This window comes from Neodiprion virginianus, chromosome 1 (assembly GCF_021901495.1).
Source record: "Neodiprion virginianus isolate iyNeoVirg1 chromosome 1, iyNeoVirg1.1, whole genome shotgun sequence".
Taxonomy (NCBI): domain Eukaryota; kingdom Metazoa; phylum Arthropoda; class Insecta; order Hymenoptera; family Diprionidae; genus Neodiprion; species Neodiprion virginianus.
Genome location: NC_060877.1, coordinates 6,522,121 through 6,810,478, shown reverse-complemented (window position 1 = coordinate 6,810,478; position 288,358 = coordinate 6,522,121). Strand labels below are relative to the sequence as shown.

The window sequence follows — 288,358 nt, the reverse complement described above, 5'->3', positions numbered from 1 at the left end:
TTACAGAAATGGTTTCATCAACGTTTCGACCGTTTCTCTTATCACGCTTTACAGAGAAGTCAATCTCTCACACTCGATAATATCGGATGTATATTTTATTCATACAGATTATACCGCGTCTGGAAATTATTCGGTGAAACTTACACACCCGTTTTCACTGTACAACGCACAAGTTTACTTTTTGCCTTACGTCGAACGAGGTGGATGAAAGAAAATCGAATCATTTAACGTAGGTGGCGAGAGAGAAATCGATGTCACGAAATTCTAGCCAAACTTATACGATCCGCAGCTAGACACTCCAGCCGAGATCGGTTCATGTCACACTGGATACGTCGAACGATATTTCGCACCCTACTGAATCCCCCCCTCCTTGCCTCCCGACGAGAATTCAAATCGCTTAGCGTAAACTCGATTCGTAACGCCAATCTTAACGCTCAGCTTCTTGCAGGGCCAGAAAGAAACAAGAATTAGGAAACAAGAATCAGCCAAAATCTAAGAGCAAGGTGGACAGCTAATTTTATACCAATCGCGCGATTGATTCTGAAATTTATTTCGATGAGAAGTAAAAATTTCCACGGTATCAAATTTCGCATATTTAGCCGAATTGCAAAAATCGCTTGTTTTTATTCTTTCAATATCAAGTGAATATTTCATTCTCATAAAACTAACCGTCAATAACCGATTCCATAATTCGATTGATGGGTACGACTGAGAATGTTAATTTTCGCATATTTGCTCGAGCATCTGTGTCGTAAAATTTATTGTCATTCTCGGCCGTAGCTACTTGAATTGCGGGTTCCCGTAGCGGCTGTCTTCCATTGATTGATGTATCGGCCACCGTACGTATTCGGTAATTTTAAGTCGGTTTTTTCTCACGTACAACAGTTGAATAGAACAGAAATTATTACACGGACTGAAAACTCCCGAAGGGGCAGAAAACCCTTCTAAACATTACGAAATTATAGCCGCGGGTTGTTTCCCTCAGGGGGTCAGAGTGTTTGTTTCGAGAAAATGAAACAAATAATTACACGGTTCGCCAGAGCAGACAAACTCTCGTGCATCAGAGTGGGAGAGAAAAAGAGAGATGGATTGTGAAAAATGATTCAACCTGCAAAATGGAAGTAGAGCAGGGAGGTATTTATTCTTCTTCTTTTTCTTCTTCTTCTTCTTCTTCCTCTCTTATTCAGGATGAGAAAATTTAATAAAATCTGACGTCAGCTACGCGTCATTGTAATAATCGCACCTTGACCCATCGCAACACGAGCGTATCAAGGGATGAAAAGGGATTACAGGACGTCAATTTTCCTATCCCCGCGTAATTGACCTTGGAAATAGCAAACAACGCAGAGTCCTGTAGCCAAGAGTGAGGTTGATGAAACAACGTTCAACACAGAATATACTAACAACTACGTAAAAGAGAAAAAAAAGAAAAAAAACAACTACAAGAAAAATGCGTGCGTGCGTTATTAATACCTAGGTCAGTGACGTTGGAAACTTGTCTATCCCCTGTAACACAATAAATACAACGAATGTAAATAAATACAACGTGTGTTTTCTTTTTCCACCTCGTATACTCTATATATATGTATATATGTTATATTCACAATACGATTAACCGCCAAAAACAAGAAGACTAAGAAAAAAAAAAAAAAAATACCTCACAAGTTCAATACTTCCGTTTTCGAAAAATTACGAAGATTTTCAACCTCCACTATCTTCGATCGATGAATTTTGGCGCAAATGAATTCCTTCCCGTTTTCTGACTCCCCCCCCTCCCCATTCTCTCTCTTTCTCTCTCTCTCTCTCTTACACACTTTCTCTCTATCATTCACCTCGACTCTCGTTCTGTAACAATATTTTTCGAAATAATTGACAGCGCGATATCCGAGAGGAATAAACACGCTGCGACGCCGGCACGTGAACAGCGACGGTGGTCGAGACGATACTGCGAGCTTGTCGGCGTCCCGGCGCCCCCCTCCGCCCCTCTCAGACCCCTCTCGCACCCCCGCCCACCGTCATTGACCCACCCCCGCACGCAACCGCTACGCACCGCGTACTTCTGTCTCTTCGTCTGTCCGTAGTTACGTTTACCGGGGGTACCGGGCTCGGCGTTGGAAGGGGAAAGGGGGAGGGGGGAGATCCCTCAGGAGTCACCGGATTCTCTCTCTCCCCGGACGGTTTTCACGTGTTGCTTCGCTGAAATTTTGCCGTACGAACGTACACGGGTATATATCATTTCTCGAAATCCGTTCAGAGGGAAAATATTCAACTGTAGGTATGGAAAAACAACCCATATTCGAATCAGATCTTCTATAACTGTTGCAGAGATGATAATTTCATTTATTATTATTAATTATTGTAATTTTTACAAGCTTACGTGTGTATTAATTTTAATCCCTGATTCACTTCAGATTATATACTTTTTATAATTATGCAAAATTTTAATGACTGAACTGTTAACATTTGTGACATCTTAGCAGAAACAAGTTTGTATAAAAAATTATACTGTACGCGGTTAATGTACTTGTTAGAAATGTATTATGCATATTTTGTTGAATTTGTTAATTCTGGAGAACGTTTTTTATGCGAAAGAATAATATATACATATGTACTGTTACTGTTGAAGCGGATTTCTGATATTTTAATGATCTGTTCGATGGTTTCATTATTATTGACGTTAGATGAAGATTGATAATACTTGCATACTTGACGCGCGTAAGGATTTTCGCATGAAAGCATTACAAAATTGTTGGATTACTAAAAGTATCACGTCCATTTTACGTAGTAATACGTAAGAACGTCTGACTCTAAATTCTCGATTCAATGTTGCCACCATCTTTCTTCTGTATTGTTTTTGCTTCATTCTGGTGGTTTATATGCGAATATTTTCAAGTAGGTAGCAAAAATGTACGAGCTTACGTGTATTGTCGAGTTTACATATGCATGACATGTAAAATGGCGAAGTAGAAGCGGTAAAAACAGAGAAAAGAATAGCTATATATTTTATCGAATAACCGATTATTTTCCGTCGATACAGTCTGATACGCGTCGGACTCGAGCTGGTAAAATGAAACTTTATGTGACAGACATCGATCATGGATTGAAAGAAAAAGTCCGCGTGTCGCGTTGGTAACGGGTTGATAAACTTCGTCGTTGACGTAGAAAAAAGAAAGCGAAAGAAAGAAAAAAACTTCAAGCGAGGTTTACTCGCCTGAAAGGCTTCTCTCCTTGACTGTGGATGTAATATTAATTAATCGCTAATTTTAGCGTGTCAATAAATATATATATATATATAAATTACGAACAGAGATTACAGGCGGATTCGACGGGATGAAAAGGGAGAGAGAAAAGCTCGCGCATTATACAAGCATACACATGTACAGAGCGTCACGGATCTGGTGATTTGAATAAAAATTGCGTCTCGAAAAGGCTGAGAATCCTTCCCCCTGCGGGTAATCCAATTGTTCGGAATTCTATGTACCGGCCAATTTCAAAAATCAAATTACCTGCTGCACAGGCCGAGACTCTGAAAAGGCAGTAAGAATCGCCCATTTTCTCTCCCTTGGAGAATCAGAGAGAGCATACTTAAAGCGATAAAACGTGTATGAAATTTCACTTCGCTCTTATTCACGATGCCTACACAGAATACATACATTATTATATAATAAGTTCGTTAAAATCGTACCAGCGTAATTTTTTATCCTCCGTTTTCTGAGTCCATCGTTTGACTATATTAACCAATAAAAACAGAGATGGAAAGAATGTCTTTGAATGATGTCTGAAACGACACGCGGATAAAAAAAAAAAAACGCGAACAACAGCCAAGTTCGATTATGCTAAATTATACCCGTTTCTGTCTGCACGACTAGGGGGGTGGAAAAGCCAATTCCGACTTGCTGTTTAACGTCCAAGTCGACTGGATCGATTTTTGGCTTCGGCTATTCACCCCTGGACAACTTGTCGTGCAGGTGCAAGCCGCCGCAGCGAAGATATAGAAACCAAGCCATCGTCGTGGCGACCAGTTTGTTTGTTTTTTTCGTCCTTTTTTGTTCCTACGGAGCGGCATTTGTGACTTGAAATAATGTGACCCGTCCCCGATCGATTGTAAAAGCACTGTTCAATTCGTGCATATTTTTGAATAAATTTCATTCCTCCGAAGGTTGTTCGATCGAAGGGAAATTTCATTCCAGAGAATGATCAACCTTAGAACAATAAATTTTTTCATTGCACGCCGGTATAAATTGGTATACGTCACGCACGGGTCGTGGAATAAGTGATAAATTAGATGGAGGATTTCCACTCTTTTCGAAATGGTTACTTCCCAGAAATTTATGGATAAAATAATGTGCGTATGCATAACGCAAAGATTTTCCAACTCGGTTGAAATTTAGCCGATGATTCCTGACATAATTGATCACAAATTTGTGATGACAGAATCGAGCCTGCAAGAATTGGATGACGACAGTATTAAGCAGCGAGTGACCGTGTTTCGAGAACAGTTGTAGCCTAGCTTTAACTTATTGTTAGCTGCTCCTCTCGCATCATCGCATATTCACCCGCGGAGCTTTGTACACGCGGCTCCCTCGTTTCTGACTATTTTCACGCTCTGCGGCACACCACAATCGGCTTAATTGCAAAGTACAAACTTTGCGGCCTTTGATAGCTGGGGCTTAGTTGTAAAAAAGATTAAAAATGTAAAAGCAAAGTCCGTTTTTACCGGCGCAAAGCTTTCTCTCGAGCTGCTTACTAGCGCGTTTCGGAGCGCATTTCGGACGAAACTTTCTACTTGTCGGAAGTCGCGAGCGGAGCGAGATATTGATTGTTGAGGGTCGAGGGAAGCTCGTATTTAAAACGTTTCTCATTTTGCTCGAAACACTCTGCACGCCTGGAGAGAAGAGAGGAATATGGATACAGCTATAGCTGTCGAGACGCAAACAGATACGGACTGAAACAAGGGAGCGGAAAATGTCCTCGGAGAGAAAATGAAGGAGCGATAACAGCGTCTCAACTTGAGTGCCAACTTCGCTGCGCACCGTTACTTCGCTCTTACTAACTTAATAATTTTGAACATCGCGCGTGTACCAAGAGTTAAGAAGACGAGAGGCCGCTCTTAGCGCCTTGAACTGCCGTTTTTTTTTTTGTTTCGCAAGAAAGGTACACGTCGTGAGACACATTATACTTACGGTACTTTCTCACGGTGTTAATGTCAAAAAGTTGATTTTCAACAGCTTCGAAATTTGCAAGTTCTTCGGAAATCGCTCATCTCACATCGTTTTTTTTCTCTGTTTCTCTCTCTCTCTCTCTCTCTCCAATTGACACTTTAATTATTGTTGTAATAATTAACTTTTTGAAAGGTACGTACATAAAAGAGAAAAATAAAGTTAAAAAAAAAATTCATCCTGATATATTATATACGGATAATATTCTGAACACAGAATTAATTCCTTGTGAAAAGTGCTGTTGGTAAAAATCGTAGCATGAATTGTATATGACCTGGCCGGATTTTGAAAGTGATAATAAATCAAGATACGTGTGAAAATGTAATACACCTACCCTAATTGAGCGCCGGTGATAGTCAAAGAAGCGATTGCGTCTCTCATCTAATTGTAAGAAGCACATTCACCCATGAAATTAGCACCGCAGTCATCGAGAGTTATTCGATATACTTGCTGGGGCACGGTTTTAGACTGTACGTGACAGACATGCGTTGCAGACTTCCGGTTCGGTTTACGGGTGCGTAGAAAGGTCTGGAAGCCTCGTTTTCATCGTGGAGAGTAGACTTCTCTCCTGTCCGCAGTACATACATTCTAATTAAAAGTTGCGGCATCCCTCGGGGAGTTCCGTTGTCATTTTGTGCGTATTATATCAGCTGGGTGCAGACCGAGAAATTGTTTCTTCGTTAGAGGCTATAAATTGCTACCTAGGTTTTGTCAGAGGAGCAAAATTTTGCAATTTCATTAGGTTCGTAATAACCCCAGGAGCTCCGGTGAAGTTTACTTAGGTAACTTTTGTTCTTAAGATTCGCATGTCACGGGTCAGTGAAAGTAAATATCACAACACCGAGTATCCGGTATTGGGAGGTGAAATTTTGTTTCAGTGTAAAAAAAAAAATGAAAAAAGAAACAAACACCAACAAAACAAAAGCATAAAGAGTAATCCTCGTACAGAGAAGTTGATTTTCCACGGCTCGCCGAGCTATAATCGACAATTTTCTGCAGTGTGTTTCACGTATCGGCGGTGCAAAAAATTCCTCGACAACCCCTCTTCTCGTTACTACCCTCGAATCGTGTAAATGTTATTTTTGCGTTAAGGCTGACGTGTTTGTTAGGCTTGATAAAAAAAAAGAAAACACCGAAAAACTCATCCTCGTACTAATTATAGAAATTTTCAGAGAAAAAACTCCGTTCTCAAGCAGTCAACGATATCAAAATGTCCGTTATCGTTCTGCCGCGTTGAGGGTCATCCATCACGATGTCCGTATAGCCTGACCACATGGCCCATGGTCAAGCCTCACTATTCACGGTTCATTATCAGCTTGACAAATTGAAATCGGCAGTGTTCGTTCCGACCACAGCAGACAGCGAATTAGTTCATCCCGTAATGGTCGCTCTGCATTGTGACGGAAATTGTTACACTGTGTTATATTAACGCGACGACTCGGAACTGGTGCGTTGAAATTTTGCGAACCCTTTGACGCGTGTTCGCAGTAGAAAAAAGAGTGTTACGGTCGCTTGCAAAGGGAGGTGCACTGATGATTAAATAGCGAAAAGGGGTGAAAACTAATTATCCAGTTCGCCAGTCTTGTATGTATAAAAAAATTTGGAAAACTCGAACATCCTTGAAGGTACAAAATTGATTTGATGATGAAATTTTCGCTCGGCTACTCAGCTAAATTTGGGTTTTGGCTGGGGAAAAAAAAAATACAGGTATTCGAGGGTGTGCGCGCAGGGCTGTCAGAGACAATTTACCGTGAACTTAGGGACTCAGTGCCTACGTAGGAGGAATTTGAAAACGCTTTCAGATTCCCCATTTATTTTCCGGCCATTTATATATTTTATGTATGTATATATACGTACATAAGCCTCTCCTTCCGACTGGGTGAGTTTTTATCGCAGTCAATTCTCCCCCTTTTATCCGTTTCTTCTTCCTTCTCCTCCGGCATTTCTAATTTACATTCGATTAGCCAAACTTTCCATGGAATCAAAGCAGACGATGGATAATGGGCAGTAAATCCACGCCCGCTGTCAAATGGAAATTCAATGGAAATAAACAATCTTCAAAGTAGTTGTTGAACTCTGCTCATACGCTATCCTATTTATTTGTAGCTATTCATTCAGTTTTTACAAAAGTAACAATTTTTTTACTGCTCTTCCAAGGGTTCGGATATACGAAATTGATTGGCTGAGCTTTTTGTATTTAATTAACTCCAAGCTCTGACTCAAAGGAAAAGCTCTCTTAGAGGGATAACCTTTCTCTTTAATTACTCATGCCTCGACTATCTCCGGAATAGTACCTTACAGTTTACGGGGTCAAAGGGCTCAGACATCTAATAAGTCCGACACATGTTGCTTTTATTGCGAGAAAATAACGGCGAGGCAAAAGTGGATGATATTGATCAAAGTAAATAGAGATAACAAGGTTGCGCAATGTTCTTGCCATTGTGTTTGGAAAAAGTTCGTTTCTCGTCTATGAAATATCGGAGAGCATCATTTCTGCTAGGATGATAAATAATTACATTCGTTAACGTGAAGAATGGGGGTGAGGCGGGGGATTGGATTTTTGGATTTCGCATCCCGACTGAATTGCATTTTAATTTGAAAGAATGAGAAAGGTATTTGAAACCGATAAACATTCACAGCTGCGATGTAGTCCGAAATTGAACGAAGGTTTAGAGTTTCGAGCACCGCTGACTCGTTGTCAGTCAGGCATGTCAGTGTTGCAAGTTTTTATGACATTAGGAGGGAGCGATGCGAGAAATCGCGGCAAACATGCGTCACTGACCTCATATAAACAAGGATCAATATTTCAACGCATGGAAATTCTCCAGCTCGCGAATGGTCTGATCGTTGTTCAAAAAGGAGACATCTTGTACACGGGGATTCGCCCTTGTACCGAGATCTGGGCATTTATATTGAAGGAATTGCGATGTAGCTCAATGTCTTGTCATCGATTTCAGCCAAGGGTGAAGGAAAAATGTTTACATCAGGGCGACGGAGGGAGAGGGAAAACAGGAGGGAGATATTGGAACCGGGAAAATTATCCCTCGCGCAAGAGCAACGCATGCGTTTGCCGTTCCAATATGGCGGACAGCAGCCTCCGGATGGAATGACTCTGTCCAACTTTTTCATTCGGGAAGATGATAACGCGCCGAAGGAAATCTGAGCTTAACGGATCCGCGATCACCACTAAGCCCTGTCAGCTGTACTGTCCTTTACAAAGAACTGGCGTCGAATTATGAACCGTGAAAATTGCGTCATCGTGTTCATCTCCATCTTCGCCATGCTTTTGGCCGTCTCGAACGGTGAGTGAGTCCATCATTGTCCACATGAACAACAAATTGCGAGCGTAAACGCTTTGTGAACGTATAGATTCATGTTTACTTATAGTAGAAAATTTGATGAGATGCGTCGTTTGGAGACTTGATGAAATTTTTCAACAGCCGGGAGCATAAATATGCCTATTCATTTATCGATTAGTTGGAATTTTCATATACGATGACTTGAAATTGTTTCTTAAAATTTTAGGCGCTGAGCAACCAGAAAAGTTCGAACATTCTTTCATTCGTTTATTCGTCTTGCAGGCCAACTTATGTCGAAGGAATTGCATCGGACTCACGCAGCTTCCGAGAGACCGAACGACCTCTGGTGCTACCAATGCGACACAATGGACGACGGTGAGAAGTGCTTCGATCTCGTCGGCAACCACAGTTCCCTGATGCAGAAATGCAAGGATGATAAGCGCATTTGCACGGTGAGTGTGACGGTGGTGATTTTGAAAAAGAACTTACCGAACGGCTGATTGATCGCTATTTTTCGAACATTGACCTTCAGTTAATCGCCGATTAGTCGGAGAGAGAAGCGGATCAGGATCAGCTTCCGTAAATTACGCTTCAAAGTTGTATTAAAAAGTTATCCACAGTTCAAGTGGGCTTCAAGCTAGATTGGCTCAAATTTCAGAGGGATCGCCCTTTCGAGAACTTTTATCACCGTTGACACGAGCTTTCTCCGGTCGAAAAATTTTAAACAGTCATTTAACGATAAAAATAAGCGTAATGAAACTTCCAAGCGATTTATGAAAAGTACCGTGTTGTGAAAATTGTTGTGTTGCCCGCAGGTGAAAAGGGTTTCTTACACAACGAGCACCGAGAATTCAACTTCGGTACCAATGATGTGGTCGTTGGAGAGGAACTGTACAAACAAATGCGAGGCCGGCTGCATTGTGATCGGAGAGCGAACAAAATTGTACGCTTGTACAGCTTGCTGCGAGAAATCACTGTGCAACACCGGAAAAGGAAGAGCATCGGATCTGTCGACAAACAGGATAGGACTTTTACCTGGCTTGATAATCCAAGGATTATTGACCGCCATTATGTATCCGTCGTGACAGTTACAATAAACTGAATTTCCACCTTGATGGTTGTCTCAGAATGGTTTAACCAGTTTCTAAACTGCATTCAGGTGTTGCCAGGGGAACCTTTTATCAAACCATCATGGAAGGAATGCGACCTAGAGAAAGTGTTTAAGGTTCTTTTAAGCATGCTGGAAAAATTTCACAATTGCTACCTTCTCGTCGCATTTTCTCATCGATTGGAATAGAGAATTCATTTTCAGTAGGTCGTTTGGGAGTTTCTTGAGGAAGCAAGCTATCAACTTACGTTTAAAGCTTGCACAACACAGCAAACATGAAACTGACCTGCCACCTGTGTGACCAGCAGTGATGCTTCAAACAATGATCTTGTCACTGTCGAGTGTGCTTAATCATTGACCCCAACGATGGGTTATAAAATGGAATACTCGACGAGGTGGTAAGAATGCGATGTAACTGGTAAGCTTATGCTGGAAATGCCTCCAGTAGTGTTTAGGTTGTCACGCGGTGCGTTTGCTGTTTCCGAACAGTGTTCAGATGATCAGGAATGATTTTGAAAATTTTTACCTACCTCTGTCTCTTCGTTGCAATTTTTACCGCTGGCTTTGGCAACCGCAGAGAACGTTTCAAAAAAATTACCACCTGCGCGACTACCATAATTGAGAAAATCTGCCCCAATTGCATCAGTGTCGGTCTCACAACGCCGGCAAGGCGATCCTGGCAGGCGGATGCCCTGGTTACCCACTTTTCTGATCAGTCGCAGACCGAGTCGTACGTGATGACCAAGCACACCATGGACCGTCCCAAATACGAGAACCCTGCATTCGATAGAGTCGGTATGTACCTGGCGAACACAGAGGTAGACGTCAAAATAACGTTCAAGCATTTCCGGGTCTCCAAATCGGAAATGCAATACATTGTTTTGGTGCATTTGAACCTGAGTAGTTTTGATCTTGCGGGTTACATCGGGGCTAAGATTCCCGGGGACTGGCAGATCAACAAAGCGTTGGGAATTATTTTTGTAGGCTTGTTTAAAGGTGAGTTGCAAGTGTTTGGAACACCTGTTAACGTGCCTCGAATTTGGAGTGCCAGAAATTTCGAGAAACTAAATATCTGCGATCACGGAGTACCGAGCACCGATTCTCAAATCACCGGATCTGGCAAGACTGTCGTGAAAGTGGTCATTATAACGAACCATCGTCTATCGCTCATTGAGAAAAAAGCTAATGTGGGCGGCATCGTGGGAGATTTGATGGAAGCGTGGGGAAAAAAGTTGAATCTCACACCGAAGTACTTTTGGAACTTTAAGGCAGATCGTTTTCTCAATTTCCTTGATCGGGACGGGCTTCGTATGGTTTTCGATTTGCGAGCCGCATCAAAAATGGCAACTCCCAGGTCATTTCCTTCTTTGACAATGGAACAAGGCATTTGGGTAATCGCGAACAATTGTAAAGATAAAAATGTTTTGTTTCGACCGTTGAGAACAAACTTGTTGTTGTACACAGTGTTGTTGATAACCTACGTAGCTATCATGTTGTTCCTTTTTCGACATATTCCTGTGGTCAGACTTGTACTGCACATGTTTGGTATTTTTTTTGGAGTTGGTGTCAGTTGGTGGCCGAAAAAAATATTTCATCGTTTTCTGCTGGTGTTTTGGTGCTTCGGTTCTTACATACTCGTTCAGGGTTACCTCGCTGCGTTGACAACTGACTTTTCGGCGCCGGCTTCCTGCAAGACCTTCCGTACCGTGACGGATCTGATGGAGTCTGGAATGGATACCTACTGCTCTAAGATTTCAAAGAATTTCTACTGTAGCCTCAACAGCACAGCTGGCAACTACTCGTGCGATAAGTGTACGTTGCGTGAGAAAAACTGGCTTTCGCACATCAATCCCAAGAAATTACTTGCTGACAAATCCCGGCGACCATTTGCGTTCACCACGAACAAGAGAACGTTCAAGAGTCGGTTTAACTTCAAACCGTTCACCAAATTGGAAGAACGAATCGGAACGTGGCCCGGTATGATTTACACAAATGCAAACGAGGATATTTTTAACAAAATGGTAAATGTGTCCCGGAGGGTGTTTCAATCCGGTAATTACATGCACGCGCTTGTCAAGTATCCGCATCGTGAAATTAGTTTTGGTAAATCTAAGCGGAACGCATTCGATGTATCAGACTTCAAAGATGTCGCTATCATTCTTTACGTTGGATGGGCATGCAGTATTGTCACATTTGTTATTGAAATTCTGGTCAAACGGTACGGTAAAAATTAAATCTCTTCACACTGCATTCGGGTTCATAGTGAACGTAACAAATTAGAATATTGAACAGTCTAGAAACAGAGTAAGTCAAGATTATTACACAAACCTCTTATTCACTTTTTTAGATTATGCGATGTCTGGTATCTGGTGTTTCTACGGGAGCCACTGCAAATTTTGGTAAATTATACTTGCGTCTCTCAACTTCCTCTCGTTTCCGTGTGTCATTGTTCCTGTGTTACTCAATACCTAAAACATCGATGGAAATAAAATTAAATTACTTTTCTTCAAGCGTTCTACAGGATATGATTATTCCTGAACAATGATTCACTACAATACTGAACGATGTTTGCGAAACTCTGGAGGCATTGTCGTTAGTCTGTCACTTTATTCCGTTGCTATTGTTTTTAACAGCAAAAGTAAATTGCAAAGTAAGAATATCTGCAGTGAAGTATATCGGCAAAATAGATGTCCAAAAAAATTCCTAATAACTTTCCGTTCATACTTTGAGTTTTCGTGTCACTCGATACTTGGAAGTCGAAGGGAAAGAAGAATGATCCTATCTATTGCTGGTAATGGAGGCTGTTACTTTGTTCCTCAGTTAACGCTGGACTTATTTTTAATAGTGGTCGTAAAAAATTGCAACCTCAAATTAGAGGACGTAAAGTGCAAAGAGTTACCATCGCGGTTACCCCAGGAAACTATTGGCTCATAAACCCGCAGTGGGGGTTGAAATCGATGTACGTCGATGGTTAGTGGGTCGGAAATCGGCGTATTTAAACTCTTGACAGTCGAAAAGATCAAAGATACACCCAAGGATTTTCACCGGTCTCCAATGTTTCCACAAAATATCCCATACGACTGACCTCCCAGACGTATTATTATTATTATCTTATGCATTAGATGGCTATCCCATCTTTTTGTAATTGAGGTTCTGATCATAAGATATCGCAACAATTTAACTTCGGTCTGATACCGGTTTGAAATTGTAGCGGATCTAATGAATTATAGCTTTGTCACGTGTTTTAGAAACAGCTTGAGTTCAGATTGTGATATAAACGTCTTGATGTTTTCGTAGTTGACAAAATAAAGTTCGCTTTGAGCAAATTACTTTCACTGTACAGATTTCGTTAATAATCATGAACCTGTCCCTTCGATGTCTTCGAATCCACTTCCAACATTTTGGTACAAAGTGTTGTAGGTATTCCGTTGCAGAAAATATCGAGCCACTTGAATCAAGCGGTTAAAAATTTCCAGTACATTATGTCTTGACGCAAACTATGCTAATGGAATATTCTCTGATCGGCGTATCAATCTTTCTTCTCACTGCTTCTCGTCACCGTGAACACTGTTTGCTCTGTCGTAGACTTGTCCTCTCATAAAGCGTCCATTATTAGAAACTCCCGCCTGCTCGAGAGTATGTGTGTTTGATGTAGTACATGCCCGGCTCCGTCCGTCCGTAAGTAAACGCTACCATCAAAGTATTTTAAGTATACTTGTAGACCTCCATGTGGTAGCCAGTTGCAGCGTGAACGCGAACGGAGGAAGTGTAGCTTTGTGTAATTAACAGTGAATTGAAAATACGGCTTAACCTCAACGGCACATAACGTGTCGGTTGGATCATACCAAAAAAGTTTGATCGTTCGCAAATCGTTCTAGCAAAGTCGTTCGAATAATCGGTAAGACTGTAATTACTTCCAACTTCGCAAATGGGGCACGTAAATTACATCCACATTATTTTCATCTTCTGGTCGTTTGACAGTTTAAAATCGCAAAATCTCGACGATTTTTTAACATCCATCGACCACATCCAGTCGTATAAAATCGTTTATCCAATAATTGAATCGCCGGAGGGACCGCGGGTAAAAAGGTCGAGTGTAGAGGCGAAGTCGTTGAGAATTTCCCTCGACGATTGGACTCTGGAGACGTCGTTAAACGAGCTCCTGATCATCTCACCCAGTTTTGTGGCACGGCGAATCCTTCCCCGCGGGAAGTTTCAAGGGCGACGAGACGCCGTCGACGAGGATCCGTTATCCTGCCAGGTCCGTCGTGGGTTTGTTATCGACCAGTCGGAGTCCCTGGTTGCGATAACCGTCTGCAATGGTCCCTGGATTTACGGCATCGTCAACGTGACTGGCGGGACGTTTTTCCTCCAACCGCTGTCAGACGGACGTCATCTTATTTACGAGTCAAGGAAGACTTTGAATATGGATTCGGCGAAGTCGCATCCCTTCAATTCCACCGAAGGTATCGAGCCACTAAACAATGGCCTCGAGCATCTGCCTCGCGACGACTATCTTCGACCGAAAAATTTCAATACATCCAGTGCAAATGACATTTTCCTCGCCGCCTCGAGGCTCTCAGAGGCGGTGTGGTCCGGACCCGATTCAAGGTACAGGAGGGACGAAAAATTTTACATAAATTCAAGCATGGAGCTCCCTCAGCCGAGAAACTCCTCATCCTCTTACCCCTCCGGCGTCAAGGAACGAGTCAAACGAAATTTGATGGTCTGCAATACCCAGGAGTTCCATAATCTGACCGGGGATATTATCGACCTTGAACCGAGGCTGCGGGCCGCTCAAGAACGGGATGATGAAAACTTTCAACTCCCTGTCGAGAAGGACTCGGAACATGTCGAATACTTCTACGACCGGGCCTGGGAGCGGAATAAATTGCCTAGTGAGTATCTTCGTAACACCGCCAAGTTATCATTGTGTTCAATTTCCGAATATTTTCTATTCACAAGTATCCGTTTTTATCTCTCTTAGAAAGAAAACCGATAACTAGGGAACCGCGTTCGCGATGGCTAGAGATTGGCATTGCTGCGGATTATTCGGTGGTCGAATTCCATGGCTCAAGGGTTCAACAATACATTTTGGCTCTCTTCAATATCGTACGTATTCGTCCCACGCCATTGAGTAAATGAAATATCTGTAGATTGATATTTCTTATAGAGACTTTAATGTACATGAAAACAATCAACTTTATAACGAACCAATGTTTTTGCGGTGATGTGCGACATGGCGCATTATATTCTATGTGATAATCTGAATAGAGTCGCTAAGTAATGAGCAAAGTTAAGCTAATTATAATATTTGGTCTTACTTTACTGGGTCGCCACGAGCTCGCTTGATAATTAAACCGCCTTTTAAATTGTTCAACATGGGCGTAAAAACCGCGGTCAAAAAATATTTCGCAGTCACTACCCTGAGCACTTATAATTTAACTCGTGTGTGACGAAGTAAATGTTTCGAACGTAGAAGCTTATGTTTAGACATCGAATAGTCGGTGATAAAACGACATCCTCCTTAATGGAAGCTCGTACGCTAATTTTCCTTCCAGTATCTCACTCTTTGTGTGTTCAGGTGAGCGCGATTTATAGAGATCCATCGTTGGAATCAAACATGAAGCTGGTGATAGTCCGCATGGTTTTGTACGCTGATAAGAAAGACGGTATGGTGAGTATATTTTGTAGTCGTTGGATGTTTTTCCTTAATCGAGTTACTATTCCATCTCGTCAGTTGGTATCCCGTTCGGTTCGTATTACAGGTTCGTCGAGGAAACGCTCGAAGCTCCTTGGAGAACGTGAATCGTTGGAATAGGAAATTTTTATTATCCTCAAAGAAGAGTCACGACGTCGCGGTTTGGCTGACACGTCTCGATCTTGGCGGTCCATCCGGCTACGCGCCTGTTTCCGGTGTGTGTGATCCTGCGAGATCTTGCGCGTTGAATCGTGACGAAGGTTTGACCAGCGCGTTCATAATTGCTCACGAGCTAGCGCACGTGTAAGTACTTTACTTCGGAACAATGATACTAGTAACAATCAGCCTGGTAACGACTGCCTCCTCAAAGTCATATTTTGTATATAAACAGCACCCACCTACGCAATTACGACAGTCATTACAGGCCCATATTACGACGACTCTTGTCCCAAGTTGAACTGTTTGATTCGACGAGAGTTATAAATCAATCATGACGTTTAACACCCACGCATTTACATTATAACCGCATGTCGATTCATTTCTCACAGGCTGGGCTTAACTCACGACGGAGACGAGGCTGTAGGAAATTCTTGCGGAGATGAGGCCTGGAACGGAAGCGTCATGGCGCCCATGGTTGCGGCTACCTTCCACAGATTTCACTGGTCAACTTGTTCGAAGAAGGAATTCCATCACAGAGTCAAGTGAGAAACCTTTTAAAGTTGATATGAAACACAAGGTGGTCATGTTTGAAAAACATTGTAGGCAATGGGAGTGCCTGCTGAACCAGCCCGACGACCACAACGCTACTCTCCTCAGAGCCACCATTCAGACGACGTTTACAATGGACGAGCAATGCAGAATGGAGTTTGGAGACGGGTAAAAAAAAAAAAAAAAACTCCCGCAACAAAAACCAGCGATCAATCACTATCAAACACTTCACCTTTTCCTTAATTTTTTTTCCAGCTACAGTCTTTGCAGGTCCCTCGACCTGCCCGAGCCGTGTTCTCATCTCTGGTGCGGTTACGGTAACACTTCTCAAATTTGCAAGACGAAAAAGGGTCCCCCTCTCGAAGGAACCGAGTGCGGTGAAGACAAGGTGAGGGTTGGGTCGACACTAGAGAAAAGTGAAATCGTTCAACGCTAACTTTCCCAAGCTCTCATCCTTCTTCCTTTAGTGGTGCATCAACGGCTACTGCGAACTCGTTGATCGACGACGTTTTGGCCTCGGTCCAGTTATCCACAACGTCAGAGACGGCGGCTGGAGCGGCTGGGGTCCCTGGGGGAAGTGTTCGAGGTCCTGCGGTGTCGGCGTTCAGTTTCGTTCGAGGAAATGTAGCGATCCAACGTGGGTCCAGTTGAAGGGGATGTTTAGCCCTTGTGTTTCTTTTTAAATTAAGAGAGAGAAAAAAAGATTCTGTAGCTTGCACAGCTTGATTGAACTACCCGACTGACCGGTTTGTGAACGCCCTTTGAACCGTGCATTCTGTTTTCCGTCACAGTCAAATCCAGTTTTTGGTAAAAGCGAGTTTTTCACCCTGCAAGCATAATTCTGTCAGTCTCAGACTCAGAGCTGTTTTAAATTTTTTAATTCGCAGTCCTGCCTACGGCGGTGCGGACTGCGAGGGGGACAGCGAGGAGTTCAAAATCTGTGAAATTATCCAGTGTTCAGAGCGGATTGACCTCAGAGCCCAACAGTGTGCTCGACTTGGTATACTTATGGGATTTCCGGTGCGCTCGCTGATGTACAATTCAACCTGGCTACCCTACGAACCCGAAGAGGATCACCTCAAGTGCCAATTAGTATGTCGAAGTCGGCAGACCGGGGAGATCTATTTCAGCGGTGAAAATCTTGTCGACGGAACACCTTGCACCTACGGAAGCTCAGATATTTGCGTCCAGGTAAACGTAATCAAAGTACGCGTAAAGTAACTTTTAGAAACGAAATGAGAATACGCGAACGAAGAAAAAACCGCGGGGAATTGTGATAAGCCAATTACAGCAGGAAAGTTCGTAGAAACAATTAAAGAATTTTAACAAGATGTTGATACTTCCTGTGCCCGAACGAATGTCAGAATCGTAATTGCCCAAGTCTTTGGCTAAAGACGTAGACTACTAAATAGTGAAGTTGATTCGTTAAATAGGCCCGAGGTGATTGATTTTGGTTCATAAGAATTGACATTTAGTCTACTCTCACACGGTACAAAAGAAATTAAATCGGAGAAATCCTCCTGGGATACCTTCCTTGTCACTGGCTGAATGATTTTAAAAAACGTGTCGTTATCATTTGTCCAGGGAAATTGCAGCAAAATGGGATGCGACAACGTGATGAACTCGACCGCACTGATCGATAATTGTGGCGAATGCGGGGGCCGGAACGAGAACTGCATCAACGTGACCAACGGCTATCAGCGCAAGCTGCGAAGAGGTTTAAAGCCCATATCCGATAATCCGTTAATAACTGCCACGAGCATACATGCACTTCGGCACGATTACACCCCACACCCCAATAATCTCCCCAGGGATGACTCGGCTTGCGGTAATTCCTCGGTCAGCATACAACGTCAGGGTCGAGCTGACTCTCCCTCGTCTTGCTGTCGGGCAGCTCATCGACGTCGTGATAACGATACGCGACAGACGTCGACGGCGCAACGACATCGGGACCTTTGACACCTCGGGACGGGCCGACGTCCTCGTGGTAGAGGGCGCAGCCTTCCACCCCCAAAAGCTCGGTGACACTTACACGATATGGTCACGAGGCCCAGTTTTCACCGAGATCGTTATATCCGTAGGTCTTGTCAGACAAATCTCGTCTTGTCATATCCGAATTTCGCGCTTTCTTTCGCCCCCGAAACTCACCTCAATGGTACGCTTTCAGCTCGGCGTTCCCGACGATCTCCTTCGCCTTGGCCTCTCGCTTTTCATCTCTTCTCAGTACTTCGTCAATCGCCACGAGCAGAACGCCACCGTCGGATACTCTTGGCTTCCTGGAGGATGGGGTCCGTGTTCGGCGAGCTGCGGGGGCGGCACTCGCCATAAGACTATCGCCTGCAGGGATGATGTAACGGGGAAAATTGTCCCCAGGAGGAAGTGTTCCTTGACCGTCAAACCCTCGCTCGAAAGCGAAAGGTGCAACCTTCTCAGGTGATTTGCTTTTCATCAATCGGTATAACTGGAGTGAACATCGTTCATTAATCAACGTTTCAACATTTTCCTGAGACAAGGATGACTGTTCAGTTACCCAGTGTTTTCGTTTCTTCTAACGTTCATGCATCGGTGCGTCCAAGTTAACTTTTTCTTGTACAATCGCTGACTTAGAATTCGAATTAAGTTCTAAAAAGTACCAAGAACGAGATCGAATTAAGAAAGAAAACACATGTTTTTCAGATTGTTTGAACAGTCCACAACTTACGAACGAACTCTGTTATGCAAAGTCGGGAGAGAAATTAAAATATGGATTGAATCTTGGTACATTTCATTCCCGACTTGTAGTTTATAACAAAGAAACATTGAAGAAAGGGTGTCGATGGTTCCTGACTCGGTATTTCCAAAAGCACAAAAGTAACTTGAGTAAATGGTGCCTAGTCTGACTTCTTTTGATACAAAAGCCGCTCCGCTTCATTCAACGATATCAACGTTGAAAATGTTTTCAACATTTCAGCTGCGAGTTCAAATGGATTTCCGGTGAATGGGAAGAGTGTACAGCGACGTGCGGTTTGACCGGCATCCAACACAGGCAACTGTACTGCGTCCATGTGTCCGTGGACGTGACTAAAGTCTCGAACGACACGGCGGCAATTATTTACAGGGATATGTTACCTCCGGATCGATGTGGACCACCACCCCAGGCGGAGAGGGAATGCAACAGAGTTCCGTGTCAGGGTCGCTGGCTTTTCAGCGCCGATTGGTCTCCTGTAAGTCGTCAAAGCATAAGCAGGAAATTAGATCCAACGGTGTTATGACCTACCATAGAACGGAACATTTTGCGCTCTTTTATTCAGAAATTCATCATTAAATAGCGCTCTAATGGTAACTTCAGACCAAAATTTGTCTCACAGCGATATTAATTTATTTACTTAACTGCGGGTAATCGATGCCGTTCAATTTTTTTTTCTTATTCTTCTTGTATTCTTCGATCTTGTTTTCACGTTCTTTTCACTTTCCAGTGTTCTCAGAGCTGTGGCCGTGGCATACAGACCCGTTTAGCTCGATGCGGACCAGATGAGCCGACGGATTCTTTGTTCGATTGCGGAATCGTAGCACCGTACGAATTTCGACCGTGTAAAACGCTCGACAAGCGGAATCCGATTTGTTTGGAGTCTTGCAAAAGTGACAGTAGCGAGCACTGCTCACTTTCGGTTCTTCGTCGCTATTGCGAGGTCCCGGACTTCAAACGGAGATGCTGCCTAAGCTGTCAGCAGACGTGATTGAAGGTTACGGCACTGCGGGCAACAATTATACGATTCAACAATACGATGTTAAACTTTGTACATTTTACAAATACATCTTTGATCGGATTTGAGATTGCTTAAATTTGTTGCTTCCAGTGTGAGCGATGAGTTTTTTCTTTTTTTTTTCTATTCTTCTTATAACTTAGCTATTAGCTTGATTATCAAACGAATACCAGCTATTTGTTTCACTGTAAAATTAATACCTGATATCAACTGTATAGACTAGGATTTTATTTTTATGTCAAGTGTACAGCGCATATTATTTTCAGATGTCATTATAGCGGTAATTAATAACAATACAATTGATAATATTATTGAATAAAACAATATTATATAAATTATTATTAAACATGCCAGGAGCCGAGTAGCGGAGACGGTGAATTTGTAAACAATACAAGGTGAAGTATTATTGCATATGTAAGCGTGTTCAAATTCAAATTTGATTACTTTTTGAAACAGAGGTGTTTTGTTTCCTGCTATCTCATGATTAACACACAATGCGATCACGTTAATAAATTGATTTTTCCTACTCCTCTGGTTAAAAAATTTAAACTGACGTGACGACGCGACTGGATGTGATTTATATTTTCGTTTAACTTCGATATGTTTCGAATTTATTTATATATTCCGCCTTTAAGCCAGTACGATATTTAATCTACCGACTATAAGCAATTTCGTCTCGAAAATTTGTACAAGATTTACCGTATAAATGTAAGTTGGTACTTTATTATAGCCGTCCGATGCAGAGATCGTGATGAAATATGCACTTAGATGCAAATATTTCTCAACAACGTTGTAAGCATGTATCTCCTTTTTATTTATATTACGTTTTTCGTTATCTTCATAGTATTGTCTTATTTTGAACTGGGTCGTTTTTTTTTTTCTTTCTTTTAAATTTTTTTTTTTCACCTACAACTTCTACATATATATATTCATACATCATATATAAATGTTTATACGTGTAAGAATGAGAATAATTTTCAACTGCGTTCGTGTTTCTATCATACCTATATTACACTGTCCGTATATTTTTTATGACTATATTATTATTGTAATAATTCGTAATTTAAGGTCATGTGATTTTCTTTTTTTTTTTTTTTACAATATAACATTGTGTGGGTGTGTTTTTTTAAACGACGTTAAGCGTGGGAAACTTGTTATTGTTCGTTCTACATATTTTGAAAGGTCACATTTTTCATTCATCTTATCGCTATTGTACGGATATATTACTACTAATATAAATCCGCGCCTAAAAATCTATATCATTATTGGTTTTTTTTCTTCTTATTTCTTTTCTTCTGTCCTACGTCATGCAGTTGTTAAGCATATACTATATACTATATATATATAATATATATATATATATAGTATACATATTATACTCATTAGATATAAATAATTTTTACAAAAATATGTATTTTCGAAAGGTAAATTTTCAATCATATCGTGATATACAACATTTACCCTAAACTATCTATATTCAAATAACGAAGACAGGCTTTAATTTCAACGTACAGATTAGAAAAATTTCAACTCAAGTTATTCTGCTATATATATATTCGTTATTTATTCGCATATATTATTCATTTTCTCAAGCATTTCCGGAAACAGTTTCATTGAATGATCCGGATACCGTCAGCATAAAAACCGTGACAAAATGTCGTCGAATCGAACGAATTTATTGACAACGTTTTGTTAATCTTATTTCCTTATTTTTTAGTCTTGAGTTTTTTTTTTTTTTATATGCTATCATGAATCTACGCGTGTCGGTAAACCTACGAATTTTTAATTCATCTGCAAAATTTTATTTCACCTGAACGATTGTTGTGATTAAATTTTTAATAATCAGGTAGGTGTAAAGGAATTACGTTTACGCTTATATTACGTATAAATTATCTTCTCTCTTCGATAAAACAACTTTACAATAAGTATATTCATCGGTGCATATTTCATTTCAAAATAGGCTAATTTATTTCGATGGAAAATCTGTATATACGTGTATATTTGTAATATAATATACTCTCAGCGGTTTGATTAACGACTGCTACGAACGTGTATAGTTTAATCTATCTTATCAGCGACTCTTCGAAAGCTCATAGGCATGATGTCCTATAACATACGTGTATGTTACGCGTGAACTGGTTCAACGGAGTCGTACGTGATTATCATTACATCGTTATTAAATTTTTTTTAATAGTTACGCCGTCGTTATAGATTCCTGGCTATCGCTTTAATAAGTGTAATATATATATGTATATATATATAACACTTGGGAATAACAAAATTTATCGTGATGGGGTTACGCATTTATGTTCTTCAAAATATTGAACGACGCTTCGTCGACATAACTGTTTAATTCATTATTCCGACAGTAGACATAGCTTATATATAACGTATAAATATTTGATTTTTTCTTTTTTCTCAACAGATTTCTTTTTGTTCAACGGAAATAATTCTTTTAACATAGTGATTCAACACCTCGATCTCTGTTATAATTATGTATTTCGTATATTAATAAATTACTATCGTTATCATATACACTACTTACACGTTAAATTATAGCTTACACTTGGATATTTGCTTAAGAATACGTTATTTTTGGTAGATGCAAATTCTATTTGTGACGTTATACCCATTATTAGAATTCTGTAAACGTGTATAATAATCACGATGGTTTTCTATCGTTTTGTGATATTACACGATTATCGAGTATTCGTGTGTATTCGCTAGTATGTATAATATGTATATATTACACTTATATAATATGCAATGATTGTTATATACATTATAGTGTTACTATAATATATATATATATATGTCGCATCACGATATTGTGTCTTTGTTATATTTTGATCACCGGTTGTATGACGTTGTTGGAACTTGTTTTGGTTGAATTTGTTTTGTTCTTGTTTAACTTGGTTACTTCTTTAGAATAATTTTCAAACGATTTGAATAAAGTTGTGTTGTTCCGTGCCTCTACGGTTTACAATTAAATAAATTGTGTTATAATCTTTATTCAACTCTGTATATCTGACATCAGAAGTGGGATAAAGAACGTTTAAGCGTGAAGAAGTAAAAAAAAAACTTAGTAAATTTTCGAGAAAAAGATGGAACGAAACGAGGAAGATTTCAGTGTGGCAGAAGATGTAGAAGAAAGTGTGTGGAGAAGTGCAAAGAGTGACACAGGCAGAGTAGAAACTTCTCGAAAACGAAAAAGAAATCACCGATCCCCGACGACATCGGAATCTGAACATTCCGATGATTTGCGAAGAAGGAAGCACGGAAGCCGTAGGCACAGAAAACGTCAGGCAAGATTGGAGGAGGAAAATCTGCGACTGCTTGCACTGCTTTCCAGACGAGTACGTGTTCCGATGGATCTCATCAAATTTGATCCGAAAACGACTGACGCGACTGGTTGGGTGAAAATGGTTGACGAGTGGATTCGCCGTTATAATCCTGATGATTATGAAATTGTCCAGCATTTGGCGAAAGCATTTAAAGACGAAGCGGCACAGTGGTTCACTGGTATGGATCCCTCAGGAAAAAGCTGGGTAGAAATACGTTCTGAGTTTTTAAGTGCGTATGCGAAAAATAAAAACGTTGCGTCGGAGCTGCACACGATTTGGATGGAAGACGCAGAGTTTACACTCGAAAATTTTATGAAGAAAGGGAGAAAATTAAAAGCGTGGCTCAACGAGAGAAAAACGGTGGACGAGACTGCAGCTCAACTTACGGGATTATCCTATTCGGCGCAAAATAGATTTGTTCGCAACATCTTTGTGCGAGAATCTCCTAAAAGCCTACAAGAAGCGATGGCGTACCTTGATGGACGAACGACCGACTTCCATCAACCGCGTGCATCCTCCAGAGCCCCTGGTCCACATACTAAGACTTTGGCGCCGCGAGATGGTAAGTCGCACCGTTTTGACATCGAGTGCTACAATTGTGGAAGAAAAGGACATCGGAAGGCCGAATGTCGATCAGCTCTGCAGACACAGCGTGGCAGTTACTCACGGGTCATCAAGGAACTGGACGGTAGAGGTTTGGGGTCAAAGAAGCCGATAACCTGCTACAACTGTAAGGAAGAGGGACACATTGCCCCGAGTTGCCCTAAGAAGAACGAGAAGGTAGTGAGGCTTTGTCATTCTACCTCCACTGAGAATACTCTGAAGCTTGCTGACGGTAAGGTGTTGACGTTCATCTTTGACTCTGGTTCGGACTGTTCTCTTGTAACAGAGAGTTTGGCGGAGAGGTTGCCTGGTAAAAGACAAGTCGTTTGTACGCGTTTGAGGGGCTTAGGAAATGGGTATGTGGATTGCCGTGAGATGATCTCAGTGTGTGCACAGTTGAATAGCATCAATGTTGAAATTGATTTATTTGTAGTACCGGACGAAAGTTTGTCCACAAAAATAATTCTGGGTAAAGAATTGTTAGCAAATGGTATCTCAGTCACATTAGATGGAACCATAGTTAAATTTGCAAAATTACACAAGTTTGTTGGTGCGTGTGTTGCAACTACTAATTTTGATACTGTAGATTGCGATGTGGAAGAGATGAGAGAATCACTTTTGAAATTGTTAAGACTGCACGCGGAACATATGAGTGTTGATACTCCTAGGATTCGTGTAACATCTGGCAGCTTTGAGATTAGACTGAAAGATGAAAATAAAATTGTACAGCGAAGACCTTATAAGCTAGGAATTTTAGAGCGTGAGAGTGTTAGACATATGGTAAATAAAATGCTTGAGGCAGGAATCGTTCGAGAAAGCAGGAGTCCGTTTTCTAGTCCAATTATCTTAGTTAAGAAAAAGGATGGATCAGATAGATTGTGTGTGGATTTTCGGGAGTTAAACGCCAATACAGTAGCAGATCGTTATCCGCTACCGTTGATTCAAGATCAATTAGATCGACTGTGCGGTGCGTACTATTTCTCGTCATTAGATATGACGGCAGGCTTTCATCAGATACCTGTAAAAGAAAATTCAATAGAAAAGCTTGCTTTTATTACACCGGACGGACAGTTTGAATATTTAACAATGCCATTCGGGCTAATGAATGCACCTGCCGTATATCAGAGAGCAATCAATAACGCTTTGGGTGAATTGAGATATTCTTTTGCGATTGTTTATTTGGATGATGTTCTTATACCCGGTAGAACTGCACAGGAAGCTTTGGATAGGTTGGCAGTCGTGATGGCAAAACTTGCGGAGAAAGGATTTTCATTCAATTTAAAAAAATGTAAATTTTTGAAAACAAAAATTGATTATCTGGGGTACACTGTGTCACATGGAGAGTTGAGGCCCAACCTTCGAAAAATCGAAGCCCTGGTGCAATCACCTATTCCTAAGACACGGACCCAGGTAAGGCAATTGTTAGGGTTAGCATCCTATTTTCGTAGATTTATACCGAGATTTTCACAAGTGGCTGCTCCTTTATACAAACTTACTGCAGGTAGTTCCAAAACGATTACATGGACAGACGAACACACTGACGCCAGGGCCAAGCTTGTCAGTTATTTAACATCAGAACCGTTACTGAGAATTTTCGACCCTAATCTTCCAATCGAACTACATACCGATGCTAGTGCTCTCGGGTATGGTGCCGTATTGTTACAATGTGTTGAAAAAGAAAAACATCCCGTCGCTTATTATAGCAAACGTACCATAGACGCTGAAACTCGTTACCATTCTTACGAACTTGAGACTCTTGCAGTTGTTAACGCAATAAAACATTTTAGACAATATTTAGTAGGACGTAAATTTTTAGTTGTGACTGACTGTAATTCGCTTAAAGCCGCAAGCCTTAAAAAAGATCTTACTCCACGAGTTTATCGCTGGTGGGCATATTTGCAGTCATTTGAATTCGAAATAGAATATCGCGCGGGTGAACGAATGAAGCATGCGGACTTTTTGTCAAGAAATCCAGTTACAAAAAAATGTGTACTCAAAATAGTTAAGAAAGATTTGAATAAAATAATTGAATTAGCTGATGACTGGTTGATGGTAGCTCAGCAGAAAGATGACGAAATAAAAACTTTGTACCGTGAGGTAATAGAAGGATCAGAGAGAGCAAAAACATATTCAATTAGAGACAAAATTTTGATGCGGACGATAAACAGAAAATCGAAACAGGACAGCTGTGTCGCAGAAAGTGAAGAAGGTAAGAACAAAGTTCCGAAGTGACTTGTTTGTTTTAAACAGAAAAAAAAAAAATGTTGTAGTGCACAAAGTCATGAGTGCAAACATGTTTTGCTGAGATGAACCATGAACCCTTGTGGGTTAATACAATCGGTTGTTGAAAACAAATGTAGCGATAATTTGCAGAAACATGATTCTGGTAGAGCCGGATTTGGAAGTAGAAATCCGAAGAGAGCAGGGGACTCTGTTAATTGGTTTAGCCGGATTTACTTGAAGAAATCCGAAGAGAGCATGAGACTCTGTTGGCTATCGCTGTTTCATTTCGAGAGTGCGACTTTGGCTTTCAAGGCTCGCTGGACTTGATCACCCAGAATCCTTGAACCCAAAGCCTTGATGTAACTTGAGAATGATTCGGCAAGTCACAATAGTTAGAACATGTACGGATGCGTAAGGCATGCCTGCAGAGCTATTGTGAATGAAAACAATAGTTAGAACATGTACGGATGCGTAAGGCATGCCTGCAGAGCTATTGTGGATGAAAACAATAGTTAGAACATGTACGGATGCGTAAGGCATGCCTGCAGAGCTATTGTGGATGAAGACAATAGTTAGAACATGTACGGATGCGTGACGCATGCCTGCAGAGCTATTGTGGATGAAGACAATAGTTAGAACGTGTACGGATGCATAAGGCATGCCTGCAGAGCTATTGGTGCCTTGGATAAGGAATTTGAGAGAAGTCATGAAACAAATAAAGCAAAGCACATGGTTGCACACATGATGTAGAGATAACAAGGGATTTGACTGAGCAAGGATGCCAGGCTTGTATGATCAGGAAAGCCGAACGAGATTTAATGAAGGTTTCTTCGATGTTTTTTTTTGTTTCAGAAATAAATTAGAAGAATGAAAAACTGGCACTCGAGACGCGTGCTAGTCAGTATGGCCGTGTCGCATCACGATATTGTGTCTTTGTTATATTTTGATCACCGGTTGTATGACGTTGTTGGAACTTGTTTTGGTTGAATTTGTTTTGTTCTTGTTTAACTTGGTTACTTCTTTAGAATAATTTTCAAACGATTTGAATAAAGTTGTGTTGTTCCGTGCCTCTACGGTTTACAATTAAATAAATTGTGTTATAATCTTTATTCAACTCTGTATATCTGACATATAGATATATTTATACGCGAATACGTGAACGATTTTGGGGAAGACTAATCATCGTCAAGATTTAATATAATGTATATGTATATAGATTTCTTATATTAATTCCATTATATCTATACATGTGTATGTGTATATTTGTATTTTTCTCTTATGATATTTTTTCTCTCAAGCGCACGCGATTTTTATTTCATAGAAGAAAAGAATTGAAGAAGAATAAATACCGAAATATAGATTGCAACAGGCGTTTGATTTTCATAAATTATACATTATAACTGGCACGGATCTAATCTTGCCACGAATTTTTCTTCTTTTTCATCTGCAGTAAACGTCGCAATTGTGTTTTATTCATTGATCAAATCTGATTTACAGACGTACGACTCTTTACTTTTCATTTCGCGATAACGTTGACTTCGGTTTTCACAACCGCTCTACGTAGTTTCCGGGAAAGGTACCGAAGCATCCAGTTCTTTGACTCGATCCAACAAACCAACCGTCGTCACATTTCTCCATAACGTAAACCGTGTCTCCCTCCTTTAACTCTAATTCGTCGTCGTTTTGCGGCCTGTAATTGTACAGAGCCCGATATCTGTAAGAAGGGAAAAGGGTGCCGGTTGAAAATTAGCCAAGTTTCTTTTGTTTTTCTTCGCATTTTTTACTACCAATTTTCCAACGACTTTTAACCCTCACTCACCGAAGGGGTTCCGAATGGGTGTCAATATGAAGAGTTTCGTTGACCGGCGCCACGTGCAACTTCGATCCCCCCACGCGTGGCTGAAAACAAGGATATTTTCCGGTTGAAAGACGGGCCGAAAAGCTCATTTACATCCCTCATCTACCGTTGGTTGAATAACTCGATAAATAATCATAGAAACGGATAAAAATCGTACAAATCGGTAAAGCCATGACTATTATACCTTTTTCCTGCTGGTAGCAAATTGACAAGAATTAATGGTTCTTGCTAAGATTATAATTTTTATCGGATTATTATAATGTTTTGTTTGAAGAAACCATAAATTCCGATAAAAAAAAAAATCTTTCGAACAGAAATCCGATCGAAGTTGATAGAAAATACTATCAATCGGTTTGAATTATTTTTTTTGTTATTTTTGTTCAATCAGGGAATGGTATATTCATTTTTTTTTTAATTCTAATATCTCAGATTTAAATCAGAGACACTTTACCAACGAGTTGTAATGGGACTGTGACGCGTTCGTGTTCGTTGGCATAGACGGGGTGTAATGGTGAGGACCCATGCTGAGTTTTCCTCCAGCCGAACCATTTGATAATAGACTGTGCGCAGCCGGTGCGGCGACTGGTTTATTCTGAGCTGGCGTTTCTGCGGAGTGAAAGATTGCGCGGTTATTGCCATATAAAATTAGCGGCGTGAATTCGACGTTTTTTTTTGGAAAACGGTTATCGATCAGCCTGCGGAACTGTTCATCAGTGAGTAAAATTGAAATCTTATTTTTCGATCTACTGCAATCGGTAGCGATCACTGACTTATATAAATTACCTGATCTTATTCCTGGCTCGACGAGAACTTCCACATAGGAAATTGGGAATATTCCTTTTCTATTCCCTATGCGACCCTCGTACCAATTCTCGTCCACTCTTCGCGTCAAAACCACCAAATCGCCTAAAAAACGTTTTTTCCGACGTTGTCAAATATCGTGGTATTATTGTAAAATATCGTACGATTTAACAACGGTGTTACCTTTTAGTAACGACAATTCGTGCGTTGTTTGTGCAACAAAGTTGAATTTAGCTCTGGCCTGTCCTTCGTACGGTTTCTTCGGTGTTGTGGTCGTCCTTATTCCATCGTATGGAAGAATCTGCAACGAGTCGTTAAATTTTGCCATCTTTCATTTTGATTACAAGTAAAGAGGAAGATCTGAGAATATGTTTTACTCTATTCTTTTGTCTATTTCATTTTTTACAACTATCAAAAAATTCTAGTAATATAGGTAACTTTGAATTTTTTGGTTATTACCTGGTTTGTTTAGTTTACAAATTTTATTCAGTAGAATAAGTTCATCGTTGCACCGACATTGAATTATCGCGAAAAAATCGTACGAGTGATCATAATCATAAAAGATAGTGACCGATGCTAGATCTTTTGGTTACAAGTTTTATGCAATCTCATCCTCATTTTTCGGTTACGGTAAAAATTGATAATAAATTAAGACCGTACAGCAGCAATAATTGGAGGAGAGAATCAGAGGCGACTGAAAGTGTCGTTAAAAAAATAGTAATTATGCAGCGAAGAGAAAAGAGTTTTTCTCTTAATTTCTGGCCGCAGACACTTTGGAAATGTCTCGCGACGAAGCTACTTTTAATTCCTCACCTCGACGTAGTTGAACGGAAATAGTCCGATCATGGCGTTGTGCTCACCCTCGTACCAATTCTTGTCGACCTGACGACGAACGAAAATAATGTCACCACGACGGAAAGTCAACTCCCGCGACGATTGCCCGACGAAATTATAAAGCGCCTTTGCAACGAGACGCGGCTCTGGCGTTTGTTCTTGCGAACGGCTTCTGTGGCTGAGATCGTCGACGAAATCATCGTATCGGTTCAACGGGATCGGTGACTTTTGGGAGGGCCTGTAAAAGGATTAATGAAGTAAATATGTAATAAACACCTTTCGTCAAAATGAAGTCAAATATTATTTTTCTACTATTTCCTTAATTCTGCGTATCAAAATTCAAATTTACTTGTCTGCGTCATTTATGGGAAATCTTCGAACACGCGTTTGTGATTAAAATTGTTGGGGGATTTGGGATGCGGTTGATATTCCGAATTTTTCAGTGACAAAACTTAAAGTCGAGAAGTTAAACTTTGACGAAACATCAAATCCGTAAGGGAAAAATGCCGAAGGGGCGTAACTCCGACAAGTTAAACTTCGGAAAGTGCGAAAATGAGAAAATTTGAAAATCTGAGACACCGAAATTCCGAATGATCGAAGACTTTCAGCTCTGCGAATTTCCGGCTTGGTGAAATTTCACCACTTTGATCTTTCTTTGTTTTGGATGGTCGATATTTTTACGCTCGGAATCCTGGTCATTCCGATATTCAGTGTTTTGATTTTTTACGCCCACCCGTTGAGTAAACTACGCTGTGCGAGTATATTTTAATTTTTGGAATTTTCCACTATCGAAACTTTATTTTTCGGAATTTTGATCCGTCGGGCTTCCGACCATTCGAAAATTTGTCGTTTCTTCAAAGTCTGATTTCTTTGCTTCAAGTTTCGCCACCAAATAATGCGGAATTAGGCGCTATCGGAACCCTTCAAATTCGAGTCTCCAGCCCTGCCCCCAGATTTGAATCGAACGCAACAATGACGATTTACTATTTCCTGCACATATCAGTCAACAATTTATTCTGGCCACTGAATGATGTCAGTTTTAGGTTGGATAGCTCAAGTAATTCCAGCGCTATTGTCTATTTCCAGCTTTTGTGCCATCGTCACTGTTGAATTAATGTATGGTGCTCAGGTTGCGTGACACGAGAATCGCATCTACCTAGTTCGGACTTTTGTCGGGTCACAGAAGTGCACGTGTACCGTTGCACATCGGCATTATTAATTAAAAAAAAAAAAAAAACTGGCGAGAAAAAAAACGACAAAACCAACGTGATATCAAGTTTAGAAAAAAAAATGCTAAAACGTTCACACGATACATCAGACAGAACAATTTATTCAAACTTTTAATTTTCTCCAAATGAAATGAGAAGCAACGACAGGAGAAAAAAAAATTAACAAATTTACTAGAAAAACTGTAATTGGTAGATAATTGTGTAAAATAATGACCTGATATTTCACATCTCACCCTGCGCTAAATCGCATCGATCGTTGACATTATGAAACGACTGACATTTGAGGAGGATTAGTTGCTTTGACCTACTCAAGCCACGAGTGTTTTAGGTACCTAGAGAAGGAACTTCTGGTTTTCACATCTTTTCGGCAACTATAGAGGTATAGAAATGAACTTTCGAAGAAGATGTTGATTTTCTCCTGACTTTCAACACCGTTGGCACATTACGAATTATTGACATTCAATTCCCAAACATCTTACGTGAAATTATCGGTGTGACGACGCGAGTCGATGTCATGCAATTCCTGGAGATATTTCCGTCGACGTTCCTCCTGATAAACCCGGCGCATGTTTTCGGCGCTTCTTCGCGCCAATTCCGCCTCGCTAAGAACTTCTTTGGCCTCAGTGCGAACCGGGGAACGATAATGGATGGTCACCTCACCCTCCACATATCGCCTCGGCGACTCTGTCGAAAGAATCAAAATCAAACGTCAATTAATTAGTCGAATTGCCACGAAATCATTGCCTCGCGGTGTAAGTGACGAGAAAATTAGTAAAATGTTTTTTTTTTTTTTTTTAATGAAATAGATGTAAAAGAAAACACAAACAAAGCCTCTGATTAACAAAGTTCGTAAGCCCAGTTTATTGACGTATCGGTGTGACATATATTAGGGTCTTCGCTCTGCCGGTTAGATAATATGCCAATATACAATTAGGTATGTTTGTGTGTAATCATTATTGTTATTATTATTTCCTTTATCGTTGCCTTCGATTAATTACAGCATTAGCTAGTTAGACATAAGCACGCGAGCGATAGTCCGGGACAGATTGCGTGTTGTTAAAATTCATTCAGTCGAATAGGCAGCGTACCGAATATCATGTATAGGTATAATATACACGTGTATACATGGTTGAGTGGCATACTTTAACGTGAAAACAGGAAATTTGTACTCGAGTTCATTCGCATCCGGGGTGATTAGCGGTGGGAAACCTTGACGAGACGTTGGTCGATTGTTCGTTATTAAAACAAAAAGAAAATAAATGAATAAAAAAAAAAAAACAATAACACATTTACTTTGTGCGATGTTGTTGGACTGGAAACGGTTTAATCTTTCCGCGCACAGTTTTTAGATGAGTTTTTTTTTTCGTGAGATTCGATTCCGTTACGACCAGTCGGATTGTTATCTATAAAATTATTACACAAAGCCACGTGGGTGATCTGATAATTCTTATCGAATTTTAAGACACGACTTATTCAACGGGGATAAAGTTCACAAAGGCAATGATTCAAAAGTTTGCTGATAACGTATGATATGATTGATTGAATGAAAAGCAATTTGTAATTTTATTTCTACACGTACGTATAACTATTCCAGACACGTCGGAGTGAAAATGCGATCTCCGAAATCTTAGATCGACGAATTATTTACAATATTTATCTGCGACATAGCTTTCACTCGATTTTTTTCGCTGCATGTTCGGGAAAAAGATAATGAGAAACGAACCAACTTATAGGAGAACGAATGTATAATTAATACACAGCAATAAGCGGGGGGTAAGATAATTGACTGCGCTCGTAATTAAACCCGAAATACACGCAAGATCGTTGCGCAACGTTCTGTCTCTATCTAGATCTAAACGCAATCTGATATTTGAAAGTGAAATTGAAAGCAAAAAAAAAAAAAATGATAAAAAACAAACAGGCATCTAACGTGAGTAATTTCCGCTTGTCGAAAGCGAAACAACGTTGTAAGAAAGATAAGTTTTATAAGCAATTTAGAAATTTTTCTTTTTACAAAACGAGTCGGTGAACATATACATATAGCCTATGCAAAATATGCCGGGATGAATATTTTCAGACATACAACAATTAGTTCGCATCTATAATTAACGCGTATTTGCGTCTGTTATCAATTTTGAGTTCAATCAGTTCACGAAGATTCCAAACTTTTGACTAACACAGATTCAACATGTAAACTCGGATGAAATTTATTGAGAAAAACAGAAAAGCAACTGAAATGAAAAATTGAATGAATTCGGCTAGTAGATGTTTATTCGAATAATTTTTATCGACTATTAGCAGAATGGAAACTCGATGCCGAATTTTTCCACCGCGAAGAACTGTCAGAAAATACAATCGAATCAATGCGTTATTCGCCACAACGACAAAACGCATAACTGTGATCGATTAATGAGATTCGTCCTACATTCCGTGCAGCTCGCACTTATTCGATTCATTCGACGTGAATTCTTATACGGCTTCGCGTTCGCTGCAATTTTACATCGCGATCTTTTTCTTTGATTTAGTATCTAGGTGGGAAATATTCCGTATTCGAATCACTTCGCACCTTACGAACGTGTACCTCGTTTTTCGTAATTCCAACAATATTCAAACAGGTTTTTTAACGATACCTGTTTCACTCAATTTTTATAGTTACTGTAACAAATGAAATTTTTCTCAGTGTAATTTTATTTTATATAAATATCTTGCAAATTCTTACTTTTCTTTTTATAGGCCTTCTGGTATTCACTTCACCGAGCTGGTTGAGTATTGAAAATAAACATATTATGTGAGTCATTCGCGGATTGTTGCGCAACGAATCGTGATTATATGTATAGCTTTGGTATAAAATTACGCATCTCCCACCGGTCGAAATCGTCTTATTTTGCCGTTCATAACAAAATACTGGTTCTGTGTTTACTCTTTTCATCTTAAATTTTTTCCCTCTGCTGTTAAATTCACACCGTATTAAATATATTAAGAATTTTTTCGTCCCGGTAATTTAATTACTGCTTTTATGGGTCAGCGTTGTTTAGTTAAAAAAAAAAAAAATTTTCTTGCACTTAATAACACAGAAAACTAATGTATAACAATTTTTCTTGCTGGTATATTAATAGAAACACAGATAGATTTTCATGAACCTTAATTGACGTTCCAGATCTCCTTCTGTAGTCCGGTCATAATTGGGGTCAATTAAATAGCTTACCCAGCTTATTACGCGAAGCTGAATTTCACAACGAACCTTCAGTGACATATATATAATAATTACGATCAACACATATCAGTAAAAAATATCGTCAATATTCGCTTTAGGAAAAATCGATGAATATTGTGAGAAAATAAGGGAGAGGAAAAAAGAAAACACTGATAGACAAAAATTGTAAATATCTCGTAGATCGAACGCCTGATATTTTTCGTCACGTTTCAATTAAGATTTCAATCTTTTTATAGTATTAAGCCTCTATAGAGCTGCAGGTAGCGTTGGAAAAAATAATTAGATTGCGTGCGGTTATCGCATTAGGAACGATTGTACGCGTGAGTCGAATCAGCACGAGACACAGGTCTATAATATATGTTTGAAAATTAATTACGACGTACCGAAAATGTAAGAGCAAAAAAAGAAACGGCTCACAGGTGGCAGGTATAATTATAATCCAGTCGGAGACGAACGTGGTTTTCCTCGCCACAGCGGAATAAAGTGGAAAAACTTGTGTCGAATGGTGATACACGCGTAGCTGAGCGAAGATTCGACTGATACGAGAAATAGAGACCCGTAGGGACAGAAGGGGGAGGAAGAGGAGGAGGAGGAAGAGGAGGAGGAGGAGGAGGAGGGACGTGACATGTCGGCGGGTGAATCCTGATTCGAATTAAAGCCAGGCGCATGCGTGGAACTCGTCGTAACTGAAAGCGAGGGAAACGAACCGAACGAGGCCGTTGTTCCAGTTTCACGGATCACGGGTGACGTATTTGTGCGCGAGTACGCGGATCATTTACACCGCGGTGTCGCGTCTTCATCGTCGATCGTCGAACCGCCATTCCGCAATTTACACGTTCCGCGATTCCGAAATCACAGAGGGTGTTTCAGATTCCCTTGATTTTGGCGTTTCACGAAATCGAAACCCCTGAAGAGCTGAAATCGCTTTCTTAGCTACGGTCACTAGGATTAAAATAATCGATGCATCGATTAATCGAGTCAAAAAAAATAATCGAACACGACTTGATTCAATCGGTAAAAGTTAATCGATTATTTTGTATTTTTTTTTAAAACGGTGAATGTGAAACCAAAATTTCGTAAATTTCAGTATGTAGTCTTAGTAGCGAAAAAAGTATTTGGTAATTTATTGTTTCATTAAAAATTTTTTTCAGTTTCAGGTAAAAATATTCATTTATTTTTTGCTTGTTAAACGATATAGACAGTTTGTAAGTGAGACAATGATAGTAATTGATATTCTAATCACATAAATTGATATTGCATCGCGTCGTTCGCGGGAGTAAAAAACAGAAACTGATTGCGATTTATGGTCGTTCTTAGCTTACTCAAAAGAGGAGCGCGACATCTAATTCTTTCACAAAAACTTTATCCCATATACCTAGTAATGATAAGTGGCCCGAGTAAAAGTTGGGGAATTCGACCCAAGCTGCAGTCGCAGTATTCGATTTTAGGCCGTGAAACGCGTTTCTTGTTTTCCGCCTCTGCTGACACAGTTTGACATCTCCGACAGAACGATGGTTCGAATTAACATAAAAAAAAAAGTAACCGGTTTTCTCGCAACTTTGCGAATAGAAAATTTTCCTTCACCCGTTGCTCCGAGATTGATATCTTCGCGTTTTTAGTACATATGTATTACCACGTGTAATTAGGCGAGGCTTAAACGTTGCACGCGTTGCGGAGCCGGATGGAACGGATTTGGCAACGCGTGAAAATCGTGCGCGGTACAACCTCGTGTATAATGCTCGAGATAAGAATATACGTACATACAGAGAGAGAGAGAGAGAGAGAGAGAAAAACGGATATCCCGGTGGAAAAATTACCGCAATCTTTTTTAATTTTTTTTTTTTTTTTTCTGTCACCGTAACGTCGTGTAACAGTGAAATTGGCAGGGACGACGCTTGTTAACGTCACCATGACTCTCCGGATGAGAGATGCGGATGATATAGATGCCGTATTTCTTTCGACGAAATTTTTACAAATTTAACCAAACGTCAAATTCAGATTTCACTTTTCGATGTGAACAAAAATTGAAATTCGTCAAGAATATGCTGTTTCAAAGTATCGGATGTTTTTTTTTTTACCGTACTTTTATTTATATTAATGGTTTTGAATACATGTATAATGTATGTATATGCACGTGAAATAATAACGTGAATGCGTATCGAGCGATGTCGAAATTCTTTATTTTGTTCTTAAACGTCGCTGTGCTTTGGGTTCGAGTCACCAAATTTTCGTAACAATAACGGATAACGATTTTTCATTATCTTATCTCTGGCTAATCAGCCTTTCGACATTTAACGATCAAAAGTATTTGAACCACCTGCCACCGAGTATCGATAAAAACAGTCTTAATTCCAGTGCATGGAATTAAACTGAAGCCAAGAAAGAATTCCAATGATTCAAGATGAATCATAATCACTCTATCTTATCAAAATGACCGTGTTCAAAGTGTTTTTCCGAGCGCTCGAATCAAGCTATGGAAACTTTCCACCAACTTTAGCAATTTCACCGAGTTCGTATAATCTCGAAACCACCATATATTCGGTATTTCCGCAAATGAATTCTTTGCAACAACAAAGCCGAGACTCCCCCGGGAAAATTTCGAAACTTGTTTGATTATCTCACATTTTCTTTCGTCTCTCGATATGCTGAAAACGTTCTTTAAATCCCTCGAAGGAACAATGCTGCAATTACTTATCCAAACTCGTACTTACAACCCACAAAAACAAGCGTACGGACACACGAAACCCAGCGTATCGCGTTACCCATAAATCAGTCTCTGTACACCATTGAAATAGAAGAACAACAAGAACAACAAGAGTAATAACTCAACTCGAACATCTCCTACACGATGTAACAAAATCCGCCTATTAATAATAATACTGACTGTACGGTATCGGGGCGTAAACAGATGGAAAGACGTTTCCGGTTACGGGTCTGAGACTCCCGGTCGACTTCCGGTGTTCCAGGTTCATCCTCCTCGTCATCATCCGGTCGGTTTCCCGGTTCCCGAGGTCCTTGGCGGCGTCCTTTCCGTCACACCAGACAACAACGGAGCTCCTGAACCTGTTCGGTACCCCGGAAGAAGCTGTCGGACTAATTTCCTCGTCCTTCAGGATTTTCTCGGCACGAACGGGAACCGAAGGAGCGGAAGAACCGGCGTTCCGAGAATGGCCGATCAGGCTGGTAGCCGTTTCGAGGGTCGCTTGACCGGCCGAAGGTCGGGGCTTCCGAACCTCCGCACCCTCGACGACCGTCACCGTGCACTTGATCGGCTGCTGGTCGTTCCGCAACGGCGTCTCATCGAGGGAATAGTCCCTTAAAACGCGTCGGTCCCATCGCAGGTCTTCCCGTCTAAGGGCCTCGGAGACCTTGGAAAGGTCGAGAGGCGGCGGGATTCCCCGCCTCCGATCCCCGAGTCGGAGATTTTCAAGGTCGACTCGAGTCGCCCGAATCTCCTCCGGTTCCCGACCGCGTTTCAAGGCCGCAGGACGAATCCTCTTATCGCTTAAATCGAGATCCATAGTCGAGCCGTTGATCGCAAGCCGCGAGATGGTCACCGACTGTCGATTACTTCCGGTATGCGCGAGGTTAGGAAGGGACTTGTAGACTGTGTTGGACCGGCTAAAGATCGACGGTTGTTTCCGCTGCTCGATGCAGGCTTCGAATCTGTCCAGCATTTTCAGCCCCTCGGATTCCGGTTTGTATATCGATCGATCGGCGTCGAATCTCCGACGGTGAAACGCCGACTGATCCGCGTCTTTTGACTCCCGAATCTCGAGTCGCTCTGGAGTATCCGGGAAATCACCGGAAATCAACGATTCATCCGCGGAAATGGAGGCGGGTGGTTCGGAGGTAGGCAGCGGAGGCGGCGGGCTATGATTTCCGTCGAAATCCAGACTTCCGTTACCAGAGGGCGTCGCGGTGCTGGATTCGAAGGCCTCGGATCGTCTCGTTCCGCGTCTAGGAAGACTGAAGTGTAGTTTTTCCCTCCGATCTCTAGCCGATCCCCCGAATTCCCGAAGACTCGAGGTCTGGTCGACGAGCGTCGCGTACTTTAAATTCCCGGTGTTCTTCCGCGCGGCCGCAGTCAGCTCAACGTTTCCACTTCCGGTCTCCGAGTGGTTGCTCTGGCTGGTGAGAGTTTCTACGCTGCCGTATCCGCTCCCAGCTTCCGGTTTTTCCTGCTTGAATTCAGGCAGCGGTACATCGGCGAAAAACTGCCGACGTAGATCCCGATTCCTGCGAAATATCTCGTGGAGTTTTTCCCGGCTTCCTCGATACGCTTCCACCTCTTCGCAATCGCCTTTCCGCGTTCCGTTTCCCTCGCCTCGAGATCCGTAGCTCTCGTAGTTGTTATTGTCATTGTTGTTGTTGTTGTTATTGTTGTTGGAGTACAACAAGTAGCTCTTCTCCGAGGTTGAATTTCCCGCGCTGTCAGGCCTCCAGCTCCAACTATCGACGCTCTCGTCGTGGGAGTCCGAGCCGATGGGGAGGAAGTATTTCTCCGCATGGGTCCCGTAGTCCTCGGTATTCACATCGACGTATATCATCGATGTCTGCTGGGGTTCCGGCATCGATCGCCGGTGCAGCATCCGCTTCCGGGGATCCGAGTCCTGCCGTTGCGTCCGCATCCTCGATCGCTCAAGGTCGTTTATGTCCGAAGCGAGACTCGTCCACTGCTGACTTCGTTCCAGGTCCGTCACCCTGGTAAGCCCGGGTGGGGAAATAACGCCTCCGATTCGCTCCATCGGGTTTCCGGATCGCGACGCGTACGCGCTTCTTCTTCTTTTCACCGACGTTCCGACAATGTGTGTATTTGCGTCTGTTTGTATACATAAACCTATGCAACGTGTAACAGCCGCAGGTTTTTATCCGCGTTCGTGTCGAGCTTCGCTTCCGCACTCCGGTCAGCCCCTCCGGATAATTCGTACACTTCTGATGGTTCTCGTGCTTCCGACACGCACCATAAGTCTTCTCCTTAAGCTCTGCAGATTCCCCTCCCCCGTATAAATCCCGTATCAAGTATGTTTCACCTGTATCGTGGATATTGTTCGGAAACACGGTCACTAGCTGCAATGTATATCACCAAATTTATAATCGCATTTATCATTTTTTCACTAGCGAGACGGTAAAAGCGACGGTTAGAAGGCGGGAATCGCTCTCCGCGAGGAGAGACGCCGCCTCGCCTTCTTCGGTGACCCGACGCGCACTGCAGGGAACAGAGAGAATATGGAACACAATAAGGTCTACCGACTGGGGAACTTCTCCGCCGAGACGTCACGCTCCCTGACCTCGCACAGATTTCTTATCGTATCCCCATTCCAACGATCTCAATCGATGTGATTTCGTTTTTAATCCATGGAATTCGATTCGGCGCTACCTGTTCGGTCACACGAGTAAAGCAATGTCTATCTTTTTTGAGAGAAATGAAAAAAATTTCCACGTCGTGGGTAAAAAAAAAGAACAAACAAGTGCAGTTTTCATTCCTTTCAGCGATTCAAGTAGGCAATAATTACTTTTCATTCTGTGCGGTAAGCCAAGTCGCTTGAAGTTGCGAACATATATGTAAATACATATTGTTTTTATCGTTTTTCATAGTTAAATTCACGATTGGTAAAATTCGTTTCTTTTCTCTCCGACGCGACGTCTAGACACCGACTGTCATTAGATCGTATTTGGAGTGAAACCGAAACGTGGTAAATACATCGAATGACGCAAGATCTACCCGTGTGTGTGGATAGCGGAATGAATTTGAATTGATATTTTCAACGGAGGAATTTGTTACAATTTGACTCGCGGCATCGTCGAGTCACGGGCGTTGACAATATCGATTCATAATCTGTTTTAATATCGTCGAACGAGCCGTATGAGTCATTGGGAAGATAACCGTGCAGCTACGTGTGGCATAGACGTTCGTTAAAAGAGTGTAAAAGTAGCGCACCTGCTACAGGGCTCGACACACATGCCTGCGAGTCCGATTGTAACGACTCTCTTGACTTTGCGTAGTTGAATTATCGCTGCGCGGTAGTCGCGAACTTAAAGACAATTAAGCCGTCTGATATTTTAACCGTGTATAATAAAATAATAAACAATTTTTACAGAAGTTTCGCGGAATTACGTAATCGCGGTCTCGGACATCGTTCGTATCACTGTATCCGTGACATATGACGTATTATCCTTCCGTGTGGATACGTGTGTGTGGATAAATTGATGCAGCTGTTACCGTCCAAGGTCAAACCGCGAATTGACCTTTGAAACCGAGTCCCACAATCAAGCGATCGCTCACCATTATATGTATACGGTAATTTTTTGGTCACGGTTCTGTGATCGGAAATCTTCGGTGGTCGCAGACATAAGCGTATGTGGGTTACGGTCTAATCGCGAGTTGAATATTATACGTAGAGCGATATCAATAAGCACGCTGGCGAACGAAGGCTAAGAATTTACTGGAATCGATTTTTGATGAAACGGAACATCCAAACAATTCATTTCCAATTAAGTTAGAATCGTAAATTCAAAATTCCTGTTTAACTTTTACTTTTTTCCAAACACGTCTATCACTGAGAAAATAGTTTATTTACCGTTAACAAACGTGTATTTGAATTTGTTATTAAAATCAAATTTCCGTTCGGCCAAATAATGATCTATAGAATTTTGTCAATAATTAACAAAACGTATTTGGCTTGACTAAAATTTCATAATAATAACGAAACATTCATTTATACGCTATATTCAAGTATACATGTTTTAACGGTAAACAAACTATTTCCTCAATGCAGCGTTTTTCGATCGAGACTCGTCCGCGTCGCTCTTCACGCAAGCTCCGAAGTACCGCAGATATCGCGTGTTTTCAATATTTAGAATCCACGATTGAACGTCAACAGCTTTTGCGTAATATTTATTTAAAGCACACGCGACGCGAAACGTTATTCTCCCCCGCGCGAAAGCTTCTGCAATTCTCTGCACAATGTGTTAGCAAAATCCCCGGAAAAATTTATTCTGAAATTGTTAAAATAATGTGGTAAATTTCGGGGTCTGACGTCTTGCGGATCAGTTACGATAGCAGAGAGGAAACGCGTTTTCGTAAAAACTTTGCACATCCGTTACCGCCGAGCTTTCACTGCACTTTTCAATCCGCGAAAAAATCCGCACACACGAATCGTTACCGGTGTTCCAACACCCGATATAGACGAGTAGACGAAGCGTATAACGCGTTGATCGCGCACCAAGAGCATCGTCGAAACTGTCCGGACTCTCCGCCAATAAGTCAAGCCTGACTACGAGTTATCAGAGAGCACAGAGATTAGATAAAGGTTCGCGGCGTGAAAGACGTTGCACGATAATGGTTCTCCATTGTTCGCCAGGTTGCACTGCGGTGAAGACTTCGTCTTCGATTAGCGCAACCGCGAAAGCGCGGACATTCGGCATTTACCAATATTTGGAACAAGGTTGAGTCGGCGCTCACTCGTCTATTCGCCCTCTCTCCGATTCGCTGGTTTTTGGCGATCGCGAATCGCGGTGCGTTTCCCCCGCTTCTATCATTACGCTATCAAGGCTGCATCGTAGGTACGACGAGTGTTACGGCACGAGTAGATAGCTGGTTGAAAAGGATTGCCGAACGCTGCGTTGCGTGGAACTGAACTGACACTTAGTGAGCGCTTCGTTGTTATACACGGTAAATCGGCCGATTGCCGATTGCGCTGTAACGTCGGACCGAGCCAACCGTCATTCCCACAATCGCGCAACTCATCGGATTCGACGGAAAAACTTATCAGGAAGAGAAGACGAGGCTAGATTTCTAAGTGAGAGTCGCTTATCTTATTCAGGGGTCAAAAGTTGAGCGAACAGAATCCCCAAACAACAAAGTGTTTCATTTTGTTAATCAATTTTCTCGGAAATTAAAACCCTTCATTTTAACGATGATTGGAATTGCTTTCGAACTCGTACAACGAATTCCCTCATTAGCCTTTTTTTTTTCATCCACATTTTATTTAGGAAATCGATGATGCGTTATTATTCATGGCGCCTGTATTAATCACCCGAATTTTAATATGCAATTATCTAACCGCTGAGAAACGATGATGATTTCTGCACTCGGTTTAACCTCGACAAATTCAACTTACAAGTATTGTTTTTTCAGACGACATCACTGGACGAACGAAAATTGCATGGAGAAATATTGATTCAAGGTTATAACGAATAGTAAACGTGTATACGCTTCAATTATACATTAACACATTGTGAATTGATGAAATTGATGATGTGGAGTACGAATAAATAATCGAGATTGAAAAATGAGAACCGACGAAAAGACATCGGAAGCAAGCTTTGCACTAGCTGATTATTCACTAATACTAACGAACACGCGAATTGGATATATAAATGCAAACTTAATTTTTTACAAACAGAAGCACATATCAATATATTTAAAAATCTTAACCGTGCAGGCATTGACAGCGTATCGTAACGTAGCCAGTCTACCATTTTGATATTCGAAAGTCATGCATCTGGCACTGCAATTTAGTGAGACAATTTAGTGTACATTATCATGACAAAGTAGATACAGCTGATGCGGCGTAAGCCATAATACATAAATCTATGCACTGTCAAGTAACACAAAATAAAATACATGCAATTTTTGATGATGAAAATTTGTGTACTTGTATGCGTCCTTTTCTCTGAACAGACACGATTTTCGATTCCGTTTCTTGTCTTCATTTTTATACATTACATACAATATACATTTTCACGTTGAAGAGTAAAATTTGGGTAGTGAAAATTTTCCTCAGATATGATTGAGGCAGTTGAGGATTTGAGCTAGGCCTTAAATTATTGTTTTTTTTTTTTTTTTCGTTTCCCTCGGAATATATACAGATACTATGTAATTATTATCAGCTAATAGCATTACCTTGGCGATCGCCTTTGTAGTGTGGAGCTTTTGGTGGCGGTGGGGGTGCAGTGGCGTACTCTATATTTCAGCGAAACAAAAATGAAAAGAAAGAAAGATAACAACAATGATAATTAGCCGAGCCGATCTATGGGTACTAACTAGAATATTAGAATGATCAAAGACAACATCCGTACAACGATAATGCAGTAAGATTATCTAATTCTGATTCAAACATACGTACGTGTGTATATAAATTACAAATATTAATCATACACATTGAAAAGCTTCGCTCTTTTCCTCTACCTAATCCGCGTGCCTTTGTTAATAAATCTATCGATATTGGTGCTGTGATATATTCGCAAGTCTCTGAACGGGCCAAGGAGGATCACTAGAACGAATTCAATAGCAGCCTCGCGTTATAGGATCGATCTCGGTGCTGCGTGCAAACGGTACATCAAACTTGGGACGGTTTTATGCCTGAAAGTAGAAACCGTAGGTACACAAAAGACTGGTAAAACTAACGAAAATATCGCCGTGCAATTCGAGGATAGCGATCATCCTGGCCAGGGTAACTACAAGCCTCAGAGCGATGAAAATCTACAAGCTAGGTTCGGACAAAGATCGGACCAAATAGAGACCTTCGAAGGTGACGGTAGGCCGAGCAGTGTAGGTTGGAATCGGCGGCCACCAGGGAGTCGATTCCCTGTGGATGACTTTCGGCGGTGGCGGCTGGTACCTATACCTCGGCCTGTGTTTGCTGGGGTCAAAATGTTGGTTAGCGAAGGGATCCGTGGCGGTAAGCCTCGAGGACTGCTTCAATATCGAGGGTGGTCTGCGGGGTCGAACGGGCGACGAGGAGGTGGCGCGAGGTCTTCCGAAAGAGTTCCTCCCCGAATCCCCGCTGACCCGAGCAGGCCTCGTCGATGCTTTTTCTAACTCCGGCGAGGACAGCGAGCGCGCGTTGTCGCGACGGCTAGGAAACCTGTGCGCTACCCACTGACCGGCCAAATACGGTGCAATATCACGTAGCTCGTGAACGTTTGGTGCCGAAGTGAACATCTCACCTAGTATGGACACGTCGTCCACACCCTCCCTCTCGAATTTCTTTCGGATCCTCCCGACCGCCCGCCTAGCTTGGAGCTCGTCGGCCTCCGTCACCCTCGAGCGGCCCGTCGCGGAGGAAGCTCGCTGCCCCTTGAGCTCGGCGAGCTTACTGATCACGTGGATCCGCGGCATCCCCAAATCCTCCATGCGCAGAGGGACTCTCGGTATCGGTGGCGACGCTCCCCTCCTCCTGGCCCTCCCGGGTACCGGTTCGTACTTCCGTCGAAGCCAGTTGACGTCAGCGATTTCCTGCCCCTTGACCACCACCCTGTCGATCTCCCTCTTCAGCAAGTTCCTCGTCAGCTCCGGATCGCTCTGGAATCGCTTCGGAGCCGGTACTATCTTCACCCTTTCGCCGGTCAGTTCCTCGAGGCTTTCGTACTTTGCGCGAAGTCTCTTCACGGCCCCGCTTCGCACCAGCTTCAGGTAAGCTCGCCAGTACCTTTCCGGGTCCGGAGACTCGCTTCGCTTCCACAAGCTCTCGGTACTCGAGGTGTTTGACGTCGGTCGGTACGGACTGGCGCTCCTCGGTCGTTCCCGATCGTCGTCCGGAAATCGAGGGCGGCTAGACCGAGTTTTAACGTCTTCCGGAAGCACGGTGGGGCTTCTTCTAGGCGAAGTAGAACGCGGTCGTGACCCGTAGCTCGATGAGGTCCCGAACCTGGCGGATTCCGACTCGCCGAAGAGCTCTTTCAAGTCGGCGAAACTCTGCGAGAAGGTCGACCGTGCGTTCGAAGACCTTTGAAGGCCATCGGGAGCAGAAGACTTGACATCCGTAATTCCGGTATCTATCTTTTCGAAGAACTCAACTTTCCTGGAAACATCTTCCGCGCTTCCCTGTCCGATCACGGTCCTCACCGATGCCTCCGAGCTTTCGGTCGTGCTGTCAACCTCGCTGGTCGAACCGGGCCGTGGAGGCTTCCCCGTTTCGTCCGAAACGACCATCGCGATTTCCGGCTGCTTTTTCGACCACTGTTCAAGGACGTTTTCGACCCTGCGTTTGCTCTTTGGAGTTTCGTCGGTCGGCGTCAAGACCAGCAGGAAGTCGCTCTTGTCCTTTGACTTGGTTGTTCCCTCCTCGGACATCTCCAAAGAGTAGCAGGTCCGCGGTGAAGCGCTAGAAAAGCTCGGACTTGCGCTCGGTAAACTTGGCTTCGGCTGAGCCGAGGCGACGGCAATCGCGCCGCGAGTTTCGCGTGGAGAAATCGCCGTTTGCAGGGCCTTCTTCTGGGTGACTTTGTCCAGAACCTCCTTGCTCAGCGTCAAGGATAGCCGCTTCTTCTCGAGTTCGGACATCGGCGGGACGCCCGAAGACCTTTCGGACTGTGACCTTTCCACGCTTCTGCCCCGACTAATCGACCCGCTCCGCTTCAATGGCGACGTCTGCAGACGCTCTTCTTCGAGCTTGCTGTCCGCCTTTTCCGCCATTTTGCATATGTCGGGCGTCACCATGGAATGGCATCGTACGTGAAGCGTTTTGTTATCGTCCTGGAAATCCTCGCCGAACTCTTCCCGAGGCGGTACGACTATCTCGTAGTCCGTCTTCGACGTCGGCTTCGCTTTCTCGCTCTCCGGCTTTCCATTCTCGTTGCTGTATATTTCGTTCAGCTGGTTCTTCAACGCGTTCACCTGTTCCACGGACAAACTGCTCCAGAGCTTCCGACTGATGCCAAGGCTCTTCGAAGACTCAGGTCTTGCCGTACGATTCAGACTTTCGGACATCGTCGCTCGCTTGTCAAGCGTGTGAGCCACGCTGACTACCGAGTTGCCACGCCAAAGTGGCTTGTAGACGTCCTTGCGAGCCGCCATATCTCGCCGACGTGCGGATTCCAGATCGCTCTCCTGGCTTTCGAGCCTTTGAAATTGTTCGCGGATATTCTCTACCGATTTTTCCTTGCACCTAAGACCGGAGTCTCCCTTCCACCTGAATTGCTCCACCTCCTTGGGTCGAAACAGGAAGTCCTTCTCTTTCTGTACGTTCTGCAATTTTCCATAAAGTACTTCAAGTTCCCGCTCGGCTCGCTCTTTGGATCGCACCTCCTTCCATCTATCGTAATCTATGATTTCCTCGTTTCGCAAGCGAGGTCTGAGATCACCGGTCGAAGTGGTTCGTTCCAATTCTCCCATTCGTTCCAAGCTCGCATAAAAATCGTGGAGGTCCTTGTACCTCTTCGATTTCCTCTTACAGTGCAACATCTCAAGAACGTACTGCTGGTACTCATCTCTGTCTATCTGCGAAAGATTAAGTGAGCTTGTACTTTTGCACAGAGACAAATTCGACCCCAATATCAGTTTTCTTCTCTGATCGACCTCCTCGGCACTTCTCGCTCTCGCCTTCCGCACTATCGTCATCCCTGGTGTGTCTTGTTGTCGTAGACTCTGTATCCTTCGACAAGCCGGAGATCTGATTGGCGACGGAGAAGCCGGTCTGGGTGGCACAACTCCATTCGTACAAATCTTTTCCTCATTCTCCGGAAGCACCTTCAACGGTGGTTCGCTGAGGCTTCTCTCTTTGTGACAGTCTCGGGTGATGTCAGGACTCCGTCCGCGGAACGATGAGACCGAGCCGAACTCCATGGCGTAATCGTCTATGCTCTGCAGGCTGTCAAATTTACTTATCTTTTGGTACACCGAACGACCCGGCCAGCTCACCCCGTAAGGGCTCGAACATCGGGAGGAAACGCTCTCGCGTTCCCAGTTCTTGAACTTTGAATTCGAAACCGGCTTCTTGCTTGTCAGGTAGATGTTCAAGGACCGAATCGACGGCTCCGACTTGAATGTGCCGCAGTTCTCGGCCTGGAATATCCTCGCTCTTTCCATCACCGAAGACGTCCTCATGACGCTGCTTTGAGACGGTGTCGGGGAGCCGGTGTTTCTCAGGAAGAGGTTCTGGAAGAACGTATCCGACTTCATGATCTCCTGATGCCGCTTTATTTGTTCTACCGTTAGTCTTTGGACGTTGGTTTGATCCCGATGATCCAGCTTCTTCAACTCCTTAGCGACCTCGTTTCCGGCGGCCTTGCCAAGCGCTTTTTTAGACCTCTTCTTCTCTCCGTCGTTCCGTTTACCGTTAGAAGACTTTTTGCTCTTCGAAGATTCGGAGTTTCTCTCTCTCCGCGATTTTCTCTTCTCCTCTCTCTTCTCCTTGCTGTCGGGATTCACGCAGATGGTTTCCGGTTTTCTAATCGGTGACTTTACGATCGTTTGCGGTCTTTCACGGGGCCGCTTCCTCTTATTATTTCCCTCGGCGGTTCCTGCGACCTCGGTATCAACGGTCGAAATCGACTTGACCGATTCCTTGCTCTCAAAAGACTTGGAGACCTTCGCCCTCGGACTCTCCACAGGCTCGGTAAAAGTCGTCTTACGACTGACAATCGGCGAATTTTTACTCGACGTCGAAGCCTCCGCAGTCCGACGCAGGAGTTCCCGACCCTTGGATGATATAGCAACGGTCACCTTGAGGGACTTGTCTTCCTGCGAACTCTGCTTCCCACCCCGAGCCGAGGAGTACAAGGTGGTCGAGCTCTTGACCACGGTTCCAGACGGCAGTAGTTTCGTTTGAACGTCCTTTTCGCGCTGCCTCTGAACGACTCTCCTCACTTCCTGCGGCGAAGCCAAGTCCGGTGACCTGCTCAATCTCTTGCACACTTCGTCCTGTTCCTTCCTCGTTCGCCTGGGTCTAGTCTGCTCCTTCCTCGTCGAAGCTTCCACGAGTTTCGACCGACTGCCGTGACTGCAGCTCCTTTCTGGGGAGTAAAGTCTGTCCACAGTTGACTCCCTCGAGCTGCAAGTTGACATCGGGCTCTTAGAAGGCACGCGTTTTATCGGCGGCTTATCCTCGAGCGGACGTTTGACTCCCAGGACCTTCTGCTCCTGGCCTCTGGATTGCCTGGACACTGGACTAGGCGACGTTAACGTTCTGGGTCTGTACCTGTCGGGCCCCGAACTGCTCCGAGTGATATTCCGTCCTGGAAAATCAGCTGTCACAGTTGAAGAGACCCTGGTCCTGGCCGCGACTGGGCTCGAAGAGAGTGTTCGGTGGATCCTGACTCTTTGCGCCTCCTCCTTGTCCCTCCGATGCTTTTCGAGATTGCCGGAGAGCCTGTCCCGCAGGAAACGAATGTTGGACACACTGTCAGCGCTGAAGCATTGCTCGTGTCTTGGGTTTGTCGAGTGAGGGTTCTCCCCCACTTGCATCTTCGAGTACAGCCTGAGGGTCGTGTTGTTCCGGGATGACCTTCTTCGGGGTGGCGAAGGTGGCCGGCCGAAAGGAGACGTCACTCTGGAGGAAGGTCTTCCCGTCGCCGGTGACGGGACTCTAGACGACGTGGACTGCGAACGTCCGTCGAATACTGATCGGGACGACCTGGCTGGCAAAGTGGCCAGCGACGGAGCGGACCTTTTGTACTGGGAAAATATCATCGAGGGCGGAGGTGGTGGCGGAGGTTTTGGAATCGTGGACCGTGATCGAGGCAAAGAGTCTTTCGGTGCTGCGGTGGCGGAGGGGATCTTCTTGTGAACGCGAATTCGCGTCAAGGTCGGAGATATCGGGAAGTACTCGATCACCGAGCCGTCTTCGTCTGTGGACAGATTTTTTTCACACCCCCCCCGATATTAGACGCTTTTAGAAATTCTTGTCACCCGATTTTGAACCCTTTCACCAAGGATATTGTAGAGATATATTATTAAGCTGGTGGTCGCGTGTTTCAATTTCAGCGTGTAGTTTTTTTTTTTTTTTTTTATACTTGTGTGGATTATGGTGGTAGTACTTGTCGCTTCCTCGACATCCGGTGCTCTTAAATTAGGTATACGTAGGTACATGAGATATAAATATAGAAACTTGTGCGAAGGCGGAGAAAACCTCTCGACTGCATTCCAATATCGATAGATTTCAAGGCAGCTGCTAGTGCGTAGAGCTTGAGAAAAAATATAATTGTAAAAAAAGTATTTTCTTACGTGCAAAGATTGTAATTTCTATATACTATATGTATATCGCTACTCTGTACTGTAGCTGCATAAGTTCATACGCTTACTAGTTTATTCATGCGCTATTCAATTTCTAAATATATTCGGATGCGAAAGCATGCTTGAGATAAACGAGAATAAAGGATTGCATATCAATGGGTTAGTTGTCGGTACCGCAAGCTCGATAATCTTGCGACTAATAAATTAATACGTATGCATAAATAAGTGCTAATTTAACGTGTGATAGATTTTTGCGCTTGGAATCCGTTTTTGAGTAACTATGAGTAAAAAAAGGATTCCAACGTAAAAAAAAAATCAAACTTTTCCCCAATGTTACAACAGACTGATTATGGGTGGTGAAAAGTGAGGTGTAAATTTATCGAAGGGTTAGAAAATCGAAGAAAATAGGCTGATTCGCGTGAGTGATTTATTCGCGAGCGAACAGCGAACGCATGAATACGAATATAAATGAAATAAGATAACGTGGTACGATAACGAAGGCTAGGTGAAAAAATGTTGAAAAAATATACGTGGAAGAAGGAGAATTTTGAAATTATCCCAAAAGCTTGACTCACCCTTTGGACGTTCTGGCGCTGGTTTGCGGAGGCCGTGAAGAGGGACGTCGCCTCCACGTTGGACAGTTTTATAGGCGAGCCTTTGCTCCAGGGGACTTAAAGGACTGGCGTCTTCGCGTCGACGGAAGACCAGAGTGGAGTCACTCTCGTAGCCGGACTCCTTCAGGGCACTGTGCGAATAATTAATGGCTGTAATTGGCTATTATTGTTACCAATTGGTAATTCGAATGTGTATTAGATTACTTTTTAATTACGGTTTTCAGTTATTTACGGAAAAATAGATATTGCAAAAATAGATACTCACTGTGACATGTACGGTTTAGCTGTGTGGGTGCTGTGCTGCTCGAACGGCTGTAATCGAAATGATGAATTATTGTCCACCCGTAATTTGAAAAAAACAGAATTTAAGTGAATTATTACGACAATCATAGACATGCGACGTGCATTGTTGTTATTTATATAGTATGGACTTCCGAAAAGACACACACACGTTTACGTATATATATATATATTTTAGGCGTTATGAATACACAGATGGATCGGGTGAAGAGACAATTTCGGTTACTGTAATTAATTGTAATCGAATATACAATTGTCTTCTCCGCCCTGTATTATTATTGCACGTAATATGATGAGGTATACAGATGCACAAGGATGCACGTATAGATGATTGATTATAATTCCATTTATTATACTTGACAGAAGAATAGGAGAAAGAGAGACAGAGAGAAACGAAAATACCCATGCTTAACATCGAACTATAATATATGAATGTGACACGTACGAATGGTGAACAATTAACCCATCGGGGTCGCACTTATTTGTCGTCCCATAATAAGTACATGGTTTCTGGGGATCAGAATGACCCAGTGCAACCGTGAAGGGTTAAATGCACGTGAAACAGATGAATGGTAAATGTATATTCGAGTATTGATGATGATGGATTTACCACAAAGCTACCGAACGTGAAAATGAGTAAAGGAAAAAAGTACGATGATGCCGGTCGAATCCAACGCACAGACGGGGAATCGTGAAAGCACCGCGTTCATCCATCACCCAAAAATACATCAACGGTATTATATTTCAGTGCGAAAACTGTTCGCTGGTTTCGTCCGGTCGCGAGAATACGGTGATTCCGTGCTTGGGGTCGTAATGCATGGAATGATCTTGATGGAAAAAACGTGAGTAGATGATCTGAGAGTAACGGATATAATAACAGAGAGATCGTGCCTAGGGAGACCGGTCTAACCCTCATTGTAAGTGCTGAAGAGGTGGTCTTAGCAGAAGAAGAAGAAGATGAAGAAGTTTGTGTCGGTGCCGCAGGTGGTCGAATGTTATGATTGGTGCCGAAGGTGGATCGACAGGGTGACGAGAGGCATTGCTGCAGGCGATGATTGTCAAGGCTTGTCATTTGCCGGTATTGTGAAGCGAACGTGACGCGATCGGACTTCTCGGCGTTACGAGCTAGTCGAGTCGGTCTTTTGGCGCGGACGGTCGGCACTGCGACATGATTGTCTCTGCTGCGTCGATCCGGGATGACGAAGCTCCTGGACTTTCCGTCCGGCAGGCTGTTCGTCCTTCCAAGGATGATCGAGTCCCCGCGACTCGCCGTTTCCACGTCGCTGAACGCCGAGGGTGAAATCTTTCCTACCTCGCGGTGATCGTCGTTCCTCGATGGATGAAACTTAGCGCGATTCAGATCGAGTACCGACCTGGACCTGGACTCTGGCCTGATCGTGTCCCGTTCGCGCCTCGGTTTGGCGGATGGCTCGACTCGCCGCGGCTTCGTCGCGTCCGTTTCGCAATAAATCACCGGCTGACTGTCGGCCCGGGCGAATCTCCCTAGCGAAAGCTTTTCGGGGCTCCTTCGGCGCGGTTTAGACGCGATTCCGGGACGTTTCGGACCTGAAGTACTTGCTGATGATAAGACTCTTACGCTTTGTTCGCTGCCGTCGTCCGGACGAAGCTTCGCCTCCATGTAGGACAGGCTTAACGGCTGACGCGAGGAGGACTCGGACAGCCGGCGATGATGAAGGCTCGATTTTTCCGACCAACAACGGTCCCGGGGCGCAGAGACGTTTTCGTCCAACCACTTCAGAGGCCGGCGTGCGAGGTATCGAGGATGACAAACGAGACGGCGGACGTCGAAAACGGGCGTCGCGACGCCCCCGCAACGAAACACGAGACCCACACACAAACGTCAAACATCGATCGAAATATACACATTTACAATTTTACAGCGAAGATTGTCATCTCACTGCTGCTTTTTATTTGCACTTGACGGAAGTCAGTGAAGTGGAAAAAATGAAAAGTGAAAGTGCGTCGCGGTGCGGTGTGGCGGGGGTGGGGGGGGGGGGGGGGCAAATTACAAATTGCTTTACTTTTTTGCCACCTTCTGCACGAAACGGGAACACAGTGATCTAAGTATGCATTGATTCATTCGGTGATTTTACTTGGGGACGATTTACGTTATACGATCATCACATGACAGGCTGACAATGAAAGATTATTTTATATTATGCTGCATGAGAGGTGTGAGTTTGTATAACAGAGCCAATTAGTGAAATGCGTTTAAGACAATGTATAATAATTCGTTAGTCGATTCAGTATTATTCCCACCATCACCAAAATTATAAAACATCTAGACATATACTTATTGCTCAGTTTTGTTTTTCAACCGAACTGCGCAGCAGAATGCCGACGATGATCAGAGAAATGAAACAAAATTTAAATAGCGAGGCAAGGTAAGTATAATAAATTCACCCAAAACTTATAGACGTAAGGTGTGACGAGTTGTTAAACCCAGGAAAATTAACCTCGATCATTCACCCTAGTGTTCTACTTGTAGGAAGAATAGCAGCGAATTTTATTTTCAATCTTTCGAATCAAGTGAACAACTGTTCTTCAATTTCAAACCTGTGGTTTTCCACCAAAGTATTCAGAGGGTGAACGACGACGTCTCGGAGGATAAGATTGAAAAGAAGTCTGAACAAAGGAGGGATCTTTTTTTTTTTGCCATTTTTTCTTGAGGATAGGCTTAATCTACGCTAATATAAAAATCTCGTACCCCGTCAAATATGTCCATGACCTCGTCCCACCACTAGAAAAATAGAATAAAAAAATAGCGTTATATGCCAGGCGTTTTAGGCGCGCTAATATGCGTGTACCTACCGCTCTGGAGGGTACATCAAGATATTGCGCTTTTTCACGGTATACAATAACATCGATATAATCACTATTTGTTGCGATTGTAATACGTGTAATACAAAAGGGCACACGATCTACTCGCGGTATACAAATATATGCATAAAATAAAAGTTATACATTCAGTCAGTTTCCGGCCGAACGCGTGCAAATGGAACAATTGATCGAACACGTTTGAATTCACCTTTATTCGAAGTTTGATTTTTTTCTTGTTTTTCATTTCGTTTAATCTGCAATCGTATCTATACAAAAACCGGCAAATTTCCGGTTACACTTAACGAACTACATGTTATCGCACTTTGTGCGATTAACCCATTTCCCATACGTTCGGGTGAAACGTGACGCGATTGAAATACGAAAATTATTCGAGGTATATTAATGGTAGAACGGGAATAACTACAAGCTGCACTACCGAAGCTGCTTAATGGAAATCGAAGGAGAGATAAAAACTAAAACGAAAAGAAACGAAAGTTAAATAAATACCTATGAAATAAAAAAAAAATTAACTTATTTTTTTAATCGTGTATATAGTATAGAGTGTGGATACGAATATAGCGACACTTTATGGCGATAGTAATTATACATGATAAATGAACGGTTAGGGAGTTGACTCGTGTATAAATATGCATAGTACAAACTGCGTAATATCTTGGACGAGGCAAATAATCTGCATTTTACTGCATAGATAATGAGATAATACAAAAATTGGCAAAGAAATTAAATTAACGATCAGTGATTTTGATATCATGTACTGGCAACATAAGTATAATAAATACTTGACCAATGTTTATATGTATATATATACATATATATATATACACATATTATATTGATATTTGAAACTCTTTAGGCGACGTATTAATTACCTTACGTCTTGTCCAAGTTACGTACGTTGGCTGGAATTAGCAAAGCCAGTTCAATACAAACTATATCACGTTCGGTCACATGATGATATATGTTTGGGCATACCATATATAGAATTGAATCGTTAACGGGAAGCTGATTCACAAACAATTGGGTAATTATTTTTGTACAATGTTGTTGTTGCTGTTATTTTTTTTCCTTCTTTTTTTTTTTTCTCAACATCGTTTTGCAATTAGTGTAACATACAAACGTACATGTAGACGTAATGCCATATCGATATTATCCTACGGACAATCAAGATGCTGATTATTCGATTGTTATATCATATCGAGGCGGCTCTTGTTTCGTGTTAAGTATCGTTAATCTGGATACATATTATACGCGTACAAAAGTTACAGCTTGCAAATGCACGAACAGTGAAAAATCGGACAAAATATAACTATCCGAGTGATAGATATTAAGGCTCCCTTGTTTTTTCGCGGGTGATTCAAACAACCCTTCGACTGATGCGAACGAAGAAAACTTCATACTCGTGTATCAGGAATGTGAGAGAATAGAATTAATCCTGGTGACGCTAGTTTTCAGTTAAAAAATCGTTAGCCCAAGGATCGTTAACTCGCCTCGCTTTGATCCAGCTATGTTTTTTTTTTTTTGTTTTTTATATTTCTTACTCGTGTCGCAGGCGTGTGAAAATCAAGGGATGAGAATCAGAATGAAAGATAACGAAAAGCTGCCGAACTTACCTCCTTAGTTTCTTTGTCGGCTATCGAGGATCGGCCGGGTTCGTAATCCTCTATGCGCCCTGGCTGATTGCGATAAACTTCACCGGCGTGCTTGACTGTGGCTGGTCCGTTTCTGGAACGGATGTCAGGATTTTTATTTATTCTTTATCGTCAAAATATTCGTCGAAACAAACTTTCGACACTTCGAGACCGATTGATTCTCACTTTCTGGGTATCGTTGATGTGGAAAAATCATTTTCCTTGTTCCTCTGTCTACGACGATTGTCCAACGTTGCACTTCGCTCGGTGTTACTTGCTCGCGGTTCCGGTTCGCTCAGATATCCACTCGCGCTTCCGTAACCATATCGGGTTCCTGAAATTTCATATGGATTTTTATTATAATTATTAGCCGTCACTTCTTCAGGCGTAGTTGTGATAGAAAATTTGATTTTTTAATTAGTCACAAACGATTTCGTTTTATTTATTTTTTTTCCAAATCAAGATTAGAAGTAATCGAGGGGTTAAACACTGTTGTAATCTGGCGTACACTGTTTATTGTAATCTCAAGTATTCTTTGTAATCTTATGCATTTTCTGTTATCCTTTAGCAATCTCTTTGTAATCCCTTGTATTCTGCGGTAATCTTCCATAATCCCTGTAACCTTTTGAAATCCATGCAATTTTCATACATTTTTACGATCCTTGCATTTTCTGTAATTGTTTGTAATCTTACTGTAATCCCTGAAATGTTTTGTAATGCTTTGTAATGTTTTGTAATGATTGTAATCTTTGGTAATTCTACTGTAATTTTTGCAATCTTTCTGTAATCCCTGTAATCAGTTTGTGATCTTTGTAATTGCAAACAGTGTACACCATTTTTGCACCGTGATTAACCTCTCGGAAGTTATGTATTCGTGAGAAAATTAGTTAATTGAGTTGATGTGTTCTCGTGAAGGTAAAATCTTAACGCTTACGTCAATTGTTCATTCATTTATTTATTTCTTTTTTTTTTTTTTTTGTTCAACATATTTCCGAAAAGCAACGCTTCGAAAGTTACCAGAGTCGAAAAATTGCTTGTAAATTCCAAGGAACCTTTCTTCGTGGTCTTGTTTCACGGTCAGTAAGGTTTTCGTTCACTTTTCGAGAGCACGGGAGCGGAAGTTGAATATCGATTCGTATTAAGGTTCAGGGTTTAATATGGAGGAAAGCAATAAGTTACGCAATAAAACCTAGAAATAAAAATCGATTAGTAATTGGTATTGTAGAGGAGGTTAGGAAATAAGTAATTACATGGACGGTGCACAGTAACCGGTTTCACACAGTAATTCGTTCAGATCTTTATTGTTAATTTAACGGTTGAGCGAAGGGTTAATATATCGAACGATGAAGAGTGAACTTCCTCAAATTACAATTACGTGTAATGTTACGTATTTACAATATGAATATATTTGTACATCGAATGCTGGAAGAAATGTTTGTTAGATATTTATTATCATACGTAGAAACTGTGTAAAGGAAAACCGTGAAAATAGAAATTATTTTTTCCTCAACCAATCAAAGGACCTATTAGTCTTTTGTTAAAAAATTAAACAACAATCATCGTGCATGTCACAATAACTATCTTTAACAGCGTCTCGATCACTGCGAGTAAATAATCACCTCTTCGTGGTTTGTAGCGAATGGTAATATAGTCTTCTGAAATAAAAATTTTTGGCCCATGTTAATCGAAATCAGATTTTATTTCTCATTGTGTGTATTATTTTCAATATTTTATCACGGCTGGTAAGCCACTAAATTAACCAACAAATATTTACAGATATAAATATAAGTATTAGGTAACTTTCGGGAAAACCGCTCCTGATTTGTAATCATTAAAAATTTGGGGGATTTGTGAATCGCTAATCAATGAATAAGCGGTTAGAATTAAGCTTCTGCATTTCGCTGCAGAAGTAATAACAGATCAATTATAATCAACGAACTAACCGTCATTCTCGGCGCGGTGAAGAGAATCGTACATTTTCTTATACCACTTAGCCTGATTGTTTTCCTTAACTTCCTGAAATGGAAATGTAATCTTTATATCCATACATAAATACACATATATTTTTCAATTAATACCACGGAAACTGTAATACGATAATTCAAGATCTTATTGTTGATTCATTCGCAAACATTGAACATTTACTAGATGCAGAAATTTACAGCTGAGCAGTGATTTCATCTTTTTCCGGAAAGTAACGAAATTTCAGAACGGCTTGAGCCGAGGCCAAAATCGTATTCCTCATTTTTCCATGGCATTACTGACTTACTGATCTCAAAACCAGCGGAATTCCCTCTTTGGTGATTGGTCCGATACCCTCGAATTTCCTGGGGCCAAGGTCCGCCATTTTTTTCGGCCGATCGTTCTCCGACTCCGGTTCACTCTCGTACTCTTTCTTAACTGTGTAAACTGGGCGAAGAATTGAAAACAGGCTTAGCAATCTCAGTCAATCCCATCGATCGATATCGTAAGTATAATATGTGTTGAGATATATTTATAAGGGTGAGTAACACTTACGATTAGACGCGTGAATCGATCCTCCGAGGTTTGTCGTAAAAGTACCTCGCGTTGAAAAAAACTTGTCAAAAAAACAATATATGTATGGATTCCGATTTTACTCCACCTCCGACTCGACATATCAACGGTGATAAAACGATCGTAAAAAACGCGTAAAAATTTGGTCAAGGAATTGGCTTGAATGGCCGGAAAGTGAGTAACGCAACGTGGATGCAGTCGATGAATTAAACTTGACTGTCGTTTCACAATTCGACAAGCTCGTTCAGAGAAAAACGAAAAAGCTTCGCTTCGCCGGATAGCTTCGCAAATAACGACAAATATATTGAATCGTTATAGCTAATTAAGGGAATGAAAAATGTTTACAACCAGTTTATAATCCACTCACTTATTTCCCCCGGACTGATGACCGGCTTGTCGTCGTTTTTACTGGGTGGAGGGTGGTTGCCCTCTTCCAAATAAGCGGCCCCCTTGGGCAGTTGTCCCTCTGTAAAGAGAGCCTGAATTTGAGGAAACTGATCGTTGCAAGTATTATCGATCGATCGTGTTAGAAAGGATCGAGGAAAATCGGCAGTTCCTTTTTGCGGCCCGCGCCATTTTCATCCATCCCTGTAACATAGGTTATACTTCGTACCTCTGGCTTTCTGCAGCAAGGTGATTGTCGGATTTTGTGCCCGCGGTAAACGTGGAAGACTGGCTAAGGTGTTCAACCCCTGACTCGGCGCCGAATGTGAATTCACGATACGCGTCGTTATCGTCTGCGACAGCACCTGGCTCGCCTCTTGTTTCTTGTACTCTTCACCCTCCCACGGGGGTGGCGCCTCCTCCGTCGAAGACTGCAATAAAGATGTAAAAAGTCCTTTCTTTACTAGAAAAAAACACCGATACGGAGAATAAACGTGAATATTAGACGGTGGGAATTTAGGGGTTGAAAAGTTCCGAAAGCGCCCAATACCGAATTATTCGCTCACCATCGTTTTTCATTTTTTCTCGTTTTCTAACTTTCGACGCAGAAGAAGACGAGTCTCGTCAAACCTTAAAGCAGGGCTGCATCATCCGAGAAGAATTAGAAAAATTTTTAAAAACTCACCTGAGACTGAGGTTTGTTTTTTCGCCCTAAAACGGGGCTCTCGAAGGGTACAGGGCGAAATTCCTTTCGTTCAGCAACGGGGCTGGTCGTTGCACTGCTGGGAGTCCATACGGGAGGTATGCAAGCATCCTTGCCCGAGGTGGCGTCGGTTTCTTTGGTACGATCCGGGCTCGATTCCTTGTGAGGTTCGCTGCCGGGCGACCAAACTCCTGTCAGCAAAAGGAGGCAAGATTTTTTAGGATTCAGCTGGGGTATAATTCGCCCTTGGCGAGGGTTCAAAGCATTGCTCAATAAGAGCTTGGCGAAGCTTTCTCTCTGTTTTTTTACCTTACGGTAGCTAGCCGTTGATTTATCACTGAAATTCGTTCATGGTTCTTATTGTTATTCCCCTAGGGGCAGGGAGAGAGAGAGAGAATTCTGTTTTGAAAAAATGACAGCACGAGCTGCGGGATATAAATGGTGGACAGCGGGAAAAGCACGATAATAAAAAAGAAAAGAAAGAAAATCACACTCGGTGATGAATTACGTGTATGTATAATAAACCCGCGGTATAACCGAGTGTCGGGATTTCCTGGCACAGAACTACTCAATGACTCACACCACACTCGTATTTCTCTCGCCTGCCAAATCAGGGTTACACATATATATAGGTATGTACAACCGGCCAGAGTAATACAATTATGTAATTCCACCTCACATTTACTAACCAAGCTGTAGGTATATACATTTGAATTTTTCTGTTACGTGACTGAACCAGAAGACTGAAGCTGTATTGGCGCAGAGTAGACGCAAACGGATGCAGTTAATGATACAAGTTCAAATTACACTGCTGGAAGACTGGCAAATTTGGTTGGACCAATCGACGAGCACCAAAGTTTGCAGACACAAAAGACGAACGGTACAATAGATTTGGAAGAGGCACAGAGTGACGCTAGTTAATTTTTATTTCGACTCGAACGTCTTTCAAACCATGACAAAATTCAAGTTTTCAGAGTTAAATACGTGTAGATGAAATAACGGAAGACATATTTTCACACGTGCACCGGGAACGTCGCGGTATGTTTCAATGTTTACAAAGATGGTGCCTGCATGCATGTCTGACGAAACAAACACTGCTCGGTATTTAAGATATTCGAGAGACTGTATATTAGATACAGAAATAATTGAAAGAAATTTGGAAAAGATTGTAACAGGAGTCAGAAAAATTACAAATCCCGAGATCTCAGATTTTATTCAAGAATTACGTTGAAAGTGGAAGACCGTAAGTATTAGTTACGAATCAGTCACAGCCGTGTCTTAGTTAAGGCAAACATTTATATCGAATTCTATACTCGATTACATTTACTTTATTACCCTTTTTTTATATACATGCAAGCTTATACTCGGACTGATGCATTCTAGAAACATCGTCTTTTACACACTGCAGGGTACAGGGTGTGGGTTAATTCGTGTCAAGAAAGATTTCAACAATCACAGCTGCTGTCTCTCAGCGTGAAGAGAACTGGAGAAAATATTTCCTTTAACTTTCTCCATCCAGACTACGATAAGTTTGAAATTGTTTTACAACCAATAATCGGTAATTTGTTGACAACAAAGTTGCTCTTCTGATTTGTCTCAATAATCACAAGCAGAACATTTTCGCGAATCAGTGACTTTTGTACCATAACAATGAATTATATATCAGGTTTGAAAATTATTCTGCCAGAGTAAAAATTGGCGGCAAACGTAAAATTCATTGTAAGTCTCAGTGTGGAGTTGTGTAAAAATATTTTTTCAAGTCGCATGTTAATACAAAAAAAAAAGTATTCATCGAGGACGTCACAAAGTTCACGTGACTATACAACGCGTTGCAATATAAAAAATCGTATTATACGCATATGCCGTATAATGTGTACATAAAATAACAACATCGACACACTTCAAAAAAAAAAGAAAAAAAAAAAAAAACACAAAGTACGCAGGATTTACCTGGTTTAGTTGCAGTCGCTTTAAACGAAGGTGCGAACATGTTGTTTTCTGTAACGACGAAATAAGCACTTTAAAAAATGCAGTTTTCTTTACACGTAATCGACTAACAAACAAAAAAAAATAAAATAAAAAAAAATAAAATAAAATAAAAAACCTACTACTATAACACAACGTAGGCTGCAATTTATATTTAACTCTCAGAATCGGCGTCGTTTCGACGTATGTTTTTCTCTTTCTCTTTAGGCACACGTATGTATAATCGTATCGCAATATACAAGCGCGAATATGATTACTGTACCTATTTAAAGATTTCCAAGGCAACGAAACGAGATGTTGTAAAAACAAGTCGGTGGAAAAGCGCGTTTATTTATTCAATCCAAACAATAGATGCAGAAGATCGCGCTCTTCGAATAAATTTTTTCTCAAAACATTTCTAATCTCAAATTATAGAGTCTGGCGAAATCGGTAGACCCACAAATCATAAATCGGGCGTTTCGCTATCAGATTATTTGTTGAAATCAATTGTTAATTGTTGAACCCCGTAGATTTGAGGAAAACCAAAATTGAGGGCGTGCAAAAAAACCACCGAAATTTCTCCCTTATTGCGGATATTTTAAGAAGCTGATATTTCAGAGAAAATCCGTGTCAGTTTTTCCTTTCGAAATCGCTCCCGCGGACTTGAATAAACCGAAAGACTACGCGAGTCGAGGTCTTTCAAGACGTTGAAAAGAAAAATGAAAGAGGAAGTGGAAAAGGTTAGTAAAGACCGGAGGCAAAGCGCCGCTGCTGTTTGTAACACGCCGCTGTTTTCTGGTGTTCATTAATATAGAACCGTAGCTGATGAGGGCCGCAGCTCAGACGCGAGCTTTGCTAGGCTCGTTTTCTTACGTTAGTCATCAGATTTGGCCAGAGTTCCAGATCTCCGAGCCTAGAATACGAAAGCGAACAGGTGCCGCAGATGGAGACTCCGCGGGGAAATACGATCCGCATTTACAATTTAACCGGAAGCCGCCCGTTCCGTTGTGTATTTGCAAAATTAATTTCATACTCTTGCATATAATTACTCAGCTCTCATGGTAAATTATTTACTCTTCGCTAGTTCCATATCTTTTTTTTCCCGCCAATTTCCTACATTGTATAATAAATAAAAATCACCAAATACGTGGTGCAAAAATTAATAAATATTTAATTTTAATTAACAAACTGCAATCCTTTAAGAGCTAGAACATCAAGTATATTAATCAACGAAATATTTCTATTTCTTCGTGAAATTCAAAAAAATGAGACAATAATTGTCAAAATGAGCTTCGAATTTTGTTTCTCATTTCCGAATAAAAAAACGTTCTCACAGTACTTTGGAAATAATTTTTGCAATATTGATAGCGTAGGTTTGCGACGATGATTTTGTTTTCCTTTTTTTTTTCTTCCTCTTCTATAATTCTTTACAGCAACCACTCACTTTTGTTTTCCAACATGGTATCACGACTTTTAGATTTACTAAAATATTACGCCTAATTTCCAGGAAATTTCGTGTTCACGTCGCGACGTCGGCTCGCTTGTGCAAGCTCAAAACATATCGCAAAGGCTGGTTCGTCGTCCGAACCGACCGATGGATGAGAACTGGGCGTCGCAACCGTGTTCCGCGCGTCTTGAACCCCACCGATTTCCACAACCGGAGCCAAAACCAACCACCTCGCTCATTTTTAGGGAGTAGCTTTCCGACCAAACTTCCGGACCAATTTCGCTTATATTCCTGTGTCTCGAACTGGGGCAAAAATGCAGGAGAAGTTTTTAAAGTCAGACCTTGAAATACCCGTATACTCGATTGATTTCATCAAACAAATTCATCTCTCTCCTGATTGATCAGCTAAAAGGAATCACTCTTTAGATATTTTATCTTCATTTCTCACCATTCACCGAAGCTGTGTTTAAAAAAAATATTTCACGTTAAATTTTTATAACGGTGCTTTGATTTCCTTAACCTCTGCAAGTTCAGAAGTATATTACATGTATGAATATACATACATATTACGTGTATATGTATATATATATATATATATATGTGTGTCAACGGTACGTGATTTCTAGGCATCGCGTTATCAGCCCCCCTGCTACAAATTATTATGCAACGTGGCGTTATGGTCTCGTGTTTATGACTCGAGCACGCCAGGCTGCCATGCAGCTATACGGAGTAAATATATGTCGTTTATATACTATGCAATAAGATATACGTTTCTCGCTGAGGTAGGTAGCGAAAATAGAACGCTTCCTGATTTTGCGCTTGTTTATATTTTATTTCCTTATTTATTTTTTTGTTTTACTAATTGCTTAACATTAGGTAACAGTTATGTACTGATAGAGTTATGTATTCGGCAAGTTCAGTATCGTTTCTGATAAGCGTATCTAGAGTGTAAAAATAAAAAAAAGAAGAAAATAACAAGAACAACTTGATATCGTAAAAAGCCAAACCAAGTTACAACGAAACAGTTGTTTTAAAACGACACGCAATATACAAACCTGTAAATATTTTAAGTGGTAACCTTTTGTAATTCTCAGCTTGTAATTCGTTTAGATAATTTTCTGATGTTCCCTGAATTCTTCTGATGCAAACATGATTTATGGTTTGATGAAAGCACAACGCGCTTGTTTATCATCACCTTACAGGTAATTGCGTTAATTTATTTATTTTATTTAATTTTTATTTATTGAACAATCAGAAAATTATCGATCGTCGAATTATTACAAGATGGATCGATCCGAACGCACCTTCACCAAGCAGGAATCCTTTTCCAAATTTCAAAGCCTTATCAATCTCGTGCAGGAGGTCAGTCGCATTGTCTTTTCCTCGAGCTGCTGCAATACCATAGCCACACATTCGTTAACTACAAAGCATGCCCATAATGCGATAATAAATAACTCTGCCATGCATTATCTGCTTAGTGATGTTAGTCGTTAATTACAACCGAGTGCCGGTTGATTTGCAGTGGCTAAAAAATTAGAGGATAGTATAAAAGAAAAAAACAAAAAAAAACAAGAAAACTAGTCTACGAGGTTATCTGGATAATGAAAAAGTTGTGTACATGTCAGTCGAATTAGTAACATGATCTGCTGTCGTCAATTATCGATAATTAATGAATAGAATGGCGTGAAGTGGAGACGGAATAGTTCGAATTTTATACATTCGTGAAACTGACAGTTTTGCGATAATGGCGGCCTGACGATAGACGCAAAAAGAAGAAACCGACTGTGAATCGAAACAAAAACTTTATCGATACACTCCTGGTGTACGGAGTGCATGTAATATAATTTACATCGACACCGGCGGTCTTTTGCCTTAGATACGCCGTATCGTTTGCGTCGCGACGTCTGCAACGTCGGTGTTGCAACGCTCAGAAATAGCCGAATTGAAAGACGTCGACGACGACGGTGGCGGCATCGTAGCCGTTTCGTTGGTTATACGGAGTCTGCGGTGACGTCGGTTTGTTGGCCTATTTTTTTCCCTACCTACAGAGGTTTAATTTTAGTCGAAAACTCTGCGTTATGAATCAGCATTCTAAACCAGCGGTAATTTTAAAATTACCAACAGTTACATGAAAATAAACTGAAATATACATAAATATATATGTAACTGTAGTTTTTTTCACACAGCTATATATGTGAATAAAATAGTGCAGTTGCCTGGCTACGATGATATCATCGGTGAAAAAGTTCACACTCGTTGCGCAATTCAAACGCAGAAAGCTTTAGCTTCTTTACTGCTAGAAGATGTAAACACAATAAAATTTTGAAGAATGACATATTTATGCATGATGTATGTGTATACCTAATACTGGATAATATGAATGAAGGAAACCGAGTTTATGCTAAAACGAAACAAACTTGACGCCGTATCTGCGTCGTTGATTTTTCCGCAAACTTAATTGGCGCAAAGTGCAGCGTCACGTTATGTAGCAATTATACGTTCGGGATATAATTGCGTTCTTTGCTCTTTCTTACAATTCATCTTCTTCTTTCTTTGCCATCACCTAAGCTCGTATACTTTAACTTGCCTATTATGCGGTTACCGCGAGTGGCCTAGACGTTCAAAAATATACGTGAAATTTATAAATAGTCCACACAGTATTTTTAGTCTTATTCTTAGCCGACGAGACGAGACAATGTTCACGTGTACCGAAAAAGTGATTAGACGCTTATTAACGGCAAGCTGATGCTGGATTAATTAGGAGAAGAAACTCAAGACGCATGCTTCGCATCCTCAAGAGGGCGGAGTAAATCTTTTCGCTCCTTGCAGTCCTGAGCTTCCGGTCGGAAGCTCGAAACTTAAAATTACACTCACAGTACATTCGGTTAGAGTGTGAAAGGGGTTCGTGAGTTTGGAATAGAAGAGTATAAGAGTATTTTTCAAGTTCCGAGTACTTCAACCCTTTGACTGCCATGTTTTAAAATATCTTCTTCGATTTCAATATAAAAATCCTGAAATAATTTGAAAAATAGTAACGCACTCTAAAGAAAGTTTTCACCGAATAGTTTCATTTGAAAAATTATTTATGCAGGTATGAGATTTGAAAAACTCTATTTTGTTTGAGAAATATTTGAAGGTGTTGAGAAAAATGATTTTTTTCAACGAGAAAGAGGCTTTGCCGTAAAAGGGTTAAGGTCGAGTAGAATTCGGATTGACAAATTCGAAGAGCCACAACGATTCACAGACGTTGTTACACAGACAGACATCGACGTTACGCTAAATTAGGTATCAATTTGTTAACGAAACTCGCTAGTAAAATAGCCGTTGTTAAATTCTAAACATAAGTGTACGTTAGTAGGTACCAAGGTTGAAAAAACAATCTGAGCGCTAAACGTTCAATGAAATAAATAAATCTACGGTGTACTTATGCACGGGGGCTTGATTAAACAGAACGTGATATTTAAACACGATAAAACAGTAAACGAACTGCGAAACACTAAAGAGCAAACGTCAATCCTCTCTCACACGACACGGACTCACCATCAGCATCCTCCTGGGAGGCTAGCCTCAAGAATTCCTGAAGATGTTTAGGCAACTTCTTGATATCGATAACCTCGTCACCGTCGATCACGTATCGGCTCGGTGTCTGATCGGCCCTGACCCTAGCTTCGCCAAAGTGACCTTCGGCCTCGGATTCGCTCTCGTCAAGCTTGATGCCAAATTTATCGAGTCTATTTTTCGCCCGTTCTATAAACTCGTTCTCTATGCTTCCGGCCCGGGCCCGATTCCCGCGTTCCTCGTCCCTCCTGGGTAGCTCCTTATGGGAGCTTAACTTGACGACTTTGTGCTGCTTGCGTTCCTCCCGTTCCTGAACCTTGTTCACGTACTCGTTGTACATCTGTTCCCGAAACTTTTCACCACTCGTCGGTATCGCCGATATCGCGGATTTGGGCCGGTCCGTTTTCGCCGCGTTCTGAACCCGCGGTTGGACCCTCTCGACCACGTTCCCCGACCTCTTCGACAGGACGAACCTCTCCTCCCTGCTCTCAGAGCTCCTCGACTCTTCCTCGGTCCTGCACCCGTTCTCATTGGAGGTCTTCTTCGAGGCCTCAACGCGTCCGTCTTTCTTCATGAACTCCGACTTGTCCCGAGTCACGTTCTTCGACTCTTCGTGCCAGCTGTCCTTGTGCCTGTAACCGTTCTCATCCTCCAGACGTTCCCTGGACATCCACGAGTCCGAACCGGAAGCCGACTGGCGATCGGTCAAGTTCACCGAAGGTCCGCCGATAACGCTGTGTGGTCTCGGCTTCATCCTGTCCACCTGCTGGACCACCTCCTCGAACGCCTTCTGCTCCTCCTCCTCGGCGATGATAACGTTCTTGAGCTGATCCTCGAGCTCTTCGATGTAGCTCAGTTGTCTGTCGAAGTATTCCTGTGGCAGAGAGAACCTCCGGCGATCGTCCATCTGCCGTTTCATGTCAGACTGAAGCTGCTTCAGGTTGTCCATGATCTCTATGGCGGTAAGTTTCTTCACCTTGTCTGCCTCCGGATGCCGTCGTTTCTCCAGGTGACTTCGCGGTGGGTTTTGGTCAAATATACTCGTGGTATCGATGCAGGATCGGTCGACGTTAACGGTCCTCTTCACCTTCGGCGGTACTTCCGGCTTGTCGTTTATCAGTGCCGAGTTCACGTTTTGCTTGGCGTCGTTTTTCCGCGGTACCGGCGTCCTCCTCTCGAACTCAAAGTTCGTCGCCGATTTGTCGATGATGGCACTGTTGCAGGATATCGGGTTCTTGCTGAACGGTGTGATCGGCCGGTCACGCGGCTTGTCTACATTCTCGATCAGCGCACTGTTAACCTGATGAACCGTGTCTCCGACTCCGGACTTCCGCGCCGTTCCCGGATTCGTCGTTTCGGAGCTTTTCACCGTGGTCACATTGCTCGTCGTTCTGTGTTCGACCCGCTCCTCTCTGGTGATATTAACCGACTTTTCACAGCCGCTGAAATTCCCCTCGGACGAACGTGGCGCGTTGTTAACAGCGTTCTTGTTTACTGCCCGCTGATCGCCGCCAACGCAGACGGGCTTATTATCAGTGGTTTCATGTTTACGCCTGGCGGATTCCTCTATTAATAAATTACCACTCATCTTCTGGGCGTTATTCGTATCATCGACCGAGTTTCGCCTCGCCAAGTTTAGCCAATCGGAAAGTCGCGTTGCTCTCAGCCTCTCCTGACTTTCTTCCAAAGAAGGAACCCGCGTCATTGTCTTGGCTGCTGTGCCCGATGCTGGACTCTTGTGACCTGCGACCGACCCGTTGCACTTGGCACCGTAGTAATTGTATATCGCGTCCCTGTTCCTCGGCACTATCGTCTCTTTTCCACGAGCTCCTGGACCGGCAACTGAGTTTTCCTTTATAATTTCCAACAGCCGATTGCCCGGCATCGGAATGTGCCAATCCCCACTCCAGCGCGTCGAGCAACCACCATTCCTGCCGTCATTCACACCCACGGACTCATAGGCCGAGCCAACAGTTTCGTTTTCACCGCGCACCTCGACGCCGCTTTGCCTCTTCGCACTCTTTCCATCCCTCTTATCGTCCTCGTGATAGCTTCGACGTTCGACAAACTTTCTGTGAAGGTCAAGCAAGTTATCGGCACTGACGTGGCTGCCTTTCGTCGTCTGCTGGGACGGCGAGAGACACACGAAAACCTGAGGGTTCTCCCTGGTTTGGACTCCTATCCAACTTCGCGGTCTCCGCTTGTCCATGTCCTCGGTCGTCGGATCCTCGACAGTTTTCGGTGCCTCGGGAACCTTTGGAATCGTATCTACGTCCTTCGCGTCGTTGACGGTGTCGTGAATGGTCTGTAAGTTCTTGAATATATTGAATTTCGGAAGTGTTATCTCGTTGATGATATGTTCACCGTACGGTAGCGATAGGATTTTTCTGATACACAAGTCCTTCAGTAGATCAGGTTTCGCGTCCGTTAACCCTTCGGATTCTTCCACGTTCTTTCCAAACCGATCCGTCTGATAAAACTCCTCGACGGGAGAGTAGGGTATCGGTTGCGGGGAGTCCTGATCGTTCTTCGCGACTTCCTTGGGGTCTAGGTCCTCCTTGAGAAGCTTCAACTTCCGCTTTAATTGAGGTGAATTGTTGGAAGGATCTTCCGGATTCTCCTCGTCGCGAAGTATGGAGTTGATGTCGGTCAGCGATGACCTTTCAGGGTTGTATTTAGCCGTGCTCAGAGAAGCGGTGCTGCTCGACGAGTCCTGTTGAGTAAGAAATTCGGTAGGACTAAGAGCGCTCGAGGTGCACAAAGCCGTCTCAAACTCCTGTACCTCACTATTATTCCCACGCTTATCCGGCGCCGCTTCTGCAGCCTGAAGGTTATTCTTAGCCGCAAGTCGGGCAGCATCCACCGACGCGTCGATACAATCCGTCGTTACTGTATGCGGTTTTTTTCCACCTTCTTCACCGCAAAAAGCTCCCTCAAACTCGCCCCCCGATTCCGCGACTCCGTTACCGACTTCCTCCGCCCGACCACCGTCCGCATACGAATGACTTTCACCCGACGAACGTTCGCCGTTCTCCTTCAACGTCGAATGACACGAGTTTGGCAATACCTTAGGAATTCCGTCACCTCGCTCATGCGCCGTTTCGGGGGTGGCGTCACCGCCGTCAGACCGCTGAGTAACAACAACATTCTCGGAGTTTCGCGTCGCCTCGTTGCAATCGCTCTCGCTCGACGCCCTTGAACTGGGTTCCATAAGCTCGTCGATAATGTCCCTTATATTCTTCGGCAGCACCCCGAGATCGAACCCCTCAAGGAACCCCTGCACATCCTGATAAGTCGTGTTCCGCTGCGTAAGAACCGTCAGCAGCGTCTTTATGAAGTCGACGGTATTCTGCTCCGTCTTGACGTTCGACTGGCATACCCGCACCTTGTTTTTACCCGTTCTCAACTGCAGGCCGCAGGTGCTCCGCGTTAAGTTAACGTTTTCGTATATCGAGTCGGCGATGCAATCCTGGGAATGCCCGTCGTCGTTATCCCGCGATTTCGGCACGGGAGGTCGTTCCGGGATGACGATCGTCTCGTTCTCTTCGGCAAAGTGTACACTTTTCCTCCGGGCCGGTGGTATCGGCGGTACTTTCGGCGCGGAATCAACGCTGACCGGCAGCGGCGGAACCGCCGGTAGATTCTCCGGGTAATCGACTTCCGGCGGAGTTGGTGGCCGCTGAGGAGCCGCTTCCGGCTCGCTGTTAAAACTCGACGATCTCTTGGGGGGGTTCGGTGCTCGCCTGGTTTCGACGTCGGGGTCGTTTACATGATTACCAGAGGTCGTAAAGGTCGGGGACTTTTGCGCGGGATTCTTCAGGTCCTCTACGACCGGCAATTCCCTAACGGTAGCGGTAACCTTGACGATTTCCGGTCGCTTGAATTCGACGTTCTCGTAGACGTTGTCGCTCTCCTTAGCCGTCGGAGAGTCTGGACCGTCATTGAGAAAGACGATCTCAGGAGCTTCGATCTTCACCCTGGTCTGACCCTCCCGAAATTCCTCAATATTTTCCCTCTGCCTGCGTTCCTCTCGCCTGTACTTGCTTATCTCCTCGTTAATGAAGTCTCTGATGTGCTGCTCGTCGTCTTCCGACAATTTTTCACCCTCCTCCTGTATAATACCGAGGAACCTGTTCGCTGCCTGGGTCTGAGCGAAATAGGATTCCAGGATCGCCCTCTTCCTCGCCTTCTTCGCAGCCTTGCTTTCCGCCGTCGTTTTCTCATCCTCGGCAAGCTGACACTCGTCCCTGGCCTCTTCCGGCGACGAGGGTAGATTCAGACCCTCGATAAAGGACCTCAGCTTCTCCTCGACGTCCTTCGACATCGGTGGTTCAGGCTTAAGGAGTTCCTCCTCCTCGGCGGTAAGCGGTGCCGGTGTCTCAACACCTTCCGCATCCTGTTTCAGACCGTCGTAATACTTCTCGAGGCTCATATGCTCCTCGACACCGTCCACCGTTTTCACTTCCGGTATATTTTCGATCTGGACAATCTCACCGACCGGTTCCTTCTCGACGTCGGATTCCGCCTCTATCACTACGACCCTGCTGTTGTCGGGCTCGATGTCGCTGTCGCTGACCTCGTGAATGTCGAGGCTGTTGTTCTTCGCTAGTAGGGCCAGAGCGAAGTTGCGCTCACCAAGGGTGTTAACCTTCGACGTTACCGCCGAGGAGAGCGGTTCGATCGGCTCGACGACGGTCATGACGGGCTCGACGCCCTTCGTTATTCCCGTTTCGAGGATCCCGACGCCGGGAATGTGGTCGACCTTGGCCTCGCAGGGCGTGTTCCTGATGGTGGTGATCTCGCATATCCTGGTCCCGGTGTCCAGCGATCGTTTCTCAATTCGGCACCGATTCTTCGGCTTCTTCACAGAGAAATTCAAGTTTTCGTAAACGACGTCATCCTTCTCCGAGTCGACGTTTTCCGGCGTCGACCTGCCGTTCACCGTCGCGACTTCCGATTCATCATCACCGGCGGGCTTTTCGTCGATAATTGTTTCGTGCGTAGGCGGAGCGACATCCGAGGAGGCTTCGATGTCCGAGGTGCATTTCCCCCCGGTCAACGTTTGGTACCGTTTACGGTTCCTGTTTCTACGGTTCTTCCGCGATCGCGAATTGTTCGGCATTCTGCCGTAAGCTTCTTCCGCGTCTGTTGCGTAATCCAATTCCTCAAAATGATCCTCTATTCCTAAAGATTGTACATACAGCACCGGGTGAACGCGTTTCATCTAGCAAATAAATCGACCGAACGACTGACCGAAGCGGGCTTATTTTTATTTTATTTTACTTTCTTTGTTACTTTTTTTTTTTTGTTTTTTGCAAAAGACGACGAAAGTTTGGTTAAATTCTTAAATCTACGGTCACTCGGCACAAAAATTCATTACGTAACACACTTGTACGTATGCCTCGCGTGTCCATTTCTGATCCCATTATATCGTGTATATTCACGACGTCGTTGAATACAAACAATGCAAAACATACACACTTTTGCTAATAAAATTTATATCAATAATTACGATCGAATTCCGGTCATTTTAATCAGCGATTTGGTAGATTAATCACGAATGAGTGCGTAATCGATGTAAAAATGACGTGATAAGACGTCGCACGATTGCGCGATCAGGATGAATAATGAACACGAGGTCGTAACAATTCATATTACGTGTATACGTATATCTATATATAGTTTAGGTATACATATAATGCAAAACATATTCACAAGCCACAGTTATTACAATTTCCACGAGCTATAAACGAGTTATATATTTATTATTAATGTACGATCATGCCTCTGGCCACTCCGGTTTGAATCCAAACTGATCTCATCTGCACGCGAGAGCGATAAGTGAAATAATGGGGTATAGATGAGAATTGTGAAGTATAACGAAAAAAAAAGAAAAAAAAACAATAAGAGAAGAATAAAATAAACGCATAAAAAAATGTCGAAGGAAAAAGAACCGCAACAAACCGTCGTAAATCACTAACGAAAAAAGATAGATCAAGTGGGAGGGAAAAAATGCGTCTCGCCATTCGCACACCGCCTCCAGCAACCACGAAGTCAGGCAAGTAACTGTCAAAACCGTGTGTAAAATTACCAGCGCGGATCCACCTTGCGTTGATAAGAAACGATAAGAATGAGATCACGGGCAGCGTGTCGCGGAGCAACCGAGATGACAGCTGCGATCGTAACACCGATAATACAGGTGTGTAGGTTCGATTAGAATACTACACGTATACCTGGCTTTATACGTGCATGCTAACGTTGGTGGTCTTTATTGCTTGGGCGAGATAAAAGTTAAGTAGGTAAGTAACAGATATGTACTCCGGATTTTTCACTAACCACGTGACCCGAGAGTCATCGGTGCCTGTTGTACATGTCGCGTTGTGTCTCGCAATCAACCTGTTTGCGCGCGTGTGCGTGTGTGTGTGTTTTTTATGTCCGCAAACATTTGAGCAGCCGTGTTATCGCTTCGTGTACCTTGCGTAGCTGTACGAGGTAGAGGTGGGATAATATCTACGTGGTTGTAATTTGGGAGGTAAAAAAGCAGCCGGTATGTTTGCACGGATCCCGTTGTTGTTATTGGCGTCATGCAGTCTCTTCGTGCATCGATACGTTTTATATTACATCGAGAGAGTGATAAGTTCGGAGATGATTTCCGTTAGTATACAGTTTTTATATATCGGAGGAAAAAATTGTTAGATCTACCGCAATATTTTTGTGCAGGTTTTGTAATTAAGTCAAAGGGGGAAACTCACTTTTGACGTCACCGTTGCTCTGATTCGTCGATGTGTTCAGGCCACCGTTTTGATTGATATATACTTTGTCATTTTTCGTATCATCTGAAACATTGGGAAACAGAAATTGTACAAGTTTGGTAAAACGTCGATCGATTATGCATATTAATACAATAATAGCAATGCAGACGGTATCCGAGTTTTCGTCATTCATTTTGTTTGGAAATTTTTATGAAATTTCACCTCGCAAAGCTGCAATTCCATTCCCTAGTTTAATCGTCAGTCATTCAATACTTCCTGTCATAAACCAGACAAAAAAAAAGGTGATATTAAAGAAAAACCGAAATTAATAATTCACAGAATATTCGTGAAGATTTGCTGTTTCGAGGGGTTAAACATCGGTGTGTGAGCATTTTTGACCGAAGTGTAACAATTTCGATCGTCGAAGCGATAACGCGAGCCGGAAGTTCATATTTGCACGCTAGTAACGCAATACGTTCGAAGTTGGGTTTTCGGCTCACCTGATGAAACCGCGCGATCCAAACGGCACTAGATCACTGAAACGCAGACTGAAATCGACACAATTTCCACCGAGTTCTTGCCGGCGATGAACGAAATGAATTCCGCACAATATTCCACGTAAATTTGAAGAAATTTTCTTATTACCGACGGCTCAATGTTACGCGTTTGAAGCCGACCCACCGAGTACCGAGTGTGGAAATGCACGCAAACCGAGGTGAGCTTTCCGCCGTGATTTTAGCCGCATCCCCACCTATGAGGCCCTCCGATCACGCATCGCGACATTTCCGAGCCCCACTTCCTTCCGTCTCTCTATATTCATCCCTCTTCGTCCATTTTCCCCTCTCGATACCTCCCGCTGCCTACTCGCTTCATTACGCCAGCATGCCTGATCATATTTTATCACACATATTTATGTATCGGTAAATTCACACGTAATCTGCACAAAGGACAGGAAAATCGGAATCGAAATAAACGACGATCGGGGTTTCGTTAAACTTCGTTTTCAGGTCGATTTCGATATCGCTCCACAACATCTGAGGCTAATCGACCAAACTAATTTTCTTCAATTAATTCAATACACCACGACCTATAACCTAGGACTTCGTGTACACGTTACCTTAATTTTCAGTCAATAATAATAGGTCAGAGATCGTCAATCAACTCTCACCTTAATCATTCTTTTTCTGTTATGTACTCCCAGTCTTATTTTACAGTAATTTGTTTAGTCGTTATAAGATTATCTAACCAATTTTATACTATTCAGAAACAAGTACACCGTTATTTTTCATAATAATAACTATTCATAACAAAATCAGGCTTTTGATTTTTTTTTTTTTTTTTTTTTTTTTTTTATAACAAAAATGCGTAAATGAAAGATTCTAATTAGCTCTCGCAAGCGGCTTTCGAATTGAGTCTAAGAAATAGGTTTGAAAATAAAGTCTTGCGATATGGAAAAAAAAAAAAAAAAAATGACCATTTTCTTCTCTACAGATAGACCGTGGTAGCATGATATTCTGATCGAGCGTGACAAAACGTAGAATTAGGTCGTAGGGTTGGATCGGATTGCATAATTGCATTACGCACAGACGCATATCATTCTCCTCAAATCTAAACGCGTTACACATATTTGACCGTGGCGCTAAAATGGGAGCGGAGCACAAAAAGGCGGCGGAAGGGGGAAGAAAGGGAAGCGAAGAGGGGGGTGATAAAAGGGGCCCGGTGAACCGACCATGCGGAAGATGGATGACGACTTGCGGAAGCGAGGGCTTGGCGGATTTGGCCCGTGACGACGCACCCATCTGCATGACGGTGCCCCATGGAACCCCGTACGAATCTATGGGATACTCGGCGTAAAACGTTTTTATTGATATGCCGACGTGTCCGAACGTTTAACATACATTGGCCGATAATCGCGCTTATACAATAACGGGCGAATTACACAACGAATGATATTTCGGTGGGAAATGGGTTTTCCAATTTTTCATGACATTCTTTTTTGACCACATTATTTTTCTTCTCTTTGTTAGCCAATCGAATTCTTGCAAACAAAACGTACACTGCACACGTCAAATTATCGTCACTTAAGTTTCGCACAAACTTAATATATATACGTATGTTAATATATATACATACGAGTATGTTATACATATCGATCACGTCATTGGGATTGGTCTATTCTTGGCATTTTTTACGCCGCTGATGATATCGATTTGAAATAACTACTGGTATCGGTTGCGTAAGTCGTACCTAATGTCCGGTGATCAATTGTCGAGTATTATAAACCTCGCGCCCACGGTGTTCGGAATTACGCACGGTCAAGTTGTACAATATTATCGAAATTATCATTATTATTACCAATTTGTTCTTTGTCTTCCTCGGATGATTTAGGAATATTTCTTGTACGATTTAGAATAGATATTTTCGAAAAAATGGAACGAAAATCGAATCTGATCTTACCGAACAATTCCATTGATTCAAGATTGTGTCTTAAAATCCATTGAAACGTTGAATTTGTCGCATTTTTCTCAATTGAAAAAAAAAATGTACAAGTCAATTGAAAGACTTTACTTTGAATCGGTGTATTACACTTCGAACGAACGAATATAAAGATGAATTGACCCGAATGAAACACGATGCTTGACCCACGAGAATTCAGTCGGAAAGAAGGAAGGGCAATGAAAAGTTTGCGACCGAGATGAGATTACCGCAAAGTTTACGCGCTAATAAGTTCAGGATATGATAAAATTCCCGAGTCATTGTTGTCACATGATCCACTTTGACACAGGGATCCTTTGTAAAGCAAACTCGGATGCTACCCGAGTTACTTGATCGATAAAGGAACAATTTCCTGTATCGTTTCAAACGGTTGAAACGTAGGTACGCGACGGGCATAGAACGCGACGGAAAATAACAACAAGAGCAACAACAACGACAACAACGGAGATAGCTATTTCCGGGAAGCATTGTTCGACCGAGAATACTGTATAAATGCGCGCATCTCCGTAGGCAGAACGCTTTGATGAGCTTGACCGGTTGTCAGCCAGCGAGGTTTGGTGTGTCCTTTAGTCATTGCTCTCCATTAATCACTCGCTGATGTATTATTTCATCCGCGAAAGAAGGCGCGGCCGACCTGATACTTCGTAAGAATATAATTACCGTCGTAATCACGAGCGATAAGGGAAACAAATTATTGGTTCGTGAAAATTTCGTACTTCGGATCGACTGGAAAAAAAAAATCCTTTTTCCTAATATCAGAATTTTTACCTCTCTTCTACCGGATTCTCAGTTACATCTTAGCTTTGTTCGACAAATGAAAGATTTTTGAAACGACGAAAGGACCTCTCCAATTTTTTTTTCCAAAGATCGACATTCCATTCCGTACAGAAATCAAGACCAAAACAGATCCAAGGATGATCGTTTCTCCCTGAATCGAGACCCGAGTACAAACACGTACCTATCAATGTTCTGACATCCAACGGACGGAGGATTTCGTTACATAAATCGATATCCGTAACCGCCATGAAATCATCGATACTCATGGACTTCTTGATGGCAATCGCCTTGTTCATATCCTCGGCTTCCCGTTGCACGTTCCGTAGACTATCGACAACGATTCTCTCGCACTCGTTATCCTGTTCCTCTTGTTCCTCCACCTGAACATTGAATCGTACAGACTTTCCCTCTCGTTTCGTGTTCGGGGACTGCTTCGTCTTATCGTATAGATTCCTCTTCAGAATCGATTCGTTGTTACCGAACAAGTTGATCATCGCTCTTTCGATCTTTACCTGTTCCTGTATCGTTTCGTCCAACGGTTCTAGGCAAAATTCGCTTGATATCCCGACGGTGTTCATTTTTCTGAAATCCAAGGTGCTCAGTTTGCTCTCGAATCCGCGGTTCGCATCGTTCGTTTTCTCATATTCCGGCACTGCGATCGTGTTCATCCGTTCGAGATCCTGTCCGTTAAGCCCATCGTTAGCATAATCACTCGCATCCTTGTGATAATCCTTGAAACGGGGCGGTGGATCGATGAAAAATCTGAGAGCCTCTAAGTGCTTGTAATACTCGTCTTCGAGATCATTCACCTTCTCGTTTTTCCGCGCGGGATTTCCGCCGATCGTCTCCTCCGATCTCCGATTGTTCAAAATCTTGATCCTCTCGATATGCTCCGGCGACAAGGGCTCGAGATAAAATTTACTCGACTCGTCGCTGGATCTTTTCCAAGATTTATCATTCGGGTCGTTGTGTAATAAAACGCCTCCGGATTTTTCCCCCCTTAGCAGATCGCGCTTCTTTACCCTTCGCCGGGTTTCAACGAGTTTCTCCTTTGGCTTAGACTTCCTCGATTTCCACGGAGCTGCGAAAGCTCGAAATACTCTTGGCAGCGATCTTTTCGAAGGGAAGGACGACTTCTTCGGGGAATTCATAACAGGTCGCTTTGTTATTATCAACGGATTTGCGATCTCGTTTGAGCCGAGGCGTCGCGACGATCCCGGATGATCCTGATCGACGCTTGATAAGCACTGAGAACAGGCGAGCAGCTTCATTTCTTCCACCCAAGGTTCAAACTTGATATTTGGCTCTTTTCTCCGACCGAAATTTTCATTACTGTTCAATAATTGCACAACGTTTAATCAGCTGTTTAAATTTCACATAAAATTTCATTTCCCTCATCTCGGATTTATTGTTCACGGATTTAGCGGGAAGGTAAAAAGCCTGTCGCTAGATCAGGCTCAATGTCAAATTTCACCGTTGACTAATTAACGTCCTCAATAAATGTCCGTGAGGATAATCGAGACGTCAAGGGGGGAACGGTGTGCAGGTTATTCTTTCATTTTTCGATTAGTTTCGATTTCTATTTGAAATCTTATCTCATGAAACGTTGTCAATGATTTTTTTATCGGCAAAGTTTGCACACCGCAGTTCGGCTCGACGCATCAATAATTAAAACACGTCCCGAAGTTTCACGTTGCGTCGTGACGTCCCATGATTCAGCACGTGGTTTGTCATATTATTTCCATATATACATACAGATTGTATATGTGTATATACAAACCCACATGCGTGAAACATAAAGTATTAAATTACATTTGAACGGCAGCAAGCGTAATCAATAATTAAAACAATCCGAGGGTGAAATATTAATTAAACGTAATTTCACTTGTAAATTAGTAAAAAAAAAACGCGGTCAATTTCATATTTACTATTCGTATATTCACAGCACAAACTTCAGTAGGTACGTCACAATTATTACGAAGCAGAACGTCACGTGTTTAAAAGACACGTGCTGCTTGATCGATTCCTCTTTCGAATCCGTTCGAAATTCGAAGTGTGCAGATCGAGAAGAAAAATTTGTCACTACGAATAAACGAGACCGATCCGACAATCGGTTCGTCGAGAAGGTGAAAAAGATCGAATGAACGATGCGCGGGTCTTGGTAAAAGTGAAAGAAGTTCGTAAGTACGATCGCTTTGGCCGGTAGTCGGAGAACGTCTAGTATAAGCGAGAAAGGGTGCGCCAAGAGTATAACGATGGGAAACCACGGGTCCGTAACGTCGGGTAATTTCGTTCCTAAGATATCCGATCGTCCCAACTTCGCGTAGGCATTAAAAGAGAGAAGGAAGCACAACAAAGCCGGCCCAATTGGCAGCCGCCTATGGGACCAAGACAAAGTTTCGGGCCCCGCTTCGAAAGTCCACCGATCAACGATCGGGGATCCTCATTCGTTAGTTTCGAGGCATTCCGTTCTGTAATTTGGCAATTTTAAGCGTGGGCTGTCTCCTCGTCATCGTCGTCTTGCCTTTTTCGGGGAGACTGCACGCTTCTATTTATTTATTTATTTTTGCTCGCTTGTCTTGGTATTCATTTTCTCCAACCGTTAGGTAAGCCTTGCCGGACGGCAATAGTGGCCAATCGTAATTTTGTGCCCATTGAGAAATCTATTGAAATCTTTCTCAGCCTTAATTCGTCTTGTAAACACAAATACGTACGTTGCAAGTGTTCGTGAAATTTGATATTTTGCAACATTTTCGAACAGATTTATCTTGCACTAAATTTTACCCTGTTACGCACGAATTATTATAAAATCATAATGAAACGTGTTTATGACGATGTAACGATAAGTTTTTGGACGGAGAGAAACAAGAGAGTTAAAAATTTCCAAAATGAAATTGAAACTATTTACACAGCTCAGAAGCTGAGCTCGTATCGACAACATTGAGAACAAGTAATTATTGAAAAACGACCCACGTGTACGTTGAATGGTTGCAGCATTGAAAGGAGCCGCGCATAGAATAAGATTATAATTGAATTCTACGACCCGTCTGTAATGAACAGCCGTAATTTGATTTCAATTATTCAAGTACAATCAAACCAAGCTCCCCAATTGCGAAATCTGTAAGCTACAACCAATGGATTCAACCGAAATTGTTTTATCACCGAAATGCCCGAGCAATTTCTGGGCCTGATAGATTTTCGACTTTATCTAAATTGCCACGGGAGTTTCGGGACTCTATGTAATATAATACATCGGACGGAACGATGCAGAGTACGTAGATTTGAAGGAAATCAGAGATAACGAGGACCGACGATCAGCATAATTTATTCAAAATCGGTCCAAGCTCACCTTTCCGCCCCTCGCGGAATTCCGGTTATCGGAGAAAAGGGGCCTTTGTCGGAATAAATATCGGCTTTCGATTACCACCGAGTTTCGCTCGAGTTCAACACTCTAACTCGAGTTTAAGGAAACTCACCCTCGACTATAATCGGTTGATGGTATTTCTAATTCAACCTCTGACTGCGCCTAATTCGTTTTAGCCTTGAAGTTAAACAGCTCGACCCGCGAATTTTCGCACTGCAGAAACTCGTAGGGAAATTTATTAATATCACTCACCCGATCGGTTGGTCTTGACTTCCGATGTCAGTAGCCGGGTGTTTGAACTGATTGTCTTGGTTGTGATCCCTAGAATACAAAATTTCAAAATATTACCTAAATCTTGTGAAAGTCAAATTGTTGATCAGTGTAATTAGATTGATTAAATCAGTTTAAGAAATTTTTATTGCTGAAAAAAAATATTTGACAGAAAAAAACATATCACATCATGAAACAAAATGCATGGATTGGAAAGTCTTGATTCGTATAATCGTTACTTTGTTTCGTTATTTGTTTTAAAAAAAAATTAATTATACCTCAAATAAAATAAAGAAAATTTCACAACGTTATGAACAAATTATTATTTCGTTACTACTTACGCTTCAAAGTCTCCGTGGACGTGTTTTCCTGCAGACTGCTCTTATATATCCGCCGTTTTGGCGAGCTAGTGCCTTCTCTGTAAGACGAAAGAAAAAAACAAATAACAATCTTAAATTGATCCAATGAAATGAAAATTAAATTAAAACGTTGTGCAAGGCTTGGACTTGTATAAATGCACCAAATGTTATCGTTACTTCACAGAGTAAGAATATTAGTTAAAAATTATTTGCTTCTTGAATATACGCTGCACAAATGCACGATTAAAAGACTGCAGTCTCACGATTAAATTGATCAAATTCGGCATGCGGGATGATCGGAATATCTAACGCGGAGTCAAGTCGATGACTGCATGTCGAACGGTGATTATACCGATAGATATTGTACAGAGACGAGAACGAATAATCCATTGAATACAATTGAAAATACAAGTGTACCGAAAAAAAACGAAGGAAAGAGAGAGAGAGAGAGAGAGAGAGAGAGAGAGAGAGAGAGGGAACAAAAAAAAAGAAAAGAAATAAAGGGGAAAAAAGAAAAACGGCGCTCCCCTCTGACGTCACGTGACCTCACTGTCTGTCGGCGTGTTTCCGGCTTCCATCAGTCTATCTGTGCCCATTGTGCGACACTTTTATTATGGTAGGCATACGACATTTTATTCCTCTTGAGATCCTCGCATGGATCTCAACTCGGATTTACAAATTTTATCTCTTTTTCGTCTGCGCGTTCACTTATTTATTTTCATTCTTCATTCGCGATTTCATAAGTATATCCTCTTTTTGGAATTTCCAATAGTTTTTGGGGATATTTAAAGATGGTAAGAAACTGTAATTATAGCCGATATCTCGTTAAAATTACGCTACAAATGTTCACAGACGTATCGGGCGATTTGTCGATATTGGGAGAAATTGGCAAATAATTGTAGAATACAACTAATGATAAATTGAACCACTTCTGTACACTGATTTATAACGTAATTCGTAATTTAAACTCGAAGTGATTATATACACCGCAAATGCGGAAAGCTTTTTCACGTAAAATCACGATTCAACAAACAGCATCGTAATATCAACGCAAACACGCAGCGATGTTTTGTGCGTTACAAGTGCTAATCTTTTTAATTGCGTATCTGCTCCAACCGTTCGTGAATCATCGACGATTAGCGAACAAGCTCTTATTGTTGAAATTAACGGTGAAACTGTACTCCTGTCACATACATGCATGCGTACATATCCAAGCCCAGTTTGAGCGAAATATGCAATTGAAATAATCACTGTTCCTGTTCAGGGCTTGTGCAAGACTTATTTTCCGACAACACTCCGTGATGCGATTTAATGGAACACCCGGATTTAATATCATTGATAAGAGACGAGAAATTCTGTCTGCACGATGTGTGATTATAATATGGGTAGAATGCCTTTCCGAGAGAAAAGAGAGAAGAAAAAACAACTTTCAAACGTACAGAGAAAATGTAGTTTATTTAACAGGTTTAACTTGCTGCATGGGAAAAAATTGCTGCAAATCGTGTATTCGCGCAATTTCGCGAGGAAGTTTCGAATCGATAATCCATTAGGACTGCCATGATATTTGATTACGTACAAAGGTCGAGGTGATGGAAAAAAATGTCGCGGCTTATACGACTTATACGGTAGGCGTTGAAGAAAATTTTTTGAGTTATCGGAGAACGGACGTTGAATTCGGGACAAGAATGAAACCGAGAGAGAAAACTTGCATAGGTGCTCAGAAGTGTGATGATAATAAGGAAAATCTTATTCGAAGAAATTTAATAAACAATGCAATTTCGCGGATTACGCGGTCTTGAATTATGATGAATCTCACTCTTGGGATTAAAAAACTTTATGTACATAAAGAGGAAGAGAGGGAGAGAGAGATTGCAAATCACTCGTAGGCGTATTTTTCGCGGTGTAATTCGTTTATCGCATCGTCTGGCACTGACTCGTACAAAATTATCGCCAGTCGCGTTTCACGGCTTATTTGAATTTCTTTTCCTGAATATTTTTCTTCGTCGGGTTTAAAATTCAATGTGAAAGGAAAGGAATAAAAAAGAAAAAAAAAAAAGAATCAAGAGCATAGATTTCAAGCCTCGAATAAACACATATAGATACACACGTGATAAAAAATACAAATAATAAAATAAACGTTGAACATTTTTTACGGCAAATACTCACTGGTTTAAACCGAGGGTCAGTTGCTCCCCGGCGCTTCGAAGTAGATCGTGAGATTCGCTGTTTGTGAGATTTCGCGTCAGTTTACCATTTATGCTGCTTATCAAATCGCCCTCTCGAACGCCTTGCTGCGCAGCTTTGCTGCCTGGATTTACCTGTAACAAAAAATACCTTTCAATACGAACCGAGCCGCGAGAAATTCTGCGCAACGTTGAAAAGTTTCGTGAAATTACGCGGAACGAATATATACTTGTAGCGAAAAATGATCACTGTAAAAAGTCGAAAACCTGATAAAACACAGCTATTGCAGTTACCATCGCGTTCTTCTCCGATGCCGCGTGATCGATAATGCATGTCATTAAAAGTATCGCAGCCCCTCGTATATTATACATATATATGCACTTAACAGCTACGGTAAATTACGATGCGGGGATAAAAAGTGGATCAAAAGTTTCATAGACACGCGATGCTTCGATGCATTTATACATGTTACACAGATGTGAGAATCGGGAAGCGCGATTTAAATCACAATTCCTGTTTAACGTTTTTTAATAACATTATGTCGACAGAATTCCAGGGGTACAAGTATTTTTTTTTTGTACATGGTTATGATAACTATTCCTGTACGGAAAATTTAAACTTGAATTACAATTATCGAGTTGATAAAGAATGAAAATAATTTTTAAAAAAAAACATTTTTTCGCAGACGATCGACTATTCAAAATTCTACGAAAGACTGATTGATTGATTAATTTCATCCAATTGAATAAGATTTCGTTTCGAAGATTGAGTTGTACCGTGATTTTTTCCGACTTTGGTTTATTTTTGTGTCGCGGTTTGTTTAAATACCGTGATTATTTGTCGACGGCAACTAAACACGACGATTAGGTCACTTCACGCCTGTCGAGCCGCCACCGAGTATACACGAATGTTAGCCGAGCTGCGTTCTCCAGTTTACACTAAGCTCTAATATTAGATAGCGCCTTGGCTGCTTTTCTGCTATCGACACGTGGCCCGCTATATGTATACGCGTACGATATCGTAAAAGTGTTGCAACAAATTTGTAGGCCGAACTTTTCCACGTTCGTACGGTAAGAAGTGGTAGAAAAATTATCACCACAGTTATAAAGATTCGTGCATGCAGGCAACGTACCGAATAAATCGGTACCATTAAAACGGATACGAAGTGAAGCGGGAAAATCGAACTCGTTCGATAACGACGCTGGTATTAAATGATGATGAAAATTTAATATTCTCAACTAATTCTCACCGTTGCGTTACGCCGCCGTCCGCTGGGTGAGCAAAATTTCAACATCTCGATAACTTGGGAAATTTTTCGTATTAGTTCGGTTAAAATGTAATCACTGTTCAATCAAATTTTAAATATACCTTCGTCTTAGCGAGAAGCTACAACGAAAAATATACGAATGAAAAATCTCAACAACAAATAGAATCCACTCAATTATGTGAAATATTTTCTACACTGCACTGCAAGATTTGCACTTCTTCACTTCAACCTTGTTTTCTTTAACGTTAAATAAATTGTTATAGAAATTGGCGGTGTCGGTGTTTTTATCGTTTCGTATCGTTTAGCAAAAATCATGAAACTCGAAGAAAAATAAGCTTTTGCCAAATTGTAACAATGTTTACCGCACTTTGTGCATATACTGCATTGGACTGTGGAAATACTGCCGGCGACCCACTTCGCCTCGAGATAGATTAAAACGTACGTATCTCGATTCGGTGCCAGTGAATTCAGAGATCAAAGTGTCATCTGATTTCTCGTTTTAAATCGCCTCAGTTCACTCTCTGCATCTTCAGCAGAGTAATAGGTGCAGGCGCATCAAATATCCAGTTAATTTCTAAACAAAAATTCAACAACGTCACAATCAGGCATTTTTTCTCTCACTATAAATAAAAATTAATTTTCCAAAAACTCCACCATCTTCGAATTCTGATAAATTATTCCATTTAGATACAATTGAACCGACACCGAATTTCGATACCGTTTTCTGAATTCTTCACCGCTCACCGATCACCCCGCAGTAATTATTACAAGTCGTCAAAAATTCGGATTAAAAAAAAACTGTCACCGTGTCACGGAGATTGATTAAAAAACCAACAAATACGACGGTTTCGTTGAAGCTAGCGAGTAGAAAAATCAAAGAAATTTCGGAAAAACCCTGGCGGCGGTTTATAATTCGACAACTGAATAATTCCGTGCAAATAACCTCCTTGATCAGTCGTAACAAACAGTCGTGATGACCGTACGGGATTCGAATAAAAATCCCCGAGTCCCTAGACTGCACGACCCGCGCCTAAGTAGGTGAACGAGAGGACTGAAGTCCGACGGAATTCCCTGGCCATAGAGATGGCGCAAGGCCTGGGGGTGCATCTCCCATCTCTAGAGAATGACTCAACACGCAAGTCTTTCTAGGTGATCCACCCTCCGAGTCCCCTCGGCTCGACCGCGTTCCACGTTGGCTCTTATACGTAAACCGGAAGTGATTTCCGTACAACAATATCGCTGTTATCGTTCGTTGTAAGAACCTCGACCCGCCCTCGCGTTATTTATTTTTTTTTTATCAAAATTTCCTCGAACGAAAAAAAAAAGAAATCTCGCTCACTGCGGACCGTTGGAATAAATTTTCATCCGAGGCTATGGACGATTTCCTTTCACGTATTTTTTTTTTTTTTTTCTTATTTTCACTCAGACTCCTGTCCCCCGATTTACGAAAGAGAAAAAAAAAAAATAGTCAAAGATGAAGTCGAAACGTGGATGAAATTTTTATGAGCTCCGGCACCTCGGCGTTTCCGTATTTTTTAGCTTTCAGGAAAAAATACCGAGACCTAAATTCCCAATTCCTTTTCCACCCTGCAGCAGCTTTTCCGAGCCCGAGTCTCCTGGCTGTTTGTTCTCTCGACCGGACTCGACGCCGTCTCCCCCGAGTCTTACAACAACTAGAGCCGGCTCTCGGCTTGTCTCCTCTGGCTTTCAGCGATGCGATCAATGCGGGTGTTCCTTCAAGACTGACCCTGAGTCAGCTCCCACTATGCGGTTCTACCTGGGCGCGGTGAAATCATTAAATAGCCATGAGTGACCCCGCATCCGGCGTGCAGGAGTAAAAAATTTTAATCCCTGATTTTTCACCACCGAGTCCACAAACCCCGTGACGACTATATATTGCTTTCCACTTTCGGGCTAGGTGCATCCGTTTGCTGCAGCGAGCCGTGCAGTGCAGGTATAATAGACGCGAGATAAAAAGCTGCATTCCTTTCAGGAATTCCAGGCAGGTAAACGTGCAGGCTTCGGGTTGACACGAAATCCTTTACCGAATTTCAATTCGATGAAAGCGATGTGCGGAATTCCTTTATGAAAAATTAGAATCTCTGCATTTTTATGCAATGATTTACAAAATTTTATTCCACAATTTTGCGAGTGACACAGAGAGTGAGGAGAAAATAATTTAGCGAATTAACAACGAAGATGATACCGTGACGGGAGTAGAAAAATATTTTACTTAAAAAGAATAAATGATTCTAATGGAAAAATTCTCTCTGATGTGAAAATTGAGAAAAAAAAATATTACGTAATGGATATTATCTTCGTGGAAAACGAAACGGATGTCATTTACGAGTAAACTTATTCCACAACCAGCCGTAGAGTCGACAACCCTGGAGGTACCTACTGGAGGCGTAATTGTTATTCAATTCACGGCCTTGCCTCATCCTTCTGTTCGCCTCGCTGTATACGAAACGAAAATCTTGCGAGGGAGTCGTGAAAGAAAGTGGATAATTTATAATACCAAGGAAACGACAAAGTTTACGTATACATCTAGCAGCACTCAATATTATAATAAACGATTGGAATAATTCATGAAGCCGATTGATGGTTTTGATTTAACGCAGCGCTTAGCGCTCGAAGAGCGTAAAATCATATTGTAATCAAGTTCGGCTACGATGACACTGCGGATAATATAGGTTCGAGGGGCGAATTGTTTGGTGGTATTGTAAGTTTTCGAACAACTTGTCTTTAGGTGATCCCAGATCTTTGGCAGCTTTCGCGTTTTATTAGCCGGCTGCAAAACGTTCCAAAAAAATCCCAGAATCTTTGATAAAAAGGTATAAAATTCTAATAAAACGAGCACAGCGTGATTGTTAAATTATGAAAAAAGAAAGAGGCCTTTTGCGCTACAGCAAAAACCGCGCGGAATGCTTACGTGCAAAGTTGAGTAATTTCGCGATCCGCGCAATGGACCAGAAGCCGGTAAAGATCGCGTGAGATTGCTGTGAAGAAAAAAGAATACAGAGAGTTGATTATAGGTACGGGGACGAAAAAATGCATGCAGAAAACATTTTATTCCAGCGGGAGCGTGGAAGCACAGGTGAAAAATTGAAGTCGCATGCCGCCACTGGCAATCTTCTAGCCGCGGTGAGGTGTATAAATCGCACAAAAACCATCAATCATCATTAAAGCTCTGTCAATGATTATTATATTGAAAAAAAATCTGCAACACTATTCAGCACGCGCCGGGCATTAAACCAATTATCGAATTACACGAAACTGGGGCTTTACAGAGCTTTATATCCACGATCAACTTTTCAAGAGGAAATGTTTCCTCCTGTTCTCCACCCAGCCGCGCAGCGAATTTCCACTTGAAAGCTGGCTGTCTAGACCCCTAAACTCATAGACTCACAGAAAAGGAGGTTGTAGGTGAGATGAAAAGTGAGCGGAAATTGTAACCGAGTGTTTTACCGTTTGTAGTAAAAATAGAAGATGATTAGAAAATAGGGTTTCATCAAAGCGTCTTCAAAATGAAGAAATAGTTCAATTTATAGAATGACGAAATTGGATAAGAACATATCAATCGACAAGATTAATTACTTTTCTGTTATACTCTGACGTTTCTACATTTTAAATTTCGATTATTTCTACACTTTTAAATGCTACGAAACAGATTATCTCGTCTTTGTAAAAATTCCATATTGGCCCCCTTTCCATTTTCTTATCTATTTACATTTTTACTCGCATCCCGCGGCAAAAACGTTTCCTAGAGCGTTTACCTGTACGTACAAACCGCAGCAGAAGCCACCGTCGACTTTTCGCGATACGTATGTACGTATAAGCGGCACTTTGCACTCAGCATTTGTTAGCCAAGGCACCTTGCGGGTTTCTCTATGCTTCGCCTGCAGTTGACGACAGGTAGGTAAAGCCGACGTTATAGCCTAGCAAACTATTACATGTATACTCGTCGGGTCATTGTTCCGGTGTTAAAATTTTTACGTTGCTTGAGAAAATAAACTGCTACAAGAAGCTGCATTTTTTCTTCACCGCATTTCCTCGCGGCGAGGAAATGTGCGAAACGTTTAGACTTTCGGGAATAATTTGTCCACCCTGAAAGTAAGCTTCGCGATTTGTATAAAGCATACAATATTGTTATCGGCTTGTTCAACACTTGATTAAAACTTTCTTCAAACGTTGCGAAATCGAACAATCGGTGAAAAAAAAAAGTACGGAAACCGTATAACGAGGTTCATTTTAACCATGGAAAACTACATTCGTTCCAACGATAAACCACAATTGTCTAAATCATTTTTGATGAAGTCAAAATTGAACGTTCCAACCACGTAGTATAACCTTGCGATAGGCGTAAGTACGCGATCATTTTGACCCAGTTGTAACACGTAGGTACTTGGGAAGATCTATACGTTACAGTCCAGTTTAGTTTTACGGCTACAACGACGTAATGAGGCAAAATCGCTCCATCAATTAACTTTGCACGTTACATCTATACTGTACATTTATGTATTCGAGAGGGCAGATTGCGCGTGTTGAAGAGCCTGATGGAAAACGCCTACATAAGACCGGGTATATTCCATGCTGGATAAAAAGCGTTAACATCGTTGCAAGTTGCTTAGCTACATTAATCCGTTGGATTTAGCTAAGCTAGTTATAGAGCGATGGTAATTATTAAGTCGGTCAAAAATTAATATATTTTTCTCGGGGATAGAAAATGGCGCTTTAAGTTTACGCGTACTTTCCGACCGAGAAATAATGGAAGTAGGTACGTAAATACGTACGGCAAGACGAACGTAACTTAGTATAGAACGGTACATAACGAAGAGATGATATCGGTGCTCGGCTTTTTGCTGGTGAAAAATTGTTCGTTCCGCTATAAGTAAAAGCGGATGGTAACTGGAGCTCCTCTACGAGCAAGAAACAAGTGGGATGTTTCCTTTGACGGGTAACGCGGTATGTATGCGTCGACTAGTTGTGTGTTATGTACGTACGTATGGATATGGATATGGATACATGCAGGCGAGAAATCCGCGAAGCGTGAAAAGCCAACAACTTTTTTTGCTAAGCCGAACGCTTCGACTCGCCTTATCTCTCGAGTCTCTGGGATGCTCATCCTCGACTCGAGGAGATGATTTTCCACACTTCAATTCACTATTTAAATGTATTAGGAGTGCGCAAATAGTGTTCGAGTCAAATTTCTCAAACACATTGCGAATATTTCGAATCATTCTGTTCAAATTTCGATTTCATAATTGTTTTTCCTGTTCTCAAAGTATTCGACTAATTGTCAGTCGTACCTACGAAAGGCAAAATTCTTTTCGTCAAAAATTTTAATACACTTTTCGAAGATTCATAAGTAAACTTTAAGTTAAAGGATCGGTAAAATCTAACGGTTGCCAAATTTCATAAATCAGAGATACTGTGAAATAATAATCAACTCGATGGAACAGTAATTTAAAAAAACGCATATTTCAGATTCCGCTGGATTGATGTATTCAAAAGATATTTTGTCGCGATATTTAAAATACGGATCGTATGATTGAAAAAATTGCGATTATCCAAACTCGAATCAAATCGCTCGAAAAATTCAAGTTATCCGCAGACCCGTAAAAATGAGTGTTTGGATCGTTCGAGGATAAAGTATAAGTATAAATTCCAGGGAATATTAATTACGTAAAATCCAAAAGGAGGGGAAGAAAATTCGATTTCCCGAGGGTTGTTCCACCCCCGCAGCTGGGGCTAGTTATTAATTCACCGATCTTCGCTGCAATTAAAGATCGTCCCTCGTCTCGGCGCAGGACGTCGGTTAGGCAAGGATAATGCATAATGCAGCGGACGTCGGCAGGCTTCCACCCCCGCGTCCCGACGCCTCTCGGCACGTATAACGACGCCTGTTACATCCAACGACGTGTTCCTCGTCCCCCGTTGGGACAAGCGATCGTGCCACAACTCGGTAACGACGTACACACCGCCTAGATTTTCCTCCCTATTTTTATTTCTCAGCTCTCGCACGCCACTCGATTCAACGGTTTTACCGCCCCTGAAGACTCCGGGATTGCTGGAGACGAGAAACCCGCGAGTAGAAATTCCCAAATGAAAAGAGAAGGTACAGTTTAAATTTTCTTATTTCCTTATGACAAACACTGCATCATAAATCGTACGTCAATTGCTTCAATTCTACTAATTTTTTCCTTTCCATTCACCAAATAACGATGCATATTTTCTCTTCGTATAATATTTTATAGCTTCGAACAAGTTTTGGAAGCAAACTCGGAAGGGAGATTTCTTCTTGCGTTAGTTAAAAATTAAGAATTCAAACTCGGGTATCAAGGGTTGATCAATCGTCGAAGGAAAGAACGTTTCAACCATCTGATGAAACATCATCAAATCTCATGATTTGCGCCAACTGTAATTACATTCTTTAACCCGATATTCATTCTGAGACGTTGCGGGAGACGAGAGTGAACAATGCCACCGCATTGTGAGGATCTTCTCATCCGTATTTGAAGAATCGATATATCTTGTCTGAGATAGTGAGAAAGAGAGAGAGAGAGAAAGAGGCGGTTTAATCCACGCGGAGTTATTTCAAGCCGACAATGGGTTGTGACGAAGGGTTACGTGCAGGCAATGAGATAAATCTCATGGAGCAAAGAGCTCGGATCGGTTAACGACGGTTGCTTTGGTCCCGGGAAGTTAATGTCGCGTCTCAAACTCCCGGATTCCTGTCTAAACAAAGGGATGAAGTAGACGGCGATCATCATCCTGCGAATAGTTAGACTTGAAAGCTGTTTTATTGTACCGAATTCGAGGGTTCGAAGTTGATCGGAAGATCCGCGTGGCAGCTGGCAAAGTAGGAGAAGAAATGGCAAGATTATAATTCTGCGTAGCAATCGGATCGAGATATTTGACAAAAATTTTCACACCCCGCACTGTAATACAATTTCTTTCTTTTTCCGACTTTTCACTCTCTGTTTGTACAGATCCCGCTTCCGTGATGCGCGGAGTTCACCACTGAACTGATCTTTCGAACGAGAAATTTCTGTTATCGTATATCAAACGAAACTCGACACTGAAACGCCCATCGATTTATCTCAAAGCCAACTGCATCACCGGTTTAAAATAATCAGAACTAAGGCTGTTTCATTAATTTTTTTATTCACGCTTTTGAACTTGGTTTATTTTTTTCAGTGTCAAATGTCTCGATATAGTTTATCAAAATCGAGGTAAAAGTACTCCCATGCATTTATTTATTTATTTATTTTTTTTGCTTAGCTTACAAGCTGAATGCGTAAGAGTTGAGTGTTATTTCGTTGCAGTCATAATTTGACTTATCTGTGCTTCTCGCAACGCGAGAAAATCTCGAGTGAAAAAAAGTGACTTTAAACACGCTTTTTACGATGTTGTGTAAACTTATTTTCATCGCAAATTCTTGTTTTTTTTTTTTTAATACGGAAAGCGCGTGTCTTATCAGCGACTGGGTTAGTCAGCTCGTAAAAAATGTTTTTTGCGGCGCGCGTGAATTTTCATCGGCCTGATTTTATTTTTATTTACATTTTCATTCGTTGCAGGTATTTTTTATTTTTTTTTTATCAAGATAGAGGCATCGTCGCTATTTTCTCGACAGGAAGGCTTAAATGTCGCTGCAATGGCTCGGCGTCAACATTGGCGCTTCGGCAGGAAATGATGTAAAAATAACCCCAGACTGAAACCACTCGGTTACCGTTTGATTCTGCGCCGATCTGCTCTGCGATTATACGTTATATATGTCTCATTGGCGATGAGCACAAAATGCACGGCCGTAATGCAATTGTGTCAAATGCCTGAATCCGTGTATATAATTTCCAACAGCCGAAGTACTTTCGACACCGCAAAAGCTCTCCAGATGTATTTTTATACAATAAAACCGCCCCGCTTTCGCTCAACTTGATTCCGATTCTGGGCCAAGGTGAGCCTGTATTAAAATCGAAACTCGATCGAAAAACAAACTTATAGCGTCTGAGTATCCATTCAGACGTTAACATCTCCGGGGTTAGAAAAACCGGGATCAAGGGTTCGCCAATTCATTACTGCAGAAGCACGCGATACACTTTTGCTGGATAATTTGCTCATCGAGTTGCTCACGAAACCCGAACTTCACTTCGGAGATTACAAGAAATCCGGGAGAAATATCAGCGAAGGGTTTTTTTTTTTTTTTTTATCTCTTCCTCGATCGCGTGATCGAACTAACTGAAAAATCCCGTCCAGTTGAAGTAGATTTAGAACAGATCGGAGAATTGTAAGGTGCAAGTGTTCGAATTCCGTGAAACGGAATATGTACCTTGCACGTAATGCGTGCAGTCAGAGAGATGAAGACTTTGAATAAGAAAAGAATATTGACTGACGGCTGCTGGTTATGTTATAAAAAAAAAAAAAAAATTAATGTACGTGCAGGCTAAAACTAGTTATATAATTTGATAGTTTACGTTGAGTTTTCTGCAAAATAGAAGATGAGCTAAGACGCGTACGCCGAGAGAAGCTGGTGTAGGTATCTATAGGTAAGTGTATATTTAAAAATAAACCGGTTAAACCCCGCGCTGACTACCGTCATATTATCATGCTTGCGGAGCAGTATTATAATTTTCCGAGACCTCGTTGATTTCAATGAAACATTCTGACATCGCGGCTGCCGATTTGCTTCGCTTCCATACCGCATTGATGAATGAGAATCGCGAATAAAAACGGTCGCAACGCTGATGGCGAATATTCGCGATATCATTCGTGATTCAATATTTAATCGCTAGAATGATCAGATGGACCAGAGGATCCTTGATCATGTTCAAATGCCAGCGTCCCAGGATGAGTGTTAAATTTTCGAAACGCGTCACCTTGGAGAAACGAAATTTATTCCCGCTGTAAGTTTTATTTGTCAGGGATAGCCGGTTTCCAGTGTATTTATTTATACATGCTGCGCACAAATATTGAGTAACAAGCAAAATAGCAGTGGAACAAATAATATGTAAGCGATAAAGTCACACTCGCACCTAGCTGAGATTAAAATCTCACAACACTGCGGAGACAAATATTAGGTATAAGTTATTTGTCAGGTAAAATCGATGGAATAATTTCTCTTCCACCGACTCCAAAACGTCAAATTGTAAAAATTCACAACAGACAAACTGAATGAGAATAACAGAAGCACGGCGCGTAGTCACAAAAAATTTTCTAGATGCACGATGCGTTGTTCACTTGAATAAAACGAGCTATTTTGCACACTGTAGGTTATTGGAAATTAGAAACTTCAAAGGTGGCTGAAAGCTTATACGAGTCAAACTTACGATAGGAAATAATTCTCCCGAATTGCACTTTTGAATATGTATGTACGTTGAAATTAGGTTTCGACTCGTTGAATTCTGCTTCGGAACGACGCCTGGAATTTTGTAGCCAGGTATTTTTCCATCGGTTTTTCAATGAACCCGTGAATTTCTCGCAGCACTTCAGGCGACCTGGCGGCGTTTCGACGGCCACTGTGCTGCCGGATCGACCGGACCAGCGTCCACGCGAACATCGCCGGTCTGCCTAGGACAATATTAGACATCGTATGTGCATGCGTCGGTCTCATCGTCCGTTGGCACTTGGCACCGGGTCCGCGTGTCCGGAGGTATTTTTTAATAACGGTGAAAGCGAGTTTGAAAAATAAGAAAATTGTGCTCTTGTCTATATCTGCGATTTTGAAGTTGCATTCCGTCCATAGTTAAAAACGAGGGGCGAGGATTACTCCAAGTTTCGCCACCAAATAATTCGGGATCAGGCGTTTTCGAAGCTTGTCAAATTCGGAAAATCAACGTCGCCCTTAATAACGACTACAAATATGGTAAAATCTTTCGATAATCCTCTGAAACAGTTAATCCAAATCAGATGATAAATTTTCCTAAAGTATACAATTTGCAAGTTCGCAAACTAAACCACTATCAATTTTTCCGCGAGTATGAAAGGCAATTTTTTTATTTTATTTTTTTTTCCTCCTTACAAGCGAAGCAGAGATCGTCGGGTTGATTTACGGTTGTTTTCAACTAATAGCCCGATGCATAGCTTAAGATACTGCAGGACGTTCGAGAAGAATCGCGGCAGTCCGAGTTGGTCGTTATTAATGAGCTGCGGCGTATATATGGTTTTGAAATTTCAGGCAAGGCGATTCCTCCGATTCTCGAGGACACGATGCGTACTGTAAAAATTAAAGTCTTAAGGCTGGCCACAAGCATTCAGGCAAATAATCCATGGATCGAGCGGCGCAAAGATTGTGGGTCACGAATGTCGAATAATTGCCCGTAACGCCTCGCGGGCTGAAGTCATTATCATTTTATTAGCATAAACGTATACGCCGAAAGGTGAGCTGTTTATTCGGTACGCGATTCGAGTTTATACAGCTTGGCCCGCGTGTAAGAATTCATTCTTCCATTAAAATAATTCCCTCGCGGTCTTATGTCAGCCTTAGAGTAGATCGAACGTTGGTCCGAAAGACGTGACACCCGCACGAATGGAGGGAATGATTAGAATGAAAATAAGAATAAATGAAGGAGCGGTAATGGGTCGCCCATTGTCCCCGCTTGTTGGCTATTTTTCTCTCCCACCCGAGTGTAGTTGAGTCGTTGAAATATACGATGATAAAACTGCCGTGACTCGTACACCTACTCTGCATATAACTGTATTGTCGTATAATATACCTTACATTGTTACAAGTTGCAAGGTAAAAGCGGAATGGGAAATATCATGTCCGAGCAACAACGATCCAGGTGATTGTCACAATTCGTTCGACAGAGTGCTTAAAGACCGATGATTACGGTTCTGAGATACCGTCGATAATGACCAAAGGAATCTATTGGACTTCCGTTAACAACGAATCTTTCACGTCATCGGCCAAATGTATTACGAATCCGACGTAAACGCGGCGTGAAAATCACCTTTCTCCACCTTGACATAACCGCAATCACGTTCGTAATGTTGCACGGTCTATCAACTGTCATCGATCAGGGAATGACGTCACAATCGGTATTATCTATCGTCGGATCGGTGACTGCGGCAATTATCAGCGTCAGGAATTTTGGCAGGCCGGTATGCGACATGAAATAGCGCCAGCTGTTGTACGTACCTCACTTGATTCCAGAATTTGGAAAAAAAATCAAGCAGTGATCAACGTTGTCGATCAACGGAGATCAGCCGAACGCCGGTTACTCAGGGGGCATCGGACTCCGGACGGGAAATCAATTATACGTGCCACCGGCTGTAATGCTCGATCGCTAATTCCACCGATTCCCCATTACATGGATCATTTCGCGATCAAGGCGGTATTTCGAAAATGAAAGTCTTCGAGTTTGTTATTGCCTTGGCCTCGAGAATTCCGGGTACAAGAATGCCGAAGGAAATCCACCGTTTCGCCTTCAGATCCGTCATCGTGTTGCGAGAGAGTCCGACTGTACGGGGAACGATGAATTTTGCCTACTCGGGGCGAAAATCATGGGCAAATAAAAACGGAAATCTAAATTTTGTAAAATATGGACGTTAATTGCTTCGAGAATTTTTTTTTTTTTTTCTTCGGTCAGATATAATCTCCAAGAGCAGACTTTCGATAAATCACGAAGAAAGTTTATAAAATTTCTAAATTAGGTAGTATCCGTAAAAGCGATTCGAGCGTTTCGCGTCGAGTTTCAAGACGGAGAAACCAGAAATGAAATAACGTACCGCGCAGCTAAACCTTGCAGCTAGAGTTGAAACTGCATTGCCTGTTCCAGTCTCTCGAACACTGAGTAATAAACTTAAGTGCTTGACAGTCTATAGCGTGTGGATAGGGCAAGTGAAACGAGGGCTGGAGGTCGAAGGGAACCGTTCCTTTCAACGAGTCAGAATCCACCGATTCAAGTTCGTTTGCCAAGGCAGCGGCGACAAGTTCGAAAGCGGTTTAAAATTCAGTGCTCAAAGTTATGCGGAAAACGAGAGCGGGAATCGTAAGTGCGATTAGCTTTTTACAAACCTTGTTCCGATAAGTGCTCGGCAAGCAAGCCCACTGCGCGTAGCTCATGTGGACCATGCTTGAGTCGACTTCCGGCCGAGGAGATGAAAATTGATAAAGCACTGCGAGCTTTTCGATTCACTTCACGCCGCACCAACCACGGTCCGAAAAATCGCAACGCGTATTTTATCGCGGTGCCAATGGTCCGGGCGTCGAAACCCGACTGACAGTTGAGTTAGACCTCAGTTTGCGTCTCTCCTTCGACTTAGCGACGTTTGTTGCTCGCCTTACGTAGGAAAACGAAACATGAATGTTGGGGCCTTATCGCGCGATTACGTGGCAAGGACTTTGCGTACGTTTTAAGCACGTTTTGTTAGACGGCTGTCAAGCCGGCCTGACAAACGGCCATGATAAGGATCCTCCGACACCGACGCGCGACTAGAAACGCTCTCGTCAAACTACAACCGCGCCTTTCGGACTACGACTTGACGCTCTTCACCCACCCAACTCGTCTACTGCATGCCCGGTGTATAACTGCTGCGAGAAATGACGCAGCCCAGCGACGAACCGATCCTAAGTGGTTGTGTATGAAAGAATGCCTGCACAGGGTACGACGCTCATGACACGGGGCTGCCAGGGGCGGAACGAAAACGCGGGTTCCACGACTTGATAAACACGCCGCAAGCTCCTCCAAGAGTGACTTAAAGTAACTAGACAAACAAATATGAAAACAGATACTGATCGTTTCGATACAATATTCTGAGAAAGTATTCGAACTCGAAATTGTTAGACCGGACTGATATTTTGTCGACAAGTTGACGGAAATCAATTCGACCGTACAGTTTTTTTTTTTTTTTTTTTTTAGGGTAAAAGTTCAATGAACATTGGAATATCTAAACGTGATCGATATTTACTTACTGACTGGCTCGTCAGGACCTACCAGGTGATTTAAAAAAGGGTTCCTTGTTATTTGCGCTTGATCAATGAGATAAAAGAAGCGAGTAAAATTTAAAATAGATTTAAAATAGATTTAAAAAATCTTCGATTACGTAAGCGAGATAAGCCGCTTGCAGGAGACGATAAGGATCGCGATTCGTTGGACAGTTGAGAATAAAGCAGACATGATTTTTCGATAAGCGGTGTTTAAGCTGTTATCTGTGTAATACAAGATACATGTATTACACCTTTGTGGACGTTCGAGATTATTTTTAAACAAACAAGAGATTGAAGACGTTTCAAGTTCAATCTACACGTTCAATGTCGGATTGAGATAAGAGGAAGATGAGTTTCTGAAAAAGGCCCCCGGACTTCGAGGGGCGCACCTTCGACTTTCGTTACGTCCCTGTGCTCGGCGAAGCCTAATGCTTGTAAGCACTGGCTCGAACCACATGCTGTACAGTTGTATACTCTAGACTCATATGTGGGTCCCGGAGCAGGAACGCGGGCGTAAGTGAACGAAAGGGCTTGGGAATGCAGGCAGGGCTCGAAACGTGACTCCTCCCTCCTCCACTGGCACGGCATTGCACGTTATCGACTCGAGCAGTGCGTATTATCATCGTTGAGATAAAAAAAAAAAAAATTCAATCAGCCATGAACGAATTACAAAATAAATTTGTTCAATGGATGAATAAATATCAGTGTATGACGTGTGGAGATATTGGACTGAATTATTTTGATCGTATATTACAAAGGTCAGCTCAAATCTTGAGTCTTGGTTCTAGATGCGAAATTTTGATTTCTTCCACGTAATTAATAAAAGAACAAATACTTTTGTTTGATAAAGTTTGCTTTTTATTTCAACGTGCTGCGTATACTATCAACCAAAAACTTCAAGGCTTACTTATCAACGTAAAAAAGTAATAAATGATGATTTTGGTTATTATTCAATGTATAGAATCAAAATTTGTTCGTTTAAATATTCACTCGAAAAAAAAAATAAATAAATTTCTGTTAACCTGAGTTATTTGTACATATTTGGAAGTGTTTTTGGTAATTGGTAAAAGGCTCGTTCTCTGTCATCGAATTCAACGCTGCGTTGTCGTTTGCCTGTGTGATTAAATTTTCGGAATCTTATTTCTGTCGAGCGTGATATGTGGCATGGTATCAGAATCGCGATTTCCTGTAACCAGAATCCCTCGTATCGCGTTGCGGTATTTCTTTTTTGGATGGGTGTACAAGTTGCCGCAACAGTTGAGTCTTACCATCTTGACGACCTCGAAGTGAGCGCGTGTTCGGGATATAAAGAAAGAATAAACAAGGTGTAATAATTATATCAGCTGATTCAGGCTAGCGAAACCACAGTTGGCAAATCCTGGCTCAATGGGATCTACGGTTACAAAGGTATGGATATATGTACATATATATATTTATATTTGTAGACACTTCTCGCGTACGTGTCTAATGAAACACGATTCCACCCGCACATTGCAGACACTTCTCTCTGACCACGCTGAGTGAAAATAATGATAAAATAACGCAGGTGGAAGAAAACAGAGATGCTAAAATCGACGTTATAGAATTAGGGAGATTAAGATGAATTTGAATATTGGCAACGAGCGGTCTTTCGCTGAAAAAAAATTTGCCTTTTGTCGCGTGACAAATAATTTCTATGAGAAAACTCGCTTGTACAACTTGGATTAGAAATTGCGTAACAAGAATCGGCAATCGTTATCGATTTTACGGTTACCACATTCCGATGGAAATATGCGATTCTGTGCGACGCACAGGGAAATGTAGGGCGAGAAGCAGAGCAGCTTTTCTATACATTTTTTATATTCATACAGCAGACGCGATTTTGTCTAGTTACAATCCTACGCACGATTCGCAGCAGAGCATTGGAGCTCGGCCAATAACGGAAAAGCCTGTTTCTATGCAACCGGCAAAACATTTCTGTGTACTTAAACTCAGCTGACCAGGCGCTTATGGCGATTTCGGTACCAAAGAAAAACGTGATTAGTAAACTTTGGAAAGTTCGGAAAATTCAGACTTGCCTATGACGTGTGATTATTTCATGGTGCGGTTGATTTTCCACTCCGAAGAAAATTTCATTGATTTCATTCGACAATTTCGAATCACTTTGTTCCATTGATCATCAGGATTGACGATAATCTGCATGTGGACTGATTGAAATTTTTATTTTTCGACAAAATCTGACCAGCTTGTCTATGTTAAATTTTGCAAAGAATGAATAAATTTTTAATTCCAATCAATAATGACCGAACAAAAATGCAATGACTTTTCCACAAGTTTAAGTCTCCTCCATCTATTCTGATTTTGTAAGAAAAACAATCACAGCTCGACTACGGTTTCCATTTGTCAAAATCAGTTCACGCTTGTACATTCCGAGCATGATCGATGACGAAAGAGAGAGAGAGAGAGAGAGAGAGCGAGAGACGGAGGGAGGGAGAATTAATGACGTTTTTCAACTCAAGCATCCAGCCCGTCTGATTTCTTGTGTAAATTTTCATCGGGACAAAGATTCGTGGAGAAGAGGAGAATACCTCTTGTGTTCAAAGCTTTTCTTCGCGATCCATGGAGCACCGGGGTTATCTTGAAGCCTGAAATAGGAAGATTGGCACCTCCGATATTATATCGTTAACGTCAGTAAGACGGCGGTACCAACAATAAACTGGTAGCAGCTTTTGTGGGAATGGTGGGCCATTCTTCGCGAGAGCTTGGAGGGCAGCGTTTCATTACATGCCGAATGCCAGGGCGTGTAATAGGCACAATTCTACCTCGCAAGAGCGAACGTGAACATAAGGGAATTCCAGGAATCCCTTAGGGATATAACGAAGCCAGACGGACGCGCATCGCGGCGCCTTTCTCGCTACCGGAGTATATTTTTAACTCAAAAATAAACCGAAGGGCGGACCACCGCGGAAAATATTATCCTGTTTTGACAAGGGACTTACGTTTCATACGTTTTAACATTTGTTTTGCGTTCCCGTACGATAAACTTTTTTCTCCGTAATTGACGACCGGTGTCAGAATGAATCCGCTCCGATTCTCAAACGAGCCTGTCAATCTCCGCGCACTTTGAACACATGCAGGATTTCAATCGTCGACGTTCTCACTCCTTCCAACTATAATAACAACACACCGAGGTGGCGTAGGTATTGATTTCATCCTCGTTACCGGCACGAGACGCTGTTAAATTTAATTAAAGTAAATTCAAGTGGGCTGCCATCGCCTCTCTACCTACTTCCAGAAATTCTACGTCGGAGAATTCCCCGCAACGGATCGCCGCTTCAGCTCGTTTCAACTAACCCGAACAAAGTTTTGTCACATATAAAATACACTTCCTCATATACACCGTGTACAACTCGCCGTTCAGAACTTTGTTGGAAACCACTTGAGTTATACTCATCACGAATATAATTCACGCATTCGAAAGCCAAAGTTACGTAACAAGCTATTTCGTGGAAATGTCACGTAAGCGTTTTAACACAGGGTAGATCCGCCTACATTTTTGCAATTTAAAATACATTCGCGCGTAACCCGCTTGCGTGTCGACAACTAGGATCACAGTTGTGCTGAATTCACCCTGAATTCCATAGATGCGGGCGGATTTACGTTGTCGCAAATTGACCACATGATGGGCACATTTCCAACGAAACAACGCGGTATGTAAAATCGCTCTGCGTCTCGGGTTAAGAGCGAGAAACCGAGCTCAAGCTGCAAGTTCAAAGTTTCTAATACAATTCCGGAATCAAACTTCAGGCTGGGAATTCTGCTCCGGTTTTCAGGAACAAACACTTGCCCTGGCTCCTAATTTCTTAGTGTGGATCATATCGCTGCCCTGGGCGGAAATCGTTACGCGTTTTCACAGCTCGCGTAGAGGATTGAACATTGCTCTCCTGAGCACTTCGAGTTTGCTAGGATTCGAAAACACGTGTAAAAAAAGCGAGATCCGGTCTCCGTGACAACGTCGTCCACTCTGACAGCTGCCAAATACGTCAGTCATCAGGATCAACGGACGGTTGTCACAAGATGCGCAAATAGATGTCTTGCTTGATTTCAAGGGGGAGTTGAAATGGCCAGAAGAATCAGGCGCAGGGAGGGTCCGAAACGCTCACGGAGAATCAGGAGGGTCAAGATCCCGTTCCTCGTTGTCTCGGCGGTGAAAAATTTGCGAAATTCGAACGGATCCACGCCAACAAGAATCCTCAAGTACGTGGCTAAGGTTTCCGACGTTTCCAAATCTGCTGCCAAACGTCGGGTGAGATAATGACTTCAATATAAAAGTAATCTTTCCGCCAGGGTATTTCGTTTGGGAGCGATATTTTTTCTTTTACGCTTTTATACGCGAAACTTGTCTCAAAAAATGGATTCAAGCGGAGGGGAATTTTTTTGATTAAATTTTAAAAGGTCGAACTCGCATTTCTAAGTTTTCCTATTTAAATAACTTTCGGAAGAAACAATTTTGTTTAAATATGCTACCACTCGACTGCATTTCACGATATGGACTTGATACTGAAAAGATTTTTCACGGAATTACATTCTCCTCCAAAGTGTCATTCGACTGAAATCCGTAACTCAACTGATCAAAAGTTATAAGCTTAAGCTCGAAAGTTAATTTTATGATCCAGCTTCAACATATCACAAGCTGTTGTTTTAAAAATAAATTTAATGTTTAAAGATTCTTTCTCAACCATACTCAGTGTCTAAAGTATTGGTATTAGAACAAATTTCGAAAGGATTAGTTCAATTGTACTAAGTGGAGACAGCTTGCAAAAAAAAAAATTAAAAATAATAACAATAATAATTTTTTCTCTTGTTATGTAAATGAGAAGACGTTGGTTTCCGAGAGCGACCTTTAAAAATTTGATTTGAGAGATGCCCTCTGGCGAGGATTTCTTTTTTGCTACGAAAAGCAAGTTTTTCAGGTAGAAACGAAAAGAAACATTGCTACCTACTAGCGATGGCCACTAAGTTAAAAATAATCTATCGTACTCGATTAATCGGGAAAGAATAATCGATTATTTTTTGTTATTCTTACTATCTACTGTCAGTTTTGGCGCTTGCGTTATAGTTCGAAGATTCACGGATCTCATCCTCTTACCAGGTGGAAGCTGCGTTGAAACGGGGCGTGAATTGCGGCGTCCTGAAACGACAGCGTGGTCGCTACTCGTTGGACGTGGACTCGCCCTTCATAAATTCGGCAAAATTTCAAACCGGCTCATCCTCACCGAGGAGGAGCAAAAGGAAACGAAGAAGAGAATCGACGCAGCGCGAGCCAACCTCGGTGAAAAAGAGCAAAAAGGGTGTAAATCGACGTAGGGTCGATCTATTTTCCATGGTGGTGAGAAAGCCGCTTCTCTCCACCCTTCGCAAACGGTCGAAAAAAGCTCGGAGTCAATCCTCGCCCCATCAGCTGTCCGACATGTATTGTAACCCGAGCTACAAGGCCTCGACTGATTCCTCGATCGCTTCGAGCAAAAGTTCCGAACAGCTTCAACAGATGTCAAGCAACGATCTCCGGGATGTGAATTTATAGCGCGAAATTATCGAATCAGAATAAAAATTCTCGTTTATTTCCGTACGAATAATCTCGTCAGGTACCTATACTCGAATTTCGTCGGTTCTTAAGATTATCAGTGATCCAATCTCCGTTCGGTCTCGAGGTATAATTGGTTACCGTGAAAAAACCGCGGGTCGGTCGGGCATTAGCATGAATCGAAAGTGCCTGTTTGACCCTCGGTGCGCTGTCGAAAGGTCAATTTTCGAAGCGTTTAATAGCCTCTTATGTCAAGCCCCGCGCAAAGAGCGAACGATGGCAAAGTCTCCGAATGAATTATTTGTCGACTGCGCTCTCCTCGCGAGATTTTATATCGCAGTAACAAGAACTCGTCGCTATTGCATGGCTTTGTCGAGTGTCGACCAATTAGAAAGCCAATTAACGACGCACCGCTCACTTGTGACCCTGCGGATGCGCCGCAGCAGCTGGACCCTCGCCCTCATGATAATCCGATATAATTAAGCCTTCCTTTTGATGCATACAATTGGACGGATGGAACGAGAACTCGTCGCGCCGAAGCTGAAGCAAGGATGACGTCGAAAATTATTGAACGATATTTTCGACGATTTCAGAGAAATGAAAGTGTCCCAATACGATGGCAAAAAACAAAAAAAAATTCCCCAAAAAAACCATACGAAGCACAATTACCGTCATAAAATGACTGTATAATTGAATTTGCAGAGGTTTAAAAAGCTTGCTTCGAACTTGTGAAAGTAGCGATTATACCAAAAGTTTTTTCAAACGCAACGCGACGCGATTAGCCAGTAAACGAGCTTTTTTGGATCGATAGATTATCAGTGTCTTTTCGTTGTCAATCGATTGTTCACGCGTATAGCCGAACGATGCATCATAAAGTCATATTCAGAGCATGTTTTCTTCCCCTTCTCCTAATCTCCATGATGATTTGACAAGGCGTGGAATCCGCCCTTTCATTTCGTGCCTCGAACCGATCGATCGAGGTGGGAGGTTAGAGAGTGAGGGCTGCAGCTGTTTTATTGAAAGATCACTGGTCGACCGGTGATATAACGCGATGCTTTATGGCCAGGGCGTGTCAGTCCGGGTCAGGTTAGACTCACTACATAGTAAGTAATTGATTGCTGCGAGAGTTAGGGCCAAGGCACTATTCTCGGGTACTCGTTACGCCGCTCATACGCCGGGACAGGGCGGCACTTATCGGTACAACCGATATAGAAGCGGCCTAAAATTCAGAGAAAGAAAGGCGAACACGAGAGAAAGTATCTGTCCTTTATCAATAACAGAAGAAATGAGCCGTCAAAGACCGTTCGAATATGAAACCGTGGGAATGATGCAAATGACAATTGGTTTCAAAAATTTTTACCTAGAATCGGGGAATTAATTACGCTGATCTTTCGACGAAGGTCGAACGAAGTCAGAAATCGACACCAAAGCGCGACAACAAGGTCGATACTTTTAGTTTTCCCGTTCAAAAATGGATGATCCAGATTTAGCAAGTAGACTTCTGAAAATGTGGCATAAATTATTGAACGATAATCTAGAGGCAGTCGAATTTTGTATGGAAAAATCTATGCATTTGAAACTTTTAGTCACTTTAATTTTTTAATTACTTTAAAATTGCATGTATAATAAAAAAAATTCCTCCGGCTATTCTGTAGGAAATTTAATGCTCGACAAAAAAAGTATCTCGTAAAATTTTCGTAAATCGAATATTTATCACCGTTATCAGCGAAGATCAGTTTTGATTATTTTCATAGAGCATTAAATTTCCTGCAGAATAGCCAGATGAATTTTTTCTTCATAATACATAGTTTTAAAGTAATCAAAAATTTTCTTTATGAAATATCAAACGCACGCACTTTTCCATATAAAATTCGACCGCTTGGCGGGGCGTGTTAAAGTTATCGGAAGTTTTTTTTTTTTTTTGGATTTAGCCTGATTTGAGTGGGAAAAAATCCCAAAATAACCCAAACAAGAACCATCCTACCGATTATACACAGAAACCCGTCTCGGAAATGAGCCAACTCTTTAGCCCGTTTGGCATTGACTTTTTGCTCTCGGAGGTTGGATATGATGTGTGCGTGAACAGACGCGATGTAAATGTGGTAACAACTTATGATCTAGGTCGTGTCAAGGTCTCCCGATAGCGGATACCAACGGCACTGCAGGTAGAGAGACGCGAACAATATGCACCGTGATTACCCAACTGTTATGCAACGAGTTCATCACGACAAGAGACTACGACTATGACTATGACTATGACTATGGTTCTCTGTTCCGACAATTAACACCGCATCTATTGTTCCGCCGCTGCAGTTAACGTTCCAGACGCGTGCATAAATCAGACGCAGATGCATCGTGCGGTACGAACCGCCGATTACGCATCGTTCGATCATTCGTTAATTATCATAACCGCGAACGTATGGATCCGGATGAAAATTATCGTACGCGTGAGGAGAAACGAAGCTGAGATCCGAGTTCGAGTTTCCCAAGTTCATGAATCAGCGAATTTACCCGAAACTTATTTTCCTCCTGAAAATTTCCGCACCGTTTGCTAATTTTCCAACATAAGATTACCGCGTGCTCTCCGTAATATCGCGACAACGGTCAACCAGCGACCGCCAGCCATCACCTATGATTCGAGTGTCTATTTCAGTTCAGCTCTCAGATGAACCGTCATCGCCAAAGTTAGCGCCGGCGTTTGATATACGTTATAGACCGCCGCGGTAGATTCGGCCGAAATAGACGCCTACGTTGCACGACGACTACGTGAAAAAATTTTACAGCTACCTATCGCCGATGGAACACGTGCGTAGGTACGGTAGTTATTTTTTTTTTTAAAAGGTTTACGGCTGCAGGATTATCTACATAATATATGCGTTTCGCTTTCGACCGGAACTTTGCCGTTATTATCGTCATCGCTGATAATTTATGACAGCGATGCCAGCCAAAATATATTAATCAAAAAGTCAAATTGATAAAAATAGGAAAGACGTGAAAATAGTCACAGAATTTATAACTTAATACGTGTCATAAGTTTTTGTTTGTTTTATTTTTTTTTTTTTTTCTATTTTGTACAACCATTACACTCAAAATCAATTCAACAAAAAAATGACAAAAATCACTCAAATCTTCGTTCGAATTCTACGCAAAAGTGTTTTTTTTTTTTTTTTATTTTTTTTTTTGCGAAATTGAGTTCTCTATCCAATTCAATCGAAACGTGGAGAGACCGGCGAAGGCACGGAAAGCGCGAAGAGACTTTAGTTTGCAATATCTGGATGGTCTCCGGCCCGCAAAATGCGGCAGTATGAATTCTTCCCCCGCATGCATAGGTATCTGAAAGGGTTTTGCATGAAAAATTCCCGGGGGGATATTCGGTGTGCAGAAAAGATCGCTTTATATATATATATATATATACATACGGGAAAAATGAACGAAAAGTCTGTCTTTTCTATCGAAAACCTGCAGCAGCTACTCTATTTTACATACTTCGTACGAGCATGTTATATATATATGTGTGTGTGTGTGTGTGTGTGTGTTTTAGTGTAAGGTAGATATTTCTAACCTCTGACATGCGATACACTCGTATAATTGTAAAAATCGCAAGCTTATACCAACTTCCTTCGGCAATAAAGCTTGAGAAGCTGTGAGTAGGCGGGAAGGCAGGCATTATTATTACAGTACTCTTAGCATTATGTATATACCTATCAGACGCGAATGAATGGGGAGGTAAAAATAAATTGCTACAATATATTCGGTGTCCGGAAAAAGTATCTTTACGTGTGCGGTCTGCTGCTTGAAAATCGGGGATCAAAGAATGGTGAAATTGAGATGTTGTCCCGCAACGGTGGGAAAAAATAAGAAAAATTAGAAGACAGCTGATGTTGCGGGTGAAGTAGATCTATTGTGAAATGAATTTTGCCTCACTCAGATACCTGTACACATAGTTGCGAAAATGTGTAAATATGCACTTAATTAGAGAGAAATCCGTCGTCGAACACGGTTTGAATAGCAAAAATATTCGAGACTTGATCGACTTTTGTCAACACTGATAAATACGTTGCAGAATAAAGCGGGACTTGCACAAGCATCGAAAATATTCCCGATTCGCATGCCCACGTATAACAGAGCGTAATAACGGTTCTGCAACATTTGAGCGTAGGAATTACGTCGAGTACGGTTAAACAGCGTCTACTTGGCGTTGAATGAAATCAACTCGCTGAATCTAATGGACAACGTTACGTAATTCGGTACAGTCACGAAGCGACTCTCGGTAAATCTCGCAGAACTAGCAAAAAGTTTGGCCGAAATTCCATGCAGACGCGCCGACGAAATAGAAAGGATAAGTATTAAGGGGGGAAATCACTTGGGCCGTTATTTTCGCGAAAAATAACTTGAAAGAATTTGTAAACGTAATTCAAAATATCAATGAAATACCGTCAAAGTCAGATCAAATTCCAATTAATTCTTCCCACTCAGAAGAATTCGTATAGAAAAAAAAAAAAAAAAACGCCTGAAAATCAGCCTTCTAATGTCGTTTCCCTCTTAATAATATCGGTACAGTAAAGAGATCAGCAGCGTCTCATCTCCCTCTAATTCACTTTGTTAATCGTGTTTATTTTCTTTCTGTAACGAAAGCGTTTTCGCTTCGCGAGCTGAATGGGTGAAAACAAATCACCAGAAGAATCTACGGTCAGACGGTTGAGACTAATCGGATTTATCGGTAGCTTTGTACTCGAGAAAAGGATGGTGAAAAAAAAAGAAGAGAAAATAACGTATAGAAACGTTGCAGGTGCTCCTGGTTTCTTGAGATTAACGAAATCGATTTCGGACTGCGCCTGAAGTGGAAAGAAACGGGATAAGAAATCCTGTCGGAAATCGAGAGAGAGCGAGAGAGAGAGAGACACGCCGAGTGTCACGTTTATATCGCAATCACGTACTGCGGTAGTGCAAAAATTGTGCAATGGGGAAATCAACTGTCTCGGAATATCGATTGTGAAAAGCGGTACAAAGCTGAAACGAGCAATCAATTCGATCGTAAATGCGAGATTTAGTTCTTCGTCGCTTAATTTCTTTGCATTTTTATTCCCCTTTTTAGATATCTCTCCTGGAATTGTGTCATTGAATGAAAATCAATGAGAAGCGATAGACGCAGGATGCGTTCAATTCCCGTACGTTCATGACTGCTGGTGGAAAAAGAAACGGAAATAGAGAGTTGATGTGCTGTTTGAAAAGCAAATAATGCTCGCTTGTCCCGCCGCCAGTCAATGAACGCGTTTATATTTACTTCGCATACTCGGCTGCACATTTACTTTGACGGATACTTTAGCGGCAGGTCGCCAACTTAACGATTTACGCAGAGAAAATATAATGAAAGGCTCGTATTTAGTAGAAAACTGACGACCTGCGGCCAGTGATAAAGGCTCGACTTGGTCCGCCTCACAACAAACCGAACAGCTGTTTATAAATTGCGTGCAAAACTGGAAACTCTGAACTTCTGTATCCTCGATAACGATAGACCGTCAGGAATGATTTCAGACCTGCGGGCTATTATGCAGTAAAAAATTAACAAATCAATATTCACCATATCTTCAGTACGACAAAGATTGTTAATTAGCGAATTTCAAAGGCAGAACTTCAATTCCACCAATAATTATCAACGGATCGAGTTAGAAGAGTAATTCTTCTAAATTAGACAGATAATACGATTTTAGAATATCAGAAATTGGATGATAATGTGATCAGAGGGTCGATTATGTAATTTCTCTTCTCACAATTCTTACCATCCAAGCATTCTGATTGGTTGGCAAAGTTTAGTCAACCCACCGAATGCTCAAATGTTGGAAAATGTGATGAGTAAAATGACGTAACCGACACCCAAATGATTTTGTAGTACCCGACTTTCTTGAATTGAAATTCTCCCTATTGCAAATTTTTTCTGTCACCAAAATGCTGCTTCGTTGTTAATTCAATTTACGAAAGCTGCAATAGTTCGAATGTCTTGAAAATTTTTGCTTATAATAGATATTTTATTTCGTCGCATTTTAAACGAGGTTTAAAGTCTGGTACATCGTTGTCAGAATGCAATTTCAAGCGGGTTCATCGAATCTCAATTCATCGATCGTTTCCAACGCGTCTCATGTCTTGTCGAACCGTGGACCAGAATCACTATGGTAGGGTTTTTGGAAGCGCGGAATTCCGCGGTGCACCGGAATGCGCTCGATGCATCGCATTCCCGGTGCATTCCTCTGGCGTACGTGCAGCATGGATCCGGATGCATACTCGCAATAAGGACGATTGCACGAGAGAAAATTTTGCACCGATAAAACATATCTCGTTCGTGTTAAAACAAACAAAAACCGTGAAACCATGTGGTGGTGGTCAAAGCTTGGAAGGATCGATATTTGGAATGGCCGACATATCAAAATTTTAATCGGGCGAAAATAAAATAACGGAAGATGAATTGATTGTTGTTGTTGAAAGATGAATCATCTCAATGTCAAGATTTCGAACATTTCATCTTTCGTTATTTTATTTTCGCGTGTCTGAAATTTCGATCTATCAGCTATTCCAAGTATTGATCCTTCCGAGCTTCCACCCCCAACCCAACCATGCACAAAAATGATATCAAATCGAGTATATAGCAATATTAAAAATTGATTATGATCCATCGATAATATTCAAAAGACATTTTTCAATTTGACCGTATAAATCGCAAGTTTTTACTCGCTTGGTGAGACGGAAATGTTTCCAAAGTACTTGTACGTCCGTTCATTTACTCCGAATGAAAAATATATGCTTACGGATTCAATCGGATCCTCTTAAACGCACGGCTCGTCAGTAATTTTTACTCTTCCGTTCGGGTTGATTTCGCATGCAACCGAGCAAACTTGACCTTGTTGCGCTTCGGAGCGGATATGCGCGTTGCATAGCCTAGTGTTTGAACACGTGAGCACATTTTATACCTCGCAACGAAACAACCAGGTGCATTCGTTCCGCGTGGCAAACAGCTAGACGTTGTCAAGCCCATTTGCGTACCCGCAGTCGTTATGCTTCAACGGGAATACATGCCGAGGGTATGAGGGAGGAGGAAAACACCTGGGAAAATTAATCGGTAGAATAAATCGAAGAGGTGCGAGTCGATTGCGACAATTTCAGCCTCGCCCCTGTGCGAAGATTGCATGCGCGTTATGCAACTTCCGATATGTCAGTGTCAGAGTTATTCGCTCGCAGCCTTCGAAGAAGAAGGATCGTCTTAAAAAAATTTCCAGAATCGTTTCTGGTCGGATTGGCAGAAGACAAGAAAATTAAGAACATAGTTCGAGGACGGAAGAATTACTTTCATAATTGTATTCCCGACCGATCTTTTCTTTTCATCAGAAATTGATACGTTTTTTTGGATGCGTTAAAAAATGTAACTGAACACATATTTTCCGAATTGTTAAAGTCAACTCGAGGCGGTTCTGATCAAATTTATCATCAATTAGAGACAACTTGACTCTGTCGGCCTGAAAACTAGAGAGGTCAAGTAATTGATTTTTTGGGGCCGAATTCATCTTGGCGGTGAAATAAATGGAAACGATTAGGTTGAGCTTGGCACCAAGTATAACCCGCATCCCGTACCCATAACATAATACATATACCTACACGTAATATCCATTATCACGGTATTTCGCTTATCCCAGCCTATTCGACAACCTCTGATCACCATTCCGTAAAACTTGACTCGTCTCGTTCATTCCGAGAAGATCTCACAGTCGATATAATGATAATGCATTCCGGGGTGAGGTTGAAATTACGAATTTTCAAGTTTCGCCAGGAAATGATTCGAAATTTGGCACTTTCGGAGCTTTTTAAATTCGGAATTTCAATCCCATCCTTATATTCTCGAGAAAAATTTTCCAAGTAATATTCAAATTATGGTCTACTTCTGGCCCTCAACGTAAACGATTCGATGCCCCTGAGAAAATCAGACAAATTGCTTGAACGCGTTCCAAAAAATTATTGCGGTGTGGATTTGGCCTGGAAATTTCTGTAAAAATCCACACGAAGTCCTCGAATCCGTGATTGCAAAAATGCAGTTCAGTTTCATCCTCGTAATTCTATAAAAGCATTGAAGGTTCAAGATATTTCACAAAATTCTGGCTGCTGGCTTCGATTTCGTAACTCGGGTAACATGTTCCTAAAGATTGACAGAAATGATAAAAGATTGATAAATTTTGCGAACCGACTTGTAGCCATCATTCAAAAAAGACACAAAAAAAACTTCACGGCTCATTGTTAGCAGCAAGAATTTCGTTATAAACTTTTTTTTTCAAATAACATGAATCTGCAGTTTTCTCTAACGAGATCAGAGTTAGATTAGAGTTCGATCGAAAGAGAAATTAGGTACGACGATCTTCCGTATAATTACCCAAGAGTTGCGACGTCACGGGACTGAAATTCAAGGTCACTGCGACGGACTGCTTTCTAAATTACAGAAGTGGACGATAGCTTCGAAATTGGGCGCGTCGACTGCCTGCACAAAACATGATAATCCCAAGGCAGCTTCGTATCGATAGTGTTCCAGAGCTTTGAAAATAGTTGTTGATTAACGAAACCTCGCTCTGTGATTCGTGATTAGTTTTTTATTCCGAGTGTGCAACGAAGAAGATGAATGAAATAAGAAAGACTTACGATAACCTCGATTTTGAGAAGCCGAAATAACTCGGGACTTGAAATTTGACTCTCGAGTATTAAGCAGGGAATGATGATAATCGATCTGTGCTCACCACGTGGCCACACTTTCGCCATCTTTAAAGCCTTCAATTTATCTATCTAAAATTTCTCTACACTTGATGAAACAGACTAAAGTTATTTAAATAATCCCTAATGACCTCTCAGTTAGTCTAATTGAATTGTGAATTTAATCAAACCCCAAATGCGTTAATGAAAATAAATTCGTCGGACAAATTCACGTGAGCGTGATGAATAATAGCAGGAACTAAAGAAAAACCACTTGATTCCAAACAAAGCAAGAATCTACATTATTTCTTGCAAATGAATAAATATTGGTGAAACTGCGATGTCAAAGAAAGCCAGCAACAAGGTAGAAATTCCGTCTTGCTATAATAAAACTCTGCGGTCAGAAGCCAAGCGTAATTTTGAAACCGCAAACTTAAACGAGCGGTGTACCTCCACCAATAATTGGCTCGACACTTAAAAGGGCCGAGGCTGATAAAGATTCGCTGCTAAAATCCGTTGTACTCGTTCAAAGAGTACGTAACGTAACACCGCGATGCAGGATCACAGCGAGTTTGTTTAAGAAAACACCCGCGCTTTTAGAACACCTACATGATTATGATTTCATCTAATATTAGACGCTCTCGTAGTAAGAATATTCGCGGAGATCTAGTAACAGATATTGTAACAGACTTGTGATAGTAGCTGTAAATAAGTTTCGGTCGCTGTTTGTGAAAATTTTCACAATACTTCGAGAGATTGAGAATGCAAAATTTCTCAGCCTAGCTTTTAATACCTACGCGCAGGCGCAGATGATCTTTCTAAGCTTATTTCGGGAGATATGTACTGTTATTACAGCTACAAGCCATGTGAAGCGGATTCCTGATCGCGAAAAATCCACCGATCGTGGCGAGTGGCCAGATAAACATTTTTACATTTTTATTTTTATTTCCTTATCTACGTTAATCGTAAATCGAAATAGGTCAGAATTTACAGCCCACGACTGGCAGAAGAACAACGGCCCTTGTCCTTCGGTTCGAGAAAAGTCTTTGGGCTGAAATAAATTTTGATTTGTATACAAATGGCGCGATATACGCGGATATATATTCATATATACGCAGGTTTCAGGCTTGAGATAAATTGAGTGAAATATCGACACTACGTGTTCCTCCGAATCAGACCTCAGCTTTAACGCAATTCGCTTTACTATATAGGCGAGTTATACGCACACCCTTTAATCTGATAAGGACAATGGTTTACTTGCTCCCAGCTGCAAAGGTTGGAAGTCACGATCTTATCATACCTGCAATGCCGCCGGTTAATCGATCGTGCGCGTTTCCTCTGACACGCCCGGAATTAAAATTCGACCATGGAAACCAGCCCCGTTGATCGAAAAGTTCCGCGAGAAATTCCGATAGATTAGCATAACGGGAGCTTTTTGAATTCTATTAATTATCATGGTACAAGCTGATTACAGGTAAATGATTCGTATTAATGATTATCAATTTCCTCATGTTAATTGGCAGATTGTTTTGCTCGTTATCGTACTATCTTTTTTTTTTTTTTTTTGAAATCTTATTACTACATCAGATGAAAGATATTCTTCATCCGTGTAATCTGACAGCAAATTTTCGCGCTGAATGATAACAAAGAGGGGCTACAATTGGCGGAAAATTTGTCGCAGTTGCGCGAAGCCGCAGGTGTAAGAATAATTGAGTTGAGGCAATTCGAGATAGCTGGGGAGATTTAAATAACGGCGACATTGCACGAGAATCCAGTGTCCAGATGCTTATCTTACCGCAAACGAAAATTAAGTGGCTGTCTCGGGTTGTGGAAATTTTTTTTTTTTTTTTTTTTTTTCACCCCCTCAACCGTCGAGTTTTAATTTTTTCTCCTTCATTTCTCCTCCTCGCTTTGCGTATATTTTCTTCCACGGAGTTCTTCCTTGAATCCCGGGGCATTTCCCGCAGACAGTGATTTTTCACATTTATATAACATCTATGTATACATTATGTAATAAACATATTTATTTTCCGACCCATTCGTATTACATTTGCGGCTCGCTTTTCAACTTTATCCAAGCGTTAAATTGCCACGCAACAAATGACTTTTATTATTAAACGAAACTGACAAGACGGCGAAGAATTCATATTCAGAATTTAATTATCATTCCTACTTGTAAATTAAATTAGACAAAGATTACGTGGGTATAGCGATCGTTTCTGCTTTGCTAACTCGTTCCAATCACTGCAGCTCGCTTCGAAAAACTTGAACTCGTTTCGGTTCAATTATCATACGATTTTGAGTAGTCGCGTTGCGCCCCGATGATCTATAATTTTATCTCAACGAAACGAAGTGCGGGAAAAATGTCTAACAAAATAATTTCGAATCCAGAGATGGATTCCATGCGACAGGTTGCGCTCTAGTTTATTCCCCACCACGGCAGCAATTATGAGAGCGGCCTAATTAGAGGGAACGACAAGTGGTAGAAATTTCAGTCAAACGACATAACCCAGAAAAACTTGGTAAACTCCGTCAGGGTCGGCGCCGATTTCTAACGCGATAATTGAGCAGGACTTATCGATGAAGAAAATGAAAATTGTGCTGCGAGAGGTTGAGTGATTGATTATTTTACTAGTAGATCGGATGCCTAAGGTTGTAAAATTTCAATGTCAACGAATCGGAGTAGGAAGCTAACGAATTTCTTTTCATTTCGTAAAATATATAAATACCCATGATTATACGAGCAACTGAAGCGATTAATTTTTTATTTCCGACAGTCCATTTGAGTGTAATTTTTCTTTGAAGATTTTAACGCGGTTGTAGATCGCCGTGTTTTCGTACCAGGAAGAGTAACCGATATAAATATATACTTATATCAACGTACAGCTGTTTTGTGGCAATAAGCAGACGTCGATGAGGAAATTTTTGCAAATTTATACGTCGGCGAATAGTATCCGTTAATCATCTGGTCAAAAATACACGCTTAGGCGGGAGATTTTTGGCTCGGCGATGTTTAAAATCGAGAAATCGTACGGTTTATTTTACCGTGTGTTTATTCGCCCGGTTTTCAATTCAAACAAACTAGTTCACGTCTCGCGTGCGTTGATATACGCTACGCGCCGCAAAAGCGTACTACGAGCTTGCGCGACGCGTGCTTTCTCACGGAATCGTTAAACGTCGCGTCAATAATCGAATATGGAGATGATAAAAATTGCATATTTTCAAGCTCCTCGGCTTCCTCGCCACGACTTAGTTGGGAAAATTGCACAATTTTCTCTCGTCCATTGCATGAAACAGCTGACCAACTGACCGCTCGAGTCTTTTATAATGCGCGAGGTTTAACGGTAAACTTGATTCAATGATATGAATTTAAATGGTTAAACAGGTGAATGATGTCACTGCGAGTTACACAGGCACCGAACCATTATTCTGTCCTTGGATCGCGGAAAAAAACACACATATCTACACAAGCTTCTCTCATTCCTGTATAGTGTGTTAAAATTTCTTTCGATACATACATCGTATTCATATGTATACATATATACCTACGATAACCGATCCTCGGACTTGGATTTACGTAATCGATGACCAGGTGAGGCGGCGTGATGCGAACCGTCATTAATTTATCAATTTACATACGTTGTTGTAATATATATGCTGAACGATTCAACCGTAAGCTTTCCATTCATTGTACGTCTCTGTCTTAAAATTCATCACTATCACGATCTATTCTTGTCACTGATGTCTGCTCATTAGTTCCTGTTTTTTTTTTCCAACCATTGCAGCTAGCTCGAAACGATTGTTTTTTTTAAATTCTTTTTAGAACGTCAAAAATAAGAATAATCCGATGAATAAAGCAGCGAAAGAATGTTTTTATACACCGGCTATCCGATTCCCGAATCATCCCGTGACCGCAAAATTTATCATTCTTTCAGGATCGAGCGAGGAAGATCAATTCACTGGTTTGGAATTCGGAATACGTAAACTTAAATCCATCCGTTTCTCAGTGCGAAAAACAGTACAAGTAGTTTGGCAGTAAGAAACAAAGGCAATAAACAAAGTCGTGTTTCATATTGCAGTGGAAAAGGTTGTGAGAAACGGGGAAATCCGCGGGGAATCATTCGGGAAGGCAAGAGATTGTTCGGTGAAAATTATAGCCGAAGTTAAACGGAGGGCGAATGTATTACGATTCGCACGGTACAGTTTAAACTTTAAGTAAGCTCACTCTGCTCGATAGTTTTGGAACGGAGTGATTTTTTTCACCCCATTTTGATATATATTATACAATACGCGAATACACGCTCTTGCTAATATCGGCGGGCAGATTCTACGGCTCCAAAATACCTTCGACCAAAATGCGGAGCAAATTTTATAGGATTGGTGATAAATTCGTACCCCCGATTCTCAAGCCACGTGCGCCTAATGTGATTGCTCTCTGATTCGAAACACCTGAATCTGCGTTGTGCGTAATAGGAGAAATTTTGAGTAGAAAAAAGTAAAAGTACAGGGTTCTAAACTATTTTCGTTTCTTATCATAACGGAAGAATATACGGAGATGAGTATAAAATGAAAATGAATAGTTGGCATCGAAGCTGTATAGCTAGAAAATCTATTACGTATCTGATACTGTTATTTTTTGATTACGTTTATTTGTGTACTAAATTTTCCTGCACGTACAGCTATTTTGTTAATTTAACGCTGACGCAACAGTAAATGGATGTCAAAGCTTTGTTTGATTGAAGAAAATATGTATAGCAATGCGAACAAACAGAGATTCACACGTATCAATGACCAGAAAATTTTGTATAAGAAACTGTAATCACCTTAAAACACGTTTCTCTCTCTCTCTCTCTCTCTTAAATATTCCAAAAGTCATTGAAGAATTATTACAACGCCACCCATTGAACCAGAAATTTCCGGTGACCGAATAAAATTTGAAATTTCTCCTCTCCGCGCGCTTGAAATTTTTAAAAAAACCTCCCTCTACTCACCCTGGATATGCGCAGGGGTTGATGAAGATCGCTGCCACCGTGCATGCGGAATCCCCAAGGGGATCCACCGAGTAGGACAACTTCGCGCGCGCTCATCTCGCACTCTTCCGTATCTTCCGGTCCGCCCCTTAACTCTGGGATGGGGAAGGGCAGCAAGGTGGAGGTGTCGCGTTATTAACCGGAAGTCGCGAAAATTGCGCGTCCTCCTCCTCGCAGCCTGCACCGCACTCCGCAGCGGTTCGCTCCGCACTAACACAAACCTGGCCCCTTCCGCCGGTACGGCGCTACGCCCTCGCTCAAAGCCACGCCAACGCCAATCAGCTGATCCACGCTACACACAGCGATCGGCGCAGCCTCGGGGGGAGAGAGAGAGAGAAAGAGAGAGGGAGAGAGAGGGAGAGAGGGAGAGAGGGAGAGAGGCTATACTCGTGCCAGATCGCGGCGCCCTCCTCCAGGTGTGTAAGAGAGGTGCGATTTGTGCCGGCGTTTCTTGTGTCATGTGTGGGTGCTACACTTGTCCCCCCCTCCCTCTATCCCCCTGCCGGTCCTTTCGCCTCATCATCTTCGAAAACAAATATCGTTTTAATGTATACACGCGTAGAATGCACGATGTGCCGCCGTAGCTGTCAATCCTCCTCCTTCTCCTTCTCTCCCACCCCCCCATTTCCACCGTTCACCCACTCACAATCGGCACACTTTCGGAAAAGTTGAACGTACATGTAATTGTACGCTAAAAGATATGCATGGATGTAAATACCTGCGGCGTATCTGACCGATTAACTTGGATTCTTCGTTATTTTTTTTTTTTTTTGGAAGCGGAGGGAAGGAGGGGATCTTCCGTTTTTGTTTATAAGATTTATTTTTGTACGCTTTCACCTACATCCGGCGCACGTCGCACGTGCTCGCTCAACAGGATTACACCTGTATGTTTATACGATGCTTAGGAAGGTACGGAACGATTGGCGGATGAGACGCGAGTAATTATTGTGGTGCTTTTGATCTCAATGCGTTTCATCCTCGATACGGATTTTTTATTTTTTTTTTTAAATCATTGTCTCTTATTTTGATCCGTATTATTATTCTGCTTTTGAACCTTTAGCTATAGTCAAATAATTTGAATGTAGGTTGTTTGAATATAGAGTAAAATCACCGACGGTCTAAAGGTTGAAAGTGTTCTGTTACTGCGCATATACGAGTACACTCCTTATAAAATATATTTTTATTTTTTATCATAACTGAAATGGATGGAATATAGTTTAACCAAACAATTTGCCGATTCAATCTTGCAATAATCAGAAAATCTAGTATTGACAAACATAATTGTACTAAATTGTCGATTGTATTATACTAGGCTCGTTTGTGATTCTAAGAATATTTAAACCCTCGTTTCAACGATATCCATTTCATATTAGAATATTTTACAATATTTATAAGTGATGAAATTTCTCGTTCATCGTTAATATTTGAATGAATAATTTTTTGACGGATTCGACATGCCTGAAATTGATTATTATTGCAGTTATCGTTCGAACTTCCGTTGCGAAATTCGCGTTCACTGACATTTTCACCGCAAATTTACTCCCGAATATTTTTATACCGTATAAGCTTTAAAGCGCTACTCTGTATGATCTTCACTTCACTAGCTTTTATTACACCCAGCACTCCGTGCTATTTCACCAGCTCCTACGTAGCGCCACTATTTTTCCACTTCTCTCTCTCTCTCTCTCTCTCTTTCTCCCTCTCTCACTCTCTTTCTTCGTATAAGCTTCTCATTCTTTATCCCTTGCACGAAGGAGTCTGAGAGGGTACGTGTGTGCCTTAAAATAGTGTATTTTCTTCCTTTTTCAGGAACTCGGGGCTGTCCGGTGGGCATATATTCTAGGGCAACGTTATTTCGACTTTAGACTCTGGTTATGTAAGGATTTCAAACTAAACTACAACCGGACAAGGCCGAAGCTGCTCGTCAATTTATAACCGCTCTTTAGATTTTAGATCTTAGATTTCCTAATCTCTGATCGTTAACTAAAGCATAATGTTCCAACTATGACCAACTGATAATATCTTATCTCTCAACGCGAATGAAATTCAGATCCCAAAAATGACAAAACTTTTAGCCGATCAATATTTCTGTGCATGTGGAATTATTTGAGGCCAAATTTGCAGAGAAAAAAATCTAATCGATGTTACTTTCCGACATCGTTTGGTCTTCCCTTCTAGCCTCTGTTTCTCCATTCTTCTAAATTCATACTAATTGATTCGTCTCGAGTTTATTTTCGTTGGATCGTCTGTTTAACTCATCTCGAAAATAATTCACACACGTCGTTACGGCTATTGCGCAAAGCTGACTGTCATAACCCGCTGACTTACAGACAGAGAAGTGAGTAGCGGTTTAACAGCCAGACGACAGCTGATCGGAGGGACTCGAGAGTCGGTCAGTGGGGAAACCGGCGACCCGTTAAACGGTTTCGAACGTGATCCTAGACCAACCGTCACTTCGTGACACTTGACGCCTGAGAGAGAGAGAGAGGGGGAGAGAGAGAGAGAGAGAGAGAGGGAGAGAGGGAGAGAGAGATACATAGATAGATAGTTTATTTTCCCTGGGACAGGTCCCCTCAGGCAGCATAAAGAAAGCTCACAGAAACAGATTATATGCACAAGCATTAAGCACAATAAAGCTAACAACAAATTAACATGCATCAAAATTCAGGTTCTCAAATAATGAAAAATAATGAAAAATAATTACTAGACAAGGAGATAAAAAATAGATAAAAGTAAATAGAGAGAGAAAGATTTAGGAACTCGATCAGACGCGTTGCCTAAGGTTTCGATGTTGATTTTTCTCTTTCCAGACGCGACCGTCTCGTTAAAGGAGCCGCAAGAATTCCAAGTTCAAATTGTGAATTCTGGAAGGGAAGTCGGGAGAAGAATTCAACGAGGATTTATCGGGTTATTTACAAAAACACGAAGGGATGTAAAAGCGAAGGACCATCGAAGCTATTCTCTTTATCCCGGATCTCGAGATTGGATTATGATCTTGACTCTCGAAACCACTGAAATAAATGTTATCGGTTAACGTGTCTATCGGAATAACTATCCGCCAAACTCTCGACACATCATCGACGGATGGATACCGGGATCAAAATCGATGATCGTTGTTAACGAAACTACGGTTGTTGTATTTCAGCAAAGGCCAAATATCGATTGGCTTCCGACGGTTTTGGACGGAGTGCTGAATTACAGTTACAATACATGTGATAAGGAACGTCGAATACAATTTACGAGAGTGAGAGTGATTGGTTTATGCCAAATCGATGCTGGATTGAACTTGTCACTTCTATGTTGACCGGGGAAAAATGATGACTGGATGATTCCAGTCGTGAGAAACTTTTTTAACTAAGAAATGCACGATTCGAAATAAACGCAAAACTGTGAGTTTCGGTTTTTGGACGAGAATGAAAAAATTGAATTCGAGACAATTTTTTCGCACTATCTAGTTACATCATTTCTAAGATGCGTTTAAGTAGAAGAAAAATTCTATGATTTCAATGTCCGATCTACTCATTTGATAAACTCATGGAACTTGCATCGTATTAACTTTTCCCAACACGATCAGGAATGTTTCACCGAATTGCACTTACAATTAATCGACTTGAACGGTTTCATCGGCGTTAAAATTTATCGATCTATTCGCAGACTCCCTCGTATAAAGGTTAAAAGTAACGAGTAGTTAGCCGTTAAGGTGACAGGAACACATCCCGGATTAAGAAAGTCACTGACGATCCGTCACAGGCATTGCATCACAACGTATAGCGAACATTTACAATACATACCTGAATGCAAAATGTATGAATCTGTGAGATGCTTTTATAGCGACTTGTTATTGAAACAAATATAACATACCGAGAGAAAAGCTCTTGCCGGAAATTGGATCGTTGGAGTAACATTTTCTTTTCATTATACCTCAAGAATCGACGCGTACGACGAATGGAAAAGTCTGGTGGGATCAGCGCCGCAATGTGCGTGATACTTTACGGGGCTTCGAAATATCGAGATAAAAAGGAAAACTGGGAAAGTTTATACGTAGATAAATGCATGGGGTGTCTGTGATTAGGGTTGGAATGACGTTCACGCGGAGGGTATAATACAAAGTTTTTCGTCAAATATCAAATACGTCCAATTGAACTCGGCAGCCGTCACAGCAAAATGAGTTAAATTCCTACGTCTCCATAAATATGGATTATATTTTTTTTAGGTGACAGAAGGGGGTGAATTTCGGCGAACCTAAATCTAGGGGAAGCTTGAATTCCAACGAATCCGACGAACCGAGTTTTGTTTCAGAGACGTTCTCCAAAAAAATGACAACGATTGGTTGAATTTCATTACCTGCTACCCTTTTCCTGGTTTCCCAAATTCCTCTGCAGATGGAGTCACCTTAGTTTCCAATCGCGCCGCGCACATGATTGACTTCGGCTTGAATTAGCCACCCGGAAGTGAACGTGAGGAGGATTTCTAATCGGTATTCAATGGGCGGCCCTCCCCCAAAAATGGAGATATTTATTCCGTGTTTGATAAGTGACGTTTTTCACCGTGTAATATTGAGCCACCATTTTCCGCGCGCATGCGACTTCGCGACGAGGGAAATGCAGTGTGATCTGATGCGATTTTCCGCAACGTTCCAGCCGCGATCCTCCGATACCTGCGAAGGGTGGCACAGCCCCCAATTTATCCGGAAGCTCGAGCTTTTACACTTGTTGTATGCGACGGTGGAACTTTTATCGACTGCCGCACAACCCTATCGATCGCTTAGCCAACCGTGGTAAAGTCCTGGCTTTGTGCTTTTCGTCGACAAGGTATCTGCCTTTGGTTACGCGTGGCCTAAGTTTTCCTCAACGGGTATTGAAGAGTTTATTTTTTTTTTCTATTCATAGAACTCGAAAAGATTCAACGCGCTCAAAATTCGAATGTTGTTCAATTATTCGGTAGAACTTTGAATTTTTTTTTTTTTTTTGTTCATCGCTTTGGAATCAATTTTACCAACGGGGAAGAGAGAACTTTTAATTGGGTAATTACGATAAATTCGATTATGGGAGAGAGAAACGTGTGGATGGTATTTTTTTTTTTTTTTAATCCTCTTATTACATATTTCTGCGAAAAAACTCGGTTACATGTGTAAAATAGCGTGTTGATTCGGGCATTAAGATTGAATTATTATAAGATCCCGTATATTCCTATTGAATAATGGTAATAATGCAATTAGTATGTCTAACTTAGTAACTAAACGCGATTATCGTTTGAATACTAATATTTAACTTACGAAATACCGATATTATAAGATTATGGAAAGTATCGTGAAACGTGTTATAATTGTAAAATTAAGGCACTGCGGTGAAAACCAAGTATAAAAGATAGACTACGTTACTTACTAACTTAAACACTCCGATTTCATTTGAAGATTTGAAAACGTCATCAATCAATCAGGGAGCTCAAAAATCTGAACCCAGGCCAGCGAGGAAAGGAATGAGAATAAAATAGTCTTCGCTACTATTCGTGGTATAGATTTTTGAGCCTTGTAAACAACGAGTATCGATACTGCATCTGTGTTCAGTAGTTTGTTGTCAATTTGTTTTAGCAAACAAGGATAAAGTGGAGTCTGCGAAACTGATGGTAGAATTTTGGAAAATACAAGTATGCTTCGATCGAAATAAATTTGATGTACAATCTACGTTTGACAGTTGCAGGATTGAAATACCCGTACTTATTAATATAATATGCATGTATAACAGTTAAGAGGTAACATAGGTAATTAATATGCAACTTGTAACAACAAACAATCGTTGCCATAGATTAAACAAACTACGGCATAAAATCGAAAGACAATATATTTATACTGTCGGTAATAACTCGTCGAAAAAGGAGAAAATTTTGGCGATGAACATTGATGCCAGTTGATTGATTAACAAATTGTCAGGCAATTGGATTCGATCATTTTGAACCGTAATTTTTTCGGTTTTGCGTTTTACACTTTATAGTCAATTTTTTTTTTTCTGAGTAACAAATAACTTCAACCGTAACTTACACATGTAATAAAAAGTAATCAAACCGTAATAACATTTCGTTACAATGTGAGAGAACGATGAAAATATGGTACAAAGTTTTCCAATATAAAAATACGTGGCAGCCAAATTGTGTCAACAGTGATTTGAACCGAAATATAACGTATTGCGCGTCAGCTGTTTGTAAGAAAAATTTTGAACACATGTCAGGCAGATGAAATTGAGTTGAAGAAATTTTGTTACATTTGTTTGCTTGTTTATTTTTTTTCAATTTTGAAGTCTCTAGTTTCGAAGACGTTGTGGCCCATGTTTGTTTTCATCTCCAGCTTTCACATGTTAACAGGTTTACATAAAGTGAACTAGAAACGTAATATTTTGAAACGTGCGAGATAAATAACGGTGATAATTTTTGAAACAAGAAACTTAAATTTGAAGTGTCAAACATATAAAGAAAACTTAATGATTAAAGAGATATCGAACAAGTATGTATAACAACCGGATGAAACATTGAAAAATCAAAGAAACCAAAACAGTAACATACATTATTGTTAGAACGAATAACTTCAACCGTACCTATAAAGTCAACTTCTTTTATAACCATCTAAGAATAATTCAATGAAAAATCTTTATAATAACATGCGTTTAGTATACGTGCGTAACAATTCAACGGAGTTGCATAACGTAAACTGCATAGAAGTTTTAAAATGGGTCAAAAACTTAATCATCGTTTCGTACATTAAATCAACAAGTCGTATAACTTTTCAGTGGGTATATTTTACGGCATCGTGAATATACGAATCCATGTAAGCCAGTAGATAAAAATTTTGATGCTCGGTTGGAAACCTGTGAGCGTAATTAGAGTCGATTCAACTAATTGACAGTCGGCGCATAATGAGAATTTTTCTTTCCGAAAATATGCAGCAGCTAATATTTGAGTCGAAGAATAATGTTCTAAACAGAAGACGGTAGAAATAATTGAATATACAGATCTTGAAAGCAGAAATTTTGAGGTCTCGATATTTTTTATGCTGGAGGTAAATTTTTAAGATCGAAACTGTGGAAAGAGATTGTTAACAAGAACAGTAATTTGATTAAACTTAACGTCAACGTGAATCGTTAAAATTTTATAAAGAATATAACTGAAAAATAACATGCAGAAAGTAATGTTATAAATCAACTTTTCAATAATAACGCGGCAACAGATGTTCAACGATAAAAACTTAACACAAGTTAATCGCGGGGATGATTTTTCTTCAAAACGGTAAAACTGTGAAAAATCTCTCCAAAACAATTACAATTTTGAAACTTAAAGGGAACAACCGAACGATGAATTTGAATGAGCGATTTTACCGTAAATGTTTAACGTTTTAACAATGACAATAAAAATATATTGTTAAAAAAAAAAAAAACTCCCTCGGAACATGCAAACGTCACGTTAACAAATTAACAACAAACTGCGTTATAAATTGACTCAATGTCGGAGAAAATCTAATAAAGTGTAAGTAACAGCAGTTAACTTTGAAAACGAGGAAGCGAAAGCGATGAGAAATCAGATAGAGATCTGACAGCCAAGAAATTTTTTCTATAAAATTAACAAATTTTCAGATAATCCATTCGAAACAGCAATCCAAAATTATAGGATGATTTAACACCAACGTTTCACCGAATACTTTCCGTAATTCTACGCTAACCTAACTTTTTACGAATTATCCCTAGCTATTTAAGTATTATTTATTTATTTTTTTTCTTTCTTTTTTTTCACCTTTTTCATTCACTCTTTTATATCCTAGTTAAGTGTAGCACGCGTCAATCTAGTGATCTATCTCATACCCGTGAAGCGAATACATACCCTATTACTAGATTAAATTCAACTGCAAGAATACTCGGTTAGATAAAAAGAGTTGATATTAACGATTGGAAAACTGTTGATTCTATTCGAAAGAAGCTTGAATTATTCGAATTGATATTATTGATTAACACTCAAGCGAGGATCGAAACTATCCTAGACGAATGTAACCTGGGTAAATAAAGAAAATAAACTATTCTAAAAATAAAAATTGACCTACATTATAATCGGTAAATGAGAAACACACAAAGGCTATACGTAAATCTTCAATACACGCGAAAAAAACTTTGTCCTAATGCTAACCTATCCTACGCCTAATCAAATGAAAATATGATAAAATTAACCTAACCCCCGTCGTTTCCAGAAGTTTTCGGTACTTTTCATTTCATTTTTCCGTTTTTTTTTTTCCTTCAAATTTTTCACCGGGGTACTCATCCTCTTATTGTCATTGCGTCGGTGCAAATGTACATGAAATATAAACTAGTGGTTGAATTAAAAATACGACGATGAGGAATACTTGACGAGGTCGAAAAGCTCGCTGATCCGATATACCGAACTGAATGAAAAGAATCAAAAGAATAATTTGAAAAGAAATTTTCGACAAGGCATGGATTCGTATCCAGGATGGGGTGAAGAAAAAAAAAAAAAATTAAAAATTGCTTGCTCACTGCCAGCAGTGAGAAACTTCTTGAATTTTGATAATTTTGCTTTTGTTAGAAGAATAAAACTGGAATAACGAACATTGAAATGATATCGGCTCAACGAGCTTCGACGCGTAGTCGAAGTGCAAAATAATATAAACGAAATCAGAAAAAACAAGCTATCTTACAGATGCAAGAAGAGTATACTGATAACGAAAAGTAAACCTAAATAAAACGGAAAATAAAAAATAAATGATAATGGTTACAAATAAATAAAATATAATAATAATAATCAACCAAAACAGGTGCGTTATAAAAATTATAATCGTCAACTCTTTGAATCGGATATTATTTTTGATCGTTCAAAAAGCGTTTAATTATAATAGATTATACAGCGTGCGTTGTCGGAAACCTTATACAGAAAATTTCGCCAAATCACGTGTCTCCGTGTAATTTAATTTCCTTTTGAAAAAAACCTTTGCCCAACAAAGTAAGCCTGTGATATAATTTACGCAATGTCAAACCATCGCTGAGAACTCCAGCAATGCTTGTGTATCGGCTGTACACTGTAAATTATCTATTGCGGTTTTTTGTGAAGGTGTTATTTGAAAATGAAAACGTGAAGCGAAGATTGGATTTCGCGCGATTTCGTGAAATTAACCCTTCTTAACATATTTCAAAGAACGCACGCACTGGGTAACAAAATTCTAAACAACTACATAACAATGTTTTTTGTTAAAATCGACGTATAGAAATTTAACAGTCAATTTTTAATAACCGAAATTTGCTTCTCGAACCGGATTATGTACAAACGGACAATTTTCATGCGTTTTAATGAAATATAAAAAAAAATTTCAACCGGTACGTAACGTCAAACCGCCTAAAACGGTTTGAACGGCATAATAAATTTATCTTTCGATGCGTTTCTTTGTCGGTGTGTATTTTTGTTTACTTTTTCCCCTTCCCGTTCCCCTTTCTCTTACTGTCTATTCCTTTTCTTTTTTTTTTTTTGTGTTTTTCCAATTTTTCACTCATGTATTTTTATTTCAAATAAAATAACCAAAAAAGTCGAAAAGAAACCAAGTGAAACCATAAAATCAAACTGAAGAAAATTTCCATCTGTAAAACTGTCACAATGTTCGTTGAATTTCGAAAATTTAATTCAGCAAAATGATCATTGAGCGCAAACGAATCGAATTGAATTGAATTGAGTTCTGAACTTTGCGACAGTGTTTCAGGTGTCTAAAAATTGAACAAACTGAATAACGAAAGTGAAATTGCGAAAAAAAAAAAACCGATAATCGAAACGAATGAAATAATAATATAACGGTAAAAGAAAGTTGTTAAAATAAATAATAAACCTAAGAGTATGATGAAATAAACCTAACTTATGACGTATACACTAAACAGCCGTGTGAATTTCAAGCCAGTCTCAGATCTCAATGGTAATGTAAGTGAAAAAAAAAAGGTAAAATGAAAGAAATAGTTATAATACAATTATGACAATGAACCCTGTATGATCGTCGGTGAAATTTGACAATTGTGCCGAATCATTTGGAAATTCTCGTTGTCCAAATATGTCTGAACTATTCCAGTTGTTCAAATGTACTTAAGATGTCCGTAAAACAATAATAATAATAATAATGATAATAATAAGGTATTTTACGTCGGCTGTGCTATTAATTATGCTACAAATAATACGATATATATAAGCGTTATACAACTACATGTATTAAAGTATTGAAACAAAAGATATTACTTTTTTTTTTGTTGTTGTTGTTGTTGCGTGTTGATTTCTCAGCTCTGTGGTTAGATCATGTTTGATTGTTCCACGACGATGCCTCGATGTTGCCCTCGAAGAGAAGAAAGCTCCCTCGGTGAATAAAAATGCCCAAGTGATTGGCTTCGATATATAATTCGAAGTTTAAACTCTCCTGTGAACCTGCGTTCATCCATCCTATATGATCTATCAAATTGTTAATTATCAAATGATCAGCGGTTCATCCGCCTCGATCAGCCTTCGTGAAGAACGTTGCGTTTCTTTGGATTTGGTTTGATTATTCGCGTTGATTTAATGTAGATTTCTCGGATATGTCTTGCTGTGTAAAATCGGCGATTTTAGCTGCTGATGTTTTTTCCTCTCGTTTTTCGTGCGTCCAGTTTCTCCCTCCACGTTTCAATTGCGTGCCCAGATGAATGAATTTGACTCTCAGTTTTCCTCTTCTTTTCTATTTCGTATAATTTTATCACCCATTCAAGTGGTTTGCCTTAATTTGTTGAGGTTGCGAAAGACCGCGAATATCGTCAATACGCGTCAGCTTGAACGCAGATGATAAATTTTTTCGTCGGAAAGTAGTTTCGGATTTTTAACAGTATTCAGAAATTATTGAACCTCGTGTGTATTCTTACCCGCATTCGTAAAACTAATCAATGAAAGTAAATCGTTTTGCCGGTCGAACTGTTCTGTGATATTGCATTTCAGTGATCGGATTTTTCGGGTCAAATCGCTTGCCGCTCGTCATGCTTCTCGACGATTTTCTTGGGCCTGTTTCGTATTCAGATTCTTTAGATTTCGGGCCAATAATATTATATTTTACAACGTAAACTTAAGAGCTACGACACGTATTTTAGAAATTTTCGGCTGTCGCTTGACAAATCCTTCGTGGCCTTGATCACGCACCGTGAATTTTGGATTTGTAACATCGTCGTCTTGAATCCGGTCACTTTTTTTTTATCGTTAAAAAATGTCCTTTCCATTTAAACAATAATTTTCTCGCCACGTCGATGAGGCGTCATTTTTTTAATACGGTTAGCTTGGTTGATTTGCAGACAAGTTTTTCCCCCATTCTTGTCGAAGAACACCGAATTTTGGGAACTGGACAGAATCGGACTGAATTTTATTGTCTATCCTTAATATATAGTGCGACGAACTTGTTTCGTATAAATCGATTGATAAAATTCAGTGATGAGAAGAATTAGACCAAATGAATAACAAACTTCCCAAATTATTTTTTATCAAACAGCAGCGCCGTGTGTTGAGAATATTTGTAGTATATTCTTGTCGTTACGTTTTACTCGTTGTGTAAATTTGGTGCTTTTGTAATTCAAGTAAGAGTTCTCGATTTAATTTTTCAAGCGTCGGAACCGTCAATTTTTAATCAGATCAATCGATCAATCCCTCGCGTTAAATCGTTCTCTCAGAGAACAATCGGATTCGGTGAGTCTGTGTTTAGTCCTGATGTGCGAAACGACAGGTTCAGGGTTGAAGTGCTTGTAACTGAACGTGCGATAATTGACATGTCGTGAATTGGCTGGCTGACCAATTTTTTTTCTACTTTGCCCGGTTATCACGAATCAAAAAATAATTCTGAAACAGCGATTTTGAAAAGATCGTTCTGTCCATTCTCGAATGATTTTAAACGTGTTATCTAGTTTGCTCAAAGTGATGTGATTTTTTCATTACCAGCCGTGTCATCTCCGATTTAGCATTAGCAATTGTCCAATGATAATAATTGTCGTCTATGAAGCCGCGGGAGCAGATTACCGCTTTTGAATTTGATTCTCGAATCATCCCACGGTATTTACCGAAATGCAGAAACTTTGAGCTTCTTCTTCACCTGTATTCTGGTGTATTCACGTCGTTTGGCCGGCATGGAAATTTTCGCGAAGATCAGTCTTCGCTCTTCTTAGTAAGAGAAAAAAAAAAAAAAAGCTGCATGGAGTATTAACAGAATTCCATGGTATAATTCCGGTCGATGATCAAAGCCGATGAGAGCTATTTTTAATCGATGAACAAGATTCCTTTTGCCTGTTTAAACCCTCTCATCAAAAAAAACTGCCTGGTTTCGGATTATTAGCGAATTGATTCGATTTGGATTTGAATTTGGTTATTCCTTGGCTCAGGTTTCGCCTCGCGTCGGATCATTTCGGACGCAAACGAACTGATTTCCTCCCTTCGGTCATTCCATTCATCCAAGGTGATGATCCTTCCTCTCCGGGACACCGATGACCCAAATTTTTCCCCGTTGAACGAGCGTCCAGCTTCTTCTTCTTCTTCCGGTACCTGGGGAGGTGTGAGTGTTAGCTACAAAGCGATAAGATTCGAAACTGGGATACGAGGGAAACTACGGGTTGGCGAATATTGTGCATTGAACGAGACTTGGTCAGGCACGTTGCGAAAACTGCTGAATAATAACCGAGTGTGAAAAGAAACCGAAGGTACACAAGGACGATACATTTTCACGCCCAGAGCGTAATTTTTTCTAACCTTTTCTCTTTGTATGAGATATTTGCGGCTGTTTATAATAATGTACACTGAGAGAAATTTTTAATTCCGGTTACCGCTCGGTCCTTAACTATTTTCATTTTTTACCACAGTCGAAAAATATAGTTTCAGGTACAAAATGAAAATTATTTTCGTAGCTGTTTCCAGAAAGTCTAATATCCGTTACTGTTCTTTCTCATTACGATCATTGTTGCTATATTTTCTTGCAACTGTTGCAAAAATTTAATGCTTGCGCAACAATAAATCGACGTCAAAGCCGTGTTTAACTAAAAAATCAGATTGAACCAGAGAAACTGATTTTGCGTTGCAATTGCCAAAAAAAGATTCACAATAGCGCAAAATGGTTACACGTACCTCGTTTTTCGTAATTCCAACAATATTCAAACAGTTTTTCTTAACGATACCTGTTTTACTGAATTTTTCTAGCTACTGTAACAAATGAAATTTTTCTCAGTGTAACATACTGTGACACCGGAGTGAGACAAAACTGTGCTATTGTATTCGAAATTGTAAAATTGCGCAAGGTTTGTCACTGGGCTCTAGAATTAAGGGTGGTGGGTTCAAATCGTACAATGGGCCCTGAAAGGTTGAATAAGGAAAGTCTCCCGGGGTGGTAAGTCAAGCTTTTTGTCGTTATTTATTTCGCCGGGATCTCGCTATAGGCTCTCCGTTTATATAGGTAGGTGCCTATTGTTATTTTCAAGTCGAGTTTACTGCTTTGGAAACTCCGAAGTGAGAAGAGGAGGAAAAAGAGAAAGAGAGAGGGATCCGATTTCCAACGTGTTTCCACTTCGTCACGGTCTCAGGATAATTCGGTCTCTCGGGTAAGATTCGCGCTGGGCAAAATTTTCGAAACTATACGACAAAGAATCGAAATTTTCACTGTTAGGCACCAGAAAGAAAACTTTCTACTCGGATTCAGACAAAATTTCAAACATTTTTTCTGCCTTTTTTTCTGAGTTCAATTTTCCGAATTTATTCTCTTCTCTTTCTAGAAATCGTAATAAATGATATTGAAATAGTGGAAACGTGTTTTACTCATTCACAGTTCTACAACTAATCACCGCCTACTATTAATAACTAACTAAATTTTTTTCGACTTTTTAAAAAAAACTCATTACAGCCTAGATCATGCTTTTAGTTACTAAAATTCCAAGAGTCTGATTAAAGTACAGCCGATGCTTTTTTGCTCGCATCGGACGACTTGGCAAGTTTTCACTTTATTATTCTAGTATTATTCCGTGATTCAAACCTCACTGTAACTTGAATTGAAGGTAGAATTTGTAAGTGCAAATTGAACAAAGAAATGAAATCTTTGATAGAATTCAGGTTCTTCAGATAATATTAGGAAAATTCTTTCCTCGAAAGATTGCAACACTTGTCACTTTTCAATCACAAATTTTAAAGCCGTGCGCGAAAATCGAGACAGAAACATTGAATTTATTTTTCAGAGGGTTCGAGGCAAGACTCGAACATCAAAATGTCTAAAACGAAGTACATAGGTACGATAATTTGAGGGAACAAAATTTCTACCCCAATTTCGCTTTCACTTTATCGATGAATCGTTAATAATTTCTAGTCCGCTGTTTTATTTGTTTGTATTCATCTTCGTTCTATATATTCCAAATAAGTTGAGCTAGAGGTAATTTAATACGCAATTCACAGCCAGCCCGGGGTTCGTGGTATTTTTTAATATTTCTTCGCTACCGACTCAATTAACCAAATGGCGTTAATTATACGTTCTGTCAGTGGTAAGAAACGAACAATCCTGTTTTAAATTACCGAAATTCGCGTCGGAAGCAAACGTATTTGAATACGTTACGTAGAATAGCGGAGGTTCCATATTTGAATCACCTGATGCATGGAGTTTAACTTATGAAAGGAAACAGGTCGGCCACCGCTTGGTGGAATATCGGGGCGTGTAAAAGAGGGTGCATACATTGCTTCCCAATTTCACGCGAATGAACAGAAAGAGGGGCTGTCATTTCCGGAACACCGACGGGCTGCGCCGGAAGTTGCACTTGTCGAACGCGATATTATAATAGTAAAAAAGAGAACTTGCCACGGATTGAACGTCGAAAAATGGCAGTCGTTGTATCCAAATATCAACCTTTTTATTGCGTAAATTTTAATTTGAATAACTTTCAGATTTTATTATTTCCTTGTTTTTTTTCTTGTTCGTTATAAAATCCGGGTTTAATTTTGGAATTTATTTTAATTAATGTACCGACATGCCGACAAACTGGAATCTGCTCGACTAATGGATATAATTAAGCGATCTTTTTACTTTCGTTATTGTACGGTACTGTGTGATCCAAAAGTAGAAATAAAACTTTAGTTCTAAACGGCTTAGATCAGTTTATTCGGCAAACGAATTTTTCAAATACTACCAAACGATTTGTAAATTTATCCATGCGATCGCGACTCGTTAATTAAGTACTTAAGACGACACGGGCTACGATCTACAAAAGTATTTTGAAAATGTAATTTATCTAGAAAAATTTGCAAACATCTAAATCTCACTTTAATAATCGAAATCTAAACTATTTTCGATCGATTCATCTGCAGGCGTACGAAGAGATGCGGATTTTCAGTTACTCGAGTTGTTTCAAATACGGTATAACGAGCGTTTGTTTGAACTACAATTTATACAGCTATGCAAATAACGTAGAGTAAACAATAGTACGATGTATCTAGTACGTGTCAATGTATTTATCTATTCTATAATAACTAATCGACAAGTGGTCACACAGATGTGAAATACTGTTTGAAAAGAAGAATAACAAAACATAATCATCAGGTGTTGCTACTCGTTACTCTGAGGTTCATACAAGTGTTGTAAAACATATAAACAACTACCGGGAGAAAAACATTAAATGAATTTTCAAGGATCGCAGGCAAGAAGTTTTATCAATATAACGCAAACTAAAACGATAATTGAAATGAACAAAAACGTAGAGAAATAAAAAAATGGAAACGAATAATTCGCATCAAAAATTTTTACCACTTGATCTTGGTGCCTGGATAAAGTACCGTCTAAAATCATGAGCCGCATGCGAAACTTCGAAGAATAGCTTTCGATACGTGGTTTAAAAAAATCGCTCGATCATTTCTTCCGATCCAAATACGAGTTTGCAACAAATTTCAAATATGTTCTATCCAAGCACCAAGAGTCTGCGTAGACAGACTTGAAATACAAAGTATGTAAAAAACGATTAAAAAAAAAAAAAGATAAAATTTCTCTCTCAACAGAGCAAAGCCGAAACTAATCTCACCACGATATCGTCGAAACGTCCAGCGTCGATCTGCGACAGAAAAGCAGGAGCACTTCCGGTTAATTCACTGACGTTACGTGAAACGAAACTCGGCGACGAAATTAAAGCTCGTAGATTTCTCCTCGCCACGTGAGATCCAAGGCCCGGGCCAGCCGGACCCAGAATCTCCACGCGATCCTCTCGCCGGCACTGTCGCTTGTGTTCTGTGCCGTTTTGGGGCCGGCAGGCCCCTTTTATACGCCGAACCTCGGCCCCCGTCCCTTCCGATGAGCGAGCAGGCCTGGGGAAGGTCCTGGGAAAATGTTCGGCACAATAAGGCAGCAGCGAACCCCTTGAAGGATCCGAGCTGAGGGTCGCCGGACAAGACAGCTCTCCGTGAGATTTGCTCCTTCTCGCTATTGGCGGTTAATCTTTCCGGGGACCGTTGCGCTGCGAAGCAGACGCTCGCATTCTTTCATCTATTATTGCGTTCCCTCTTCGCCGAGGGGTTCGAAGATCCTCCGGCCCTCGGCCACGTACAACCATGGGAATTTTTGTCCAGGTGACGTTTCTACGTATTATTTGCGGGACGCGATAGAAGCGGTTGGATTAATTGTAAATTTCTTTTTCTAAGTAACGGAAGAAATCAAAATTTTATGCGCTTATATTACATATGCGCTGAGAGAAATTTTTACTTCCGGTTACCGATCGGTACTTAAATGTTTTCATTTTTTACCACAATCAAAAAATGTAGTTCTAGGTAGAAAATGAAAATTAACTTTCTAGCTGTTACCGGAAAGTCCAGTATCCGTTACGGTTCTTTCTCATTACTATCACTGTTACTATATTTCCTTGTAACTGTTGCCAAAATTTAATGCTTGTGCAACAATAAATTGATTTTAAAGCCTGGTTTAACTAACAAAGTAGAGTAAACCTCAGAAACTGATTTTGCGTTGCGATTACCAGAAAAGGATCGACGATAGCGCAAAATGGTTAGACGTACCTCATTTTTCGTAATTCCAACAATATTCAAACAGATTTATTAACGATACCTGTTTTACAGAGTTTGTCTAGTTAATGTAACAAATGAATTTTTTCTCAGTGTGAGTAATTTTATCCAAAAGTTTTTCGCTAATACGCGTACGAAAATTTCACGATTTATTCGACGTGTGCCTTAATTCGGGCATTCATTCTCTTTGTTAATTAGCGCTGACGGATAGGTTTAAATTACACAAGCTCAGCTCATTTTGCCGATGAATTTCCTCCGCCGTGGCAGCGGTATAACAGACTTCATGATCCGTGCTCGATTAGATTTCATTACAGACACGGATTTAATCCGAATTACGTATTCCGGAAGGTACTCACGGTCTGAAAATCCTTAACAAAAGCACAGCGGTCAATTTATTCTTTTTTTTTTCTCCTCGCGTCGGGAAATGTGTACCAGTGAAAATCGCGACGAACTGAAAGCTCTGAGAACCTTTCGAACGATTTTGATATCAAAATTTGGGCAGGCGAAAGTTTGTGTCAGCGATCCGTTGGAAGAATCAGCAACAGGTGTTCGATCCACGCTGCGTGCAGAACGAGAATAGTATTTCTTTTCCGCAAGCTCGCGCTTTGCTCGCCATTTTTTCTGCAATTTTCAACGGGATTATAATTTGGTCGATTTTTGTTATTAGTCAACGGTGACATCGCAGCCTCTGGTTCAGTTTCCGGACCGAGATAACGAGGTAATTAAATCCTGATGACGACACCGATGGAAAAGACTCCGATTTAAATCGAGCGCTAATTTAAGTCGGTGAAAATTGCCGCGGCTCGTTTATCCAACACCTTATAATCCGCACTATCGAGTTAATTCAGCCTTCGTATAATAACTCGCCGTTAAATCAAACCCAGCATTTTTTTATCGCTCGTTTCGTTGACCGAGGTTCTTGCGTTGAAGCGATCGCAGCTGCATTGATCGAGCTTTAATCGACGTAGCGATTAATCGCTTCGGATTATTGATCGCGATTAGAAATTTCGCAGGCGTAAAGACGAGGAGAAATTGAAGGATCTCGGGATTCCGAAACACCTGCGAAGCCGCCGAAGAAAATTGAAAGCGAAAAATAAAGAGAGTAAAACCGATTCGGATCGATCAGCTCGAGGTTTTCCTCCTGTAACTTTTTATCCTTATTTTCTCTCTCATTCTTCGAACCGGCTCTTCGCCATTAAATTCTGGTATTACGTTATCGATTCCCTGCAGACTGCCGCGGGAATAATACGTTGGAAGGAAACGCTGTATGCAGATTAAAACCGAACCCGGAGGTCGTTACGATGTTTGTCAAGTTTTTCAGCGCAGGCCAGATCCAGTTTCACCGGCGTATCTGCGTCGTTTCTACGACCGTTAACCGTTTCTCATGATTCATCCCCGATGCTCGGCATTCACTTGAGTAAATCCAGTGCCAAATTTTGCATGACAATATAAATTGCAAAGAAAAATATGTGCAACATTCCGTTTTCGAAATAAACTTACAATCAGTTACGTTATCGTTAACTAATATCGTATTCTCAAAAATGGAGAGTATTCCTCAAATGAAATTTCAGAATTCGAACAATGGATGTTAAAAAATCGTAGACAAAAGTTGTGCAATACCTGGCGAAGCTTCGTGGTGTTTGTAAATTCCTCCTCGGTTTTTACGATCCACTAAATGCCGCGTTACGTCAACAAATTCGTGTTAAATGAGAATATTTGTGAATTTTCGGTAGTTGGGTTTTGTTTTTGTACGTTTTAGTGTTGAAGAGATTTTCACCGACTATTTATAGTCCTAAACCGTTGTAACAACTCTACGATGCCATCCAGTACACACTTGTCTGTGATATACGTTATTGGTTTATTGAAGGACCCGCAACGGTACGACATTTAAATTTGTACTACCACTAATCAAGTTTTCCCTGTAATCATGCATTTTTCTAAACATGATTTACGGCGTCCGGGCTTTAATTGTTGCTGCGAAAATTCTGACAATAAATGAAAAGAGCCTTAATTGGTCTCGCAAATATTTTTCCAAACCATTCGATAATTTTTAATTTCGTTTTCAAGATGCGATAGATCGATCGCTTGGAATTTCCTCAAAGATATCTGGATTAATTTTTATCCCGTCGGTTATGTCGAGCATATCTTATTTGCGTTGAGGTCACCCTGAGCAAATCGAAAAACCGGCTTAGGAACAACTCGCGTGACTTGGCCAGGATTGAAAAGAGATATAGGACTGCAACGGTTAGAAATTGCGTATCAAGGATCTTAATAATCTTCTTGCTCTTCGTTTATCGAACTTACTCTCTGCGGTTGGTTTTTACATTTTAAAGTTGCCGAATTAGCATTTGAAACCAGTGCAGCTAAAAATAAAAATAAGCTTAATCTTCTAGTTGGTTTCTTTGAAATCCAAACGTTGACGCGAAACGATCGCGTTGAATTTCGAAAATTCAATAACTCAAGATGATTTGATCAAATTTTCGTCGCACCAAATTTCGGAGTGATTATAACGCGGTAAAAAAGAGTTGATTAATAAAATTCGACAGTTGGCTATCCGACGTGGGATCAACGGGCGCGGATTATCTCGACACGATTAAGGGGGCAGTTATAGGTTAAACGAGAATTGATTTTGTGCCCTGGGTTTTATCGAAAATTTAGCGCATGATTCACGCCGGGTCAGGAAGCGGCTAGACAAATTCTTGGCTGCGTATTCATCCCCGAACCATGATGCGGGTAGCCATTAGAGCTCGTTGTTTGTTATACTCGTTGACGTGAATTCATGGGAGATAATTGGGTAATGACTTTAGTCAGGGCATTAATGATTCCACGATTTGAATTAACGTCATTTGAAAAAAGGCCCTTATTCGTTGATCCCGTAAAACTTCGATTCCCTAACAAAATAACCTGAATCTTATTGAAAGATCAGTAGAGCTGATGAAAATACTCGTCGCGATAATGGTCAGAAGAATGTTTGTTTTTATATCTCACAATCAGTGTTATCGAGATAAATAATTATGTATGAGGCATTCCATCCCAAATCAACCTACGCCCGAGGCTCACCATCGGCGATTTTATTTTATCTTCAAGTACATATTTCACAGAGTTTAAAAATTTTTCAACCTCAGATTTGATTTTTACTGCTCCAAATAACCCGAAAACCCAATTTTCAAATAAATAGCCGCAATCGATTAGTTTTAAATCTTTTCTAAAATTTTGAAACCAAGATCGAAGTGTGCAGGATTTTGGCTTAGAAGCTGAAATCGAAACGAGTAATTAAAAAGTGGGTTAACGCGTATTGAATATGAATTTAAAAAATACAAATCAACATTTAACTCGTCTTTTCTCTCTTTTCAATTACTTGTTGCACTTATAGCTTCCAAACCAAAAGTGCAAGAGTCCGAAAAATCGAATTAAATACAAATTTGTATTACTTAAGTTCCTACTCGATTCGATTTTCCTTGGAAAACTTTGGCGGATGTGGACATTTCACCGGACTTGGCTTTGTCTTTACCGTGGAAAGAGAAGCAGGTCCGACAATTAGACGGACCGGACCCTCGGTCAATGGGTTAAAAACGGCCGAGCGGTCTCTGTTTGCTCTTCTAGACCCAGTTAGCTTAATCTTCCGCAAGGCTTCGTCCTTCTCCTCCCTGCCGCCTGCAACAGTCACCGAACCCGGTATCCCTTCTCGTCTAGATTTCTTCGGGCGCTTGCATCTGTCCAAATTCTCACGACCAGTTCCGACTATCCGGTAGTTCCTTGACGGCCATCTTGTCGAGCCTAATCTTATTCGCGTGAAATAGGAGAAATATATTGGTGAAATCTATTCGCTCACTCTAGGCTCAGGTGCGACAGGCGACAGAGAAGCCCTTCGGATTTATCGAGATCTTTGCTAAATCGCTTTAATCTCATTTATCTGCAAATAAGAAAACTTGGGCGAATGGTTTTCATGATCGAAGGATCAAAATTTTAAATACTGTTGATTCGTTTTTAATTTGTTTATCTGAAAGAGAAAAAAACTTCACTCGCAACCTTTTATCTATGTTTAAACATATTCACCGTCTTAAATATATATATAGATATATCAGCAAACACCTTGCTCGTATAAATTTATCTCACTGACAACGTTCTGCTCTCTGAATCTACGTAAACTATCGAATCCCTCAATTTTATTAGATAAACCATTTCCTTTGTCACGTATTATTTTTAATCACATTCTCGCTCATCGTTTTATATTTTTATTTATACCTGTCTTTGTTCTTTGTTATTTATTCGTGTCTGTGGTTAAACTGACAAGCTAGGTTTGTTAGTCGTGCGACTCGTAGGGTAACTTTCATACCGTATGAGTAAAAGAACGACTTCGATTCCTCGTGAGTAAATAAAAGGAATAAAAAATATAACTCCCAAAATTACATAAAATACTCAACTTCATTGGTGTTTGATTTCCCGTCTTCGTGTATTTACTTGATTTTGTCTCGTAAATTTTAGAGTCACCTAAAATCTTCACAAATTGACCGTTGCTCCGTAATTGTATTCCAATTTAGCCTCTTTCGAGAATAATCGACGATCGGTGTTCTTTGTCACGTTTTTGAGATTCGAACCTGCCGAAGAAGATACGGTTGTATTTCGATACCGTAGTTGCCTCAGGGTTCAAAACAGCGGGATGCTTGGCTACGGTGCAGGGTCGAGGGCGTTACCTCGAAGGGCAGGGACCGATCTTAGGGCCCCGGGCCCAATCTTTTTTAAGATATTTTGGTCAGGGCGCATCGGGCTCTCAGCCGAAGCTTACGTCCGAATTTTCTCTGTTTAGAAACCTTTGTCGTACGTAATATTTTGTCTCTGAAAAAACTTTATGCAAAAGGTTCCCAGGTCTTGTAAAATTTAATTATTACGGGCTGTCCTACCAAAAATCCCTCGTTTACTTTGCCCCCTCTTCCTGCCTTTATACACAGCGAACAGGAAACTCTGGAGCCTCTGCCGGGTCCTTTATTGCGCCTGAATGAACAAGGCTGCAAAATCCGTTACGCATGAAAATATTATAGCACGCACAGGGAACGCGCCCCTCGTACAATACTTTGTTTTGCTCATATCCGCATGAATCAGGACAAGGAAAAAAAAAAATGAGAAGGAAGAAGGAGAAAGGTCGCGATAAAGGTACAAAACTCACAATGAGAACCCTTGTTCTAAAAATCAGGATCTGGAGGGGCCTTTTTGTCGATCCTACGGGAATTGGGAGTTAACGAGTGTTTCGGGGAACAAGTGTACCGACCTTTTCTTCCCAGTTTTTGGAAACCACTCAGTTTGTCCTGAGTGGAGCTGATCTGTCTTCACCCAGTGATTTTCTTTTTCTTACGCTGAGAAATACTTCATTTGTTACAGTAACTAGAAAAATTCAGAGAAACAGGTATCATTAAAAAACCTGTTTGAATATTGTTGGAATTACGAAAAACGAGGTACGCCTAACCATTTTGCTCTATTGTCGATCCTTTTTTTTTTTGGTAAGTACAACGCAAAATCAGTTTGTGAGGCTTACTCTACTTTGTTAGTTAAACAAGGCTTTAACATAAATTTATTATTGCGAAAAGCATAAAATTTTCGCAACAGTCGCAAGAAAATGTATTAACAGTGATCGTAATGAGAAAGAATAGTGACATATACTAAACTTTCCGGTAACAGCTGGAACACTAATTTTCATTCGGTACCTAGAATTATATTTTTCGATTGTGGTAAAAAATGAAAATAGTTGAGGACCGAGCGGTAACCGGAACTAAAAATTTCTCTCAGAGTAATTTTCTTCAATTCTTTTTTAGTTAATCACAGGAAATTTGTATCCGCAAAGAAAAAACAATCACGCATGCCTTAATACAGAAGTATTGAATCATCGAAGAATCGATTACGATACAAATTCGAAGAAAAATAATCGAGACAGATTTCTGGCATTATAAAAATCCCCGAACACACGAGACGTTTAATTTCTCGCACCCTTGACGTCGCGGCGTCGGGACGTTTGGATCTGGATCGTTCTCACGTTCGGAGCGTTAGTCAATCTCCGTTAGAAACGCCAGGTGACCGCCTGCAGACCAAACAACTGCATACTCATACCCAGTCGCACCTATATACACATGCCTACGTAATATAGCTGCCCTCAAACTCTCCTCACAGAATTCCCACTGCCCCAGAGAAACGGCTGCTGCGAGTTACTCGATCTCTCTCTCCTCCTTCTCCGCATACGTCAAGAACAAAACATCGTCGGAGCAGGAAGTCAAGGGGTAGAATTAAGATGGGGTTGCACGTGGTCGAGCTCCACTCGAAGAACTCGAATAGAATTTCATTCGGGACGAAATTTGCCTGTGTAAAGAACACGCGTTAATTATTTCGTTCGACGAATGTGAGAAAAGGAAGGTGACAAACGACTCGGAGAGAGAATTGTTTTTTTTTTTTTTAATCTCGTATAATTCAAGATTGTTCAACAATTCTCGTAAAATCGTGTCGAGGATCAAACATCAAGCCTCGAGGAAAATTGTGTTTCGAGTTGAACTCATCTGTCCCGAGATCTTTAGTTTGTGGCTCATTCGTTTTTCCTACGTCCCTGAATTTATATATATATATATATATCTTTAGCCTTTTGCCGCGGTGGTAAGAATTTACGATTATACGACCAGCTTTTCTAGCCTTTATCTAAGAGAAAGGTAAAACCCTTTGGATAATCACGATCCAGAGAGAAAAACACATATATCTTTAAGGCTTGAATTTGTCGAACGAAGGAAACGGTCGGTATTAAAGCTGTTTTCAAGAGAAAATTCTTCTTCATCTTACCATTGTTCCGGCAACACAATGCACAGAAATTTTGAAGAAAACGCGTACATGAACAGGTACACGTATGATAATATCTGTGCACACACACACGCATTAAAAGTGCAGTCTCAGAGTTTCCTCTTTCGAAAGTCGAGGTGATAGAGGACAAAAAGCTCCCATTTTCTAGCCGGAGGGCCCGGGCCCGCTGATTGGGGAAACGATTCTGGGTACAACTCGGTGATTTATTTTAATGAAGGTTTTCGGTAACTACGTGAGTAGGAGAACGATCGGCTCCGCACACACGTGCAACATACGGAAGCGTTCGTCGGTTGCCTCTTATTGACGACAAGAAACAAGAAGAAAAAAAAGAAAAATAAAAAAAGAAAAAATAAAGATGAAGAAAAATCAAGGAAACGAAGTGAACAATTTCACAGTGAAATGAATAATTTCAGCCCTCCCTAAAACAGTCCAGATTCTCAGCATGCATAATCGACTCTGTATCAGTGTTAAAAAATTCTGTACGAAACTTCTTACACTGTCTTGAAAAGTTTTATTCGGATACGGAAGAGTGAATACGTTTAATTTATGAATACAAACTGACTACACGATTTAGTATAATCAAATTAATTTTTTATGTTTTTATCGTTAGCTAAAGGCAGATAATTAGTAATTTACCAAATTTGTAAGTATTTGTAGCCTGATTTTGAATTCTTGGCAACGTTTTTTAACAGTGTGCAGCTCCCACGATTAAAAGGACGAAAATAACGGCGTATAAGGCAGAGAAGGCTGCGCGATTTCGTCGATCTAAAAAGCACCCCTCCAATTTTCTTCCCTCTCTTAATTAGGGTCCAACGAATGTGGGCGACAGAGACTAGACCGCGGAAATACGGGCGTCGCGGGTGAAATGGAGGAATTAAACTCACGCGGCGAGAGCATGGGGGCGCATTATGAGTCCATTAGCGGAATCCTGGTCGCGTGTCAAATCGCAGCTCGTCGTTTTCACCGTTTTCGAACCGCACGACGATCGACTTGGATGCTGCGGGTCGGGCGAATATTTGCGCAAATGGCGTTTCCGTTTAGATACTTCCGGTTAGAAGACTCGGCAGCGAGCGATCTAATTTCTGTAAACTATCTTTTAATTTTATTACAAGATACAGATATAGGTGTGTACTGCATTGAGTACTCGCGAAATTATCAATTATACTTGTAAGCAACGAAGATCTATTTGAAAACCTAAAAACAGAAAATACTGGAATTATAAACGAAGACTTCGACATCGATGTGTCATTTTGAAATCACTTCAATATTGTTAAAAATGTGTTGGATCCGTTTTATTTCACTCTCGACACACTTTTTTTTTTTACCACGTTGGTATCGTTGAATATACTGATATTGATTATGATCGACAAATAGCGATGTTTAATTAACTGATGAAAAAATAAATATCTTGCAGTGATATTGTAGATAATAATAGTCTTCCAAAAGAACATTAGCTACCGTAGAGTGAAATCTAACAAATCTACTCGATTTTCATCTATTTCAAATCGATTTTAAACGAAGCATGAATATCCAGGCTTTTGTACAACCCTGGTATTTTCTATTTTGGTATTTTCACCAAAATTCTCGTATCACGCGAATACAATAATTTTTCAAATACTCGACCTAAGACTATTCCGTAAAAAAATAGGTGAAAAGTATCGATTCTTGGCGAGCCATGCAACCAGTTCACCAAACGCCGCGGGAATCAAGCTGCACCGGCATTCGCGGGGTTCTATGGGAATTCTATGGGGGTTGCCGTTCGGTTCGGGTCATGCAGCCGGATATCCCGGAGTTCAAAAGAAAAACAGCGTACCGGGTCACTGAATTATTCACCAAATCACAACACGTGTTTATTCCTCGCAATTTAAATTCTTGACATTACAATTCACATCGCAGTTGGCTCTCGATTTTCCCACCCCCTCCAAATTCGGGCTCAACTTACCCCCCTTGCGGAAGCTCTTAACGTTACACCGATTCTTAGCGTCATGCGTGTTTAACCTCCGGATGATTATAATCAGCGATTTTTCCGATTTTTACTCAGAGCTTGTTACAATTTTCAAAACCGATTTGCGCGGCTTGAATATCGCTTCTCACTGACTTTTCCCTGACGTAATAGCAATTTTTTCTCACATCTCTTCGACCCTAATAACCTGAAACGTTCAGCACAGCTGAAAATTCCATTGATATTGGTTTTTGGATTGTAAAAAGTGTGTTATTTCTGTTTTATTCGAATAACAAATGATTTTAAGGCTATGATGTTCGAAATCGTATCATCTCTTCGTCTTTGAATAATCCACAAGATTCGCAACGCTATCATTTCATCTCCCGATGATGGTAAGTTTATTGGAAACTAGAAATTTGAAATTCTCAATTATTTATGCGATAGTATTATAAGCACTGCAGATATTCTATGATTTAGAAGTTATGCACTTTTCTAATTCCAGCTTCAATTTGCGAAAACCTTAAACGCTAAAAAGAGAATTTTTTTCCAGACGAGTTTACAAAATAAAATAGTTTCATCCACCGTCTCGAAGAAATGCCAATAAATTAACTTGGACAAGTAAAGCAGCAGCAAATAATTCTTCGCAAACCTTAAGGGTTTTATAAATCCTATGAAATTATTCAACCTCTCTTCGATTTAACAAATTTTAAATTTATTATTTCATATAATCAATAATGACCATTTCGTTTCGCTCAGATTTAGTTTTCTCCCAATTCAAATGAACCTAAATCGATTTCTAGAATTAAAGAATCACGCGCATTAATCGATAATTTGACAAAAAATTTTCTCAAAGCAAAAGCAAATATTAATAAAAAAAAATTGTCAAGTGGCATAATTACCTAAAACCGGGTTTTCGAACCGTAGACCAAAAACATGGCAGTTTTTTGTTTGGAAACTTTGGATTCAATCTGAGTCACGGATCGCGAAGGAAAATATAATGTCGGAAATGGCGGAGCTGGACGCAGATTGAATAAATTCGCGGAGAAAGTTAGATATGGAGACGCGGATCTAATTAACAACGGCGTTCCATGTTTGCTTTGCCGATCGAATTCGCTGGTCGTTCTTTTTACTTCTCCTGCGGTAAAATACCTTCCGATTCTACCTGTGCAACGGCTATGTCTGAACGTTTGTTAGTTCTCGAATTCTTTTCCCGTCTCCCCCACACATATATATATATATATGTGTATTACATTATATGGGGGTGTGTAATACATCCACTTTCAACAGGCGAAACTAGATCTTGCCAACTATTCCTACCCCTGGAATCTCAACCGGCGACCAACGAGTCACCTCCTTGTTCTTCTTTTTTTCATTTACTTCGATCTTCTAAAAACTAAAAGTTCTTGTAGTAAATATACGTAGAAATGCTAAATATATAAATCAAGCATCGCTGATTCAGGGTAAGAGGCTATTTTCTAATCAATTTTTCGTACATACAAGAAAAAAAGAATGACATCGCTTTTTTCTCGAAACAACGTTTTTTGAACTGCCTGACATTCTAAAAAAAAAAAAAACTGTCGCACCAATCAAGCTAAGGTTCTTACAGCTTATTCTGCACATGTATAGGTAACTATATAGGACGTAAATCCTGAAGCACAATCAAAATTATTTATCAATATTTAATCCATTGTTTAAACAGCTCAAATTAACAAAAAGAGATCGAAAATTTCAAAGGTCTGACTTATTTTTATATGGAATTAGCATAATTCTGCTTCAGGAGACAGCGACAAGTGTACTTTTTTATAATCTATTTTTTCAATAAAAATACTCGTAATATGTGGACAAATTATTTACGAAACGACTCGAGCCTGACCAAGCGATTTTTATTCGTCCAGACCAAGAGTATTAACGGATAATTCACCCGTTTGATTCGAAGTAATCAATTACTCGTAATTCACGCGGCTAATCGTACCTAATTTACTTCACGCATACGCTCATATTTATAATTGAACGAAAATCTAGTCCATCCGTAGGCAGACGCAGTAAATCATTCCGGAGGTCCGTATAAACAAATTTCAGATACCTCTGCAGCTCGCAGAACTCGGGGTACAATATAGAAGGGATAATTTGTGGACAGTGTACACAACTAATTAATATACAGGCATGGAGGCCGGTAATAGACACGGACTCCGAGAGTATATGTATCATTAATCTAGATTCGCACGGTCCGTCGGATAATTTAGTATAGAACTTACCGTACCGCAAAATTATTCATGAAAATTTCTACGACGTGGATAGAACACACACGCACGCACGCGTATGTATATTTATACAGGTATCTCGTTGGGTCTCATTTGACGAATCTGTACCGCAATCATGTCATCGTACAAAGTGTATCCGGTGCTTTCAAATCAGTTATAAGATTCACAGAAGTGTTTTCAATTATTTACAGATTCGCATTTAACGCTGTGAAAAACGTATACGTTACAATTTCCAGGATATTCTGTTAAAAAGGTCACCGTTACAATTATAATTTTTTTAAATATCGTCGGAACAAGGTAAACGAAAATATAGTACAAACAACTACTTGGTCCGATTATAGCAGTGAATACTTCGTTTCTTGGTTACCGCAATATGTACAGTATTAAACCGGGTTTTTTAGTTGCCTGCATTTTTTATTCATGCAAAGCCTTAAAAATATTTTATGCCCAATTATTTCACCAATCAATCAAATCATCGCAACAGTTGGAAGAAAATATAGTTCGAGTGAGGACGATGAGAAAAAAAAAAAAAGAAAAAAAATAGTAACAAATGCTACATTTTCTGGTTACAGCCACCAAACAAATTTCCAGTTTCCATACTCAGAACGAAGTATTTGTTGATTACGACAAAAAAAAAAAAATAAATAAAAAATAAGCAAATAAATAAAACTAAAATATTCAAGGACTGTGTTACATCACAGTAACCCAGGATCGTAAATACATCTCTATCTGTCTAATATTCCCGACGCGAATTTCAACATTCCAAGAAACCTGTTAGTAATTTGTCGAAGATCGATTTACCCACGCGACTGATGTGGATTACAACGGGTAGAATTATACGTAGGATGTGTAATACCAGGGTTTCTCCGTTATAATTAATGGAATTTCGAAGTGACGTCATAGGCGGCGGCTTGGGTTTCGCAGATGTCTGCATAATGCCGAACGTTATCCATCCATATACCTCCCCGCACGCGTCTAGAGATTCGTCGGCGAGGCTCACAATCAGCCAAACACGAGCCAGGGTCTCTGCCTCTGATTAATCCGACGTGTTCACCGAGTCGAACCCGCAACACTGCACCACCCCCGCTTTCATCCCCCTCCCCCCCCCCCCTCTGTTTCTCCCCTCCCCTCTACGTAGCATCGCCCATTTATCTGCTTAATTAGAGAGGCGCGAGCAAATTAGGACGCTGCAAATTGCACGACTGGATTGACAATGCTGCCTGCAGTGATTCCAGCCGAGCTAACTTCGCCCAATAACTGCCACTTCGTGTACGATTTGGCCTAAACGTCGCCTTGACGTACAAGCATTGAAATCGTCCGTCTATACCGGAATTAATTGCAAGAAAATCGGGTGCTTTTTCTTCCTGATTTTTCTCGAATTCCGACAGTCCTTTTATACAGAGAAATTCAATGAACGGTACGACGATATTTTTTGTTTCCAAATTTGTTCCCGGGCAAAGAAGTGAGGATCAAGTTTAGCCGATGGCGAAACTCTTCGAGCTTCAATGTACAACGTGTTCTCGAGCGTTTTTAAAATTAAGTGATTTCGAGCAAAGACGTCGAAAAGTTACAGAAATGTAAAAAAAAAAAAGACACGGTTCAGATCCTAATAACAATCATTTTCACGTCGTAATACGTTCGAGGATGTTTTTTGCTGATCATTTCCAAACCCTCCGCGTCACGAAGAGAGGGGAAAAAAAAGGCTCGGGATAATCGATTCCGGGATGAAAACTCCCTGAATTCGGTTCGAAGTTACGTTGATTCAATTTCTGGTTCGTATATTAAATTTAAGTTTCTTTTCCTACGTCGCAAGACGTTCGCCCTGCAACGACAAACGTGAAAACTGTATACCGGTACAATTGTTCGAGACCTTTCGGAGATTATCTACGGTATTGTGGGTCAACTGACAATGCCGGCTGGAATAGCCGAGGATTTGGACACGTGGAGCGAGTCTCGTTCTACGCACAAGAGATGAGATGAGGTCAGAGACCGGGGAGAAGGCTTCTTGCGCACTAAGAAAAAAAGGCTTTCTTTCCGCTTTTCTTACTCTCTTCGACACGCCGTCGAGCCGCACGTGTGGAGGAGGGTGCAGACCGAACATCTGCACAAAATTTTGGCGGGAAATTTTCGCGCCAAAAGTGAGATCAGCAAAGATCGAAAAGCTTCCGACAAAAGAAGTTTCCTGAAGTTTCAAATCGTAAACGTATGTATACGTATAATCACTGGGAGTGAATTTTAGATGCAGATTTCATATCATCGGTAACGCGTTCAACGTACAACTTGGTCGTATAATCAGCTATTTTTACCTTCATCGATCACGGCTGGGGTTTTATGTCGGTTTAGCTGACCTCGCAGAGATATGGAGCCAAGCCCCATAGCTGTATTCTACAGGGTGAAATTGAATGGTGGTATTATGAGGACAGCTGTCTAGTCGATAGCTGCTGCTGCTGCTGGTGAAAGAAGCCATTGTTGAACGAGACCGGTGTAGTCGTTGGTGAATGTACAAATATGAGGTAAACTTTAACCGTTTTTAGTTGATATTTTGTACAATCGGTGCTATTGAGCGAAATTGTTGATTGAGAACGGGATCGTTGCTGAGAAATGATTACTAATTAATTCAAGCTGGGCTGGGTTTTTCAGGTAAAAAATAATGTTTCATGTTTAATTGATTAACACTTGTGAGGTTTTTGCGCGAAATTATCGGAGTATGGTTTGTATGTAAGAGAGAGAATAAAGCGTGTTGTATAGATCGTAGCGAAGTGACGAGAATCGATGATCGATCGGTTGACTCGGTGCGTTTGCTTCTTGGGACAACTTGACGTAATAGTTTTCGCACGATATTGTATTGAATTAAGAAAAATTCACGTGAGAACCGCAAGAAATAGAAATGGAATAAAATATAAAAATAAACAGCGACGAACGTTGAATAAATAACAAGTCTTTACGGATATTGTAAATTTTTTGTACCTCGCAGCGTTTTACACGATGGAGAATGTGATGTTTTTCTTGTTTATTCGACCACCTCTGGCTGTTAAATTGGCGTCGATCGAGCAGGTCGGAGTTGCACGAATAATTGACTCGACGCCTCGTCAATCCGTCGACGTTGGACGAGGTACGATTGAAAATTAATGAAATTAGAATGATTTGTTCCAAAGTTTTTTACTCTCGGGTCATAAATACTAAATCACCAAGCCGAGCACTCGATAATGCAAAATGCGAAATGTCACTCGGAAAGTGTAAAATTTTTAATACGCTACGCAGATGAAGTTCCGTCAAAGAAATTAGAGACTAGGGTGAATTTTTTGGAATAATTTAAGGGCGAATGCGGAGTTACAGAGCTCTGCAGATTAGACAAGTATCGTCTAACGGTAAGAAGGAATTGCATTATTGATCATCGAGACTCAGCTCTCTTGCTCAGCCAGTTATATTTCTTACCAGTCACCGAAATATACGCATCGGTAACTTATCGTCTCTGATGTGTAGCAATAGTAAAGTATATCGTAGTTTGAATTAGCGAATCGATATATCGGTGTGATTATTTCTGTAATTTATACGATTTAAAGTCGAGAAATAAATTTTAAATACGACGTTAAGGCGTATTTTTCAGGCACGAAAATTGAACGGTAGAAAAATTTAAGCTAAGGATGATCAACGATAATATGACTGAAATTTTACCAATTTTCATTTCCATACTCAAAGGTATTTCGCAATTCGCAAACAACACAGAACTACATAGGAAAAGAAAAGAAAAGAAAAGAAAAGAAAAACAAGAATTAAACCTCTTGTGATTTCCACAAAGACTTCAAATTTTGATTAAACCGTTGTAAATACATTCCAAGCGTTTAAAATCGACGCATTTTTGGCAAGGGAACAATACTAGCCAGATTCTGATTTGCAAAAACATCAGCGTCGCAAAACCATGCGCCTACAGTATCTCATAATCGATTAACTTACAATTTTTACCTCTGCTCAGTCATTGAATATTCTGTGTAAAAATCGAGAACAATAGTCGAAACGCAGAGACGTTGATACAATTTCAAGGGACGGGGTTGAAGTTCAACGGCTCAAAGTTCAAAAATTCAAGATTCTGAAAATTCAAGCTACGATTGAGCAAATTTACGATATAGTAGAATTCCGAAAATTTAAATATACTCACACAGCGTAGTTGACTCGACGAGTGATTAAAAATAAATCAGACAAACCCAAAATCAGAATGCCCAGGATTCCGAAGTTAAAAATAACAAAAATCGAAAACGAAGAAAGATCAAAGTGGTGAAATTTCACCTAGCCAGAAATTTATAGAACTGAAAATCTTCGATCATTCGGAGTTTCGATCTTTCAAATTTTGAAATTTTCTCACTCTCGCACTTTCGGAACTTTGACTCGTCGGGATTTTGTCCTCTCGGAACTTTGAGCATCAAGTTTCGGACCATTGAAAACTTTGATGCTTCGTCAAGGTTTGATTTCGTTACTTCAAGTTTCGCCATTAAAAGATCCGAAACTTGGCTTTTCCGCAACTTTTCAAATTCCAAATTCCAACCCCGGCCCAATCTTAATCACGCCCGGAAATCTCCGTCGCCCTTTCAAAATTACCCCCGAAATTACCGAATGCCAGTTAATTCCACACCTTCCGACGTTTGGCAAACCTCACCTCGTTCTGCTCTGCGCTCGATGCATGAATTCTTGGAAGCTGATTCCTCCTTTCACCGTCTCGCTGATACCGTTTCCGGGTGGATACGCATCCTCGTGGACAAAGGTTGAATTGTTCTCCACGTTTATCGGAGTATCTGCTTTCTCGGTGCGCGGATTATACCCACAGAATCGTGCCCGCAACCGTGTCGTACATAATTCCGCAAATTTCCAGGCAGTAGAGATCATTCGCCGAGCTTCGATCAGATACTCGAATGCCCCGATCCGTGATAAAAGGATCGTATTGAAATTTGCACAAAAATCAGTAAAGGTTCGGCCCGTAAACATTAGCGTTAAAAAATTACCGGCACCTGCGGAAACGGTGAAATCGAAATTTGGAATCGGGGTAAAAAGGCTCGATGTTGGTTGCACTGGCAGCCATGATCACCGATTAATTGGGGGTCGATTCGGGCCAGAAACCCGGCCGAAGGATCAATCAACGTCACGGCCAGCAGACAACTTGCAATTGCCGAACATCCGAGGTTTTGCCTGCAGGATTCTAGTGCCGTTGAGTTCCATCAGCAGGATGAGATTGAGTGACCGGTGTCTTTACTTTTTGCATTTTTACATTTTTTTCTGCCGCGTATGTCACGCGATTTTAGTATCGATCGAGAGTGTAATAAATACGACGAACGCGTGCGTCAATCATAAAATTTTCCACCCTTATACATTATTTCAGAACCCTTGAGGATTTCCGTTGTTCGTTAAAAAGTATTACCGAGAACCGTTTCGATCGATTGGATAATAATTGGATTAGTATATACGGATTATATTATGCCGCTATACCCACGTATAATAAGCGTTTCTTTATGACGTAAAATGAATATTCAGACGCAGCTTCAACTCGGTAAATTAGCATTGTATATTAAGTAGAGTTAAGAATAGACTGAATGACAAGCGTTCGATTAATTATCGATTCGGCATTGAAAGTTGGTTTGCTGAATATAGACAACTGATTATAAATTAGCTCATTCGGAAAAGTTTGCCCACGTCTTTGTAACTGGGGATACTTTTTTTTTTTTTTTTCCCTCCCCTTGTCGGTTGAAATTATCCGAGCTTAAATTCCATTCAACTTTTCCTTATGCTCACCCTGCACAATATTTTTTCAAGTAGCCAAGTTTTACCTCGTCACAATTATTTTAAAAAACGAATGAATCGAGTTTGAAATTTTTCGATACGTATTTATACCGAACAAAGTCTGCCGTAACCGAGTATGATTAAAAACTGGCCACAATCCATATTTCCGTGCTGTAGAATTGATGATTTCATAACAAACCGATAATCATAATTATTTATACTCCAGCGGGCGAAACTGCGTACGTGATAATTGATATTAGCGCCATTAAGCCCTATTTTATTTACCCCGAACTAACAATCAAGCCGTAGGTAAAACGTGGCTATATTTTTTTGCAGTAATAACCGCATCGTTTGCCAATCGTGAATAAACTCGGTTATCAGTCTGGCACGATTTCAAGCGTCTGTTTTTGCGTTTGCCAAATCCTCTGTACATATCCGGATGACCAAACCAACAGAAAAATGATCAATGTTAGGAAAATGTCCGCAGTAAAGCAAAAGGTTAATTTTTTTTCTTCGCTTTCTTGCCCGTCTCCGTTTTACAATTTTACTTCTCCCTCTCTCTCTCTCTCTCTCTCTCTCTCTCTCTCTCTCTCTCTCTCTCTCACTCTTCCTTTCCTCCTTTTCTTTCGCACGCCAATGGCAATCCATTCGATTTCCGGTCTTTCGAAATTGATGTTCTTAGCAAACACAGATGGCAACGAGCGATGGCAACGATTCGTCAAATCAAAGCCAAGAGTTCCGCACCGACTTGGTGAGGAACACGTTACACAGTTACGTCGAGGAACATATTCAAGAGCCAAAAGTCTTTTCTACTCTCCCCCCCGCGAGCTTCGGAATTGATTGGGTTCTTATTCCGCAGGACTCTGCGAGGAAGTTGAATGTCTCTTAAGGAGCTAACAAAGATCGAAGAGGCGAACTTATCCCTGTTATTCGCAGTCTTCTATTCTTCAAAATTCACCTCCTCCGCAATACCGGCCGTCTCTTATTAGTGTAATTCTGAAGTATTATCCCCGGGTTATACGAAATTCAAATATATATGTATATATTTATGTATACGTTATATCCGCAGGGAATGGAGGATGGAAAAGAAAAAAAAAAGATAACGAAAAAGTATCTTCTCATCGTCCGCAATCTCTAGACTATGAGAATATTCACCGCTGATCGAGGCGACTGCAGATAAACGGAAATAAAGTTCAAGATAAAACTCGAAGCTAATGAACGTCACATTTATTAGATCGGCGTCAAACGATCACGGAAATTGGTATTGGACGGAGAATTTTCAACAGACTTGTGTATTATCGTTAACAATTTGAAGATGACTTTTCTGCACTGCAATATATGTATACATCTTTATATTCGCAATGATCTGCACGCTTATAAATTATTAAATTATAGACAGCACCGTGGCATGATCAATCAAAGATGAAAAATGAAAGGCAGAGGTTGAAAATAAATAGCGAAAAGTATTGTAAAAATATCCCGGGGACGTTTATACCTATCGAAGTAACTCGGAGCTAAGATCTGATGCAGGGGTTCGTGGCAAGATCTTCGCATTAGAGTTCCTCGGAGCTTTCGATTCCCCGAGGTGTTGGTTGATGTAGGTAAACGTATCGCCCGGCCCGAACCGAATATATAAACTCTGATCGATTCGATTGAAATTGAAAGTTTTCCTGAGGTAATACCCGTCGGGGGCAGCCGGCAGCGACCCCTTCGGACTTTTCGCCCCGAGGATTCGCTCGCGCTTCCAAAAAAATTCTACCCTCAACTTACGATCAGACCAAGAATCTTGAAAAGGTAAACGTGTACGGGAGTGGAAATTTGGGTGAATTTCTTTCCAAAGTATGCAAATTAAACTCTGTTTTTAATCAGAATCAAACGGTAGAAAGTATTAATGCTGACAATAACGGCAATCATTCCTTGTTTGACTTGTTTATCGGTAGCGACGATGTCTCAAAAATGGACTATCCGATTTTCTTCAAGTTTAGAAACAACATTATTGGATATCAAGTAGTTTATACAATTTGCCTGTGCGTCCCAATATTATTTACTTATTTTTTTTTTTGTCTTCTCCTCAATTATTAGAACTTGTATTTTACCCTTTTATGTATGGGCAATTCCATACGAACCTGACCAACGTCCGAGCCTTACGATTTCTGAATTTGTTCAAAGAATTTGCTTTTTTTTTCATCTTCATACATTTACTTTATTTTCTTATTATATTTATTTTATCTTTAAGTGAAAAATAGAAGTTTTGAGATATTTTTGAGAATTTTCAGATCATTCAAACAATGTCTCAGTTGTTCAAAGAAACTAAAAGTGCTGCACAAAGTAGAAAAAATCCCGATCTTCAAATGTTTTGAAAAGAAAATACAGTTTGTAAGAACTTTTTGAGTATTATAAAATAGGTCCCTTTCAAAATCATTCTCAATATTCACAAATAATTAACCATTAGAATAATAAGATTGAAAACATTGAGGATACTGTTTCAGCGTTGGGATAATCGCAGAAAAATTTTTAAACAAAATCAAAAATGGTGAGAGTCAGACGTTGGTCGGGTTCGCACGGAATTCCCCATATATATATATGAGAATACGAGAAACGTTTTCTCCAGCTCCAAGCTTTCGCGATTGTCGCTAGTGACAATTGGACCTCACCGGTTCACGCCGAACAACATGCAGAGCAAACTGACATGTCCTCAGCTTATTAGTCGCGCCGACCATGCGAGAGGGTGAATTTCGCCGGCAGTTTACTCGGCTTTCCTCTCTCTCTCTCTCTCTCTCTCTCTCTCTCTCTCTCTCTCTCTCTCTGATAACTGCCCTCGGTAAACTATAATCCACAGTCTTATTATAACGACTAGTTTCCAACAACGAACACGTGAGGCACCGACTCACATAATTGTGCCTTCTCTCGTTTAGCCCGGAAAATAATCGAGTTGATATTTTCACGAAAGTACCTTATACATCGTTACCCGGTGATAAATTAAACGCGCCAAGTATTCAATTTTCTCCGTTAATAATCCAATTGCCCAAAATTTCGTCACACGGAATATCATCACCCTGCATACGAATTGACTGCAAAGTTATTCGTTCCTTAATTATCCACTCCCATAAGCTTTCTTTTTTTTTAATCCACGGTTTCCTCATTTCCACGACGCAGAGTGGAAGAGAAACGAACGAGAAGATAGAGAAAGGGAGGACGGGAAAAAAGAATGGAAAAATTCTGGGATATCTGATCCGCCCGGGTTGGAAGGAAATTCATAGTCCTTATGGTCCTAAAATGTTGCTCGACCTCGGCGAGCCGCATCTACGTTATGTTCTACACACATGTGTGTGTGCGTATACGTATGTATACACAACGCGTATGTGTGTGCATCTACATGTATAATATAGTCGGTGTGTGGGTGTAGGGAGCAGGGGATTCCTGCAGGAGCGTTATTAAGCCGGTTTTATTTCCCCGTTTTATTTGTGCTTTTATCTACGTAGCAGGTGACACTAAATAGGTCCGACATTTAAACCCCCCACGGGTTTTCTTTTATTTTTCAATAATATCTACCCGGCTCTCGCATTTCCGAGTGTATAAGCCCCGACTCTCCTGCCTCAACCGGATTACTCGAGACTCCTGCAGTAGTTTATATAATAATTTCCAGTTACTCCCACGCAGCCTGGGGGAGAAAATTAATCCGACCATTTATGCTGCGTCGATTGAGATTTTATTCCAATTTTAAAACCAGACGTATATTAATTATTATACTGATAAAACGCTTCTGTAACGGCTATACGGTTTTTCAATTTAATGGAAATATTTCTACCAGGCCACCACACACACATGTTTTTCTTGCTTATTGTTAGACTCATATGTATAATTGCTTTTTGATCATATCTCTGGCTTGATAAGAAAATTCGACATCAATTATAATTCGCTCCCAACCAATTATCGTAATTAGACTAATCAGATATGCCCCCTTCCTTACCAACCGAGTCAAGCTCGCAGTAAGTTCGAAACTGGAACGACTAACCAGTCGCGAGTTCGAGTCCAGAAGCCGGCAATGAGACCGAAAAAAATTAGCTTTCATTTATTTTTTTCACATTTTAGATCCCGCGCGGTTCTACCGGACATCGTTCCTCCGATTCCTCGTTCTCGGCGGAGTTTCCCGGAAGAATACGGAAAACGGAAAGCTGGTTACGCTTCAATCAGACAATACGCGGAAGGTCTAGAGACTGGGAGCGTGGCGTCTCCTGTAATCCGGCTACTCGGAGGTCGGCTGTGGAGGAGGGTCTGAGGTCGGGGTTCACTGTTGGTGCGAGCCTCACGTTGACTGGACGTCCGCACTAAGCCCGCCATCAATATGGGCACCCTGGAGGAGTCCGGGGTGGCCAGGTTGGCTAAGGAGAGGCGAACCGGGCCAGAGGGGAAACCCAGCAGCCAAAAGTCTCCGTGGTGGGCAGTAGTGGGATCGCGTCCGGGAGTGAGATCGCATTGGCAGCCTGGTCGATATGATCCGACCCACAGCTTTTGCACCCCGTTTTTTTTACCCCAAAAATCACACCCCCCCACTTTTTTCGCGATTTTTCAAACGCCTTACCCACCTGGAACCACCTTTTTATCATTTCAATTCGAGATTTGACGCGCCGTTCTTCGAACGCCGCGCTGCCCGAGTCTCGCCGACTTTTACCGAACTCGACCGAAGCCTCGTCGATGCGTTCGAAACGCGCCTTTCATTTGAATGCCAGACGCGCCTTTCGCTTATCGACGTTTATTTACTCGACCTTTTATCGGTGCGCTGTTTATTTACGTCACTGGGTGATGGTAAGTTACTTGGAGATATTTCATGACGATATCATCGAGGTTTAGAGAGATGGTATTTTTAGATTCCAATGATTGTTCATTCTGGTGGATGTAAGGTTTCTTGCTTTTGACCACAGGATTGGTGACATGTACTCTATTATACTCGTTTAATTATTAATTGAAAAACCTACTTGTACGATTGTGATTTTCTATGTTTAAAATGGAGCTGATCATAAGAGAATTTTAGAACCACACTGAGAAAAATTTCATTTGTTACAGTGATTAGAAAAATTCAGTAAAGCAGGTATCGTTAAAAACTGTTTGAATATTGTTGGAATTACGAAAAAAGAGATACACGTAACCGTTTTGCGCTATCGTCGATCCTTTTTTGGTAATTGCAACGCAAAATCAGTTTCTTCGGTTTACTCTACTTTTTTAGTTAAACAAGGCTTTAACGTCAATTTATTATTGCACAAGCATTAAATTTTCGCAACAATTGCAAGAAAATCTAGTAACAGTGATCGTAATGAGAAAGAACAGCAACGGATACTAGACTTTCCGGTAACAGCCAAAAATCTAATTTTTATTTAGTACCTAGAACTATATTTTTCGATTGTGGTAAAAAATGAAAATAGTTAAGGACTGAGCGGTAACCAAAACTAAAAATTTCTCTCAGTGCACTGATTTCAATCCGATAAGCGCACTCTGCGTATTAGACAGGAATCTAACGCGGGATTGATTTTCACTACAGACAAGCGTTATAATTATCTGATACTAGAGATCGTAGTTAATAGATTGGGAAGTCCGCTGGTTGAGTTGGCCCCAAGGCTAAGACCTGATTATTATTTCCTAGATCAGAATCGACCGTCGCGCCGTTAAGTTGCGGAGTTTGAAGAGTATATTGCGAAACTAGTTGACTATTTATGAGCATGGTAAAATTTTGTGCCCTGCAAAGTCTTTGTTTTATGGCGGAGTCAAGTTTGCGCCATGAAAGTATATCGGAAAAAATACGTTGAATGTGTTTTAGACCAAGTCGCTACGATATTTTATAATCGGAGATAATCAAAATCTTGGCTCACGCATTGTGAAATTTTGTTCAATACAATAAGAACAGTTTGCTGCTTAGAAATTTTGAAGCTGTTCCACTAACATCAAACGTACCTTGATTATTGCTGAATTCAAGAATTCCTGACAAATAACGTTTGGCATTTTATGTTCTGACATATCCGATCTTTTACCTCTCTAGACTTCTACTTTCAACATTTTCAAAATCTAGACATTGAGTTTTCGCTTCTTTAGAAATTTGATATTGCGGCCCTTCGAGTTTTTGATGCTTCTACATTTTTACCCGCAGCCAATAGAAATCGTGGCGGACGGTGAGATAGCTGACAAGTTTTTACGAGGTAATAAACCCGTTGTTCCGCTTAACGCTTCGGTCCGATTTACATCCCGTTGAGTCGTCGGTAATAAATAAGAGTAATCACTCCACGATCGCCTATATAGATCCCGAAGAAAACATGCAAACAACACCGTCAGGAAATGGTTCCGGTCGTTTCCGTATTCGCATGCGAAACCTCGGAAAAATGAGCCTCTCAATTTCGCCTTTGTACAAAGCGGTGACTTTGCCGGCTGCTCAATGGGCCCAAATTGCCAGGAAAATTTCCCTTTCGTCTGTAACTTTTTATCAACCTCTAAAAACCCACCCTGCCTGATTTCCTTCATCCGCACGGCTATCGCCGATCAAAAATTAGCTCGCTAAATATTGACGAGTTTCCTCCATTCGTCCGGGAATTTCGAAGAAAAAATTTACAAACATTCGCAAAAAACTCGAGGTGGTTAAATGTGAAATAACTATGATCACAGCCTGTGACATATTCGAGTCAGTCGCTATTTTACGATTTTCTCAAACAGTTCTGAAAAATCTTTTGAAATTTAGACTACGAGTGCAAAACGAAAAAACTGTCGCTTATAAATAAATGAATAAACATAACAAAGCAACCGTTCTCATTTTTTTGATTCCAATTATATCGTCAAAATTGACGAATTCTTTTCATGTCAACGGACGCGTGGCTACCTTCTCATATTACCGAGCGGTGTGAAAACGCAACTCAACGTTAGTCGGGCTTTCTTACAATCAAAGTTTCGGGTCTCGGGGGAAACTTTGAGCCCCGTAGAAGTAACAACGAGCCGGGAAAGCCACTCTCGCCTTTCGGCAGGGCGTCGAGTTTCCCCAAATTGCACCGGCCGCCACGAACGTATGCCGTAATTCTCATTAGGCTGCTGATTTACCGGGGATATTAAACGCTCCGATACGTTACAGAGGCCGAGCCGGAAGTTAGCGCCTGGCGTTCTGCGCGCATACACACTCGGCCGCAAACCGGATGTACGAGATTCAGGCGTACGGATCTAACACTTGGGGCTTTGCCTAGTTGCACTTTAACCCCGTGCGATTCTGCGAAATTCTTTCACAATTGCACATCCTCCTACGTATTCGAGGGTACGATGTAGATATAAGAATTCAAGTGTATTCAACGTAAATCCGTTTTTCCGTTCGCACTGAGAGAAATTTTTAGTTCCGGTTGTCGCTCAGTCCTTAACTATTTTCATTTTTTACCACAATCGAAAAATATAGTTTTAGGTACAAAGGTTCTAGGTTGCGTTGCAATTACCAAAAAAAGATCGGCGATAGCGCAAAATGGTTACGTTTACCTCGTTTTTCGTAATTCCAACAGTACTCAAACGGCTTTTCTAACGATACCTGTTTACAGAATTTTCCTAGTTACTGTAACAGATGAAATTTTTCTCAGTGCGGTGTAAGCGTGTCATTGAATCTATAACGAATAAAAAAGAGACGGATGTGTTAATTTTTCAATAATCAGTCAATATTTCGAAGCTTTCGATTTTTACCATCGACGAGGATTTAAAACAGCGAATATTCCCGCGGGGTGCAAAAATCGGGCAACGAAGCGAGTGTTCGGTAGATATCTCGGAGCTGATTCAACATCGAGCTGTAGAATTTCGCGGATGGATGAACGGAAGCGTCACTTGTTAGCTAGCGGAATCGAGGTTCGTTTGGAAGGAAAGAGATATTGACAGAATGCCTCCTCGCCGAGTCGAGAACGTTTCGCGCGTCTGTTTTCCCGCCGACTATACATATATAAGCGTAACGTCGCTCCTGATTGCAAGTGGAGTAGAATCCGGACCCTCGGGATCAGCGGGGGTTGGGGGGTTTAATTTTTGTTTCCCTCATTACGCGGCCCTTATTATTTCCCTCCGGTTTCTCGCAAGCTTCGCACACTCGGAAAAGAATCATAATCATCCAACCCTCGCGGTTTCGCGCGAGACGGCGCAAAGTAAAATTCGCCAATCAATAACCGTTTCCGCGTATTAGGTATAACAGAAGCCGTATTCACCTTCACCGTGAAAATATGGATATCGAGGTGAGGAAATTCGGTATTGCTCCGCATAACTAATCCACTGGACAACTGTTGAACGCGTCCGTTCCGCTGCAATTGCTGACTCGGTGATTCGGCGCGCACGTTTACGTGTGCCTATAGGTATACACCAACGGATCCGGCTCCGGTGTTCCGGAATTTGAGGGAAATTCCCACCATTCAACCGCTTTGCAATTCCTCCGTACATCCGCGTCGAGTCAGCCTCCGTAAATCTACCTGCTGCACTGCGTCGGCAAAACGAATGACGCGCTAACGCAAATAGTTGCTCTGCACAGGATATAGTTCCTCGCTCCTCTCCTCCCACTTCTCGCAATCCTGAAACGGCATCGCGACTATTCATTTACGTATACACGCGCACGTTATATTCCCAAGAAAATTCCAACAACTATCCAGAATTTTTTCCCCAAGGGAAAAAAAAATTTAGGGGAAGGAAACCGTCTTCATCGACTAGAATTATTTCAACATTTTCACCCAACTTGTAAGTCGATACAGTAAATGATCCTCGAGTAAATTCTTGGCGACTAACCGGACATTCTGCGAGTGACTGTACGTCCCGACACGAGGGACACATCCCTTGGCAGAATTGAATTGACCCGAGAGATCAGGAGGCCGAAAGGAGCTTGTTATTCCGACGTATCTTCGCCGGAATACCTGAGGGTAGTTTTCCCACTTTATACGGGAGCAGGAGCTCTTCGGAATTCATCATGCTCCGAAAAATTGCAGGAAATATCTTTTCGTCCGTGCGGCGTGTGGTCTTCTAATGCAGATTGAAGAAAATAGGAGAATAGGAAAAGGGGGGAGAATCGTAAAGAAATGATCAGGGGTGGCTTTACCGTTCGAGTGTGAAAATAAACGCCCCGTAAAATCTAGTTTCGCGGTACATGCTCGATTCCGATGAATCGATATCGGAAGAATCGGAATATATACACGAACTACACACTTTTTTTTTTTTCACAACGTATAGTATTGTTGTAAATTTTTTGTCTTTTTTTCCGACCGGAACGATATTTCCATCGATTTCAACGCATCGCCGGAAAAACGCGAGCGTTGCTTCGGTAATATGGTTGAATATTTTCCTCGTCGGATCTTTCGAGCTAACTCGTACACTTGCGGCGAAAACGCGAGATATTTCGAGCACGTGGAACTGAGTCCGTGTGCCAGGAGCCGTCACCTGTTATCACCCTTGTCCTGTGGCAAATACGGTGTCGCAGTGCTGCCAAAACGTGCTTGAGTTACAAGATATTCGGAATGAGGATGAATGAAAACGTGAAAAATTGTACGCATTTGGTACAATCCGCAGCTGCGCAGTTTTGGAAAATTTTCGAATCTCTTAACTCGCTCCTAACTATAAATAAGAAATGGACGAAAAATGTGTCATAAGCTTGAACCGGTTTCAAGACTGTTTGAAAAATTTTACGAGCGACTTTTCTGAGGTGCGAAATAGGAGGGATGTGATTTTGGGGTGTGTAAAAAATCCCGCAGACTTCAACCCCTAACTATAAGCCTGAAACTTCACTGCGGCTTCCGCATTGCAGGAATCGAGCTGGGCGTAGGGTTTCAATTGGCACGTTGTCCGGTCTGCGAGCAAAGATCGAGGGGTTGAGGAATGTACCTCAATACCAGAGGTAATTTAAAGCTGCCAGAATCCGTAAAGGAATCAAGAGAATCGTCCAGAGCGGTGAAAATTTCTTCACAATATTCTCGCCAATCCTCCAAGTGAATATCCCGTTAAATTCTGTAAATACCCGAGTCGAAATTTAGTGCCTACTTTAAACCCTGCCCAGGGTTTAAAGATAGTAAAGTAGGTTCTATTTAAATGCAATATTAGACCCTACTTTGAGGCGAAGAATGTTCGAAATTTTCAGATTCACCAAGTTTAGGCTCAAAGTAGTCTTTTTGGAACCTCCTTTAATCCTCCAGAGGTAGTACAGTTCAATCTAGTGATACATTTTGGAATTTTTCATTTGGACTTTGAAGCTCCTCTTGGGAAAAGACTTTTTCTATTCGTAAGAAAGTTGAATAACTACAATCGAAATGCAATATTTCATTTTCAAATGTTGTTAAAACTTATTAAAATCATGTCGAAATAGCCCTTCGATTATTCATTGTGAAAGCTTCAATGTCGCTTTAATAATACATCTATAGAGGAGGCTTTCAGGTCCATTGGAGGAGTTATTGATTGAATAGCGTCAAGATAAGTTCAAGCTTCTACTGAAAATATCAAAGTAGAGTTTGGTACTTTCATTTTTAGGAATTAGAGGGTCAATGTACGATTTCTATGTTCACTTTCCTTTAAAGTAGGTTTATACAATTAACCTTGATAGGGTGAAATGTAGGCGCTAAGTTTCGACACTTACAAAATTGCAGGGGAATTTTTGACAGTTCTTTTTTTCAGATTGTACCAGATCATCCGTCGAATTGAATTCAGGAAAAGTATAAAACGTCTCGAGTATCTGTCATCCGGGGTTTACACCGAGTTTGCGAAAAGGCGGTTCTTACACGTTTTCACTTCAACTTCCTCGACTAGTTATTTTCCTGAGACGAGGTTCACGGCTGAAATACAAAATAGCCTCCCGGCAGCAGGTGCGACAATGAAATAACCCTCGCCGTTTTTTCCACGCGGGATTCGCGGCGATAAAATAGACGAGATATTATCGATTCGGATGTTTGAATACCGATTAAAGCATGAACATCGTCCTTGGAACCGTACAATAAATAAGCGCAGCTAAAATTCGGAGGGAAGAATCGTTCGGCGAATCTTTCTCCCAGCGGATACCCGACTGACCGTGAAATTGGCATCGCAGGTACTTCGTCGAACGAGAAAGCAATTATAACCGACGAGTAATCGTAAATCTAGTTCCTCCTATCCGAGACGCAGACGCCGCTGTTCCGTCGATCAAAGACACTCGAGGCCGCGATGCGTTTCAATAAGACGTGAATTACACGGTTCCATAAGTTTCCCCGCGTCGAGAATATAACCCGAGGATCCGACATCGGTTTGAGTGAATTAATTCGACGGTTTCCTCCCCCGATCCGCAGAGCGGAGCAATTACTACAATTTCAAGAATAGCAATTTAAATTGAGTTTGGTTTTGATTGAGGCACGTCCCTTTCGACGATCCAATCCTACGCCTCGGCATTAGCATTTAGATCGTCCAATTTCGGAGAGTACAAAGTTGTTTTATGATCAACATCCGAAGGCGGTCCAGAACCCCTTGATATCCCGTTTGTAGGATCAACCTCCGCTTTATCTCTATTTTTTTGTTACCTCCAATCAATGTTTTTCCTTCTAACATTAACATCACCCGTCGCATGATCGACCGAACGGACGTTTTAGAGGAGGCAACAGTCCGATTTAAAGACACGAAAGGATGGCTGAACGGTATATACATATTGAAAATCGACAATTTCAACTATAAAAGCCTGTCGATTAATTATTTCGCATCGATTACGTGTGTGGTGTCATTTTTTAAAGAAAATTTCTAAAAAGCAGAAGCTCTCGCAGCTCGTTTAATTCGTCAATGATAACTCCAGCAGAAATTTAACGACGTGATATTTGTCTTCAACGCGAATCGCGGATAATCACAAGTAAAACATTAAGAGTAAAAAAAAAAAAAGAAAACGAACAAAGTCTTATAATAAATGATAAAATGACTTGTTCAGGAACAAAATTAAGCTGAGTAGGAACCAAAAATTAGAGAAAGAATGTGCTACCCACATATTTCGCGAGTTTGAGTGTTTCCACGCAGAGGAATGCGGAGCGGCAGGCGATTCGTTTGGCGAATTACAAACGCCGCGTGACTTTCGATCCCGGTGGAGTTTGAGGGGGCAAAAAGCCCCACTTGGCAAGAGCGGGAAAGGCGAAACACGTCCAAAGAGAGAGAGAGAGAGAGAGAGAGAGAGAGAGAGTCCGAGTCCTTCCAGATTCCTCGAGGACTCTAAAAAACCGACGGCTTAAGCAGGGACTCGTCTACACGTGACGTGCGTCGCGAGGTGTCACTTAATAATGCATCCCGAATCTTTGAGCCCCTTTTCAAAACGCTAAGACGGGTTGTGCCGACGCAGAAAGGATTTCCGTTCGCGAGGAGTCTGTAACGTTTCGTTCCACGAACTGCGAAATAAATAAAATCGCAAGAATACCAAGCGAGATGTCGAGGAACGCGTGTTACGTATTTCCCCCCACCCACGCGAATCGCTGAATCGCGGAGGATTTTTCGCCCTCTTACTTTCTACCACTTTCGCGAAAACGACATAATATTGGCTCAACACTGTAGGCAGGATCAAAATTCATCCACGATAAAAAGAAAAGAAAAAAAAAAGAAAAGAAGTCCTACACCCTTAAACGTGTAATGGAATATAATATTAGTTGGGGTGAAATTTTCCGACGCTTGCAAGAGAGCTGACAGCAAGTTTTCAGGTAAATCAAATCCAAATCTCAGTCTACTGACCCAGTGGGAGAAACTTTTGCAATAACTCTGAAATGAGTTTTCGAATTTTTTTTAATATCTATGGATAACATAGCTGTGGCAGTGAAAGATTGCCAATTTTTTTTCTCTCTTCTTTGTTTTCAATGCCGCTTGACCGCTGCTTAGTCGTAAGTTATTCTCGTTCAACGACGAGTACGAATCGATTTAATTTCGCGGTCTGAACGGACTTCGCTTTTTTCACTTATATCGGTAACTATCGATTTTATTTCATCTCTCAAAGTTTTTTTTTTTTCAAACAGTTATCGCATCGCGGCCCGGAGTTTGTCCCAGCCACACGCGCATTTACGCGCATCCACGCGGCGGCACGAATCCGTGAATTGCGTTCGTACAGACACAAGTATGAGAATTTGGCGGACCGCAGGGACTTGCGGTGTTGGTCAAGGGGCCTTCAGCGACCGCACGTATGCACGGTATACACGGCTAAGGTATGGAGATGAGCTTTTCTCGGATGGTGGAGAAATCGATGTATGTACGTGTACAACAGTTGCTAAACTCGGGGCGTAAATTGTGTGGATAGTAAAGCTTGCGGCAGGAAAGCACCGCTTGCATCGCGTGACTAAAATCAAAAGGGCGTATGCGCAATTTTGTCGTTACTTTGGCGATCAGGCCATTGATTAAAATCGAAAAGACGTATCAAAAACATTCATTTATCTTTCACTAATTATATGAAATAGGTACTTAGTAAGTAAGATAATGTTAATAATTGATACTTCAATCATAAAAATTGTTATTCCATTGCGTCGTTCGTGGGAGTGAAAAACAAAAACCGATCCATTAATCGAGTTTAAAAAATAAATTAATTGTACTCGATTAATCGGCAAAAAATAATCTATTTCATCGAAAATCTATTATTTTTAGTCAATCTTAGAATCAAGGAGATTAGTTTCTTTTTTTTCACCACCACGGAATCCCTTTCACGACAAAGAACATTCAGTCAGTTGCACTCCCGTGTACGAGAACTTTTGTTAATAAGAATCAAAGCATGCTTATCAAAAATTAATTCCCCGCCTGCAGCTGCCGCAGTTTTCCCCGATGCTGCCCCTTTTTATACCCACTTCGTATATAACAAAACTTTCGAGTATCGACGGTGCGAGAGTTCGTACTGAAAACTCGTTACACGGCGTCTCGTATATATTTCATACTTTTTATTCAATTTCGTTTTCCTCCTCTCGTATCTGGCTTTTCGTGATTGATCGATGCGTTTTGATATTATACATTACGTATGCGATTATTATACTCGCTCTTACCAGTTGTGGTTGATTTCGCCGCTCGGTTTTAAAAGTAATTTTCACTGTTCATTTCGCGGCGCGCGTTTGCCGCATGTTGCAGAATTCAACGACAACAAGTTTTCAACTTTACGAGTACATTGTGATAATTTATTCATGAAGTACGATTTTATTATTACAAAGTTACATAAATAAATGTGGATTGGGAATTTCGCGTTAAGGATTTTGATATACAGTCTGCAACTGCACGTGGGACGGAATAAGTTAAGATAATTAGGAATAAAAATTAGAGGCAAGAATAAAGAATAATAAAAAAAATAAAATCAAACATAGTAACTATAACGTATAAATATTATCTACACATACGTATGAGAGCGTATATTCAAATCTCTCAGCAAGAAATCGGAAAGTGAACTGAAAATCATTTGTGTTCATTTTCAGGGATGGATGGAACCTCTTTCAGAGTATTCACCACACTCAACACAATAAAAAAATGAACACGATCGGTTAAGTAGGCATCATAATTATATCCGAGGCAGAGGGAAGTCAATCAATTTTACCCAACGCTATTACGGCGAAAGAGTCACGAGTTGCAGATGAACATAATTATACCTTCTTCAAAATCTGCAGTTCCTTCGTTAAAGTATTGAAAAATTATTATTATCTTCAAGCAGCTGTCGGTTTGCGTTACAGGGAAAAAAAAAAAAATAGGTAAAAACGTACAGAAACAAAAAATGAAAAAAAAAAAAAAAACACTCCAGATTCTGTGATTTGGACAAGTTTTAATGCGACTTAACACCTAATCTCCTAATCCTTGTATACTTTGTTAGTGTCCTGCGACTTGGGTGAGTTTGTGGCTGATTCCTGACCGATGCTGTTCGACGGTGTCGAGGACTCGGGTCGGTCGTGGAGGTAGCTCGTACCCCGGGAAGCGCCCGGGGCTGCGGTGCTGTCGTAGAAATAATCCCTCGGTCGATAGTATCTGGGGAAGCAGAAAAAAAAAAATGTTTCTCTTTTCTTGTTGGAATAAAACAAGAGAAGAAAAAAAAGGGGGGAAAACGGAAAAGAAGAAGAAAGAGGAGAAATAAAATGAAAAAAAAAAAAAAAAAAAAACGCCACAAAATAAGCCGTGCGAAATTTTGCGGAACAAGTTATCTCTCTTCGAGATTCCTCGCAAGGTTTAAGTTCACCGTCGCTCTGCAGAGCAGTGAACATGATCGTAAAGCAGCCTCAAATACCGATGAAGTTACCCGACGATCTTTAACGCCGACGGGTTAATCGGCCCGTAATAAATTTATACAGAATATTTCAAAGTATAAACCGACGAGGCGCGAAAGCGCCCGGGTTGGAGCTTAATCACACGCTTTAGCGTAACTCGGTGCGAGATCGATTTCCGATCAAGACCTCAAGGCGAAACGCTTGTTACTTTGCAAACAGCCCGTTCGTCTGACGACTCAATTCTGCAGGAACTTGGTGAAATAATTATCGGCATGGATCGACCGATCCGCCAATGCGATTCGAAATTGTGAAACATTGCGTATTTTCAAAAAAAAATTTGCAAAATTGCGAATAATTTGCGAATTTGCAAAATGTCTGGCACTGTTAAAGGCCAACCGCCGATCCCTCACCCTGGGTCGCGATCTCGGTTGAAGTCCCTGTCCCTCCAGTTGTCCCTGTCCCTGTCCCTGTCCCTGCTCCCGGCGTAGTTCCAGGCGCTGGCGTATCCGCGGTCGTATCCCGGTCCCCAGCTTCCAGACGACCCTGAAGCAAAGTATCCTCCGCCTCCGCCCGCCGCGCCGCCTCCGTATCCGATGCCACCAGCGCTGCCTCCCCTGCTTCCGAATCGGTCGTAGATGTAGCGATCGTCGACGGCGGGTTTCCTGCTGTAGATCCTGTCATAGGGATCGTACCTGTCGTAGGACTGCTCGTACCGATTTCCGTACCGGTTGCGTCGGTCGTATCGCGGCACGTACGGATCCTCGTAGTAGCTTGGCCTCCTGGATGGGCTGTAATACCGGACGTCCTCTCGGCTCTCGTAAGGGTAGCGAGAATCCAGATTGTCGTATCCGTTTCCCCGCTCGTAATAACCTCGGTCGTAGTTTCGGTCGTAGCCTGGATCTCGATCGTAGACTCGATCGCGGTCGTAGCGATTCTCGTATCTGGGGAATTCCAAAAATTTTTTACAACTTTCTTCGCCTTGTAATTGTATGCACCTGCGAAATACGAACTTTCGGTCTGAATAAAGGATACGAGCACCTATAAGGTGGCATTTTTGTCTCTCGTATAGACGTAAGACAGAAAAAAAGAAAAAAAGAACAACGATTGCTCGATGTATAAATTGAAAAATACGACATTTGTCGCTGGACACGTAGAGTCGAAGCGATGACGACAATTCTTCTTCACAATTTCCACCGAACTCTGCAAAGTTTGGAGACAAAAATTCGTCGTGCGAGATGGATGGCAAAGATCTTGAGAGTGCAATTTGTGAAACAAATAGTTATAATTAAAACTTGAACGGATACCGGTCGCCATAGTAGATGGGCCGTAAATCGTATCTTCCAAATCGATTGTAACGTTGATCGTAATCGTACCCAGGTGACCTGCCTCGATCGTAGTCGTCGTATCGATCTCTGTAGCTGACGGGTGACCTTCGATCCTCGAGGTCGTAGTCGTACCAGTCGTATCGTGGCTTCTGTCTGTACCTGTTGTATTAAAAAAAAAAAAAAGCAGACAACGACCGTCAATTAGTGCACAAAATACGACCTGGATCTCGAAGAATAATGAATAAAATTGCGCACATGTATAAAAAGTTTTAAAAGAAAACTTGCCGATCGGATCGGATCGGATTTAAGAGATACAATCATATAGTTTTTCATATAATACGCAGAGAATTTTGCGAATAAAGTGATTAATACAAGGATAAGCAATGTAACGTTGACACTGGAACGATGATATAAATTAAAACTTTGGCCAATATAACCGATCGAAGAAAGTTACGGTTGAATCTTCTTCCACCCCGTAACGTAAGGTGAGTCTGTTCGTATATCTATATGACGGAATGTATATAGCAGAGAAAAAGTTGCAGGGTGAAAGTATAGAAAAGTTTGGTAATATCTGTCGTAGAAAAACAGCGAGGACTGACCCACGATCAGAGGCGCCGGACGCCGAGGGCTTGTTCGGGTCGCAGGTGATGCATCGTGATTCGAAATAGGCGGCGTCTCTCGGCTCGTTCGAATCCGGACTCCGGGTGCCGATTGTTCCTGAACTCACGGATAAACCGTCCCCGGCGTATCTGCTCGTGTAATATTGGTCGGAACGAGCCTGACGGTAGAGAGCGCCGAGCGCCGACGAGGCTGACGGCGTCGTGTCCGCCCTCGACGTATCCGACGTCGACGGTGACGGCGAACCCCTCGCTCCACCAAGAGCAAGCAATCCCAGGAGGAGCGGTATCTGAAACAGGACATTTGCGGGATTGCAGAGAGTTCGAGGAAACCTCTTCTTTGCTTCCTCTCAAAAAAACATCGTCGACAAACAAACGATTCGAGAGATTCAATATCCGGGCAAGCTTAACTAAAGCAACCGCTGAAGTACGAAACGCTCTTTTGAATAAGCGATTCAAAATAAACTCGCGATTTTATTTGTAACAATTCTTAAAATTTCGCATCGTAAGTCGATTTGCTACCGATATCAATCGATATTCGATTCTTCTGTATAAAAAATTGAATAACAGTTTGTCAAAATATCAGTGATCAGACATTCTATAGAGTGAAAGAGAGTAATCTGTCTACTCTATTGACGTTCACGAAGCTCTGGTTATAAGAGTACCAGTGAAATTTTGAAAAAATATATTCTATGTTGAATATTATTCACGAATAAATAAATCATCGAGACCAAAATTAATCCTTCGGACAAAACTCGAAGAGATGCAATTTTGATTTTCTTCTAAGCGCGAATAAAAAATTTTACTCACCCATGCATGCAGACAATTATAGAATTTTATAAAAGCAACGAAAAAGTATTTTGAATGAAATTTGCGTCTGTAGGTCCTGTTCTGCAAACAATGCGCATATACCTGCCGTATATCGCAAAGTGTACAGCGTGCGTGAAAAAAAAAACTCTAAGTACCTATCTGCCTAGCAGTTTTAAGGGTAGTTTCGAGCAGGGGTTGGGGAATGTCGCGTGGAGAATTTTATAGCTTAAAAAAAAAAAAGATAAAAAAATGTACATAGGTATATAAATATCCCGTGTAAATTGTAAATAGAATTCCCGGCACTGCGGGAAGCGTATAGGTTGTACATATACATACATATACCTGATAGAGGATAATAAAATGCGGGAAAATGCCAGAGAATTTCATTAGCACACCTCGGGCGGTACTATTTTACCACATTTAGATGCTGGTGCAACGTGGAGGACATCAGCGTAGTTACGAAAAACGGTATTTCCTCGACAAAAGGTGATAGAAAAACACTACGATTAATTGTCAAATAAATTTACGGATAAGTGAAACAGGAACAAAAAATCAAAATTAATAATTTAAGAAATTAATCGTGAACGATGAATTCTTCGAAATTTCAATTGCTGTTTGTGAGCGAAAAATTTCAGTGAAAAACACTTTCCGCGGTCAGACGGTAAGAGTCACGAAAATTGCTGGTTAGTTTTTACGCAATTCAAATCTATCGTCCCTACAAGCTTGTTCAATCGAGAAATGAAACTCGAATATTTACATTGAATCGTGTAATTCCTTCCAAAAAAATTCAAAATTACCCGCCATAGAAAAAAGCTACAAATAAAAGCGCAACGGTAAATAATGAAATAAAAACACAGAACTAAGGTAAAAAGAAAAAACAAACAATCCCATCGGTATTTGAAAAATTCTGAAATATGAATAACTATTGAAAACGTATTCAGAACTTACGACGATAATTTTGTTCATCTTTTTTTTCCCAACAGTTTAATTCCTGCTAAAATTGAATCGTTCATTGCATTATACTGAAAATTCGAATCGAATATTTTTATCCAAATGTGTTCGTCGCTCCGAGGCAAAGTGAAAATCAAGCTGCTCCACCTCATCCATTTTCCGAACGATTTTATACCGCACACCGCAAAGTGCACAAGCTTGCGCCATTTTCCTGTCAAGTACGGATACCAAATTGGAGAGTTGAGGCAGGTTAGGTCAGACTCGGTTTCGCGCTGCTGTGGAAATTCTCTTTCGAATCGAACAATTTTACTCGATTTCACCTCATTCCCCAAACTCTTATCGTTCTATTTTACGCACATCATGCAGACCTGTGAGTTTCCAACTCAGCGTGCGATAAACTTTCAAATAAAATTTACGCCAGATTCATTCGCGTTCGTTTTCATCCGCCGCGCATAATCAGCTGCCGAATATCAACCGTAGCGCGCTTTGCGCAAATATACTTACGTCGAAATTAGGGCGAAATGGATATTATTGCGAGGAGTCCTAAAACCATTATGTCAGACAATGAGGAGTGTTTATTCTTCTGGAAAGTTGATCGCGATTCCAATCATTGTTGTAGCCGATTTAGGCCGCAGGATTATTTATCAAGGGTTCAATTACCATGGTTTTCAAATAGCCGTGGGGTTAATCCGTACGATCTTTGTACAAGCAACGATAAGCCATTTTTTTACTTATTGAAGAAAAATTGAACCGAAGGCGGTAAAAAAAAAAAAAAAGACAGACAAAACGTTAAAAACGAGATACGATTTCAGATTAACCGCGTAAATTATACTTCGGCAGGAGTCAGACACCTTATTTTACGACTTAGATGCCACGCGGCGAGGGGAAAGACGATTTATTTCACCACTGTTAAATTTCCACCAATATATTTTCAGGCTTAGGTGTGAGATATGACCTTACAATTGTTTATTCAAACCAATTTCGATTTCCATTAACAAGGTGTATTCGTTTATCTGTACCCAGTCGAATTATAAAGCAGTTCGAGTCGAGGCTTATTCGCTCTGAGATATTATGCATATTCATTGGTCATTAAGTCGCTGTTATGCCGCGGTAATAATTGCTCTATACGTACACAAGTGCGGTGGTAAGTCAAACGTACGTGATGTACTACCGTTAAATGCGAGTTAGGCAATTTGATACGCGCGTTTTCTTCCGTCAACGAGCTTTTCCACCCCCTCACCATTTTATTGCGTGCACGATAAGGATTCATAATACTACACGTTCGCACGAATAAGGCATCGCCGAAACCTGCGAGAATCGAATCTCGCTTGTTCAACTTCCGTTTGCAAATTGGCCCCGGTCACTCTTTTATTTCATCGAATGCCGCAATTGTCCCGAAATAAAAAGTATTATTGTTTCATGTTTCCTTTTCCTTTTACAAATCGAACTCAAACAATCTGCAATGTTTCTTCTTCCGAGTCTGGACAAAGGATCGAAAAAGCTCTCTTCTTTCCAGCTTCCAGGTCGCCGCGGGTTCTTCTTTCGTTAATCATTCACCCGCATCGAATCGAGTCAATTTCTCCAATCACCATTTATCCATGTATGTACGATTGCACCGAGTTCGTTTCGCGGACCGTTTGCCGTTCGACGGGTTGAAAAAAAAAATCGCTGCGCCCATCCGGTTAACTCTCACTTGAAAATTCTTTCTCTTCCATGTATATCCTACCTTGCACATTGGAGACAGAGATGCCTTTGTCATGTAAAAATGATACCCTGACAGGAAATGAAACAATCGCGATGAATTCAAATCATTTTCCGCTTACCGGATGATAATCCACCTCTTTATATATACATATATACATATATATGTATGTATGTATTATTTATACGCAGTAGGCGAAATTTCGAAACTCATTTTTCAATATAACCGAAACTAACAAATCCACAGCAAAAAAAAAAATTAGAGATACGAATCGCTCACGGTCAAAAGCACGCGTCACGCGATGTGAATCGACGGCATTGAAACGTTTTCACATATTTCACAAACGACTTGTTACTTGCGTATATACGCCACGCATTTACATCGCTTCCGAAAAATCGAGGCTTGCTGTGACAAGCTCGTTTTATTCGCGTTATGTCGCACGGAGATAAAGGGCGAGGCGAATGCGGCAAAACGCACTTTGTCACCAAGTACGAATGCAAATTTGCAGTCACCGCGTGCATCGCCGACGTTATATTAATGCGGCGAAACGGCGCGCGTTGCATCGCCTTCACCTCGCTTGGTAAACTCCGCACGCCGTGTTTCGCATCCTCGACTGACACGCGCCAATGTAACGAGCTCAAACGCGAAATTTAATTAGATACCCGAATTCTTGGAAGGCTTTGGAACAGCGTTTTGCGAATCAGCGGTGTATTCCTACTTTTAAGACAGTATCTAGAGTTTCTGCAAAATTCAGCCCCGAATTACGAGAAAGTGCGTTAATCGCGTGTGCGTGTAAACTTTGGAGTTTAAATCGTAACGGAAATCAAGTATACTCGAATATTTAAGAGTTCTCTAAAAGCTACCTGTTTTCTTGGAATTATTGAGATAAGAACACATGTTAGAAATATTGAAATTTAACCTTGAATTTATCCAATTTCAAATTACTTTAGACAAACTTTTCATCGTTGAGTAAAAATTTATGCCGTTATAAATTTACTCGCCAATGATATATTTGCAATAATTACGATTAATCCGATAATTGAGCAAGATTTTTTCCGACTTGTTCAAAAAACACCAATCGTTCGAATTCAACGTTCCGCACCAATCGCATTGCGTTTACTTAAGACGGTAGTTTAAATAACATCGATAGCCGTAGCGATTCGCGCAGTACGAGCGTCAATTGAATGCCGTTTCGAGCAACAAGACATCGATAAGAGAAAGAGGTTACGGTATCGATTGCCGTTCACCGGTATACCTCCATATATATCGGGATAAGCCGCCGTTCGGCATTGCTTTGTTCTCTCATCTCCTTCCCGGCACCCCGAGGGTTTTCCTCTTTTCTTTCTTACTTTACTTTTCTCAACCTACCCGACCAGGAGCAGACTCCTGAGGTTTTAAGATGGGTTGAGATACGTATCATATCCTCCGCATTTCGCGAAAAACAAACAATCGAGAAAGCTTGCAGAACCGAGGCTGCAACCCTCCGTAATTTAACCCCCCTCCCCAAAAGCAGATTGTTTATCGAGCTTTTCCATTCAATGCGCAATTATTTCTACACTATTATTTACTGTTTACGACAGCGTTCCTTAAGCTGTGTACAAGTCACCTACTTATGACGTGTGTAAAAATTGAATAACCCAAAGTATGCGTATGCGTGTGTAGAACGCGAAACGCGGTGAGACGAAACTAGAAATGTTAATGCACTTCCGGGACACGTACGACGACAAATCAGAGGCTTTTTGTGTCGGTCGGTAGCGCTCGCTTGGGGGCGGGAAAAAGGTGAACTTTTTTTGTCCACCTCCTTTTATTTACCCCACTTGTTTTTTTTGATTTTGTTTTTTTGTTTTTTTATTTTACTCCATCTCTCTTTTCCCAAACGCGAAAGAGTTCAAGGTACTTTGTCAGCGAGGGCACACTCGTTCATTCATTCATCCATTCGTTCACTCGCGAAACTCGCGGTTGGTCTCTACTCTGCCTGGACCGCAGTGCCGGATATAATAGGAGCGGAAATGATGTCACGCGAGAGGCGAACGCGGCTGCAGCAGGTCCTCGTACAATAACCTCGTGTTTGGCATTCCCCTCAACTGACCATTATTTTATTACCTCTCCAACGCTCGCGGTGTACAATAAATGTACTTCCTTTGTCGGTCGGTGAAGCTCTGACACTCAACCTCCGCGGGTGAATTTATTATTTCATGTATCTCGTATGTGTAAGTTCGCATTAATTTGACGCTCATTAGGACGCCTCTCGCCCTTCAATTTATGCGTTTCGGGCTGGCGGCGTCAAGATTCCAAGGAGAGAACAGTTTCATACTCAAACTCGATTTTATGGCGCGAGGTTGGAATTGCGAATTTGAAAAGTTTCGAATCAGCCGAATTTCGAATTTTATGGTGACGTAGGTTGAAGTCAAGAAATCGAACTTTGACGAAATGCTGAGAGATCCGAAAGCACAAAATACCGAAAGGGCGTAACTGCGACAGGTTAAAGTTCGGAAAGCGCGAAAATAAGAGAATTTAAAAATTTGGAAATATCGAAATTTCGAATGATCGAAGATTTTCAGTTCAGTGAATTTTTGGCTTGGTGAAATTTCACCACTTCGATCTTTCTTTGTTTTGGATTTTCGATACTATTACTTACGAAAATCTGGTTATTCTGATGGTCGGTTTTTGCTGATTTTTCACACCCAATCGTTGAGTAAACTACGTTGTCCGAGTATATTCCAACTTTCTGAACTTTGCTCTATCGTGACTTGAATTTTCGGAATCTTGCATTTCGGAAGTTTTGACCGATTCGAAACTTTGTTGTTTCTGCAAAGTTTTATTTCTTCGCTTCAAGTTCCTTCACCAAATACTTCGGAACTTTTAAAATTCGGAATTTCAACCCCGGCCCGATGTCACAGCACGTTTCGTCACATCTTGTCACCCGGAAGGATTTCCCAAAGGAAATTCGGGAATCCCGACATGCGCCACACTGGATTCTTTGAATCTACGTACCGCGAAAGATCGGATTAGCCAGTAATTAAAACGAGGCGTATGGGTCAAGTTTCCTTCCGGCCACGGTGGTCATGCATGGCACAAAACGTGCGAGCGTAAAGTATGCATGCCGGGGGGCAGAGCCCAGGGTTCGCTTACGGGTCACGCATCTTTGACCGCTTTGTTCGCGCTCAATGCTCGGTAATTACTGCACGCCGCCCTCTCTTCCAGTACCTACATTTATCCCGTACAAAAAGAGCGGGCAAAATTACACTTACTGAAAAGGTGAAAACCAGCTCGCAGGTATTTTCTTATATTTCTTCTTTCCGCGAAAGGATTTACATTAACTGGCTGTTTCAAAGTTTTATTTATTTATTTTTTTTTTCCTTTTCACTTCTTTCGCCGGGATATAAAAGGACTTTGTAAAAACGATTTGGTAGGATGGAACAAAGACAAGGAGAATTAAGGATGTATCAAACGTACAGTCCGGTCGGAGAATTTTTCAAACAGAAATGCGATGTAAAGCGAAGGCTTGAAACGGCAACTAAAGCGAATCGAGATAACGGACTTGAAAAAATATTACCTTAACACGGGGAAAAAAAATGTTTAAAAACAGAAATTTCATCTACAACAGTACGATTGTAGCAGTAAATAAAAAGAATAACGTTACAGTACGACTCTGACGTGATCCCGTTATCGAAACATTTTTCTGCAAAGAAAAATTTGTTCGTTTTGAGAGAATTCATTCACGATTAAAATGAACCCTTGCTCATTATCAAATCTTTCCACCGCTGCGATTTTTCTATTGTGAGAACGATTTAATACCGAGATCTCTTCGGTATTAAATAATTATGCCACCGTAGCTGAAAATAATGTTTTTTTAAAAGAAACATATTCCGTTCCGAAGGAATATTGTTAGAAGAATTTTCCACTCGGATAGCTTCATTTGCGCCTTCGAACCTCCGTTACATGATATTTCTGTCATTACAGCTGTTTAACCGGACTGTACATTTGGTAAATTCTGAAGGGGGGAATTTCGGTGTACCGAGGATACAAAATTACATACCGTTGAATTCCGACTCGTGTATTCGAGAAGATCCCCAACCGAGTTGCAGGCTTAAGGCAATTTTGGGGAATTGGATTTCTTCGAAAATCCTAATTTGGGGTTGGAATAACAGTCGCGTGTACGTTTCGTAGCAACAATGAATATTATAATTATATCATGGCTGAACGAACGAACCCGCAGCGGAGTATATTATAACCGAGAAGCTAAATGAAGGTAAAAGTAATCAGCATTGTGAGAGGGAAATTAATTAACCCGAATCAAGTTGAATCAGCGACAATTATCGCGGTTTGTGTGGAATCATAATTACGAAATTGATTTGCTCAAATTATACCCAATTATAACAAATCCGTACAACCGCGTGCCTGATCATAAATTACCGCGCATGTCGTTAATTAATCTTGAATGCGGTATTATATCCGATTGCTGCCAGTTGAAAACCGCACTTCCTTCCCTGCGTCGATGAAACATCCCCGCAGGTTCAATCAACGATCCTGATATCAGTGCGCAAATGATAATTGCACATTTCCAACAACTAGACACCGACTCGCTAACCTTGTCTTCATTTTCTACAAGTATTCTTTTGTTAAAAACGAAGAGGAAAACAAATCCGCGAGACAAATCCTTCCTTTTTTCGATCCACTCATTTCTCCGAGCCGTTTCTGCGGTATAACGACATCGACGAGCATAAAAAGGGAGAGAAAATCTAACCCGAAATATAGCCGGCCGGATAATCGGCGCAGCTTTGCGACGTCGTTCTGGTAAAATTAGAACAACCATCAACGTTCCCGTGGAACCGCCGTTCAAGAATTTACCTGATACTTTGAAAACTCTCTTCAAAGTAATAAAAGTCACGTTAGAACGCCTAGTAAAAGTCTTTCTTTTAAGAATTCACCTTCGCATCGGCTTGTGATTATTATAATCGAGCTTTTGTGACTCGTTGCGTCGTTGCTTTTCAAGATTCACTAAAAGGAATCTGAAAGGGAGAAGATACTTTGTCTATACGTAATAATCGAACACTCGCGGTTGGTTAAAACAATTACTCGTCGACGTTATAATACCGGAGTGGAATTGTCCGGATAAAAGTACGTTTTCGTTTCTGTTTTCTGAAATAATAATCGCACGGTTTCGCGCAGTTGGTAAAGCAGGGCTTTTGGATTTTTCCGCATAGAATTATTCCGGCAACGAATTGTCCAAACGGCGTTGAAATTCGGGGCTCGAAGAAGTTCGAAGGGTCGAGATATCGCACCGAGCGTTAATCCCGGGACGGAAATGAGATTTTTTTTCTCCGAAAGAATATAGCACGTGCCCCGATCGGCCGGTTATATTTCTGCCGGGCCTAATTCCCCCCTCGCGGTGTCAGATAAGGGATGAACATTAACAGGGGATAAAGGAGGAAAGTTTTAAACAATCACATGCAGGCTGGAAGTTCATTAACAGAAGCCATTCGGCACATGCAGAGGGCCACGCGTTAATGGAGGCCCGATAAAGCTCTGCCTGATTAATGCAGCCGAGTGTCAGATGTCGGGAACTTTGCCGGGGAGTTTGGAAAACTCCGGGGGGTTTCGGAGGGATCCTCGTGACTCGGCGAAACGGCCAGCAGCACGGTTACACCCGTACCTATATCGTGGCAAAAGATGAAACAATCAAACTGGAAGCGTTCAATCAGCCCGGCGCAATTTCCTGCAAGCTCCGAGAGCGGAGCTTTCTTTAGTTCGTTCCGCTGGACGCCTTGCAGGCACTATTTCAGTATTTCAGTACTCGAAGCGCGGCGGCTGATCTATGAGGAAAAACGGTTTACAGTGCCAGATAAATGCGCACTCGATTTTAAGCCACGGCTTAGAGCGGGATGAAACCCTCTCCGGCGATCGGATGATTGCTCCGTCCTCAATTAGAAAGAGTGCTAATTCCTGTTCCACTTCTAGACTGCACTACTGACTGGATACGAAAGGCGTCCGTCTTCGCTCGTCGCCCTTGAAAGGAGATCGGAGAATACGGAGATTCATCGTGGAAGTAATTGCCGAGAGGAACCGAAGCTTCGTCGCTTCGCGGATCGTTATCAATCTATCTCTTCTTTCATCAATTTTCACCTTTTCTCGACTGTCCAGAGCGAAAGAAATTTCTCGAGCGTTAACTCCGTGAACTCGTTGAGGATCTTATTCGTTATCTTGATTTCGGAAGGGCGTGTATATATTTTCATTCCGTTCCGTGACGCGCGACACGTCTGGTCTAAACAATTATAACGTCGGTTGACCGAGAATCGATACTTTTTCTTCGTTTTATTACGATCTAGCAGTAGGTGGGATATTTATCAAACTATTACATCCGTAAGCTACGATCAAGATCTCTGTGAAGTATGAATATAGAAAACAGTGGAATTATGGTCTTGGATACCGATATTTTATTTCATATCGCTACAAAATTCTTCGGAATACAGTAGATTTCTCAGAGTTTGCTCAACGAGAACCAATTTTATCCGGACAAATATTTCCTACATTTTGACTAAAACAATTTTCTTTTATTACATGTCATTTGGAAATCTATCAATATATAATTTCATAAATATAACTACCAAGTGTTAATATTGATTAAAATTCACTACCGAAACAAAGAATCTGTTTCAGCAAATGTGTAGAAAACGGAAATCTTATAATAAAATAACCAAACCCATCGAAATTTTACCTATCAACAAGCTACAAGTACGCGTATTTTTCAAAATTACGAACGTAGTTCAGTTCCATCAGAGCGGTCAAACCGATGGTTTTAGAACGTCGGTTAGAATCCCTCTGGATTGCTGAATTGAACGACTCGGGTAACTTCGGGTGAACGAATCAAACGCCATTGAGCAATGGCATTGGTCGATCGATTGAAGGCAAGTAGCAAAAAAAAAGAAAAAAAAAATTTCAAGTTCGTACTCACCATCGTCTATTCGCCCCGCAGTCACTGACACCGGTGGAAAATTTGGTCAAACGTTCACTTTACGGTTATGCGAATAATGTATTATTATTGGCACGGATTCCCAGACGTAGAGACGCTAAGATCCAACTAGCATCGCCGATCCTCGGCGCACAATTCAGAGTCCTATACTCGTTTGGACAGGTTTTTAGCGCAGGTTGGTCGTTTTATAGGTTCCGGTAACCTTGCCTGTCTGCCCCCTCCAGTCAGCGCCCTGAACAACCTGTACATCCCATGTGTCGAGTGTATTAAACTGCACGATGATCCAATCCAGCCGGCCAAGTTCGCGGTTTTTTTTTTTAATTTTACTTCTTCCGTTTCAGCGCAGCTTCCTAGTCTTGTTTACGATACCGGCTTTAATACGTTTCTCGCGACGATACGTTCCCCCAACCAACTTCTTTTTCCAACCATGTAACAAGTCCGGAACAACGACGGGACGAATCGACTTGGACCGATCGGTTCGTCCTGCGACGAGTCGAGGAAAACCGTCCGAACTCGTCCCCGGTGAAATATCGCGAAAGTCGGTGCAGCCGCTGGAGCAGATTCCAGATATATACCTGTAAGTATGAAAATTTACGTCAGGGAGAAGACAAACAGACCGGTTTAATGGCGCTCGTTAATTATAACTTTCTGCAGTCGCAGAAAGACATTTCTCCCCCGCTTTTTTCACTCTCGGTCAATTTTTCGTACCCAGCGAATCCCCGGTGTCTGGGTGTGTTATATATATGCGGCTAATTTATACCTGTAACATAGAATTGACGCAAGGTTGAAATGTCTACGGGGGATCGGAACCGTGTGAAAGCGGCCGAATTTTTTGCCCACGAATTCACGTCAGTTTGGTGCCCATGCAAGGTGACTGAATTCGAATGGATCGACCGGAGAACCGGATGTGGAAAATTGTGGGACGGACCTGGGGTGTCACGGTTCGCGTCTCCAGAACTAAATTACGCATTGTCGACCCAAGTTCCGATGTCCAGGTCCATGTATGGCACACACGCGTCCTATCATGCGTTCGTTAATTTATCAGAGGTCGATGTATGTACGAATGCTGTCGAAAATGCGGGACCGCGGCGTAGGATTATTTCGGTGATGAAAAACTGCCCGGAGAGATAAGGCATAGAGTGCGAATTCGATCGAAAGAGAAAATTGGAACACCGATATGACGGAGCCGTGATGACATTGCGCATTTAAGAAGTTCTGAAAACGTCAAATTCCCAATATTTTGTTGGTGAAACTTGAAGTAAAGAACTCAAACTTTGACGAAACATCAAAGTTCCGAACGGACTAAATACCAAAAGGGCGTAACTTCGACAAGTCAAAGTTTCGAAAGTGCGAAAATGAAAAATTTTAATATCTGAAACATCGAAATTTCGAATGATCGAGGATTTTCAGTTCTGTGAATTTCTCGCCTGGTGAAATTTCACCACTTTGATCTTTCTTTGTTTTGGTATTTGATATTTTGACGTTCGGAATCCGGTTCTTTCTGATTTTTGGGTTTTCGGATTTTTTACGTCCACTCGCTGATTAAACCACGCTTTGCGAGTATATTTTGATTTTTCGGAATTTTTCTCTATCGTAACTTGACTTTCGGAAAATATTGAGCCTAATTCGGGCTTCCGACCATTCGAAACTTTGTTGTTTCTTCAAAGTTCGATTTCTCTATTTCAAGTTTCACCGACTAATAATTCGTAATTAGGCGCTTTTGGAACTTTGAAAATTCGAAACTTCAACCTCGCATCGATTTGCACAAGAATATACCGTGTAGAACTGAGCTTCGAACAGGTACGGCAATTAGAGAAACGTTGCGAAACTTTTGGCAGATTGATCTACGGGTCGAAGCGTTTCCGAATTAGCAAATCCATTTTACAAGCTATTCAATTTTCCCGTATATAATAGACAAAGAGCGAGGTCTTCATATTTCGTAATATAACATCAAAGTGGCGTAACAGGTTGCACAGAGAGGCGAGTCATTATAGCAAAAACATATCTGTAAGCGATGTAACGCACAAGTCTAGAGCGTGTGTAGAGGCGGTGATTGGTAAGAGCAGGAAGTCGAGGAAGACCGCCTTGAAATCGAGTGATTGCCGATACGTGCGTCGGTTAAAAAATAACAGGCGATCAATTTCATCCTCGATATCACGATCATCGCTCTTGTTCACCAATTTTTACTTTCTTCTCAATTCTTCTAACGAAACTCCCGATCAATTGTACAACAAATTTCGTTACATTCAAATGTCCCGAGTGTTTATTGATCCGAAAACATCGAGGCGATGCGTCGTTAGCGTCTGGTGATTGCCAGTCATCCGTCGTCAATCATCGACCTCTTCGGTGGTTAGATTCCAAAGCCGATTGCCTCGCGTGTTTGTTCCCTTGTCCGTATCTCCCGCATGTTAAAATATTTTCGACACATCTTGTCCGTGCAACTAAATCTCAATCAGTACCTAAGCTGGTTCGGCGGACGAGCATTGTTTGCAAATTTAGCCACTCTGTAGATTTCTGTTGTACGTTTTCATTCACGGTTTTCAACATCCTTGACCAGGTTTGGTCGCATCCTCTTTTATCGACGTCTGCCCGGACGAGTATTACATCCCTGAAACACGCCCTGCGGTGAGTGATTACCCCGTCAAAATTGCCGCTCGTTACTTGACAGTGGGTCAATACGCGAGTAGTCACGTCCAGTACGTACACCGCACATTAGCACGCATCGTTACCCAGCCTTACACATTTCTTCATCTTGCCGTGGCTCTAACTCCTGTTATTTAACTCCAGCGCCGTTATAACTGAGCAAAATGATCGTCATCGAAATTTCCGTAATCGATAAACGGATCCGAATATATATTATTAAGGTATTCCTTGCGGGAAGCCGGATATTTCACAATTTTTTGTTTTTTTTCTGTACAATGTCGTATAAATACTCGCCATTGAAGAAAAAAACTTTAATGCCAAGTTTTAATCCAAAAATGACGACTTCGAAAACCATTTAATTTATACAGCACTTTAGGAGATTACGTGCCGACCACATTTCCGTTTAATAATTTATATACTGATTAATTCTAGATCTCCGATGCAATCTTCTTTGACGCGTGTAAAAAATTCTAAAGAATGCGTAACGATGTTTAAGAAAATAATAATCGTAAGACGTGGAAAAATCTCACAACCAGAAGAATTTTCTTTTCTTTTTTCGGGCCCTTCTTATGCCCCCGCAGAATACTGCCCTCCGCGCAAGGATTACTTTGATCGATTGCTCAAGAGGAACCGGATTCAAAGAGGCGGTGAGGATTGACCAGCTGGCATGCGTCGCAGTTCTTTGAACTTAGAGGAATAAGCGTGGTATATCAGGTGTCAGGTGTGCAAACCTTCGAAAGCTTTACCCCGGCGTAACGGCGTGGCGCGATGGAAGCTTTTCTCTGAAAAGTTGATGCAATTTATAAAACTCTTTCTCGTTGAAAATAATAAAAGTAACCCGGATATATGAGTTTTGCAGAACGGTTCTTTTATTGAGCTTTACGGATTCAACGGTTTTGGCAAAGTCTTACATATATACATATGTATATCCCATCTTTTGTGAAAAATTTTTGTACCTGTGTCATCTTTTATAACAATTTATATTTTATAAAAAAAACTTGACTTTTAAAGTTGCGATTGGCAACGAGTTAAAATCGTGTTTTACTTTGTGAGTATTTCAGACTATTCAACTTATTTTACTCCCTTTTAAAAATTTTCAACAAGAACCTTGCCAACAGAAAGTACAAAATTATTTTGTTACTAGATTTGCGGAGGAGTCGACAAAGCCGCTTCGTATTCTTGTACCAATTATAGATGTCCACGTATAAAACGTAGCGACGCAGACGAACAGCGTGCAAAAATACGTGCTTCCAATACCAAGCATTGAAATTCATTTGGCATCTGTATTTTACGGTTGATCCCAGCGGACTTGGCTAGCTGTACCGTTCATCCGGTGGTTTGGTCCCTCGGGCTGTCTTGCCGAATAAAACGATCTGTTAATTGCCCTCTCGGTATAATTAAGTTCGTACTTTGATTAACTTACCGACCACAGGAACAATTCAACTTGAATACTCATCGGTCGCTAACTCTTTCACGGTGGCAGTGCGAAGTGAAAGAATGAGAAAAAGAGAGAGGCAAATAAAAAGGGACGGAGAAAAAAATCGACCGAGCAAAAAGAGGTGCGAAAATTAAAACTCCTAACGGCACAATAATTGACCAGTCTCCTGTCACAACGTCCTCGTTTAAACTGGCACATGTTGAATGGAACGGACTACTTATCGCCACGTACACGCGTACATGCATACATACCGTGTACGTCAGTTTTATTTCCAACTCCAAAACTTGACCAAAATGATTAAAAGTCGCTACGAATAACAGGTTTCATAAAAAATGGAAACAATTGAATCAAAGCTCAGTTGTGTTAGAAGCTGCATTTTTTTTTTTTTTTTTAACCTTTATTTTTGAAGATTTCTTGCGGTTGATTTTCGATGCGGGTTGAAATTTCGAATTTTAAAACTTCCGAAAGTACCAAATTCCGACTTTTTGGTGGCGAAACTTGGAGTAAAGAAATTAAACCTTGGGGAAACATCAGAGTTACGAATGTTCGGAAGCCTGAGGTTCAAAGTTCCGAAGGGGCAAAATTCCGACAAGTCAAAGTTCCGAAAGTACTAAGCTGAGAATATTTGACAATTTGAGAAATCGATAGTCCGAAAATTTTCGGTTTTCCTAACTTTTTACACCCACTTCTTGAGTAAACTGTGCTATTTTAACTTTCGGAACTTTGCACCATCGGAACTTTACTGTTCGAAACTTTACCTCACCGTAACTTGAATTATCGAAATCTTTCATTTCGGAACTTCGAGCCGTCGGGTTTCCGCTCATGCGAAACTTTGTTCTTTCGTAAAAGTTTGATTCCTTTGCTTTAAGTTTGGCCAGCAAAGAATTCGGAATTAGGCACTTTCGTAACTTCCGCTCCTAAAACCTCGCGTTTAGCACACCTTGATGTACCTTGAGCGAAGGGAAAAAAACACCACAGGATTCTTCAAACGTCGATTCATTGTTCGTTCGCGATCCTCGAGTTCCCTAAATACAGTTGGAAACCATCCCCTCGGCTCATTGTCGGAAGCGGGTAAATGAGGAATGAAGCTCGGCTCCGCCGTTTCGTATCTCTCGTAATTCATCAGCATCGTTGACAACGATATCTTGACAGCTGAGAATTCATAGCCCTAAGACGGCATCCTCTTAGGGTTCGTCCCTCCCCGATATCCGAAATTGTGCTTCGTGTAAGCCGCGTCGTCTCGCAAGCGGAGTAGCAGGGCTGACATTATTCCGCGGGTCCAACCGCATTTAGGCGCAAAAGTAGCCCGCAATATCGCCCACTCGCATTCACAGACGTTAATCAAGCTCCATAAGCGATGTAATCTGTGACCTGGCTCACAATTAATGCGCAACGCTGAGCTGCCTCGCTATCTATTTATCAAACCGACCCAATTATCGCTGGCAATATACCACCTCAATCGAAATTCCGACGGTTCTACCCTTGCCAAAATCACCCCCTTCACCCTGTCCCTTAGGTAATAATTTTCGTCTATCCGTCAGAAATTTCAGTCGCATCTCGAAAGCTCACCGATTCTTCTCACCCGCTTTGAAAAAATTCCGCAAAACTTGGTCTATTTTTAAGAATAATTTTAAATCCACCTGCGCTGAGAAAATCTTTTCGGATGGATAATCGCAACGCCGTTCATCTTGCCGTGTTTCAAATTTCGGAAACAAAGCAAGCTGTTGGAATTGTTTTCCCTCTTTTCGCATATCGGTTTGAATTAATTATCTCGAACAGCCTTCCAAAGATGTAAAGAAAATGTCAGAAGCAGAGGCGCGTGTTCGATAACGGCTGATAATTGAATTCAAAGGGAATATTATGACTGCCATGAAATTGAGCCTTCACCCGTTTCAAATGCAACCTAAACCGAACAACGGAGCTGAGATGTGGATAAATATACATATATATGCGGAAGTTAAATCACTCTTGGAAGCCAACGCATATGCGTAGACCCTTGTTCAAGATTGGCGAATACTTAGTTTCACATTATAAAACTCGCCAGGTTTTTTACCATGCGATAAAAAACAGGCCTTTACCCGAGTTTGGAGAGTATCAGAAATTTTTGACCCTCCGCGAACATCGTTTCAGAAAAAATTGTTCAAATTATAACCGTCACTCGAGTGTATTATTTTTTACTTTAATGGCTTCTGTTGGACAAGAACTTCGTTTACGATATTAAACGTAATAACGCAAACAATTTCAAACTATGAATAACATTATAAATCCCATTTCCATTAGGAAACTATTATTGAGCTCTGGCTGAGTACGTTCGCGTAGAGTGGATCATCAGAGGGGAGAATATACCGTGATGAATTTAAAACTCTGTTAAAACGCGTCGCGGTATGATAACGAGAAGCAAGCAAAGAGCTGAAAATTGATACACACACCCTCCACCTCCTCCGCCCCCCCCTCCCCTTTGCCGGACTGATTTTCGAAACGCTTCGGTATCTTTTTTCAATGGAAATATAAAAACCTTTTCGCTAAATCATGCCTCGATACGCATTCGAGAATTTCAGCGTTATCGGCTGGTGAAAAACGTCGGGTTGTTTATGGGGGGAGGGGGCGGCAAGAAACAGACGAGCGAATGATAAATTACGCGGGACGAAGAAAGGTGGAAAGACAAAGGCGAAGGGTGCTCAACGAGAACCAATTGTAACGATGCTGTACTCAAATCCATTCGCTGCACGCTCCGCTGATTCGATTGTATACAGCGAAGCTTTCCCCGAATATTCAATATCGTAATTGCAAAGTCTCGCGTTCCACGCTGAAGGGGTTCAAGGGTTGGAAAAAAATTGACGAGCGCGTGCAAAAATACGGTCCTCGTCTTTGTCGCCCCGTATTTCAATTATTTTCCGATTCATAACCTAACGCGATGAAATGCAGGCTGAAAAGAATATTCTGGAGCCTGTTCCATTCTCACTTTTTCATCCCTCGACTCGGCCGTGGTAAAAAGCTAAATGAAATACATTTAATTCAATTTTCCACCCCTTTCCTGACAGGGTTTGTGGGTATTCAACTTTTTCTTCAAACCACTCCCCCTCCGCCCTTATCGCAAAGCATTGCGATGCTACGCACACACAAAGGATTGGCCGAGGTAAAAAAGTTTCTTCTTACTCATTTTATTCTCTCACGTTTCCAGTTCCTTTTTTCTCTACACTTTCATTGAATGAAAGAAAGAGGAAGAGGGAGGGAGAAGGGATAGGGAGAAAAAAAAAGAGAGAGCTCGACGAGCCGATTCACTGCAAACCTCAAATCACGTTTCACTTTGTTTCTTATTTCCCGTTCATCCCCCGATCTCTGTCTCATTTCTTCTTATACCTCGTCTTCGTTTTTACGCAAAATGTTACGCAATTTTCGGAGAACCGCGTCGAGCGGTGAAAAACAACCATCGAAGTCTGAAAGCTCTCATCTCCGAATATCACGAGCCCGTTCAAAGAGGGGTTGAAGAGCTTTCGTTCCCGTTGACAAAGCTCCTGATCATGCGAATTATTTTATCCTCGAGAAGAGCCTTTCACATGTTACTACATAACCAGGCATACGTATAGATATGTGTGCACGTAACGCGTCCTCCTTTGTTTCCGAGCTTATCCGCGAGCACCGGATAAAAAAAAAGTAACTCATAAATTCTGTGAAATTTTTGCCGACTATTCGCAGCGCATAATTTCCAAATCGTGAAAGGATTGAAACATCGCTTTTTCGCAGTTTATCGTACGTGTCGTGTTCTGGTAGTGGTTGAGAAATTTTACACGGGATTGGGGAAAAAAAGCACAGAAACGGAATTAAATAAGTACGTGTAAGGGAGGAAGAATCCACGTGCGGGGCTTAGAGGAACTTGGCGAGTTAAAGGGGTCAAAGTGCGGTCGTTTCGTTTTATCGCGATACTTCTGAAGATTCTCATATCGCAGCTACTTTTCCCGGGCAATTCCCTCTAGCTGCGGGGGAAGTTCACTTTATGAATCCAAGTGTATATAATATATACATATACGTGTACTTACATATATCTATATGCATTTAGACACAGTAAGTTGCGCGTGTAACGTGTATTAAGTAATAATACAGAGAAGCGGAAAATTACCCGCGGTCACGAGGAAGAGCGGTTCAATTTTTCATGATAAACGTTCCGCTGCTGTCGCTGCCCATTGTCGAACACCCCTCCTTGTCTGCCACTTTGAAGGCTTAGAAACCGCCGCGTCTTTCGCACGATAAGTAAGGTCAACGAATGTTACACACAAAAATGCAAAAGACCAAAAAGTCGACGGGATGAGATCCCGAGAGTCAAACTACCGATAGTTGGAAACGCAGTAAGACCGTAAATACGAAAAGTTATCTTGTAGAAAAATAAAAGTTAGGAACGCAAAAATTTACAAATAAATTTATACCAACGTTTTTTTTCTTTTTTTTTCGAGAGAAAGAGAGAGTAGGCAAGATATTGAATTGCAAAAATACCGAAGAGTCAAAAAGTCGACTTTTCATTCACAATTAGAATTTCGGTAGACCGATCACTCGTTATTTAAAAATTTTCGACCAGTCGACTTTTTGATACTTCAGAAATTTTGTCCTCCAACCGACAACGAAACTCTCTCGTTTTCCATGCAAAATTTCGTTCTTCTCATATTATACCCGGTCCGAAATGTGGCCAGGAATAATAACACTTTCGCAGAGTAAAGCTGACGCCGCAGAAAATTATCTGAGCAAAGTTCGTCCAGCAAAATTTATACCCGAACTTGCTTTGAATCGATGTATTTTTTTTCAACAATATTCCATGTTCGGTTTTCAGATACTCCGGTAGACATTCCCAGGTTCTTCAGCGACTCGTTATACGCGGTTGCATTTGCACAGAGAACCGTCAGCTTCTCGCGTTTATCCTCTAGCATGAAGGAGAAATGGATGTCGGTCTAACACAAGTGGACGTTAACAAGGTGGGTAAATCCTGATCCGAGTGCTGCTGTGGAACGCGAGAAAAGCGTGCAAGTCTAGAAGCGGACCGCGTATGACTGGAAAAAGTAAGAAATGGGAATAAGGCAGTGGTTTCGGTGCATGCATGCACTTTAAACGAGAATGCAGGCTTTAAGCTGCTGCACCGGCAGCTCTCCGCATTGAATCGCGGTTGTTGGTTCCTTTCAAACTGCGCGCGTACCGCACTCGAAGAGAGATGATAAATTGAATTCAATAGATTCGTAGGGGGGAATGGAAAATGGAGGGGAAAAAAAAAAATATCATCATTTTATATCTCACGTTCAACCTGAAAACTCATTCCGCGTTTACATAATCGCAAAATATTTCAACGAATTATCCGTGTCAATTATTCTGCCTCGTTTAACATCTGCGCGTCATTCATACGAATTTCTATCCCGAATCTTTCTATGAATTATGCAATATTTAGTATGTATAATATGCATGTACATATATATTAGACTGGGCCAAAAAAAACGAAGAATTTTTTTTTTCAATGTTACTGTAAAAACATTGTTCATGACGACAAATAAAAATTATCCTGAAAGTTTGAGCCCTTAATATTAATATTAAGGGGTGTATCGTTACAGCTATTGATTTTTTAACAGTTACCGCATTTTTTTACCCAAAATCCGTCAATTATCAATCTGAAAAATTTTATCAATTCATATTTTTGAAGGAAATTAAATTTCCTACAAAAAAGCTTTCTTACTAAATTGACGTAGATCGAGCCGTTTCCTTGTAATCGTGCCTTAAACATTGATTTGTTTTTTCAAATTTTTGTTTAAATTTCTCATTTTCGTAATTACCAGAAAAATCAATATTTTCATAGATCAAACCATTATTTTTGTGGGAACATTTAACATTTTTCATGAAATTTACTCCTTTAAAAGTTATTCGACATTGAAATTGTATTGAAAAAACAAATTTAATCACTGAAATACAGATCATAATAGAAAAAGTGCGCACTCCTAGACCACCTTACCCTACATCGTTCTACAAACACTCGGAAGTCAATCCGAATTCCCCTCGGTTTTGGATTACTCGTTACGTTAGCGAGAGCGCATTTACAAATGTCACCCGAGTGGATTGCCGAGGTTGTTATACCAGGCGAAACCGCAACGAGGCTTAAGCCGCTTTCAAATTACACAAAGGAGCTTCCGCTTGCCTCTGAAACATCAGTCTCGATTTTACATCCCTCTCGTTTTACATCCCTCTCGATTTTACACCCCTTTCAATCACCGTTACATGATTCTAGTAATTCACGACTCACTAGCTTATAGGAGGAAATATAATGTAAAAGTATATATGAACAAATTCTATAAATCCAAGACTGATATGATAAACTGTAACTTCTGATATGATAAAGTCAAAGATTTTTTAACAATAGCATCTTTCGAAGGTGAATACAATTCGCGATAAAGCAGCCAGAGCTTTACGCTGTATATCTGTATCGCAACAATGGGTAGGTACGTATCGGAAGTGAGAGAAACGTCGGTGGAAAATTAAAAAAAAAAAAAAAAAACGAACAAAAAAAAACAGGTCTAACCGCGTAATCTCGCGCGGCATCGCGATCCTTGCGTCATAAATAATTTATAACCAGGCTGGTGGGCAGCGTAGAGATTCCCTCGGCAACGAGATTAGCCAGTGTCACTCCGGCAGGTAAACACAAATTTTACAACGGTACCGTAATCGCTTTTTCTGCGTAAACATTTTTGGGTGTATACGTGACGCAAGTATGAAGGTACGTGTCAGAACGAAGCTCTCCAACGTAGGTGTTTTAAAAAATGATAATGTGGCAGTAAAAGATTTTGCTTCAGCCTGTAAGGTTGATTTGATATCGCAGTATTTTTTTATTATTTTCTTACCAATTAGAATTCAATCGGGTGTAAACAATTTTCACCCCCATTTTCAAACGGAAAACTTTTGGTTAGCTGAGTGAATTTAGTTTGAAACGAATAAAATTGCAGGAACCCCGCGTCGTTTGAATTACGCAAATGCATTTGGACGCGGGTTTCGACGTCACGCGTCGCTTCGTTTCGCCCTATTAGCGTAGAATGAAAATGCATACCTTGTACGAGTCGTCGGACGAAAAGCGAGTACGTGAAGAATTTAACGAGAAAATTGTAGCATGAATAATAATAAAATTTGCCAAGAGAATGAAGGAGCGGAGGAAAGAGAGGAGAATAAAAAGAAATGGAAAAAATATGGTGAAAATAATATACCCGGGAGGATAAAAAAAAAGAAGAAAAAAAAAAAAAAGAAAAAATCTTCGTCTGAGATCGTATTAAATTCAACAGCCAAACGAATAATGAGATTCTCACATATTGCACGTATCTAGTATTCGCGAAGATGTGTTGGAATGTGAAAAAAAAAAAAAACTGTAAATTCCTCCAAACAAGTCACCGTTTATAGTTAGTGAAAATTTACTCGAATCGCCATCGGAGAAGAAAATCGCTTTCTGATTTTCAAAGCATCTAAAAATAATTGCGAATCGGATGTGGCTCCAGGCATTTCGAGTGTCTCCGATAATCCAGCGTGCACATCAACACGAGGGGTGAAACGACGATTTTTTTCGTTATGAAGTTAATTTAATATTTCCTGAAACACGACGGGAACGACGCGTGAAGGTAGACCAAGTCGGCCGGATGTACAGTTCTAGTCTCTCTCGACCTGATTCTCGAGTGCGGAACTTCTTCCTTTTTTAATCTCTTTTTCCTTGTAACTGCATTTTCAAAAGCCCCGAAGCTTCGTTTTTATTAAAGAGTATTATGAGACCCATGAACGGGAGATATTGCTTTCTGAAAATCTAAAATCACCGCGGTGAGCATTATTGGGCAATCAATGGGGATTAGCGAAAGCCGATAAAGAAAGGGCGCGGATACTGCAAACAGGACGTGACGTTTTGTCGATTGCGTATATTATATTCTTTTGTCGAGTATGCGTCGGTTGTCAAACAGATATTTTCCCGGCTTGTTTGGTCGAGATTCAGCATTACAATTTGAGGAAACTGCAGTCCGTTGTAGCAGCGCGGATGAAATTTATAGGTTTTATATTTAAATAAATAAATTCTGATTCTATACGTCGAATAATACCAAAAAGTTTCATTTATTACTCGTAAGGTTTGCTTTTCTGTTTTTTACGCTGATAAATAACACCGGTCAACACGAACTTTGAGTCTGGGTTCTAGATGTCAAATTGCGTTTTCTTTCACTTGATTAATAAGAGAGTAAAAATTGCTTTACTGAATAAAGAGTGTTTTTGTTGAAACCGAAACGATATGGCGGATTTTGAGAAAAATTACATATTTTCCCAAATATTTATTGTAAGTAACTAATAAACATACCTCAGTTTCGCATTTAAATCACTTTTGTTCAAAAATTGATTTAATTTAATGCGAAACTCGAGTTTCTTTGTTTGTTATTTACAACAAATGTCTGAGAAAATAGGTAATCTTATATTTTATATTTTATATTCTACAAAAGCATATCTTATCAAGTAAGACTATTTCTTCCGTTATTAGTTACGTGGAAGAAATCGAAATTTTACATCCAGACCCTGTTTTTAAATTCGTGTTAACCAGTGATTATAACTTGCTAGGATTTGGCCACAGATTTTTATTTTCGAAATTATCAGATTGATACTGTACGCTGGAACAAATTGGAATGTACGACATCTCAAATCAATTAATATTTAAGCTGATTATTCAAGCGAAGAACACAATCCTTAAAAAACAGGAACAAACTAGTGAAAATGAGCTTATTGCTACCGGCAAAAATCCTGGTACAAAAGACATCAATGACGAATATCTTATAAGATTATAATCCGAGCTTGCGACACTGACATCATCGGCGCAAAAGCAATTCTCACTTTCGTCGATTTATCAAGGATCGTACGGATCATTTTCCTCCCACTTCGATCAAGTCTTCTCGACGAAGGACAGGATCACGCCAGGATTCTCTCGCTTCAAGCTCCGCTATGATCAAAGCTCTCGGCAAGTAAAGGAATCAGGTCGTCTCGATCAACTTCTAAAACGGGAACCGTGTTTTACACCGCCGACATCAGCGCAGCAAGCTTTTCAGTAATTTATTTATGTTCTCTAGTGAATTCTTGATACCAGTCGGGAGGCTGATCCACGCGTCGATGATCCTTGCCTTGAGGCGGAAATTACATCACACGCTGCGAGTATTCGCGACGGTTCCAGTAATTGGCAGTCACATCTTCCGTTGCAGATTCGCCGTGTGTTTGGCGTTGATCGGTATCGTAATATCGATATTTTACCAGATACGTCGAAGGAAATGGACGGGAAATGAGAATTGCTTTTATTCGCGGTATTTTGCGCATCGTTTATTCTTCTAAAATGCGATTGGCGTATCACAAAACTGGCCATTTGCATTTGGTGTTTTTCGCCAAGCTTGTGCATCCGCTGATAAACTCATTTTCACTAGTAAGCTTTTACTTATCGAGAATTTCTGTTACAGAAGAATCAATCAAACTCAGATTTCATTTCATTCAATCTCAGCTCAGACCAGCGATCAGTATTTATCATGTGCCGAAGATTTCGACTCTTTTCGAACATCGTTTCAATCGTAATACAATTTCGAGTTTAAAAAGTAAGTGAATAATTTTCTCAGATTTCCACTACACGCAGGGGCTTGTTGATCGGATAGAGAAAATAGTTTGATACTGAGAAGTTGAAGTGTGCCTGTAGAATCGACTTACCGGTGTTGAATTCGAACGTGAGCCGACATCCCGTCGCCTTGCAGGAGAAGAATCGAATCGTCAACCCGTTAACTTCACAACAAAAATGAAGGTGCCATTCGTTTTGCGTGGAAGAAAGAAAGAAAGACGCACAAACAAGTCACTGTTTACACACACACATTGGACCAACGCAGCTTCGCGTCTGAAACACTTGTTTCCTCGAGATCGGACCGATAAGCACTGAAGGACGCTCGGCAATTTCGATCTTCGGATTTACGACGCATCCACGCATGCGCGCTATCGGGAATATCTTGTACCGATCGTAACGACATTGATCACGAAGGTCTCGGGCACAACAACAATACACGACAACATTGGATGTGATGATCGTCGAAGTTTTTCATACCCGACCTCGGATTACACAAACACGAAGACCCTAGGTTGCCAATAACGCGCAATTCCAAAAATTAGCGATAATATAATTGTCAAGATTTAATGAATTCCGTGATTGAATGACTCGTAACGTTCAAAAAATATCTACGTCTGAACATCGTTTGAAGAAATAAAGTTTATACCTTTCAATTTTTTGACTCAACGGCGTTGATGAATTTTTTTTTACCATCGTTAATTGTTTTCGATAGAGTATTACGGTTGAAAAAAATATACACATCCGTTCGTATATTTTCTTCAATTTTAAACGTCTGACGAATCGGTGAAAGTTGAATACCTTTTCGTTTTCCATCTCCTACCCAAATTCCAGACATCCGGTGGTATTAATTTCTCGACCTTTCAGTCTTTCTTCGCTTTTTCGGCCAAGTGATCGATTCTGTAGTGGCTGAAAGTAGCTTTTTTCGGCTCATACCGGGATCGCGTTATGCTTTTTCTTCCTCCGGTTACATTGTGGGAGTAGCAAAGAGTTGGACCGGACAAAGTAGGGTGTAACGAGCTTGTAATTTACGTCTCGTAGGTCGCGATTTATAGCCTCTCATCCCTCGCCTCGTCTCCTCCCTTTCCCTCTCTCTTTCTCTCTCTCTCTCTCTCTCTCTCTCTCTCTCTCCCTCCCTCTCTCTCTCGCATTATCGCCCGGAGTCTCGTGTGTTAGTCCAGCCCTATTAATGGGTGTTCGTTGCGACTTGTATACCAAGCACTGACACGGGTGCTGATCCGCCTTCGGACCGTGTGTAACAGGCCGTCGTGTAACGTTGGGCGATCTTTAGCATCGCCTCGATTTCAGTCCAGGAGTTCAATTTCTTGAAAAAATAACTAGGGATGATAAAAAATAAGGCGACATTATTGTACCGTTGTACGAAACGGACGAAAATGGACGGTAGTTTGCAAACCTCGCATTTACAGATATGTGATCTAGATCTTAAATGAAAAATTCTCTTCAACTCGTCTGGCTGCAGGTCTGCGACGTTTCCTTTGACGTAAATTAATACAGTGAGTCGTCTCCGCGAGGAGAAACGCCGTGCAGCATTTCTGCAGAATCTTCTTAAGATTCGTTGAGAAAAATTTAATAACACCAGAACGTGAGAGTGTCGGGGTGGAAAGGAGAGGTAGGAGGGGGGGGAGGAGGGGGTGAGGTTAAACTTGAACGTAATTTTAATATCGTGACAGTGCGAAATTACACTCTTATAATATGAATAAAACTTTCGTCACCATCGCCGCCGCTGCAGGCGAGAAACGAATGGTAAAAGACCGAATTTCTCACGCATGCACGAGACTTTGATTTTAATTTGTAGTTTCGGTTTTTTTTTTTTTTTTTTTTTTTTTTGTTTTTTTTCTATCTCGGCGTTCGGCTTCTCCAGACTCCGTGAAGTAATTAGAGGTTCAAGTGATCGCAGTCCGCGTTAAAAATGGAGGAAAGTAACGCGGAGTGAAAACATCTGATTAAAACAATTCAAAGGGAAGCTAATGAACCCCGGATACCATCGGGGGCTTGATAACAGCACGGGAGCTATCAATTAAAATAATCTTGTTAATTCAAGTTTAATCCTCGTTCCTTCAGCCGGGGCGTCGTCGCAGCAGCGTAAATATATTCGTTTGAAGCTGAGAGCTTCAAAGAATTAGAAAGGAATCGCTTGTTCCCGGATTGAAAATTACGAGGACGATAACATATAAAGAGATAGAAGGAGAGAGGGAGAGGGACATAATTATACGCATTTTCGCATTTATCTTTATATTATATACATATATATGTATGTATATATATTTATATATTGTAAATGTATATACTTGTAAGTGTGAAGAAAAAAATTTTTAAAGAGAGAGAATCGACGCAGTTCTCACCCTCCTTATTTCACCCCAATTAACACGACTCCTCTCGTCTTTGCATCTCCGGAATAAAACGAAAAGGTCGAAGCGTCTAAACTAAAAAAGTTGCTTGTAATATTCCACACCATGACCCATGAATGATTTATAGACCCGCGTTATACCGCGTGTTGAGCATTTTTCGTCCAACCCCGCGGTGAAACAATATACGCGTTGCGAACCGTGCAAATACCTCCCGGCGAATGTGGAAGTTTCTTTTTTCCCAAAAATAATACCACAGACAGAAAGACAAAATGAATTGTTCGGCTTACGATAAAATGGTGAAAATAATGTTGCAAGAAAATGACATGGAATGAAATTACGGTGTTGTAATGTAATGCTTAATCATCTGTCAGAAATTCGAAGTGGCTTCTTTTCAAGTTACGATTCTTTTTCTACGCCGAGGGTAGTTTTCAGTTCCGTTTACCGCTCAGTCCTTGACCATTTTCATTTTTTACCGCAATCGAAAAACATAGTTCTAGGTGGAAAATGAAAATTAGTTTTCTAGCTGTTACCGGAAAGTCTAGTATCCGTTACTGTTCTTTCTCATTACGATCACTGTTACTAGATTTTCTTGCAATTGTTGCGAAAATTTAATGCTTGTGCAACAACAAACTGACGTGAAAGCCTTGTTTAACTAAAAAAGTAGAGTAAACCTCACAAACTGATTTTGCGTTGCAATTACCAAAAAAGGATCGACGATAGCGCAAAATGTTTCGGCGTACCTCGTTTTTCGTAATTCCAACGATATTGAAACAGTTTTTTCAACGATACCTGTTTTACTAAATTTTTCTAGTTACTGTAACAAATGAAATTTTTCTCAGTGTCAAGGAAAGAATTTCTCTAGCCACATGACACCTCTTCAAATCTAGTCAAGATTCAAAAAATCCAAAAATTTTCAGAACCTGCTTACTTCAACGATAACTTTTTATCGACGCAATAAAGCTATAGGTTCTTTTTTATTACGGCGGCACCATATATCCGTGATAGGTTGCGAACTTGTTCAAGGTCGGACGATGAATATCTCGGATAACGAAATGACTGACAGGACTGGAAGCCCCGGGCGGTGATTAGGGTAATGGATCTCTGCCCTGTTGGGACTCGAGTGGCGCGATGCCGGTGAGGCTGAGAGAAGGCTCCTCGTGTGACGTCACATTGAGTACAGTCAAGTGATTGATGCCACGTGAGCGACGGGGGCCCTTCGAGAAAATTATTATTCCTAGTGAATGATGAGACACAGCCGGGCGAGGCGGAATACGGACAAATAACGTGCCAAATCCTGAAGCCGGAAAATATCTACCCTCCAAATTTGAAACAGCGTAAATTTACCGGCTCCCAGCTTCGAGTATACATACCAATGGAGAAATCGGTGCATATACGTACATGAGAATGACCAAAAATAATTGATTTTTGATCAAACAGATTATGTTTTTTCGATCAATTGAGTATAATCTGTTATTTTTTTAAAATCGGTTTTTGATTGTTACTCCCACGAACGACGCGATGCAATATCGATTTACGTGATCAAAGTGTGAATTATTATTACTGTCTTACTTATTAAATACCTACTTGATATAATAAGTGAACGATAAATGAATATTTTCAATTTATTTACCTCATCCCTGATGTTTCCCGTTTCACGGAATGCAGATCTTCGTCGTTGCATTGCGGGAGAAATTCAGAAACAATGTTGAACTCCGCTAAAAGTGTAATTTCCCTTTTCTCTGCTACCAGATTCTGCTAACCGGTTAGCGCAGCAACTCAGATCCTGATTATTGCGTCTGTAAAGTTTGACCTTTGAGTGGAATGTATCAAGTTTTAGCAATAAACTAGGGTCTAAAGAATTCGGAGTAAGGTACATAATAACGTTCCAGGAATTTATCAAGATCGTTGTAAATTCTTGTACCCCATAGAATTACAGTAGATAAAAAAAGCCGACGGAGGGTTATTTTCGTTTTATTTATTTATTTATTTATTTTTTTTTTCTTTAAGAACGAGTGGAGTAAAACTCGTCGAACGTTCAGAATTCTTTCCAATTTTCCCATCCGCGTACCTATACGTACACCGCAGCTTTTAGCTTTACGACGCGAGCTTTCTTCTCGCACGAGGTTATCCTTTCCAAGTTTTACGATTCCCGAAAATCGTCAAACTGGTCCAGGTTATAGATTAAACCGAAGATTTAGAAATCCCTCGGGTGAAACTGTCCGTAGTGCGGTATAATTTCACCCTCCATTCTAAAAATGAATCTACTCAAACCGCTGAAGAAAATGAAAAAAAACAAAGACAAATCTCAGAGCTGGAAACTTACCGTTCGTCGCCATATTCACAGGTCTGACTTCCTGCAATCCCGGGAATTGTGTTTCGGCCGTGATTTATCAGCACGTTATTTTAATACTGACTCATAAGAAAAAAGTTCTTTTGTTGACAGTTTTCCGCCACAAATCACAATCGGTTACTGAATATACCGCGCTGTACTTTTAACCGTTTCATTTTATCCAAACGACTTATTGATTTCTGTTAAATTTATGACGGACAGGATCTGAGGAATCGAATTAATCAAAATACGGCCAATTTGGAATTCTTTTGCTTTCGTTACGTACGATTTAACGATCCGCGATTTCGTTTGGCCGTTGAATAGAAACCAAGCGAATTGGCTAGCAGGATTTTGCAGAAACGGGGCAAACGAAACGCAACTTCATCTGGACTCGGGTCTCCGATTCCTTTTGACGAAGGTACGCGAGATGTTCTCGTGTGGGTGAAATGCCTCGGCGGATTGTTGCCAACTCAACTGCACGCGATACAAACGAAGGGAACACAATGGCAGGAAGAAAACGTAAAATCGTGCTTAAGATGAGTGAAAGACGTTGAAAACTGCAGTGCTTGCACTGCGGTGAAGTTTGAAAGCTCTCCGTTGCGCGACTGCACCGCTAGCTACATCCTTTCGGTCTCTTTCATTGCGCTCAGGGATGAGGATTCCCGCTGTGAAAATCCTTCGGTTACACGCGATGACGAGTTCGATGGAACAGGACCGTTTCTTACCCGCAGAAAAAGAAATCTTACATCTTAAAACGGAAAGCAGAGGCACACAAATATAAATAACACGGTAAAACTCACGATAAGTGACTGAAAACTTCACACCGAAATGTTTATTTGAAAAAAAGGAAACCGTTTATTCAAAATCGAATCTTATTCCCTTTCTGTTTAGTTGGAGTATCGAGAAAGGATGAATGTAATGAAGTCTGAATTCTGGACCGAGACGAAAAGCAAGAAAATATTTATTTCGACTGACACTGGCAATTATTTAAAGGTTTTAAATACTTTTTCATTAATTATAACGAACTACGATTATTTTCCCCTTTTGCATTGGAACTATAATAATTGTCACACTTTCGATCCTTCGTTCGCAACGTTTTTTTCTACCGATTCGTTAACTCTGCTGTAAATTTATAACAATATGTACAATTGAGATCGTAAAACGAATCGAGCAATATTCAACATTATTACAGACAATGAAAAACAAATTTTCACTTCTCATTCATATTGTTATATCACCGACGGCTTTGATAAAATTTTCGTTCTTTACGTTTTTCTTTCCACATAGCCTAACCGAATTTTCGATTAATTCTCAACATGCGTTATTATATATATTTACATTTTTTACCACTTTATTCATAACACTGTAATCATATAAATTCGTATAAATTATTTATACTACAATAATAATAATAATAGTAATAATAATAACCCGAATAATAATAATAATAAACTATCGTAAAACTTTATTCACATTTCCTCCTTAATTTATTCCTGCACTTTTTTCGTTCATTGAAATTTCAACGAAAGCACAATATTATTTCGGAAACATTGACTAGTAGTTCAGTTCGGTGCGTATAATTTTTCATGCATGCAAAACGGAAAAAAGCAACGCTGCGCCATCCAGCGAACGGTGGAACTTGATATAATTAAAACCACCCTCGCTAATTGGAAGAAAAAAAGAAAAAAAAAAAATTGAAATACTTCACTTTGGGAATCTTCAAAGTCGTATTTACCGTTTAAGTAATTATGTGTGCGATTATATTTGTATGCATTATATATCCTCTAGTTGAAATGATCGTTGTGTAGATTTCTTTAATGGATATTATAGCGTTTTGCTGCATTGCACTAATTATTATTTACGAATTGTATACCTGTTCATAACGACCTCGCGCATTTCTATCTCTTGCTTGACTAGTCGTGTCTATCATACTTCCTCTTTTTCGTTTTTTTATTTCTTTTTTTTCTTTCATTTCCATAGGTGGAAATACGTTGTATAATTTCATTGATCAATAATTTTCACTATTATTACCGAGTCCGACAATCGAATCAATCACTGGTTCTTCTGTCGTGATTAAAGATCGTCATTCATTTTTTTTTTTTTCTTTTTAATTAGCACGATATATCGTATATCAGTGTATTTTGAAAACGTCGCATCATCATCACAATCATCTATGTATTATGTAATGTATAAATATTATGTATATATATATATATATGTATATATGCAATTACATACTTTTTACACAATAAATAACAGCACGAATTCCCTATTTACATATGTATCTTACCGGACGCTTATTTATACATATAATATCTCGAGATCGTCACACCCCTCGTTCGATAATGGAATTTGACAAAACGTTTCGATATCCAACCCTGTCTTCTTTATACATAATATATAAATCACACTTCATATGTATACGTGAATACGTGTGTAAAACGTGTATACACACTAAGAAACCACTCAGAATTCGCATCGTGGATTTTTATTATTCACGATAGATCAGGTCTGATCCTCGGAAGTTCGCCCGAGCGGTTTCTCTTTGATTTGTAGGGGTTGATTTTTGACCTGGACCTTGGTGAGTTTCTTCTTCTCCTTTTTCGACGATGTTTTTTTCTTTTTGTTCGCCATAGACTTCACGTTTATCGCCTGGCTGGCGATGTCCTCGCGAAACGCCAGGAAACCGAGCTGCGCGTGTGACGCCTCGTTCAGAGCCCTCGATCTTATGCAGGCGCGATATTGGTCCGTCGAAAGCCGCTGACCAGGACCCCCGGAGCAGACCTGCAAAACGGAACGAAGAAAATTTCCCAAAGGTGTAAAGCAAGAATAATATTGCAGCCTAGGGTGGTCCTTGAAAGGACAGTTTTGAATTTCGAACGGCTCGCCCCCCAAATCGGCTTCGCGTGATTCAAAAATAACTCCCTAATTTTTTCCGATTCTTATCTCAACTGTAACCGGTGCCGCAAAGAGGGTGAATTCCCCCATTCAGACCTCTCAGGAGCACATTAAATCTACGGAACGGATTACGATGAAATTTGATATAAGAGGGTTTTTTGAGTCGCTGATTGCGAAACTGATCCAATATGTCGACCAAAACCCCAAAAGTTACTTGATATTGACATACTGGGTCCAACATTTTGAATTTTGTAATATCCAGTTCAGATTCGTAATCAGCGACTCAAGAAACCCTCCTATACCAAATTTCATCTAAATCCGTAGGGTAAATTTGATGTATCCCTGAAAAGGTTGAATGGAATCCAGCCTCTTTAGGGCACACGGAATATAGCGGAAGCAAAAATCTAAAACAATTTGGGAATTATTTTTGTAATTATCTGCAGACGATTTGTCGAAATTAAAAAATGACCTTTTTAAGGACCACACCCTACTGAACGCGGTATCTTTTTCCACCATCATCTCCGTCAAACTTTCCGGATGTGGCTCGCCGATTTTCGCCAGACTTATATCCTCGTGCAATGCCTCGGAGTCGATGGTTATGGGAACTCTGCAAACACTCGGCATTCCGGTAGGCACGAAATGGGTTGGCAGTAGTTCGAGGAGGAGTTTCGGAGTTGCGAGTAAATATGACGGCACGAATCGCAAATAGGCTCGAATATGAGCCCATCCAAAATTGATCCTCCCATACATTTCGCATCCAGCAGCCCTATATGCTCAGACATATAGGTATAATGTATGTACACACGTATACAACTCATCGCAAATAATCCCACTCGGCTTTCAATCCGTTGTCCGATAGACTGAATGAAATTTAATTTCAGCCTTGCTTTTCCCGTCTGTTTGCAAATAACGGATTGCTGCACTGTGAATGACGATTTTCAACGATTGAAATATTGTCTGATTACGAGAGGCAAAAAATTACGGTATTTCCTTTTTTTTCCCAGTGATTTTGTATCTGTGTTCAACCGACTTTTGACAGTTTCAAATAAGGGACTATTTTGCGATACAAGAGTTGAAAAAACGTCAAGATTCGTTAATACTAGAAGAAGTAATTACATAAACGAGCCATAAACGAACATATTTATCTCGCATCATCGTCAAGGGTGATAAAAACTTATGAGAATTAGATTCTTAGAGCTCTGATCAGCAGAGAAAAGCAGCCGAAGAGATCGAGAGTTTTCCGTGAAACTTACCGCTCAGCGCCAGCAGATAGTGGATAACGAAAAAAGCTGCATTTCGAATACACAGCGACACGGAATATAGCTTTGGTTGCTTATCTGGGAGCGTTTAACGGTGAGTTTCACCGAAAACTCTCCGTCTGAACACAGCCTCGCTTACACGAGGTGGAGAAAATGGGACATGAACCCCTTCAATGCGGGAGGGGTTGAAACGTGGAAGCGGCAAAACGGGAAAGGTGAAGCACGCACGTTTGCCGGCTGTTCACCGTTCGTTCTACATTCCGTGAAAGCTGCCCGCCATATATATACATATATACGCATACATGTATGCAATTTGAACGAAACTGAACAAATCACTCGCTCGAGGCACGGCTGCCGGAAAGGTGAAACGGAGAAAATATTGTCCTCCACGTGTCTCTTCCGGCTCCTTCGCTTCGCCGCAAAAGGGGATGGTAAATTTTTGACCCCGTTACATACGCAAAACGGCTTCGCTTCGCGTACTTTTCACATCTACCCTGAAACGAACCAGAAATGTCTTCCGCATTGACACGGCGAACCGCTTCAAGCCTCTGGCTGCGAGAGCTTGACGAGAATCGAACCCCCGAAGCTGCCCAAACCTGAATCAGAAATTTTCAAAACAGTATCCAAGCTGCCGCAGGCGATTCGTTTCTCTTTGTTTCGCCGCTTTCTAACACGCAGGTTCGATTTCTGGAGGAGTCCTTTTGTCGCAGAAAATTGAATCGGGCTATTCTTAAGCGGCTCGATACTTGATACGAGGAATTTTCATCGTTTTTCAATGATTCGAAAAACGGAAACCGGGAATAAGGCGGAATCCAATTTTCTCGTACAGCCGCGAATTTCGAACCGTCGGACTCCCGGCGTAACTTTGTCCCTTTGGTAACAACGTTACTGCATCGGTTCGTTCAAGTTGCCATGTATACCAGGAGGTGTAGCCAAGGGTTCCCCCTTCCGCACACCTTCTAGGGTTGTCCCAGGTGTAATATAATTATTGGAAGTTTGCCGGTAATAAGCCAACCGTTGATTGGATTTACCGGATCCCTAATGATCCGTGCGGTGAACGCCGTATATACCCACATACCTATATATATAAGACATACTTCCAAAATCCATAACACCTGACTACTCCCCCAGGCCTCAAAAGTTCGCACGAGTTTAGCAATGAACGTAGGTAAGAGAAAGACGGGGACCGTGAAAGAAAAAATGGAGAAATATGAGACAACGTTCGATTTCGAAGTATAACCTTCGGGTGCCAGATGTGGAAAATTCCCGGATCGGTTGCCCGGATGACCTTGATGTTGCTTCGGACGTATTTCCGGTAAAGAGTGACGTCCTCGCCACCCCATCCGACGATGTCCTCGTCGAAGCCACGCACCCTCAAAAAGTCGGACCTGGAAGAAGAAGAAGCGAGAAGTGAGAGGAGTGCAAAAAGTAGCTCTCAGAGTCTTGGGCAAAAAGAGTGAATTTCTAACCTATACTGGCAGGTCATTCCGTAACCGAAGTCTCTCCAGAATCCTGTGTCTCTGGATATGACAAGCTGATCCGTCTCAGGAGGCACTTCGCGTCCCTGAAGAGTGTAGACCACGTGGGGGTTGTACAGACTGAAAACTATCGGGTAGTAAACCTTCCGACCCGGCGCGGTGTTCCATCGACATCTGAAGCAAGCGAAAAGAGGATGTCGATTAACAGAGTAGATGGAAAGGAATTCTTCTTTGCTGGATGTGATGTTAAGCTAATTATTGTCTACGGAAGACAGAAAAACATCAGAGGAACGTTTTGATTTTCATACCCTCTAAAAGGGACCTTTATAAAGAATCGAATTCATTGGATACGAAAAAAATGCCTGTACGAGTGGAGGAAAGAAGTTAGTGACGATTGTAATTTCTCTGAACTCGAATTGCTGTCGAAATTTTTTATGCTTTCCATGCACAGAACGATAAAATTCTGCGAAGCTCAAGAAACAGGTACGAAATAACTAATCATTTGCGAGAGATCGGAGAGGCCAATTCTATGAATGTTGATCTACGGATTGGTCAGTGGGAGGGGGTTGGAAAATTACCTGTCAAGGAACCTCGCGCTAAAAACGACGTCAACGTCGCACATGAAGAGAAGAACGTCGGCTTCACCACCCCAGGCCCTTTCAGCACCAACGCGAAGTCCCTTCCCCCTTGAGAAAGTTTCGTTGAGAGCCAATAGCCTGAGGTTCTGATTGCTGCCGCCGCTTCCGCGGGTCATAAGAACCCGCGACATGATGGCCCGAGCCTCGGAAAGTCCCTCGGTGCCGAAGTAAACGACGGTCAAATGCACCCGCTTGTCGTTCTTCAGTCCAATCTTCACAAACTTGTCCATAAAGCTTTGAAAGGTGCTCGTGCGCCCCGACAACGGCAGGATAATGTGGATGAGCTCCTTCTCCTTTGCCGGCTGTCTTTCCGTCGCGACGAACTGGATCGGCGTGTAAGGTCGCATCAGGGTCACCTTGGTGTACCCGTTGGAAGTGCTCTGGGTGCTCTTGTTGAGGTTCTTCGTCCTGAAGTACATCTCGTACTGGGTGCCGGTCGTCGGTTCGACCCTGTAAAGACCCTCGAGGAAGTCCTCCAGGGTGTACTTCGTCGGCAGTTGACTCGTGTTACGGTTCAGGGTGTCCACCGCCTTGGTCAACGCCTCCAGGAGGTCCTTTCGTTTGAATCCGATCGGCTTCTCGACGACCCGCTTTCCCAGACCGAGGTCCACCGGATAGACGCGCGAGAAGGTGAAATGGCTGAACGCTATCAGCTCGTACTCGTTGTTGTGCGGAAGACCCTGGGATATTTCTGCCAAATCGACCTGACGCCGTGCAGCCAGACAGTCCCCGACGTCCGTCGTGTTCAGCAGAGACGCCACCTCGCTGTGACCCGGTGGACCACCTGGAAGAAGAAGAAGAACGATTGGACGCGGTACGAGACGCGAATGGATTCGGTGGGTTTGATTTTACTGCCGGAAATTACGGAGCTTTTTATTTGCACCGAGCTTGTTATGCGATAGGGTGGAAATTACACTTCTTACGTTGAGAGCTGGGCTTCGGCCGTTTGAGGATGAACGGGACTCTCGAGTCTGAATCATGCATTGGCAAGGGAGAGAAAAACCGCTTACAGAAATGGACGCGGCAATGTCATTTGCCGCGATGATACCGAATGAGAATAAAACAACGTTGATTGTGTGTAATGGAAATGATACCGAGGAAAGTCGAACGACACAAGCTAAGATGTCAACGATTTTTGAGAATAGGTTTAATTCTTCGAACGTTAAAAATTATTAAACTCCAGGGTTTCGATCCGATTTTAAAGCTGTTTGGCTTATTTTACTCGCTGACCAAGTCGTAAAAAATTGTCGGAAAAGCATTCGTGATATATTACAGTACGATTTGGTTGTAAGCCAAAAATACAATTTCTTAAGCAGTATTTCTCTTTCCTTAAATTTTTAATCAGACCTTGGTTCCCATTGAATCTTGGTTAAATCTCACCAACTTTTGTTCATATCGCACACGCAAAATATCCTCTCAACGAGATGTTGGCTCGTAACGGAACTCACAAAGATCAACCGAGGCCAATTTCTGTGTTTTACCGTTGGCGAGAGTTGCTCCGAAAGAAATCGTTCCCGGAGACAACTCGTCGAAACTATCGAGTCGTAAAATCAATGCGTTCATTTGAGAGGCAAAAGTAATGAGGAAGAAAAAAAAAGAAAGAAAAAAGGGAAATAAAACGATCGTGGAACTATGGAACAAAGGACGCTGCCATCGTACAACGCGCCGAGGATAATGGCGGGAATATAAATCGACTTTTGGGTGATGATAAAATCTTAGCAAGGCGTACCTCGGTACATTATTATCTCTGGTTAGTTTTTCTCCCCATTTTAGTGCGCGCTGTTCATTGAAAACGGCGTTCCCGGATATCCGAATCGTTTCAGGGCGCCGTTCGGTCGATTCCCGGGTTTGGGATTGAAAGTTGATTTTTTTTCCCCAATGGCAGGACGTAAAACGCACGGGATTCAAATATTCTTCGCTAGGTAAAGTTTTTGGGAAATGAGAAGGGTTCGACGAAGAGACGCCAAACCGGCGACGGTCAATGCGGTGGAAAAATTCATTATTATAGGTGCGTACGAACAGCAACCCTGAAGATTCGTGACTGGGACCGACGCGATTCGTGATTCCGAGTAAACGAGTTTCTCGCAACTTTGATCACGTGATTCGGCGCGATAAGTGAACTCTTTGCTTCTTCGCTCCGATCGGATGTAGCTACGGCTGATCATACTTCAAAAGCGTATCAAACTCCGAGAGAGTAGATGAAGAAATGCAAGCTCCAGACCCGGCAGCCTTGCTCTGGGCGAAATTGAGACTTTGGAAAAGGCGAATGCATGGCTTAAATATTCGCTCGATATCGCGATCCGCCGGTTATTTACGTACCTACATATTTCACGTTAATACATCAAGCTTACGATATACCTTATGGGTAAGAGAAAATTGAGAGCGGAGGTATTTCTCAGTACCTGTATCAAATATTCCCGGTATTTTGTAATATTATGAATTATAGGCGTTATATTGCAACATCTTTCGCAAACCCGGCTGCCCAGAAGAATTTCACAACGTAAATTTTGATCGATCGAATATGCCTGTACATTTTTTCGCTTATCGGTGTCTCGTAATTAAATGATTGATCAATCATTCTTGTTTTACATCGATTTCAAATAATTCTGTTAATCATCAAGCGAAGCCTGAGTAAAACGTTGACTAGAATTACCTGACTCGACTGCAGAGGATATGTGAAATAATTGAAAATCTTTGAATGCTTCTCGAATGAAACTTCGGCAAAAATGAGGCGACGTTTCAAAGTGAGGTCAATATCTTCTCGGACAACTCAGAAATTATCAAGCGTACAATAAGTAAGAACGCGTTGCAGAAAGTGTCTAAGAAAACTTTTAAAAAAGCACCCGGAGTCGAGGTTTGGAGAAGTTTTCAGACCCACGAGGTTCAAACAGGGGTTCAGAGATTACGACGCGGAGGGCTGATGAAACAATTAATGCTTCTCGCGGTGAGCTTTGAACAGCAATCCCCCGGATGTGTATCTACAGACCTCGCCGAATTATATGCACGCGGAATACATATGTATACAGGGCGAAAGCTCGCCGAGATAATCATCGACTCCAGATTCCAGAATCCCTTGAGCACTCTGTCGAGATTACTCGAAGGGTGCTGAGAGGGCTCGCAGTCAGGGGGTGTGGGTGGTTGGCTCATAATAGGACGCGTGGCGGTTGACTCGTCTAAAGCCCCATTGTTCAACAGGGATTATTATCTATGGCCTGTCGAACGTACAGCCGGCCATCAACCCGGGCTGCGAAATATTCACGCAGCTCCGTGGATCGCCCGCAAATCGATTTCATATTCGTACCTCGCATAGTTCTATCCAATTTCAGCTTAGTTACACCGGGGTGGGGTTGAAATTCTGAATTTTAAAAGTTCCGAAAGCGACGAATTACGAATTTTTCTGATTCTTCACACCCACACGTTGAGTAAACGCTGTGTATATTTTAATTTTCGGAATTTTACTCAATCGTAACGTCATTTTTCGGAATTTTTCTATGCCGAAACTTTGGTCTATCGTAACTTGAATTTTCGGAATCTTAATTGTATTTCAGCGTAAATCAATTTTGCTGTTTCGGTTTCAACATAAAATCTCGAAAGTGATCACTCGAGTCAATCGTGTTTCAGTTGAAGTGAAATATCATTTTTCTAACGTGAGAAAAACATTCAAACTTACAATTTGCAACTCACGAAAATAAAACTGTGTCAACAAGTTGTAAGAAAACATGTATGATAACATTATTTCAAATATCAGACATATTCTGATGTTTGTTGTTGATGTTTCACTTTGTAACCTAAACAAGTCCGGATCTATAAAAATTAAAGGAACGGTGTGAATTATACGTGAAAAATGGCAAGAAATTTGTTAAGGAGAGTAGGCAGCGAAAATAAGCCGAAAATGAGATAAAACTCAAATGGCGTTTGCGAAGAACTGAAAATTAATAGAATGCCGGCTTGAATTTGAAAAACATCAAAAAATGAATGACATTTATTACAATAACAACAATAATAAAAAGATTTTTTTTTATATAGACGTAGGTTCACTTTGTAGAGAAGGTTGATGTTTTCACTTAAAAGAAAAAATCAACGTGATATTTCTAAGCGTTTTTAAGTTATAGTGGCAACACTTGTTTAGAGAAAAACGCGTATAAATATGTATCACACACGAACGCACGGTTGTCTTTAACATATAATATCTTTTTTTAATTTTTCTTGCGCCAAACTGTCTGGAAGAGATTATAGTAACAAAATAATAAGAAAAAGACGAAAATTTCGAAGTTGTTCGGTGGCTACTCCCTTTAAGTAGTGATTTTTTTGATAAAGTTGAATTCGACCAAGTTCAGTTCCACTTTTCATCCCCTGCTCAATAATTTTATTGTTTCATCGATACGCCGTTGTAACAAGGGCACTTGTACCTAAAGAGTATCCAGCTACTTTGCGGTGGATTTGGAAGACAGGAGTCTCGACATGATGCGAATACTTTGAAACTCTGATCACTCGACGCCGGGAGGCAGACGAGCGTCGCGACGTTACCGCAACGTTTAAGTAGATTGCCGTGGAAAATTTGCGGACATTCTGCGCAGACAGCCTGGCAACAGGAGCCGTAAATTGTAAAGAAAGAAAAAAGAGGAAAGAGGAAACGACCAATAAGCCGTCGATCAAACCACTCCGATATGCATCACTGCGGTTATTAATAAAAATGTACTTTCCAGTGTTGGCGAGAGGGATCATCGACGGGTATTTTACGGCAGTGATATTACCGGGGCGTGAAAAGCTTTCGAAATATCGCGCTTTTATCGAGGAGATGTATAGAGCTTTATCGCTGTTATTCGCGGGGCGAAGAAGCCTGCTAAAATACCCGAAATAATTTATTCGAAGAGCATAATAATTCTGTCGAGAAAAAGAAGAAAAAAAAAAAAAATACAAACAGGATCAACCTATCTCCGTATCACTTTGAAAATTCTTCCGTACTTTCATTTTTCTATTTTTTATTTCTTTTTTTCTTCTTTATCCAGGTTCATAGAAGCTGAAATACTTTCGCAGAATATTAGAACCTTTGACGTAGAGTTTTTCCCGATCAAACTTTCCCGGCCACTGGACGTCCGCCTTGTACTTCTTATGCCCTCGATGGTCATTTCGCGTTTGTTCTCGCAAATTGACCATCGATTTAAACGCGGGGCGAGTCTCTTTATGTTCGCATACTGCGAGCTATTTTACCGAAGGACGTTTCTCCCCGTGGATATCTGGGAAAAACCGGACGCTTTACACCGCGGGGGACTCTGAAACAGTACCGTGAAATCTACTCGAAACTTTTCCCTCTATTCCTGCGGGGATAAATATCTAACCAGACTAACCGAGGGTGAACGAAAAAGACCCGAATTGCTGTAGCCGGCTCGAAGCGTTGGAGCTGCGTCGTTTTTTCTCCCATTCTCTTCCTCCTTTCTCGGCTTATTTTCATCTCTGATCGATACGTTTCAAACGGCGCTTTTCATGGAACGAGTTCGAGAACTCCGAGCGTGCCAAAGAGTCGATGATTTAATTTTTTAACATACGGAGGACTGGCTGTTCTGAATTCGCAGCTAAAATCGTTCTTCAGGATTTCCCTTGGCTTTGAACACGTCTCTAAATTACCCTGCCAAATGTTCCTCGATTGCCTTTGACGCGTCTGCAGTCGTCGGGTGGACGATATTCAACGATACACGGTACAAGTAAACGTCGATAACCGCGAGAATGTACACTTTGCGAGATAACGAACCTGTTAGCTGAAGGATCTGCAATTTCAGGGTTCTTATTTCAGCCGTAAGCCTTTCGACTTCAAGACGAGTTTCCTCCTCCCGTTGATTTGCCTCGGCAAGACTGGTCGTCGTAACGGGGCCTGAAACAGAAGAAAAAAATCTAATCAGCGCGTATATTCGTTCAATATAAAATCCTTGTACATATGACGTGGTTGAAGAATTAATTGTTCTCCCGTACTGTTTCCTGCCCTCGAAACAACGGCGGAATTGGAACTGAAATTGGAAACTACGTCACGACGAAGTTGGCCTTTGGTGCTGTTGCAGCCGACAGGCGATGCTGCGAGCCGCGTTTATGACAGCTTCGGAGATACGCTTCACTCTGCGGACGGAATAACATCTCCAAAGGATCCGGAACCCCGAAATATCGCGTTACAATTTCATATCCTCATTCCACCCCTGGAATACCTCGTTTACTTACCGACTCGGCGTTTCGCTGGATAGAATTGTGTGGCTGGATGATATAACCCATGCAGTGAAACACATTTTGCCCCCAATGCGCCTTTCACTCCGCTCGCGAGTATTCAGTCCTAACGAGATGGGGAGGCATATCGAATATCTCGTTTGTTCGGCACTGCACCGGACGTTTTTTAGTTGGAAAACAATTCTCTCTCATGGATGTACGGGGAATTTGGCAAATTGATTACGCATCGGCTCTACCGACCAAGGGAAAACTTCTCCGAAGCATATTCCTGGTGAAAGTTTTTGCCGAAGATTGGACGAAGCGTTGGATGACGGCGAAGAAACGCCAAATCGATCCGTCGAGTGTTCGGCGATTTTTCATCAGATTATAATATTATTCGCGAATCGAATACACGTGTAATGCGACCTATATTGAATTTCGTAGAAATTCTTTAAAGCCTCGAAACGAAAGAACTTGCAAATATTTCTTCCAATTTTGTGAATCCGGGTGTAATATCGAAAACGGCTCAACGATGCGAGGGAAAGGGTGAGCGTAGGGCGCAGGTATGGATTTGATCGTTGAACGCGTTCGGGACATCCGGGGTATCGATAAATGAAACTCTGAACGGCCATAACGCTCGGTTAAGTCTGTTATCTGGTACGGTACATGCAGAGGGCGGTGAATTTCGTCGCGAAAACGAAGGTCAAGGGCGCGGTGAAAGGTGGGAACGAGAAAGGTGGGAATATCGACTATTTTTTAACGGGAAGAAATGCCGCGAGCAAAAATTAAGAGTAAATAATTTCTACTTTATCGAGGGAATCTGGGGAATTTCGGTGGAATTATTATTTTTTTCTCATTATTCGTTAATCCGTCACCACTTCCGACATGCGAGCACGTAATCCGTTGTAGGATTTTCCGCTCTACACGATGCTCAAGTCATTTTTCATCTATCGATAGCAGTTGTTTTTGAAGAAAACGCAAAAAAAATTTTAAAGCCGATTATGCAGCTCGAAAGTAATTTCGGATTTGAGTTCCTGAATATTTTTAATTCAGACCTATGTTGACTGGACTAAAAGTGAAACAAAAGCAACACCTTGGTTAGAGCGGAATCCTTACCTCGTTTCCACATCTTCTAAACAAATCTTCATCACGCGATGATTGAGCTTTAAAAAAAAATCCCGACACCCGGTATATTTCAACCCTAGGCTTGACATACAGCTACGGCTTATTCCCATCGTTTTATTAAACGCGTGTAACAAAGTTCATTTACACAGTAAAAAATCTCGCGCCAGGTTGATTAATCAACTTTATCTTGACGGAGAATTTGAAAAGCTTGGACACCTTCGCCTGAATTATGCATGTACATGCGAAGAGCAGCGACTGCAATTAACGCCGATACACGAGCCAAGAAATTATGTGAGAGGAAGCGGACGAAAAAATGCTGTAAGCGTTTTCCGTTGCCTTTCGCCGGACCGTCGATTATCCGAAAGTGACTTTTGGCGTGAAGCTTTTTGTGTGCGCGCGCGTGTGCGTAAGCGTTTTCTTTTTTCATTTTTCGTCCTTTTATCACCCATTTTCACGTGCCAAGAAACAGGGGCGCAGGACAGAGCCATAATTCATCGCATGAACTGAAACGAAGACTCGCGTGAAATGGCGTCGGGCCAACCGACCAAATATCATCCTCTCCGCCCGGAATAAGGTTCTCCCGTGAAAATTACCGCGGTTTAGTCACGCCACCGAAAAAGCTTCTTAAGGGCGCGTCAATCCCTCGACTCAAGAAAAACCTGCACCCCTTGCACCATTCTATGGAACCCAAATTCTGTTTCAGACTCGAATTTTTGGGTTTCAGACGAACGCTTTCCGCAGTTTACATTCGTAATTTTTCCCCCCGTATAATGTAAACATTGATAAACTAAACTTCCCCGGTTTTTACACCCTTGGTTACGTGTGTTCGATTTTCGGGCACAGAGTTTACGCATCGGGGCTGCTGGATCGCGGAGGCGGTTTGTAGGCGTACTTCGATAATGTCCACATGTCGATGGTAAACAGAAGCGTCAGAGTGACCAGCGATGCGTTATGGAATATAAACAAGCTTGCAGGATGGGACGGGGTTGGTTCATGTCCGGTTACGTCACTCCGCAATCCCGCACCCTCGGAAATTCGGGTGGCGCGAGGTTTGATGGAATAACCCTTCGACAGCTGGCAGCGTGCAGAGAAGGGGTGAAGGGAAATTTCTCGTTTTCGCAATTGCTTTTTTCGCTCGATATTCAGTCGGCGCATTGTACAACGAAACGTTTTACTCCCCGGTAACTTCCGTGGCATATTTCGCAAATAATTAACAGTTTCCTAGCCCGCGGCGATTCGGGGGTACTGAATTATACATGCATGCACGCTATTGTTGGGTAATTAAAGGTCAGTCTTCCGCAGGCCCTGGGATCAGGTTTCGATTACGGAAACTCTACGAGGCAGTGGAGGATGCTGTATAATTACACCTAATTTCGCAACAACACCCTCGCTGTATTGTCTATAGTTATAGCGTAATACACCGCAGCTTGAAAGCTGCTATCCGCTGCCAGTTTTCCATACAACGATGTATAAGTTTCGCGGGTTCCAGTAATCGAGATCGATTCTAAGGGTGCACCACACGATACGTTATTTTACAATGAAATTTGAGATCGATTGTATATTTCTCTGTATGATTAAGTCTGCACGTTACGTAGTTCGAGACATTACAAGATACTGTTTCTATAAATATGGAGCGTAAATAAAACGCTTTGTTTGCTTACTTTTCTTATCTCTCGATTGTTTAATCACAGTACGATTTGGTTTATCGTCATTACGCAATTTATCACTTCCCGTCCGCAGTCGGCGCCGACTCGTGAATCTGTGTCTTATCTTACATTTGATATGTAGAAAATCAGGGGCTTATCTAGCCTGTGTTTAGTATATTATTACACGCCTTACATCATCAAGCGTTGTTTATACGGGGTCAGTTTCTCCATTATCTCATGCCCCGTTTAATATATTCAACGCCGCTCGTGGAGATTCTCTCTATTTACGTTGGACTCTGAGACCATTTCGCGAAACAATTTCTCGTATCTGCTTCTCTCTCTCTCTCTCTCTCCTTTCTAACTATATCTCAACTATACAAATCTGTAACTGGTATCACGAAATTATTATAATCTTGTACGAAAATTTATATTTTTAATTAGTATTAAGTAATTATTATTATCTTTGTTCAGCTAATGTTTGCCCGAAGGTCACACCAAGACACAAATACTGCACTTATCAATCCATTGATCAATCTCTCTCTGTTTGTATCGAAACGTCTTCTCCTCCAGTTGTAGGGGAAATCGATACTAATCGTCACTGAAAAGATCTAAGCCTTGTGAGAAAAGAAAATTTTTCCAAGGATCATTTGTAGACACGCGTCGGAAGTGGAAAGGCTGTTGGGAGCTTTTCGATCCAGCTTCGATAATCGGAATATTTCTTGGGCAAAGCTCGACTCGCGTTCGGTAACGATATTATCCCCGCGACTCGGCAGACTTGTTAGCGGTGGTGATAATTTAAGATCCGTACGATATAATTAATTGCCGTAGTCGCACCCACCGCCGCTTCCTCCTTTGAACAAAAAGCCACGTTGAATGTGCGTCATCGTGTGCCACTGACGTACGATGGATGGGCAGACACCCTCTATTTCTCCGTCCTTCTTGCTCTCCTTGATCTCCGTCTCCGCTAATTCCTCTAATTTCACCTCGACTCGGCAATGGTAGGTAGGTACTTTGATACAGACGAATAGTGACTGGCACGTTTCCTCGAGTGGCTCTTTGCTCGGAATCTAATGCCCGTCCAAAGACTCCCGACTCCCCTCACCGCGTGCCATTCAGTCATTTCGAATCTTGGGAAGCTGGCGGCACGTGAGGGTAAGAAATAAACGTCGCGGTGATAAGAATAGAGGCAGATTTTACTCAAAACTGACGGAAGAGAGACACACAGCAAGATTTTTGCTAAATGAATACCCGTGGCAACTATATTTTTTACTACAAATGTAGGTAGCAGATTTTACACTACACGCAGTGGATTTCACTGTTTCTAGAATAAATTCCCGAATGAAATTTGCTATCGTAGCTTGAAATCGAACAAATTTACTAAATTCCCAATCATTTTAACGCAATTTTAAACGAACCATGAATATCTAATCATTTCTTTGTGAAACCACCACTTTTTATTTTTGCGTTTTCAAAGAGATGTTAGAATCATCCAAATTCGATTATTCGATAAAGAGCTTCAATTCATTTCAATAATTGGTTAGTCAATTGCAGTACCAAATTCAGAAATGGCATAGTGATTTTTTAACGTACCACAAAAAAGAGACAAATATTTGGATAAAACGTTGGTTAAAAAATTGTACGGGAGTGAAAATACATTGAGTGCTCTGTCATCATTTTGGGGTATGTATATTTCATTTATAACATGCCATGCCCTAGCCCTGCAGTCACTTAAAATAATACATTGCGTTGAGGGCTGTATACATGTATATTATGACGCAATGCGCGATCCAACAGCAGCGTGTATTCATCTTGATTAAACGTACGTCACGGTAAATAACAGGTGTCGTGTAAGGATAAAAGCCACGTGGGGTGGCAGAAGGAGAATAAATTAAAAAAAAAAAAAAAAAACGGCAAATTGGGCATAGCAAAAAAGGGGCGAGGTGCGAATGGTGAAACTTTTTCAAAGAAATATCGTACAATACATATTTTTCCATTCTTTTTTCGAACTTTTATCAAAAAATATATTTTTGTCGTGAAATTTAAATTGTTGCCAGTTAAAAAATGTGCAGCAGCCGTTCTTCAATTAATTATGGATGACTCAATAAACCCGAAGTAATGAAATAAGCGTTTGATATTTGAAAAATGTTCAACACGTACTCAGACGTTTAATATAGACTGTTTGTCGATTTGACTTTTTGTCGTACGCATCCCTTAAAATAAAAATTGATTTTCGGCTATACGAACTAGGCTCGGTCCTACAATTAATTCTGATAAACGAGGTTCTACTGTAGTTAAAGCCCGGCGAATTTGAGTTTGTCTCAATGTTGCATTACAATGTATGCGCAGCTAAAAAGAGGAATCGGACTAACGCTAAAACATTGTTAAACAATAACGAAAAAATTCGATTACCCAGCCTGGAACAGCGCAGATGTACGCACGCGTGTATCGCGCGAAGCCCATTGTTATTTCGCATATAATAGCCTGTCATCAGCGGCATTGTTGCACATTTGGTGTAGAGGTGGAGTGCAGACGGCTGCGTGTATACAAGCCTGTATCCTGCGAGGGGTGGAACCGCGGATAATTCGCTGCAAGCTTTACGGATATTATGCTTGCAGCAAACCAGAAATTATCAGCCCCTCGCAGCGATTATTTTGACAAGCCTGATCGCGAAGGCTGATGTGCCGGGTGAAATTTCGACCCGGAATGCTGCCCGGATACGTGCAGAAACCGGCATCGGCCGGAAATACGGCCGGCTAAAACGGTTCCCGGCTCAATTTATACGTTTTCCAGTTTCCTCCTCAAACTAACAACCCCTCCTCCTCACCTTTCGTCGCCCCGGGCTGACTCGCCGCGCATATTCATCCCGCGAAACAATGGAAATTCAATTAACACCCGCTTGTTTGGTATTTCCATCCGGTGATCATAATTATTGGCACGTCTGTGTAACCCAGCAGTTTCGGAGATTATTAATTATCGTATAAAGTGGTCAAAACCTACACTCGTTTTGTCTTGTTACGTCGATAAGCTTCTTTCACACTCCGATTATGTGCTCATTCCATTGTGGAAAATTTCGATACAATCTTCCGAGATCTTTCCGGAGTAAACAAAGGGTGTTGCTGGGTAAGCATGCCTTATCTCAAAATGGATTCTGCGGGTGACCGACTGTTTTCTGTTAGTAAATAACTCACGCCAAATTTTATTCTTCTAACTCCATTTTGCTTCAAGTTATCGCACAAGACGTGATTTTTAGTCTTTTCGCGACAACTCTGCAACTTTTACTCGTAAAATTTTGAAAAAAAATCCAGATCCAGCAGACACGATATCTGTACGTATCGAGAATTTTTTCAGATTTTTCGTTTTGAAACTCCACCTCCTTTCCGGTCAATTTTGAAGAAGCATCGTCGTCTTTTTTTCACAGTGTGAATATCTGCTTTCGTGTGATGTTCCGTAATTTTTTCAGATTTCTTCCGATCAACATTTTTCACTATTTTATGGGCACGGCATGACCACAGGATGAATGCATTTTCACCTGATGTTTCGTGGACTTCGTTTCATTCCAAAGCAAGTGATATTGGTATATCATGCAACAAGGGAATAATCGACTTTTATTCCCGTATTGCTCAACGCATATTGACTTGAAAAGTGGGACCCGATATTCTGAGCAATATTGTGCGTGAAATTGAGAAAATAAATTAAACAAAAGGTTCGCAAAATACTGCAGACGAATCGATCAACCCTCTGCAACGTCTTCGTCGTCTCGAACGTCAGGCGCAAGATTAGGTATGAGGAAATTTTTCATTTCCTTGTAATTTCATCGTTCGTCTGGAACTTACGCTTCGGGGATGAAATACGATCCTCACCCCGTGGCAGGCAGTCACGATCCCGTAACCGGCCCGTCGACTACCACCCTCTGCATCAGCTACACCTGACGTTACCTTAACGTCACCAACATCCGGTAAGTTAATACGAACAGATCACTAAGCGCTCTTCTTCGTTCATCGATTATTTATTTCACTAGATCGAGCAATACTGGCATTTAAATTGCCGTAAGGATTCGAATTAGCAATAAGTGTCAGGTAGCGCGGAATATTGCAGGCATGAGCATCGTTAATACGATCAAATTATCTTAGCGAATTGAAAAAATTATTTGATTTCTTTCCTTGCCAACATCGTCGAACGTAAGAACGAACGTTTATTTTCCATTTTACGCCGCTTTCATATTCAGGATATTAAATTTCCCAAACTAGAGTTTTACAGGATCGAATTATAAGTTAACTTCGTCAGTTTTATATCGAGTTTTTTTTCATCTCACGCTCGAGTTGCGTAGAGGGAGGGTATATTTTCAGCTTTGTGATTCGATTAACCAACGCATCCATCAGATGGCCGTCAACCAGATTAATTTCCGGTTCGTTTGGACGGGGTCCTTCATCCTTGAGCCGCGGTGATCGTCGACCATTCGTATCCCGAGGGATGTTCGGCCCGATTCGAGTTTCTTTCGAAGTGAACTGACGTGCAGCGAGGCGAAGAAAGCACCGAAACGGTGATACGCGTGTATTTATCGTTTTAACCGTGCTACCGTAACGAAGAGAAAAATAAATAAACAATTCGCAGGGAAACGGCAAAAATTTATATAGCGTCGGTATTACATGCGCAGGGAAAAAAGCAATTAACTCTTCTCCCGATAATCAGGATCGTCGAAGAACTTGACGCGCTTGTGGAGGTAAGCTCCTGTTTGCCAAAAACTCCAATTTTAACGGTGGCGCTTTTCGCTTGTTGATTTTAGCAGAAATAACCTCGGATGTATCACGCCGCGTTGATCCGTCAGTGACTGTGTTTAAAATCGCCCCCGTTGGTTGCGAAAGATTCTATTAAACCGAGTAAATTCCGCGTTACACCAGCGGCTCGAAAGTCGTCCCAAAAAAGGATTTAGAGTCCTGCCGTCGTTGACACCCGTGCAAAATTTAAGGACTTTGAATATCCGACGGAGCACAATTGCAACGAATCGGCACGGAACGACGGTTTATTTTCGCTGCATCTGCGGTATCGATTTGCAATTTTGGGGCGTGCAAACCGTTGAATTCATTCGATATTGTCGCTTTCATTCGACAAGACGTGAGTTATTTGCCTCTGTAAAATAACGTTCTAATGATTCCGCCACTCGCACAATTACTTCCACATATCGTACGTATGCGCTGTTGCAAATTAATTCGGGTTTCGCCTCCGTGATAGCTCTCGCGCCAATTCTGTCCCCCCTAGGTTTGACACAACCAAATAGCGGCTGCGCGTACCATCGTTCACGAATCACGATGTACCTCCTCACACAAATAAAGGCCTGCTCTCGTACGAGCGAAAGGCACCACTCGTCCAATGTTCTATTCGCCGTTGCTTTGATTAATTAATCAATTCCCGAGCCGTCGGTGATTGATTGATTGATTGATTGAACGCTGCTAATTACTTAGTCACCCCGAAACTCTGCCCCTTCAACCCTCGATCTCGTCATTCGAATAATTGCACGGGTCATCCGTGACGTAAGGAAACAAGGTGCGCCAGAACCGAAGATCGATTTTACGGACAAGATAACGCACAGAAATCACGTAAATAGGTTACTGATTTATTTCCGCATATTCTGTCTGCTGAAAATGCCAGCTTCTGCAGTGAAAAGTTGCAAGAATGATAATATAAACACTAAAGCACAAAATATCAAGCCTACGTGACGTCACCTTAGATATGTTTTCTTATTTGTTCAACTAACGCGTACGTATTGCGCATTGTTTGATCTTGTTTCCTTACGTCATGAAATCATCGTCGTTCTGCCATTATCAAGTTTCGAAGACAAAGATGAAATGATAAGGACAGGGAATGAAGCTGGTCGTCCGATCCGTCTTCAAATTTGTGTTAGGTGCGGTTTCCTCCGATTCGCCGTATTGCCGAGCTTCTTCCTTCTCGTTGGTTTTCAACAAGAACTTCGCTCGTCTCTGCTAAACTTGAAACTTTCGAACTCGAGGCTTCTTTTACTGTACGTAACAAGTCCTCGGAGGTTTGCGCGTCGATCGATTGGAAAAATGAGCTTTTCTTCACCGCACCTTCGAGCTTGACAGCTTCTTCCGCTTTTCCCGGAGGCACACATCGCGGTACACACATATTCTCGCCCGTCGAATCGCCTTGACACTTGGCGTAACGACGCGCCCTTTCAGGCAGTCGCCTCACGTATTTCGCAAAGACGACTCCGGGCTGCTCCGAGCTTACGAAGCTCGCAAGTCGGAAAGAACGACGACGTCGTCGAGAAAATAGGACCGTAGCTAGGATCTTACGTATTCGCCATACGCTGCAAACTCACTCCGACGTACGTATCTAGTTCTGCATCTGCAAAACCGGGCGCCGTTAAAATTCGCGAATAATCTTGAAGCTGCTTCATAATTCACGTGCCTTTGTTCTCCGAATATACCCTCAAAATTCGCGGTTCACGTACGCGGGGCGAGCTTTAAATTTCCAAGGTATAAGCAAGTGGCCTCTTGGGCACGATTTTTCTACGGATGAGAAAATAAACACGTGACTGTAAAACGCCGCACGTGTTGCTCTTGCGAATTTTTCGTTACACCTGCGATCGGGTTACACAAGGCGGAGATTTGTCGGATGAAAGTGTAGATCCTTTTTTTAACAGGTAGGTGAGATTCTGAATTTTGAAAAGAAAAATTTCCAACAGGTTCTATGCCTGGAGTAAAATTCGTAATTGCAACAAGCGGCTTTAGACTTCCCGTTCTCACTCTGCATGTTTCAAATTCATGATGAAAAAAAAATAAACTAATACCTAATTCGAATTTCGAACTATAAGTTCAGATTTGTGAATATCGACTTCCAAGCCCTTCGACACCATATTACATGAAAATATCACGATTTTTTTTATTTTGTACCACTATAATGGATCCACCATTGCAAATTTTGGAAATATAAACTTGGATTCGTTATAGGTGATCCAACAGAACCGCCGCCTACCAATTTCCACCGAAATCGGAAGATTTTAGATTTTTTTCCACCGTATTGGATCGACATTTCGGATCTCGCAATCTGACTTCAGATTCGTGATCAGCCACCCAACAAACCGACTAGTGAAAATTTTCATAAAAACCCAAATGTTTTTAGTTCTTTTACAGCTTGTTGAATACGCCATATATGAATTTTACACATCTGATCTTATCTTCGTGATTGGCGATCCAAACAACCTTAGGGCACCAATTTTCACTCAAATCTGTTAACCCATTCTCAGGATATCACCATTTTTATTTGATTTTTTGGAAATCGAGGTGATTTTCTAAACTTCGAAACGTGAAAATCTAGTAAAAAATAAAATTTTCAATTTCGGGCTGATTACAATAAATTCATTTCCTCTGAAAACAGAGAAACGGGAAGTTAAAAATGATCACGCGTTACATAATTATATCACGAACGGCTTTCGGATATTGAAGTAGCGTAGAATAAACGATCCGAAAATCAACCCTCTAGAATTTCAAAGCGACCACGCTTTCCAAGTTTCAATTTTACGTTCGCGCAAGCTCAAACGAAAAACGTTATTGAAACGAATGCGGTTTTGATTCGAAGCGCAAATCGCTCTTGAATCTCGAATCGCCCGGCTTGCGCGCAAAAAGCGAATTTATTCCCGTTCGAAAGAGAATAGTATTATTTTGACGCCCTGTAGTCCACGGCCGGGAGTGTGTTTCCAGAGCTTACAGGGGGCGACGTGTTCTATGTATATCATGCAGCGGGTACAGCTCATGAATCTCAAATAGCTCCCTCCGGTGGTACAGGAGCTGCAAGCAAGAATACCGGCTGTTTCCTCCTTTTTCTTTCGCCGTGCACTTTTAACGATCGAAAGAAGTGCGAGGAGGGAAACGAAAGGGAGAAAACCGCAAGACGGAATTCCCAGATCGTCGAATGCCGCCAAGTCGTCCGTCGCAACTTTACGTACAGCAGATTTTTTACCGGTCAGAATAGCAATTTTTGAAAATTATGCCCCGAATACGATATACAAGATTTGCGGGTGGAGAAATAAAGAGGAAGAGAAACGGGCTGATTACGGCGTAATTCGGCACTCACGGAAGGCGGGAATGATCCGGCATCAAACACTTACAACGCGGCTCGACACTCGTTAACGGGAAACTTAACGCCGGAAAGCCGACGCACCGCGGTTGGCTGCCTGGCAAATTCGCGCATGCATATTCAGCAAAATTATTCGCATTCAAGTTTAACGTTGAAGCACTTTGCGGACGGAGGTTCAGCGGGAGTCGCGAAGCGGAGCGGAAGAGGGACGCGGGTTTCTATTATCACCGCACATCTAGAAATTTGTTAGAGGCTACGTTATACCCGCCTGACGCACGTTAGTCGCGTGTGTAATAACAAACGCGTCGAGACCTCAAAACGCGGCCTTTTCCCTGGATGAGAAAATTCACGGCTGAATTATAATCACTGCGGTTTTTAACATCGCCAAAATATCGCGTCCTTGTAGTTCGCGCCTCGAGGCGGCGTTCAGGTTCCGAATTTGAAAAGTTCCGAAAGCACCTGATTCCGAATTATTTGGTGGAGAGACTTGAAGTAAAGGAATCAAACTTTGAAGAAATAACAAAGTTTCGAACGGTTGGAAACCTGGCAAAGTTACAAAGAATAACGTTTTGATAGAGTAATTTTCAAATTTTCATCATTTTCGTTCTTCGGCCAATTCAAAACTTTGATATTTCGTCAAAGTTTGATTTCTTTACTTTAAGTTTCGTGGCAAAAAAATTCTGAATTTGGCGCTTTCGAAACTTTTCAAATTCGTTGTTTCAACTTCACTGCCGAGCTTGCAGTTGAATTTCGGTCATTTTCGTAGAGCTATTCGGGCAAAACGGCGCGCTTACAGATATGCAGAGGGGTGGTTTTCACTGCAGCGCGGTTGAACCGGCACTGCGCTAACCGGACAAGATAAATTGCTGCGGATTAGGAGCATATTATTTAACCTCTAGTTAATTAATGTCCCATGCCGCTGCGGCAGCAACGGCTAGGGAATGCGGAGATAGAAACTCGCACGGCGCCGAGTTTAATCTCCCACCTCTTTTGATAAGTAATAATTCACCGTTGCAAAGAGTTTCCGTTTGAATCGTCAAGTGATCCGGACAAGTACGTTTCGCTTGTACGTTACAACGGGCCGAACGCGTATCTCTCGTTTCGAAATGCGTCATCTGTTATTGAAACGTCGTCAATTAATTTACCCCAAGCGGTGAACGAATACATGCAGCCTTCGTGCTTATTTAAGCAGCCCGAAAGCGCCCCTTTTCATTTCAAGAGGCTCGCTCTCCCATATATTCACAATTTATTATTCATGCAGCGTATATGATCGTTTGTTATAACCGTACCAGCTGTTTGCGGAATCATCGATCCTCTCCCAGAAAGGAACATCGGTATAAATAATACGCGTTTGTCTAGTATTCGGATAAATTTAGACACGAGGAAGACACGACCGGCTTGACATCGGAATTCGCGCAATCCATAATTCAGACACTGAACCGCAAAATCCTCTCTCTTGCAGATTGTTTTCCCTAGTTTATCGTTGAAACGAACGCCAAATTCAGCCAATCTGATACAGGATCCTTCGTCGCTTTACTTTTCCTTCACTGTCAGTTCTAATCGCGAAATTCATCTCCTCGCAACACCTGTGAAACTTTCGAAACGGTGCCTAAATCTACACGCCGCTATAAAATAATCAAGACCGTGACATTTGAATGTCAGTATAAAAATGTTATTTCCTACGAGAAAAAAGCCGAGAATCAGTGACGCGTATGTAAAGAATCCTGCCGAAATTTCTTTCCTATATATACAATCAGATAATATTTATCCTTGATCGATATCAACTCTGATCCAAGTTTAAGTTCAGTGCGACACTCTCGTTTCTCAGTCGATACTCAGGTTCGTACGTAAGACTCGCATCCCATACGATGTAAATGAATTTCTGAAAAACTATCGCCAGGAAGTAGTTTGGCAATTTTCATTCCGTCTCACTCGCAACAACAAGCGCCTTAATTACTTTTCCTAATTAATGGTCTAGCTTCAACGATCTTACACCGTCTTCCCAGTCTCTTTGCCGCTTCACCCCTTTTCTCCGACCGCACCTTCCCTTTTGCCACTTTAAAGTAACCCTTGAGTAAGGCTTACCGCCGACCCGCCCCCTCAACGCTCCGTCTCTCACTTTCGTACACAGGACACTTTCGGTTCTCGGCATGCATGTACATTTACACAGCGATTACTTCCCATTGTTTTTGTTCGGTAAAAAGTTCTTTGTCCCTAGTGGCGTTAACTTATTACCTACCCCTGCACCCACGGGCACCGCTTACTCGAGTTATTCCATCTGAAACAATGGAGACAATGACGGGCATTGTCCCGGTTTTAGAATTTTGAAACCCCCGTGGAAAGACGCGTTTCAACGTGTCGTATCGCCTTGTTTTTGGGTTAAAAGGAAAAACTCATCTCCGGCCCCCGAAGCGGAATATTCAACACTCGCGGAAAAGTTTATACAAATTAAATGACATTTCTGAAAACCGGATAAATTTTTCCACCGCCTCGAAAATATTTCCTCTTTGTTTCGACGCGAAAGAAGCGTTCTTTTTTTTTTTGCTTCGAAGCACAAATCCACTTGTATTCGAAATTTGTTTTTTCAAATCAACTTACTTTCCTGTCAAAATACATTTTTATGCGAAAAAAGTTAACTCTTAACATTACGTAGTGGAGTCAAAAAAAAAAAAAAAACAAGCTTCAATTCATGTAACTTTCAATACATTTTCTGTTCAGATTCATCGGAAGGGTTTGAAAGAATACATCTCGTTACATTACGTAACGAATAATGTGTTTCGCCGGATGAATTCACGTTCGCCTGACGAAAAATCGTCGATCGGTGATCGCGGCTGAACCAAGAGGCTTACTTTTACCGGGTTGGCGCCAGTCTTTGTTGTCTACGTCTAGGTACACACGCTGGGAAACCGTTCAACGTGAATTGGAGACGCTGAAGTCTCGGCAAGTACCAATTAAATCGGGTCGTAATCGCCTTGCCATTTTCGCTGACGAAGTGGATTATGCCCTATATACCCGAAAGCCACGGTATATTATCGTATTTTCAAATTCCCGGGTGGGGATGTCTTATCGTTTGTCAACAACAATCAAATGCGGGAATGTGATTAAGTCGACCTCGTATCCGCAGCTCAGATTATTCTCCAGCATATCCGTGCTCTGCCAACCGAAATTGCAAATTTATTCCAATCGCGTATAAGTTCGCGATATTATCAGACATCCCAATCACAAGTATGAAAAATTGAGCCGAGGCCTCGAGCGTTGAATTCTTTGTGAAAAACCGGCAGTTCGGGATCGCGTTTCAAGGCAAAAAATACGTCTCAACGTTCTGAAAAATATAATATTACCGAAGCTTGTAAATGTGTGCAAAAAAAAAAAAATAAACTGTTAAATAATAAAAATATAAGAACACTAAGCGGTGGGATAAAGTTGTGAATACCGAGTCGTATGTGTTCCAATTCAAAATTCAAATTTCACCCGCGACTAATTCCGTGTCACATTTGCCACAGAGAATCCTTGCTACAGCTTCCTCGGTATATTTACGCGGGATTTGGGTTGTAATATTATATGTACCTACAGAAAGGTATAATGGGTAATAGTCTGTGGTACGGACCCATCTCGAGGCGGGTCGAGGATCTTGACGAGCAAGGGTATCAGGGTCGTCGTTTTCCTGGCAGTAGAGAGACTCGTAAATCGCGACGCTCTACGTCGGGAATTGTAGCCCGGGTAACGTTCAATTTATACGCGATTATTGCGCTCTTGAATATACACGCATAACCGGCACTTTGCAATTACGCTTTAAACAAATGTATATTTTACGATAAGAAAACGAAGGGAAGAACGAAAAGAGAACAGGTTTTCTTTTTACCTCTTTGTCGTTCGTCGGCGTGAAACTTCAGCTCCGTTTCACTGCGTTCGCGACAGAATTTCATTGTTCGCTACTCACCGGCAGTGTCGATTAAGTCACTCTCCAAATTGTTGAAACCGCATCTGCTCAGGAAAAGGAGCGACAGCAACGACAAGGAACAGACGAGGACCAGCAGACGCGACAGAAGTCGCACACCCAGAACGCGAAGCATCATGTCCCGGCGTCGCCTGGAAGGAAGATTGAATTCTCGTTTTAGAAAATCGCTGTGATTGAGTGAGAAACAGTGTGAATCAGAGACGCCTTCGTTCGGTCGTTGATAAAAATTTTTTTTCAATTTTGGTAATGAAAACAACCGAGTTATTACCGTTATTTTCCTTGACAAAAGAAGGAAAAAGAAAAATAATTCCAGACGTAATTGTCTTCTGATACTCGAGAATTCTTTTTTTTCCTTTTGTCTTCTCGTCCTCTGCAGTTTAATTATTTTTATAATTCGGCAAAATATGCGGGAACGAGCCGGGGCCGAGTCCTTTTGATATATTTTCGGCACCGCGGTTGTGCAAGGTCCTTGAAATACGTTTGAAGGATCGTAAATACCCTGCTTCGTTCAGGCGATAACTCTTGAAGGAGCTTTCGTTTGACTTTGTGGCTCGATGACGACGTCTGTAGATTTTCTCGGGAGCCTCGTTAGTCGTCGCGGGCTCGTTGCTTTCATAATCTCGAATTATCCAATGTTCATGCGGGCTTGAAATATGACAGAGTCAAAGGAGAAAAATTTCCCCCCCAAGTTGGGTCGAAGTGGAGAAAAAATTTATTACAGAAGATAAGAGAGAGATGAGAAGATGAATAAAAAATACGAACCGAAGGAAGCTCGAGTTCCCCTCATTTCAACTCGTCAAGACTTATCTCGTTATTCTCCGCATTTCCTACTGTAACCGTTATTTAACATAACAAGTTACATGTGTAGCATAAATTATTCATTTTCAATGAGCGAATGAATCGCTCGTCATTTTTATTCGTACATTTATACCGGGTAATTTCTCGCAAACGATTAAATTATGACAGGTAATTTGAGAGGGTACTGGAATTGTTGTTTTCAACGCACTTCTTGCGTTGTATGGCTTGAAATATGAGAGCCCTAAATGTCCGATAATCAGAAAATTTCACGCAGCAATATTTGAGAAGGTTGAATATAAAGTCAATGATAAAAATAATTAATCGAGCAGCGTTTCGATGCAGCGAACGAATGCCAAACCGAAAAAAGGTGAACAAGTCATTATACCGAATAGGGACGATACTCTTGTCCGTAATAATTTATCGTCAAGTACCCAATTAAAGTGAAAAATGAGGAAATGTTTAAGAAGCTTGTTTCGAGCGATGAGCAGCAATAAAGACGGTAAAATGTCTGAAGACAATGGTGAAAGCTCCCGATAAACACCACGTAGGCTGAAGTATTCCACCCGCATAGTAAATTAGCCGAAGGTAAGCAGGCTTGGAGGCAAGCAGCGAACTCTTTAAATCCTATTATGAAAGTAATCGTCGTTGGGGGCGCGCGGAATGGGGTGGAAAACGCGTAACTTTCGGCGATAACAATCTTGTTCGAAAACAAGGTGGGCTTGAGCTGCAGCCGGGGGAGAGAATCGAGCTTGCGGATCTCGGCAGGGCACGAAGGCCCGGGAGGGTCGTCGATGCTGGCATATTGATCTAAGGGTTTGATTAGCATTTTCCGAGTACAACAAACGGCGCGAAACGTTCCGCGAATTCAAAAAGCTTCGCGGAATTTTCACCGGAGTACAATAAGTGTGAGAAAACTTTTGGAGCTTTGATCGCGGCGAGTTGAGCGAAAGCCGGCTGAGGAAAAACGGAGGCGGAATATCCTGCAGCAGAGATCAAAAGAAATTTTCAACGATGAATAAAGTACCTTCGTGCATCTCGGCACGCTTTATTTTCGGGGGGCAAGAAGTGTTTTCGAATTACCTCTGCGTCAAATTTTACTCCTCTTGAATCGATAGCCTCGGGGCGTTGTAACCTTTTACGAAAATTTGGAAATTATATAAAATGGACGAATGAAGAATAATGCATAAAATGGTTTGAAACAGAGGTTAAGGCTTACGTTTCAGTGCAAGATTACGATTACGAATATTACTATTACAGTTACTTACGTTTGATAAAGTTTAGGAATTACGATTATGTAAAGTTGCGCTGAGTAGGACAAGTTTTATTAAAGTTGCGTTAAGTAGGTCGAGTTTGTTAATCGCGTTTAAAGCGCAAATTAATTAGCTCAATTATTATAATTCATTATTTCGATTACTGCAGTTGATTACGTTAATTAGCGTAAAGGAAAATTATTTTTATTTTAATTTCTTTTGGATTGCCGTAACGTTCTAGTTTTTCTTTTATTATTTTTCTACTGTATCGGTAATGTGTACAATATACCTTTTTTATTATATTTTGTCAAATTGGAGAGCCGCGTCGAGTGTCTTTCTCTCTCTCGAAATTATCCATCCCATCTCAACAATAACGAGAAAGCGGAGTAAAGCAAGGTTCGGTTAGAAATTGGTGCAGTGATGAGAGATTAGAGCATATCGACGATGTTATACAACGTAGAGTGAGCAACTACAAATAGTTTATCAGTGTGATTCTATTGATTAAAGAAATTTGCAATTTGTTAACGGTAACCCTCGTCGAGATTTTATTAGTGGATCATTGCTTGATCAGGTTTCAGTCCGTATCCACGCTGCTTGAACACAATTTAGTTTTATTGAAATCTGAAGTTGACTTCTCTTCATCGAATGCCGTAAGCCTACCAACGGTTGGATTTGTTCGTTCGTCTTTCGAATTCTCTTTCTCTCTCTCTCGCTCTCCTTCTTCCCTCAATACATTTACTTTGCGCATTATACATCGCCACAGTGCATGTACGTATATTTTTTGTAAAAGTACCTATATTTTATTTACAAGTGTACAAAAAATAGCAGTGACTTTGCTTTTGTCTTATTTATACCTCGGGATGAACGGGCCTCTACTCATTTTCCGGAAATGTGAAGAGTGAGAGAGAGAGAGAGAGAGAGGGAAAGAAACAGGGAGGGATGGAGCAGCGCACTTGTACTTACGAGGCTTTTTCTTACGTTAATAATTCACCCCGCTGCTGCCTCTGAATGTATCAATTTAATAACCACGTCGGGTTGGATATTCGTCCGTGCTTTTACTCCTACGCAGCATTTAATGTCAAATGTCGAGGGAGCGGTCGGCGTTTGCGGAGCTGACAATGAGAGAAGGAATCGAGAATTTTCTCTGAAAACAAAAACGTAAGAGAGAGGTAGAAAATAAAAAAATAAAAAAAAAAAACAAACAGAGAGAAATCTCTTCTGCGTAAAGAATTTCAAGAGCAATTGACACCGGCACGGACCGGAAAAAAAGGGGGCGAAAAAGACAGGCGGAAAATAAGCCAGGAAGAGAGAGAGCGGGGGAAGGGGGGGGGGGGGGGGGGAGAGAGAGAGAGAGAGAGAGAGAGAAAGGCGACGCGCGATATATACTGTACGTTGCTGCAGTAAGCCCCTGGGAAATCCCTGCAGATAAATTGCAAGGTATATGGCTACGCGAGATTGATAACGTCCAGGGGTAACAAAAATCCGACTTCACCCTCCAATGGATTATAGGTTATTGTAGCTTGCACCCTACGGTTCGAAATGTAATTCGCGACTTGATTAGCGTCGATGCATATTCGACGAGTTGTTCCCGAATTCAGCGAGTTTTTACTTCGTATTGGGTGTTTGCATTCAAAACAAAAAAGAAAAAACAATAAAATGTTTCATATTTGTACGAATGAGGAAAGTTCAAGACAATCAGGTTTCGTTTTTTTTTTATCGGTTTCTCGTAAAAAAATGTAAGCGCGGGTGTTACGAGCAACTGTATTTCACTAATTTTGTGATATTGTGTTGCTTGTGTAATGTAAATAGATTCAAACTGGTTGGTTGAAAATTTAATCGATTCATTCCATTTTCTACAAAGTCATTGAAACGTTGTTTTCTTATCAAGTTGGCTTGGTGAAATATTTTATTTTAGAAAACGGCTAAGGGTCGTCAGTTACGATCGAAGATTAATAGTAAAATTTAATTGACTGCTTGGAGAAAAGAAAATATATTAGCCATCGTTGAGTGAAACCAACTGAATCTATTACTTTTTTAATCATTGTGAAATGATTTGAAACGAATCGTTGCTATCTGGACGTTTATTTATAATAATTCCAGTATTTTTTATTCTTAAATTTTAAACGAGGCATCCGTAGCTCCCTAATAAATGTAAAAATTTTATAAATATTCAAAGTACGGAAACGTCGTTGCGAAGTTCGCGAAAGATATCGATTCCGGCGAACCGACCGCCTTAAGAGTTCGGGGCGGCTGACGCAGGTGTAATGAAACTGGAAGAGCAGGGTCCACATTTGCGAAAGTGACGTCGTGCTGTGCAGCTGAATTAATTCAACCGGGCAAAGAGGCTCCTAGGAGTCGACGTGACCTCCCCAATTGGATTAAGAATCACGCTGACTTTGAGAATCCTCTCGCGTTCGTTTCGCAGTAAAACCATCAGGTATATTCGCGTTTCACGTGTATAGAAAGTGTGACTACAGCGGACGCGGGATTGCGGAATCTCAGATTACCTTTTCTCGTCTCGCGAAAAAGGGTCATGAATTCAAGAACCGGAAGGCGAGTCATTTTCGCTACTGAGAGTCAGTCCGAAAGATCAAAGGTAGGAACTTGTGAATTTACAAATTCGCACCTAGTCTTAAAATCTTCTAACCATTCGACACAAGAGTTTCGTTTATTATAAATTTCGCGAATGATTGATCCCGAACAATATGCAAAGCAAACAGCTGTGCTGCAAGCTTTGAACTGGAACGGCGTACGAAAACTGCAAATATTCTGCTGAAAATGCGCGGTAGAATATTGCTTTACAAGCGAATATTTCGCTTCCTTTTTTTTTCTTTTTTTTTCCGTTTTCATTCGCGCTCGTTTTTTCGATAGCATTGAGTTATATCGCGTTCATTTTTTTCCCGATACTTCGCCCACTTCAACCGCATAGACAGATACGAGGTATCGAAGCGCGTTGTTCCTACTGGAATAGATATATCGGCGACACGAGAAGGCAGAGCGTCAAATTTCGAAACGCATTTACGTACGTCAAACAATAAATTTACTGTACATATTGCGAGCAATAGCATTTCGGCTTTACTCAAACATTGTTTACGAATGACTGCAAAGTTCGCAACAATATTATATCAGTAGTTACATGCAAGCATCTCGTTGTTGCTGATAATGAAATAAATATTGACCGCTGAAAGCGTTGACGAAGTTAGAGACAGCGGTAAAGAGGGAAAGCGGAAGTAGATAATTCAGTATCACCGCATTTTCAACCGGCGAGTTACAAAATTTTTTTTCAAAGCGGTATTGGAGCAGCTCCTCTTGAGAATCGTTCGTCTCAAATATCTCAGTCTGAGACACTGCGTGGTGTAAAACAAGTCGATACAAAATACAGGGTGGAAAAGAAGAGAGAATTGAAGAATGTAAAAATAAAAAAAAGAAGCTCCTAAGAAAAGAACAGCTGCAAGCTGCACTGGGTACTCGGAGCATCTTCTGCAGCTGGAACTTTACTCTTGACCAAAGTACCTCTTCACCGTAGGCGTACTATATCTGATTCCATAAAGCTCGGAGAGTCAGAGAATGATTTCTGAATGCGTTATTTATACGATTCGTAAAAACAAGACAAACAGAAACGACAAAGGGAGAAAAAAAAATTCCTCATTTTTTTCCCCCGAGAATTAAAAAATCTGGAAGCTGCTTATACAAACGCGCGCACTTCAGATCCTACTTCAACGACCCGAGTTTCTCTCAGCAGGTCCCCGCCTTTCTGCCCCCAAGTGTCGAGCCGCCGCACGAGCGAACGAAATATGAATAATGGAATTAAGTTGGTCCCGCTCTACACCAGGGCGAAAGTTAGAACGAGTTTTTGGCACGTACCAGAGACGCCATGACACTTTTAAAGTTGAACGTTTATTTGGTTTTTTGTTGTTATTTTTTTTTTGTGTTTTTTACATGCGGGCGAACATCGCGCCCTCAACGAGTTCCAGAAATGTAATGTATAGAGGAACATATATGTATATGTATGCATGTGTGTATTTACGTAAAATATACAGTCGCCGTGCCGAGAAAGGAACGGAACTGAGAACGTATAAACGCCGGAAGCCAGGATGTCACCTTATTTTTACTGACAACCGTCAACCCTACTCGAGGACGAAGTTCCTTCCATTCCTTCCCTTCTACGTTACGCCCTTGGACGTTCCTGGTCTCTGTTCTCTGCATATTTTACATTCCCGATTCGACGCGTCACCTGCAATTGACGGTGAAAATTAACCCCGTTTCGATTCGGAAGACGGTACGTGAAAAACAATATCTTCCCTTATTTGCGTTTTCGAAAAGAGTAGTTAAAAACGTCACGATTCTTCTTGTATTAATCGTTTATGTCCACCGAACTTGCAATTTCACATCGAAGCTTTTGTTCTTCTATTTGTTTATATTGTGAAATGAATTTGAGAGGTCATTTCGTGGTTTGAATCGAATTCTATCAACTTTGGTTTTACTGTTCGGAACTCACGATTATGAGTTCAAAGTTCCGTTGCAATGATTTGTTCACTTGAAGATTATAAGCTTAACACAACCTTGACTTTGATTTATAAAACAAGAGGCCAAGCTGCGAGAAATCTATGTAGACATGTCTGGTACATCCGAGTCGAGCGATAACACGGAACTGACCTGCACTGATAATTCTGGCGAGTACGACGAACTCTGATAGCAATTCTCCTCGCTACACGCGACTCGCGTCAGGATAAAGCGATTGCGGAACGGAAGAGGTTTGATAACCGATGTTGAATGGCTAAAAAAATATTCGTAGGGAATCTCGTTTTAAGATAACTCGAGAAAGAGTGTTCAGGGACGAATGAACTCCATCGTTTGGTTTTGAATCCAAAGTTATGAATAGAGAAAAAACCATTCGAAAAACCTCCAGTAATATCATTTGATCCGATGATGGTTAATACAAATGAAATAGTACTCATACCTCGTGATAAAAACGAATTCGAGTAACTTTAAAGAACACGAGCAAAGATATCAGAAATTTTAGGAAAGGTTTTATCATTACAACGTTTCAATCTGATTTCAATGTTATATGCCTGATTTTTCTTATCAAACAAGATCTCCACAAATTGTGACTGTTTGTAGAAAAATCTTCAATCAATTTTTCGGGATTTCTATCTAAATAAATCGAAAAACATTAGAATCAGATCAAAAATACCAGGGTCTCATCATTTTGAACGTTGTAATCGCAAAACCTTTTCCCGAGTTATTCATATCTTGGCTTGTTTCATTAACTTTCCGTTTATCTGTTTACAGAGAAAAAAGGAAGTTATTGTAATCACCCTTAAAATGAAAAGTTGAGTTTTCACTAGATCTTGACCTTTCAAGGTCTAGATTTTGAATGAAAATTGGTACCAGGAGATTTGTTGGGTTGCTAATCACGAATCTAAGTTCAGATGTGCAAAATTGAAATTTTGGTGTGTTCGACAAGCTGTAAAAAAAACTACGAATTTGGGTTCTTACGAAAATTTTCACTAGTCGGTTTGTTGGGTGACTGATCACGAATCCAAAGTCAGATTGCGAAATCCGAAATGGTGATCGAATATGGTGGAAAAAAGTTTAAAAATATTCCGATTTTGGTTTAAATTGGTAGGCAGAGCTTTTTGGGTCACCGATAACGAATCCAAGGTTAGATTTCGAAAATTTGTAGTGATGGGTGCGTTACAGTGGTACAAAATAAAAAAAATCGTCATATTTTCGTGTAATACGGTATCCACGGTCTTAAAAATCGTTAATCACGAATCTGAATTTGTAGTTCGAAATTCGAATTCGACATTATTCTTGTTTTTTTCTACAAGAACTTGGAATCTGCAGTGTAAGAACGGGATGTTCAAGAGCTGGCTCATCGCCAGTCCAAAGCCGCCGCTTGTTGATCGTCAAGTTGGTCTTTCTTTGGCGAACTCTTGATTCAGATGGGACTCATTCATCCTTAACACAGGCGGAAGTTGATACGTAGTTTACAACTTATCGTAATTTCCGAGTGATTAACGCGCAGCGACAACGATGAACAATAACAACAATAACAACAAGGGCAGCAAAGCACAGGTGAAACCGTAGCGCAATTTGTCGCGTCTCTCAGAAACAATGGCCAGAGAGAGAGAAAGAGAGAGAGACAGAGAGAGAGAGAGCGGTTAGTTTCCCGCTTTCCGCGTCTCACACTGAGACTTAGCTCGGAATTAAATTATTTCTGTAACAGCTGAGTGTTCTACGGATTTCATGCACATACATTTTGCCCGCTCCCCGCAGAGCTTGCACCCGACAGTTTTCCCGCCTATCCGAATCATCCCTTAAAGCCCGCGAACCGATCGCCGTGCTCTGGGAGTAAACAGACCCGCATCGATCCTCGACCCGCGCAAAATTGCGTGCGTGCGGTAGGCTATTACGAAATATAACTATACGTATATTCCGAAAAAAAATGTAACGTGGCAGAGCGGCTCGCGTGTCCGACGGAAATCTGACGCCCCGCTATCTTTCGGTAATCAAAGTTTCGGAATCGCTGTTTTCTTCTTTTTTTTCCTGCCACACCGAAATGGCTGGAATCCAGTCTGTCAGCTCGCAAAAAACGCGTCTTGAGCAGAGCTCGTGAAAATATAATTGCTTGATCGTCGGTGATTAAGGTAAGTGTACGAGTTATTGACCACGACCAAGTTGTTGATCTTTTTTGATAGAATCTGTTTAATACTTAGTTATAAAATTAACAAATAATTAACTCGTAGTGCTAGACCCTCTGGAAATTGGTTTTAGTCATCGAGAAATTCACAATTTGTGCCGTCAGTTTATAATTTTGGAAAATTAAATGGTCAATAATCGAATCTAAACGTTTCAATAACTGGTAAACTTACCCTGGACGTTATTTTCTGGAAATAAACTTATACCCGCCAAAATTGAAAAACATTTTGGTTGAAGTTGGCAACGTTAGTTTAACGACGCGCGTTTAGGAAAATCGTTACCTTCCCAGCCTTGGGATTCTCTGAAGTTCAGTTAGTAAATCATAACAAAGAAAACGTGTTCGTAGCTTGATAGGCCAATTCCTTGAAAGTCGTTCTAAAATCGTAGAACGATTTATTCCACAACGTTTCATTACCGAAACGTTACCATCTTCAAAATGGTAATTCTTCTTCATTTTCTTGTAAGCGGAACTTTTTCAAGTAAATTATCAATCGAGATAGGTTTTTATTGCAAAAAATATCGAATCACGCCTCAATTACGTGATCGCAGGACCGAAAACCATAATGCATTATAACAACAGTAATTTTCAGAAAAAAAACTTAAACTCACGTTTATTTTCTGAAATTCCGAAGTCGTCGCAAATCACGGATTATCCAATTATCCAATTTATCTTCAATTATTTTCAATATCGCAGTAAAAAAAATTTTATTTTGTTGTAAATAATCAAACGTCTGATGTGGACACGAAAAAAAAAATGGTTGAATTTAAAATTTGTGGTGATCAAATATGACAAGAAAAAATATATATAGTTTTTCTCTCTTTAAACGAACATATTTTCATTCATTAACCTGAAGTACTGTTCTGATTGCTCTTTTCTCGAATCAAATAACATTTTTTTGAATCCATGATGGCCATACTTGACGAATTCAAGGAATCTCTTCACCGTGCATGTGCTCGATAATCTCCCTCAGCGCTATTGACACCATAAAAAAATATTCATTTCTCTATTTCACTCGCAGCGCTGCAAAGCTTTGAAACCCTGCAGTTAAAACAGCACGAAAAGTAACTCGTGTAGCTTTCATCGTCCGCTATAAATCCGATGATGCATCGGGTCGGTGGAAAGGGCATCGCGCTCAAGATCTTTCTTGACGTGTGTGCTGCGAGGGGCGTGTAAGGTGAAAGGTAGCGTGTATACTTCGGGGTATGAATTTGCGGTCAACAACCGCGGCGTCGAGTGTCGAGAAAGGAAGTGCGGAGGGTGAAAAAGGGTCGCCGAAGGGCGCCTCTCTCTCTCTCTCTCTATCTCTCTCTTAAAATAAACTAATTTCTCTCCCTCTCTCTGCTCGACCCGCTTCAAGCCAACCCTCAGCATTGTCCCGCGCAACATCAAGCTCAGGGTTCCCGGTCTCATTACGATCGCTCCGCTCCTGCAGACTCGCTCCAGAAATTTCCTTCCGTTCCGTTCCGTTCCGGTCTTACGCGGCCCGAAATATCCTGTCAGGATAACTGTCTTGTCCACCTCCGGGAGCTTCCTGCAGTCCCTTGACCCTTTCCTCGAGGGAAACATCCCCTGTCCACGCTACCGAATATAATCCATCTTTCATTCGGATGTAAATCTGGATGAATTTAGGGCTCCGTACATCTTCCCAGAATTTTTCGCGAGGCCGTTTTTCAAACCTCGAAAATTTTGCGGCTCGACTCGAATGAGCTTTCAAAGCGCGTTTGCACGGTCGAAAAATTTTTTATTCACTGACCTCTCGGCTTCACTTCACTCGTCTTCTTATAACGCCTGTAATTCTTAGGCTAAACGTTTTTTTTTTTTTTATCGCGCGAGTGAAACGACTATGATATAATTTAATTACTCACTTTGCAGGGGACTCAGAAGTTGGGGATTTTGACATTAGGTCTCTTCGGATCTGTAACAAAAAATATCGTGATCGATTACCGATTTGTTGGCAGACTCGTTGTCTGATTATGAAACTTGAGATTGAAACGGACAAGCTAATCACTGATTCCTTCCAGTATTGATAAACGAATTGAATTCTTCTTTAAATTCTTCAGGTATAAACCAGCGCCGGGAAATACTGAAACCACTCTGCTTTTCACCTACGGATAATAAATTGCCTCGTAACGAAGTAAGTAGAATATTTCAAACAACAGGTCGGCCGATTTGCTTTGATTAACTTTTTCAACAGACGCTGTATCACGTTGGGTATATAACACGAACTGATCGAAGGGGAGTTTATTCTCAAAAACTCATCAGGAAAGCATTTCTAAATATAATAAGCAGGATTAATAATTTTCTGAAAGAATTTTTTCCAGCTCGTTCGCTCGGGAAACTTCTCAATAATTAGCACACTTCAATCGGTACAAAGTTTAATCTCAAAGGTGAATAAAATGATGGAAAAATTGTATCGTGAAGTAAAAGAAGAAGTAAAAAAAGCTATCCAACAATGAGTCAACGAACGAAACGTCAAGGACAGTTTTCAGTCGAGTATTAGTCGCGAAAATATTCTACGAAATCCGGATCTTCGGCGCAGGTTTAATTGCATTTTTTATTCACTCATTAAAGACCTCGAGTTGTATTTTGCTGGAATTTACATTCTACAGCTGCCTCGCTGGCATCCGTTTTACAAAAAGGGGAAAAAAGCAAGCTCTCGAGTCTTCACTGGCGTTTAAATAAGTCACCCTTCCCTGGCGTCTGGTTTTTTTTACCTTTTTCAGGCGAAAGAAAATTGAGAAGCCAGCTCAACAATTCACTTTCGGTTTTCTGCATTTTTGTACTCCTTCATCCTTCCCCCTAAAAGGGTCTGCATATTGCAACTCTATGAAAATTTGAACTTTGAATGCAATTTTCTTCACTTTTGATTTTTCAAAGTTATGCGCAAGGATTCCGATCGATTCACCTGAAATTTTTACACGCTATTTTTTCTTAAGTATTCTTTACACTTGTCACACGAATTTGCCGAAATTCTCACCTAGGAGTGAGATACCCTAAACTTTATGTTGAAAACCGGCTCATTTGTAGTCACGATTCATAAAAACAATGTATTTTCTTTCAAAATAAAGCTATTGAATAAATGCTACGACAATTTGTGGGCATTACCAAAGTAGATTATGCTAGAAAAATTCGTACGTTGTGTTACAAATATTAATTGAGAAACCTTGCGCGCAATGAATTTTCATCTTCTTAGACTTTGTTAAAATTTCACTCTGTGCATCGCCCTGATACATTTAAACGAGGATCTAATTAAGCAAATTTACTCCAAAAGATGTCAGAAATGCATACCTAAAACCACTAAAATGTTTGAAACATTTCCCGCAGGAAAAAGAAATTAACTGAAATTCCTGTAGATTTACTCTTAAGAAATTGCACGAATAAAAATTAAAGTCAAAACAGGGAAAGACTGAATAGTTTCAAAAAAACAAAAAAAGAAAAAAACGAAAACAAAATAATTCCTCAGCTATATCGGGTCTCAGTGAAATATCGTAGCCCTGAACTTACGCTCGGCTCGGGATGATTTATCAGCAGCCCGTCGATCCTTGTCTGACCCAATCCAGTCATTACTACTGTGCGTTGTATCTGGCATCCGCGGGCTTGCCTCGCGCTGATTGGCATATCGATCAAAAGTTAATTGGAATAGTTTAACAAAGTTCGCCTCTCCCCACTGGGCACGATTCGACGTGATAGACGTGCCAAAAAAGATAATCGACGAAAGAAAGCCGTGCAGAAATGTCCAAGAAGCGTAGTAAAATTCCGGTAAACGAGACGATTAGACTTGTACAACCGAGCTCACGTCTCCGACTGTCCAGATTTAGTCGCTTGAGCAGCTCGTGAATAACCGGAGACTCTGCTGAACGTAGCCGCAGATTAGCGCAATCGCGGGCGGAAATACAAATCCGCCTATTCGATCGTTTACCTATTCAGCGTTTCGTGAAGGCTCCCGTATAAGCTTCAAGTTTCCGAGATTCTTGACGGCTGGCTTCGTTCGCCACTGTGGCTGCAGGTTTCACACCGACGTTAGGATAAGGTGCTAAAATTGCCAAGCTAATGAACGATCTTTAAACGCGTAAAGAAAATTAGAACAACGATCGAATGAGGAAATTGTGCCCGACAACGCGATTAGCCATGCATATCGTACGCAGTTTCGTTCGATATAATCCGCGACCTGCAATGGCTGCTGCACTCGGAGTCGCAGTTCTATTGCTCCTCTGGCACGAGGCTGGGTAGGTACACACAATCAGGCGTGTTTGTTTGGACCGGTGCTTGTTATCCTCATTTGGTTGAACTCGCGGACGTACGAGTGTGTGACTTCACTCTCGGAAATTTACGCGCTAGTATGCAGCCGAACTCGAATTCAGCCTGTAGAAAGTCTCGGATTACGTAGAATCCTGCAAGTTCAGGATCCCGCGAATTTAACGCTGTTCACGTTATCGCATAATTTCTAGTTTTCGCGGTTCAACGATCGGACATTCGTTTTCATATACGAAAAAGTAACGATTTTCGCAAGAAAAGTTCTGCAGGATGCATAAAACGATTGAAGATTCTTTAATACCAATTGGTTACTCGAGGCGAATCAAAGTATCTTAACTTTGCCGATGTTTTACAATATTTGAAGAATGAATTTTGACTAGGAAAGCTAAGAGAGCTTTTTCTACCATCGTTGAACAATACATGGATATTTTTGTTCAGATTTTTAGAACTCACCGTTGAACTAAGACATCACTTTTTTTGTAGCAGGGGTGAATTTCACCCTGTGTGATCGTTACGCGATTCTTTTAAAGCGTGACCAATCAGCGTTAAGCGTTTATAAAAAATTAACACGGCGATTAAATTACGAAAGTTGGTATCCCAAGAAAAGTGTGATGTAATTTAATTTCTTTAACGTCGTAAATATTCTCTAATCAATTGATCTAGGCAAGAATCGTTACCTAATATTCCCCCCTTCCCTTCTCAAAGCTGCAGATAATTTTTTAGTCTCCAGTCTCAGGAATCCCAGGGCTTCTCTTTGAGCGCGTTTATATCTATTGACACTTCCGGGTGGTTAAGGGTGGATGATATTAGGACTGTGTCGTATGCAGAGTGGCTGGAATCCGGGATTCAAGTGGCAGATGAACGGCGTCGCGGCGCCGACGTTGAATGCGGACGTTCGGCAGTAAGAGGCAGAATATCAGCGGCATAATTCCGACAGGCACACGGAAGATTTCCCGCGGGCAAATCGTCTCTGTTAATACAGGGCATAGAAGGGACAGGAGCCGGAAACATGGCTGCTCTGTTTTCGCAATAACAACTACGGGCGAGAGATTCGATTATCGGGGAGTAAATAACGATCAGCAAATAGCGGCGCGAGATGCTCGCGAATGGAATCACAGGGCGCGAAATAACGCAGGAAGCGATTCTCCTAACGCCGTTCTCACCGCATGGCAGCCCGGAATCGCTTCGCCTTATCCAAATCGCAGGCACAACTCAATCCGCTCGGCGAACGCGGGACCAACAAACAATGCCTTGGCGCCCCCTGATTCTCGTCCCGATACCCGGGATTCTCCACCTTCTCGGTTATATCCGTCGTCGACACGTGTTCTCCTCTATCAGCTGCCTCAGGGACAGATACTGGCTTATCACCGTCGGCTAGACCGGACTTGGGCCGTAAGGCCTGAGTTTCGTCTCACGGTAGGCTCGAGACGGATTCTAATATTGAGGTCAAAAAAGAAAATGGTATACCTGCATACAAGTCAGGAAGAACGTCAGCGAAACTTCGGAATTTTTTAATCGAAGTGAATTTTCAACTGTCTATAAAGTTTCTTTGAACGGTTTAGTAGTCGATCATTAGGCTGCAAATTGAATGCCGAATTTGGATTTTTTTTTTTATACACACTATCCGGAAGGAGCTTTTCGAAGAGCACGTATTTTTGTTTTCATCTGAATCAAAATCTACCGTCGGTAGAGAAGTGATTATTTTACGAAAATTACATTTTCATAAAAGAATTTAAGAATTATTCAGGCTTGCGGTCCCCTCAAAAAAAGAAACATTCACAAATGCACGTATTGAGAAGGAAAAATTTATTTCGTACGTGAAATCAGACTTTTCGATAATATTGATAATCAGAAAGTGGGCCACATCGAGAAACTTTTGTAAATGTACCTCACGTCGTAGTCTTCGCACAGTTATAGTATAAAACAATAAATTTCCACCGAAAATAGTCGGTGAAGAAGGTTTCTCGCCGAAAGGGAATACCGCGGAGGGGGAAGGAAGGAAGAAAGCAGCGTAAGTGAAATCTCCTCGTCTACACGTAAGCGATAAGCGCGTGATATGTGATAATGCATTTGCCCCCCTCCCCCTCCCTTGCAGCCTCCGATTTCGCCGTGACACGTATAGTTATACATCGGCGGGTGTGCAACGGCGGTCTGCCAAAGTACGCCGAGAACGCGGGCGCGCGAAAGCGAGCTCGGGGGATGAGAAGAACCGCGGGAGAGGGTGAGAGAGAGAGAAGAGAGAGCCAAGGGGAAGAAAGAACCATCCAGGAAATTGGCCCGTAATATAAATCAAGACGAACGGTTTGCCCGAAGGGGCGACGCGCAGTCCTTCGAGTAGCGCGCGCCGATTCGACACCTTTTGTATTTTTCCCGTTTTTAAGTAAAATTTCTTCCCGCTTTTCGCGTGTTTAACTTTTTCTTTTTTTTTTTCTTTCTTTTTCTTTCATCTTATTTATTCAGAATTAAAAAACCAATTTATCCTCATTTCAGGCGCGCATTTTGTCGCCCGAACTGACAGAAAAGCGAAATTTCCAATCTCCCGAATTTAATACGCCGCAGGGGTGGAGGGAACCACCCCCGGCAATTCAGATTCCTCGCATATTTCACCCCCTCGTTGGTTCTGGATATTTATTTATACATGCGTAATGTGGGTTTCGCATCGGAATAAAACACCCTTCTCTCCCCTTCCCTTTCACGTTTCCCTTTCCCTCTCTTTGTTTCGCTGTCCGTTCCTACCCGCAGCTCTGTCGAAAGCTTTTCCTCGCCAGCGGTGCTTCTCCCGCTGCAGCGCATCGAAACACATGCGTTCGGCGAACGAGGGGGATGAAGGATTTCGAATTGAAGAAAGTGAAGCGGAAACGGGAGCTCCGCGAAGCCCCTCGACCCCGTAGAATTAGGGGCTGCGGTGGCCGCAGTAATTCACGAATATGAAACACACCGTCCAATAACAGAAACACCCCGTTGAAATGCCTGCGCAGTTAGACAATGCCTGTATTTCTCCAGGGGCCATTTTTGCGGTTTCACTGTCCCTAAACATCCCTCACCCCTTCATATATCACCTCCACGCCCTTTTTTCTAACCATAAATAAAAAAAGTGGATTACTCTTGCTTAAAGTCGAACGGAAGAACGAAAAGAATAAATTGCGGAAAGAAGAAATATCCAGATATTATAAGTGACGGGTGAAAATACCTCGTAACGAATCGCCGCGATTCTTGAATTCATTTTTTATCACACAAAATTTGACGCGAATCCGTGGCTGTTTAATTGCCTCCCGTATTACTCGAATCTTACGATGGAACACCTGCGGTACTCGGGGCCCCCCAGGGCCGTATGAGGAGCCCGAACCAACCGCTGTACATCCATAAACCGAAGGTATTTATCGGACCGCAATATGGGGTCAACCCCTCAGGCGTAACCTTGCAGATCGATATCTCCGATATACGACATTATCGGATATATAACAAACGCCGAGCAATTTTTCACTCCGGCTCGAGCTTAATTGTTTTGTTGTACCGAGATTGCCCGCTTCTTGCATTTACACGTCGGATGAAGTTTTTTTTTTTTTCGTACGTCTCAGACGATCCGATTTATGCTTTGCAACCAAGAATTCTGTTCATCGGTTCTAACGATAAAAGAATTGGTGGTCTTCCTTGTAGTTCAAGCTATTCTTTCATCCGACTTACACCGTGAACTTTACTTTCAAGCCGCGACTAAATTACCTAGACGAAAACACGTATATTGAGCGGAAAGAGTCGAACCTCCCTAAATCGTGTCCGCAGGGGTTGTTTTTGTTTACCTTTACAGCGAAGATCACATTATACTTACAGTAACGAATGGCGCGGACTTGAACGCGTTGCGCACAAAAGGAATAAGTGAAAAATATATTCGCACATCAGTTTCCCCAAAGTAGCGATGACCCGTAGCTGTGTAAACGCACATACGTATACGCGATGGGCGTGTGAGTTTTCCGGCGTCGCTTCAGCAGGATCATTATTTCTATTTTGAGAGGTTTATTTCGTCTCGTCGTTTATCAAAGGGTGGAACAAAAATACGAGACAATTCCGTTACCCTTTTTCTGTCCCCTTGATTCTCTTCCAGCGGCTCAAGTTCCCGCTTTTCCCCACCGCACCCCCGATTTTTCTCACGTCTCCGAAAGAGCCCGACGTCAAGGATTTATGAGTTATTCCAGTCCTATTCTGGACGAACCTGCCTTTGTCCGACAGATCGACTAATCTCGTAGCAGACTTCTTTTTGTTATTACTCAACGGAGGCTCGCCTCGCCCCTGGAACTCGACCGAAGGTTGATATCTCGAAGGCGAAGCTTTTTTCGGCACGGTCGAAAAAAGCTCCACGGGACTAAACGGTAAGGAATCTGAAGGAAAAAAAAAAATGCGCAAGAACTCATCAATCTGCATTTCAGGGCGAAAATCTTGGCTAAAATTTTCGGATTCTTCGGGGAAGGAAGTAATGAAATGTCGAAAGCCCTCAGGTGGCGGGAAGTTTTTCGCTAACGAAGATGACGAGAAGCTCGCAAGCGGGGGGCAAACATCCGTGACAAGGGTAATTTTTCCTCGGGCAAAAATCAATGCGCCTGCGACGTATATTTTTTTTTCCCCCTCCCTTCCTAAATTTTTTCCCTCCTAGCGACAATTCGCAATCTTTTCTCTTCCCTCTCGTCCATTTCCTCCGCACCTACGATTCTTCTCGTGCCTCTTTTGTCTGACGTTGAAATCAACTCAACCCTCATTTGTCGCCGGTTTTTATACTCGGACCGTAAATTTTCGCCAAGATTTTACTTCGCTCACGCGCGCGCTTACGCCGTGCGTCATTCGGTTATTTATTCATCTTATTCATTTTCGCATGCACCCTTGTCACTCGGAGACCGTCTCTGGGTTGTGACAGCGACGTAACGCCGGCCGTTTCTTCTGCAGCCGGCGGCCAGCCAACCACCTTTGGAATCCCGGTGGAGTAAACGGCGGGGTTTATTTCGGTGCCAACCCTCGTGAGCCTTGACACGGAGGGCAGCCGAGGCTTTTGCATATTTCAGTTATCAATTTCCCCTTTCGCTTGTGTACAAAGACTCGCCAAATTGATTCGGAGTGCAAAATTTCATCTCATTTCATCTTCCACCAGCGAATTATTATACAACCGTCTTTCGAGGATTTTTACCGTCGAATAAAAGATGTATCAAAGGAAAGCCGGTCGAGAAAAAAAAATAAAAATTCCTCGCAACTCCGTCCGATTCTTTGAATAATAATTTGTTTTAACTCGCTTTGGATAAACTTTACCCAACTCAATGAAATACTTGCTTCATTTATACGTTTTATCATACGGTAAATAATTCTTCATCAAAATTTTTTACATTCCAATTATCCCTACAACGAAACATGTATCTTTCGATCGTTAAACGACATTGTCAAAGGAACGGTTTTACAGATACCATACGAAACAATTCACAGTTCAAAAAACCCTCTTCCCGGTCTGCTCGAGCATTAAAGTTCACGAATTTGCGCATAGCTACCCCGCGATGCTCGAAAATGCGGTGTAATTTATTCCTTGCGTGAAAAATTATGCCTACGTTGTACACGCGTAGCCATTAATCGTTGGTAATATTCTACCTTAATGCAGGGTGAAAATTCTGACGTTCGTCCGCCGTACCTGAATGGCTTAACAGCAGAAAACCGGACATTATGCATGCTTGTTGTACGTGTAAAAGCGGGGAAAAAAATGGCGAAAGACAGAAAAGACAAAACATGAATAAGTAAATTTAAAAAAAAAATTACAGCGTAAGAGAACACATGACGCCAAGGGAAAAGAAAACTCGAGCGTTTTATTCCAGGTACGTTTCGCGGTATATCTTTCGAATGGATTTCCTGCGGGGACGTGGTCCGGCTCGAGAGATGAGAGATTGAAGAGATTCAGAGGTATATCTCTCTCCGCTCGGTTACCCATGCCGCTCGTGTATTTTCGCAAAAAATTCACCAACCTTCGCTGATACGTGCCCAACAGCTACGCTTCATGGACACGGAGATCTTTCTCTGATTAAATACTGCCCGAGACGCGCCGAGCTTTCTCTAAAAACCCTTAAACGGGTTAGAGTTTGGGGAGAATTCGTAAAAAAAAACAAAGAAAAAAAAAAGAGAGATGGGACGAAAATCAAAAGAATTGTGAAACGAAAGTGTAAGAACTGCGATTGAAATGATTTTTCTTCTAACCTATGACGTAAGAAGCGGTTCTAAACTTATTGTTGCACGTTTGAATTTTCGATAGAAAAGCTCGACTTCGTTAAAAATTTCAGCAGTTTATAATAATCAAACGGGGTAGAGAGACGGTAAAATTTTATCGCTACTCGCCCGCGCAGCGTGGGATATGAAAATTTCACTGCGCAACGTTTGAACCTCGAAGTTTATGAATTTGCGTTGGAATATCGTCGAAGAATGGGTAGGTAGTTGAAATGAGAAAAAAATGAAAATAAGAGGAGAGAACGAGTACAGGAAGTAAAAAAAAATCGATTTTTATGCAAAACTGCGGTTTATGACGGGCGCGTTTCAGGCTCGCCGGTTCCGGGTAGAATATTTGGATGCTCTTTTCTACCCGGATCAATACGCGTGTTGGTACCTATGCTTGAGCGTGTGCACTGCCCGATATGTTTGCCAGGATTCGTAGTCAGTGAGTATCTTTGGCTGTACGTACGTATATGCAGAGAAGTCCGTAACTCTCGGAGCTTGCACAGCGTGCTGCCGGCAACGCGTCTAGTTTCCGTTTTACTTTCTTTTTCCCGGTATTTTTTTCATTCCAGCTCTCCCAACAGTGTCCGAAAAATGCATCATTATTGCAAGATGGCGTCCATCTGGCGACAGGGACGGATCGTTAATCATTGACCGGGGATGCGGAATTCTTGCGGGCTGGAGAATCGGGCTTTTATTATCGTAAGGTGGCAGATTTATTGTCAAGGTTTCGCAAGCTTCGCTCTAGCCTCCGACCTTTCATGTTTTAAGGCCGCTAAATGACGTGTCGAGCTTTTCTGGACGCCGTGACCGACGCTTTAAAAGCGAAATATTAACCGCGTGCTTTCGCCTCGACGTCGAATATGATAATACGCGCGTTATCACGTCGATATATCGCGGGATGCCTGAAACCCGCGAAAACTGCCTCGAGACGCGACTCGCGCAGCGACGTTACAACCACAACCGCCGAAATGAAATTCCCCCGTTTTTGAAGCCGCGGGCATGTTTTTAACCCCACCTCTGGGCTCCGTTCAACCCTCTCAAAGCCCTGCAGCGTCCGGAGAAACGAGCTGTACGATAATATAACAAAAAAAAAAAAAAAAAACAATTAGAAAACCCGAGGGAGAGATCTTTTATGCAATTATAATGCTATACGTGTATTGTTATTATTCATTGAAACGGAAAGTCGAATGTACAATGAAAGTAATTTTACTCGGTAATAAAGTTGTACCTACCCGAAACTCTGTAGTAAAATTCATATATCAATTTTCTTCTTGAATACAAAGTTTTTTGGTGCTTCGTTTGTTTAGCTTACTACGTTTTTTCAGTCAAATAACGGCTCGACATCAATTTAATCCTGCACCGTATCGCAACGGTTACGTAAAGTGAGCGTAATAAAAAAAAATATTATACTGCTCGTGCTAAATTTTTTAGTAACAGCCACAGAAGTGATTTTCGTTTTTTATTGAGAACTGTAAGTTTCAGAATTATGATGACAGGGTGGAAATGTCAGGGAATTTAAAAAGGGATATCGAAAACCTAGAATTGCAGAGGGATTTTAATTTGGTAATGAAAAAAACTGAATATATTAGTTTTCTATCATGAGAATAAGAAATTATTTCTTGACATAACAAGCTTACCTTTTTTCGTCGAGAAAAAACAAATTGGCTTAAACTGACTTCTGTGTACATTACATTTTACTTCAATACGAATTGAATTTGAACCAAATATGGAGCTAATAAACTGAACGATGTAGGTTTTAGTAGACTCACTAGAACTGGGAAAATATTATGGAAAACTACGTTTTAGGTCCTGTAAAAAGTTGGAAATGTAATGGAATTTTGTCCCTGAAAATTTGTGGCCACATAAATTGTGGATAAAAAATGAAAATATTCAAGGACTGCGTATAACTAACCACAGGACGAAAAGCGCTTCCGACGTTCCGAATCGAGCTCACAACTGTCCCAGATTTTAAATTCGGAGCTAATCTCGCGAGCTTCGTCGCTGGTTTCATCTCGCATCCGATCGGCAGATCGTGCAACGGACAGACAGGATCGGATACTTATAAGATCGAGATTTGCGAAAGGCGGAAGCTGGGACTCCGATCCCGCGTCAAAGTGGATGAGATTCAAAATAACCTTCGATTCCTTTGAGGTGGGACTGTTCCTCGGCATTGATATCCGCCTAGCTCGGATTTCCACTCGAAGATACGATCCTCGAAGTCTCGCGCTCCGAGCTCTTGGTGACCAATTTAAAAATACATGAGCCCGACTAATGCCTCGGAAACTCTTTGTGCCTTATTCAACGGCTTGATTTTCGATTCCGCGTTAAAAGATTCCTGTGAAACCGCTGCTGCTTGCAGAGAAAAGGGAGAAAATGTATTTCAGGTACCGCGGTTTACATCCGCCCTGCGATTCCGAATGCTAAAATGAAATACGCGATACGGCCGTTGGAATTTATACCTTCATCTGGATCAGCGCCGCCATCTGCGGCGAATATTTTTGCGAAAAACCTATAAATTCATGAATATTTTATTCAACTCCGCAGCGGGTTCGCGGTACGCGCTCATAGCCGAAAGCCTCGTTTCTCTGCAACGTTTCTTTTTCTCTTTATTCGTTTTTTTTTTTTCTTTTTCCCTTTTATTCTTTTTTTTTTTTCTTTTACTCTTCTTTCGTTCGCAACGTTTCTTACGACCCGAGCTAAGCCTTTGCCACACGCTCGATACAAAGGCCTTAACATAAGTACCGCGGCGTCGCGACGCCCCCAGGCGCTGCGACGTCGTGACACGAATCGAAATTCGAGCCCTTATTGCGAGAAGCGTCCCCACGCTTCTTGGCCAGGTTCTACGACCGCCATTTCGATCCAACGTCCTTGGTTTACGATAGATCAATCCCTGGCATACGATTGCAAGTGTTATTCGCAGATCTAGGAAACTGTACTTGGATCCTCTCAAGCCTGCACGCTACACTTTTAGAAAAATTTGACTAAACAAATTGTCCCTTGATCGACTTTAAACATGACACAAGTTATTGTAATTTTAACATTTCAATTGTAATTTCTAATTTTTGTTCACTCAGTAATACATTAAAAAATGGTTTGGTAACATGTCGCTTCGAACGAGTTTTCGTCTCTTAAGTCTTATTGAATAAGAAATAGAGAAAATCAAATTAACGATGAGTGGGACGTTCAGACGGCTAAAAAATTTGTCGGAATAAAAAATATGACTGAACGAAGGTTTAAGAAATGTTACAAAATCACGTCAAGTTGAATATAATAATAAAAAAAAAGCTTATGTCGTATGAAATCAGACGGGCAAATGCCAATTTTTAACTCGAAACAATCCTTTATTATAACAACATCAAAAGCATCGCCCGATTCTACTTTTTTTTTCACAAAAAGTTCATGGATAAAAAAGGGGGGTCGAAGCCCGCACTATCGGTTCGTTCCATCTTCCGGCAAGGTGGAATATAACGCGCACGGTTCATCGGTGCCGGGCGTTTGTCGCGCCTCTCCGTCGGACCATTGTCAAGAGCTTTGACGCGCGCATCAAGTGACGACCCGTCGTGCGATAAGCTTCTGTCCCTCCGACGAGACGCAGTCATTGTTCCCGCTTCATTTGGCACCCTGCCTGCCCTGAGACGCAACCGTCCAGGTTACCCTTCCGCCCTCCTGGACCGGCGGGTGAGGACTAGGCCTCCGGACGCATCCTTGAGCTTTCGAAAAGGTCGGACGGAGAGAGCTTTGATCCTTCCGAGCCCGGAGGAGGCTTCGACGGGCTTAATTCTTTTCGTTTCTCAGCTTTATTGCCGAGGCAGAAATCTTGAAGAATGTTTACTCTTTCGTCAAAAGTCTCTATCGGAGGTTCGCTGACGGGAGGGGGACTTCGAGTATCATAATTTTAAACCACCGACAGACCTTCGCAAGCATTTTTCAAAATATTCAATTTTCTGCCGTTGAATCGATCAACTGTTTAAATTTTCGTTCGAATAAAGTGTCTTTACTGATATTATACTGGTCAATCGCGATGGAAAAATTCAACGATTTTTTTTTTTTTTTCCTTTATTGATTCCGGACACCAATCGTTTGTTTAATACCTAAGCCCTGCGTTGTGATAAAAGAAAAAAGAAAAAAAAAACAAATAAAAACGAAAAACTTCAGCAATTATTCCAGCCTCGATCCTATGATAATGTAAACTGGAGAATAATTATATATTCACTTCCGCGGTTGGTCCGCGAGTGAGAAAACCAGCCCTTCTGACTTCGGAATCTCAAGTCCAACCCAATTATGTTCAAGCGTGTGCCGGCATTAATCATGTGATTCACGGTATATTGTATCTCATACACATTACTTACACCTTATGGTAACCCTTCGCTTTCGCTTGCGGTCTCGTCCATCCGCAGAGAACAAAGTCCGTGCTGACGCTCTTTCCCTCAAGACGTTAATGCGGTGAAGCACGATGACGGTGAACACAGTCCTAAGCGGGTTTCTTCGACCCAAAGTCCGAGCAACATTTTTCTCTCTCTTTCTCTCACTGTGTGTTTTGCCATGTCAGTATTGGCGTCTTTTTCTCTACTCTTTGATCTGAATAGATCACGAAATCATGTAGATAACACGATTACGCGATCTATTTAGATCGAGGCATAATATAAAAAATAAAAAAGCAAAAAACTTGCGAAAAAAATAGTAAATATTGAGTTCCTCAAAAATCACATTTCGATTCATAGGATCAGTGTGAATTTTTTAAGATCTGATAAAATAGCGTTTTCGTAATTGGTTTTGCGATTTTGTATAAATTTCCCCAGTGTCTGAAGAAAATTTTTTAAAATTCCCTACACTCTCTTGGATTGGTAAGAACATCGTACTAAAAAAAGATCAGAATCGAAAACGGTGAGGTACACGGGCTGATAATCTGACATGGAATGCCCCATATACCCTGCGTGCATATACATATATATCTCCCTGCGTGGGTTGGTCCTGGCTGTAAACGCTTAATCGATTCTGCTACAGCTTGGGCCTAGTTCTACAGTTCTAGCCGTGCTGCAGCTCGTAAATGATGTAATATAACGTGTGTACGTACAGACAGGGTCGAAAGTGGGACCGACCCTTCCTTCGCACACAACGGCGATGATCGCGACGGTTTTATCGCAATGATCATCGGGACTGAGAGGGTGCCTCGAGGCCATAAGCGCACCGCTCGGCTTCTCAGCTCCGGACTACCCGCAACTACGCAAGACGACACTGCAATCTCCGACCAAATCAACGGCACGTGCTCCCCGGTATACGTACGTACACGAAACACCGGCTGATATACATGCATATAAGTGCCGGTAATCTGTAAGGTGTTTTTGTGCCGTTGTTCAACTATAGTTGAGAGATAGTGAAACAGGCCGATTGTACGTGCGTTGGGAGAACAATTCCGAGGTCGAAAAAATGAGTTCAGAATCAGATTGGAAAGCTCGAGACAATTTTAGAGGGTAGGATAATATAATTGCTGAGAAAAACACGTCTTTACAATTGACGCTGGGGGAAACTAATTGAAAAAATATTGGTTATACTCTTACGAAACGAATCGATCATGAGAATCTGAAACGGTGGAACCAGAATGCTGCGATGAGAACATTTTTATTTTTTATGGTATGGACTATAGACTGTTTGACATAATAATGGTTTCAATATCGTTGGGATAATTAGAAAACTTGAAACCTACACGTAACTGGTTAGTATGATTATAGCGACATTGAAATTTGTTTATTTCATTGTCTTGATTTTTTCCGACGAACAAGGATTTGACACCAATTTCTTGTAGTACCAACGCTAAGTCATCGCAAAATTCGCATCAACATACAGTAAGGGTAACGATAACGATGAAAACAGTAACATATACTAGATCTTCTGATTACAGCTACGAAATTCGTTTCCATTTCGTATCCAGAACGACGTATTTTAGATACGATGAAAAATGAAAATTATCCACGCTTGTATGTACAGTGACCACGAGCAGAAGCAGCTCTCGATGCGATACAACTTATTTTCGGATTTCTTCATCGGCATAAAAACGACTCGGTGAGTTATTGCCTCTAATATTTTCTCCCCGGAATCGTTGGAAGATCCATCGATTTATAGTCGAAGCAAAGTGCCGGCAACTCTCCCATCAGACATCGTCGTCGGCATAATCGCTGGCTTCACTTCTTCCTCCGAGGGTTTTCTCAGCCGTCGAGATCTTCCGGGCACGGCGTAATCGCCGTTTGGATTTCCGGGCGTATCTAAGACCGCCGCAGCAGGTATCCCAGGCAGGCTGGTCTTCCTCTTTCGCAAGCGTTTCCACCCTGCAGGGAAAAGAGCGCTCTACGTATAGGGCGGAGTAAAAGGTTTCGGGGGTGAAATTCGTTGGGGATGTTTTACGCCCCGATGCCTCTGATACGGCCGAGCGAGGGGCAGCGGGTCGCTCATCCTGCGTGGAGGCTGATGTAATTGCAGGGATCGATCGGAGCCCGGGGAACGAATCCTGAGGGACGCGGCGAGGGAGAGGAATGGTATACAGTCGATTAAAATGCCGCCCGCAACGGCATCGGGAGCTGCGGGGGTGGACGGACGTCTAGCTGTCCCCGACGTCGTTCGACGTCACCTGATGCTGCCGTCGTTGTCCCGTCATTCAGGAGTGAAAGGAACCCCGGTTATTACAGCTGTCTGACATTCGTTGCGACGTCGAAGAAGAAAGCTCCGGCTCTCTTGATTCCGACTCGACGATACCGGAACATCTACAGACGCGGCTTGGGAATTAAGGATTGGAAATGGTCGAGTGAAGATTTTGAAGGTGTGACAAGTCGAGGGTCCGGTCGAAGAGCTGTAAAGACAGAAATATCGTGTGAAGAAGGTTGGAGAGTACGATTCGAGTTCCGGAATTTTTTTCCAAAAAACGCAAACTTCAGTTAAAAAAGCACCATTCCCGAAGACTTTGAAGAGATCTCGGTATTAGATTATTTCTATAACTGAAACCTTGCGTCGTTTCAACAATTATAACGAACCGAGGCTCGTTTGAAAAAAAAATACGTCATGTTTCTACTTTGCTTCTCGGTTGATAGAAAAATAAAAACATGATTTTGGAAACCATCGTGAGTGATGAATAGTGAACCCAATGCCTTGATGAAAAATACTTCATCGTTATTCAAACTCGGATTCTGTAGATTTTTAAAGAATTCATTTACGAACAAGGTAATCCCTAGTTCATTAAAATCGGTGAAATGATGTAATATGATTGGACGATGGGATCACTTCAATCATCAATAATTGTGCTACTGTAGCTGATATTCGTTATTTTTCAATTTTGCTCCGTGTTGAAAGTACATCGTTTCGACTCAATTCAACTCAATTAGCATCTGTCACACTTTCAAGCGTTCGTTATATCACATTTCTCTCTCGTCAGTTCTTCGACTCGACTGTTTTTTTGAAACATCCTCAAAACGAATGAAGAACCAAAGCATCTGTGAGGGAGGATCCGCCCTTCCACTTTCGAAAACGCCCTCAGAGGGAATAATCTTGGGTTTTTCAGACACGTTTCTTCACCGCGCAAGCCACAAATTCCGACAATATCAAGGAATTCGATTCCTTCCTCGAGCTCGATTGACCTCGCGACACATGTCCGTCGCATTTCGCGAATCCTCGCCGATGCGGCAGAGTAAACAGGATACGGATGATCCGAGTTGCACGATTCAATCGAAGGGGATCAGGGCGAGCCGAAGGCTCACGCGTGTAGATTTCGTCGCCCTGCATCGGCCGGGAGGTGTTGATCAATCTGTAGATGTATTTGAGTAGGGTAAGAGCGTCCCGGGACTAAGCAGAGCAGACAATACCGCTGAATAAACTAGGAAGATTCGCAGAGGTTCGTTTTTCGCTCCGAAGTATAATATTATCTTTCGATTTTCCCTCGCTCAGCCCTGGCTGGGTGTATATGCATATGTATATGTATATGTATATATATATATATATATATACTTATGTACGATATAGGTAGGTATATGTATACTTGGCGAAGGGTCTCTGCATGCCGGAACGATTTCTCCTCGTTCCTGTGCGAAACCTTCGGACGATGGGGGAACCGAAGAGCTCGGCAAGGATCTTCTCAAGAAAGCAATAACGAATGTATTTCCGGTTCGTTTCCATTATTTTTCATTTGTTTCGCCGGTGGGGGATTCGAAATTTGAATTATTCATGACGTTCCCATCACTTTTTTCATCCCTCCCATTGATATATGTATATATATATATATATGTACCTATAGAGCAAGCTCACCCGGAATTCTACCGCTCGAAATTATTGAGTTAATTTTTTTTTTTTCGTCCGGAACGGTCTAATTGTCCATTGATTCGCATCCCATTATTTCCGGTAGTCGAAAGAATTTTCCGAAATATGTAAAAAAGAAAAGTCCGAACCAGTGGGAGGAGGAGGGAACTGAATCGAAACTAACCTCTCAAATTTATTTTACGCGCTGCGTTTTACGGAGTGTTTTCACGATATCCCGTTTTGCCGAAAGCCGTAAAAAGAATTTCAACCCCTCGAAAGTGACGCTGACAGTATATGTATACGGTACATCTGCCCTAATGTCTGTCCGTGCCGACGTTTGTCCCGGAAAAATGTACGTCACTTTAGTTTTTCACCTGAAGGATGGAAGGACGAAGTGCAAAAATAATGGAACGTCAAAGAAATCCCCGGGTAGACGCGTGTTTGCACTGCCCGAAGTGACGTGGCTCCTGATCATATATTTCGTTTCATTTTACTTCCTTTATACATGTGTGCGTAGACGTATGTAGGTAGGTAGACACTCGGTTAGGTAGTCCAATTCACATGCGGGGGATTTAAAAATGCAGAAGATACATTCCTGGGGGTAGAATCGCCAAGACCGCTGCCCAAGTGTTTATATATATATATATATGTGTGTGTGTGTGTGTACACCTCTACAACTGTGCAGCTGACCCAGAACCAGAAATGATAGTGTAATTACAATCCCAGGGAATTAAACACGATAAGGAATGTAACGGGGAACAGCTGAGTTGGCCGAAAAAGGGGCAACGAATGCTTTAACAAGAGTAATTAAATCGGGTCACAGGGGTTGGATTCGTGGGTAAAAAGTTTCCTCAGTCGCGAGTCTTGCTTTTTCTCTCTTTATCTTTCTCTCTTCCTTTCTTTTGCGGCTGCAGATTTTTTCGACGCAGCCATCCAGTAAATATTCAAGGGGTCAGGAGTTCTAAACGCATTTTAATGTCGTTAGGGGAGAAGTTTTCTGTAGCAAGAACGTTCATCAGCCTCTTTGCGGCGGGGCAAGGTTAACGGAAGGCTCGAAGAACGAAGTTGCAGACGGGCCAAAGGGGAGCGCGGTTCGGAGAAAAAAAAGTCTTTCCAATCCATAAGAGTTGGCTCGTTCAGCAAGCCTCAAAATGGGCGCGAGTCTAATGAATCTAGTCGCGATTTTTACCTTCTGGCTAACAGCAGATTGCGTTGGCCAATTTGAGTGGGAATCTATTTTTCAATTTTTATCCTCTCACTCGTGACAATTGCAAATGATAATATTTTGGCGACATGACTCGACATCAGCCCGAACAAATACGAAGTGGATCTTTGAATGGAACTGGAAGCGATAAATTCTCTGTTTCGTTTTAACGTTAAAGATTTGAAGTGACTGGTGTTTAACTACCACCGAATCGAAACGATGCCATCCGAGCTTTAAGCTCTTCACGAAAGTTACTCATGTCAATTTGCTGGGAAATCGGATCTCGGAAATTAACCACATTGCTTTAGTCGCATCGAGAAGCTGCGAGTACTGGACCTCGATCGACACAAAATTCTGGAAAATCTGTAGAGAAATATTTTCTTCGCATTAAGATCACTCGAATGTTTGTATCTAACCGTGAGATATCGCAACCTGTGGAGCTTCGAGCTGAACAAATATCCGGAGAAATTGACCCGTCTTTATCGCTCTCGAAGTCTGTTTTCATATTCTTCAACCAACAGTGATACGGCGACAATTTATTTGTATCGCTACGTCACTTCCGTGTGCTCATTTATCTTACAGACGTGAGTGATAATCGCACGGGGATTGTTGACTTTGAATGCGTTTCGTTTGTCGACGAAATCAGAAATTTGGAAAGTGAGTCAGTATTATGTCTTGGAAACGCTACAGCTTTACGGTATTTGATCGTATCATTTGATAGGGTATTTCAAATCCAGTCGAATAGTTTGAGAGAAATAGCGGCTTTGATTCGTTTGAATTTAACCAGAAATTTCATCTATGATTTGCAGGCAAATTCATTTACTGACTTTGCTTTGGAATTGGAATCCAAAGTTATGTTTTGGATATTCTACAGCTCTCAAATACTTGATTGCATCCTCTAATAAAATATCGCAAATCACGATGGATGCTTTCGTAGGAATACGTTCGTTGATTCACGTAGATCTATCTAACAATCTAATTGATAGCAATGTCATGAATAAAATGTTGTAAAATAAAATATGTGATTAAAAAAGAGTTTGAAATAATTGTGACTCATCCCTCGCATAATCAACTAAAGTATTCAACTCCTCTTGACCGCGTTACTGCGGAATTCATCAGACATTTTCTAAACTTGAGTAAAAAAAAATCATCTGCGAGTGTGTTTAGAAATATAGAATATTAATTTTTTGAACCTACCAAGTTCGCATAAAGGCAAAAGGATGAAACCAGCTTGGAAATCGAGATAAAGTGAGCAGCGTACACTTTACAGGTTTGCGTTATTCCGCGTTGAGAGCAGTACTGAGGGTACCGCTGATGCGAGAGAATAGCGAAGGTAGACAAAGAAAAATAAACATAGAGACTACGGAAGTAGAGCATAATAGAGAAAGACAGATACAGCAACAAGAGTGCCAACGAGACTTCAAATTTTCGAACCGATGAGGTACACGTTACAGATAATATTTTAGCGACGTGACTCGTCAGTTCGAATGTAAAGCAGATCTTTGACCTTTGATTCCGTTCTTAAACAAAATTCAGTTGGCTGGGATGCAAATCGAATTCCATGTATAGCTATATTACCATTCCTGCCACGGCGGAGCTTCGTTATCCATCGAGTTGTACAGTGACCAGCAATCTGACACAAGTACATCGTGGTAAGTCAAGAGATTGTTTTTGGCGGTACAAAATAACCAGCGTATCAGTGATTAAGAATTCTCCCAATAAGTTTTTATCAAATCGTACTTTAGGTCGTCACTGTATAAGTATTTCTTACACTCTTACGAATATTACAGTTCCTAAGTCACGGAATTATGGATTACAAATTATAAACAATGGGTCATAATTTTTAAACACATTTACATGAATTTATTCTCCCCCCAGAAATTGGCTGTAACTGAGTGTAGAATACAGTATGTATTAATATATATTAAAAGTTGTCTATTTTGGGAAACATCTGTACTTCAGTCATTCGTATATATAACTCGTAAGGAAATACAGAATGAACATGAAATATTTCCGCTCGGAATTATCTCTGTCATCAAACAATTCCTCAGTTATCTGTTGGCAATTTTCATTCTATTCGTCATTGTATATTCTTTGTGAGAATTAATTCGTTTTAAATCTCAGTTCGATAATCATTGTAAATCGAGTGTAACATTAGCTGTTCCACGTTTTCGTGTGGATTGTCGTTTATGCACGGGTTTCCCATAATTAAGCATCGATATTTCAACATATCAATAATTTTGTGAGAAGAAAACAAGGAACTATAAATGAAAAAACGGTCGTAATCCTTAAAAGCAAATGTCCAAAATTCATTGTGTACAAAGAAATGTTGCGTTGACAAAGAAAAAAAAATGTAATCATTTTGTTCAGTAAAAATAAATATTTTCTGTACTAGTTACGTATTTTTATGGAAATATCAGGCTTTAACGCCTTTGACATTTACCCTCATTGATACATATTTATATACACCGATTGGCCATAATCGAATAAGTCAGCTTGACTGCAGAATAATAAGACTCGCTACCATGATAAATGCTGATTATTTATTTATTTGCAATCATCAGCGTCGTCGCATTATAGAAGGTCAAAACTAATTCCCTGGCGTAAAACAAATTCTTAGCGTTTCAATGATACCAATTTTATCGTTCGGTTTTTTTTTATGTAAAATTAAGAATCTGGTGGTCGTGTGGAAATGAAGCGTTTGGCAGCAAATTTTATTTCATGTTACTGTTCAAAGCGATAATCTGCAGTGTTTATTACTACGTTACAGTAGCAAACCTCTGATAATCACGAGAATATTTCCAGTCATGTTTGTGATAATTATGAAATCTTCCAATTTTCGTACACAGAATGAAACGTTTCGGAACTATTTTAGGAGTATTCAAAATTTTGTGTCGCATTTCAAACATTTTTGAAATGTCGCTGAAAGGTTTCGAACATCGATTTATGTTTGACATATTTCAGAAACGTTATTAGAATCATCACAAATATCGTACTACCGTTTTCATACTGGTGGAACTTTTTAGAAACATAATATCACAAAAAATATGTTAAACCTTACACAGATCTGCAACGTGGTAATATTTTCGAAATGTTTTAAAAATATTATACGCTGCGTGCTGGGAATAAATTCCGTCGCCCATCTGAAGATAGAACGCAAGTCGTACGATTTTTATCTTATTTTATTTTTTTGTTTTTTTTTTTTGCGACTTTTTCCCCATCTTGCACTTATCATACTGATTAGCAAGCTTGTTACCAAGCCAATCGTTCGCACAACATTGTATTCTCTCACAAGAATATGATAGAACATTGAACTTTGACACTTAGGGGCCAAAACATAACAAAATGTCAACCCCCCCTCCCCCCGTCCCAAATTGTACGTAATTTTTCGGAATCAAATAACGAAATAGCATAAAATTTTATTAAAATCATTTGTATTTTTCATTAATCTTTTATTTTTTTCATTATTATAGCAGCGCGCTAGTTTCAAAATGTTAAAGGTTTGGCTATAACAGAATCTGGCGCGGGAATTCAGTTTGAGTTTTTTTATTAATTATCAAAAAATTTTACATTCAATTCAAAAAATTACGTACAAGCATCAAAAGACCCCCTCCCCCGTATCGTAACAAAGTGTAACAATCGAGTCTGACCCCCCCCTCCCTTACGTTTGTTACGTAATTTAAGTATGGCCCCTTATCTATATTTGTGCTCACGCACTGGTCTCAATCATATCTGGTGGTTTTGTTGGGGGAAAAGGTTATATATACACCGCTGCTGTCGAGAGAATTTTTCATTGTCCATTGAAGTTGTCAGTTAGAAAAATCATGGTGAGTACAGATCATTCTTTTGTTGATAAGTATATCGGATAATCCAAGCAGGGCTTAGCAAAAGACGTTCAGTAAATGGCATCGGAATAGTCTGATGCGGAAAAAGGTCTTTCATTGTTCGCGATGCTACTCAAATAGTATTAAGTAACAACTAAATTTGAGTATGGTATTGGAAAGTAAGAATTATTAACAATTAATGCAAGATATCAAGTTTAACTTGATAAAGCTTTTTTAATCATTCATAGCAGATTTAGCATTGGGTCACAGTTCCTCTTTTACACGCGTTCCGTTCGAAATAATCAATGTCATTCTTACCGATGTGCTTCTCGTCGTTGAACTTTGATATTTAGCTAATATTACCCCAAATCCGGTATTATTGTTTCTGTTATTGTAGCTAACACCATTTTTAAACTATCACTAGACCCTGCTGCAAGCACCACTCGTCGTCGTCATTTTATTCATCGGATTCATTGACTGCATTCGCGACTTTAAGCTGCCGGAAATCAACGATCCAGCTCACAGGCCGTGGAAAGACAATGAATCACCTGATACGAACTGGATCTCGCTCGAGAGCATGGGGATCGCAGCTATAAATACGCCATTTCGTTTCAACGTGCCCGATTTGAAGTGGCTGGTGGTTGATAATAACGGAATTGAAACCATACCATCGGAAACCTTCAAGTTTTTGCCGAACTTGACTCACATCAGTTTCGTGAGTAACAGGATCACTGGAATCGACTACAATGCCTTCAGTCACCTCGGAAAGCTACGGGTACTGGATCTCGATAATAATTATTTTGAAAACAGTCTGAGAGAAGATACTTTTGACACGTTGAACTCACTTGAAAGGTTGTATCTGAGAAAATGCCATCTTTCGATTTTAGATAGAATCAAATATCCGAAAAAATTAACCGATCTTCATCTATCCGGAAATGAATTGGAATTTTTTGAAATCGATAGCGAATCGACACTGACCCACCTGTATCTAAATAACAATTATTTGCAGTATGTTTCACTAAATAACTCACAATCTGAACTCACCCTCGTGGACGTAAGTAACAATCAATTGAACATTATTACTTTCGAATGTACAACGACTCACAAATCAATTTTCGTCCGTTATTATTCAGCCCATATTGTGAATCCGCATTCAAAGTTATGTCTCGGATATGCTACGGCTCTCAAGTACTTGATTGCATCCTTTAATGAAATATCGCAAATCACGCCGGATGCTTTGATAGGAACACCCGCGTTGATTCACGTAGACCTGTCTAACAATCTTATCAGCGAAGTGCAGGCAAATTCATTTACCGACTTACTGCAGTTGGAAAATATAATGTTAGATTCGAACAAGATAACCCAGGTGAATCATCGGGCGTTTGTCAATCTCCCTAATTTGAAAACGATTTCATTGACTAACAATCAGATTAATGACGTCGACGAAGATGCGTTCACTAAGCTAAACTCTAGGGCGAATGAGGTTTATTTGTACTTGGATAACAACGAAATAGACACTCTGAGAAGCGGCTCGTTCCGAGGCATAAAAGGTTTGAAGCATGTAGGCTTGAGCAACAACAGAATCAAAACGATTTTGAGTCAGGCCTTCGTAGACCTCCCAAATCTTGAGAGCGTGGTTATAGAAAATCAGTCGCAAGGTCAGAGAACGGATCGTGCGACACACCTGGATAGAATATCTCTGCCGAAGGAAGAGGTGATAGCGTCGAATGCCTTTTGGAATTTGTCAAATTTAACCTCAATCGTCATTAGAGGTAACGTATTCGCTGATATAGAAGCTCAGGCGTTTCGCTCGCTGCCGAAGTTGAAAATTCTGGATTTGTCTAACAATAGCATAGAACTTATTTCCGGCGAAGCTTTCGACGAGCTTCCTAAACTCGAAAGCTTAAACCTGGGAGTTAACTTAATATCGACGGTCGAACCTGACATTTTTCCGAAACAACTACAACGCTTGGATTTGTCTTGGAACCCTGTTTGCGAAGATATTGATTGCTGGCAGATCAGAGAACTTCACCAGCTCGTTGAGCTCAATCTGACAGGTATAATCGATAACTTAAATATCGGCAAATTCGCCGAATTGCCAAAACATTTGACCATTTTAGTGGAGAAACCGGACGGACCGCACCATTAGCGGATTCGTATTCTCGTAACCGATTTTATTAAACCCTGTCATATGTAATACATGTATAATCCTATACTTTCTGTCGATAAGCATGTAACTCTTGAAAGACGTCGCAATTGCAACATTTCTTGTTTAAGTAACCGTTATTGTTGTAAATAAACACCGATCAAAAGAATCACCTGCAACCGATATCAATGTTATGAATTTGTCAAATAAAAGAGTTTGAAAAAAGTCTGATTTATCCCTCGAATAATTAATTCATTTATCCAACTTCTCCCGACGGCATTACTGCGGAATTCATCGGACATTTTTTAAGCTTGAGCAACAACAATCGACTGCCGATGAATATTTTTTCCTCACAATGTAAAAAAAAAAGGTCGCCCGACGTACGTTCCTCCAATTCGCAAGTCCGCGTGGCAGACGAATTCTTTGCAGTTTATTCAAAGCACTTCCCTAAAGAATAGCCGTACAAACGTGTGACTTTTTTCAATGCGCTATGCGGTCTTTGAAGTTTTTTTTTTATATTCTCCGGCGCCTATCTGTACGTACATCCCTTGCTCGAGTATCTTGGATTCTATACGTGCTCCTCTCGTGACTTGAAAAAAAGACAACTTGATATCTCTCGAGCAGCATCGAAAGTTTGAGATCTTTAAAGTGGGTCACTGAAGCGAACAAAGTTCTTGCGGGAATCCCAGGTCACTGCAGTTCAAGTAACTTGTTCGATGCACGATCGATCATTACGAAACGATACGAAACGTGGCTGATTCTGTCACTCGCTGGGCGCCTCCAACACCGATCTGAAACCTAATCAAAAGTACTTCCCGGGGTTTTAAGATACTCAACAGAGTGGTCGCGGTTCATTGCTGCTTATCAAGTTTTTGTGTTATCTCGACTTTTGAACCCAAGATAACTACAATTGCTACGGAGTCAGAGGGTGTTCTGAGATTACGTGGAAATTGATCCAAGTAGTCACGCATTCTGGATACATATTCAACTTGGGAATTCACTCGCAACGAATACGTACATTGACGCTTATATTTTCAAACGGATAACTTACCGCTAATTTTGTAGAAGAAGAGGACACTTGACGGACTCCTGCATTCTTCAAATCTGCCCGTCAGATCCAGCTGAAACAATCGACGAGTGTAACAATCAGAATATTTCAATGGCGTTCGCTAACCACGGGTATAGTTTTTTGAGTAATATTATTCTTGGATACGAAGGTCGTGAGTAGTATATATATGAGAGTTCTGGACCAAAACCCCCCCCCTAGCTCCCCCCTAGTTCCCCCCCAGCTCCCCCCTAGCCCCCCCCCCCCCCCCCCCCGTGTATATATGAGAGTTCTAACTCAAAGATGGCGGCGCTCCCCCCTAGTTCCCCCCTAGTTCCCCCCTAGTTCCCCCCTAGTTCCCCCCCAGCTCCCCCCTAGCTCCCCCCCCCCCCCCCCCGACTCGCGGCGCACCTTCTATCACGCCCCCCCCCCCCCCCCCCCCCGGTCATTTTTTGCGGCTATTTCCATAGGATTTGACACACACACACACACTTACACACAAAAAATAATTCCTGTCGAGACTTGTTTGACGCCGGAAAGCCGCACATAAATCGGATAGGGTAAATACCCGCTAGATCTATTGAAAAAATTCCAGGAAATGACCCCCGTAGCAAGGTTTAAAATGGCGTTTTGAATGCTTTTAACAATTTTTTTATTTAACATCAATTACATTTAGTTTTCTTATTCTATTCTCAATTATCTTATTCTAAATTTTAATGAGTAAAATTATACATATTATTTTCAATATCCATATTAATTAAACATATTATTATTCCAAAATTGACTTATACCAATTTTTTAACAGTACCACTGATCGAATTATATTCAACAATGCGATCATGCAAGATCATGCAGTAGGCAGAAGTGAGTGGTGGGAACGTAGTGCTAGAGTCAAATTCCAATCGAATGTCCACAGGTCCAGTTTTCAATGTTTCGTTCTGCTTGGAGCAATCGATGACGATAAGGGGAGCTTGGTTTATAAATTCACGCCTCGATAGCAAAGGCTCAGCTTCTTTGTTATAGTAGCTCATTTGAAACCGAACATACATATCATAGAGAATGGCGGGGGATGTGCAGGCTCGGACTTGTTCGCTATCAAGAGTCGTAAAACCCCAAAACTGTGTGTACACATACCATCCGGTGAAGAGCAGGCAAGATAAGATTTTTCTTACACCAAACACTGTTCGCTACCTGCTTTTCGTTGACCGATTTTTCACACCACATGGCCCACGCTGCTTAAAGACTCATAAAACTCAAAAACTACATTAGGCGACGGTGGGTTCGTGGAGAGGGGGAGGGGGTGAAAACCTGTTCCAACACGCTTTAAGGCAAGATGCAGCTGCGGAACTGGGTGACTTCAAACTGGCAGATAAACCGCAAAAATTTAGGGATGGTGGGAGGGGGACTGCGGACCCCATCGCCTCTGACGTCATTTTTTACATGAATTTCATCTTCTCTGCAGAGTCGGGAGGGTGATGAAGAGCGGGCAAGATAAGATTTTTCTGATACCAAACACTGTTCGCCACTCGCTTTTCGTTGACCGATTTTTCCCAACACATGGCCCACGCTGCTTAACGACTCATAAAACCCAAAAATTTAGGAATGGCGGGTCGGATAAAGGGCGGGCCCAGTCGTCTCTGACGTCATTTTTCCCTCCGAGATGCGCAGAACGCAGTGCGCACCGCATCTCTGACGTCATTTTACCCTCCGATATGCGCAGAACGCAGTGCGCACAGTTCCCAAATTCTTGCGATCTATCGGCCTATATACATATAAGCTCAACGCATCCTATGCAGACTCGTCAGTCTTACACGATACGTGCAAGTCAAAAGAGTTATACAAAGTTCAGCTTATATCAACGTCAAAGTCATGGCGGTCGAAGTGTATATGGGACTTGCGGAGCAGATGGAGAGGACGTACAATTTGCTGAGAGAGCAACCACCCGGAGAAGAGAATGACGCCGTCATCAATCATTGGGCTGATATCGGAATTGCGAATATCCAAGTTCTGCGCGATATTTCCATGCAACGAGGAACAACCGTTGGTGCGAAAATACGGATCCAACATACGATCGCACTCCTGCAATCTTGGGTGACGAAGATCAAGCAGTTGCAGCAGCGCACAGTGGTGACGGGTGGAAATATCGGTACTCCTGCGGGTGTACAATGGGACGACGTGGATAGCGCTTTTGCCAGCCGAATCAGAACAGGGGTTGTCACAAATCTCCGTCATAAAAATTTGGACGCCTTTCTGGACGATGTGCAGCGCGTCGTCACCGAGAAGTTGGAGCTGATACTGCGCGAGGAGGGAAATGTGAAGGTTAACCTCATATTATCGTGCAAATTCGAAAATGCCAAGCACGAAGAGATCTCCACTGAAGTTAAGAGTTTCAACACCTCCAACGTGGCGATTCTCCTCCCATCAAGCGATATAAATGGTTGGTTTATACGTGCACGGGATGATCTGCAGTCAAAGGTGGAAGATTTCGAGCAACGCGATTCCGGCTGGAGTATGATTGAGATCCTTAACCTCACTGTAAATATCAATCGCTACCAGCCTCTCGCCGCGGGAGCTTCAACATTCGTCGACCTGCCCCAAGACATTCGACATAAAAAGGCTGTGATTAACGTGAGGAACGAGGACGAAAGATGCCTTCTCTGGTCCGTCACAGCAGCCCTCCACCCGGTCAACACCCACACCGATAGGACTCGCAACTATCGTCGATATATTTCCGAGTTGGACTGTACAGGTATCAAATTCCCTGCTACTCTACATGATGTGAAAAAGCTTGAGAGATTAAATAATTTGCGCATCAATGTATATGGAATAGAATCTCAAACTTTTTCGCATCATGCAAAATCAAATAAAAGCGTCATCGTGCCAATTTATTTGAGTAAAAATTTGCATAGCGTAAACACTGACACGATCCATCTCCTAATGGTTGAGAGTAATCCGGAAGACGATATGACTGGCGAGTTTGCACCGAGATTCCATTTTGCTTGGATTAAAGATCTTTCCCGATTGGTGAGCAAACAATTGTCTGATCATAATGGCCAGCTGTTTTTATGTGACAGATGTTTGTGCCACTTTAGCGTGAAACATGCCTACGACAATCATCGGCAAGATTGTATTATGCTAAATAAAGTACGCATGGAGTTTCCCAAGTGTAAAGATTTAGTATTTTCCAATTTTCAAAACAAAGGCACCGTTCCATTTGTCGTATACGCAGATCTCGAATGTATATTAATCCCTGAACCTATAGATGAATTTGAAACTCGTAAGACTTGTGAAATTCAAAAGCATATCCCGCACAGTGTAGCGTACTATGTACATTGCGCATACGATGAGACTTTATCGGAGTTCCACGGTAAACGCGGTGTCGATTGCATAGATTGGTTTATGCAACGGCTTAAAGATTTATCAATTCAAGTAGAGTCACGCATCAAAAACATAATTCCGATGGAGTCTCTTACCCAAGTGCAACGCGATCGTCACATGCGCGCAAAGAATTGTTATATTTGTGAAAAACCGTTTACCCCTGAGGAGAAAAAGTGTTACGATCACTGTCACTTCACGGGTAAATATCGTGGTCCTGCTCATAATCGGTGTAATTTGAATTTCAGAGAGTCGCACACAATTCCAATAGTTTTCCACAATTTGTCCGGTTACGATTCTCACTTTTTAATAAAATCTCTCGCGTCAACTTTTCCCGGTAAAATTACACTGCTACCCATAAATAAGGAAAAATACATATCCTTCACGAAACGCGTCGATGGAACAATGATGCACTTGAGATTCATCGATTCGTTCCGATTTATGGCTAGCAGCATCGATAAACTTTCCAAATATTTGACCGATACCGATAAACACATAACACGCAAATTTTATAATAACCCGACTCAGTTCAGTTTGATGACCCGCAAAGGTGTTTTTCCCTATGAATACGTCGATTGTTGGGGGAAACTCGATGAACCGCGATTACCTGCAAAGAAGCATTTCTACTCGCACCTCTGCGATGCAAATATTTCAGACACCGATTACGAGCACGCGAAAACTGTTTGGAGGGAATTCCATTTAGAGTCATTGGGGGGCTACTCAGATTTATATTTAAAGACCGATGTTCTTTTGCTTGCCGATATTTTCGAAAATTTCCGCGCTAGCTGCTTCAAAACATACAATTTAGATCCGTTGCACTACTACACTGCACCGGGGCTTGCTTTTGACGCGATGCTTAAGCATACTAATGTAAATTTGCAACTTTTAGACAACCCTGAAATGGTGTTATTTATTGAAAGAGCCATTCGAGGCGGCGTAGCGCAATGCTCTAATCGACACGCTCGGGCCAATAATAGATTCATGGGAACAGATTTTGATCCAAACAAAGCGGAATCGTATCTCATGTATTTTGACGTGAATAACCTGTACGGTGCAGCTATGAGCGTGCATTTACCAATCGGTTCGTTCGAGTGGGAATATCAGCACATCGATATAACGAACCATCCAGACGATTCGCCGATCGGTTACTTTCTGGAGGTAGATTTGGACTACCCTGTAGAACTCCACGAGGATCACAAAGACTTACCTCTTTGTCCCGAGCATTTTACTCCTCCAGGTAGTAAAAATGCCAAACTCGCGACCACCCTTCACCCCAAAACAGAGTATATATTGCACTATAGAAATTTGAAACAGTGTTTGAGTTTAGGATTGAAATTAACGAAAGTGCATAGAATTTTGAAGTTTGCGCAATCTCCATGGCTCGAGCCTTACATCACGCTCAATACAGACATGCGTAAGCAATCTAGGAATGAATTTGAGAAAAACTTTTACAAACTCATGAATAACGCTGTGTTCGGCAAGACTATGGAGAATGTGCGAAATCATAAAGATGTTAAATTGGTTACAAAATGGGAGGGAAAAGGTGGTGCGAGAACGCTTATTGCCCAAGCAAACTTTCACAGCTGCACCGTATTTGACAGTGATATGGTTATCATTGAAATGAATCGTGTCAAAGTTCACTTCACCAAACCTATTTACGTCGGCGCATCAATTCTAGATCTGTCAAAAATCTTTCTCTACGATTTCCACTATAATTATATTAAAACCAACTTTTCGAATAAACAGGCTAAATTGATGTATACCGACACAGACAGCCTTATTTATCAATTCAATGTGCCTAATATCTACGATATCATCAAACGCGATGTAGATACAATGTTTGACACCTCTGACTATCCGCCCGACAATGTGTATGGTATTCCTCTTAAAAACAAAAAACAACTAGGGCTAATGAAGGATGAAAATAATGGTAAAATTATGACAGAGTTTGTGGGACTGCGAGCAAAGCTGTACACATTTACTACGATGGGCGAGGATGGGGACAAATATGACAGTGGCGTAAAAGTGAGTAAGCGTGCCAAGGGTGTAAGAAATTCATCGATAAATAGCATCACGTTTGATGATTATAAGCGCTGTCTGACGGCTTGCCGAGAGTTGACTCTTCCACAGTGTTTAATACGCAGCAAAAAACACGAAGTAAGCACGATCGTACAAAAAAAATTGGCTCTGAGTTGGCAGGATGACAAGCGGCAATTGATACCTAGACAGACCGACACCGTACCTTGGGGGTTTGTCCCAGCCTCCCAATAGCTATAGGATAAACTTTAAACATAGAATTGATGTAAATATTTGATGTTTGACGCCTCGAACGATCCACCATCGGGCGGAAACGTTTCATGATCAATACGATATTTAATGGATTTGAAGTTTCAAAATGCGAATTCATATACTCAACAATTGTTTATTTATTTATTATTGATATATCAAGCAATTATTCATATTTATTCGTTTAACACGAGAAAAGTTTTCAGAAAATGAAAAAAAAATTTCAGAAAATGAAAAAAAGTTTTCAGAAAACGAAAAAAAGTTTTCAGAAAATGAAAAAAAGTTTTCCAAAAAATAAAATGTGTAATAATCGTATGGCAAAATTGCATATTATCATTATTATTATCACTATTATTATCATTATTATTATTATTTTCGTAGTACATGCGCGCACAAAGGAGATAAAATGTGGAAATATTTGTATATTCAAAATCTTTTATTGTAATTCGGAAAATACATACAAATTATGTTACATGTCTGTTTTATTTATCCAACTATTGTGTGAACTATCAAAACCCAACCACTTCACATAGAACAGATTCCCCCGCTTGCGTAATACTTTCTCCACAAGGTAGCCGTTGGGATATTTCACTTTGGCGAGCTCTTCCTCGTAGAAGCCCCCCTCGATGGGATGATCTTGATAATCGGTAAGTTTGTAGGTGGGTGGATTGGTATTTTTCACCTCACTCACGGTGAATATTTCAGTCGTCCAATTGGATGTATAGCCTTTTTCAAATACATTCTTGTACTTGCTGATTCGAACTCGATCGTCTACACTGAATTTCCGCGCTCGATCACTTCGTTTGATTTGCCGAGGCTTGTACACGCTACGATACAGCTGTTTTTCATTCTCCGTGCTAACATCCTGTAAGTTTTATTTGAATCGTGCGATGTTTGGTGTTGTTGTAGGACTTCATTAAATCATCCAAAATATTAATCCACTTGTGAAATCCTAGGAGAGTAATCCACTTGTGAAATCCTAGGAGAGTAAACCACATCCACATTTTATTTTTTCAATGTTCGACTAAAAACGTTCGCATATCGACGCCTTTATGTTGCTGAGTGTCAAATACATGTTGATATTGTGCTGCATCATGAGGGCTTTCAATTTGCTGTTGTGAAATTCTTTGCATTGATCAACGTATAGATGTGCAGGTATACGGCTCTGGGTTAGCACAGATTTCATAGCAGCAGCCGCATCTTTCCCCCCACCACGGATGAGGATGAAACAAAAATGTGACAACGGTGTTAAAGTGGGTAAGCGTGTCAAGGATGCGAAAACTGCAACGATAAATAACATCACGTTTAATGATTATAAGAACCGTCTGAGGGGCTTACCAAGAGTTGATCAACCCCACAGTGCTTAATACATAGTAAAAAAATGCGAGGTTAGCTCCAATGTACTGAAAAAATTGATCATGAGTTGACAAGACGGTAATATGCAACCGATACCTGGGCAAACAGGCACCAGAACTCGGAGGGTGTGCTGCAACCCCGCAATAAACTAGCCGTAGGCTGGAACTGAGGGCATAGAACCGTTGTAAATATATGCGTTTGACATCCATGGCGATAGTTCATGAGGCAGAGACGTTTCGCCGGCAATACGATATTGAGCAGATCGAAGTTTTAAAATTCGAATACCGTGCAAATTCATGTATTCATCAATTATTTATTTATTTATTATTAATATATTGAACAATTACTCATATTTATTCGTTTACCACGAGAAAAATTTTCAGAAAATGGAAAAAAGTTTCCAGAAAACGAAAGAAAGTTTTCAGAAAATGAAAAAAAGTTTCCAGAAAACGAAAAAAAGTTTTCCGAAAACTCTTTTCCCATTTGATTAACACGTAAAAAAGTTTTCAGAAAATGAAAAAAAGTTTCCAGAAAAGGAAAAAAAGTTTTCAGAAAATGAAAAAAAGTTTCCAGAAAACGAAAAAAAGTTTTCCGAAAACTTTTTTCCCATTTGATTAACACGTAAAAAAAGTTTTCAGAAAATGAAAAAAAGTTTCCAGAAAACGAAGAAAAATTTCAGAAAACGAAGAAAAATTTCAGAAAATGAAAAAAAGTTCATCAAAAAATAAAATGAGCATTAATCGTATGGAAAAATTATAGATTATCATTATTATTATTATTATCATCATCATTATTATCATCATTTGAAGGCCTTTGATCACGGCAGGCGATGGTGGAGGTGCCCCCTGCTACCAGGGTCCAGCACTATCGACGTCGAGGCCACCTGCAGCCCCTCTCTTCCGCAATCTAGGAGGACCGCGATCCTCGCCCCTTCCAAGGTCGTCGCAAGAACTGTCATTGCTCGCGAAGTAATGACCCCCGGATTTAGAGTTCGCATGATTGAGCTACGCATACGACGTCCTGGCGCGGAGCTTCGGGGCGGCACAGCCAAAATATTAGTCCACTTGTGAAATGCTAGGACACAGCCGCCCCGAAGCTCCGCGCCAGGACGTCGTATGCGTAGCTCAATCATGCGAACTCTAAATCCGGGGGTCATTACTTCGCGAGCAATGACAGTTCTTGCGACGACCTTGGAAGGGGCGAGGATCGCGGTCCTCCTAGATTGCGGAAGAGAGGGGCTGCAGGTGGCCTCGACGTCGATAGTGCTGGACCCTGGTAGCAGGGGGCACCTCCACCATCGCCTGCCGTGATCAAAGGCCTTCAAATGATGATAATAATGATGATGATAATAATAATAATAATGATAATCTATAATTTTTCCATACGATTAATGCTCATTTTATTTTTTGATGAACTTTTTTTCATTTTCTGAAATTTTTCTTCGTTTTCTGAAATTTTTCTTCGTTTTCTGGAAACTTTTTTTCATTTTCTGAAAACTTTTTTTACGTGTTAATCAAATGGGAAAAAAGTTTTCGGAAAACTTTTTTTCGTTTTCTGGAAACTTTTTTTCATTTTCTGAAAACTTTTTTTCCTTTTCTGGAAACTTTTTTTCATTTTCTGAAAACTTTTTTACGTGTTAATCAAATGGGAAAAGAGTTTTCGGAAAACTTTTTTTCGTTTTCTGGAAACTTTTTTTCATTTTCTGAAAACTTTCTTTCGTTTTCTGGAAACTTTTTTCCATTTTCTGAAAATTTTTCTCGTGGTAAACGAATAAATATGAGTAATTGTTCAATATATTAATAATAAATAAATAAATAATTGATGAATACATGAATTTGCACGGTATTCGAATTTTAAAACTTCGATCTGCTCAATATCGTATTGCCGGCGAAACGTCTCTGCCTCATGAACTATCGCCATGGATGTCAAACGCATATATTTACAACGGTTCTATGCCCTCAGTTCCAGCCTACGGCTAGTTTATTGCGGGGTTGCAGCACACCCTCCGAGTTCTGGTGCCTGTTTGCCCAGGTATCGGTTGCATATTACCGTCTTGTCAACTCATGATCAATTTTTTCAGTACATTGGAGCTAACCTCGCATTTTTTTACTATGTATTAAGCACTGTGGGGTTGATCAACTCTTGGTAAGCCCCTCAGACGGTTCTTATAATCATTAAACGTGATGTTATTTATCGTTGCAGTTTTCGCATCCTTGACACGCTTACCCACTTTAACACCGTTGTCACATTTTTGTTTCATCCTCATCCGTGGTGGGGGGAAAGATGCGGCTGCTGCTATGAAATCTGTGCTAACCCAGAGCCGTATACCTGCACATCTATACGTTGATCAATGCAAAGAATTTCACAACAGCAAATTGAAAGCCCTCATGATGCAGCACAATATCAACATGTATTTGACACTCAGCAACATAAAGGCGTCGATATGCGAACGTTTTTAGTCGAACATTGAAAAAATAAAATGTGGATGTGGTTTACTCTCCTAGGATTTCACAAGTGGATTACTCTCCTAGGATTTCACAAGTGGATTAATATTTTGGATGATTTAATGAAGTCCTACAACAACACCAAACATCGCACGATTCAAATAAAACTTACAGGATGTTAGCACGGAGAATGAAAAACAGCTGTATCGTAGCGTGTACAAGCCTCGGCAAATCAAACGAAGTGATCGAGCGCGGAAATTCAGTGTAGACGATCGAGTTCGAATCAGCAAGTACAAGAATGTATTTGAAAAAGGCTATACATCCAATTGGACGACTGAAATATTCACCGTGAGTGAGGTGAAAAATACCAATCCACCCACCTACAAACTTACCGATTATCAAGATCATCCCATCGAGGGGGGCTTCTACGAGGAAGAGCTCGCCAAAGTGAAATATCCCAACGGCTACCTTGTGGAGAAAGTATTACGCAAGCGGGGGAATCTGTTCTATGTGAAGTGGTTGGGTTTTGATAGTTCACACAATAGTTGGATAAATAAAACAGACATGTAACATAATTTGTATGTATTTTCCGAATTACAATAAAAGATTTTGAATATACAAATATTTCCACATTTTATCTCCTTTGTGCGCGCATGTACTACGAAAATAATAATAATAATGATAATAATAGTGATAATAATAATGATAATATGCAATTTTGCCATACGATTATTACACATTTTATTTTTTGGAAAACTTTTTTTCATTTTCTGAAAACTTTTTTTCGTTTTCTGAAAACTTTTTTTCATTTTCTGAAATTTTTTTTTCATTTTCTGAAAACTTTTCTCGTGTTAAACGAATAAATATGAATAATTGCTTGATATATCAATAATAAATAAATAAACAATTGTTGAGTATATGAATTCGCATTTTGAAACTTCAAATCCATTAAATATCGTATTGATCATGAAACGTTTCCGCCCGATGGTGGATCGTTCGAGGCGTCAAACATCAAATATTTACATCAATTCTATGTTTAAAGTTTATCCTATAGCTATTGGGAGGCTGGGACAAACCCCCAAGGTACGGTGTCGGTCTGTCTAGGTATCAATTGCCGCTTGTCATCCTGCCAACTCAGAGCCAATTTTTTTTGTACGATCGTGCTTACTTCGTGTTTTTTGCTGCGTATTAAACACTGTGGAAGAGTCAACTCTCGGCAAGCCGTCAGACAGCGCTTATAATCATCAAACGTGATGCTATTTATCGATGAATTTCTTACACCCTTGGCACGCTTACTCACTTTTACGCCACTGTCATATTTGTCCCCATCCTCGCCCATCGTAGTAAATGTGTACAGCTTTGCTCGCAGTCCCACAAACTCTGTCATAATTTTACCATTATTTTCATCCTTCATTAGCCCTAGTTGTTTTTTGTTTTTAAGAGGAATACCATACACATTGTCGGGCGGATAGTCAGAGGTGTCAAACATTGTATCTACATCGCGTTTGATGATATCGTAGATATTAGGCACATTGAATTGATAAATAAGGCTGTCTGTGTCGGTATACATCAATTTAGCCTGTTTATTCGAAAAGTTGGTTTTAATATAATTATAGTGGAAATCGTAGAGAAAGATTTTTGACAGATCTAGAATTGATGCGCCGACGTAAATAGGTTTGGTGAAGTGAACTTTGACACGATTCATTTCAATGATAACCATATCACTGTCAAATACGGTGCAGCTGTGAAAGTTTGCTTGGGCAATAAGCGTTCTCGCACCACCTTTTCCCTCCCATTTTGTAACCAATTTAACATCTTTATGATTTCGCACATTCTCCATAGTCTTGCCGAACACAGCGTTATTCATGAGTTTGTAAAAGTTTTTCTCAAATTCATTCCTAGATTGCTTACGCATGTCTGTATTGAGCGTGATGTAAGGCTCGAGCCATGGAGATTGCGCAAACTTCAAAATTCTATGCACTTTCGTTAATTTCAATCCTAAACTCAAACACTGTTTCAAATTTCTATAGTGCAATATATACTCTGTTTTGGGGTGAAGGGTGGTCGCGAGTTTGGCATTTTTACTACCTGGAGGAGTAAAATGCTCGGGACAAAGAGGTAAGTCTTTGTGATCCTCGTGGAGTTCTACAGGGTAGTCCAAATCTACCTCCAGAAAGTAACCGATCGGCGAATCGTCTGGATGGTTCGTTATATCGATGTGCTGATATTCCCACTCGAACGAACCGATTGGTAAATGCACGCTCATAGCTGCACCGTACAGGTTATTCACGTCAAAATACATGAGATACGATTCCGCTTTGTTTGGATCAAAATCTGTTCCCATGAATCTATTATTGGCCCGAGCGTGTCGATTAGAGCATTGCGCTACGCCGCCTCGAATGGCTCTTTCAATAAATAACACCATTTCAGGGTTGTCTAAAAGTTGCAAATTTACATTAGTATGCTTAAGCATCGCGTCAAAAGCAAGCCCCGGTGCAGTGTAGTAGTGCAACGGATCTAAATTGTATGTTTTGAAGCAGCTAGCGCGGAAATTTTCGAAAATATCGGCAAGCAAAAGAACATCGGTCTTTAAATATAAATCTGAGTAGCCCCCCAATGACTCTAAATGGAATTCCCTCCAAACAGTTTTCGCGTGCTCGTAATCGGTGTCTGAAATATTTGCATCGCAGAGGTGCGAGTAGAAATGCTTCTTTGCAGGTAATCGCGGTTCATCGAGTTTCCCCCAACAATCGACGTATTCATAGGGAAAAACACCTTTGCGGGTCATCAAACTGAACTGAGTCGGGTTATTATAAAATTTGCGTGTTATGTGTTTATCGGTATCGGTCAAATATTTGGAAAGTTTATCGATGCTGCTAGCCATAAATCGGAACGAATCGATGAATCTCAAGTGCATCATTGTTCCATCGACGCGTTTCGTGAAGGATATGTATTTTTCCTTATTTATGGGTAGCAGTGTAATTTTACCGGGAAAAGTTGACGCGAGAGATTTTATTAAAAAGTGAGAATCGTAACCGGACAAATTGTGGAAAACTATTGGAATTGTGTGCGACTCTCTGAAATTCAAATTACACCGATTATGAGCAGGACCACGATATTTACCCGTGAAGTGACAGTGATCGTAACACTTTTTCTCCTCAGGGGTAAACGGTTTTTCACAAATATAACAATTCTTTGCGCGCATGTGACGATCGCGTTGCACTTGGGTAAGAGACTCCATCGGAATTATGTTTTTGATGCGTGACTCTACTTGAATTGATAAATCTTTAAGCCGTTGCATAAACCAATCTATGCAATCGACACCGCGTTTACCGTGGAACTCCGATAAAGTCTCATCGTATGCGCAATGTACATAGTACGCTACACTGTGCGGGATATGCTTTTGAATTTCACAAGTCTTACGAGTTTCAAATTCATCTATAGGTTCAGGGATTAATATACATTCGAGATCTGCGTATACGACAAATGGAACGGTGCCTTTGTTTTGAAAATTGGAAAATACTAAATCTTTACACTTGGGAAACTCCATGCGTACTTTATTTAGCATAATACAATCTTGCCGATGATTGTCGTAGGCATGTTTCACGCTAAAGTGGCACAAACATCTGTCACATAAAAACAGCTGGCCATTATGATCAGACAATTGTTTGCTCACCAATCGGGAAAGATCTTTAATCCAAGCAAAATGGAATCTCGGTGCAAACTCGCCAGTCATATCGTCTTCCGGATTACTCTCAACCATTAGGAGATGGATCGTGTCAGTGTTTACGCTATGCAAATTTTTACTCAAATAAATTGGCACGATGACGCTTTTATTTGATTTTGCATGATGCGAAAAAGTTTGAGATTCTATTCCATATACATTGATGCGCAAATTATTTAATCTCTCAAGCTTTTTCACATCATGTAGAGTAGCAGGGAATTTGATACCTGTACAGTCCAACTCGGAAATATATCGACGATAGTTGCGAGTCCTATCGGTGTGGGTGTTGACCGGGTGGAGGGCTGCTGTGACGGACCAGAGAAGGCATCTTTCGTCCTCGTTCCTCACGTTAATCACAGCCTTTTTATGTCGAATGTCTTGGGGCAGGTCGACGAATGTTGAAGCTCCCGCGGCGAGAGGCTGGTAGCGATTGATATTTACAGTGAGGTTAAGGATCTCAATCATACTCCAGCCGGAATCGCGTTGCTCGAAATCTTCCACCTTTGACTGCAGATCATCCCGTGCACGTATAAACCAACCATTTATATCGCTTGATGGGAGGAGAATCGCCACGTTGGAGGTGTTGAAACTCTTAACTTCAGTGGAGATCTCTTCGTGCTTGGCATTTTCGAATTTGCACGATAATATGAGGTTAACCTTCACATTTCCCTCCTCGCGCAGTATCAGCTCCAACTTCTCGGTGACGACGCGCTGCACATCGTCCAGAAAGGCGTCCAAATTTTTATGACGGAGATTTGTGACAACCCCTGTTCTGATTCGGCTGGCAAAAGCGCTATCCACGTCGTCCCATTGTACACCCGCAGGAGTACCGATATTTCCACCCGTCACCACTGTGCGCTGCTGCAACTGCTTGATCTTCGTCACCCAAGATTGCAGGAGTGCGATCGTATGTTGGATCCGTATTTTCGCACCAACGGTTGTTCCTCGTTGCATGGAAATATCGCGCAGAACTTGGATATTCGCAATTCCGATATCAGCCCAATGATTGATGACGGCGTCATTCTCTTCTCCGGGTGGTTGCTCTCTCAGCAAATTGTACGTCCTCTCCATCTGCTCCGCAAGTCCCATATACACTTCGACCGCCATGACTTTGACGTTGATATAAGCTGAACTTTGTATAACTCTTTTGACTTGCACGTATCGTGTAAGACTGACGAGTCTGCATAGGATGCGTTGAGCTTATATGTATATAGGCCGATAGATCGCAAGAATTTGGGAACTGTGCGCACTGCGTTCTGCGCATATCGGAGGGTAAAATGACGTCAGAGATGCGGTGCGCACTGCGTTCTGCGCATCTCGGAGGGAAAAATGACGTCAGAGACGACTGGGCCCGCCCTTTATCCGACCCGCCATTCCTAAATTTTTGGGTTTTATGAGTCGTTAAGCAGCGTGGGCCATGTGTTGGGAAAAATCGGTCAACGAAAAGCGAGTGGCGAACAGTGTTTGGTATCAGAAAAATCTTATCTTGCCCGCTCTTCATCACCCTCCCGACTCTGCAGAGAAGATGAAATTCATGTAAAAAATGACGTCAGAGGCGATGGGGTCCGCAGTCCCCCTCCCACCATCCCTAAATTTTTGCGGTTTATCTGCCAGTTTGAAGTCACCCAGTTCCGCAGCTGCATCTTGCCTTAAAGCGTGTTGGAACAGGTTTTCACCCCCTCCCCCTCTCCACGAACCCACCGTCGCCTAATGTAGTTTTTGAGTTTTATGAGTCTTTAAGCAGCGTGGGCCATGTGGTGTGAAAAATCGGTCAACGAAAAGCAGGTAGCGAACAGTGTTTGGTGTAAGAAAAATCTTATCTTGCCTGCTCTTCACCGGATGGTATGTGTACACACAGTTTTGGGGTTTTACGACTCTTGATAGCGAACAAGTCCGAGCCTGCACATCCCCCGCCATTCTCTATGATATGTATGTTCGGTTTCAAATGAGCTACTATAACAAAGAAGCTGAGCCTTTGCTATCGAGGCGTGAATTTATAAACCAAGCTCCCCTTATCGTCATCGATTGCTCCAAGCAGAACGAAACATTGAAAACTGGACCTGTGGACATTCGATTGGAATTTGACTCTAGCACTACGTTCCCACCACTCACTTCTGCCTACTGCATGATCTTGCATGATCGCATTGTTGAATATAATTCGATCAGTGGTACTGTTAAAAAATTGGTATAAGTCAATTTTGGAATAATAATATGTTTAATTAATATGGATATTGAAAATAATATGTATAATTTTACTCATTAAAATTTAGAATAAGATAATTGAGAATAGAATAAGAAAACTAAATGTAATTGATGTTAAATAAAAAAATTGTTAAAAGCATTCAAAACGCCATTTTAAACCTTGCTACGGGGGTCATTTCCTGGAATTTTTTCAATAGATCTAGCGGGTATTTACCCTATCCGATTTATGTGCGGCTTTCCGGCGTCAAACAAGTCTCGACAGGAATTATTTTTTGTGTGTAAGTGTGTGTGTGTGTGTCAAATCCTATGGAAATAGCCGCAAAAAATGACCGGGGGGGGGGGGGGGGGGGGGGCGTGATAGAAGGTGCGCCGCGAGTCGGGGGGGGGGGGGGGGAGCTAGGGGGGAGCTGGGGGGGAACTAGGGGGGAACTAGGGGGGAACTAGGGGGGAACTAGGGGGGAGCGCCGCCATCTTTGAGTTAGAACTCTCATATATACACGGGGGGGGGGGGGGGGGCTAGGGGGGAGCTGGGGGGGAACTAGGGGGGAGCTAGGGGGGGGGTTTTGGTCCAGAACTCTCATATATATACTACTGTCGTGAACAAAAAAACACTTTTTTTGTGTTAACGTTTTTTTTTGTTCACGACCTTCGTACCCAAGAATAATATTACTCAACAATTCACCAAGGTCAAGAAAAATCGTCTTCGGTATAATTTTTTATCTGAAGTATGCAAACTTTGTGTGTTTCGGTTGATTTCTTAGTTTTCTGAAAGAAAATATCCCGCAACCCAAAGTCTAGTGCTGCAGATTTTCTGTTAATTCTGTAATTCGTAATTCGCAGAATGATCCGTTTCAATCGAAAACTTTCAGTCCATCTGTCATAACGAATAAGAGTAATGAAATTATATTTTTATTCATCAGCAAGGACCGGATATTCTATTTCTGGCTGCACTGATCGCGATACGTCCAGGCAATGACACTAAGTATGGGGCTGTTGAGTGCGATAAAACTTATCTGCTTCTACTGTTTCATTTTTCGCTGATTGCAACGGGACACAAAGGGAACGAGACTTGGTTCGCCACGTGATAGCTTCTTCCACTCGTCGACCTCATCGTTGCGATTGGGATTCGACAAGTAGTATCTACCAGGCCTTGGTACGAAAAAGTTGACACTCGTTCTCAGTTAGTGCGATACTTCATCGACTCTTCGTTGCCTGTTCACTCCGGTAGATCGACGGTGTTAAATCACGGTGAGTACGAGACGATTATGTTCTTTCAAATTCATATACCAAATGAAATGTAGAATAACTTTTTAAACAAGACTGTCAAATCGAGCGTTGGAGAGTTATCAATTCTTTTATAATAGGTTCCTCGGGGTTTGATTATATTATTTCTTCTGAAACCGTACCTCCTGAATTTTATCAGGTAAATTTTTTATTCAGATGTTACTGCGAGCCTTAACCATTGTTTGGATCGCGATCGGTGGAATACGTTCGGACGTCTTCGATCCCCCCGATCCCCTGGAATTAACGGACAAATCCGATCTGAAATACAGACCCTGGGATGCCGAGGACGCGTCTAACACAACATGGATTTCTCTGGAAGGAATGGGGATCACACATTTGGGATCGTCGATGTTCCAACTCAATATTCCTAATTTGAAGTGGCTGAGGATGGACAATAATCGAATCCAGAGGATACCTGACGATAGTTTCAAGTTTTTTCCAAACTTGACTTACCTCAGTTTGGCGGGCTGCGACATCCAAAATATTGAACCTTCCGCCTTTCGTAATCTTGACAGTTTAAAAATTCTAGATCTTGACAGGAATCAGTTACAATATCTCAGTGTAGGACTTGATTGGCTCATTAATTTGCACATGCTGGAACGTTTATATTTGAGAAATTCCAATATGCAGACTTTCTCAGTGGCGGACACGAATACCCTGAAACATCTTCACTTATCTGGAAACCGATTATCAATTTTTGAAACCCCTGTTTCAACAGAGTTGACGCATCTGTACCTTGACAATAACCAATTGAGGTACATCTCATTATGGAACTTCAAATCGCTTGTCTATCTAAATGTAGCTAACAACCAATTTGGAAGCATTAAAACTTGCTCAACGTCGCATTATCCCCGTCGTGGTTATAATTCATACAACAGCAATAATGACCTAAGAACCGTGTGTCTCAATCGCGCTCCAGCTCTGCAATATCTCTTGCTTTCGAAAAATCAAATATCTATGATCGAGACGGACGTTTTTCTAGACATTAAAACCTTGGTTGAAGTAGATCTTAATAATAATCAGATCAGTCGAATCCACGCGGGTATATTCAATAACCTCTTGCGCATTGAATACATTTTGTTGGACTCAAACAAGATTACGGATGTCAATTATCACGCGTTTGTTAACTTGCCTAATTTGAAAATGATATCGTTGAAATATAACAAAATTACCGATATCGACGAAGACGCGTTCACCAAACTTAATTCAAGCGCCAATGAAGTTTCCCTGTTTTTAGACCACAACCAAATACGTATTTTGAGAAGAGGTTCTTTCCGGGGTATCGAGGGGCTGAAATATATAGGTCTCAGTAATAACAAAATACGAACCATCTCGTCACAGGCCTTCGTTGATCTTCCCAACCTGGCAAGTATAATGATAGAAGATCAATCCCAATCTCTCGATCAGCGTTCGTCTGATTCATACAATCCATACTCTAATATACAACCAAGACCGAAGCTGGAAGATTTGGGGTTGATAGAGTCGGATGCATTTTTTAATCTGTCCAATTTGACTTCAATCATAATTCGTCGAAATTTGTTCACTGTATTCGAGTCTCGGGCGTTCCACGATCTGCCAAAATTAAGAACATTAGACTTGTCTGACAACAACATTCAGATTCTATCCTCTGAAGTATTCGTCGATCTTCCTGAACTCGAAAGCTTGAGTCTTAAAGGCAATGAAATCAGTGCGATAACTGAAGAAGCATTCGGCAAGTTGAATTCAACTGCGAATAAAGTTTCCTTGTTTCTCGATAGCAATAATATACACACGTTAAACACGGGCTCGTTTCGCGGTATCAAAGGTTTGAATCACATCGGTCTTAGCCACAACGAAATAAAAACCATCTCGACACAGGCCTTCGTAGATCTTCCGAATCTTGCGAGCATACTAATCGAAGATCAAGTGGCTGATCAGAGTCCAACACCAATGCCATTTTCGACAACAGAGGGATATTTCGATGATTACGAAGACCGGTTAAACCAAGGGTTCCTCGAACCGGTTGAAGCCTTCAAATTGCGAGGACCAACGCCGAAAGAAATAGGGTTGATAGAGTCAGACGCATTCTCGAACCTATCAAATCTAGCTTGTATCACGATTCGACGCAATTCATTCGCCGTTATCGAATCTCAGGCGTTCCACGTGCTGCCGGCTTTGACAACGCTGGATCTGTCTTTTAATGGCATAAGACGTCTCTCCTCCGGAGCTTTTGACGATCTTCCAAAAATTGAAAGATTGGATCTGAGGAACAACCTGATCAGCGTCATAAACGAGGATACTTTTACCGATCTGAATTCAAAAGCGGATGCGTTTCATTTGCAATTGGACAACAACCAAATACGCACTTTGAGCAGCGGCTCATTCCGCGGCATCAAAGCTTTGAATGCTATTGGCTTCGGCGGTAATAGAATAAAAACAATTCTCTCACAAGCTTTCATCGATCTTCCGAATCTCGAGAGTATAGTGATTGAATATCAACCGAACGACCTTATTGACGAGCGCACCTTTATAGCATCGGACGCGTTTTTGAATCTTTCAAATGTAACCTCGATCACCATTCGAGGTAATACATTCCATGAAATAAAAGCTCGGGCCTTCCACGACCTTCCGGAATTAACCGAGCTGAACTTGTCGGAGAATCGCATTGAAATTTTATCATCCAAAGCATTTTTGGACGTTCCCAAATTGGAAAATTTGTACCTCCATAGAAATTTTATACCTGAAATCGAACCTAATACTTTTCCTAAACAGTTACGGAATCTGGATTTATCGTGGAATCCGATTTGCAAAAACTTTAGCTGCTGGGACGTTGAAGAACTTGACCAGCTTACGCAACTTGATCTTTCGGGGATAATTGATAGATTCATGATCGATGAATTTGCCGACTTGCCGAGGAATCTAACAGTCGTAGTCGGGCAGGCAGAAAGATGTCCGTGAACGAAAACACTTTTGTTCGATTTTGTCATAACACTTCTACTCCATAAACACATAAATATTCCTAATTATAAGTAGTTTGGAAGTTACGCAAAATGTAAGAAATGCAACAAAAAAATGTATCGCACTCGTACTTCGATGAGTGAAATAACCTCGTAATGTAAGGATTGACTATCTGTCAATTATTGAATAAATAAATTTCAGCATCGGAACGTTTGAAAAAACTGTAATGAACCGTTTAAACAGTAAACCTCTGTATCGTGTTATAAATATTGAGGTTGCAAGATTGTCAGACCTCACCAATAATCCACACCTTCCAAATTTCAGGAACAATAATAATTCTTAGAAACGAAATCGACAACGCAAAGTTAAACGTGAAACGATCTTTGAACTGTGAAATTCCGCGATAGATTTCATCGGCAAAATTTGAATACAGGTAAGTAATTTGCACTTTATTTCTGGGGCCGCAAATAACGCTGCATAATTTGCAACTGCGATTTGAGAACACGGTGGTTCGACAGAGGTGAGGGTGGGAGGGAGTGTTCGGTCATCAGCGGCAAGCGCGTTGACTATTCTCCCATTGCGGAAGAGACTCGGACGTTCCGAAGGCCATTGTGAAATAAGGGTGGAGGGAGTTACCGGAGTGATACCGGAGTGGCAAGGTCTTTACTGCATATTGCTGCAGTTTCATATTTTACCCGGCAGCCAGTGGGTCGTTGGACTCAGGGGCCGATGGGAGAGGATGTTGCGGTCGGGGTTGGAAAGCTCGCCTCGGATGGTCAGCGAAGCTTTCCCTCGTTCTGGCGATATAGCTCGTTACGACGCCCCGAGCTTTTAACTCGGATCGCACGATCCTACCGCAAGATGCGCCTAGATTAGCTCCTCATTTTTATCCCTCACTTTGGCTACAAAATTCATAAATTACACCCCGGGCATCTGAGCTGGAGACTTTCGCTTTAGGTATACAAATTATTACGCATACATATATCGAATGTTATTCTCGCGACGTGCAGATCAACTTCGCACCGAGCCCAGGTGTTGGATTCGAGGTATCAGCTTACGCAGCTTAATTAGTATAATCTGATGCTGGACCTAATCGGCTTGGGTTACAATTCCCGCGTCCGGCTGCACGAGTCAAGAATTCGTTCGTGTGGCGCTTCCGGATGCTCTTAGGTGGGTATATATGTATATAGATATATATATATATGTATAATATATATACACGGATATTCGTTTCGAGTTGCCGCATGCGAGGAGAAATCATCACCGACAATGATTCCTGCTTCGTAGAATTATCTCGTCATGTTTCGTCACGGGGAACGAATTTTTTCCTTCATCGTCGTGTAAAATCTGGCGAGTCTCTGCTACCACGGTTGAAACGTCGTAATCGTTCGTTAAATTTACCTTTCAATTAATCAGCGTTGATTGCGTGCTCTCGGGATGTAGGACTGACTAATGAAAAATTTTATAGCCGCGTCGCCGCTGAGTTTCACTGATCGTAATTCTCCACCGGAGCTAGAGGGGGGGAAAAGGGAAGAATGGAGAGGTCGGGCGCTGAACACGCTTTAAAGACCGTCTAACTACCCTCCAAGGATATTTACTCCCGCCCAAACAACCCGCCCTCGTTCTATCCGCCGCGGTCAAGACACCCTCTCGAGATTCTCGAGTGCCGATGCGAAAGAGGGTCGCGAAGATCGCGAGGATCGATCGGGAAGCTTCTCGAAATGATAAGCGGGAGTGAATTCCGGAGATTCTTCTCCCGGCGCAAAAACAAGACGAGAGAGAGAGAGAGACGGAGAGAAAAAACAACAGTCTCCCTCGCCTCTCGCAATTGCGACGCCATGATTTTCAAACGTTTTGATAGGATACGGAGGATAATTTCCCCCTTTCGCTCAGAGCCGGTTTCTCGTACTTGGCCCGGGGAATGACTCGCCTTATTTAGCCCTGCAGTAATCCGAAGAGTAGAATAAGGGGATGGGAAGAAGCCTCTTCCCGCCCTCGTTTCAAATCCAGACCCTCCGCAGGGTCTGTATTTCAACTTGAATGCTTTTAGTTGTTCACTTGCCAGCGGTTATCTCAGCCCTGCAACTTTTACCGTAACATGCCTAATTTCTGATGCCCGAGCAGCTTTCCCCTTCCCAACTTTCACCACCCCGAATCCCTCGGTCCTGACTTTTGCACCGTTGTGTACCAAATTCCTTGACGCGTATCTCGTCGATCCCCTGACGTATAACGCAAGTGCAAAAATTAATGAACGTAAAAAATCTGCACGTGTAGAGCCAAACGAAGAACGAGGCCATTCGCCGGAAAAATTGTCTCCCCTAATGCGAATCCCGACTCACGTATTGCCGCAGCTACGCTACTGCGTGTCGCTATTCTCAGATTGCTGAAAAAAGTCGCCGTCATTTCCGCGGTCAAACGAAGCACGTCTCTGGTCGTTTTTGCTGGGATTTATCAGACGACGAGTCCAACGCCTTGGACAGCGCAGATTTGTTCGTTCGGGTGAAAGAACGAAGGAAAAAAAAAAAAAAAACCAAGAAAACTATACAATTTCAGACATTTTTTCACAGCGCTTTCCTTCCGTTAATTCCAGAGGCGAAACTCTCAGGCTCGATGCCACAATGTCATTTGAGTCTGTAAATTTCCACCGAGCCGTGTGGGTACAGCTGACAACAGTAGGTGTATCATGTAGACGTCAGTTCTTCTCGGTGAAAGTTTGCCACCATCGTGGAACAACAAAGTACCAACATAGAACCGGGTAAACGCGAAGTTTAACCCCGGCTTTTGCCCCGTCTAGGTACCTACAAGATAGCTGCTGTGTATAGGATCGAGACAAGTTTACTTGTACACTTCATACTTATTACCCCTTTGAGTACGCCTTCCTGGACTCGCACTTCTACTTCCTGACTCTGCATGCATGGAGCATCACGGAGGTATGCGCCCGTTTATAATGCACTCGCGTTACGTGCACGCCGCTACGTAAACTGCGCCCATTCACGACAAGCTTGTAAAATATCTCGAGTGTTTCTCGCTGTTCGCTGCAAAGCCGTCGGTGTGCAGTTCCGCGACCGAACTTACTTGAAAACACTGGTCTACGAAATTTTGCAACAAAAAAGGTGCTTGACGATTTTTAAATACATTTTGTTTTGTTATTTATTCTAACTAACTGGCTGGTATTTATGTTCTAAATAAAAAAACACCCTGAATGAATAAAGCAAGTCAAAACGATAAGCATTCAATTTTACCGGCAGTAGCTGTAACGGAAAAACAAGACCCGATCGAATCAAAATAAATAGGGTTTGATAACGAAAGTGTATAAATATTTTAAAATTATTAAGCACCTTCCTTGTTACAAAATTTCGTTGACCAGTGTACTGTAAAACTAAATATAACTTCACTTTTGTTCGTAAGAACTGTACTTTTCTAAAAACTAAAAAAATTCGTATTACAGTTAAAGTAATCGTATCTAAAATATTCTAATGTCAATTCTATTACACTGAACCTTGATCCTAACGCAATCGGTTAAAAGTTTCCACGTTGAACACAAAAATTGAATTTTTGTTGACCAGTGAAATGAACGAGACCGAAAACTTCTCGAGTTTTCTAAAATACGATAAATCGATTCGCGTTCGGTAATGGATCGAAGAGTCGAGTGATTCCACTGCGTGGGATTTTTCTCTTCTTTACGATTTACCTCGAGACGAAAACCATTTCGTCGGATCAGAAGGACCTCGAGTTTCATCAGTTTAGGTTGATACGTGTGAAGCCAGAGTGGTACAAGAGAAAGCATCCTCACTGCGGGACAATCGAATAGTTCCCCGCAAGCTCGCGGTCCGATCTTTTACTCCTTGCGACTTTGGCCGGTCCTCTGAGACCAGAGCTTGTATATAATATATATTAAGGTCCGGGATACCGAACGTCAAAAAGCCCTCATATCGATTTAGTCCAGGTCCAATTTTTCTAAGAGCCGTTGCTCTTTGTCGAAGCAACCCCGTCTACGAATCTTGACCCACCAAATTATTCGTGAGAAATTTTTCAACCCTCGAGCTTTTTGCGCAGAAACGACGCAAGGAACACCAGTCCGTTATTTTTACTCTACTTTGAGCAAGACCGAATTCATTTCGAGTGTATTCGGGAGGTAAAAGCATGACTCCGCGGTGTCTGCGCGAGAGATGCGATCGAATTCGATATTTTCTCCCGCCCGACGACTTCCACTCCTCTTTTCGAAGCCTCCCCGGCCATTACCGCACCCCTCCCCTCCCATAAGTGCAGATTCGTGTTTACGCCGAGGCTTCCACCGTCTAAGCTTACGTTTGCCGAGCTACCTTCAATTCCCTATACATATATTCCTAGATTTATGGTTCGTATTCTATGTAGGTCAGATAACTACCGATCTATATCTACACGCCGTCATAAGCGCCGATTGATTTCCTCTCGTTTCGTTCGGATCCCTTCAAATCCTCGCCTTTTTCACAAACTCATGCTCCTCCAGCTGCCCCTGGATAGACGAGTATTTTATGCCGAGGAATCCCGGATGCCAGATCGGCAAGATTCGTTTCCAACGTTCGTCATCCCTGAGGTAGAGGTCGGTTGAGAAAAACTGAAAATCCACACCTACGTACAGAAGATCGAGTCTCGCCGAGTGGCAACGGTGAATTTGTGAAATTCTCAATCTTCTCTGTCCTAGATTCCTCTTTTCAATCCCCCTTCTCTCACTCCCCTCGTGATCTTTCAGTCCGAAGACAATAATCGCACGAGAGGACAAGTCGCCGTTCCGCTCGAACGAAAGAAGGACCCTGTATAACCGAGGGGGAAAGAGAATCGATATACTCGAACGTCTCAGGGGTGGAAGAATCGCATGCAGGGAAAAAGCTTCCCCTTGGAAATTCTCACGTCAATCGAAAATTCAGACAAATTCTCGGTCTTAATTGAAACGCATTCTCTCATTTCTCCCCGCGGATTCTGAGTCGAAAATTTACCGCCCAGCCTAACGAAAACTTTTGACCGCGGTAACGACTCGTGATCGTTATCGTCGTTTTCGCAAAGTCGTTAAATAAATCCTACCGGCCTTTCTCGAAGCGCGTATCGCACGAAACATGCGACTAAACCAGGCGGGACGAAAATTGCTAATCAAGATCGTCGGTCCGATTTTACTCGTACACAATAATAACATGGATATAAAACAGCGGTAACAAGGAAAGTCCGGGGTGAGCGTTGATTAGGGGCAAGCTTTAATGACGGAATCGATTCCGACAAGCGTAGCTTTCGACTCCAGCTTTATTCGCTCATCGTCGAATCTTACTTGATCTTCATGTTTGCGCATAATTTTCACGAAGCACGCGGGGATCCGCGGCGGGGGATGAACTCACGAAAATCAATTTTCGAATTTCTCTCTCGGACCCCTTATCCCAAACCCCACGAACGTCCCGCATGACTGCACCAAAGCGAAAATGATGGGGGCGCGGAGACATTTGTCAAACGGAATGAACCAATGGTAGGAAAGGAACTGGACGTGAGTTAATATCCGAAGAAACCTGTGCAAAATCAAGTAGCTGGACTCGTCGAACAGCCACGTAGTTTTCCTTACCGAAATTCGCGGGAAATTATCCACGCGGCATTGAAGCTGAGATTGATCGTTCCTGGAAAGAAATATTTCAAGAGCTTCCCGACTTCGAGTTCGATCGTAACAATTTATTCCCGGTTCGGAAGTTCGAAGGAGTTGATGAGAGAAAAAGGATCAATGTCTCTGGTCAACTCTCGATCGTTTACTTTATAATTTAACTATATGCGAAATAATTACTTGGAACACTTTTGAGTGTTTTTTTTTCTTTTTTACGGCAGTTGTAATTTTTTCTGGAAAACTGAACGCGCGGATGTTTACTCACTTTGTGCAAAGAAACACTAGGTTTCGTTCTAACTTTGTTACGACTCATCATTCAACCTCGTTGTTTCATTGAAAAGTTTTTCATTGTCGCGATATTCCGTACAACAAGAAATTAAGTTCCGTCGGAGGGAAACGGAAACGGAAACTTCACCTTTGAAATTCGAAAGAATTACTGTACGTTTTTCTGGGACTAATTAAAATCTAGCTTGTAATTTTATATCTTCTTAGTCGCGGAATAAGAAGGACTAAAAATGACGATCTCAAATTTATTTCTAATTTACTAATTCGGAAGAAATTTGTCGAAATGTAATAATTTTTCAGCCACTTTTTTGTCTGGCCAGAAGTATAAAATAAAAATACAATAATTCGAGCTTCAATATAACAGGGCTTACGTAACTTGGTCGATTAAAACTAAAGAAAAAGTCAGTAATTCTGTCACTTTGAAACTTTATATATTTCTGATAAATTAACCGTGTAAAGGAAGTTTTTAACGCTGTGGTAGCAGCGCCTCGAGCTATAACTCACCCCGATACTGATTTTAAAACGTTGTTAAAAATTTACGAGACTAAAATAGAAAGAGAAAGAAAGAGAGTGAAAAAAAGCTGACTTCCCATAAACTATCTTCCCGGTAAAGCTTCTGATTTATTGAGGAAAAATGGCCGAAGTTTAAACCCATTTCATAATGGCCATTTGTTCCATCCTGCAAGCACAGGACACAGCTTTTCAACCGCATCGCACGTTTACGTCTCATTATAGAGTCGCAAATTAGTTCCGCACAACATTTACGTCCGCTTCGGTATCAACTTTCATAACGATATTTTCCATCGGTCCTAATTAAAAAGGTAGAGGCGAGATATGTGCGCGTGTCTTTTTTTTTTCTTGCTTTTGTTTGTTTTCAAACTCGCGAATAAATTTTTTATTCTCCGAATTAATAACGCGAAGGATATAATCTCGCGCGGACATAATATATTCACACGCAGCTGCATGTGTGTAATTTGAAATTTGTGTAATTGAGAAAGTTCTCCGCAAAGCGGCTACCGGCAGCAGAAAACTCGAGCGCGGACTCGAGGGAGATTCTCACGTAGATGATCCCCGCGTGTATTTCCGTTCGTCCTTTACACAGGATATCGTATGATACTGCGGCTGTTACCCGGGGGCGGGACGTGATCAGATAATTCAAATAAAACAGCCGCGCCACTAAAACGTTACAAATTGTTCTACCGCACGCGATAATTCGGTCGTTACAAAGCTGCTGCAACGTTTGCTTGAACACATATTCTCTACGAGCTTGCAGCCGAGCCCCGATTTGTTTATCCAACGATTCGACTGCACACGTGCATTAACGCGAAATCTCAATTGTCGATTTCAAATACTGGCACAAAGCCAGGCCGGTTTGGTTCTTTTTTTTTCATTTTGTGTTTCGTTGCCATTTTCACCTTTGATTCATGCCGCATTCTGTGCAACACCGATATTCCGAACCGCTGAATTCTGCAACAACGGCGAAGCAATCGATACGCTTTCATGGAGAATTGATGGATTAACGCAATTATCTGGTCTAAGGGGTACAAAATTATTTTTCACACCAAGAGGGCAGGGTTGAAGTTCCGGATTGAGAAGTTCCGAAAGCACCTAATTCCGAATTCTTTAGTTGCGATACTCGAAGCGAAGAAATCAAACTCTGAAGAAACAACAAAGTTTCGAATGGTCGGCAAGCCGACGGCTCAAGGTTCCGATATGCAGGATTCCGAAAATTCAAATCTAATATACTCACACAGCGTTGTTTACTCAACAAGTGGGTGTAAAAAATAAGAAAAAGCGAAAATCAGATTTACCAGGATTTCCAACGTAAAAGTATCGAGAATCCAGAACAAAGAAAGATAAAAGCGGTGAAATTTCACCAAGCGAGAAATTCACAGAGCTGAAAATCTTCGATCATTCGTAATTTCGGTGTTTCAGATTTTTAAATTTTCTCAGTTTCACCCTTTCTACATTTTTCCTTTCGGAACTTTGAGCGTCGAGTTTTCGACCATTCGAAATTTAGATGTTTCGTAAAAGTCTGATTTCTTTACTTCAAGTTACGCCACCGAGTAATTCGAATTCGGTGCTAGCGGAACGTTTGAAATTCGGAATTTCAAATCCGCCCCACACCAAGCAGACCTTCACCTCTGCGACAACAACATGTTCGAATGTTGTCGATCACTCTTCAGTCCTTCGCTGCGACTCGTCGGGAAAGTTGCTCCGATCTGATCGGAATGAGTATCGCGTTTCTCTCTCCGCTTTCAGGGCGTGTCTCGATTCGTAGCGTGGCGTTTACTCCGAGAGTGAAAAGTTTTGTGTGAGCCAAGTGCCGACAGACGCTGTTTGAAGATTGTATCCGTACACCCAACCACATGTCAAGCAGAATGGTGAGCTTGCAAAGCACTCCGACGCACTTATTCGCTCTTACGTTAAATTGCTGAACATATTTTACGGGGTGTGGATATCATCCCTGTATGACAACTTTTCACTCAGCTTTATTTATTCACTGACTCGGATCTGTTGGAAAATATTCGAAACTTTTGTCTGCTTCAGTGTTGGGTGATCATAAATTTTATTAAAGAAAATTGTTAACAACAAAACCACGAATTTTTCGCCTTCAGCGGAATTGAATTGCGTTTTTCAGTGTTCTCGGAAAGCATTTGAAAAATTGCTTTTTACACGGTCAGGATTTCATGCTGTTTCATCGATTTCTAGGCTCATTACTCTATCCTGTTCTCCTATTTACTCGTCGATCCCTTCTACTCGATAAATTATAACTGCAGGCTAAGGAGTATTAGTACGAATATTGTTTCCTTCGATTACACAGTTTTCGGCTTTCCAATATTTAAGCGCGAAAAAAAAAAGATCAAAACTGTTTATTACATGCAAAGTAGCTTAATTCACACTTTTCTCCACGCCGCGTAAAAAAGTCGATAAAAGAGAATGAGAGAAAAACGTCTGAGGTGTAAATTATTTACGCGAGCAACATTTAAGCGTAGATTTCCCTGAGAAAGTGGAGAATAGCCACCCGAGGCTTCCGTGTTAATATATCGTTATCGCATTAGGGAAATCGCGGAGGATGGGGGAGGGGGGGGGAGGACTCGCACTTTATGGAAAGTAGATAGTAAGTCGCTCGCCTCGGTCTAAGATACCTACTTCATGGGCATCGGTACGGAACGAAGGGGTGAAAGTGCGGAGAAGTTTAGGCTCCGTAGCGTGGCGTGAGGGAGAAAAGCTCGGTGTAATTCTTACGGGAAAGCTCGGCGGCGGGGATGCAGGCGGCGCTTTACACACCCGCGTTACAGGTATAAAGGTATAAGATGTACATACTCTTGTACCTTCCGACACCCGCAAACTCTCCATAAACTGGAAAGCGCACGCTAAGCTTCAAGGATTATTCCTAAAGCCTTTGGATACCTGGGCAAGGTTATATAATCGTTGGGTAACGTTCAATATATTTCAATGGACGTCCATTTTGGAATTTAATTGAACCCTCTACCCGATTCGCCGACTAGGAGGCCACTTTGCTTCTCCATCCTCGATAGATTGTATCCTTCTCTCTCAACTTGAGGGTGCTGGTAGAACTGTGGAAAGATCGAGAAATAGAAGGGTCGTGATGTCGAATCTTTGAAGGAGAGAGAATTTTTGTTTATGGGATTTAAAACTGTAGACAGTTTCGTGTACAGAGAAGCTAAAAAATGGAGTGGTTGAATAACGTAGAATGCCAAAATATCGAACCATCAGAATTAGATTCGATAATATCGCTTGCAGATTCTAGATTTTTCTATTCTGTATTTTGACATTTATGCATTTCATTTTTTCGTACTTCTATTTTGTACTTTTTTTAATTTTTTGGACTTGGACTCTCTACAATTGTACCGATTCGATCTTCGCGTCTTTGAAAAATCGATACTTTGGTCAATCGATCGGGTATTTTTGTTTTTTTACCTCCGCTCTTTTCTTTCACAAAATTATAAAAAAACACTGCTGATCGGTTTGATAAGAGATTCATCAAACGCAGAATCGGAATAAAAAGTGACAATTAGGTGCATTTGTACGTTGATCAAGTTGCATTAAATCACAGCGATGTTCCTGCGACATGCTGGAACGAAAACAACGAGAACCGTACGAAAAGAGTTCAATTATCAACGATTTTTCCGACGTATTCTTTTTCTTCTATAAAAAACCGTACCGTACATCCAATTTCAATAAATCATAGCTCACTCTGATTGCCGATAGATTAGCTCAAATTGAATTTTTATCCAGTTTTTCAGTGGATCGACTAATCGACTCACATTACATCAATTATGGTTACATATGATGAACTGGATTCCTATATTTCGAAACACGATCGTTTTATCGAAATACCAATAACATCCGATGATTTGTGCGAAATTCATTTATCAAAACAGCTTTTATCAATTGAAACGCAACTAATTATACGAATTTGGTATCAGAAAAAAATGCTCTATAATACAACCCAGCACATTATTTGCTGAACATTTTCAATGAAAGTTTACAATTTACAATTCACAGTTCTTTTTCTTTGCCACAGCATCGGTTTACTGAAAAAATTTAACTTGGAAAATTATTTATTGAGATACTGGTTCCAGGCCTCCTCTCCTTATGTTGTTGTTTTTTCTTTTTTTTTTTCTTTCTTTTACTTTATTTTTTAATGCTTTTTCGACACCCTTTTGGCTTAATTAGATTTAATTCCGTTCAATGCACTTTATACATTATGAATATTATGAACTCGAATAAATGTGCGCTGCTGGTTTATTGCGCAAGAGATCCCGAATTTGAGTTATTCGATTATCACGTATGACGAATAACGCATTTGCAGACACATGTTTGTACAAAGAACAAAATAGTTTACTGGCAAACTATCTGAGAAAAAAATTGACCGACCGCACGAATTACGTTTCGACAATTGTTAAGTGGTCAAAATTTCGGCATGAATTACGACGGTAATTGTCCCAAGTAGGTAGCGATTCTATTTGTTGCAAACCGCCCTCTGGAGGTGACCTTTCGGGGTCTAGTGCGGTCAAAGTTTTAGGGTTCGAGGAGTGAGGGAGAAACTTGTGAATGCCTCCCCTCAGGAAATAGATATTTGACCCAACCTGGTGGAGATTATTTCCACCGGCCATAAAACACCCGCTCAAACTAACCGAGGTTATCTATACATCCAGCCGAAAGCCGAAAGCCGATAGGCGAGAGGATATCACGCGAGTTTCAATTAGCAGGAAGTAATAATTTTTTTAATGGAACATTAGGGATTCTTCCGCGTGCAGCACAGTTTGCGGTTCGTTGATATATCGCGCATAATTCGCCCCTTCGTTAGCCTGCCAGGCGCGGAATAAACCCGAGTATAAAAGCACCGTCAAGAGACCGCGAAAGCTCAGACACGCGGAAGTTGTACATACATATATGGATGCAATATACCGGGACTTCCCGTACGAGGGAATCGGAAAGCACGTAACGCG

At 41.3% G+C, this 288,358-nt stretch overlaps 8 protein-coding genes across 15 annotated transcripts in view; 4 read left to right on the top strand and 4 right to left on the bottom strand.

Annotated features, from left to right (window-relative positions):
- Positions 1-5,683, bottom strand: part of LOC124306258 (uncharacterized) — a 48,332-nt gene extending 42,649 nt beyond the window's left edge. Inside the window, exons 1-2 of one of the 2 annotated variants that reach the window (XM_046766762.1) lie at positions 1,833-1,931; positions 1-119 (exon numbers count right to left, since the gene is read on the bottom strand). The exon at positions 1-119 is cut by the window's left edge and continues 142 nt beyond it. Coding sequence is in view for 1 of the 2 variants with exons in the window: in XM_046766754.1 (XP_046622710.1) it covers positions 5,554-5,600 (47 nt within the window). In the remaining variant the exon portion in view is untranslated. Of the gene's footprint in view, positions 120-1,832; positions 1,932-5,553 lie in introns of those variants that run through there. The other variant, XM_046766754.1, reaches the window with a different exon arrangement.
- Positions 5,684-8,266: 2,583 nt separating this feature from the next.
- Positions 8,267-9,633, top strand: LOC124306281 (uncharacterized). Its single transcript, XM_046766809.1, has 3 exons — positions 8,267-8,521; positions 8,801-8,970; positions 9,334-9,633. The coding sequence occupies exons 1-3, from the start codon at positions 8,455-8,457 to the stop codon at positions 9,601-9,603; spliced, it is 507 nt and encodes a 168-aa protein (XP_046622765.1). The 5' UTR covers positions 8,267-8,454; the 3' UTR covers positions 9,604-9,633.
- Positions 9,634-13,350: 3,717 nt separating this feature from the next.
- Positions 13,351-20,306, top strand: LOC124306255 (A disintegrin and metalloproteinase with thrombospondin motifs 3-like). Its single transcript, XM_046766741.1, has 14 exons — positions 13,351-14,524; positions 14,614-14,738; positions 15,211-15,303; positions 15,395-15,630; positions 15,876-16,028; positions 16,090-16,203; positions 16,291-16,423; positions 16,503-16,672; positions 16,923-17,226; positions 17,620-17,752; positions 17,847-18,112; positions 18,203-18,468; positions 18,986-19,238; positions 19,491-20,306. The coding sequence occupies exons 1-14, from the start codon at positions 13,555-13,557 to the stop codon at positions 19,749-19,751; spliced, it is 3,477 nt and encodes a 1,158-aa protein (XP_046622697.1). The 5' UTR covers positions 13,351-13,554; the 3' UTR covers positions 19,752-20,306.
- Positions 20,307-22,882: 2,576 nt separating this feature from the next.
- Positions 22,883-25,957, top strand: LOC124303180 (uncharacterized). The gene is made up of 2 exons (XM_046760078.1): positions 22,883-24,692; positions 25,761-25,957. Exons 1-2 carry the CDS (start codon positions 22,883-22,885, stop codon positions 25,955-25,957), a joined length of 2,007 nt encoding a protein of 668 aa, XP_046616034.1.
- A 1,204-nt stretch (positions 25,958-27,161) lies between these two features.
- LOC124306238 (uncharacterized) lies at positions 27,162-114,778 on the bottom strand. 5 transcript variants are annotated; one of them, XM_046766731.1, is made up of 29 exons: positions 82,676-82,774; positions 82,291-82,312; positions 81,024-81,175; positions 78,840-78,916; positions 78,481-78,549; positions 71,592-71,675; positions 64,822-70,023; positions 59,820-59,867; positions 57,852-58,060; positions 57,396-57,597; positions 57,150-57,248; positions 56,517-56,656; positions 56,191-56,263; positions 55,867-55,902; positions 54,434-54,581; positions 54,230-54,341; positions 52,486-52,518; positions 51,355-51,510; positions 49,723-49,769; positions 49,419-49,588; positions 43,413-48,458; positions 42,793-42,852; positions 31,150-31,354; positions 29,421-29,679; positions 28,791-28,908; positions 28,590-28,712; positions 28,258-28,412; positions 27,768-27,847; positions 27,162-27,662 (listed from the first exon to the last, which is right to left on the bottom strand). In XM_046766731.1, the coding sequence occupies exons 7-29, from the start codon at positions 69,959-69,961 to the stop codon at positions 27,494-27,496; spliced, it is 12,828 nt and encodes a 4,275-aa protein (XP_046622687.1). In that variant the 5' UTR covers positions 69,962-70,023; positions 71,592-71,675; positions 78,481-78,549; positions 78,840-78,916; positions 81,024-81,175; positions 82,291-82,312; positions 82,676-82,774; the 3' UTR covers positions 27,162-27,493. The 5 variants fall into 5 exon arrangements, with proteins under 5 accessions (XP_046622687.1, XP_046622651.1, XP_046622659.1 ...); XM_046766695.1 differs by lacking the exons at positions 82,291-82,312; positions 82,676-82,774 and adding an exon at positions 114,512-114,778; XM_046766703.1 differs by lacking the exons at positions 82,291-82,312; positions 82,676-82,774 and adding an exon at positions 94,325-94,834.
- Positions 114,779-162,479: 47,701 nt separating this feature from the next.
- LOC124303586 (U1 small nuclear ribonucleoprotein 70 kDa) lies at positions 162,480-189,970 on the bottom strand. 3 transcript variants are annotated; one of them, XM_046760982.1, is made up of 6 exons: positions 189,746-189,970; positions 175,930-176,522; positions 165,494-165,801; positions 164,943-165,053; positions 163,980-164,510; positions 162,480-163,333 (listed from the first exon to the last, which is right to left on the bottom strand). In XM_046760982.1, exons 2-6 carry the CDS (start codon positions 175,930-175,932, stop codon positions 163,159-163,161), a joined length of 1,128 nt encoding a protein of 375 aa, XP_046616938.1. In that variant the 5' UTR covers positions 175,933-176,522; positions 189,746-189,970; the 3' UTR covers positions 162,480-163,158. The 3 variants fall into 3 exon arrangements, with proteins under 3 accessions (XP_046616938.1, XP_046616928.1, XP_046616948.1); XM_046760972.1 differs by lacking the exon at positions 189,746-189,970 and having other exon boundaries at positions 164,874-165,053; positions 175,930-176,343; XM_046760992.1 differs by lacking the exons at positions 165,494-165,801; positions 175,930-176,522; positions 189,746-189,970 and adding an exon at positions 164,555-164,769 and having other exon boundaries at positions 163,980-164,524; positions 164,874-165,002.
- Positions 189,971-196,256: 6,286 nt separating this feature from the next.
- LOC124299932 (chondroitin sulfate N-acetylgalactosaminyltransferase 1) lies at positions 196,257-274,543 on the bottom strand. Its single transcript, XM_046753401.1, has 8 exons — positions 274,493-274,543; positions 232,253-232,302; positions 221,616-221,764; positions 206,371-206,490; positions 200,562-201,405; positions 199,975-200,157; positions 199,746-199,893; positions 196,257-197,132 (listed from the first exon to the last, which is right to left on the bottom strand). Exons 2-8 carry the CDS (start codon positions 232,285-232,287, stop codon positions 196,854-196,856), a joined length of 1,758 nt encoding a protein of 585 aa, XP_046609357.1. The 5' UTR covers positions 232,288-232,302; positions 274,493-274,543; the 3' UTR covers positions 196,257-196,853.
- LOC124299926 (insulin-like growth factor-binding protein complex acid labile subunit) lies at positions 273,883-277,243 on the top strand. The gene is made up of 2 exons (XM_046753388.1): positions 273,883-274,003; positions 274,196-277,243. Exon 2 carries the CDS (start codon positions 274,196-274,198, stop codon positions 276,974-276,976), a length of 2,781 nt encoding a protein of 926 aa, XP_046609344.1. The 5' UTR covers positions 273,883-274,003; the 3' UTR covers positions 276,977-277,243.
- Positions 277,244-288,358: the final 11,115 nt, after the last annotated feature.

Coding starts and splice junctions, on each gene's coding strand:
- LOC124306281 (XM_046766809.1), top strand. CDS start 8,455: ATGAACCGTGAAAATTGCGTCATCGTGTTCATCTCCATCTTCGCCATG. Junction 8,522..8,800: donor GCTTTTGGCCGTCTCGAACG/GTGAGTGAGTCC, acceptor TTCGTCTTGCAG/GCCAACTTATGTCGAAGGAA. Junction 8,971..9,333: donor ATGATAAGCGCATTTGCACG/GTGAGTGTGACG, acceptor TGTTGCCCGCAG/GTGAAAAGGGTTTCTTACAC.
- LOC124306255 (XM_046766741.1), top strand. CDS start 13,555: ATGGGGCACGTAAATTACATCCACATTATTTTCATCTTCTGGTCGTTT. Junction 15,631..15,875: donor GCTCACGAGCTAGCGCACGT/GTAAGTACTTTA, acceptor CATTTCTCACAG/GCTGGGCTTAACTCACGACG. Junction 16,424..16,502: donor CCGAGTGCGGTGAAGACAAG/GTGAGGGTTGGG, acceptor TTCTTCCTTTAG/TGGTGCATCAACGGCTACTG.
- LOC124303180 (XM_046760078.1), top strand. CDS start 22,883: ATGGAACGAAACGAGGAAGATTTCAGTGTGGCAGAAGATGTAGAAGAA. Junction 24,693..25,760: donor TCAATTAGATCGACTGTGCG/GTGCGTACTATT, acceptor TAATTGAATTAG/CTGATGACTGGTTGATGGTA.
- LOC124306238 (XM_046766695.1), bottom strand. CDS start 114,607: ATGAGCGCGCGCGAAGTTGTCCTACTCGGTGGATCCCCTTGGGGATTC. Junction 58,061..59,819: donor AGCGACTGCAACTAAACCAG/GTAAATCCTGCG, acceptor TTTTGCTGACAG/GAGTTTGGTCGCCCGGCAGC. Junction 29,680..31,149: donor CGTCACACCGATAATTTCAC/GTAAGATGTTTG, acceptor ATCCTTTTACAG/GCCCTCCCAAAAGTCACCGA.
- LOC124303586 (XM_046760972.1), bottom strand. Junction 165,054..165,493: donor TCCGGCGCCTCTGATCGTGG/GTCAGTCCTCGC, acceptor TTAATACAACAG/GTACAGACAGAAGCCACGAT. Junction 163,334..163,979: donor AACCGAGATCGCGACCCAGG/GTGAGGGATCGG, acceptor CTGCTTCCCCAG/ATACTATCGACCGAGGGATT.
- LOC124299932 (XM_046753401.1), bottom strand. CDS start 232,287: ATGTCAAAATCCCCAACTTCTGAGTCCCCTGCAAA. Junction 201,406..206,370: donor GCAGATCCTTCAGCTAACAG/GTTCGTTATCTC, acceptor TTCTTCTTCCAG/GTGGTCCACCGGGTCACAGC. Junction 199,894..199,974: donor GGAATGACCTGCCAGTATAG/GTTAGAAATTCA, acceptor TTCTTCTTCCAG/GTCCGACTTTTTGAGGGTGC.
- LOC124299926 (XM_046753388.1), top strand. CDS start 274,196: ATGTTACTGCGAGCCTTAACCATTGTTTGGATCGCGATCGGTGGAATA.